The sequence below is a fragment of the Musca autumnalis genome, unplaced genomic scaffold, assembly GCF_047663935.1.
Source record: "Musca autumnalis isolate F117 unplaced genomic scaffold, ASM4766393v1 scaffold_1, whole genome shotgun sequence".
Classification (NCBI taxonomy): domain Eukaryota; kingdom Metazoa; phylum Arthropoda; class Insecta; order Diptera; family Muscidae; genus Musca; species Musca autumnalis.
Genome location: NW_027411644.1, coordinates 148,292,869 through 148,581,226, shown reverse-complemented (window position 1 = coordinate 148,581,226; position 288,358 = coordinate 148,292,869). Strand labels below are relative to the sequence as shown.

The 288,358-nt window shown below is 35.0% G+C and overlaps 1 long non-coding RNA gene across 1 annotated transcript; it reads right to left on the bottom strand.

Moving 5' to 3' along the window:
• Positions 1-48,946: 48,946 nt before the first annotated feature.
• On the bottom strand, positions 48,947-210,271 carry LOC141390881 (uncharacterized). The gene is made up of 3 exons (XR_012409510.1): positions 209,932-210,271; positions 49,168-49,285; positions 48,947-49,093 (listed from the first exon to the last, which is right to left on the bottom strand). It is a non-coding gene; the product is annotated as an uncharacterized lncRNA (long non-coding RNA).
• Between the last annotated feature and the right edge of the window lie 78,087 nt (positions 210,272-288,358).

The window sequence follows — 288,358 nt, the reverse complement described above, 5'->3', positions numbered from 1 at the left end:
TTTGAAGTCGATAGCTCGAAAACGGATAGACCGATCTTTGGTGAGCTTATTAAATACATAAAAACCTAGTCTTTCAGCAAGACAGATTTTTTTTAATATTTTTCCGATTTTTAGGCAAAAATCGGTCCATTTTTTCGTTAAAATCGAAATTGTGATTTTTACAGGTCAGTATTTTTGTTAAAATAGATTTTTGAAAATTCTATCTCGCTTAAAGACAACTCGTTTGGCCGACCAGATAAGCCTCGAGATGTTACATTCGGGCTCGTTCTGCCATTTGCGAGCAGATAGATCTGTGTAGAAGTTGTCGAGTTGATTGGTGAAGTGACAAAGTGGGGTTTGCACAGTTTCCTCAATTTCAATATTTAGAGACTGCGATCCTGCACGTGCCAGCTCATCGGCAATTTCATTTCCAATAATGTCACGGTGTCCCGGTACCCAACAGAAAGAGATTTCGTTCTTCAGCTTTCCTAACAAATATCTACACGTGTTAACAATCTTGGACTTGGATAGAGCAGGATTTGAGTGCCTGGAGTGCCGCCGGGCTGTCCACAAAAACTACTATCGGTCTCTCAGAACCACGCAAGTTGGCCTGAATCAGTTCTAGGGCCATCACAATGGCTAAAACCTCCGCATGGAAGACGCTACAGAATTGATTTAATTTATAAGACCGGCTTACATCGAGCTCTTCGCCGAAGAGTCCGGCTCATGTGCCCTCTTCCTTTTTGGATCCATCTTTATAGATGGCCAAGCTTTGTGGAAGTGGTCTTCCATGAGTCCGTTTTGAAATTCTTTATTGGTGAGAAGTAATCGCTTATCTCCATAGAGTCCAGGCAACCTCCTTTGCGAAGTATAGAAGCGTGTCCAGAACGCGATTCACTCCAACACTTCATCTCAATGAACCTAAAAGCGCTTCTGGCTGGATGTTTTCAACTAGAATATTATTATTGAGTTAATATGAATCGGGGTGCACTCATTGATATGAGAGAAGTCTCCCTTATCCCTTCTGAGATGTTAGTGGAACAATTATATAATATCCAGCATTGCGTTTAGCACAGCTTGCGGTGTGCTTTTGACGGCGCCGGGGATGAGGATTGATGCTGCGGGTTGTACTTTATCCATCTTTGACTAGTTTGACTTGTTACAAAGCCCATGCCACCATGCAAGACATCCATATGTTAAGACGGGAGAGACCACAGTTTTATATATCCAATGTATAACCTGAGGTATTAACCCCCAACTCTTACCTATTGAATTTTTACAGGAATAAAGTGCGATCAAGCATTTCTTTGCGCACTCCTCAGTGTTCCTATTCCATCATAATTGATGGTCAAGGACTACACCAAGATATTTGCTTCCGTTGAAAGACATAATTCTATACCATCCAAAACGGGTAGTGGGAAGCTTTCGATTTTCCTCCTTCTTGTAAAAAGCACGAGTTCAGTTTTGGTCGGATTTATGCTAAGCCCGTGAATTGTGAATTGATTCGAGCTTTACGTTGTTAAACCCTCCTTCATTATCAATGAATACAGCTAGTGTGAAGTTCGATACTTCCATATTCTTGTCAATGTGCCCCACTACGTCGTGTAATGCGGTTTCGATAGACCTCCCTTTGGTATGGGCATGTTTTGCTTTGCAAATCTGAGCCGGGCATAAACTAGATCTAATTTCAAGATCCAATAGTCTTTCTAGCATCTTTAGTAAAAAGGAAGAAAGGCTGATTGGTCTATAATCCTTTGATGCTTTCCCGCCTTTGGTATAAACATCACCTCCATAAAACCGGAATATGCGCTGAAAATTTCCTTCAGGAAGGGTATCACATTCGGTGAGTTTTGCAGCTGCGCTGGATATACACCATCTGGTCCCGGAGATTTGAAATGTTAAAAAGTACTGATCACCCATAAAATGCTGGCATAGTTTATTAGCTAATCAGATTTTTATTTTCCCCAGTAAGATTGCGTATCCTAACCTGTATTGATGGGTTTGTGCCGACATCACCAGTAAGATTGCGTATCCTAACCTGAATTGATGGGTTTGTGCTGACATCCTTATAATATAACTAGCAGACCCCGGTCCGCGTTGCTGGCCCGTGGTAATGGGTTTTAATTCAAAAGTAGGTATTTTCTACCTCACTTCTTCGGTCCATTGTCAAACCGAGAAGGATTTTAAATTTATCAACAGATTTTGTCTGTAACTTTTCTTTTCTCTTACGGACTTTGTCGGATTTTTCGCCAATTTGCGCCTTTTAGGATTTATTATCGTCCATGTCACTGTCTTTATCCTAAAGCGATCTAATAATAAAAGTTAAAAAATGATTAAATCGAATTCTCCCGCTTATTTAGACCATTTAAGTACATTTGTAAATATATAGTTTTTCTTGATCGGGGGACAACCACCGTTGTCTCGAAAACTAATTTGCAACCTGATGTACTCATAAGTTTAACAAATACACCGATTATAATTCGAAATTCGTCTACAAATATATAGCATTTTGGACCACGGGACATTCCTGAATATTTTCTGAAAATTATGTTCAGTAGTTTTGGAAAAATAATGTTTTGAAAAGAGTGGGCGTGGTCATCAGTTTTCAAGATATAATATATTAAAAAAAGTGGGCCTGGTCCGGTCCTAGGGTGCACACAACTTCATTGCCTACAACTTCATTGCTGAAACCGATATAATCATAAGTTTGGCTTATACATATAGCTTTAAACACGTCGCGGACGTGAATGCTATAGCATTCATTTTCATTTTGACGTAGGATGACGTGAATGCTATAGCATTCACATGCAAAGTCAATCTTTAGTTATTTACTTCTATACAATCGCAAGTTTTTGTGATTTATGAACATAATAGGACTCATTTCATATATATCCTAAATATAATAAATAAACAATTATAATAATATTAATAACTAATTAATAAATGCACAAAAATTAATTTCGGAAAAAATAGGGTGTCGTTTTTTGCACCCCTCTGAGTTCTTTTTTTGCGTCCGCGAACGTGTTAACAGAAAGGCATGGGGAAGGTATCCCACATAACAACGGCAAACATTGAGCTTTTGCTGCAAATTTTATGGAAATCCCTTCAGTAGTATTGGACTTATGACATACTAAAAAAACAGGCTTTGTCGGGCCAATAGGCCCCAAAGAAGTACCTAGATTGTAGATTAATCCGTAAATTTTTATTCCGATACATACATAATTTTTGCAAATATAACGTTTTTTTTTTAAATTTCGCATAGGGGAGGTACCCCGCCCCCTCAGGAATTCAATAGAATATGTAACCTGTTTTCGGGGGCGTGGTAAACTTTTCTTTCCAAAAAACCTAAGTTGGGTTATGACAGAATTTGATTCAAAATTCAAGAAAATATGCCTGTACATTCCCTGACATTTTCACGAATATCGGTTCAGTAGTTTTGTAGATGTAACATATTTTAAAAAATGGGTATGGTCAAGTCTGTGGTTCCTAAAAAAGTAGGTAAGGTCGGAGACACAACCACAATTGTCTCGCAAATTAACTTCCAAATAGATACATTCGTAATTATTGTAAATATAACATTTTTAAAAGAGTAGGGTATAGGGGAAGTTCCTCGCCCTTTCCGAAATTCACCTGAATTTGTAGCCTATTTTAAGCGGGGACCATCTCTGTACATTCCCTGGCAATTTCAGGAAAATCGGTTCAGTAGTTTTTGTAGAAACGATAAAAATAGAAAATTGAAAAAAGTGGCGTAAAAGTGGGCATGGTCAAATTTTCTTTGCATAAAAACCCAAGTCGAAAATCGGTCCAGCCGTTCTCAACTGATGCCATTACCAACGAACGATATTTGATGTTTATTTATTAAGATTTAAAAGTTTAGACAAATCGCGATTTTCTTGAAAATCCCCTGTAGATATAACCTAATTAGAAAGTGAGCGTGGTCGGATCTTAAGTCACAAAATAAGTACGTAAGGTTGGAGACACAATCGCCATTGACTCGCAAATAAATTCCCAAACCGGTACATTCGTATTTGTTGCAAATATTGCATTTTTACAAAAATAGGGCATAGGGGAGGTACCCGCCCGATCCGAAAGTCAAAAAATATGTAGCCTATTTGTATCGGGGACCAACCCTGTACATTCGCTGAAAGTTTCAGGAAAATCGATTTAGTAGTTTCGTAGATATAACATATTTAAAAAGTGGACGTTGTCCAGTCTTAATGCCCCAAATAAGCACGTAAGGTCGGAGACACAATCGCCATTGACTCGGAAATTAATTTTCAAGGCGATACATTTGTAATTGTTGCAAATATTGCATTTTTACAAAAATAGGGCATAGGGGAGGTACCCCGCCCGATCCGAAATTCGACCAAATAGGTAGCCTATTTCAACCGGGGGCCATCACTCTACGTCCCTTCAAATTTCAGGAAAATCTATTGAGTAGTTCCGTAGATATAACATATTTATAAAAGTGGGCGGAAAAGTGGGCGTGGCCAATTTTTCTTTGCATAAAAACCTAAACTGGACTATGACTAACATTTCCACAAAAAATTATCCAAATAGCTCTATCCGTTTTCAACTGATTCAATTACCAACAAACGACAATTGAGTTTTATATATAAAGACTTAAAAAAGTGGGCGTTGTCCAGTCTTAATGCCCCAAATAAGCACGTAAGGTCGGAGACACACTCGCCATTGACTCGGAAATTAATTTTCGAAGCGATACATTTGTAATTGTCGCAAATATTGCATTTTTACAAAAATAGGGCATAGGGGAGTTACCCCGCCCGATCTGAAATTCAACCAAATGTGTAGCCTATTTCAACAGGGGGCCATCGCTTTACGTTCCCTGAAAATTTCAGAAAAATCTGTTGAGTAGTTTCGTAGATATAACATATTTATAAAAGTGGGCGGAAAAGTGGGCGTGGCCAATTTTTCTTTGCATAAAAACCTAAACTGGACTATGACTAACATTTCCACAAAAAATTATCCAAATCGCTCCAGCCGTTTTCAACTGATTCAATTACCAACAAACGACAATAGAGTTTTATATATAAAGATATAATTGTTCCCCAAACATCCCAGATGGGACAAGGGAGACTTCTCTCATATCAATGAGTGCACGCCGATTCATATTGGCTCAATGATATGGGACCTACTTTTTATTGCCGAGTCCGAACGGCGTGTCTTACGACACCACTTGTAGAGAAGTTTTTCATGGCTTAAATACTCAGGAAATGTCGCCAGCATTACTGAGGGGGAATTTTGCCACCGTTGAAAATTTGATGTTGCTTGGCCTGGGATTCGAACCGCAGACCTTCTGAGTGCAAGGCGGACGTGCTAACCATTGCACCACGGAGTACTGTCCAGCAGATCAAGTGTTTCCAAACCGTTCTGGGTCCACGCTCCATCACACCGCTTTACACTTCCGAATGGTTTTGGGCCCTTTGACAACATCTTGCGAAACCTTGAAGCTGAATCAGCTCCCTCAGTTAACTCACTGAAGTTAATCCAGGTTATCCGTTTTGATTTCTTCACCTCACTCTTGAAACTATTGAAATTAGTTTTGTACACATCCCAATCAGCAATGAGTTTGGTTATACTGGCTTTGTTATAAGCCCTTCTGCTAACCGCTTTTTATGAAACCATATGGGTTTAGATTTCTTACCCGGATAGGTAAACGGGTAAGTTTGTTCATAGCAATCTATGAGAATCTTGGTAAGATAGTTCACAGAGCCGTATATGTCTTTTGTAGAATTGAGAGTTTGTGGACTCCCAAGTCTACCTGTAGACAGCTCTCTAAATTCCTCCCAATTAGTTCTCCTCCGATTCCTATGAGGTTTCTGCCTACTCTACTACCCGTGACATGAAAGAGTATAGTTTTGTGATCCGAAAAGGAACATTCATCCGATACTCGCCAGTCGCTGATAGCGGAGTCATCCATATTAGTTACAGTGATGTCAATAACTTCTTCCCGAAACCAGTTATGGAAGGTAGCCGTGCTCACCCTTTTACAAATTATAAGATTATAATTTTAATAAAAATTTCAATAATGATTCACCTCTGGCGTTGGTCTTACTGGGCTTCATCAGAAGATCGTCCTCGCTTCACCCGTTTGGATATGGAACAGTATTATTCTCATAGGATTGTCCAGCCGCTTAGAGTCTAGTCTGTCTGCTCGTATGGGTGAAGGTGATAGCTTGTCCGTCGTGTTGACATCACAGCGGGCCCATGTGTGGCACTGTTTGATTCCAAACCCTGCGGGAAGAAGTGTTTCCCGTGGTCCAAAAAGGCCTTCGCTTCACGGGCCTCGTCAACCTGATACTCATATTGAGCGGTTGCTCCGGTGTCGAAACCCTCGATGTCGCGGGGCTTTCTAAACTCTGATCTTCATTGGTAGGTTTTAATAGCCCTGTTCTCGGACTTGACGTTTTCGTCTTTACCGTGGTGCCTACAATGTCCTTCGACGATTTGGCCTTCACCATCTCAAAGAAAGGAATTCGGTCAATCGAAATGATTCCTTTAGTCATATTTGGATACATAATTTAATAAATTTAAAATCCTCAATGGATAACCTGGTTTGAATAGTAATGTCCTTAAAAAGTTGCAATTAAATAAACAAAACGACGGGCCAGCAACGCGGACCTACTAGTATATGTATAAAAGTAAATGATGCTAGTTACTACGCTTATAACTCCAAAACGGTTGGACTCTTTTTTACAATTCGCGCCAATTTTAAATCGCTTCATGGCAGAAAAGAATGGAGCTTAAAAAATCCCGAGGAAATTCTGAGGAAAATTCATTTATGTGTGGAAAACACATTTCTTTTAAGCTTTTATCTTTGCTATATGCGAAAATTGTACATGCACCAACTGTGAATGACATTTTTGTGCTTCTGTTATGTCAATTTTAGAAAGTTCAGTAGACATTTTTATACCCTATACCACAATGTGGAAAAGGGTATAATAAGTTTGTTTTCCCAAAAATTCATGTAACGCCGCGAAATATTCGTCGTAGACCCCTCATGTGGTATACCAAACTTCATATCTCGACGAGATAAAGCGATTTAGCGATGTGTGTCCGTCCATCCGTCCGTCCGTCTGTCCGTCCATTAAAAATTGTAATCAAGCTAGAGGCCGCAATTATGGACCGATTGTCACGAAATTTAGTATGGAGGTCGGGTTTGGACCAGAATAGAACTGATTAGTTTTTGGCGATGATCGTGAAATGTTAAAGGGATGAAATGGACCAAAAACAAAATTTTTGCTGGATTTTGTAGCCGCTCTGTAGGTCGCAATAATAGTCCGATCGGCGCGAAATTTTAAACGTAGTTTTGGTTTGAGATGAAGAAGTAGCGTGCAAGTCAACGGTATGATCGGATAATATTTAGCGGGTTAAATTGATCAAAACTTTTGTGTGAAAATTGGTAAAATTTCTAATGCACATCTTATAACAGCTAGCCCGGAAAGCTAGTGCACAGGGATAGTGGTATAGGGTATCACATGGTCGGCCCCGTCCGACTATAGTCTGTTCTTACTTGTTATTTACAATCTTTTTGAATAAATTAATTAAAAACAATTTGATTTCTGTTGTATCCAAACAGCTAGTGTGACACCACTACCTGTTCAATTGGTAGTGGCTGTTCGAATATGAACCCAGTAAACCAAATGTCGGAGGTCCGACACGTCTAAACAATTTCGGAAGCAACGTCGTTCAAATTTCGTTCAGATTTCTAAACGATTTTTCGGAGCGGAAATAGTTCAGATTTTGTACCGATTTCGTTCCGGTTTCGGAACGAATGTCGTTACGAAATCGGATCGAAATCCAAGCGGATCGAAATCCGATTTCGTTAAGATGTCAGTACGATTGGTTTGCTGGGAAGCGTCAAATCCCTTTGCAATAAAATTATTGTTGTTATATTTTCCCCAACAACATGAAGAAAATTTTGACATAACAAAATTTGTCGGTACCACTACATGTTCAATTTGACTTTATCCAAATATTCTTTGTGAAAATTAACAACGAAAGTTAATTGTGATTTTAATAAAATGGGATATTAGTGGATTCAGCGGTGTAATAATTATTTAATCGATTCCAAAAATCTAAGAGATTTTGGTGCTCATTTTATTGGAATGCATTGTTTTGTTGTGAAATAGTTATAAACCGTGAAAATTAGGCAAAATCTGATGTGTTTCTAACATGAAAATGTTGGCGGAGAGTAGAGCGGGAAGGCCAAGACTCCATTAGAATCAGTAAGTGGTCAACGATATCGAAAGGTGTATATCGCTCATTTACTCAAAGAGTGATACATCTCAAAAATCCAGTTTCCAGAAAAATGCTTTTAAAGTTGGCGATTGAATTTTCACTTCCCAACTTAAAAGTATCAACAAGTAAAAAGTATCAGTCGGCTTTGCCGATAGAGATATGTATACCCTCAGCCTATGTGAATTGGAACTTTCATCTACCGACATCTCGAATGTATTTAGTGTCTTTTCAGAATTTTGTGGCCCGTTTTGAACATTTGAACTTACAGACAAAAATGTGGATTAGGATTAAAGTTCAAAAGTGTTGCGGAGGAAGTACTTGAAGGAATGGACCGTCATAATTAATTATGAAAGTAGATCTTATTTTGGGAGTCGCACCTTTTCGATATTTTGTAGCCCGTTTTGAACATTTGAACTTACAGACAAAAATGTAGATTTGGATTAAAGTTCAAAAGTGTTGCGGAGGAAGTACTTGAAGGAATGGACCGTCATAGTCCATTATGAAAGTAGATCTTTTTTTGGGAGTCATAACTTTTCGATAGATATCGCACCCACTACTCATTTCCCTGGGTCATCGTAAAACATTTGGACTAGTATGCCAGGAAGCATGAACTTGTCCACGGATAACATAATATAGCTGTAAACAGGATCACAACGAATAGCATTGGTATACATTTACAAAGGATCTTCGAACGGACCCTAAACTGCACTTAAACAAAAATTCTGAACTTTTGCAGTGGAGGTACCTTAAGGAGAGGACCAATGTGAGCCATTTTAAAAGTTAAACTAAATTTGGACAAAGTATTAGAAGATCCAAAGTTTGGACCAAATTGGTTACCGCGAGTAATGATAGTATTATCATTACGAATATAATAATTATATTTATATAATTAATAATTTAATTTAATAATTTTAATAACTAATTATCATTCCTTCTTCCCATTTCCTACAATTATTCAATATCTGTTTATATTAACATAACACATACTTTTATATCAAATTGATTATCTTATGATTTATGTTCCTCATTATTATAGTATTAATACTTTACACAGTTTCTTTAACCAACATATTTGAATTTACTGTTATTCATAACTTTCATTTCCTGTAAAACATATTTTCCATATTTTGTTACTTTTGTATTCCCTTCAAATAAATAAGTTCTTGTTTCTGAAAATATATTTGAAAATATTGAATTTAAATAAAATATTTAAAAAACTATTAACAAACGTATTTATAATTTGGATTAATCACCAAATACATTACTCGCGTTCAAGAATGTGTAGCGTGCATACCATTTTAGTGAAATTTTTTAAATTTTGGGGGAAGTACTGGAAGTTATGGACCGGTATTGCCCATCTTCGAACTGAAACTAAGTTTGTACAAAATATGACGAAGGCCAAATTTCTGATCAAATTGGTTGACTAGCTCGATTGCGCTCCAGTATTACACATGGTGCCATAGGTATTTTTACAACTTTCGGGCTATTTTCTCAGGAAGTATTTATTTGCCCCTGAAAAAACTTGTACCATCGTAAAGGGGGTCAGTGAATACAAGTTGCTTCAACAACAATCTAAATGATTCGGGAGCAGGTCTTAAAGCGAACTTATACGAAATTTTGGACAAATATAGTCCAGATTCGAACCTGATCTATACCTGGTAGATATATTAGGATGTGTAAAATATGGACCAAATCGGTCATCCACTTCAAGAGTTATCGTGCGCAGAATTTTTTTGGAACATTTTTGAACTTTTGTGGGGTGGTACCTGAAGGAGTGGACCGATATGGCTTATCTTCGAACTTAAGCTATGTTTGGAAAAAATATAATGAAGGCCAATTGTTGGACCGAACCGGCAGATCCGTTCGAGAGTTATCTTGCGCTCCCACAACTACACACGGTGTCATAGGGTTTTTTGTAACTTTCAGGATATTTTGTCAGGAAGTATGGGTTTGCCCCTGATAAAGCTTGGACCGTCGTATGGCAGTGAATTCAAGTTGTTACAACAAAAATTAAAGCGATTCGAGAGCTGGTGTAAACTGAACTTTTCCGAAATTTTGTGTGGGAGGTACCCGAAAGAGTGGATTGATTAAGTCCATATTGGAACCTCATCTGAGTCTGGTAGAAATTTCATGATGTGATATTTTCCAACCTTTGTGGGGGAGGTACCCGAAGGAGTGGACCGATATGGCCCATCTTCAAACTTAAACTAAGTTTTGGCAAAACATAACGATACCCAAAATTTCGTTCGAATCGGTTGATCCGTTCGAGAGTTATCGTGCGCACCAGCCAGCCAGACAGACGGACGGACATTGTTAAATCGATTCCAAATTATCTGCAACGGATTTCGCCCAAATATACTTTGGGTCTAAAACCATTATTTCGATGAGACACATTTTGCCCGTATGAAAGTGTATATACCCTCGTTAGCATAAATGCTGAGGGTATAAAAACTAAAATAACTACTTGGACCATATTTTTTAAGCTGCTAGCCAGATATGTAACTGCTAAATGTCTATGCAATCAAGCATGATTTGAAGAGTTTAAGTGCTTCATAAAATCAAAAAAACATATTTTTTTAATTATGCCAAACTCGTAAACGAGCTGAAACTCTTTGAGTTTTACTGATATCAACATGAAAATAGAAGAAATCATAGAAAAAATAGAAATTGTTAACTCAGAAAACGCATTTTTTGAGTTATGCCACTCTTTGTGTAAACGAGCGATATTTAAAACAGGAATGAAAGAAATCAAGAAACATACCTACTTAACTGTAATTTATTTATGACATTAACTTACGGGTGGTATTTACAATGCCGAGAGTCAGAATTGAAAACTACACCAAAGCTCGGTTTGAACCGAGTTTTATTACGTTTGCAAAACTGACTTCATATTATTCACACCCTTCATTTCAAATTCCTCCAGTTTATTGGGCCAATTACTGGATTATACAGCTTCAGTGGACAATTAAATTACGACAATTGTCTTTGCCAACAAAAAATAAGAATCACAACATTCCCAATCACAGACATCATGCATAAGTTAGATTATTTAAAACTGCGTTATTCGGAGTGAGTTAATGGCCTACTAGAACTCACGAATGCCAATTTAATTCTCTAACAAATCCTTAATTGAGGTTTTGACTTTGAATTCTCATTGTTCATCATACAAAATGTTTCATTCTAAACGGCACATGGATGACATGACATTAGTAGTTTCTTCATCTGAAATAGCGACCACCTATATTACCAATTCACTCATTCGATATTAAAATCGTTATGGAAGATCTTTTTTGAAAAACATTTACACAAACACGTAATTTACAATCACAATATACAAAATAATTATTATTATGCTATGTAAACTTCTTGGCAGAGATGATATATTTTATTTTAATATTTTACTTTACTTTAAATAGAAGTTTCACATAGAAATTTGGCCTGCATTCTCACAAGTAATGCTCTTGCACAAATAACAAAAACTGTTAGTATAACAAGTAAAATGAAATATTCATAAACTTCTGCAGTTCATTAAACGATAAGATGTTTTTCGTTATTTCATTTCTTGGCAGGAATTCAAAGAAATTTTATTTGGAAAACTTGTACCTATTACGTATTCTCTTTGGTGGAATGTGGCTGATGCTCCAGGCCAAACAAAAACAATAATTTGTACAGAAACGTTTATTCATCACTTCATGTCTGGGGAGTTGAGAGTAGGGGTGAAATGTTTTAACCAAAATAAAAATTAGAGGATGGTCAAAATTGATTTTAACGAAAAAAGGATTTATTAAAATCATATCTTCCGGAATGAAAAACAAATTTTGGAAGTTATGTCAGAGTACATTGAAGGACGTAAGTCAAAAAATCATATTGGGAGCTATGTCCTACATATCCATTTTGACATGCGGCATAGTTTACTTTTATTATTATGTATGTATATATGTATAATATGTCGTATAAATCACTATCTTTTATTGTCCCACTGCCATCATAAGTCAAGAATTTATTTTCTAAAATGTAACATCAAGTTACTTTTAAATTGAAAAGTAAATCTGTTACTTAACTCAAATTTGAAGAGAAAAAGGAGACATCAGCTTGGGTCACTGGTTCACCTTTATAGTTTAAATTTCTAGGAAGAATCTTGTTTTTCGTTTCTGCCCGGTCTTCATTGGAATTACTTTATATGACAGCAATTTTCTTTTTTTTTAATTGCTGGTTGTTGTTATTATTATAATAATATATGATTCATTTAGTAAGGATGCACAAAGGAGAATTCATGCCTTATTCTTATCTTGGTGTCGAAAGTATTTGTACGCTATATGCAAATATTATTTGCAAAATTTTAATTAAGAATATGTACAAGTATACTTTTCGTTGAACCGAAATATTTTTATTATATTGTTCAAATAAAAGTATATTTTGACAACAAGGTTGGCTCACTGTGTCACATGGTACCTCCGTCAAAGATTTAAAGTATAGACTCAATGTTGTCGGAGACTCGAAATTACAACCAACGTATTTAAAACTCTCGTCGTAATGTTGTCTTACATTTCCTATAAGACAAGTACAACTTCTAAACAAGTGATGTTGTATGAAGTTCGAAACGTCGTTCAGACCCTGCATTAAAAAGGAAGTCCCCGGTCATCGAGATGAGAATAGAATCGGATTGCACTCTTTCATATTATAAGAGTTTCGTTGCCTGTTCTAGGATGTAACTGACATCCTAGAAGAAATATATACAGTTGGACAACAAATGTATTGCAAAGGCCAACATTGTAAAAAATTGCATATTAATTGCTTGTTTATGGCAACAAATTATGTAAAAACTATACGGTTTTTTGTGCAAATCTCTTTATTTGCGATTTATAAAAATACGGTCAAAAATAAGAATTAACTACTAGTTGGAGGTGACAATAAATGTATTGCAAAAATTACCAAATCTACGGTTTTTTAGAGAATTACACTTTGGACATTCATTGGAGCAGTAATGAGCTTATTTAAACCAAAATTTAAGGCTCGGCATGTTACACTCTAAGGGTACTGGTTCCCCAATTTTTATTAAATCTTGATCTTTCGTTGGAGGATCTTTTTCGAGTTTTTTTTTTCTTAAACTGGACCCAAAAAATTTATAAGGGTTGATATCAGGAGTTTGGCCCGAGGCATTTATTAGTTTATTTTTGTTATATTACATCAGCAACTTACGCAAATAAGATTTATATGTCATGATCTGGCCTTTGGAATGGTGGTATTTGAACGTGTTTGAGCTTTTTGGACCCGTTTTACCGACTTTCAGAATAATGACTATTAAATATTTTCTAATGATGTCAGTGGGGATGTCTTCCCAATCACTATTATGTCCGTGAACCCGATTTTGCATACTGTTTTGCTTGGTAAAAAAATATAGTACCCAAAAAAATCGGTATTCCAGCTTTTCTAGAAGGTGAATAATTTCCATATTTGATGGATTTTATTTATATGGACATTTTCGGATTTATTATGATAGCAGAGTATAATATCTATCCATTTAGTAAAAATTAAGTGATTCCAATAATATTGAGATAGGAAATATAGCTCTGTTTTAGGTCTTTCCAAATAATACACTGACGGTCTATTTTTCCCTAAAGTTTCCAGAGGTATTTCGATGTTTTTAAAGACAAAGTCGGACTGTTTTGCATTGGTCAATTATCCGACAATACATATGGAGTCATATATTCATTCTTTGCATACTTGTCTGCGGCCGATTCGCCATTGTTTAATGTCAATATGGTCTCATACGTTTTTACCTGTCTGAAGACCCTCCACGACGGCTTGTTTTATCACTGAACTTTATCACAGTCAATACTGTTAGTCCATTATTAGCCGCAAAAGTCATAAAAATGCATAATGACTACAAAAATTTTCAAAAATGATTAGTTTTATAGAACTGCTTTTCCCTATGCTATACATTTATTGTCACCTCAAAGTAGTAGGCAATTCTTATTTAAGTCCGTATTAATTATAAATTGCAAATAAACTTTGTAGATTTCGACGGAATATTGTTTTGAGGACCAACAGCAAGAGTTGGGAAAAAAAACTGTATAGCTTTTACATAATTTAAGCCAACAATTTATATGAAATTTTATACAATTTTTGCCTATGCAATACATTTGTTGTCAAACTATACATACAGATATAAAATTAGTACTGCGTCAGTTTGCCTTTCTTGCAACTGTTTGCTTTAATCCGATTTCAAATACATACAATGTCTGTCGAATTAATATGAAACGTTGGATAGGCGACAAATTTTATTTAGAATAAAAACAATCAAATCTCTCGATTTGAGCAAAAAGTCCGAAACGGAAAAGAACAAGAATCTGGAGAGAATATTTTATAAATTAAATGTAAATTAATCACTTATAAATGATATTTTCATGAAAAAGACTCTCCTCTCCATTTGTTACATTTTATTAGCATTTCTCTAGAGATCCCTAAAGGCAAGTCGGTTTCATGAGATCCCTACAAGTAGCGACGTCATTACTTTCTAAAACAAAAGAGTGTAAATTTCCAAAATTTTGTTATAAAATAACAATTTAAAAATAATTCACGAACTATAAATTCTTAAAGGGATGCAGTTGGAGACCATGTCGGAATCAAAAACCTTTTGTTAGATGAGAGTGAAGGAAGTAAACAATGTTGCGGTGCGGCGGAGGTGATTAAACTGCAATTTTGAATGTAAACTAATTGCTGATAAATTAATTATAGTCAAATATTTCATGAATTCGTTTGAATTAATTAAGAGTTTTGCTAGTAATGAAAATCATATTTCAATACAGCATTTTCCATTTTCCAAACAAGACATGAAAATGTCATGCCTAAGGGTTGGCGAAAATGATATGCCATAAGGTTGGTGAAAATGACATGTCATGAGGTTTGTGAGAATGTCTGTCAATGCTTTGGTAAAATGACATACCAAAACGTTGGTGAAAATTACATGTTAAAGCGTTACACAGTGGTCAAAATAACTGACATAGTTTCATATTTGGTTATAGCCCACATATAACGGTACCCCCCGATTTTTAGTATTTTGAAGATTTAACCTATATTTTCTCAGTAGTCACAAAAATTCTCTTGGTTATTCGGAATTTATGAAGCATGATTTCGTTTTTAAATTAAGCCACAGTTAAAAATATTTTTGAAAAAATCGCGCTATTTTTTACAAAAATATTTTCACAATTTAATAGGTAAAAACTAGTTGTAAAAATATTCAAATACTTTCTGAAAAAACGAAAAGCGCCGGAGACGAAAATATTTTTGAAAAAATCGCGCGATTTTTTACAAAATTATTTTCACAATTTAAGAAGATAAAAAGTTTTTAAAAAATATTCAAATGCATTCTGAAAAATAAAAAGCGCAGCCGAAAATATTTTTGAAAAAAATCGCGCGATTTTCTTATCAAATATTTTCACAATTTAAGACTTCTCCGAACTGCTACTTACATAATTTCGGGCATGATTTCGTTTTTAAATTAAGCCACAGTTAAAAATATTTTTGAAAAAATCGCGCTATTTTTTACAAAAATATTTTCACAATTTAAAAAGATAAACAGTTTTTGTAAAAATATTCAAATAGTTCCTGAAAAACGAAATGCGCCGCAGCGAAAATATTTTTGAATAAAATCGTGCGATTTTCTTAACAGATATTTTCACAGTTTAAAACTTCTCCGAACTGCTACTTACATAATTTCGGACATGATTTCGTTTTTAAATTAGGCCTTCTCAAATGTATAAGTCCGCTTAAATTCTAACTTCTACTCTAAAATTTAAAAAACAAATATAACTATACATTTTCAAAATTAAGCAAAGAAATAATTTATAACGAATTTTGGGAGTTATGTCCGGGCACCGTGAAAATGCAATGCAACGCTTAGGATCCAAAACTTATAGAGAATAGTGGAAGCGGAAGATGCGATGGAAGGTACCGTCAGAGGACACAATCCCTAATCACTATTTTCGTGAATTATTCAACGTTGTAATATGCTCTCCTTTGAGCAATTACAGTATTAGGAAAATATAACTCCGGAAAACATATCGTATATTCGATAGACTTTAAGGAGTATCACCAAACGCGATGACATAAAAGAAATAAGGCATGTGGGCACAGAGAGAGATAGAGAGAGCAGGGACCTTAAAGGCCCCATATTATCATATGTCATATCTAACTCATTATTGGAGCTGAAATAATCAATACCTCCGGGAGTTGTCCGAATAATAATTTAGGATACCAAAATAAGTCGATGTAAGCGCTTGGAAAACATTACTTCCATAGTATATGGAAATTGAAAAAATAAATTATAATTATCCTTAAAGTAAAATTCTTCCCACTTATAGAACAGATTAGGCTCAGGGGACATGTACCTCCAATCTAATGGAATAGTGTACTATTCAACGGAATAGAGAGAGTAGACACAAAGTAGTGCCTCCTTCTATAACAAACAAAGATACGATATCTTAAGCTACATCAGAGCAAATGAACGGGTGGAAAACGACTTCATCTCTCCTATAGTTACGAATAAAAATTTAAAAAAAATGCTGACTTTAAATATCAGTGTAATAAACGTTAATTCATATCATATGTATATTCAGTTTGCTCCGGGTTGTGAAGCGTATCGGGTTCAGTTGGTTTAATAAATGTATGTATATACAGATGCGACGCGTGTTCCCATTCAAACACTGTGCTAAAGTTAAATGATGTAACCACACATTTTTATGTGAATTAGGATTATGTGGTAAGACACTTTTTGCCGATTCAAAAGTAGAAAATTAAATAATAGATGCATACAATATTACAACAAAACTTTTCCGAAAATTTTCAAATGTTTGATTGTAGTTTACACGAAGTTTTCACCTCCATACATATCCAACCAGCAATTTACATATGTACGTATATACATACATACATGTCGTAGGAGACTGTGTTAAAGGAGGGACTTTCCTGTCGCACTTACTTTAGATTGCATTAGACAAGGAGGGGCTGGATGATGGGGGATATGTATAGACAAAACTTTACAATTACTTAGCTTAACAAGAGAATACATATCATTTTATTCCATCTAGGTTTTGTATTCAATGTGATGCGTTGATGCTTTGTTCGTTTCTTTCCTTCTGTTCTTGATGTACCTACACTGCTTTTCGCTTTTCTTTTTCTTGTTCTTTCGATTTTATAAAGAACATAAGTTCACCCTTGTCTCCCTCGTCAATTGAAAATGATTTCATTCAGGGAACGAAAAGAAAATTTACATATAAATACAGGATTACACGTGTTAAAGGAAAAAGAAATGTAATAGGAGGAAATATACATACATATAATATTACACTCGAAGAAATATTTTCTGTCAAGTGTCTCCTAGACTTTCTCTCGAGTGGAATGAGTTCGATTAAATTATTTCAAGTCTAACAGTATTTAAAACTTTAGCCTTTTAGAAAGACGCGAAGCCAGCTATGCATACAAAAAAGTCGTTGCCTTATAAAACCTATATGAATTTAAATATGTTTGGTAGATATGGTGCTTTTGACACTTCTGCTGAAAATATACCTGACCGTGTACTCGATAATTTGTAACAATTATTACAAATGTTTCCAATTTTGACAGTTGTATAAACATTTCCTTTATACAACTGTCAGTTTTAGAAACATTTGTAATAATTATTACAAATTATCGAGTACACGGACAGGCATATTATTACAAATTATCGAGTACATGGCAAGCATAATTTTACAATATCTGCCATTTTTTCCGTTCCTGCATTTTTTGAACAAATTTGTTCATAAATTAAATTATATTAACCAATCTTCCTAATGCACTAGAATGTATAACTACAACAGTAGTCATATTTTTTATATGTAGTAAAACGTGCATTAACAATTTTGCTTTTTTTCTTGAGTGTTTAGATTTAGGAAAAGTTTTTTTTTTACATTTACATTTCGTTCACATTCCTACTATTTTTTAGATGCAGCTGTGATTTTCGACACATCCCACATCAAGTCACATGCAAGAATATTTTTCCTTTGATTTTTATCTTTGGAATTTTATTAGGATCTCTATACTCCCAAATGTCTAGGGGGATGCAAAGGACAGAGTATGAATAATGTGGGGTCTAGAAATCCTTTTATGTTTATTATGTAAAAAATACTGAAATATTAATTTACATAATTTCTGATATGTGTCCGAATAGTGTAATAAAAGGAATGTTAAAAATGGCCAGATTTAATGGCCACTGCGAAAAGATAGTATTCAATGTATTTTGCTAACATATTTGTAAATGCATATTTTTTATAAACAAATATTAAACTAATTGAGGTTATTTATACTAAAAACTGCGGCCTTTTTTGGTAAGCCCCTACCGTATTTTTATTTATTCAAAGTCTGGGACAATTTCATCTAAAAAATCATAAGTTTGGAATCTCAAATAACTCTAACTGAAATGCATTTACTATTGTGAATTATTTTACAAGTATGGTAACATGGGGAGGGGGGTGTGCCACGTTTTTGTTCAAAATGTTCTAATATCAACACCGTTCAAGTTTTTTTCAAATATTATTTTTGGAAAAAATATAAGCATAACTTGGCTATAAGTTTTGATATATAAAGGTTTGTAATTTTTGAGAATTTACAAAATGTCTAAAAAGTGGCAAAGCGGCCCCACCTATGGGGCAGCTTTGCCCCCGACGTGGATGCCTACGCCAAGGGACTACAACTTAATTTATTACACTTCTTCCTTAAATATCAAAATTTTACAATAAAGGGACGCTTTATGTATTGAATAATCAAAAATTATACTAAAATTGACAAAAAGAATTCTAGAAGTTGGTATGTTGAATTTAGATACAAAAGATATACTATTATAGTAATACGATACGTTTAGCATAATATTTGATTTGACTTCGCATTATGTGGTATATCTATAACATAAACAATATAAGTTAAACCCGACAAATGTCTCACATTAACCCACCCCCATCCTGGCATAGGCGCCCCACCTCAAACATATTTCATAGTATGAATAATTTTGGCATTTATAATTATTTTTTTAATACAAATTATTTGGAGTTCTATTCTTTAGAAATTGTCTTTTAACGGTATAAAATGTATTATGGATATTACCAAAGGCAAACAAGATATACTATAAAAATAGGTAAAAAACTTTTTAAGTTAAACGGTTTTATGTTAAACATACATTGCAATGTTTAAGATAAATGTACTTAAACCCAAAAAATAATAAAATAGATACAGTCGTGGGAATTATAAACATATGCATATACTAGACTAAAATAAAACCGTGGGGCACGTCAATTGTCTACAAATTATCGACTTAATGTGCGATAGAAGAATCGTTTAATTCGTCGTTAGGCAGTAGATTTGTAAAAGCATATATATGGTCAACATTATTATATGCTATGGAAACATGGACAATAAAAGCAGTAGATGTGAAGAAATTAGAATCCTTCGAAATGTGGGTATACCGCCGAATTTTAAAAATTCCATGGACGGCCTTAATTACAAACAATGAAGTGATGCGAAAAATGAATCGAAGTAGAGAGATCATGATAAGCATCAAGAGACGAAAAACAGCTTACCTTGGTCATATCATGAGAAATTCAAAATACAAAATACTGCAAGATATCTTAAAATCAAAAATAGAAGGTAAAAATCCTAAAGGCCGAAAAGAATTATGTTGGATTGCGAATATTCAAGAATGGACAGGATTTCGAGATGTTGGATACCTACTAAGTGCTGCCAGAAGTAGAGACATATTTGCCGATATTGTGAACAATTTATGAATTTATCTAATATTTTTATTTTTATTTAAAATCGATTTTTTATTGTAATTGTATTGATCGCTAAAATTCGTATGACGAATAGGCAAATAAAGAAGAAGAAGGCAGTTGGCCCGCAGACGATGAGGAAATTACTTACTATTTTCTTGCTCATGGAAATTCCAATAGTTATACACTCCATGTAAATAAAAGAGATGTATCAACTAGTTTATCGTTGGACATTCACACTGCTGGCTGGCGAGGAATCGTTTCACTGCTCGTAGTTTGTCTTTAATCGACAAAGTACTACTCGCTCACCACTATGAAACCCTAAAACTCGCTTATAATCGAGCTTGCTAGCTTGTTTCCACATTCTAGCCCTACTTATCACACGTCCATCGTTGTCGGTTTAACAACTGCCTAATTATAGTGTAACATTACAAAACAAACATTTTAATCAACGATTGTAGACAATTGACGTGCCCCACGGTTTTATTTTAGTCTAGTCTGTGCATATGTTTATAATTCCCACGACTGTATCTATTTTATTATTTTTTGGTTTTTAGTACATTTATCTTAAACATTGCAATGTATGTTTAACATAAAACCGTTTAACTTAAAAAGTTTTTTTACCTATTTTTATTTTCTAGTTATACCCTCAGCCTTTAGGCTAAGGAGGGTATATCACCAATATTTTTGAAAATTTAACATAGCTGAAGCCAAGGTTTACTCTTTTAGAACACGCGACTCGTGATTGTATATTGTACAAATTAAATACTTTTGGATAAAATGAAATGTTTTTGGACGTGGCAAAAAATATTGGCTTTAAAAGATAATTTGCGTGGAAGCTGTTGGTATATTTATGTTAAAAAATTGGTGAAAATGGGTTGAAGCCACCATGTCTTTTTTTGTTATCCCTCAATTTGTGAGTAAACCACACTTCCCTCGAGTTTCATGTCAAAGTAAAAGCAGAAGCAAACTAAATAAGGATCATCTCACTAATGTATTACTTTTCAAAATTTCGTCTGCTTCTACCATTAAATGATGCTGACATTTTGAAGCCAGATTTACAGTGTTTTTTGAAATTTTCTTCTAATTTCATTCCGCAAACAGGTTTTTCAAAAAATCGTATATAGAATTGTAGAACTCGCGATTCTGAGTTATTTGATACGAATATTGTGAATGAAGTCTGCGCAGCTTCATAGAAATCTGCATACAAATGCGAAAATTTTGTGCGAACATTTTTCTAAAATCATATTTTTCGGGCCTAATTTTAAAAATTGTCATTCGATTTCTTCGTACTTGATTGCACATTTTAGTTTTTTACGTTCCTCATCCAATAAATCATTCCCCGTGAAAATCCATCTACTAAAACGCGAGTTACAAGAAATTCCAATGTAGAAAAAGCATCTAAAATTATTTTTGGAAATATCGCGTATTTTATCGCGTTATCTACGGTTCGTTTCCACTGCAATGAAACAACTAGTACAGCATCTTCGTTTTAGCGGAAACAGAGATTTGAAAACTTCATTGATAAGGGAGCTACATTCATTTTATCCCAAAAACTAGTGTGTGATGCTACATCCACGGTTCTTGATTGATCGCCTTGAATTAGATATATATCGATATAGGTGAACACTGAAATCAGATGCGGACAAAAATTGTATGCACTTTGCGCAAATTAGCGATATTTTATAGTTTTTTTAATGCTAGGATGCAGCCGATGCTACATCTTAGCCTCCAATGTAAATTTCGAAAAATATATGTAAATTAAAAGATATGGTCTTGCTGTACATGAAAATCACATGCGGACAAAATGATTTTGATAATAACGCGACTTACACGTATTTTAAAATGCATATAAATTAAAATGGTTTATTTGACCTCTGTTTCCATTTCATAAGCTTTGAGATATATCGTCATCAACCCAATTACCTTCCCTAATAGGAAAGCTTTAATATGAATGTCAATAAAGCAAAATCCGTCTATTTTATTAGGAGATTTAAGCAAAATGAAGGAAGTATTCCTATAGATTTTTCCAATATTTTCTACTACATAATGCATGTAAAAAAATATTTTTTCAAACAAAAAATAATTTTTTGACCAAAATATGTGCTTATTTTGGATGTAACATCGAAACTAAAACACCAATCTGTATGATTGTAGTCTCATTTGATTCCCCGTGAAGTTTTGATCCACAACAATTTTTTATGTAATTTTATGACCACTAAATGGGCCTTAATTTTGAAAAAAGTTTACTTATATTCAATAATTTATCAATTTTATGTACATACCGCGAGTTCTGTGAGACATTTTGCAGGTATTATACAATCTACTCGCTGAAGTCACTTCGAAAGAACTTTTTTGTAACAATTGGGCTCATTAAAATAATTAGCGTTTTTATAATATTTTCTTTTTTAAAAGCCGAAATAAAACCGCCATAACTTTTGTCCGCAATAACCAAAAATTGGCTCGCGACCAGATTCGTACTGGGAATTTTTTTCTTAACCTACATATCAAAAATCGTTGATGTAGCGCGAAAAACATTTATCCTTTTTTTCTGAAATGGAATATGAAATAATTGACAATATTCGTGATATACACTTTGATACGATGAAAATGTGCCTCATCGAAATAATGGTTTTAGACCCCAAGTATGTTTGGACGAAATGTGTTTCAGACAATTTGGAGTCGATCTAGCCATGTCCGTCCGTCTGTCTGTCTGTCCTGCTGGCTTGAGCGCACGATAACTCTCGAACCGATGAACCGATGCGGTTCAAATTTTGGCTTTCGTAATATTTTGCCCAAACTTAGTTTAAGTTCGAAGATGGGCTATATCAGTCCACTCCTTCCGGTACCTCCCCCACAAAAGTTCGAAAATGTTCGGAAAATTTGTGCGCACGATAACTCTTTAAGGGGTTAACCGATTTGGTTCATACTTTGCCCATCGTGAAATATGTACCAGACTTAGATGAGGATCCAATATGGACTCAATAGGTCTACTCCTTCAGGTACCACCCACACAAAATTTCGGATAAGTTCAGTTTAGGACCTGCTCTCGAATCGCTTTGAGTTTTGTTTTAGCAACTTGTATTCACTGCCCCCATACAACGGTATAAGTTTCAGCAGGGGCAAGTCCAAACTTCCTGAGAAAATAGCCTGAAAGTTTCACAAAACCCCTATGACACAGTGTGGTGTGGTTGGAGCGCAAGATAACTCTCCAACTGAGCTGATTGGGTCCAAATTTTGGCCTTAGTAATATTTTGTCCAAACAAAGTTTAAGTTCGAAGATAAGCCATATCGGTCCACTCCTTCAGGTTCCTGCCCCACAAAATTCCAAAAATGTTCGGAAAAATTGTTCGTACGGTAACTTTTGAAGGGAGTGGCCGAATTGGTCCATAGTTTACACATCCTAATATATCTACTCGATATAGATCAGGTTCAAATATGGACTATATTTGTCCACTCCATCCGGTACCTCCCACACAAAATTTCGGATAAGTTCACTTTAAGACCTGCTATCGAATCACTTTGATTTTTGTTGAAGCAACTTGCATTCGCTGCCTCAATTACGATGGTAACATTTTTTTCAGGGGCAAGTCCATACTTCTTGAGCAAACAGCCCGAAGGGTGTAAAAACCCCCCTATGGCACCATATGTAGTGGCTGGAGATCCACTTCCATAATGGTCAATGTCGATCCATTCCTTTAAATATCTCCTCCGCAAAACTTTTGATCTTTAATCCTAATCAACATTTTTGTCGGTTCATACATTAAACATTTTTAAAACCCCCTAAATACATACGTATTTTGGGAAAAAAATTGTTTCAATATACACAGGCCGAGGGTATATCTCTGTCAGCAAAGCTGACTGATACTTTTTTACTTGTTTTTAGTTTTTATTTCGCATTCTGTTGAATTCATTTAGTGCTTCATTATTGCAAGGTTTCTTGCCCGTTAGTTTATTGCAGTCCAACTTCTCTATACGTAGTCCCTGTAAAGATCTTACTCTACTAAGAGCCACGTAGGCTTGACCTTCTTCAAACAGTTTCGCACCTAAATATACGACTGCGTGATCCACAGTGCTGGACTGCATTTTATGTATTGTAGAAGCCCATGATAGTATTAAAGGCAACACACATCTGTGTGTACCGCTCCCGTTATTTTGTTAACCTGTCTTCATATTCTTCAGGCGTTTCTGACGCTATCATCTGTGTGTATCGCTCACGTTGCTTTGTTAACCTGGCTTCATATTATTCAGGCGTTTCTGACGCCGTCATTTGTGTATATCGCTGACGTTGCTTTTTTAACCTAGCCTCATACTGCTCAGGTGTTTTTGACGCTAATTGTTCCCGTCGTTTCTGTAATCGACTATTTCTATCACCTCCACTTTCTTTAGCTCGTTTTGCTTTATACTTTTCTTTCGCTTTTTGAAGCCTTCGTTTACGTTGTGTTGCAGTTTCTGTTTTATTTGTGTTTGCATTTTTTATATATTTTTTTACCATTTTGTTCCCACGAGTAATGGACATTTAAAGGTCGACCCCCCCAGAGGTCCAATAAAGCGGCAAGGCTATGTACAACAAGATGCGCCTGAGTTTTGAGGGGAAAACGCTAACGACATATCATTTTTATCCACCCTAATGCCATACAGTTCTCGGCTCGTTTTAACCTTTCACCTTAACTTGGATGGTGTACCGCTAACGACGTATCATTTTTAGCCACCCTAACGCCACACAGTCCTCAACACGATAAAAAATCTTGACTTGGGTGGTGGATTCAGGCTGGATTAATCAGATACCTAAATTACAGATTCAATTTCTAAATTTAAATCTTAATTAAACGCCATTTAGTGGCTGCCCCCTCTTAAATATTGAGGTTGTATAGTGCACTGTATTCTTCTTGTCAAGCCCTTTTATTTGATACCCATATTGGTGGGATTGATAAAAATTGTTATCAGCCATTTGGTAGCGGCGGCCATCTTAGATTTCAATTTTGCATTCTACTGGTTGAGCACTTTCATTTGATACCCATATTGATGGGATTGATAAAACCTACGTTATCCGCCATTTTGTAGCGACCGCCATCTTGGATTTCAATTTTTTATAGTGTATTGTATTCTGCTTGTTGAGCCCTTTCATTTGATACCCATATTGATGGGATTGATAAAACCTACGTTATCCGCCATTTTGTAGCGGCGGCCATCTTGAATTTATAATGATAATGAATAAACATAATTGTATTGTCACCAAAATCCAAAGTGTATACAAAATTTCAGATTAATCGGTTGACAGGAAGAGGGTGAAATTTGAATTACTAAATTTGACCCAGGAATAAATAATAAAACAAACGGGGAGTGCTAAATAAAACCATTTAAAAATATACCTTCCATGAACTTTTTTCGCAATACCCTGAAAAACACAAAACTGCTTGCATCCTCAATCATGTCTTTCATACAAATGCCAGCTTTTGGAATATGATAGATCTTCGCTAAACTTACATTTTTCCTTTTAACGTTTTCTTTTTTTAGCATTTGAAGTTTTCAAGAAAATCTGCGGTGGCAAAGTCGCCCCATGTTACCATATATTTACTATAAGTTTGTTAATCATCAATTGTACTAATTTATGTTAAAATCAATGTTAATAGCACAGATAAAATATATTTAATAACCACCTACACTTCTTAGGACGTAAGACTAGCTAAACTCGTTCACGTGGACTTTATTCCTAAACACGGTGCTCTTGAATCAAATTTAAATGGAAGGTGCTTACAACTGGGAAGTTTTTGCGGATTCTGAAACAACATAGGTGAAAAAATTAAAAAACAAAAAAAAATCGCCGAAGCGCTTTTTAAATAAATCGTGATTCAAGTTGGCTTTTTTAATTGTTTTTCAGGTTTTCATATTTTGTTTGGAAACTGCAAGTCCTATTGAAATAGTACTAAAGATAATGTTGTAGCTATGAAAATTCTCTACAAGATTGATTCTTATGATATCTTCGTAGTTTTTACCTTTATTGAGATATAGAAGTTCAAATTAGCCTAGTCTGCGCAAGCCGTAACTGCGTACGAAGTTCCACTCGTCGAAACAACATATGGAAACAATAGAATCAATCAAGCCCCAAAACAAAATTCCTCAGGCTGACAATTCTTCCGAAGATAACCGTTTAGCATCTAGCCAGGATCTGGTAGCCAGCTAAATAAGTGTATTGAGCACTGGAAACAGTTCTGACACACATAATCAGCAGAACAATAAAAAAGTAACGATGAATACCAACCAAAAAGTCCGTTCGAAGTTCAGAAAGACCTGTACCCGAAGGCAAAATTCATTCTGTTCAAAATCACCAAGTATGCTGTCAACGTGCATGATGAGGCGGACATATACCGAAATGTTCAAGTGTTATGAAATAGCCTAAATCTCTCAAGCCAGAACATTCCCTGACAGAGAGCATAAAGCGGAAAAAACTAATGCACAATACCACGGCCTTCTCAACTATAGAACGAATCTTCAAAGAAGTCGTTAAGGACAACATGATAGTTCTCAAAGAGATTCCTCGAAAAAAGCATAGCTGATATTAGCTATGCTTGGACGACAGAAGCCTGATCCTGACCCAGGAAATCCAAGTGATACCTTGTGCCAGAATTTGGTTTCCCAGCATAGAGTGCGACGGTCCCAAGCTGTGGATACTTTTGGTTAAGAAGGATCTTAAAGATATACATCATACTAAGTAAAGGGTTTAGATAACATAGGCTACAAAACCATACAAAAATAACACTAAGCATAGATCGTGTCTACTTTTTAACGATTTAGTATGCCACTACTTTAGCGTGCGGACGTTAGCATAGCAAGAAGGGAGAGAAAACGGTAAGCATTTCTTCATCGCCTCCAGCTACATGGACCAATTGGTAGATGCCCCACCAAGCGAGGTCTGGACACAACATCATGATAACTGGCGCCGAAGCTAACCAAAGAAATAAATTTGGGGAAACACTGAAATAAACGACAGAGATGAGTCAGATTTAGATTTCAATAGATTGCTGCTCCGTTGTTTGTGTTCTTCTGGTAAGCTATCATTGGCTCTCGGCCCAGCTTTTTCAGTATGCAAATTCTGCCTGAAAAATGCATGTATTGATACCTCCAGATGTTATTTGTTTAATTTTCAGTAAATTGAAAATATAAATCCACGTTTTGACATAACTCTCGTGCAATGGTATTTCCAGATTTTAGATAGGAAATCTTGAAATCAATGTTCTGGCGTTTTTGTAGTCCCACTTCTAAATTCAGATGTCTTATCTGCAATTATAATGTTTTCAAAACCGACGTGAGCGTGGTATTCGACTTTAAATGCAACTATTAATGACAGACCTAAGATTTGCAGACTCTACGTACAAAATTTCATCAAATTCGGTCATGATTGATATAAAATAAGGATAATTTTATATATCGTTACCATAATTGCCCAAAGATGTAGCTCCAAAAGGATTAGATTTCGCTTTTTATTGCATCTGATACATAGTGCTAAAATACATGCAAAATGCTCGACCTCATAAGATTGATATTCTGTAAAGCAGTTTTCATTTCATAACGTTTTTTGCTTCCTGTAAAATTGTGTGTTTAATTTCGTCTTTAGGCATTTATGGTGACACCATATTAGCTTTATCTTAAAATAAACGCGTTTTAAAAAGTAAAACATAGATTTGTGTGGAATGTTTGGATATTACAGATTATATTAAAATAAAATTTTTTTAAGAACAACTTTCTTCCTTTTTGACAAAATAAAAGAAATATCTGCAACGAAAAACTTGCAGGCACTCGGTGAGGGAACTTTTTAAAACTACTATGTGGTATTTTCGATGTTTGTAAAAAACACAAAAAACGTGTGACCCTAGTATACATATTCTTAATATGCATAATATGCAAATTCGATGTTCATCAGTCTGCCGTCGGTTGAAAATCACACAAAGCTCTCAACATTTTTGATAAAGCTTTTAATAAAAAGTATTTAACTAAGCCAGAAACCGAAGCCTTTCAATAATTTAATACCAATGTCATTTAATTGTGTAATAGTTTTAACAATTAGTTAAGTTAATTATAGTAACACTAAATTGTAATTGTATGATCGGGAACATCCGAATACGGATTGGCAAATAAAGAAGAAGAAGAAGAAGTACGTTTGTTATTGATGATGGATTTTATCGGTCCCTGTTTTAAAATAGACTCCATAAAACAATACCATATTTTCGGTATTTTGAAGGTTAAGAATTTAGATGTGTACCACTATGTTGTAGAAAATTGTCGGCAGAGGTCCATAGTCCCCGTAGAACAATACCGTTTTGTTCGATATTATGTTGGTTTTAGCCACATTGTAGAATAGAAATGTATTCAATATTGATCTTGGTCTTCGGTCGAGGTACAAACATTTCTTGCCGAAAATGTTCGGCGAATCTCCACGTTTCTGCATAGCGCCCATAGAACGACACAGTCCGATAGAGGTATTTTGGAGTTCAGCCTAAAAAAAATTTTGATATTTGGTCTTCCTACCAGTTCTTACAGAAACAAATTGGTACATATCCATATTTTGAAGCACGAAACGCGGCAAATTTGACACTGCGCTGTGTGTATTCTTGATCATCTATATACCATTGATTAGCGTAGTTTCGAATCTTCTGTCCCGCGGTGCTGGAATATGATAGAATATATAAGACAACCACAAAAAATACATTTTTGTCGTTATTTGCGATCACTAAATTAAAACCGGAATGTAATTACATTCCCAAATAATAACCCATATATAATTGCATCACTCGAAACCACTATTAGTAACAATTTGGATCTTTTTAATTTCTTTAAATATTTGAGTGTCGTAAATAAAATAATCTTTATATATAAAACTCAATTGTCGTTTGTTGGTAATTGAATCAGTTGAAAACGGCTTGAGCGATTTGGATAATTTTTTTTTGGAAATGTTAGTCATAGTTCAGTTTAGGTTTTTATGCAAAGAAAAATTGGCTACGCCCACTTTTCCGCCCACTTTTATAAATATGTTATATCTACGGAACTACTCTATAGATTTTCCTGAAATTTGCAGGGAACGTAAAGTGATGGCCCCCGGTTGAAATAGGCTACATATTTGGTTGAATTTCGGATCGCGCGGGGTACCTCCCCTATGCCCTATTTTTGTAAAAATGCAATATTTGCAACAATTACAAATGTATCGCCTTGAAAATTAATTTCCGAGTCAATGGCGATTGTGTCTCCGACCTTACGTGCCTATTTGGGGCATTAGGGCTGGACAACGCCCACTTTTTTAAATATGTTATATCTACGAAACTACTAAATCGATTTTCCTGAAACTTTCAGCGAATGTACAAGGTTGGTGCCCGATAAAAATAGGCTACATATTTTTTGACTTTCGGATCGGGCGGGTACCTCCCCTATGCCCTATTTTTGTTAAAATGCAATATTTGCAACAAATACGAATGTATCGGTTTGGGAATTTATTTGCGAGTCAATGGCGATTGTGTCTCCAACCTTACGTACTTATTTTGTGACTTAAGATCCGACCACGCTCACTTTCTAATTAGGTTATAGCTGTATAATTAAAAATCAAATATCGTTCGTTGGTAATGGCATCAGTTGAGAACGGCTGGACCGATTTTCGACCTGGGTTTTTATGCAAAGAAAATTTGACCATGCCGACTTTTACGCCCAATTTTTTCAATTTTCTATTTTTATCATTTCAAAACAACTACTGAACCGATTTTCCCGAAATTGTCAGGGAATGTACAGAGATGGTCCCCGCTTAAAATGGGCTACAAATTCAGTTGAATTTCGGAAAGGGCGGGGAACTTCCCCTATACCCTACTTTTTTAAAAATGTTATATTTACAATAATTACGAATGTATCTATTTGGAAGTTAATTTGCGAGACAATTGTGGTTGTGTCTCCGACCTTACCTACTTTTTTAGGAACCACAGACTTGACCATACCCACTTTTTAAAATATGTTACATCTACAAAACTACTGAACCGATATTCGTGAAAATGTCAGGGAATGTACAGGCATATATTCTTGAATTTTGAAGAGGTCATATTTAAAAAAACGCCTTACCTTTATGAATAAAAATCAAATGCTGTCAAATGCTTAGGTTTTTTGGAAAGAAAAGTTTACCACGCCTCCAAAAACAGGTTACATATTTTATTGAATTCCAGAGGGGGCGGGGTACCTCCCGTATGCGATATTTTTTAAAAAAACGTTATATTTGCAAAAATTATGTATGCATCGGAATAAAAATTTACGGATTAATCTACAATCTAGGTACTTCCTTGGGGCCTATAGGCCCGACCAAGCCTGTTTTTTTTTAGTATGTCATAACTCCAATACTACTGAAGGGATTTCCATAAAATTTGCAGCAAAAGCTCAATGTTTCGCCGTTGTTATGTGGGGTACCTTCCCCATGCCTTTCTGTTAAACGCTATATGTATAAGCCAAACTTATGATTATATCGGTTTCAGCATACATTTTGGTAGGCAATGAAGTTGTGTGCACCCTAGGACCGGACCAGGCCCACTTTTTTTTAATATGTTATATCTTGAAAACCGATGACCACGCCCACTCTTTTCAAAACATTATTTTTCCAAAACTACTGAACCTAATTTTCAGAAAATATTCAGGAATGTCCCGTGGTCCAAAATGCTATATATTTGTAGACGAATTTCGGGGCCTATTATTTTATAATCGGTGTATTTGTTAAACTTATGAGTGCATCAGGTTGCAAAGTAGTTTTCGAGACAACGGTGGTTGTCCCCCGATCAAGAAAAACTATATATTTACAAATGTACTTAAATGGTGAGGTTCAACGGTCTAAATAAGCGGGAGGTCTGAGGTCTAAATAAGAGGGAGAATTCGATTTAATCATTTTTATACCCTCCACCATATGGAGGGTATAATTAAATTTGTCATTCCGTTTGTAACACATCGAAATATTCGTCGGAGACCCTATAAAGTATATATATTATTGATCAGCATAAAATTCTATGTCGATTTGACCATGTCCGTCTGTCCGTCCGTCCGTCAGTCCGTCCGTCTGTCTGTTGAAATCAAGATACAGCTCGCAAATTTAAAGATAGAGAGTCAAAATTTGGTACAGAAGTTTTTATTACTTGCAGGATGGTTGGTATTGAAAATGGGATATATCGGTCCACGTTTTGATATAGCCCCCATAGAACGGTACCTCCCGCTTTTCGGTATTTTTAAGGTTTTAGCTTCATTATCCTACCAAAATGGCTGAAATTTGGTACGTAGTCTTCTTTAGGGGTATACAACTTTCCCCTAGAATTTTGTTGGTATCGGTCCACACCTTCATATAGCCCCCATAGAACGGTACCTCCCGATTTTCGGTATTTTGAAGGTTTTAGCTTCATTATCCTACCAAAATGGCTGAAATTTGGTACGTAGTCTTCTTTAGGGGTATAAAACTTTCCCTTAGAATTTTGTTGGTATCGGTAAACGCCTTCATATAGCCCCCATAGAACGGTACCTCCCGCTTTTCGGTATTTTTAAGGTTTTAGCTTCATTATCCTACCAAAATGGCTGAAATTTGGTACGTAGTCTTCTTTAGGGGTATACAACTTTTCCCCAGAATTTTGTAGGTATCGGTCTACACCTTCATATAGCCCCCATAGAACGGTACCTCCCGATTTTCGGTATTTTTAAGGTTTTAGCTTCATTATCCTACCAAAAAGGCTGAAATTTGGTACGTAGTCTTCTTTAGGGGTATACAACTTCCCTTAGAATTTTGTTGGTATCGGTCCACACCTTCATATAGCCCCCATAGAACGGTACCTCCCGATTTTCGATATTTTGAAGGTTTTAGCTTCATTATCCTACCAAAATGGCTGAAATTTGGTACGTAGTCTTCTTTAGGGGTATAAAACTTTCCCTTAGAATTTTGTTGGTATCGGTCCACACCTTCATATAGCCCCCATAGAGCGGTACCTCCCGATTTTCGGTATTTTTAAGGTTTTAGCTTCATTATCCTACCAAAATGGCTGAAATTTGGTTCGTAGTCTTCTTTAGGGGTATAAAACTCTCCCCCAGAATTTTGTCGGTGTCGGTCCACACCTTCATATAGCCCCCATAGAACGGTACCTCCCGATTTTCGGTATTTTTAAGGTTTTAGCTTCATTATCCTACCAAAATGGCTGAAATTGGGAACGTAGTCTTCCTTAGGGGTATACAACTTTCCCCCAGAATTTTGTTGGTATCGGTCCACACCTTCATATAGCCCCCATAGAACGGTACCTCCCGATTTTCGGTATTTTGAAGGTTTTAGCTTCATTATCCTACCAAAATGGCTGAAATTTGGTACGTAGTCTTCTTTAGGGGTATAAAACTTTCCCCCAGAATTTTGTTGGTATCGGTCCACACCTTCATATAGCCCCCATAGAACGGTACCTCCCGATTTTCGGTATTTTTAAGGTTTTAGCTTCATTATCCTACCAAAATGGCTGAAGTTTGGTACGTAGTCTTCTTTAGGGGTATACAACTTTCCCCCAGAATTTTGTTGGTATCGGTCCACACATTCATATAGCCCCCATAGAACGGTACCTCCCGATTTTCGATATTTTGAAGGTTTTAGCTTCATTGTCCTACCAAAATGGCTGAAATTTGGTACGTAGTCTTCTTTAGGGGTATAAAACTTTCCCTTAGAATTTTGTTGGTATCGGTCCACACCTTCATATAGCCCCCATAGAGCGGTACCTCCCGATTTTCGGTATTTTTAAGGTTTTAGCTTCATTATCCTACCAAAATGGCTGAAATTTGGTACGTAGTCTTCTTTAGGGGTATAAAACTTTCCCCCAGAATTTTGTTGGCATCGGTCCACACCTTCATATAGCCCCCATAGAACGGTACCTCCCGATTTTCGGTATTTTTAAGGTTTTAGCTTCATTATCCTACCAAAATGGCTGAAATTTTGTACGTAGTCTTCTTAAGGGGTATACAACTTTCCCCCAGAATTTTGTTGGTGTCGGTCCACACCTTCATATAGCCCCCATAGAAGGGTACCTCCCCATTTTCGGTATTTTGAAGGTTTTAGCTTCATTATCCTACCAAAATGGCTGAAATTTGGTACGTAGTCTTCTTTAGGGGTATAAAACTTTCCCTTAGCTTTCCTAAAAATGGCTGAAATTTGGTACGTAGTCTTCTTTAGGGGTATAAAACTTTCCCCCAGAATTTTGTCGGTATCGGTCTACACCTTCATATAGTCCCCATAGAACAGTACCTCCCGATTTTGGGTATTTTGAAGGTTTTAGCTTCATTATCACACCGAAATGGCTGAAATTTGGTATTTAGACTTCGTTGGGGGTACTCAAACTCCCCTTTAAATTTGTCGGTATAGGTCCACGCCTTCATATAGCCCCCATGGAAAGGTACCTCCCGATTTTTCATATTTTGAAGGTTGTGTCTTCAATATTCCACCAAAATGGCTGAAATTTACTATTTAGTCTTCAATGTGATATAAAACTGTTCGTCAGAAATATGTCTGTACAGGTCCACGCATTCGTATTGCCCCATTTCTGAGTAACATTCGTCGGTATAGGGCCTCGTTTCGATATAGCCCCCATAGAACGGTACCTCCCGATTTTCGTAATACTGAAGATTGCGACGTCAATATCCAACCGAAATGGCTGAAATTCGTTATTTCGTCTTCCAAGAGTTATAAAATATTCCAGAAGAGTATTAGAAGCGTACTTCTTGATTTTCGGTATTTTTTAAGTTTTAGTCACATTTTCTTACCGAAATATAGGAAATTTGGTATTAAGTCTTCTTTGAGCCTAAAAACTTTCCGTCAGAAATTTGTCGGTATAGATCGACGTTTTGAAATAACCCATATAGAATGGTTCCTCACATTGTTTTACCGAAATTGCTGAAATTTAGTATTAAGTCTTCTTCATTCACGAAAGGAAACTAATTATTCCATTTTACTTCAATACAACTTGTGGTGGAGGGTATAACAAGTTCGGCCCGGTCGAACTTAACCCCGTTTTTACTTGTTTTAACTATAATTATTAGATCGCTTTAGGATAAAGACAGTGACATGGACGATAATAAATCCTAAAAGGCACAAATTGGCGAAAAATCCGACAAAGTAAGTAAGAGAAAAGAAAGGCTACAGACAAAATCTGTTGATAAATTTAAAATCCTTCTCGGTTTGACAATGGACCGAAGAAGTGAGGTAGAAAATACCTACTTTTGAATTAAAAGTCATTACGACGGGCCAGCAACGCGGACCGGGGTCTGCTAGTTTTTTATAACTTTCAAATATTGATAAATCTCAAAAATGGAAAAAGGTGGAAATAAATAAGTCGACAACAAAAGCCTCCAACAAATGTGAGGAAACAATTATTTTTCTTCAAAATATATGTTTGCAACTTTTCGCAGATATTTTGCGATATCTAAGAAATAAAATATGTCAGATCCATCCTTGGATAAATATAAACATTTTAAGACAAACATGAGACAATCGATTTTTAATTTTTAATTGGTCGAGTTTGTGATTAACGTCATTTTTAATTAACGTCATTAACGCCATTTCAGTTTTATACACTCCGGTTCATCTGAATAGAACCAACCAAGTTTTGCCTACAAATACCGTTATATCTGACGATAGGAGAGGAATTGTAAATTATATTTTTGTGGACATGTAGAGTATATAGTAGCCTATATTTTCAATTCCTAACCTGTTTCACATATCAAGCTTTTTGTAGAAAATTAACTTATGTTGAAACTGAGGTATGTTGTATTGTAACTCGCGATCAGTTTTACTATACCATAACTTTTGACCGCATTTCGGTAAAATAAACTGTTTTAGCCCGATTCACCGAGGGGTTTCTTAAAATAATAATTTGAGCGGAAGCTGTGGTCGTACTTATGTAAAAAAATAGGAAAAAATCGTTGCAGGAAACATGTTTCATTATGTTATTTTCCAATTAGTGGTTTTACAACACAATGTAGAGCTTAATGCTCAAAGGAGAAGTTAAAGAGTACACTTCAAAGTTGAAGTTTCTAATGTATGATTTTTTAATACATCCACTGTATCTACCTCAAACGGATGCTGACATTTTGAAGACAGAAAAATAATGTTTTTCGAATTTTTGGTCAAATCGGGACGCGCAGCTGGATTTCCCTTAATGCTTATTATTTTATTGTAGTACTCGCGATTTCGCATTTTTTAATGTATAACATGAGGGTGTAGCCCTCACAGGATCACAGTAATCTGTGCCCAAACACGAAATTTTGTGTGTAAATTTTTCTCAAAAACCTATTTTTTTTGGTTTAAAATTTACAAACGTCATTCGATTTCCGTGGAAACCTTCGTAAATTTAGTTTTTTTTTTACGTTCTGAATCTAACAAGCCGCGACGCGTACCAATCCACCCACTAGATGGGCGGATATGATACCCCTCAAATTTCGAAAATTTGCAAAAAATTATTTTGAAAATATCGCATATTAAAACGCGTTTTGGATGTGTCAGTTCTACTTAAATAAATATATCGATACGCGTGTTTAAACTGCGCGAAAACAGATATTTAAAAACTCTCGTAAATCCAGAGATATAATAGATTTTTTCTAAAAATTGAGTGCGATGCTACATCCACGGTTCTTGATGGATCGCATCGAAACGGCATAGAATAATGTATTTTTAAAGGTTATCATCGAAATAATAATAACTTCTTATATTGTCGTTTATGCAATATCAAAATGGTACCCAATTTAGTACTTTCCGTACACCTGGGGATAACCTTCAAAAAATTACCTTCTTATATCACCCAATATACCAACCGCGATTCTCATTTCCAATTCAATCAGTTCCCCCAAAACCAATAATAGTACTTCACATATAGATACATAAGTACGCATTTCCGAAACCTCCTCCCAATATATCAAAATTCTTGCTAACCCCTTTACGCAATAAGGAATTGTACCAAAGTCTGTACCATTTAGTACTTTTCATAGTAGGCATTTCCAAAGCCATCTCCATATCTTAACCGCACATACCAACAAGGACAATAAGAACAAATTTTAGAATTGCAGTTCTGTTACCACACCATATTAGACCGACTTGGTACTTTTCGTAAATTTATGGTACATATTTCTTAAACCAACCCAATATACCAACGTTACACACCAGCTCTGCCCTAATAACAAATTGAGTACCCATAGTCATTTTTTTTAGTATTCTTATGGTACGTTTTTCGACAACTACATATATCAACCCTACACTGTCTTTAACGCAAATTAATAACAATAATCTTAATTCCAAATCTCAGGATTCCAGATCTATCCGTTCGTCCTATACCTCGTCCAAACTTTGTACCATTTACCAATCTTCGAACCCACTAGTACGATTTTCTAAAACTACTTCAATTCTTCACTTCAAGAGTAATATTAATTCCAAATTGCAGGATTCCAGCGCTAGTCGTTCACACAAATCCAAATTGCTCCAAATTTAGTACCATAAATACTTCATACCCATAAGTACTATTTTCTAAAACTAACTGAATCCTACACTCCAACAGTAATCTTAATTCAAAATTTTCGTTCACCCAAATCCAAATTGTACCAAATTTAGTACTGCTTAGTTCTTTTCGTGCACATAAGTACGAATTTTCAAAACTTTCTTAATCCTACAGTCCAAAAGTAATTTTAATTCAAAATTTCAGGATTCCAGTGCTACCCGTTCACCCAAATCCAAATTGTACCAAATATAGTACCATATTGTAATTTTTGTACCTATAACGATTTTCCAAAACTAACTGTATCCTAAACTCCAACAGAAATCTGAATTCCAAATTTCAGGTTTCCATCACTATAAGTTCACCCAAATCAAAGTTGTACAAAATTTATTACCATTTAGTACATTTCATAAACATAAGTACGAATCCAAATTTCCGGTTTCCAATCCTACACTACAACAGTAATCTCAATTCCAAATTTCCGGTTTCCAGCGCTATCCATTCACGCAAATCAGAATTGTATCAATTTTAGTACCATTTAGTACTTTTCGTACACATAACTATGAATTTTCAAAACTACCCTCATATCTCAATCCTACACTCCATATAATTTCAAATTTCAGGTTTCTAGCTCTATCCGTTCACCCAAATTCCAGTTGTACTAAATTTAGTACCATTTAGTACTTTTCATACACATAAGAACGAATTTCCAAAACAATTTTCTTATATCAACACCACTTTCTAACCTCGACTCCCATCCCAAATTTCAAGATTCTAGCTATAGTACAAAATTTAGTAACTTTTAGTACACTTATAGGTCGAATTTCCAAAAAACTCTTTGGTACCTCTTTCTAACACTCCTACAGTGACCGTCGTTCCAAATGTCAGAATTCTAGCTCTTCCCATTTGACGAATACAAAGGGTGCCATATTTAGTACCTTTTAGTACTTTGCGTACCCTTCCAGTTCGAATTTCCAAAAACTCACCCCTACACACCAACAGCAACCCACCGTCAAAATTTCACTCACTTATCACCAAGGTCTTTTATATATTTCAGTTTTATATAATAGATAAATACTATCAATACTGTTGTGTTTCAAAGCTTGGATATCTTTAGGGAGTGCAGCAGATTATTGACCTCAGTATAGTATCCGATAGACAAAAAATCGAAATAGATAATTGGACAGTATCCGATAGAAGCCTTTCTCTGATCACAATTGGATAATATTTAACATTTCTGAAAAAGCAACACCCATTAAATGTTTCCGCAGCAAAAAGAACAAACATGGAGAAGTTCAACAGGTTTTTGAGAGATAAACTTCAGAATAATCCACACTAAGATGACAATGCAGCAGATATAGAAAAATTAGTATACATTCTAGAAAAAAACACTACCCTACACAACACTACCATGGTGGACTCTCCAAACTAGAAAAACAGTCACGAAAGGCTTTCAACGTCATCTACCAAAGCGGATCCTGGTAGCCATACAAAGAAAAACCTAAGGAGTACAAAAATGTTATAGCCAGAGGAAAAAGGCAATTTCAGACTGAATTCAGCGGATCGTTAGACAGCACAAAAGACTTACTAAAGTTATAGAAAAGGCAACTCAAATCCCACTTATATAACGATAAATAACGACACCTGCAAGCCTATTCTGTAACTTTTATCGATTTCAAAGTTGTTAAAATTTCTTTTGTTTTTGTAACAACTACAAAAGAAACAAATGAAATTTTTGTAAAATAAACAATGAGTAAAGTTGTTAAAAAGTTACAGAATAATCCCCCTGTAGTGGAATTCTGTAACTCATTTTTTGAGCTACCCGCAAATATCGGTAAAACTAAAATCCTATAATTTCGGTAATTGACAAAAATTTTCGTTAAGTTAACAACCAAAATAAAGCTGTTGCTAAATCCTACCGATAGCAACAGTGCTCTTAACTGTTATTGATACGTTACATTCATATTTTTGCGTTTTAATGTTACCGATTTTTGTCGGTAACTCAAAAAATTAGTTACAGAATTCCACTACTGCTCGCAAAACTATATCGACAGCATATGAAGTCAGAGTAAAGTCATATGTGCTATTAACAGCTTGTCTCCCTACAAATATCCTGGCCCGGATTATAGGTATTGAACCAAAAATGCCGCAAAGCATATCAACCAGTCAATACATTATAGGGCGCTCGACAGACACAGCCCTATACGAAGTCGTTAGGACTATTAAGAAGTCCTTAAATCACAAACAATACACCTTAGCCGCATTCCTTCAACAACGTTAGCACCTCCCCAATAGAACAAAGCCTATATAACTTCGGCGTGAAACCATTCATCAGTAGCTGGATAACCACCATGCTGTAAAGAGGAGACATTGATGACAGACTGGGAAAACACGTAAATCGAGGAATCCGCACGGAAGGGTGATCTCGCCATCCTAAACAAATTTGACCACATGGGGATTAAGGCGGTAGCTTATGCTGACGATGTGGTGATACTTCTCTCTGATTTGTTTCCGTCCGTGCTGAGTGACCACAAAGAATGGTCTTTAGGTGAACCCAGGTAAAAGTAATATGGTGCTATTCACGACAAAAATTAAATATGAAAATCCCAAACTGACACGATTACGAGGCGAAGAAATCACGCGTTGTGTGTCATAGTTTTGAGTCGATCGAGATCCTTTTTGTGATATTTTCATTTATTTCAAATAATTTTTACTTGAAAGCTCCAGTTCCTCCATACTGCCACTTGCGTCAACATAGTAAATCTATATCCAGTGAATAGAATCTCAGTTGTTCGGGTTACTAGGGAATAACTAGCAATTTTGCTGGCTACTGGTAAACACCCCTAGTAACCGCCCAATCTACTCGCAATGTTATAGACTGGTGAATTTAACATGGGGATGTCATAGGAGGGGGTCTATTGTGTCCTCACTGCATTACCAGTAACCACCCAATTTGATAGTCGTGTGAAGGCAATTGTCTCTTCATTGCATTACCAGTAACCAGTCAATTCGGTAGTCAGAAATTATAGCCAAAATTACTAGGAAGTTGAAGACAGATAAATGGGTAAATGCATATACATATGTATGCATAAGCCACACTTTATTTTATTGCATGGTGTGCAAAAATTTTACAAATGACAAATGATGATCTTGTATACTATGGATATGACAAGTCCATCTTGATCCTTGATACTGGAACTAGCTCGTTTCTACTTGACACAGCGACTTATGTTTATTTGGTCCTTGGAATGTTTTTTCTCGTATGTTCTTCAGATCATCCAAAAGTTCCTGAAATAAAATGTATGCCACTTTAATGAAATGACGCGATAATGTATTCCGTCAAGATAGATGTCAATACTTACCACAGATTATAAATAGCCTTCTTAAATTGTTTACCCTTTCTATGATTTAGCTGGTAACACGTTTGGCATCTTAATTTTTTGCACAACAAACGCATCAAAATACGTTTTTTAATTATGAATAAACAATATGACAGAACAGTTTTTTATATTTTGTTAAAAAAAGAAATAATGTTAAAAAGAGATTACAAGAGAGAAACATTGTCGATTACACTATCCATCGGTAGTCTATAAAATAGTCAATATATTACACGCCGCATTACCTGTAACTAGTGAATTGGCATGATAGGCAGGAAAGCCCATTTCCAGTAGCAAAATCAGGCTATAGGCTATTTTGTGTGTCATTTTTGTGTGTAAAGTAACTAGGATCAATGAGTAACTAGTTACATAACTATGCCAAAGTAGACAATTGCTATTTATTGAACAACTGGGATATGACTAATTAAATTGCATATATTATACATACATATATATATAACAACGCTAGTGTATGTACTTTTTTAATACCAACCATCTTTGTAAACAGGCGATATAGCAATCCATATGAAAAGTTAATTTTCTTAAGTTGATTTATGAGCAACTAAAGATGTAGTTATGCTTAGAATTCATACGAATTTAGCCATGAGAATATTTCATCTTTTATTAAAGTATGTCGGCGAATTACAGGTACTTTTTATTCGCCACATAAATATTCGGGAAACAGCTCACAAACTCCACTCTCATATGATTAAGCACGTTTTTGTGAAGTCGGAACATAAATCAAGTGGAAACATTATAACACTTTTTTATATGTATACGATTACTCATCCGTCGCCTGGGGAGTAGTTCTAATATGATGCTACACTGGCGAACGTAACTTCAATGACAAATAAGGATAACATAAATTCAAGTTGTTCCAATGGCAGATGTACATACAGATTAAGCATATTAAATATAGTTTTATTTAGATTAAAATATAAATTAATTTGAAAGATTAGAATAGAGCATGTGTTTACATTAAAAGGGCATAAAAATTGTGGCATAATTTCACTTTTAATAAAACGAAACTTTTTGTATATATTTACTAACATTTTTTCAGTTTATTGGAATGAGGTTCCAGCTAAATGTTTTTACCGACATGTTAGATCACGTTTTTGAAAGAACTGTTGTCAAGGGCCGATATATGATATATGTATGTTGGCTTACTAACCTACATTTTTCTATTGCTTGTGAGAAATTATCCGATATCCGAAAAAATCTAAAAATTTTGAACAACCAATGGATCGTTGGGGTTTAGTACCATTATCTATATAAACTTAAGGTCCAAAACGCACCTAATATACATGAGATCTTGTCTTCAATGCACACATATAATGCATACATACATACATGCATGTAAGAAAACTTCGTGTCTAACCACGATACATCTAATTTTATTTGACACTGTAAGTTTCCCTCCTATGGAGTTTCAGCGGTTATAAATATTACGACAATAACAAATAAAATGACAACAAAAATTATTACCTGAAATGGTCGGAATAAAAATACATATAGTACGACAGTTTTTTTTTTAATGGCAGGTTATAAAAGGAATTCATACATACACATCTCACCGTGTATTTTTTACATAAAACTGTACTAAACAAACAAACCGAAGTTCAAAATGGACTTTTCGGTTCATTGTAACTAAAGTATGTGATTTGAAATAATGTACATATGTCTATGTATATTCATATGTACATATGTCTATAAATTTTTATTGGAATTCACATTAACTCGCTAAGCGAGTGCATTTCAAACAGTGCACTGCGAAATTAAATTAATCAAAAAATCATTAGTGAAAACATATACACATATGTATATCAATGATACATATGTATATCTTTAGAAAGAAATTAAATAAAATAATGCCGAACCAAACAAGGTCACCAGAGGACAACACATTACAAGTGTATTCACAAATTTACAGGTAACATATTATTACTGCCAAGTTACACATAATATCGAAGACAATGTTTCACACATATTCAACCATGTATTATCTCAATTTTCACACTTTTTTAGTTTCCGCTATTCTTATAGTGTCACATCGAAGGAGAAAAATTGTCAGAAACGTGCCAACAAGGAAGATGAAATAACACTGGCATAAAGTTTTGAATGGTCGACTCTTTTATACACTCTACAAAGAATTCTATGCATGTCCTGATACCTATATAAAGCGAACTGAGTCATGTTGAGAACGACTCACAATTTTACACCCCTCCCATTTGTGGTAATCACTCTATCACACAGAAAAATATTAGAAATTTGTACATAAATAAATAGGGAGCTGAAATTTTGGAAAGATGCGTCTTTTGTCTGCAAGCGAGTTTTGGTATAGCCCTCATATAACAATATCATCAGGTATTTTGACGTTTTAGCAACATTTTCAGACCGAATTAGCAATAATTTGGCATTGAAGGTTTAAATATGTAAAAAATAGCCCCCATATAAATGTAAAGCACATTTCAGGAGTTTTGACGTTTTTAACTAAATTTTCGGACAGAATTTGATATAATTTGCCATTTAAGGTTCAAAGTGGTAAAGAAACCCCTCCACCAAAAATTCTTTAAACAGGTCCATGCTTTGGAATAGCCGTATATGACTGTACAGCACGATTTGTACCTACATTTCAGACCGAAGTAGCTGTGATTTGGCATTTGGGCTCCTTATTAGTCAGAAAACCTACCCACTAAAAGTTTTGGAAATATCGCTTATTTACTCAAAGAGTCGCTTAACACAAAAAATCGTTGTTTTTCTACGACTTTATTTTCATGTTGATATCTCTAAAACTCCACAAGTTACAGCTAATTTACAATTTTGAGTTTATGAGACACTAGAACACTTCTCAGCAAAAATGCAGACTCGTTAGTGATTATGCAACCCATTACAAAGTAATGTAATAAGTTAAACCTACTTATTTCCCTACTTACTAAGTAATGAGCATTGTGGCCCTGAGCATGTGTGTCCTACTACAAATCCCAAGGTTGTGTGTTCAATGCTCACCATCGGCACGCGAGTTTTTTGTTGACAAAGTAAAAAACAGATGGTGTTGCATATGTAAGAGTTTAAACAACCTTTAATTTAGAGAGTGAAATAAAAAAAATAATGTTCTATTTGAGAAACACTGGCACGGTTTTGTGTGTTGTTGGTATATAAGCTACCAAACAGCATTTGGGTATGTGCATTTGTTGAAAAATCAACGACACATACGAGTGGAAGAAGGTTTGCTTTGTTTCGTAAACACTTTCGTCGGAGTTGTGTTAGGTTACCAAAGAAAAACTTCTCATTGAATGTTTTTCTTTGTTTACGTTTATACTTCGAGCTGACGATTGATGTTTGGGTTTAAAAGTTTCTTGTTGAAGAAGTTATTGAAAAATAACTTCGGTGGAGAATATCCACAAACAAGAAACAAAGGAAACTGATGAGATCCAGTGGCGTGGATCGAAACTAGTCTTTCTTGCCTTACCCCTTGGCGAACAATGCCAAACCTTCTCCACTAATAAACTTGTTGTTTTAAATATTAAAACAACAAAAGGGATTAAGCCAGACTATTTTGAAAAATCAAAATTGTAACAGCTATCCCAATTAAATAAACGCCACCAATGTTCTATTTGAGAAACACTGGCACGGTTTTGTGTGTTGTTGGTATATAAGCTACCAAACAGCATTTGGGTATGTGCATTTGTTGAAAAATCAACGACACATACGAGTGGAAGAAGGTTTGCTTTGTTTCGTAAACACTTTCGTCGGAGTTGTGTTAGGTTACCAAAGAAAAACTTCTCATTGAATGTTTTTCTTTGTTTACGTTTATACTTCGAGCTGACGATTGATGTTTGGGTTTAAAAGTTTCTTGTTGAAGAAGTTATTGAAAAATAACTTCGGTGGAGAATATCCACAAACAAGAAACAAAGGAAACTGATGAGATCCAGTGGCGTGGATCGAAACTAGTCTTTCTTGCCTTACCCCTTGGCGAACAATGCCAAACCTTCTCCACTAATAAACTTGTTGTTTTAAATATTAAAACAACAAAAGGGATTAAGCCAGACTATTTTGAAAAATCAAAATTGTAACAGCTATCCCAATTAAATAAACGCCACCAATGTTCTATTTGAGAAACACTGGCACGGTTTTGTGTGTTGTTGGTATATAAGCTACCAAACAGCATTTGGGTATGTGCATTTGTTGAAAAATCAACGACACATACGAGTGGAAGAAGGTTTGCTTTGTTTCGTAAACACTTTCGTCGGAGTTGTGTTAGGTTACCAAAGAAAAACTTCTCATTGAATGTTTTTCTTTGTTTACGTTTATACTTCGAGCTGACGATTGATGTTTGGGTTTAAAAGTTTCTTGTTGAAGAAGTTATTGAAAAATAACTTCGGTGGAGAATATCCACAAACAAGAAACAAAGGAAACTGATGAGATCCAGTGGCGTGGATCGAAACTAGTCTTTCTTGCCTTACCCCTTGGCGAACAATGCCAAACCTTCTCCACTAATAAACTTGTTGTTTTAAATATTAAAACAACAAAAGGGATTAAGCCAGACTATTTTGAAAAATCAAAATAAAATAAAATAAAATAAAATAAAATAAAATAAAATAAAATAAAATAAAATAAAACAAAATAAAATAAAATAAAATAAAATAAAAACATGAGGTGTGTTGAAATTGAAAACAAATTTCTCCTCAAATGTTCTAAAAATGTTTTTTCACTTGTATGTTGTCACTTTGGCTATACTTACATATATACAGACCAGCTGATGTCATACATGTGAAAAACATACGGTGTAATATAGCCATATATGAGCGATATGTCCATCTTTTGGTATAGTTAGTTTATATTGAAGATCTTATCTACATTATATGTCTGAATTTTCTCTAATTTGTAATTTCAAGTTGGAAGTTTGTAGTAAAACAGAGTCCGATATAAACAATGCTTAGCAACAGTGATCAAAAAGATAGTCGGACTATCGATAGTTTGCCAGCTCAAAGGCATAGGCCACATTTTGAGCCTAAATTGGCTGTAATTTGGCATTTATGGCTCCACACGTCTTCACCAAATGTTATGAACATAGGTCCACGTTTTGCAATAGCCCGCATAAAACGATACCGACCGATTTAAGGTATTTGGTCCACGGTTTGGTATGGCCCTCATAAAACAGTACCACCGGGTTTATGTGATACGCAATGAGGAAAGATTCAAATTTGTCAGAATGCCCTGAAAACAGCAACAGGGTGCCTCCTCACGTCTTCAGTGGACCATGTACTTGAGGAGGTAAAGATTCTTCCAGTACAGCAACACAATGTGATGCTTTCGTTGCAGTAGTTGCTCAGGTGTTGCCGCGAGAGTTATCCCAATCACCATCTGATGAGTGGGCCCGAAACCCATATAACGGTAACGCCCGATTTCATGTATTATGTTTTTAGCTGACGCAGTAGTCAAATAAATGCTCCACCTAAAATTGTGAGCATTGACACTTTGGGAACAAAAAGAAAACAAATAAATTATTACATACAAGAGAGCAATAGCTATAGTATGGACGGGTCTACTATAGGAAATTCTAAATTTATCAGCCACCCAGGCCTTTGTACCATATGACTTAGGGCTAACTGAACCACAATTCTTACAGAAGCGTTGAAATCGCTGAAGTGGGTCAATAATATCGACACAATCAGTATTAATTTAAAGATGACGAAATTTAAATTTCAGAATTTGTACGCATTAACTATTTATGTTATCGATTATGCAAATGGTACCAAAGTTATTACTTTTCGTATACCTGGGTATATGCTTCAAAAAAATACATTCTTATATCAACTTAATATACCAACCGCGATTCTCATTTCTCATGTTCCTCCAAAACCAATTATAGTACTATTTAGTACTATTTTATAAATACGAATTGTACCACTTATAAATTTCATAGTATGTGTTTCCAAAGTCATCTACATATCTTGACCCCACACATCAACAGCGGCTCTAAGATCAAATTTTAGAATTCCAGCTCTGTTCCTACACTTGGTACCAAATTTAGAACGATTTAGTACCTTTCGTATATTTATGGTGCTTATTTCGTTAACCACCTCCATATACCAACGCTACACACATTCTGACATTAATATCAAATAACAGTAATATTAATTCTAGATCTCATGATTCCAGCGCTATCCGTTCCTTCAATACCAAATTGTACCAAACTAAGTAACATTAACTACACTTCGTATACATAACTACGATTTTCCAAAAAAAAATTTCAGGATTCCAGCTCTATCCGAATCCCTATTGTAACAAATTTAGTACCATCTAGAACTTTTGGTACACATAAGTACGAATTTCTCAAAACTACCTCCATATCTTAATCCTGCGTTCCGACAGTGATCCTTATTCCAAATTTCTATCAGTTCACCCAAATCCAAATAGTTCCAAATTTAGTGCCATTTAGTACTTTCCGTATACAAGAGTACACTTTGATTCTCATTCCAAATTTTATGCTTTTAGCTCATAATACCAAATGTCGCCAAATTTAGTACATTTTAGTACTTTTCGTACACTTATAGTTCGAGTTTTTAAAAACCGTTCGGTACGTCTATCCTATATTTCGTTCGTTCAAAATTTCAGAATTCCATCTCTACAGGTTCTCTAAAATAAAAGCTAATCCTTAGAAAACTTATGCACAAGGGTAGTTGTGTACAGTATCACGCCTAGCTGACTATAGCCATTGCTTACTTTTTTGTGGAAGAAAAGAAACAATTTTTTCGGCAAGTAGTGTCATTTATCTGTGTAAAATATGCGTAAAGTGTGCGAAAATAGATAAAATAAAATTCACAACTTAAATTATAGTGATTTCAGTTTGAACTTTGAAGAAACATTACATTGGGAGGATACCAAAACATAGACCTATATTGTTTGTTTTTTTTTTTTTTTTTTTTCATTGACAATACGGAATACAAAGTAACGATCACTTCAGTATACTTTACACTTCAGAACATGTAGCAAAACCCTTAAAAGCAACTGCAATCGGACGGTATAATTACAAGGTTTCTCTACCTAAACACCAACATACGAGTATATTTACAATTTTCCGAATTTGACTTATGTACCCAATGAGACTCGAAATATCAAATTAACACCGCATCGTGATTGAAGACCAAAATAGCCTATTTCCCCTTAACATACACTTTCGTGGTTAAGGTTACTTGAGGTTCACATTTTTAGGGTATTTATGTTTTCACGATTTTGCTTGAAAACGGTAAGTCCTATCGAAATGGGGCTAAAGAAAATATACAACAAAACAAAACATTGTTCCACAACATCCCATACGGGACAAGGGAGACTTCTCTCATATCAATGAGTGCACCCCGATTCATATTTAGCTCAATGATATGGGACCTACTATTTATCGCCGAGTCCGAACGGCGTGTCTTAAGACACCACTTATGGAGAAGTTTTTCAAGGCTGAAATACTCAGGAAATGTCGCCAACATTACTGAGGGGTATTTTGCCACCGTTGAAAAATGTTTGATGTTGCTTGGCCGGGGAATCGAACCCCCGACCTTCTGCGTGCAAGGCGGGCGTGCATACCATTGCACCACGGTGGCACCCCCTGCTAAAGAAAATATTGTTTCTGCAAAAATTCACTAGAGGATTGACCTTCACAATTTGTTCGTAGGTTTTACAATTTTTGAGATATAGAAGTTTAGGTCACATTTTTAGGTTTTTATTGTTAGGTTTTCACCATTTAGCTTGGCAACGGCAAGTCTTATCGGAATGGGACTGGAGAAAATCATATAGCTGTGGAAATTCTCTACAAGACTGACTTTTGCAATATTTTCCTACGTTGTACCATTTTTGAGATATATAAGTTTAAGTTGATAAATTGTAGCCATGGTATAGTTTTATAAAGAGGCGATACAGTCAGTGCATTGTCCCAATTTGAACTTCTATATCTCAAAAACGGTAAAACCTACGAAAATATCATGAAGGTTAATCTTGTAGAAAATTTTCACTGCTACAACATTTTCTGTACTCCCATTTCCATAGGACTTGCGGTTTTCAAGCAAAATCGTGAAAATTTAAAAAACCCCTATAAGTGTGAAGTTTGACCGCGAGTTATTTAAAAAGCCCTCCGGCTATTGCAGTTTCAGAATCCACGAAATCTTCTCAGGTGTATGCTCCTCCCATTAAAATTTGGTTAAGGGGCACCGTGGTAGTCTTTCGTATGATTTCCCTTAAAGTACTACAAGGTCTTTCATAGAAGTCCAACAGGTTCTTTTACAGCAGACATAAATGACTTCTAATAAAAAAAAAATACAAGAGAAGACCAGTGAGTCTTCCTTAAAATGACCTGAAAATCTTCTAAAAGATTTTCCCCAAGTATATTTGGAGCATGCAAACATGATTCCAATCAATTGACCCAAGAATGGTTCCGATATGCATTTTGTAGTCAAAATAGAGATTAACCCCCATTATTATGTCTTCTATTGTTATAGTTTGGATTTACCGAACAGATTTATGGCTTTCCAGTTAACATATAGTTAAAAGTGATCATTGAATTTCAAGGAGGAGCTTCTTGGCAATAACTTTCAATGTAAAAATAATATTTTTAATGCCTCTAAATTGGTTTATTTTGCGTTTTCAAATCCATTAGATAGTAAAAGAACACATATAATAATGGCCCTAAGAGTTTTTTTTTAAAACTATGATCATTTAAATAAATTAAATTGATTTGACAAATTTTGATAAATGTAGAACAGAAGCCCTGGTTCTTGGTCATGAATAAATGTACACATGTGGAAATACTACAAATGTAGGGTACTACATGAATTGTTGACTTTACATCCAGATTTCACTTCAAAAAAAAGCAAGTACATATGTAGTACAAAATTGTCTTATACATTTGGGGGAGTGTTTGCCAAATCGCAGTAAATCTTTCCTTGGCACTAACAGTTGATTTAGTTTCATATTTTCCAGGTACCTTTTATTTTGTCTTTCAGGTTATTCCTTGGTTGCAATTATGTAACGTGTCCAATGAATTTATTGTAGAGCTCAAAGATTTATTGTTACAACAAAGGAAAGAACTTTGAAATATTATAATTGCAGGAAACATTTAATAACTTTCTTCACATACATGCAATATCCATGAATATTTGCTTAATATAAGGTATTTCCGGATCTGAAAAATAAATTGTGAATAAAATGTAATATGCCAATATTTTAAAGATAAAGATCATTTTATACACTACGCACCTTTAATAAGTCATAATAGGTGAGTTGGAAGTTTCAAAATTCTAAGTCGACGGAGACGTGTGAGTCGCGAGAACTGCAATCACATTATTAGGTTTTTGAGTTTTTGTTAAGGCGGCAACTAGGAAAGAATATAAAAAAATTGTTAGTTTAAGTATATAGCCACAACTACATATATTAATTACACAAATTAATTTGAAGTCACATTTGAGAATATCATAACAATGCACACATCAACTTATTGAGTCTCAAAAAGCCATTTTTCACTATTTTTTACAAGAAGTCTACCAAACGTATTTGTTTTTTTTTTCATGTGAAAGGTCATACCTTGAGCTACCTACGGATTTTTTTTTTTTTTTTTTTTTGAAAAATCTTGCATTGTTTTCTGTCACATTTCCGCCCACAAAATACTGTTTTTACTAAAGCAATTTTCGGTGCCCACTGTAGTTCGAATAGGAATAAAGCGATCAACATATATTTTTGTGGGATCATTACGAACATAATAATCTTGTCCTTCAGCGAAAGGGAATTAAAAAATATCCATTTAAAAAAGTTGTGAACTGTTTAAATCAAAAATTCGATTTTTACGAAACAAATTGATAGTTTTTGGACTCCGTCAACAGTTTTTTAAGTATCTCGATTAAGCACAAGATGTATGTGTATAATAGCCCCACAAAACTATATATAAAGATCGGATCATCTTTTTTCGAGCTACAGTGGACAACGTTTTCAAAAGTGTCACTTCAAGGAAAACATGTTTTTAATAAAACACAATAAATATTTCCCTTCCTACGCTCATATCTCAGTAAATTTTGTCCGATCGACTCGAAATTTTTTGCAACATATTCTATTCCACCTGTACTCTAAAATGAGCCAATAAAATTATTTTAAATCTTAAACGATGTTGTAGTAGATTTTATATGAAATATTCGAACAAAGTATTTAAATTCAATAGACAGAGTTCACAATGTTTAGGATACAATTTTAAATATTTACAGGTTAGCATACGAGTATTTAGAATTGAAAATATACAATATCGGGCAGCGTACAATATACGCCCCGTTTTTAGTATTTACATCATATAGGTCCACGTTATGGTATATCGCAGAATTTTACAACTACAAGGAATTCTCATTGTTTTTGCTATAGCAAGGTTTTCAGTATTTCGAAGATCTTAGTCTAATTTTTAAGAATATCAGCTGTAAAACAGATTTTGGGTTTCCTTTTAGTTGGAGAATCTCCATGCAGAAAGCGCATAATATATATCCACGTTTTAATCCAATCCCTATATAACTCTATTCGCAGTTCGACCCGAATATAACGCGACTTCTATGAATTAAATAACACCAGAAAGATTCCGCGAGTGCAGATAGGAATTCTATATCGAGTTACCAGAAGCGATGGAGTCTGTGGCAGCCAATTAACAACTTCAGAAATTTAAAATCGGGCGATACAGACTACGACTCATAGACCCCGTATCCTTCTTGCTGTACTGTTTGAGACTACAAAACTCATGTTGGGCTTTGCCAAAGCATGGACGAGCTCAGATACCAATCGGCAAATACTTATCTAAATCCTAACAAAATGCTATTAGTCGGAAAAATTTAGTGATTGTTGTTCCGGCTTTATTCTCTACTTTTAATATAATGTTACAAAAGAAGCGTTATACCTTTTTCTTAATTGTACGAGTAGAAATTTTTGGACTCGACGACATTAAGCACTTTGCTGGACTCGGTTCTTGGAACTTATTGGAAATAGGATTGTAATATTTCCTATGTTAAATTTACTGCATCAAATGTTACATAGTTTTGATATATAACAATGGGTCCTTATTGAACCCCGCATAATTAATCGCTAATAATAAGCAAATTAATCAACAAGGATTCAATCCTTGCCACTTGTATACTTGTAAACGGATGGAAACGAACTAAAAAATCGTGAATTTTAATTTCTGGAAACTAAGTAAAGAATTAAGAAAGTGGTCTTTTCCGACAGATATGTGCCCTCCAAACACAACCAAAATATGTTCCCCGACGTAGTCCATTTTCGAAATGAATCTTATTTTGAGCGTCAACCCTTTCGATAGTTACCGTGTCCATAAGCTATTTTAGTTGGCCACCGTAGTCCACGAAAAATAGGATATCGCTGTAAACAAGACTGCAAAATGTCCAAGGGATCCTCGAACAGTCTTTAAAATCCAGTTATGTTGAACTTGTATGATGGAGGTACCTTGGTGTACTGTTAGAAGTAATTTTAAGATATTTGAAGGATCTGATATAATCTATATTAGTTTCGATCTATGTCTGAAAGAAAGATTGCGATGTGCAAAGTTTAGACCGATTCGATTACTCATACGCACCATTTAAGCGAAAAATGTTTGATATTTTATGGGGAGGTACTGGTATGACTTGGACCAAATCGGTTGCTCCGTTCGAGAGTTATCATGCGCTCCAGGCCACCACACAAACAGAGATACAGACGGACGGTGCTAAGTAATCTCAGCTTGTCTGAAACAAATTTCGTCAAAACATATGTGGAGTCTAAAATCATTATTTCTATGAGGCACATTTGTTTCAAAGTGAATATGGTAAAAACCAAATTTCCTTTACAATTCCATTTGAAAAAATAAATAAATAAATTAAAAATATGTACAGAATCTAGACTCTACGCGTTGAAACCAAAATTATAAACATTGGCTTTATAAATTGCATATTATAGCAACAACAAAAGAGAAAAAACTTATTCTTAAAATATTAAAGTGGGTAAAAGTCGCGCAATATGCATACGATTTTGCTGCGCATCCGGTTTCAGTAGCGCCCATCAAAAATACGTCAACATACACCTATTTCAAAAAGATTCTTCAAGAACCTGCCTACACATTCTATTTTGCGTAAAAGACCCATATTACTCACGTACCTCTGTAATTTCGCGTTTGCGTTTTCGCAAATATTATAATCGCGTTTAAAGGATTCCAGTTTTGTAAAAATTTTTAAAGAAAATCGAGGTTTAGTACGCGGGTTTGTCAAAATTTATACTTGCTTCATTCTTGTCCCCAACTTTAAGTGGGTACGTTAAAATGTCAGATAATGTACATAAAATGCTTCATTCGGGAGGCCCTTTTTTATGGTGCCTATATCTAACTATGTACATATGTTGACAATTTTTGGTGGGCTAGAAATTGGGAGGTACCGTTATATAGGGGTTATAATAAAACATGGACCTATTTTGACAGTTTTTGATGGGAGCCTTTAATGTCAAATAGCTTCGGTTAAAAATTTTAGCTAGAATCCTCAAAATACAGCTAGTTCGGAGGTATGTGGGCTATACGAAAATATGAGCATAAATGAACAATTTCTGTTGCAGAATTTTTGTTGGCTTTTAAATTTCAAATTACGGAAAGTTCGTCCAAAAATAAAGCTAAGGTACGGAAAATGTTTGTTTTGGGGCTATACCAAAACATGGACATACGTTCGGTTAAAAATTTTAAGTAAAATATTGAGGCTATGTTGAAAATTGTTGATGCTGATGTGTGGTGACCATTACAACCTTCAAATGTCAAATTACAGTTAGCTAAAATTGCCAAATTACTGAAAATTGGGATGTACCGTTATATGGGAGCTATATCCGAACATGGACCTATGTTGACAATTTTTGATGGAGAGGTGTTGTGACCACTAAGAACTTCAAATGTCAAATTACTGCTAGTTCGGTTTAATATTGTAGCTAAAATTATCAAATTACTGAAAATCGGGAGGTACTTTTATATGGGGGCTTTATCAATACATCGACCTTCCTTGACAATTTTTGGTGGAGAGGTGTGGTGACCACTAAGAATTTCAAATGTCAAATGTTCAAATTACAGATAATTCGATAAAAACTTGTAAACATGGACCTATGTTCATAATTTTTTTCGAATATAAGTTTTTTGGTCACTAAGAACCCTAAATATCAAATTATGGGATGGGGGCTACTCCAAAACATGGACCTATGTCCACTAGTTATATAAGTTTATTGACATTTAAGAACCCTAAATGTCAATTTATAGCTAAATCGGTCTGAAAATGTAGCTAAAACGTCAAAATGCCGTAAATCGGGGGTACCGTTTTATGGGGGCTATACCAAAACCTGGACCTATGTCCACAACTTTTGTTATATAAGTTTATTGACATTTAAGAACCCTAAATGTCAAATTATAGCTAAATCGGTCACCGTTATATGGGGGCTATACCAAAACGTGGACCTATGTCCACAAGTTTTGTTATATAAGTTTATTGACATTTAAGAACCATAAATGTCAAATTATAGCTACATCAGTCTGAAAATGTAGCTAAAAACGTCAAAATACCGTAAATCGGGGGGTACCGTTATATGTGGGCTATACCAAAACGTGGACCGATATAGCCCATCATCGAACTTGTACCTATGTTCATAATTTTTTCGAATATAAGTTTTTTGGTCACTTAGAACCCTAAATATCAAATTATAGCTAATTCGGTCTAGAAATGTGACTTAAAACGTCAAAATACCTGAAATCTGGCGGTAACGTTATATGGGGGCTATTCCAAAACATGGACCTATGTCCACTAGTTTTGTTATATAAGTTTATTGACACTTAAGAGCCCTAAATGTCAAATTATAGCTAAATCGGTCTGAAAATGTAGCTAAAAACGTCAAAATACCTGAAATCGGGCGGTAACGTTATATGGGGGCTATTCCAAAACATGGACCTATGTCCACTAGTTTTGTTATATAAGTTTATTGACACTTATGAACCCTAAATGTCAAATTATTGCTAAATCGGTCTGAAAATGTAGCTAAAAACGTAAAAATACCGTAAATTCGGGGGTACCGTTATATGGGGGCTTTACCAAAACGTGGACCGATATAGCTCATCATCGAACTTGACCAAGCAAAACTTGCAAACAAAAGACGCATTTTCCCAAAATTTCAGCGTTCTATATCCATTTTTGTGGATGCTAGAGTGATTACCACAGACGGACGGATGGACGGATGTGCACAGATCGACTCAGAATTTTACCTTGATCAAGAATATATATACTTTATAGAGTCGCAAATGAGTATTTCAATGCGTTACAAACGGAAAAACAAACTTAATATACCCTCCATACTATGGTGGAGGGTATAAAAAAATATATATATTGAGGAAATTTATAAAATTTTTATAAGAGAAAGTCTTTATTAAAATTTATTTTGTGAGTTAGTTGAAGAAAATGTAGAAAAAATTTGTCAGAGCTATTCTTCTATTTGAGTTAAATTTCACGCAAAAAATCACATTTTTTATTCTAATCACTTCTCGAATACACGCTAACATCTAGCGGAAGATATGGATATCCTTCAAATAAATGTTGGGTTCCTCTAAATGGGGTATTATCTTCAAATAAAACTGTATCGGGTAATGTTCATTTTGAAATGCGTGTAAATCGCGAAATCCTCAAAATCACTAGATGCGCATGCGGTTTACCAATACAGCGAACTATTCTCTTTTTATTTGTACGCATTTGCCCGGGTTTACTTTGGCCGCTAAGATGTAGCATCGTTTGCAGTTTAGTGTGCAACACACTGTATAACGCTTATAATTTGCACAAACTGCATACACTTTTTATGCTCATCCGATTTCACTATCATCCATGAAAAAATACATCGATCTAAACCTATTTCGATAAAATCCATCAGGAACCGTGGATGTAGCATCACACACTATTTGTGGGATAAATCGAATACAGTTCCCATGCCGCTAAAGTTTGTAAGCCGCTGTTTTCGCAAAAAGGCTAGTGATGTGTCAGTTTCTTCATTGAAAGGGAAACGATCCACAGAAAACGCGATTAAATCCGCGATATTTTCAAAAACATTTTACACACATTTTTCGGTTTTTGCAGTTGCTGTTTTCGCCGCTCTAATGGATGGATTTTCACGATCTATGATTTATATGATCCGGACCGTCAAAAAACTAAAATATCTTGGGGTCCCAGCACAATCAAAAGGATATTGTAAATACTGTACCCAAAAAATAGGGGTTTTCGAAAAAATATCGCACTAAATTTTGGCCTTTGGCAGTAGATTACTGTGATGCTCTCTGGACTACATAGTCAATATACACATCAAATTATGCGTAATCGCGAGTACTTTGATACTACTATATGTTTTTCGAAATATCCGAATGCGCGTTGCAGTTAGATCAAAAATACAAAAAACACCTAAAATCTGGCTTCAAAATGTCAGCATCCACAAAAGGTGGATGCAGTGGAAATTTTGAAAAGTGAAGTGTAATCTTCATTTTGTATTCTTCTACTTTTACTTTGCACAGATATCCGTAATTCAAACGGTTTAACCGCCAATCGAATAACAACGTAAAAAACTCGTTTGCTTCAACGTGTTTTTACCTATTTTTATTCATTTACGCAGTCATAGCTTCCGGGCAAATTAACTTTTTTAGCCACATTTTTGAGCTTTGATTAAAAAGACTTCGCTTGATCCAACTCCATGTTTTGGAAAGAACAACGATGACGCCCCATATGAGCTCTATTAAAGGGAGTATCATCAGTTAAGATATTTTTCTTCTGCAAGGAAAAAGAGGACGAGCTTAGTACATATATTTAATGAAAAGGAAACTAATTGTTCCTATTTACTTCAATACGGTTCGTGGTGGTGGATATAAAAAGTTCGGCCCAGCCACCACGCCATTTTTACTTGTTGTTTTTATACCCTACACAACACTTTGTCTTTGTGCATTTGTATGTAACATGCAAAAGGAAACGAGGTAGACCCATAGTTCCTTTTGGGGATATACATAGAATCACTTACTGAGTCGATTATTGTCCGATTCAGCAAAAAAGTGGGAAATATAATTTTTTTAGACATAGAAAGAACGCAATTGCTTTTGGTGAAAATAGGTTCAGATTTGGATATAGCTCTCATATCGACCTTTTTGTACAAAATTAACTTATGTTGAAGCTGAGGTACGTGGTAATGTAACTTGCGAACAGTTGTACCATACCATAAATTTTGAACGCATTTCGGTAAAAAAAACTGTTTTAACCCGATTCTTAAAATAATAATTTGAGCGGAAGCTGTGGTCGTATTAATTTAAAAAATAGGAAAAAAGCATTTACAACCAATGTAGAACTTAATGCTCAAAGAAAAAGTTTACACTTTAGAGATGAGGTTTCTAATGTATGATTTTTTAATATATCCACTGTATATACCTCAAACGGAAGCAGACATTTTGAATACTGAAAAATGTTTTTTTTTTTTTTAATTTTTGAATTCGATTTTTCGCAAAGCCGTTGAGACTTTTCGTAAGTATTTTTCCATCATCGCAAAGGGTAACAATGTTGTAAACAGTAATAGGATATAGCAGCTTATTATATTAAGCCGCGATTTTTTTAGAATTTTCTCTAATTATTAAAATTAGAACGCCTATTTGTGCGCAACGATCAAAGTTAGTTACAAAAATAGATTTGGAATGACGATTTTTTCTTAATCTATGTAACAAAAATCATTGATGTAGTATCAATTTTTTTTAATTTTTTAGAAATTGAAAAGACAATTTTAGAAATTTTTCTTGATATATTTTCGGCCGATTTCACGTATTTGCCGCACCAAACACGCTATATACACTGCCGCTCACTTGAATAGAACCCCCTGCGAAATTTTATTCAACCTCCATTTTTTCCGAATTATACAAGATATGAAGTTTTTAACTTTTATTATATTTCGCTGCATGTGTTTGGAGTAAATTTAGTCATTCATTTGCATTCAAATTCAATTTGTATAAGAATTATACAAAAAAAACAAAATAAATTCAAAAAAAAAATGTGAAAAATTTGGCTCATTTGAATAGAACCCCCCTTTAAAACTTGCGAATACAGAAAGATTGTATTAGAGTATCGATGCATATTCACTCTATATTGAAAACGAAATACTTTCAGTACTATTCAGTAAAAGTATATCCCCTCCTGATTAAGGATACACCCGTATATCCTGCTTTGGCAAGGATTCTTTAAATAATCAGGTGTAATGCCTAACAAAGCTTGTCTTTTTCTGTCAACAAGTTTATTATTGGAAGCGTACAGTCTCCTAGAGTCGTATATTTTACGCATAAGTCATTCCCATACAGTTTAGAGAATATTTACCACTGTAGAATATGGTGGCCCCTCCAGGATATCCGCATTTCTATTCAAATCTTTAAGTTTTGATGACTCGAAGTGTACAAAAGTTTATAAAATCATGATGAAATTTCCACTCGGGATATCCGAAAATGTTTCTCAATACTGAAAATGCCTGTTTTAGAACTCCTTTATAAGTTGTCGTGCGCATTTAGGGTGAACTGAATTGACGCCCAAGTCCCTCATAATTAGTAATGCGTTCCAGCACAATAAAAACACATTCATCGCTACAGAAACAATTTAGAAAATGGTTTTCCATTCAATAGACGCGAAAATAATAGTTATATAGTTATGCAATTGTTTACTTAATGAGGAGAGTCCTTAATAATTATGCAGGACTTGGGCGTTAATTTCTTTCACCCTAAATGCGCACGACAACTTATAAAAGAGTTTTAAAACAGGCATTTCCAGTATTGAGAAACATTTTCGGATATCCCGAGTGGAAATTTCATCACGATTTTATAAACTTTTGTACACTTCGAGTCATCAAAACTTAAAGATTTGAATAGAAATGCGGATATCCTGGAGGGGCCACCATATTCTACAGTGGTAAATATTCTCTAAACTGTATGGGAATGACTTATACGTAAAATATACGACTCTAGGATACTGTACGCCTCCAATAATAAACTTGTTGACAGAAAAATACAAGCTTTGTTAGGCATTACACCTGCTTATTTAAAGAATCCTTGCCAATGCAGGATATACGGGTGTATCCTTAATCAGGAGGGATATACTTCTACTGAATAGTAGTGAAAGTACTTCGTTTTCAATATAGAGTGAATATGCATCGATATTCTAATACAATCTTTCTGTATTCTCAAGTTTTAAAGGGGGGTTCTATTCAAATGAGCCAAATTTTTTACTTCAATTTTTGACTTTGTTTTGTTTTTCTTGTATAATTCTTATACAAATTGGATTTGAATGCAAATGAATGACTAAGTTTACTCCAAACACATGCAGCGAAATATAGTAAAAGTTAAAAACTTCATATCTTGTATAATTCGGAAAAAATGGAGGTTGAATAAAATTTTGCATGGGGGTTCTATTCAAGTGAGCGGCAGTGTATGTCCAAATTAGATGAAATTTCGAATGTGTGTGATATAACTCCCATATATATTTTTGAATATTCACAGTGGTGTAGGTTATCATATAGTCGGCCCCGCCCGACTTTCATCCTTTCCTTTCTGGTTATTTCATTTATTTTGGTTTGCATTATAATGACGAATATCCCAATTGCGTTAACAAACGTGGTCAAATACTAAAGATATGGAAAACCAGCTCAGTCAGTAGTCTTATTCTGTAACTTTAAACAATTATCGAAAAATAGTAAGAAGTTTACAAATGTCATAAAAATAATAACTTAAAACTATTACGTTTTGTTTTAATTGCAATATGTGAATGTTGAATAATCATTGCAGCAACTGTGATTGTATATCGAGCTTGTTCCCGGCTATTTCATATCTATAGAGCGAGTCTGAGTTCAATTTACTTATGCTATCCCGAACCGTACCAAATTAATATAAAAAGAAAACAAAACAAAGAGATAAAATAATAATAACCTAAATAAATAATATTGCGCCAATGTCAATTCCTTTGTGTATACGTCAAATAAATCCTCATTAAGAAGGTTAACCCTTCAAAAGGCTATAATATAAACATTGCCAATAATACGAAATCCAATGCAATTACTTAGGATTTCAGACAGAAGGTAACGTATGAAGGATTTCTATCCTCTGTGGATTTCAAGAGTAACATAGATAGAAATCTGGACACGCAACTAAAGCTAAATCCAAGTTAAATTAATGCCAATAGCGGAAAATATAATTGGTATTGTCCCTTGTAAAACTGGATTCAAATCGGACAGTTTCCTGAACTAAGGAGTTTGAATGTACAAGAAGTCGATTCACATAATTCTAAACATCTTGGATGTCATACAATGGGGGTATCTCCCGCTATACCGTATATCAAATTGTTTGGAAAACGTTTATTAAAGCTTTGAAAAAAAATTCCCTACACATTACGTAAGTATTTTCCTTTCAAAAATTTCAATTTCTTTCATCACCGTTGAAGAAATTTTGTGCTAATTTGGAAAGGAGTGTAGTAATACAATAAATGATCCTTTGTTTTTAAAACAACAAACAAATGAACTTTTTGAAAAATAAACAATGAGACCCCTGTAGTCATATTCTGTAACTTTTCAACAATCCGTTGTCGACACTAAAATTTGTTTGCAGTAACGATTGTGATATTCTGAAGAAAATGTAGACAAATTGTGGATAAACTTTCAAAAGCTTTCAACTTTGAATACATCTACTCCTAAACAAAATATACACAACAAATTCTCGAATCCAATATTAAATTAACATTACAAATTTTGAACAAATAATTTCTACCTTTAATATATAAGGTAAATACCAAATTTCCTTTACAATTCCATATAAAATAAAATTTAAAAAAAAATTTGAGAGCACATCTGCGCTTTTTGGCACAGAGGTTAAGGAAAAAAATTCTGGTTTCAAATCTGTTCGAGTTTACAAAATTGGCCGATGCGTGCAAAAGTTATAGCGGTTTTTATTCTCTTATAAAGAAAAAATATTTTAAAAATTCTTATTTGTTGTATTGAGAAAATGTATGTACATACCAGTAACAGCATTTGACATATGTATATCCGTGGATGCACCATAATCTCTAAAATTTGTTTTTATTTTTGCGGAAAAAATTATAAAAAACTAGGAGCAAATCTTAATTATAATACCTCAGAGTCCGTATAAACCTCTAAAAATTAAATTAAAACAAGTAAGCAAAGGCTATAGTCGGACGGGGCCGACAATGTGATACCCTACACCACAACCTCTAGGAATCAGCTATGTGCAACCGCCTTGCACGCTGAATCAAATTTTCAACGGCACAAGTATTTCAGCCATAAAAAACGTCTCTACAAGTGGCAACTTCGTACTCGGCGATATAAACTTGGTCACATATCAATAACATAATATGAATCCATTGATATAAGAGAAGCCTCCCTTGTCCCTACTGGGATGTTTGTGGAAAAAATATTCAAAAATTGGAAAATTCACTTTGATTAGCCCCGCCTGCTAAATATTCAAATTGTCTTTGAATATCAGGTTCCTTTTTGGAATAACCTAAAATAAATAAATATACATATGTATATACAATGCAATTTGCTACATCTCTGATATTTGATATTTCGGAAAATTGTGAGTTTATTCAAGATCTATCGTCCTCACGTAGTTTTGTGCTTTTCAGGGTATTTCGAAAATAGTTCATTGTGGGTATATATTGTGATATCAAAATAAATATATTTTATACTGGTAGAAATAACTGGTGCCGTAACATAACTCCCAACGGACATAAGTCCCAATGGGAGTTATGTCCGTTTTTTAAATTTAAGTGATTTTTATTTAAATACAATTTTTATTTCAAATGTATAAGAACAAAATTAAAAATTAACTTTAAGTTCATATGTATTTTTCATTTCATAAAAAAAATATAATAGATTTAAAATTTTTAAGAAAATTAAATACAAAATAAGTAGTAGCCATCTCAAATCGAACTAAATTCAAAATTTGCCTTCAAACCTATTTTAAACGAAAAATGGTGCCTACAGGAAAATAAAAAGTTTTCGTTAAAATTCGCAAATACTTTCTGAAAAAAAAAATCGCGCGATTTTTTACAAAAATATATTCACAATTTAAGAAGATAAAAAGTTTTTGGAAAAATATTTAAATGCTTTCTGAAAAACGAAAAGCCGCGCAGGCGAAAATATTTTTGAAAAAAATCGCGCGATTTTTTACAAAAATATTTTCACAATTTAGGAAGATAAAAAGTTGTTGTAAAAATTATTCAAATACTTTCTGAAAAACGAAAAGCGCCGCAGGCGAAAATATTTTTGAAAAACATCGCGCGAAAGTCGAAAATATTTTTGAAAACAAAAATCGCGCGATTTTTTACAAACATATGTTCACAATTTAAGAAGATAAAAAGTGTTTGTACAAATATTCAAATACGTTCTGAAAAACGAAAATAGTTTTGAAAAAATAGCACGATTTTCTTAACAAATATTTTTACAATTTAAAACTTCTCCTAACTGCTACATACATAATTTCGGGCATAATTTCGTTTTTAAAAAATTTTATAAAATCAGGAGGATTTTATGGATACTTCGGTATTGGTTGGCACTTAGGCCTTCTCAAATGTATAATTCCGTATAACTATACATTTCAAAATTAAGCAAAGAAATAATTTATAAGTTAAGAAAAAAATCGTTGGGAGTTACGTCCGCGATTTTTTTTTTGGGTGTTATGTCCGCTTTGCTTCACGGACATAACTCCCAACCAATTTTGGGAGTTATGTCCGCAAAGCGCAGCGGACATAACGCCGAAAATCATTTTGGGAGTTATGTCCGTGGGAGTTATGTCTAGGCACCAAATAACTACTAATGAATAGAAATTCAAATAATTTGCATGCAAACAAATGTATAGATCCCAAAATTATTCATATTCAATTACACACCAAAGAAGATAGTATAAGTCAGCTGCGCTAACGGTGATATACCCTCTGCCTCAGGTTTCTTGCCTGTTTTTCAGGGTTTCTTGGAGCTTTTCGGCCATAATCTCAGGAAATATGGACTTGCTATTGCAATTGTACCATCAAAGAGGGGACCACAAGGACAATCTGCTGAAAAAATCAAAACGATTCGAGAGGACTCTTAAATTTTACTTTTCCGAATTTGGACTTGGACTTTTCCGAATATGGACTTGCTACTGCAATTGTACCATCAAAGAGGGGACCGCAAGGACAATCTGCTGAAAAAAAATCAAAACGATTCGAGAGGACTCTTAAATTTTACTTTTCCGAATTTTGTATATAGTCTTACCCAATCTATCGATCGATTGCTCACTTCGCCAGTTATCGTTCACACAATTTTTCGAAAAAAAATTGGAACTTTTGTGGGGGAGGTGTGACCTATATAGCCTATATTTGAACTTAAACTCAGTTTGGGCAAAATATTTCGAAGTATAAAATTTTCGTGCCCACCAGCCAGGTAGACAGTAAGAGAGACAGATGAACGGACTGGGCCAAATAGACTCCAAATTGTCTAAAACAAATTTCATCCAAACATACTTGGGGTCTAAAACTATTATTTCGGTGAGACACATCTTTGGTCGTATTTTGTATCTATCCCCTTTACTGTAAATCCTGAGGTATAAAATAAGAGGCGAGGCGACCTTGCAGCATTATTTGTATAAAACATCCAATTGGACAATTTACCTGAAAATTACCTTGTCATGATATCGACAATTTGTAGCATGGGAGGATATTGTGGTTCTCTACAGAAACCCCATTACATATTAGGCAGTAGGCCCGTTATCTAGCAGACACATTAATGCAATTTGGATCAAGGGAAAGGTCAGTAGTTCTTTTTCCATACGTACGCTACTTTGCCGGTATATGTCCTCCAGGAATTAAAATATGGACCAAAAATAAAATTTGTAAATTTTTCATACAAAAGTAATAATCTATGTTACACGCTAAATAATATCAGATCATCATGCAAAATTATAGGCATTTTCTTCAACCTAAACTCTTACCTCGTGCGAAATTTCGTGACTATTGAGCTATAATTGCTACCTCTAGCATGTTTATGATTACACTACCAACAAACAACTAGATGTATAAGGTTGTAACTCTGTTATCTGATCACGTACATCAACATAATTGACATCAATGGGAAGGTCAGCAGATCGTCTTCCAAATATATCTCACGAGGGAGGAATGTGTCTTTCAGGAACAAAGATATAAGCTGTATAGTAAAAATTATCACAATTTTCACACAAAACTTGTAGTCCATTTAACCCTCTAAATATTATCTGATCGCCATCTCAAATTGCAAACTTCTTCTTTGTCATATACTCTTACCTTATTTAAAAATTCGATGCGATCGGACTATTATTGCGACCTACAGAGCAGCTACAAAATCGGATAAAAATTATGTTTTTGGTCCATTTCACCCAGCTAAATATTTCACGATCATCACCAATTAAAATAGCGATCTATTCTGATGTGAAACCGACCTCCATACCAAATTTTGTGGCGATCGGTCCATAATTGCGGCCTGTAGTTTGATTACAATTTATAATGGACAGACGGACACACGGACGGACGGACGAACACACATCTCAAAATCGCTTTATCTCGCCGAGATATGAAGATTGGTATACCACATTGGGGGTCTCAGACGAATATTTCGCGGTGTTACATGAATTTTTACCAAAACAAACTTATAATACCCTTTCCACATAGTGGTGTAGGGTATAAAAATATCGATATACACTTTTATACCATTTTTTCCCACTCCACTCAATTTAAAATTTGTTTCAGAAAATTAATAAACTTAGTAATACATGTTTGGGTAAATGTAAACAGCTTATGATTAATATTTACATGCAAACAAAAGTGTAGCCAAGTTTATTACGTATTAACTAAAATTGTCGGATTTAAATCCTCATATAGCAAAAACTACTTCACGTATCAGTACCAAAATTCAGATTCTTCTTAATTAATATGTTTTCTATCACCCCCATCAATAAATTTGTTCAACGAAGTAATTAGTTTTTACCATTTTTGGCCACGGTCGTGACACTGTGCGTCTGGAGTATTCCCATATTGGCTTAACTTCATCATTACTTTCTTCACAGAGATAAATGTTTAAAAAACGCCCTGACAGCCTGCAAAATTTACTGATCGCTACGAATATCATGATTTCATCCCGGCGAAGGGAATTATCAATTGTTTTTTCAGTTTTTGAAATGATAATTTTTTACTGAAAACCTGATCTCTTTAAGAATCTAGTATTCTCATGTTAATAAGAATGATGCTCACTTTTCGGCTTTCTCAAAAATAAAACACCAGAACAAAATATTGGGAAAGCCGAAAAGTGAGCATCATTCTCATTAACATGAGAATACTCGATGCTTAAAGAGATCAGGTTTTCAGTAGAAAAATCATCATTTCAAAAACTGAAAAGCCAATTGATAATTCCCTTCGCCGTATATATAGAGTCTATATAGAGTATCCGACGAATATTTCGATGTATTACAAACGGAATGACATTGTTAATTATAATCTCCATTTTTCATACAAAAGTAATGGTCTATGTTACCCGCTAAATAATATCAGATCATCATGCAAAGTTATAGGCATTTTCTTCAACCTAAACTCTTACCTCGTGCGAAATTTCGTGACTATTGAGCTATAATTGCTACCTCTAGCGTGTTTATGATTACACTACCAACAAAAAAAAACTAGATGTATAAGGTTGTAACTCTGTTATCTGATCACGTACATCAACATAATTGACATCAATGGGAAGGTCAGGAGATCGTCTTCCAAATATATCTCACGAGGGAGGAATGTGTCTTTCAGGAACAAAGATATAAGCTGTATATTAAAAATTATCACAATTTCCACACAAAACTTGTGGTCCATTTAACCCTCTAAATATTATCTGATCGCCATCTCAAATTGCAAGCTTCTTCTTTGTCATATACTCTTACCTTATTTAAAATTTCGAGGCGATCGGACTATTATTGCGACCTACAGAGCAGCTACAAAATCGGATAAAAATTATGTTTTTGGTCCATTTCACCCAGCTAAATATTTCACGATCATCACCAATTAAAATAGCGATCTATTCTGATGTGAAACCGACCTCCATACCAAATTTCGTGGCGATCGGTCCATAATTGCGGCCTGTAGTTTGATTACAATTTATAATGGACAGACGGACGGACGGACGGACAGACACACATCTCAAAATCGCTTTATCTCGCCGAGATATGAAGATTGGTATACCACATTGGGGGTCTCAGACGAATATTTCGCGGTGTTACATGAATTTTTACCAAAACAAACTTATAATACCCTTTCCACATAGTGGTGTAGGGTATAAATACGTACAGAATCTAGACAACGTGTAAAAAATATGAAACCATGATTATAAACATTGGCTTTATAAATTGCTTATTATAGCAACAACAAAAGAGAAAAAATTTATTGTTAAAATATTATTCCAAATATATTTTTTGGTTCGATTAGAAATATTAGAAAAAAATATTTGGGAGTTCTCCAACTAGTTCGCTAAAATCCCATACAATAATTAATGTTTACTGCTAAAACTTCATCAAGAAATATGGTTTACCATCGCGAAAGCATTACTGCTTACTGTGATAACTTATAGGGTAGGAAATTAAGAGTAATATTGAAATTGCAATCATTCAAAAAATATGAAAATTAAAAAAGCCTGTTATTCGCGAATTAGTTAAAGTCGGTTGATTCCATATATCTAAACATTTTCAAAGAAAATCGCGGTTTAGAACGCGGCATTGTCAAAATATTTCTTTGCTGATTTTCATATTTCCAAGGTATCTATATCCGCGGTTTTAGTAAATGGATTCGATCGCGGAAGGGCTCGTTAAATCCGCCGCGTAAAAAATCTAAATTCGCCCGGGGTTCAATGGAAATTGAATGACATTTGTACATTTTAAACGCAAAAAAATAGATTTTTTTAAGCAAATTCAGGAATCCAATTTTTGCTTTTAGACTCCAATTACTAGGATACTGTAACGAACACACTCATGAGATATACATTAAACGACGTAAAATCACGAGTTATATAATCATATTATGAGTTTGGAATATTATCTCGTTGCGCGTCCGTATTATTAAAAAAATTGCAAAAACGTCGAAATGCCGGCTTCGAAATATCAGCATCAATTTTATATGTATATATCGAAAAATCATGCACTAGTATTATGGTGCCCACTGTCATTCTTTTGTTGGACATAGGCCTATAAAATGTATGATTAAGCCAGAAAAAAAACTTGTTGGCTTCAACCCATTTTTACCCATTTTTCTACATTGATGCCAACACAGCTTCCACGAAAATTAATAATCCCTCCTTAATCACTCCATTTTAAAGAATTTTAGTCATACTATATAGAATATTGTAACAATTCGCGAATTCTGAACAAGTGAAACTCGGATTCATCGATTCTAAAACTTTTTGGTTTTTACCATAAATTTCTGGTGTTATTTTCATAAAAAGTATTATACCTAGATAAATAGTTTATTTTGAGATTTGTGGTGAAATTTTGAGTAGCATTTTTCATCTTTTAGTACCATTTGTCTAGACCTAAATTTCATGTTAGTTTCATGCATCACCTCGAAAATGAACGAAACAAATTTCATTAAAAAATATTTTTGTGTTTTTTGGCAAAATTGATATGGATATTTCATTGTTATATACCAGGGCGGTTCGGAAACTTCTTAGCCTATCAATGAAAGAGAATAGTTAGTATTCAAAAATATTTTTATTTTTCAATTTAATCTCCTGAAACTTCAATACACTTAGTCCAACGCTTTTCTAGCAATTCTATCCCTTGATTAAAATAGTTTTCACCAAGGTCTTCAAAATAGTGGTTTACAACTGTAATTGCATCTTCATTTGAGGTAAAACGCTTTCCAGCAAGGAATTGTTTTATATTTAGGAACAAGTAAAAGTCACTAGGAGCTAAATCAGGAGAATAAGGTGGGTGGTCAAGCAACTCGTACTTTAATTCGTTGATTTTAGCCATTGTTAAAACACTATGTTCAATCTCCATCCGAGACGATTATATACATGGAAGTCGCCACAAGACAGCAATAATAATATAGTCAGAAACCAAATCGACTACATAATTATAAATAAGCGATATTCTTCCTGTGTGAGTAGATGCTCCACATATCCCGGTGCTGACGTTCCATCAGATCATACCCTCCTACTTTGTAAAATTGGTATAAAATTGGCTATCACCCGCAGGAGAGACCCGCGGAAGAAAATAGATTTCGAAAGGCTTATTTCTTTATTTATTTATTAGCTTAGCGACCCCTTTACGAAACAAACAATGAAAGATCAAATAAACGCCAAACTATCCTTCGTTGGGGACAACAATGAACAGCAATGGAATAGTTTAAAAGAATCCATCAACAACGTGTCGAAAGATGTATTAGGTACAACTACAACTAGACGGAAGAAGAACAACTGGATAACAGAAGAAATACATGCACTTCGAGAAGAACGGAGCAAATACAGAAATATTAACTATAAAAAAAATATAGTGAGGATAAGAGTAAACTATGGGAAAGATATATCAGAAATTTATTTACTGACGAGAGTCGAACCCAGTTCCTAACCAATACACACCAAATCGGTATTCCAGGAAGACTAATCAATGAGGAAGAATTGGGGTTGTTTAACCAAATTTATATTACAGTAGAATATCCGCAAGATTGGCTCCAATCAACATTTATACCTATACCCAAGAAAAATAATGCGAATACGTGTGGTGACTTCAGGTTAATTAGTTTAATGAGCCATGCCCTGAAAATATTTCTAAAAATAATACACAGAAGAATATACCCACTATGTGAGGCACACATGGGGCAGACGCAATTTGGATTCAATGAAGGTATGGGAACGCGAGAAGCACTACTTGGACTTAACTTATTAATACAAAAATGTCGAGAAGTTCAAAAAGACGTATTTATTTGCTTCGTGGATTATGAGAAAGCATTTGATACGGTGAAACATGATAAACTGATGAATATCTTGACTTCTATTGGGCTAGACGAATGGGATATAAGATGCATTAAAAATTTATACTGGAATCAAGTAGCAAATATTACTGTAGATGGTGAGTTAACAGACAATGTTCAAATTTCAAAGGGTGTAAGACAAGGATGTGTTTGGTCTCCCCTTTTATTCAACATATATTCAGAACATTGGTATTGCTATAAACAATACACTAATTAATAACATCCGTTACGCCGACGATACTACGTTATTAGCAAGCAGTTTTGCGGGGCTACAACGATTATTAGATGTACTTGTGAAAACAAGCGAAATATATGGATTACTTATTAACATAAAAAAGACCAAATACATGATTGTGAGCAGAAAGTCTTTGGAAACAACTGCACCTATGTTAATAAGCAATACCGAAATAGAAAGAGTTAAAAAGTTAAATACCCGGGAGTCCAGATTAACGATCAGTGGGATATGTCGAAAGATATGAAGTGCAGAATTGAAATGGAACGAAATTCATTTTTTAAATATAAAAAAACGCTTACCAGTCACGATATAAGCCTAACAACAAAAATGCGCCTTGTTAAATGTTACATATGGTCAGTACTACTATACTCAGCCGAAACCTGGACGGTAAAAGTAACAGATCAGAAAAGATTAAATTCGTTTGAAATGAGGATATATCGCCGCATTTTAAAAATTCGTTGGACTGAACGTATCTCAAACGAAGAAGTGCTTAGACGCATGAATACCGAACTTCAAGTCACACGTATGATAAAAACCAGAAAAGCTGCCTATTTGGCCATTTAATGAGGAATGAAAAATATAAGCTGCTCCAAGCCATTATACAGACCAATATCGAAGGAAAAAGACCCAGAGGAAGAAAAGAAACAACATGGATAAGTAACATTAAACATGCAAAACGAACGAATTCTTTTAAATGCCGCCAAAAACCGAAGCCTTTCGATAATTGAATAGAACATATCATTTAATTGTACTATAATATTAACAATTAGTTAAGTTAAATTATGTAACACTAAATTGTAATTGTATGATCGCTAACATCCGAACACGGATTGGCAAATAAAGAAGAAGAAAACACTCTTGTGGGCTGGTGCGTTGTCTTGATGAAAAATTATTTTTTATTATTTTTTTTTTTGTGTTGTAAGCCAGGACGTTTTTCTCGAATTTGTACATTTAATTGATCCAAAAGGTTGCAATAGTGCTCCTAATTTATTGTTTTACCCTTTTGCAGATAGTCAATCAATAAAATACCTTTGAAGTCCAAACAGCCATAACCTTACCAGCCGATTGAATTGTTTTTGCCTTCTTTGGGGCACTTCCTCCAGCTTCAGTCCATTGTTTGAATTGTTCTTTTGTCTCTGGAGTATAGTGGTGGATCCATGTCTCATCAACAGTTATGAAACGACGCTTAAAATCCATTTTATTTCGCTTAAAACCAAATCCAAACAAGCGTGAGAAATGTTCATTCTTATGCGTTTTTGATCGACTGTTAACAAATGCGGCACCCATCTTGCAGAAAGCTTTTTCATCTGTAGTTCTTCATGCAAAATTAAATGGACTCGATCATTTGAGATGCCCATGCTATTAGCAATTTCACGCATTCGTCGATCATTTAATACCATTTCATGCCCTTTGGCTACAATTTCTGTTGTTGTTGCTATTTTTGGACGTCCACTACGTGTTTCATCTTCAATGCTTGTACGACCACGTTTAAATTCAGCAACCCAATTTTTTACTGTTGCATATGAAGGAGCACTTTCACCTAACACATTCACTATATCATCATGAATTTCTTGTCCTGTTCTATTTCTATATGAAGGAGTTGCCAGATCGAAACAAAATTTAACATGTGTTCATAACAGAGATGGAAGTTTCCAAAACACTTTTGGAACTTTTTATGTTTATACCGCGCTTTTTGTGCTAGGCTAAGAAGTTTCCGTAATGTAAATAAATAGTTCATTTCTTCGGTGACTTATAATAAAATTTAACGGAGAATATTTTTTTCTTTGACGTTATCCATTTAGAATGATGTTTTGTGGGATAAATGGGCATAAACATAAAGTACAGCATTAACCCTAAAACGTGTTTTTGATTTTTATAGATTCTGGGCTTTCAGGTAAGATTTCGAGTTCTTATGTATTCTAGGGCTTATATGGAAATTTTATGGAGAACATTTTTGTAGAATATTCTGATCCGATTCGATCTTAAATGGAATTTAAAAAGTTTTTGGCAAATTTTGTAACTATAAGATTCCACGTATTGTTGGCAGTAATATTGCCAATGACACTATATGCCTAAAATGCAAGGATTCCAAGGAATCCTAAAGCATTTAGGGTACTTCCCGACGTAAACTTTCAAATCGCCGATACACGTGTCTTATATTTTTTTACATAGACATGCACAAAGACATAATACCCCTTACTACAGTGTGGTGTAGGGTATAATAAGGAATCAAATGAAAACAAATGCGAAGCGAATGATTTGTTTTAGAGGATTTTACAGTATTTAAATCAAATTTTAACTGAATTGTTACAACAGTGTAAGCCACTGCATCTTAATAATAGTCTGATGGGGCCAATCATGTGATACCCTACACCGCTATATCTGAGCGCTAGCTTTCCGCTTTGTTTTGACTGCTACATTTTGATAGATGATAAAATTCTAGCTTGGCCCATTAACTAACTCTTGGTCAAAAGGTCAAGAGTTATTTTTCTATACGTGTAATTTTGAAATGTGTCATACTTAAATTAGAATAAGTACCGAAAATTAAATTTGCCTATTTTTATACCCTCCACCATAGTATGGAGGGTATATTAAGTTTGTTTTTCCGTTTGTAACGCATTGAAATACTCATTTGCGACCCTATAAAGTATATATATTCTTGATCAGGGTAAAATTCTGAGTCGATCTGTGCACGTCCGTCCGTCTGTGGTAATCACTCTAGCATCCCCAAATTGGAGATAGAACGCTGAAATTTTGGGAAAATGCGTCTTTTGTTTGCAGGCAGGTCAAGTTCGATGATGGGCTATATCGGTCCACGTTTTGGTATAGCCCCCATATAACGGTACCCCCCGATTTACGGTATTTTGCCGTTTTTAGCTAAATTTTCAGACCGATTTAGCTATAATTTGACATTTAGGGTTCTTAAGTCTCAATAAATTTATATAACAAAAGTTGTGGACATAGGTCCACGTTTTGGTATAGCCCCCATATAACGGTACCCCCCGATTTACGGTATTTTGACGTTTTTAGCTACATTTTCAGACCGATTTAGCAATAATTTGACATTTAGGGTTCTTAAGTGTCAATAAACTTATATAACAAAACTAGTGGACATAGGTCCATGTTTTGGAATAGCCCCCATATAACGTTACCGCACGATTTCAGGTATTTTGACGCTTTAAGTCACTTTTCTAGACCGAATTAGCTATAATTTGATATTTAGGGTTCTAAGTGACCAAAAAACTTATATTCGAAAAAATTATGAACATAGGTACATGTTTTGGTATAGCCCCATATAACGTTAACTCCCGATTTTTGGTATTTTGAGATTTTTACCTACAAGTTTTAACCGAATTAGCTGTAATTTGAACATTTGACATTTGAAGTTCTTAGTGGTCACCACACCTCTCCACCAAAATTGTCTGAAATTTTGGAAAAATGCGTCTTTTGTTTGCAGGCAGGTCAAGTTCGATGATGGGCTATATCGGTCCACGTTTTGGTATAGCCCACATATAACGGTACCCCCCGATTTACGGTATTTTGACGTTTTTAGCTACATTTTCAGACTGATGTAGCTATAATTTAACATTTATGGTTCTTAAATGTCAATAAACTTATATACCAAAACTTGTGGACATAGGTCCACGTTATGGTATAGCCCCCATATAACGGTGACCCCGATTTACGGTATTTTGACGTTTTTTAGCTACATTTTCAGACCGATTTAGCTATAAATTGACATTTAGGGTTCTTTTTGGGTAATTTTAGCTACAATATTAAACCGAACTAGCAGTAATTTGACATTTGAATTGTCAACATAGGTACATGTTCGGATATAGCTCCTATGTAACGGTACCTCCCAATTTTCAGTAATTTGGCAATTTTAGCTAACTGTAATTTGACATTTGAAGGTTGTAGTGGTCACCACACATCTGCATCAACAATTTTCAACATAGCCTCAATATTTTACTTAAAATTTTTAACCGAACGTAGATCCATGTTTTGGTATAGCCCCAAAACAAACCTCCCCATTTTCCGTACCTTAGCTTTATTTTTGGACGAACTTTCCGTAATTTGAAATTTAAAAGCCAACAAAAATTCTGCAACAGAAATTGTTCATTTATGTTCATATTTTCGTATAGCCCACATACCTCCGAACTAGCTGTTAATGACATTTGAAGTTCCCACGTTATGTACCGATTTTCGGTATTTTGAGGATTCTAGCTAAAATTTTTAACCGAATTAGGAGTTATTTGACATTAAAGGCTCCCATCAAAAACTGTCAAAATAGGTCCATGTTTTATTATAACCCCTATATAACGGTACCTCCCAATTTCTAGCCCACCAAAAATTGTCAACATACAGTGGTGTGAAAAATAATAAGGACACTTCAGTCCATAACCAAGATTACATTGAAAACTGACTAAAAAAGTGAAAATTACATTAGTTTATAAAATTTATTGTTTTCTTAAAATGTTAAGAAAAGTATTATAAAAATAATTTGATTGCTTGTAGCCATATTTTATTTATCTTTTATATTTTATGCGAATTGTCATAGTTTGGTGTGTGAAAAATAATAAGGACACTTCATGACATCTTTTAATAAAGACCAAACTTGAAAGAAATTAATGCAAGTTTTTACTAAATAATGGTAGATAAAGTGTTTCAGTGTCATTAATACTTTGTAGACGATCCTTTGTTTTCTAAAACGGAAGCGCATCGTCTGGGCATCGAGTAGACCAAATTTTGGCTTTTCTCTACTGGTATCGCGTCCTACGCAACCTGTATAAGTTGCCAAAGGTAGCCATAATTTGATGGACACTTTCCCCTGCTTGATTTTTTAACTTAATTCCACAACATTTTTCAATCGGGTTCAAATCAAGGGATTGTATGGGCCATTCTAAGAACTTAACTTAATTATCCTGGAACACCTTTTTTCATTTTGCCGCCATTTTTGGGTCATTAACCTTGCTGAAGACTCATTTGAGAGGCATACCCCCTTCAGCATACGGAAGAATTATATTTTTCAAAATTTCAATATAATCTGGTGATTTTAAAAACACTTTGAATACTGTATAGAGACCCCACAGCATAGTAAGAAAATGAGCCCCACACCATGCTGTTACCTCTGCCATATTTAGCCGCCTTCAGAGTATATTCTGGGTTATATTATTGATTTTTAGGTCTTCAACTCTGAAAAAATCCTCTATCGGAACAAAAAAAAAATATATTTGGTTTCATCAGACCAAAGAATGGTACGCAATTTTTCTTAGACCAAGCGATGTGATTTCTAGCAAACTGTATTATTTGCTGAATATTTGTATACCCTACACCACTACGTGGGAAGTGTATAATTTTTCGATTAAAATGATACTTTTCTGACACTGCGAGCTCTAATGTGGCCACCACAGATGGTTTTAGGAGTTGTTGATGCGTCAAAATTAATATTTAAGTAGTTTTTTATTTGTAAAGATGTGGTAAAAGGATCTTTTTTAATCATCGAATAACGCATTTATTGTTACAGGTGCAAGTTTTGGATTTCTGCTACGATTTTTATCTTTGAAGTTCACTTAGCTGCATCCTCCACCATTGTTTTTAAAGATTCTAAGCTTTTTCTGTATTTTTTCTGTAGGAATTTCCTTCTTTATGTAAACATTTTATGATTTCTCGAGTAGCGTGATAACAATGCGTATTGTTACCCATATTTGCAAAGAAGAACTAAAAAATACCAGTAGATTTAACATTTAATGAATAGAAATTAATACATTTTAAATTTTACCTACAGGACAGAATCAAAAAAAAAAATATATCAATTTATTTTTACTAAAACGAAAAACTGTCCTTATTATTTTTCACAGCAGAAATCACGGATTTTACGAAAAATATTTGTTTTGTATAAAAACTAAACAGAAATAAAGCAAAATCATAACGGGATTTCTTATTGCAATACATGTAAATTTTCAAAAACAAATTTTCATCGCAAATTCTTCCATTTTACACATTTTAGGAGCGACCAAAAGTTGTGTATGTCACTGTCCTTATTATTTTTCACACCACTGTATGTACATAGTTAGATATAGGCACCATAAAATAGGGCCTCCCGAATGAAGCATTTTATGTACATTATCTGACATTTTAACGTACCCACTTAAAGTTGGGGACAAGAATGAAAACTAATTATTCCATTTTAATTCAGAATATTTTATGGTGGAGGGTATGAAAAGTTCGGCCCGGCCGAACTTAACGCCTTTTTACTTGTTATTAGTGTCATCTTCTTTGACCTAATATCTGACTACACTACAAACAATAAAAATTACGTGATCTATGTACAATAGGATGACCCAAAAAAGGGAAAACCTATTTTTAACAGAACATTGGTGGCGTATTTTAAAACAACGAATTTGTTAGTTTCGATCCTCGCCACAGGTTCTCTTCGTACGCAATTTCGTGGCTATCAATAAACAATTTGCGACTTGGAGTTTGCTTAAAATTTTCAATGGATGTCATCCCTCCGCCACACGCCAATAAATCGCTTCATATCGTCGAGAAATGGAAAATGGTATACCGTAAGGGATACCGACGTAGGCAGGTGCGGTTAGGTTAATTTTACGGCAAAACTATGGGTTAAAAAAATTATAATTCTTGTAAATTGCTTAATTTTTTATACAAAATATTCAGTTTCCTCGAAAAAATTTTCTCTGCGTTAAGTAGGGTTAATACATATTATTATCTATTGCTTTTACGCCAAATTGTGGGCGTGTAGTGCCAATGGGCTTAATACATATTAGAAGATGACAAACCCAAAAACACTTCTTACAGAAAAAAGTTAGACTTTTATGCTAAGTTATTAAACAACCATTGAATAGAAGCTTAGGTATTAACATTCTATACAAAGATAATAAACCAAACATGTTTATCGATTCAAAAATTTTTCAAATTATCCTGTCAAATGTTTTCGAATCACTGTGCGCCGTTCGAATATCACTAAACCCATTTAAGTAAATGTATTTAATGTTTTTGTTTTCAATTATTGCATAAATAAATTTGCATCATTTGTTTTTCGATTGTCTATGTGTTAATACAATTTCACGAATTATACACAAAACCGATAAATGGCGTTTAATTATTTGCCAATTAATTGTTATCAAAAACATGCTATTATTTCTCCCTTGACCATTTTCCATTTGCAATGGCCATTATGTGTGTTGTTGTTGCTTTTATTTATATTTAAATCTTTTTAATGGCGCTAAACATTCCATAAATTAAACGGCAAAACAACACAAATTCAACAGAAAGATTCCTTTGTGGGCTAAAACAATGTGACGATTCTGTTAATGGTAAATCCATACATACATACAGTATTAGACATGTATTTTTAAATATTGAATTAGTTGCTATTGTTTTGTATTTTTGAGGTAGTGTTCTGCATAGATATGCATGTACAGTCGAACTTCTCTGTAACGAACATCCCTATATTTGGACCTATTTTGACACGGCTACAACCATCTTCGCTAAAACGAATTCTTCTCTATAACGAAGTTTTTCTAATGAACAAGTGGAAAATCTCACGCAAAATAATCTCACTATAACGAATTTTTGCCAACATTTTCATTGTAGTTTACACAATAAATTCAATAAAAAGTTTGACAAAAATAAGAAACAAAGCACATGTCGAACTTTTCAATAAGGTTTTTTAATTAAGACTGAAGATTTTTTTAATAAAATATTAATACAACGACTATGGGATTAAGCCTGACTATTTTGAAAAACAAAATAGAAGTCGTCATCCCAAATAAAAAACGCCAACCCTCCTAACTGAAAATTATATTTTGACATATATTTTATTTTGACAAACAATGAAAAATGTAAGTTGATTAAAAATATGTAAATTACAAAATGCTTTAGAGTTCCACATATACTCCCCCAGAGATGGTGTTTATAACATTGGTTATCTGATTTCTTCTTTGACGTTGGCTGGTTTCGGGTTCGAAAATGTGGATTGAACTTGTACATATCTTCCGTTAAATCTGGATTGAAGAAATATGCAGGCTTGAGTCTATCAATTGATATAACTCTTTCTCGTCCGTTTATATTTAGCGTTAATAATTTGTCAGATTTGTTTAAAACGCAAAATGTTCCATCGTATGGCGGCTGTAGACTTTTTCTTATACCATCCTGTCGAACAAATACAAATTCGCAATTTTGCATGTCTTGAGATGCGAACACTGACCGATTCGTTTTGTGTTTTGTGGGTACAGGTTTTAGCGAGTTCATCTGAGTTTTCAGTGTTTGCACAAATTCATTTGTTGGAGGATTTTCTGAGCATTCTTGTAATAAGTCGCCTGGCAGTCGTAAGGACGAGCCATAAACAAGTTCTGCAGGAGTGTATTTCGCGATTTCTTTGAAGCTTGTGCGAAGTCCCAAGAGAACTCTAGGTAAAATACCAATTTGGATTATTGTGACACATCAAAGCTGTCTTTAAACATCGATGCCATCTTTCAATTATTCCATTTGCCGATGGGTGGTATGGAGATGTGTGGATTCGTTGAGTTCCCATAATACTTGTTAATTCTCTATATAATTGAGACTCAAATTGTCTACCTTTATCTGTTGAAAATTTTAAAGGTACTCCAAATCTTGATATCCATCCACGGTAAAGAGCTTCTGCTACTGTTGCAGCCTTACTATCTTTGAGTGGAATTGCTTCTGCCAATCGTGTAAATCGGTCGATGCAGGTTAAAACATAAGTGTTCCCTTTAGATGGTGGAAGTGGTCCGACCAAGTCGATATTGATGTGGCTAAATCTGTCAGTCGGTAGAGGATATGTACCCAACTCGCTATGAGTATGTCGAGTAATTTTAGATCATTGACAAGAAACAGACAAATCGTTTCCGTATCGTGTTGTAGGTTGATTTGAATCCACTATGTGAAAGCCCAAGAAACATTTTAAAAATATCTTGACGCATGGTTTTGGGAACGAACGGAAGAACATTGGATGTTGATGTATCGCAAAATATAGATTTTTGTTCTGGATTGATTTTAATTGGTTTCAAAACTAGTGAAGTTTTTTCTTTATTTGCCAAAAAAATGTTTTAAATCTTCATCGTGCTCTTGTTCCGCCGCCAATTCGTCACACTTAATGTGTGATATTCCGCATATAGAAGAAATGCGCGTCCATGCCTTTTATGTGACGAATATCCGTGGAAAACTGTGACAGAAAATCCAATTGTCTGAACTGGCGAGGGCTAGCCTTATCAAGACTTTGTTGGAATGCGAAAGTTAGTGGTTTGAGATCCGTATATATTGTGAATTGTCTTCCTTCCAACATATGTCGATAATATGTCACCATTGAGTAGCTAATAGTTCCCTGTCGTAGGTACTGTACTTTTTCTGTGTGTCATTCAGCTTCCGCGAAAAGAAGGATAATAGTTGCCATCCATTTGGTGTTTTCTGTTGCAGTACCCCTCCAATGGCGACGGATGCATCTATCATAACACATATCGGTAAAGAGTCACACGGGTGTGCTAGAAGCAGCGTTCGAAAACATACATTATGGTACCGTACCATAACGTTTTGTACCGTAATTGGCATGAAAACTTACACTACGATAAGATACCGTACATGTACATAAACCTTAAAAAAAAAAATTAGCGTTTGTGTACATGTACCCAACGATAATCGTAGCGTATATGCTTGTAAAGTAAAGTAACAACCACGTACCCAACCGAAATGGTTGGGTATATACGTTATAAATGTTGCGTGTACATTAAAAAACAACGTAGCGTACATCATTATGTACCCTAAAAAACAAATAGAGGTTGCGTACACCTGGGTGATGTTTATAAAGAGGTTGCATACACCTGAGTGATGTTTATAAAGAAATATTAAATATGAATGGCATGAGGAATATCGTATAAATAAAATACAAAAGTAGCTATATTTATATTTAACCAGTAAATATGAAAACATTTATTTATTTTATAAAAAATTAACGAATATATAAAAGATTAACATGTGCAAACATATGTAACAGATTATATAAAATACTAAAGAAAATAGAATTTAACAGGAGAAAGCTCAACTTTCATAATTGAAATCCCCATTGACTTTTACCATTAATATATGTTCAAGATTTGTTGCTGACATGCGGTTGCGCTGATAAGATAAAATGTACTTCATAGCAGAAAATAAGCGTTCCACACTTAATTGGGTTGACGGTACAATATTATGAATCTCACTGATGATGTTTTTCTGAGAGTACCAAAATGCTATTATATTTTTATTTAGTGGCAATATTGATTGCCGCAAATAAGTGGCCTTTCGGCCTTTTCGGTTGGGTACGTGGTTGTTACATTACGATGGAGGTTGCGTAACAACATGTGTGTTTGACGAACTTTTCGAATCTCGTTGGGTACACGTACACAAACACTAAAATGGATTTTTAATGTTTGTGTACGTGTACATAAACTTTATAATTTTTTATAGTGTTTGTGTACATGTACGGTACCTTATGATAAGGTACTGTTTGTTTCCGAACACTGGCTAGAAGCGCTGCTTTTGCAGGATCTGATTTACACTTCTCAAATGTTGCTATACACGTATGTTTACGTAATTGGAGTGCGATCTTTTTTTATTTCCTTTTTGCAAAGCTATAAGTGGTATTTGAGTTGTGGCTGCATTTTTAATAAATCGTCTGTAGAAATTAACCATTGCGACAAAGCGACGAAGTTCTTTGACGGTTTGAGGTCTTGGAAAATTACTAACTGCAAAGATTTTTTTTCAGGTAGAGGACTGACAGCTTTAGCCTCTACGCGATGACCAAGAAAATTTTCGAATTGTTGCCCAAAAACACATTTGTCAATGTTAATCAAGACACCATATTCTTGTAGACGTTGAAATACTTGATGTAAAAGACGCAAATGCATTTCTTCACTTTTCGATGCAATAAGGATGTGATCGATGTAGGCAATACAAAAATCCAAACCTCGAAGTACTTCACGAATAAACCGTTAAAAAGTTTGACCAGCGTTGCGTAAACCAAAGGTCATGTATTGAAATTCATAGAGACCAAATGGTGTTATGATGGCGGTTTTGGGTATATCATCTGGAGCAACGGGTATTTGATTATATGCTCTTACCAAATCCAGAGTTGAGAAAATAGTTTTGCCATTTAAACTATGGTGAAGTCGTGAATATGGGGAATGTGGTACTTATCCGGTATGGTTTGAGCATTTAACCGACGGTAATCCCCACAAGGTCGCCACTGTCCATTCTCTTTGGTACCATGTGCAAAGGGCTCGACCAACAACTGTTGGATGGTTTACAGAGTCCTTGTTGCATTATAAATTCGAACTCTTTCTTGGCAATTTCATGTTTCTCAGGTGGTAGACGACGTGGTTTAGATGTCACTGGATACTCTTTGGTTTCAATTACATGTTGGATATTATGGGCCTTTTTACCATTGGCTATTGATGGATTCGTAATACAGGGTACTCCAAAAGTATTTCGTTATACGGGGTTGAAGAGACAACAGTTTTTATTTCGATGTAGTTTGGAAGATAATCTTGTTTCCCTTTTGCTGTTAGACCAGTTTTTGAATCAATAAGTTGTCCATTGTTGATATTAAGCAACAATAAGACCGAAATTATTTAAAAAATCAGCACCGATTATTGGGTTTGAAATATCTGCAACAATAAATATATGGAGGCTATAGGAAAAAAATTAAATCAATCCATATTGTTATATATAATTGTTTCCTTATTGTTGTTTAATTGATAAAACTGTTCAACATTTTTAAAGTAATCTTGTGCAAACAATTTGAGCTGAGGATTTTTGAAAGTACAGATACAAACGACCCTGCTTGGGTTTCGTTGTCTCAGATCCAGCTTGGATTTTATGGCACAATCTAAATATGGTTAAATATTGACTTTTTAAAGCAATTCTATATCTCTGAAACCGATGTGAATCTTCATCTGACATCTGAAGCAAAATTGTAGATAAGGACAATAGTAAAATATTTGCAGAAATGATGAACTCGAAAAACTACATTTATTACCTCAAATGTTATAAAATATCGAAAATTTCCATAATTTGTGTACATTTCGCACCATATCTTTAAAACCGTAATTGCTTCTTAATGCTTTCTTTTGGAAAAATATTCGCTGGAATGTAATACACAACTCTTCAGAGCATGCTATTGCTGTAAAGTGCCTCTATCACGTTGTTTTCAGTATATTTTTCAACTACGATTTAATAAATATGTCAATAATGTAGTGAAATATGAAATGCGAGAATAAACTGTTGGGTTAAACTGCACGCAGAAAAATAGATGTTAGAAATATGTTTGGATCCAAACATAATTTTTTTGAGTCCAAACAAATATATGTTCGAAACATTTTGTAACATATCTCAATTTTATTGTTTGGGTACCAATATATTTTTTATGTTAAAACATATTTTTATGGGTGGAGAGAGGATTTTTGTCAAAGAGCGTAACAACAGGACTTTCACTTGTATTATAATAAAGAGCTGTGTGTATGGTGCAATAGAAGACGCAGAAGCGACGACGAGAGGGTGAAAAAACTGTTTTTGCTTTGGCGGTGTGTTTCGTTCTGTGTTGTTGTTGTTGTTGTTGCGATTTATTCTTCAGAAGACATTTTTTTTCTGTGACTCACATCCAAAGCGAAGAGATAAAGAAAGTATGTAATGGGTTATTATTTGTTGTTATGTTTGGTCGTTTTTGTGAGAAAGGCAGTTTGATATATTTTGGCAGTTTCTTCTGCACTCTCTTTAAGTGTGGGTCGCTCTAGTCGGTAAAGTGAATAAATAAATCAGTGTTTTGTGTTTTCTTGAAGTAAAAGTGTAAAAAAGTAAAATTGCATTTAAAAAATTAAATTAAGTCAGTTGACGTTGACATTAACAACACTATAGTCGCTCTTCTACCAAAAAATAAAAATCCCTGAGGATGATTGTCGAAGACAATTGAAATATTGGAAATGATAAATAAAATTTAAACCAACAAAAAAGAAATAACAGCCTTTTAATGACCTTCAGCCAAACCATCTTCTACCAAAAGTAAAATTCAACAGGTCAACAATAACTATAAAACAAATTAAAAAATTAAAATTACATTTACATTTCGACGCCTCCAAACAATAGTATGCTAAGTCGACTTAGCATGTTTTCAAGTTCTTTACATTTTTACATTTTACGTCCTTTAACTTAAATTCTGTCAAATTTTGGTAATGATCGGTCAATCCGAACAGAAGTTATAAACAAATGTTTACTCAGAATTGTAGTGAAGGTCAAAGAAAACTGTAAACTTTGAGAGCTTCTCCTGCAAAACTCACTTTTCAGACTTAGCATACTATTATTTGGAGGTGTCGATTTTATAAAGGGGAATGGAAATATGCTGTGGGATAAAGAAGAAATCAAACACATGTGTTTGAAATACGTGTTGTAAAAGATGTGATTCAAAATACCGCTGAAACAACATGAAGTAAGCATTTAAATTTTCAGAATGTTCTGAAGAATTGCTGAGAACTTTATTTGGAAGATTTTTGGGTACTTGGCTCAAATCCCAATAGTTTAACTTGTAAAATTATGTAACATTTTCTATATTTTATCGATTTTCATGCCGTATATGGAGATTTTCTTATGTGGTCTGTTCAAAAGATACGTTGTGCCAATCTAGGGCTACAATATTGCCACAGACAGCAAGCTAAATTCCTAATCGTCTCTGAGATAAACTGTAGTTTTAGCCCGGTTTAGATGAGGACATAAAATCCGAACTGGATCTGACATGACAAAACCCTACTAGGGCTTTTGTGGTCTCAATATGTACTTTCAAAAAATGTATACTAGAAGTTGTTTGTATTTTCAGTGTTGTAATTGTAATTATTTATTGTAATTTTAAAATATACACATAATAATAGTGTAAGTTGGATATGTTTTGATGTAATAACCCTGTACTATAATTTATAAAAAAAGTTCCAATTTATTTTCTCTATAACGATACTTTAATATATTTTGAAGCAATTTTTAACTGAACGTTCGAAACCTCAGTGCAAACTATTCCCATCATTGGATCATGTTTTGCCACAAGTTACCGTAATATCTAACCTCCTAATTCCAAGCTGGCACTTTGTATTAAGATCCCAAACGACTCTAGCTTCTTATAAATAGGATAAAATTATACACCTGTTCTATCGTAAAAATGTTCTTATGCTAACCTTGAGCATTCTGATAATGCGTGATTATTACAAACAAAATAATGTCCATTACAACCGTAAAACTGACGTTGGATGATAATAATTATTTCCATAAAAAGTATATTTTAACTTTTTACTGTCTCACCATTGGAGACACAACAATATTCACATAAAACCCTTACTGCTAGAAAATCGCCACATCTCCTGTATTTTGACCAACAACAAATGCAGTAACGGCAAGGACAATGGCCATAATAACAAAGGAGTAGTGGAAAATTACCATATTTAGCATTTATTGCGCTCGTTTTATGTCCAGGTATTAATGTAAACATTAGTGTTTGTGTGTGTGTGTGTGTAGAGTGTACAAGCGAACGTAAAATTTGTATTTTCATTATCACAAGTTCGCCCGTAAGGTTCTTGTGTTCGAAATTAAGATGCAAATGCCGGTTATTAGAAGCGGTTGCTGACTCAGTCATAGCCAGCCATGGCTTGCTACCATCGGATAATAGATGAAAGCTGGAGAGGGGGTTTGCAGTAGTGGATAGATGATGATAGCACATCGTAAACATTGTTACGAGTTTACCGTCTCGTTATGAATATTTTTGTTTAATAACTTTTCGCATTTGCAAAATTGCAGAGCGACTGTGCAAAATCATAACACAATAAAACAAGTTTTATTACGTTTTATATACCGAGACCAATGCCATCACCACACAAGTAAGCTGCAAATATACCACTCTAATTAATTATTTAATATTTTCCATTAAATAATTTCTATACAATTATATTTTTAATTATTTTTGGAGATTTCGTGAAAAACAATCATTTAGAAATTTTCAGTTATTTTTAATAAGGGAATATGAACGTGTAAAAGATATGGAAACTAGCTTTAATATTAAATTTAAAGCACACGTGTTAAACGTGAATACCAAAACTTTAATAGCTTAGACTAACCTCGTTATCATGCAGGATGAGCTTTATGGTTCAATTGAAATAGTCGATGGTAAAATTGAGATTAAGGAAACAGGCGATTGCAGAGGCGACATGAAGTTTTTCTTCAGTCAACTCACCGAGAGAAGTGAAATCCCTTTTGTAAAGTTTAAGCAGATCCCAAACATTTAGTTTGGTTAACAAAATTATGAAGATTTGGTGTTGCACAGTGTGTAGTGCATTTGGCTACAAATCAGAAGTTCAAATACAGCAGAGAGCATAATAAAAATGTGAGGTGTGTTGTAAGAACACAAATTCACTTCAAAATTAAAACATATCGCTCATTTTCTCAAAGATTAACATAAGTAAAAAAATGCGTTTTTGAGTTAGCAATTTAATTTTTTTCACGAATTTTCTTTTTCTTATGCCAAGTTATCATGTCGATACGTTATTTTCTAGGAGTGTGGCATAAATCAACAAACGGTGTTTTGAGTTTTTTATGCACTTAAACACTTCAAACCGTGCGTGATCTTGCACCGAAATTTAGCACTGATATCTCAAATATCTCAAATATTAACTTATTTTTCAACTTCTGCAGGCCTATTCTGTAACTTTTTAACAACTGTACTCATTGTCTATTTTACAAAAATCTCATTTGTTTGTTTTGTAGTTGTTACAAAAACAAAAAAAAAACAGAATAGGCCTATTGTTGGCCATAGAATAGCTAGTTCTTCAGTGCGACATTCCCTTATTAAAATAATGTGATAATATGGTGATTTGTAAGTATTTACGACTACCAAAATGTTCTATAAAAACCTGTTAGTTGGTAATGATTTTTTGGTGATTACTCAGAACGTATTAACTGATCCGGTCCAAACTTCGCACATCGCAATATTTCATCCAGGGGCATAGATTAGCTTCGAATATGGACTATATTCCACTTTTAGATACCTCCTACACAATATTTCAACATTTTCAGCAAAAGGGCAGTTTAAGGACATATATTAGATCGTATTGATTTTTCCGCGGCCTCTATTACGACGGTACAAGTTTTTTCATACTTCCTGAGATAATGGCAAAATACCCTGCTCCAACTAATAAAATGACTGATGATTACATACGATTTGATTATCCGATATGGCCAAAACCTTGCGTACACGAAGTACACGAACTGCCCTTAAGCAAAAACCTACGAAGTACACGAAGGTTTTTGCTTAAGGGCAGTTTGAGGATAGTTTTGAAAATTTTATCCAAGGTACTTCTTGTGGCCGTGTTTACAGCTATATAATGTTTTTCGATATATTGCTTTTAAGGGCCCCACAGCTGTAAATAATTCTACGGTGACCAATTAAAATTGCTGGTTGGTGCGATAACTCTCGCATAAAATGGGTCACAAAATTAGTTCCACTTCCAAAATGCAATATGTCTATCCATTCATTCAGATACCTGCTTCGCAAAAGTTTAACACTTTTTTGCTTTAAACCAATCAAACTTATTAGCAAAACGTCTGCACATAAGGCCTCGTCACATAAGTGGATTTCTGGCTTAATTCATTAAGTTGCATGTTCTTCCGGCATTGAGTCAAAAGTCAAAGCATACGAAAATCGTGTTTCAGCACACATTCAGCCGTAGAGATGCGGCAACTCTTAATAAATTAAGCCAGAAATGTGGCGAGGCCTTTATTCGTTAAGATTAATACATCAAATTTTTTTATATTTTTGTCAGTAAATTCATACGTCCAAACAAGGGACACAAAATTTGAAAATCCCCAGCATTTGATCTGCCCGTAGATAAAAGTCTCAATTAATACAGACTAAGGGTATGTCTCTTTCGGCACAGCTGCCTGATGCTTTTTTTACTTGTTATTCCGTATGTATGTAACTCTTCGAAGTAATCATTTGTGACCATATAAAGTATATTTAATGCTAAACCATTCTTTAAATCGCAAAATGAAGAAGTTTTTAAGATGTTTAAGATAAACTCCTACATAATACATCAAAACAAATGTTTATAAATTATACTATTTATTTTCTTGGTAAAATAACAAATGTTTCACACTGTTATAAAGGATAAATTGTATTGACAAATTTAAATCGCGAAGATTGCATACAAGCCTACGGTGCAATTTTGTTTTCTATTTTTTATTAAATAGCTGATAAAACATCAAAAAATACATAAAAAGATTTTTTAATTGGACCAATATTAGAGAAGTTATGAGTATTTCTTTGCACATAGTTTTAAAATGGATATGACTTTTTCAAGGCGCGATATTTCTGGAACAATTAGTAGAAAAGATCTGAAAATATACTAAAGGAAATCAAAAACCTCACCTTGAAAAAGTATCCGATTTCACTCAGAAATCCCCATATATATTCTCGACCAACATTTAGTTCTACATCGATATAGCCATGTCTGTCCATCTGTGGAAATCACTCTAGCTTCCGAACGGATTGAAGTAGGGGGACAAAATTTTGGCCAAATGTTTTGTTGATCCGTAGAACTTTTAGTATTAATCCACGTTTAGGCGTAGACCCCATACAAAGGGACGCGTCGACGCTTTAGTGAATTTTGAAGGCATTAGCCTCAATTGTCCTACGAATTCGTTGTAATAATTATTTTCAGAGGATAAGAAATATTTCTACCAAAAATTCTTCATTTATGTTTTGACGCTGACGCTTAAATGAATTTGGAAGGTATTAGCTTGGTTGAAATTTGGTACTGTTTGTGTTTCCAGAGGCCAAAAAAACACTTCTAGCAACAACAGTTAATATATGGTAAAAACCAAATTACTTTTTCAATTCCATTAAAAAAAAATTAAAAAAAAAAATCCATTTGAAAAAAATTAAAGAAAATATGTTGGTTTCAAATCCGTTAGTGTTCATAAAATTGGCCGATGCGCGCAAAAGTTATACCAGTTTTTATTCTCATATAAAGTCAAAATATTTAAAAATGTCCTATTTGTATTTATGAGAAAATGTATGAATAAATCGTTAACAGCATTGCATATATATTCGTAGATGTTTAAGTATCGACAAATAATAAAAAAATCTTGAAGTAAATCCAAATTATCTTGAACCAGAGACCGTACAAAGCTAAAAAAATAAATTAGAAACATTTACAGAATCTGGGCAATGCATTATGGGCCCAATGAAAGGTTTTTGAGGCAACCAGTCACCGGAAACTACTGGACCTTCCAAATTTCGTTCCGATGTTCATAATAACCATAAAAATACATCCACAAAGTTTGGTAGGAATCGGTTCAGATATAGATATAGCTTTCATATATATGTTTCATCCGATTTTATATTTAAGCCGCACAAAGGTCTCAATTTGCATCCGATCGCTTTAAAATTTGATATAGAATCACTTCCTGAAAATTTATGTTCTGATCGGTTCAGGTCTACTTCAGGTCTATATCTACATATATGTATATAGAAAATTATTCAGGTTTGCCATGATGTTCGAAATAGAAATCCTCTGAAATAGCTGGACCGAATTTGATAAAAAATTCTTTTGTTGATTCTTTAGGGTTTAGAATAGATGAGAATAGGGTGGGGACCTCCCCAACAACGGGTTTTAGCCAAACGCGAAATCTCTGAGATTATTAGACTTATTGGTATACAATAAAATAGTAATTGTGACCTCCATCATTAATTGATGATTTGGAAGTAGGAAACCGCGATCGCGTCCAGTTTTTGAAAAATTTAGAGATCTTGAACATAAAATATGTCAATGCTTGGTATAACCCGATTAAGATAACTATAAAATTTGGCGACTTCTGTCATATTGACTAGTCCAACTTCCAGTCCAGCACAATACTTAAAAATATCCAAATTTGTATGTGTTACACTATCTATTAATAGGTTTATATAAGTTTCCGTGTCCATCAAGGAATAAATTTTTCTACACATGTAGTACTCACTATTACCGTCTACCACGTATATATATATATTCGCGGATACGTCGGATACGTCGTGAGAGTTCTACTCCAAAAAAATCTGCCATTGGGCCCGTAGAAAAATATAAAACCAAATTTATAGAGATTGGGTATATAAATTACATATTATAGCAAAAACAAAAGAGAAAAACTTATTGTTGGAATATTATTCCAAATATGTGTTTTGGTTTGATGTGAAAAATTTAGAAAATAATATTTGGGACTATTTCGCTAAAATCCCATACAATAATGAAAGTATTCTGCTAAAACTTCATCAAGAAATATGGTTTGCAATCACCAAGGCTTAGTTGCTTATAGTGATACCTTATAAGGATAGGAAATTAAGAGTAATATTTTTTAATTACAATCATTAAAAATATATGAAAATTAAAAAGCCTGTCATTCGCGAATTAGTTAAAATCAGTTGGTGCACATCAGATTTAGGATACAGCAAATCAATCTCTTTCAATATCTATGCATATTTCGATGTTTCATTCAGCGGCCAAAGTGTGCCGTCAGTTGCATCACACAATGCAAAAAAGCTTCAAATGGGTAAAAGTCGCGCATTATGCATACGATTTTGATGCGCATCCAATTTCATCAAAAATTCGTCAATGTACACTTACTTCAAATAGATTCTCAAGAACCGCGGATGTGCCTCCACATTCTATTTTTGGTAAAATATCAATATTACAATCGCGCTTAAAAGATTCCATATACATATGTTAAAATTTTTTTAAAAAAATCGCTGCTTTTGCAGATTTTCCTACTTTGAAGGTATCTATATCCACCATTTTAGTGGATGGATTCTAACGCAAAAGGGCTTATTAGATCCGTCGCGTAAAAAAAACTAATTTCACACGGGATTCAAAGAAACTTGAATGACACTTGTAAATTTTACACGGCAAAAATAAGTTTTTTAAGAAAATTCACGCATTAAATTTTGGCCTTTATACTCCAACTACTAGGATGCTGTACGGAGCACACACATGAGATACATATCAAACGACGTAAAATCACGAGTTCTATAATCCTATAATGGGTTTTGAATATTAACTTGTTCTCGTCCGGATTATTAAAAAATTCGGAAAAACCCGAAATTCCGACTGTAAAATATATATATCGAAAAATCATACACCAGTATCATATTGCCCATGGAGTATTCTTTGTTTCTTTTTTTGGGCATAAGTCTATAAAATATTAGGTTAACCCAGAAATCTGAAGTGAACATAAAAAAAACTTGTTGTCTTCAACTCATTTTTACCGATTTTTCTACATTGATGCCCACACAGCTTTCACGTACATTAATTTTTATGGTCGACAATATGGGATCCTTTTTAAACACTTCATTTAAAAGAATTTTAATCATACTATATAGAATATGTTAACAGTTCACAAATTATTAAAGGGTGAAACTCAGATTCATCGAGTGTAAAACATTTTTGGTTTTTACCATATATACCTAGGACCACGTTTTGGTATAGCACTTATATAAACATACCACTCGATTTCAGTTACTTTTCATGTTCAGTTACTTTCAAATTCTAAAAAGACCCTAAATACATTCGATCTGTCCGTAGTTGAAAGTATCAATTCATATAGGCTGACGGTATATCTCTGTCGGCAAAGCCGAGTGATACTTTTTTACTAGTTTGTTTTTATATTTATATTTATATAATACGCAGGGCTCTACAAGAATGTTTGTAAAGCCTTAATGTGTATGGATTATACATATTCACATAATCTGTATACATATGTATGAATAAAGCTAATTTTGCTAATTGTAAACCCTCCTAAAGAAATAAGAAATAATATGTCTATATGGTTGAATGCCTGTAGTCACATACATACGTTTATCGACGTTCAACATTAACTGGAACACAAAAATCTTCTAAACGTCTCCAACTTTCTTAATTACGCCAGAAATGCTAACTTTTTGAAAATCTTTTATGCATAATTAAAACAAAAACTGTTTCTATTTGAGTTGCAGGAGTAGATAAAAAAACCCTGAGTGAATTTAAACAGCAATTTTTGTATTTAGAATTAAAACACAAATAGTTTTAAATAAACAAACGCCAGGGCAAAAAAACTGAAATAAAAATAAAACAAACAGACAATAACAAAAGACAAAAGATAACAGCACTCCAGTATTCCAGAGCAACTTAATGAAGACGAAATGAATGGGAAAATACTTTTCTTCTTTTGTTGTCAAACAAATGACGAGGCTTGATTGGAATCTTAATGAAATAACAACCCTCCACCCCAACCAACTTCAGCTCACCGTTGCGACAAGGCAACATCAGTGCTGATGTTGTTACAGAGTGACTGACTGAGTGAAGCACCGGATTGGGATGTGAGCCATGACGAACGAGATGATGCTGGTAGATGGACTCACTCATAGATTTGCCATTCGGGTGGCATTGAATGTTAGTGTTAGTAAAATATTTAAATAGAATTACATTTTGTTTACATTCTGGAAACGGCAGAACGAAATTAGCATAAACATTTTCACTTTTGCAAAAGCACCCGATCACCGACGACACGACTGCCTTCAACAAAAGCACTTGACTTGCTCCAAAGCAGAAACAACATCCCTTCCAAGTGTCCTCCATAACCTGTGTGTCAAACAAAAGAGTTTTCAGAATTGTTTTCAAAGACAACAATTAGTTTCTAAAATAAACAAAATGTAGAATGGGTGGGGCTATTCGAAAATGTATTTGGACGAAGAACAGCACTATGAAGTATAGATTTAAAATATATATTTATTTAAAAGTGTCCACAACATCCTAAGCAAAAAAGCTACAGTGCATTGCCAAAGTTTAGTTCTTGAACTTAAATCCAAACATTTATTTTTATTTTTTTTAATAATTTTTAAACATATTAAATATAATTTTGAAGAGGTTTGTGCGGGACCTTGATGGGAATAAAAGCTAGTTCAGTCATTAATAGGCAAAGGTTCATTCATTCTCCCAACAGGAGAATTGTTTTTATTGCAAATTTGTGCTTAAGGAAAGTTGTCACTACGAACTGAGCAAGCATAGTTCCAGAGGGAAATTGCAGAGAAATTCAACTAACAAGAGAGTACTATCTACGATCCGCACTTTCCGAAATTGAAAATATCAATCTATGGCCCGCTGTAGATAGAATACTTATGGAAGGAAATCCTCTCTACGATCCAAACTAGACGAACGCTGCATGAAGACTTGCAGTGAAAATACTAATATAGAGACTCCAACTTAAACAAAATAAAACAAGAACGGAGGGCGGTAAGTTCGACCGGGCCGAACTTTCAATACCCCCCAACACGAACTGTATTAAAGTAAATATGAACAATTAGTTTCCTTCCGTTTATGAAAGTACCAAGGTCTTCCTCTATGTTAAGACTTATTCCTTGGAGGAACAGGATATCTTAAATGATGAAAATCTCTTTATATTGATCATTTTCTGCGTGGAGGTATTCTACCCATTGGGATTCAAACTACCAAGTTACATCCACTTCAGAAGGAAACTGTAGCAAACCACTTTAAAAAAACCTCACATCTTTGTTCTTTCCAAAACATGGAGCAATATTACAATTTTCCGAATTGATCTTTTACAGCAATTACAGCAATTTCGGTTCGAAAATTTAACAAAAGAACCCTCGAAGTACATAATATTGGTTACGACGAATATTTCGCGGTGTTGAATGAAAAACTTTACAATACGGTACTGTTATAGCGGCGCTAATGGAAGCTCCCCAACCAAAGCTGTGATATTCGTCATTATAATTGAAATCGCAAAAATGAAAAGTTGGGTTGTATTAGCGACTATTCCGATATCTTCGTTGTTTGACCACCTACGACCTATACAACGCTGTAAAGTTGATATCTTCTACTTTCATTAGCAGGTTTTGGTATTGATATACTCCTTTTAGATGCGGAGATATTCGCTTTGAAATAAAACGTTGACTTTTTCTCTAAATAAGTATTTTGCCCATTCCGACCCCTGAATATTATCCGACCATCACTAAAATCAATAGGCTTCTTTCCCTCCGGGACCCTCATCAACATTCAAAATTTGGTGACGATCCGATCCAAATTGAGACCTGTAGCGTGATTACGAAGTTTAGTGGGACAGACGGACGGACGGACACACATAGCCAGATCGACTCAACTCGTCGAGACATTCATTTTGGTATATATAAGTATGGGTCTACGACCATTATTTCGATGCGTTACAAACTTTTTGGACGAAACGAACATATAATACCCTCCCCACATAATGGTGTAGGGTATAACAATTTGTATTTAAAAACCGTTGTTTATTTCGTATATTATAATAGTTTTATAAACAACTTAAATATGGAGGCAACGACACGTTGCGAGTAAATTTCCAAATAGGGTCACTTTGACCTGCTTTTATACCCAATTACTAAACAAGAAACGTATACATATATTTTTCCATAAGTACACACAGTGGGATCCTATAAACAATATTTGGCACTATTTATAAATGCTTACTACGAGCTATTGGACACAATTCGCGCACCATGGAGTACCACAGTGACATAATTTTCTAAGCGACGAGAAAATAATGCTACCGTGTTATCGTCTGCCATTTTTCATAAATTAATACACAAAATATTCATTATGTAACACATTTTTATACACCCCCAATTTGGAAAGATGTGAATAGGTTCAGAAGAGGGAATAGGTGAGACGCTCGAAGTGTGGTCTCTGGTACGTCAGTAGATATTTTAAAGTTATTAATACTGAATGCATGGCATAACAGTAACTCCAACATTCCAAAATGTACAAATAAGTGGCAAATCTTCACAATGTCAAAAAACATTTTTTTTTTGTAATAAGTGTCAGTTGTCCTATGTCAATTCGCGCTAATATTATGACCCACTACTGTAACAACAATATGAATTTTTTAGTTCTTGTAAAAATGTTTTTGTATTCGACATTTGCATAGACAATTTTAATATTTGCACATTTCTTTATAAAGCTGTTATTTACTCTCCTCGAAAGAAGAGTCAACAACTTCAAAAGGTTTTAAATTAGGATTTACTTGATGCCAAATCAAAATATTTGTATGTATGTAAGTATGTATGTATATGTGAATGCTTGTAATTGCTTTCAGGATAGAAATTAAAAGATATTTTAAGTAAAGAAATCAACCACCGACTTATTTGAAACGCCTTTGACAAAGGTTAAATAAGTTCCGATACTAATACCAGATACCTAATAAAATTCGAAAAAAAAATAATTAAAATGGTAATTTCCATGGCCCAATTTAGCTGTTAACGTACATTATTGTGATTTGTAAAAACTGATTTCAAAAAGTGTATTATTGATATTAATTAAATAAAGGACTTTTTGGAAATTCTTTTCAAATGGGTACGAAACTTGCAAAAATATCATATGACGATGTCAATGTTAAACGTTACTGAGTTGTTTCAGTTTGTGTCCTCCATTTTATTGGATCAGAATCTGCATTTTTTAAACAAATGTCTGCACCTTTGATGGGCTTGGTGTGTTTAGTATTTCTTCTTTAATACAGTTTGTCAAGTAATTGTTTTCGAACCTAGTAAACTAAAATTTTTCTGTAGTAATTTATGAAAAATGACTGATAATTGGGATAAAAATGTCGGGTTTTTTGCAAAAAATAGTTGGTAGTCCATCAAAGATAAGATAGGATGTATAAATAAAAAATTGACCCACGTAGGCCAACAAAAATAACGAAAACCCATAACTACATATAATTCCAGCTGTCAAATAAATGTTTTCGAAGTTTAATGGAGGTTCCAAAATAACCCATATTTTTGGTAAATTCTTGAAAATCATGACATTTTATGAATGTTATTCTTAAAAAGGGTTAACTACTAACAAGTACCAACAATATTAGGCATAGAATATCCCTACTATGAGGGTTACCATATGGACCATGGCAGTACCAGGTCATATTTCATGTAAACAGGGTCCTATAGGTCATATACCGGGAATATCTGAAAACTAAGGCGTTGTATGATTTTTTTAGTTCACCAGGATGGACTGCCATCAATTACAATAAATGTTACCTACAGAATAATTAGATCAGGGGGGTTGCCAGATCTACTAAAAGGTGCCAGGTTATATAAACATTAAACGATGCCTCCTGGATCCATAACCAGGGCTTAAAATTTGTTTATTGAACTCAAATTGAATTAAGGGATAAGGGAATTCTCCAAAATAAACCAAAATATGACATAAAGTATAAAAAATCGCTTAGAAATGCATATATAAGATATTGTCAGTCTATGCTGATTTTTAATAGACCTCCGATTTCAACTGTTTATAGCCAGTTCAAAGGAATTCTCTAAGTTTTTTTGCTTCCATGCTAACACTGAAGCATTGCAGAGTACGCGAAATGTCTCCAATAGGTCGAAGTATGCCTTTCTGAAAATTTTCGAAACCTTTACCCCATACATTTCTAAGCAATATTGGTCTCCTACTGCGATATTTCCGATTGTTTAGTGAAATGTCATTATCTCTTAATTAATTTTAAGTAAAAAAACAAACTTCGGTGCCCTGTTTTGGGGCCCAGGTGGCCTCGTTCACTGTTTATTTAACCTGGTACCTTTTTAGTCGATCTGGCAACCCTTCTGATCTTATTATTCTGTAGGTAATATTTATTGCATTTGATGGCAGTCCATCCTCGTGAACTAAAAAACTCATACAACGTCTTAGTTTTCAGATATTCCCGGTTTAAGACCTATAGGACACTGTTTACATGTAATATGACCTGATACTCCCTTGTTCCATATGGTAACCCTCCTAGTAGGGATATTCTATGCCTAATATTGCTGATACTTGTAAGTAGTTAACCCTTTTTAAGAATAACATTCATAAAATATCATGATTTTCAAGAATGTACCAAAAATGTGGGATATTTCGGAACTTCACTACATTTCGAAAACATTTATTTGACAACTTGCATTACATGTAGTTATTGGTTTTCGTTACTTTTTGTTGGACTACGTAGGTTAATTTTTTATTTATTCATCCTATCTTCTCTTAAATAAGTCGACCAACTATTTTTCGCAAAAAACCCGACGTTTTCATCACAATTATCAATCATTTTTCATAAACTGATACAGAAAAATGTTAGTTTTCTTGGTTCGAAAACAATTACTTGACAAACTGTATATAATCTGGTTGTTATTAGAGAATTTCATATCTATCTCGATTTTTTTTTTAATTTTTATAATGTACTAGCTGAATCGGGCCGGTCGGTTTGGAATATAAATTTTTATATTCAAATCAGGTACATCGTTTTAACGAACGATTTATGGCTTTGCCTCAAGTTGTAGCCAGAGCTCCGATTTATTCGCGAGTGAAAATTTTTGGGTGGTGGTATTTTTTTTTTTTTTTTGCAATTTACGTCCGAAAATGGCTACAATATTGTGACAATCTCCTAATACATAGTTTAAGGTTAAAGGATTTTGGTTGTTTAGCCGCTATTCGATCTGTCCATAGATGAAAGTTTCAATTCATACAGGCTCAGGGTATATTCCTGTCCGCAAAGACGACTGATACTTTTTGAGATTTTGACGAAGAAGAATCTGTTTCCGATCAGTTTATTCTTTTTATTTCGTTTGTTGTCACAAGGTCCTTGCCGAAGAAGGAAAAAGGAAAATTTCTAGAAATATGTATATCCATTGAAAGTGCTTTTCAAAATACAATTCAAAGAGTAATCGACAGAAAATGAAACTCAATGTAATTTCGAAATATTGGAAAATAATAGCAATGAATAAAATATAAACATTGACCTCAAGCTCAATAATCTTGATTTTATTATCATTCGAAAGGTCGAACAAAACATAAAAATACGACAGACATTTACTAATTTGTTGCAAAAGACCAGTCTCAAATAATCTCAACGGACGACGGACGATCACAAAAAATGGTTGATATAGTTTTTTTTTTGTTGCAGATTTCAAGCATAATAAAAACTTTGCAATTGTTTGATGTTCAAAATAGTTCTTACAAAAACGTGTTAGAGAAAATATATAAAAATATAAAACCACAAAGATTAAGCAACGATTTTGTCTTTTATTATTGAATTGCTCTTAACAAAAATTTCAAAAACAAAAGATCGCAAGCATGTTTTTTCTAGATGTGGTTTATAAGACAAAGTATTGGACGTAATATGCTACAAACGTTCAATAAATACAAATAAACGTGTTGTTCTGAACTCAGCAACACTTACAGTTAGCCTAAAATTATGATTAAACGCTTAAACAACACATTAAAACTTAACTAACAACAACAATAAGCTTAACTTGTTCATTATTTTTATATTTTCAAATATGTTTGGCAATAAGTATACCAATGTAGTTAAATAATTCTCTGTAATACTTCCTCCAAATACTTTACATATTTCTTGAAAAATTTAAAATAGTTTAAAATTTTACTGAAATATTAAAAAATGTGTAACATAAGCTAATATTCTATGGGAATGAAACTCATTTATGGACAGAAATGATACTGGATGCATGAGGTCGAGATATTTATCAGATCCAAGAACTAACCGGACAGATAACATGTAAAAATCGCACCTGTACACACCAGAAGTGACGTACAACAGGGTGCTTTGGCATAATACCGCCTCTAAACATATACATATAACCACGTAGAACTAGTAATTTTTTGCAAATATGTTTGTAAGCTAAATTCATATAGGAGATTCCCGGACTTGCACATGTTTTGAGCAGAACCAAAGTGAGTTCGAGCTTTCTTTTATATATTTTTGTAAAACAAGTGCAATTTTTGCACATTAATTTTAAATCTTTAAAAGGAATCCAATAAACAATCAATCTACATAATCTACACAAACTACCTCAGAACTATATAAAATATGAACTAGTCATTTCAGTTGCAAATGTTTTGAGCAGCACTCTATATCATTTTATATCATATACAACTTTATTCCATATATCATATCAATTGAAAGTGGTTTGTGCGTGACATTTTTCAATATTTAAATGGAATAAAAGTTATTTTAGTTATTAATAGGCAAAAGGCCAATCATTCGTGCAACAGGAAATAGTTTTTTGAGAAAAATGTATTTCATAGTATTTTTTCAAAAAAAAAAAAAAAAAAAAAAAAAAAATAAAGTGGTTTGTGCGTGAACTTTTTAATAATTAAATTGAATGAATGTTTTTTTGGCACTTATAGGCAAAAGTTCAGTCATCCTCGCTACACGGTTTTTAAGGAAAAAGGTCAAAAAGGCAAAGCCCTAATGTACTTCATTCCATTTCAATTTAATCCATAAAAATATTGGGAAGTAACCTAACTCTCTAATTAATTTCATATACACTACCTTCGCCCGCAACTAATCAATTTCATATCCACTGTCAGTGCGCTAAGCAAAAATAACAACTTTCTCGTTGTTTACCGCGCTTGTTGCAACAATTCTATGTTCGCATTCTTTGCACAGTAAAGACGACATAAAAAAAGTGGTGGAGATGAATTTCTTTAGTTCAACTCAATTTGTAGGGTAGTCAGCTTTGGAGCAATGTCGTGCTTTGATATTGTTAAAGTTACGAAGCTTTTCGGCAATTCACACACACACGACCCGAACGCAACGAAAGAGCACACAAATGTTTTGATTTGTTTTTGTTTTGCAGCATGCGTGCATACAACGTTACTAACACACTGTCAAAAGTTGCAAATATTGAGAATTTTGTGTGCCCTCTTCATGGTCGGCTATGCTTTGGAGTCATTCATCAAATTTCTCATTTCGTTTTTTGACCTGTTTATCGATGCAAAGGGAACTGATGAAGTTGTTTGGTGACAACTGAAACTAAAGTCTTCCCTGCCACCGCCCGCAATCAATAAATTTCATATCCACTGTAAAACGTTTTTTTATATTTCTATACCTATATTCAAAATGGTCAAACCCCACTAAATGAACTTAAAAAATACAAAATACTTTTTTAAGGAAAAAATTTAAAAAGAACTTGAATTTTTTTATTCAAAAAAAAAAAAAAATAATAATAATAATAAAATTAATTAAATCATTTACAGTATAGTCTCGATAATCCGGACAACCGTTAATCTGGACAACGCGGTAATCCGGACACTCGAATTTTTTACAATGTAGACTCGGTAATCCGTACATCTCATATTTTTCGTACCTCGATAATCCGGACATCAATATTTTTTCCTATCTTGAGCATTAGATTCTTATTTCTAGCCTAGTTTTTAGATTTTTTATATTCTCTAACTCATTTTTGAGTTACCGAAAAAAACGCAAAATTATGAATGGAAAGTTTAAATAAAAGTTGACAGCACTCTGGTTTTAGGCAGAACTTAACGACTACTTTTTTGGTCGATAAATTACTGAAAAATATAGTTAATTACCGAAATAATGAGCAATTTAATTTTACCGTTTTTCGGTAACATAGAAATTTCTAAAATATATTCACCATAATGAGATGAGTGCATTTGAATTCTGAAGTTATACAAGGTGGCGCAAAAGTAATCTTCCGAAGTTTTTTGGCTGTAATTTAAAAAAAAATGAAAAACTTTGATTTTTCTTGTGGATTATTTTTATTTGGTCTTTTAATTTTTTTACATCAAGTCGAGAATATGATGTCAGATAATGGCCGCTGCCACAATTTATTGTCATTTGATCCCTTTTTATGGCATTTTACCTCACTTTGGCCAAAACTTCCGGCGATAGGTCCTAACATTCTTGGCGGATATTGTCTTTAAGAGCTGAAAGAGTCTGAGGCTTGTTGACATAAACCCGCGACTTCAAAAAGCCCCACAAAAAGAAGTCTGGAGCGCCTCATCACTCATGATTATTTTTGATGAAAAATCATTTTCCTCTTGGAGGTGATTAAGGATGGATTGATAGACGCGATTGGCGGTCAGCGTTTAACAGCTGATGCACCGTCTGGACTTTGTACGGAAACATCTTCAAATATCGTAACAAAATTCGCTGTAAAGACCGTCAACTGATACCCATTTGCGTGGCACGTCGTCTGGTCTATGTCGAAGGCGCTACCGTGACATCCTCGGCTACAGCAGCAATATTCTCTGCAGAACGGATACTCCGGGGTCTGCCATGCCTGGCAGCATCTCGTGTTGTGCCAGTCTCTTCGAAGCGAGCGGCTAAACGTCTGCGACATTGTGCCAAAGTCACCGACCGATTATTGGTCAAACAAATAGTGACCAATATTCCGCGTTCTGCAGCAGTGTAGCGTAACATTGTTTATCAACGTGTATTTCGCATGTGTTTACTACACAAATGTCAAAACAGAACTGACATTAGGGGCCAATCGCAAAAATTATAGCATTCTGATAGGAGGATTACTTTTGCGCCACCTTGTATCTCAAGTCGTAAGAGGCTCATGTGCCATGGACACTGAAAATCAATATGTGCAAATGGGCTACGAAGTTTATATCCTTGAAGAAAACTATATATAAATATACACCAATTGTAGAGAAATTTTACGCTACAAACATATACGGAATATGTCACCTAAATTTCGCAAGGAGAGTAAAATTAAGAAATAAATTTAGTAGCCAGAAAAGCTGCTTAAAATGGTCGCAACCAGTGATATTTGCTTAATATGAATTGGTTTACCTTAGATGTCAAGTTATTATCTAGTAAACGTCCGATATTAATGATTTTAACTTACAAAATTATGCGTTTTTGTAACTACATACTCGGTAATCCGGACAATTCGATAATCCGGACATTGCCGAAAAATGTGGTGTCCGGATTATCGAGACTATACTGTATGTACTTAAAAACGTCCTTTTGTGTAAGAAAGATGTAATTAATATGGGAAATGGTATGGAAAAACACTCTCACCCATATAATTATAGTAAATTTAAAAAAGTGTTAATCGGACAGAACAGGGCTGGTACAAAAGTATACATGGGCTGAAAGAGTAAACTCTCGGGCATCTTTCTGCGAATACCAAACCATGTTCAATATTGTTCCCTAACAGTTCATCTGCACTAAATTTTTAATTTCACATAAAATAAGTAAAAATAAAAATATAAGTAAACTCTACGCTAATTTATTAAAACGGTTCTTAAAGGCAACAATCCTACCTACCCATCAAAATCAATGAAGACAATATCTGTTATAGTATACGAGAAATAACTATTTCTTTCTCCCGAAATTTGCAAAAAGTACCTATTTTACAAAATGGAAAAAATAATTGTCTTTTGTCTCAAAATCGATTGTTGTGTAGGGTATAATAATAAACATGTCAAAGCCTTTGTTATAGACGCGATTTAAGTTTTAAAAATTTGTACGATTTTCCTTCGTTTATTTTAATTTTTACACTTTTTTGTGTATTTGAGCATTAAACATAATAAGTCTCCTTTTTTCTACATTATTACACATTTGACCAAATTTATTGCACAGTTCACGGGTGAGATTTTTATAGTATCAATGTAACATAACATTTCATCAAAATCTTGGCATTTCTAATTACAGTCATAATGTTAAGAACCCTTTAAAGTCATATTATTGTTAGTAGTTAAACAATTTTTGTAATGGTTCCTAATGCACATACTTTGGATATTTTTCTGAAAAGTACTTTTACACATATTTAAATGTTGTTGATGTTTCATGGCAATTCGACTTCAAGGCAACAGATACACCGGAAATTAAATGGTTTATCTATACCCTCGAGGATTACGAATGTATGTATGTGTGTTGTATGGAAACATACATTTTGACACATTTTTATTTTTACCTCAATTCTCTGTGTAACTGTCAAACAGCCACACACAAACATTCCAATTCATCCCACAACGACATCATGACTTAATAAAGAAAATATTTTCATAAAGTTAATTATGTTTAAGGTGCAATTATCGTAAAATATTAATTAAATTATAAAAACAAAAATTTAAATTAATTTTAATGTCTGTGTAATTCTTTGAAACAAACACATTAAGAAAATGGGCCATGAAAATTTCATTAGGTCTTAAAGACGTCAAAATCTAATATTGAATACGAACGTACATATGTAGCAAGATGTAATATACGTACTCACACGATGTATGCATATGTGTATAATGTAATATTCTTTATTGTTCTTATGGCCTTTGGGATGGACTTTCGTGGCGTGTAAACCACTATGTTGGGAAGGTATTATTAGGGAAGGGTGGGAATGGACAAAAACACGTAACTGGAGAAAAATTTAACGTTTTATTCTTATGCGAATGTCTCCGTTTCTATTAGAGGTATTTCAGACGCTAAGCCTGATAATGAAAATAGAGAAGCTCACATTTACATCTCGTAGGTTGTCAAAACCTAATCCCTTTCCTTTTTCGACTTTTGGACTTGAAGAGGAATATCCCAGCTTTGGTAGGTGTAATTTTAACAAAACTGTCTAAATAAAAAATACCTCCAGAGCTTTTTTATTAAATACTAATATAAATAAATCAATAAATAAACAAGTAAAAACGGCGTTATATATTTTATATTTTATACCCTCTACCATGAACTGTATTGAAGTAAATATGAACAATTAGTAGGCCGTGTAAAAGTTCTTTGTAAATGGGTTTGTTCAATGTTCGACACACCCTTTAAACCATAGGAAGAACGTCACATATCGTTGAGCTAAAACTAGAATCGGACAGCTTCTTTGATATGAAGGATGCCTTTGCTAGGATGGTCGTGGGAAACAGATATTTTATATAACCTACACAAATTAGTCAGGAAGAATTGGTTTTGATCGCATATTCTTCAACAGCCCTCATATAAGATTTATGGGTACTTTAAAGATTTTGGCACGACGTCGTTTAAGATTTTCTAATATATATTGCTATTATACCCATAATATTATTCCAAAGAGATAACTTCTGATACAACTATAAATAGAAGGAATACGAATTGTATTTTTGTTTGTTCTCTGCCACGTCTTTAAAATACCGGAAATCGGAAGGAACCGTTCTATGAAGGCTATATGAAGACGTGGACTTATACCAACAAATTTCAGGTGGAAATGTTTATTCCCCCAACGAAGACTAAATACCAGATTTCAGGCATTTCGGTGTGAGATTGGGGCTAAAATCTTTTGAAAATACCGAACATTTAGACCGTTCTATGGGGCCTATATGAAGACGTGGACCTATACCGATGAATTTCAGGTGGAAAGTTTTATTCCCCCAACAAACACAAATTACCAATTTTCAGCCATTTCGGTGGGATATTGAGGCTAAAACCTTGAAAATACCGAAAATCGGGAGGTACCGTTCTATGGGGGATATATGAAGACCGACAAGTTTCAGGTGCAAAGTGTATTATCCCCAACTAAGATCAATATAGACCATTTTCAATACCAAATATCCTAGGAGTAATAGAGACTTCTATACAAAATTTTAAGGCTCTATCTTTAAACTTGCGACCTGTATCTTGATTTCATCAGACAGATGGTGGGACATGGCCATTTCGACTTAGAATTGTATGCTGATGAAGAGTATAGGGTCTCTGACGAATATTTCGATGTGTTACAAACGAAATGACAAATTTATTTATACTCTCCATGTTATGGTGGATGGTAGAAAAAGAAGTTACAGTCGAACTTCTCTATAACGTAGCACTTGGGGATCGAAAAATTACTACGTTATTGAGAAAATTCGTTACAGAGAAACCAAGGCACAATGGTTAATTTGACCTACATACATAAGTAATAAAGAAATAAGCATGTGTATTGTAACGTACCATTATCCACTGATATAGTGGTTCTATATTATTATAATTACACTGTGCTACAGTGAAAATTTGCAGGGGTTCTAATGCATAAATTCGGTTTTGTGGGAGTCCATAGAAGACGAAAATACCTTTGGTTTCTTTGTGTCACTTCGGTTTTGGATTTTATAACTGTAAATGTAGTGAAAAATTGGCTTTCTTGGATTTTCAACTTTAAACGAACATTACTTCTTTTTTCCACAACCGATTTGCACACCCCATTTTTTATTGGAAACGGGAGAATAATGTCTTTCGAACAAGCCCTAGATTTTTAAAATCGGTTAACAAATGGCTAAGTAATAGTGGTTTAAGTGTGACAAAAACGCATTAAAAAACAGTAAAATGTTTTTCCTTGTGCTCTAGGCTGCGTAAACGATACCTAACGGTACAATTATTTACTGTTAGCAAGTAGGAAATTTAGTTGGCTTTCCAAAATGGGAAAAACCAACGAAATCGGTTGAAAAATGAATTGCGTTATGGCATTTTTGTGTTTTAACTTTTTGGTTTTTTTCATATTTTCCTTTATAAAGGATTAGTACCTTGTGCGTAATTGTAAAGCAAGATAATCACAATTAAAATCATACATTCTAAGGTTCCAATCTTTTATAAAGGGAAATATGAAAAAAACCAAAAAGTTAAAATACAAAAAATGCCATAACGCATTCATTTTTCAACCGATTTCGTTGGTTTTTCCCATTTTGGAAAGCCAACTAAATTTCCTACTTGCTAACAGTAAATAATTGTACCGTTAGGTATCATTTACGCAGCCTAGAGCACAAGGAAAAACATTTTACTGTTTTTTGATGCGTTTTTGTCACACTTAAACCACTATTACTTAGCCATTTGTTAACCGATTTTAAAAATCTAGGGCTTGTCCGAAAGATATTATTCTCCCGTTTGCAATAAAAAATGGGGTGTGCAAATCGGTTGTGGAAAAAAGAAGTGATATTCGTTTAAAGTTGAAAATCCAAGAAATCCCATTTTTCACTACATTTACCGTTATAAAATCAAAACCCGAAGTGACCCAAAGAAACCAAGGGTATTTTCGTCTTCTATGGACTCCCATAAAACCGAATTTATGCATCAGAACCCCTGCAAAAAAATTTTGTCAACATTTGTATCACAGTGTTATTGAAACAAATTCGCAAAAGAGAAAGGACGGCAGGAGCCATTGATAAGGCTAGCAAACAGTCGTTGGGGGGTTCGTGTCCTTTTCTTTCAGAATTCTAATCATAGCTACGACACAATGAAATATTATTTTAGACTCCTAGTTTTTATTTTATTACTCTACATTAAAAAATGAACCAATTATAAAAGTATACAAAAGCCCCCTTTATGTTATTAAAAGCGAAGATATCCTATAAAACTGCCTGATTTATGATTCTCAAGGTGTTGTGAGAATCCATCGCTCATAACCCATCCTTCCAGTGGTTCTATAGGCCTAAGTTTTTTATAGAACCCCTAAATCAAAGTTTAAACAAAGATCTACATTACCATCCTACCATAACCTCCCAGCAATGAAACACCCATAAAGAAGACCTATTCACAGAACATTTTCATTTGAATTCAATTATGAAAGTTTATTCATTAACATTAGACACGCTTAAATGTACCTTAGAATAAATATAATGGAAAATACATATGTATATGTTATTGAACATATGATGAGAATTTCAAAAGAAAATAGTGTATCGAAATCTTTGAATTTTAAACGGAATATGATTTTAACAATATCATATGAAATCGACTTTAGTTGCAAGAGGGAATTACAAACTTATAAATGTAAAGAAGTTATCAATACTAAACGTTCGGAATTTTACTCATATGATGGAATGAAACTTCTAGTTTTCTGACAACATTTTTTTTTGTGTGATATTAGTTTGCATCTTTGGTCTTAAAGATGGAAATAAGTATCTATCCAGACATGCTTTTAAATATTTATTGCATCGTAAAATTTTGATAAATTACCATTATGCTTTTGTTCGTGGTAAACAATGTACCTGGTTATGATTTACATTATGTTGTTTGTTAATCAAAAAAAATTATCTACTTTTATTTGGCAATCTAGGTTTCTGATTTAAGCAAAAGCATAATGATGATAATCAGTATTCAACGCAATAATGATCTCTCAACATAATTATATATATACCCATTAAATGCTACCTAGACGATTATGACAATTGAAGCCATACGTGATAATTAAGTTTTAGAATAGTTGAGGAACATTACTTTACAATCAAACTCGAAACTCACTTTGTTATTGTTCTCATTCCTTTTTACTTTTGATCAACATTCACTGGTGATCTGTGTTTTGATTTTGATTATATTTTACTTATGCCGTTTAACTAATGATCATTACCGAAAAGGCAAAAGGTAAAGAAGAAGAGATAACAAATGCACTCACCCAATGATGCTGGTATCCATCGATGCAAGAATAGGGCCCTTTTCTGCTTTGATGTGATGAGCTTGATGTGAAAAATGTTATTTTGCCTTAACGATGATGTAGATAATTTCTTAAATTTGGTAATGCATGGTAATTAAATGTGCTTATAGACTATTCATCTTACACCTATTTAAAAATAGTATGAATTAAGTATTAGATTGAATAATTATGGTTATATTCTGGTGGTGGCTCTTTGGCCGTAAACAGTACTTTACGTATTAAACTTCAGCAATTGGTTTGACAATGTTTTACCAGTTCTGCTTTGAGGCCTACTTAATAATGAAGTTCCGCCGCCTGTGTTTACTTGGGAATGAGCTTAGGTTTGCTTTCTTTACTGTACTGATGCCTTCAGTAATATGCAAATTGATTGGAGGTTGTATAGCGGTCAGTGCTGAGTGTTCTAACAACAATGCTGATGGTTTGATGTGCCAGTGGTCTTATTATTAATGTTGTTGTTATTGCGTAATTAGCTTTGGCGATCGCAGTTGGGACAATGTTTGGTGTTGTTGTTTGCATATAAAAATTGTGGAGATCGATGTAATACAGGTTCTTGTGTTTCTTTTATTCACTTCATAGAAATACGTCATCAAAATAAATTCAACCAAAATCCCATTGTTTTTGATGTTTGATTTGGTTTGTTGCTAAGCAAGGGGTCATAAAAAGGGATCCCCCAGTTATGTGGTTTTCGTAAACCGATTGAATTGACGAAATTTGTGCAGAATAATGTTACTTCTGACAATTATCTTTGCTAAGGAATTACCCATGCGTAATGGCAAATCAAACGAAGAACTTCTGGTTTTTTCTTCTTCAGAACAAGGTTTATTCCACTGAATAAAATAATGTTTGGATGGAATCCGAGTGTTGACCATGTAGAAACCTTGTCCCTCAGGACAGTCAAATTTGATGGTTTGGTCAATTAATTGCCTGTAGAGGATCAATCACTGACATAATTTTTACTTTAATTTCTGGCAAAAATTACTTACTCGGAGATCCGAAATATTATTACGCTTGATTTATAAATATAATATTTAGGGGTTTTCTTAATTAACCTTTTTAGATAATTCACTGAGATGGTTAAGATTTTTTTTGAAATTATTACTGAATATTTTGACTGCTACTTGAAGACGATGTATTCAATTCAATGGTTAATTTGTAAAGGAAGTTTAGTAGCCAGTTGAAGGGCAAAATTTGTTTCTTGGTTGTTTAGTTGTTGCTACAAGTACCAATTATTTATGATAATTTTGGTGTTTATTAAACTGTTATACTGGAAGTGCTTAGATGTCGCTGTTATCTAGGTAAGATGTAAACAGATGAGTCTGTTTGAACCGATTGTTAATAAATGCGTTAACTTTGAATTTGATTGAACAATATAAAATTATAAGGTTTTTGTACAAGAAATTATGCCAACATTTTTTGAAAAAAAAAAGTTGTTATTGCTTGAGAAAAAAAATATTGCAAAGAGAAAGGGGTAAACGACCATTACAGTATATAAATAAACAAAAATTAAATTTTTATTTAGGAGTGTAAAAAAGTTTTTTTTTTGCTTTATCAAACTCTTTACAACGAGCAATGTAAGAAAAAATATGATTGAAAAATTGTTTCGAGTCTCCAAATAACGGTTAATTGATAGTTAAAGTGCCGCAATCGACTTTAATTAAAGTCTTCAATCGTAACATCTTTAACATTATTTCTGTACATATTTAGATTCTATTTTTGTCATATAAATATTATGTTCTTCAACGTCAGCAGCTTCTTTAGCTGTACTAAGAATACCAGCCTTTTTAGAACAATGGCCATTTGTTTCCCATTGGATGTCTAATTTACGAGAAACTAGGTACACTAGTCATTAAAAATTTAACTTATTTTGAAGCAATTTTCATTCTAAAAGCGCCGATAAATGAGTTTAGCTTCTCTTTTTTAGTTTGCACTCCAGTAAAAAGAGCGTTATGAATGTGTTTCGTTTCTCATTTATTGTGTAAAACATCAATAAGACAAAGTTTGATTTGATTTCCCACTTGTGCTATAGAGAGAATAAAATAGGTGAAAATGGGTTGAAAACAACAGTGTTCGTTATAAAGAAGTTCGACTGTATTCTTATTGAAATTGTATTTAGCATTCATCGAATTGGTTTAAATGTTGAAGAAAAGATCCGATGTTTCACGAATTGTACTTAGCATTCATGGAATTGGTTATAATGCTGAAGAAAATATCAAATCTTTCATCGCTTCATTGGGACCAATGCAAACGATCTAATGAAATCATGTCACTTCCATGAAATTTTGCTTGGGTAAGTCCACGTTTCGGTATAGACCTCATATAACGCGACGCGTCACTTTAAGAAATTTTGAACGTGTTTGTCTAATTTTACCACCGATTTAGGTGTAATTTAGGAATTTGTGATTCCAGAGATTTGGGTATAGGGCCCATATGACAGTACTACCCAATTTCTGGTATTTTGGAGTTTTTATCGATCTTTTCGGCCCAAATTTAATGTACTTTTTATTTGTTGGGTTGTATAAAAGTAATCACAAAGAAGAAGAAACAGAAGAACACACTCAAATATAAATGAATATAACATTTGGACATTGTGATTATGTTCGATGAAAAAAAAAACAAAATACGGTATAGGTAAGAGAAAGCGTCTCATCGGAAGCAATTAAGCTTTTCCGTCATGTTAAAGTCCGAAGAAAAGTAGAATATGCTACCTGAAGAATATAACTTCCTTTTAAACAACATGAGACATCCATGTTTTCTACTCATTCAGAATTCGAAATACCATATTACAGTCATTACATTTGGACGATATGTGTACAACCTTCAGAATACGTATAAACCGGGAGATATATACCAAAATATGAACCTATATTGATGGATGTTTTATACACAATGAGAGTTCGAAACACCCACTTACAGCCACTTCAGTAGAAATATTCTTTAAAAGTCTCCACATCGGGCGGTATCGTTTACCATCCAATATAAGAACCCGCTGTACGAAATTACAGTAACATCAGCTCAAATTGGAGCTACTTGTAGCTAAATTCCTCAAAGTAGTTGAAATCGTGAAGTACAACGATAAGGGTGTAATACCAAAACGTGGACATATGGATCCAATTTTTTGTAGAAAAAATGTTTTTTATGAAAAAATAGCTTATCGTAAAAATATGCCCAAAATCGAGTATACCTCTTATATCGGGTTATATTAAAACTTGAATCTATACTAGGGTTACGACTTTTTTACAACCTCGCATCCATGTATGATATTTTAATACCTAAGATTACATAAAATATTAATAAAAAGGGGTTTTATTTTAAAAGATTCCGCACAAAAAAACTTTTAAAGTTTTTATTTTTCAGAATTTTTGAAAGATTTTTGAATGGATATGGATAGTGGATATTTTTATGAAATCAAAGTATAGGGGTACGCGACGTAACCAACATGACATAACTGTTTGTTTCTCACTAATTTATCCTCATATTATTTTATATATCATTTATATTTTATATAACTTTTTTTCATATATCATAAAAATTAAAAGTGGTTTGTGAGGGACCTTTTTCAATATTTAAATGGAATAAAAGTTATTTTAGACATTAATAGGCAAAAGGTCATTTATTCGTGCAACAAGAAATAATTTTTTGATTTTTTTTTTTTTCGTTTCATAGAATTCTTTCTGAAAAAAATTTTCAAAGTGGTTTGTGCGGAACCTTTTTTTGTAATTAAACGGATTTAACTTTAGTTTAGGCATTAATAGGCAAAAGTTCATTCATTCTCACTACAGGAAATCATTTTTGAGAAAAAATGTCAAAAAGTCATAGCCCTAATCTATACTTTGTAGAGTTGGGTAATCTAGTTTTGGAACTAGGACAGTGAACTAGAACTTTCCTAGTTTGCAGTTTGTTCATGCAAATTATGGAACTGCGTAGTGAACTACTCTGTAACACTCCATATTGGAAATTAAATACTGAATTTCTGCTATTTCGGAATGAATGAAGCTAAAACCTTGAAAATACGGAAAACCGGCGGTACTGTTCTATGGGAGCTATATCAAAACGTTTTGCTGTTTGGACAAATTTCTGGGGAATAGCTGAGTAGCCGCAAACACTACCAAATACTAAATAGCAGCCCTTTCTATAGGGTAATGCGGTGAAAATCCTGAAGATACCGAAAATCGGGCGGTACCGTTCTATGGCGACTACATCAAAATGTGGACAGCTAAAGTCCATTTTCAGCACAAAGCATCCTAGCAAATTATAACGCTTTATCTTGAATATTGCGAACTGTATCTTTATTTTAACAGACGGACGGTATTTTTCGATAGCGATATACATATATCCACATACATATATCCAGATTTTAGTCTAGCCCCCATGAACCGGTATTGCCCAATTTTATGTATTTCTAAGGTATTTTCCAGGGTTTCGGAGTCGGAGTCGGAGTCTACGAGTCGGAGTCGAGCAATTTTGCTGGAGTCGGAGTCGGAGTCTGAGTCGAAAAAAATAACTCGACTCCGACTCCGGGCAAATTTTTTTCCACGTTATAGAAATAGAACATTAAATATTATTTATTTCAGAAGAAAGATATAAGAAAAGAAAGAAAGATCGTCAGAAGTCTTACTGGTCTTCTCGCAAAGGTCTATTGGTATTCTCATCTTGTTTTTTATGAAAAGTCATCCTTGTCTTCTATTAAAGATATTGTGGTCTCTATGGGAAATCTTCCTAAATACCCTGTGATACAAAATGGAAGTTAAGATCCGGGGGAGGACATTTCCTTTTGTGAATGAAAGCCCCGATTGAGAACCCCAAAGGATCCCATAGCTGAAATTTCTGAGTCATGACATAATGATTTTTTTGATTGACTCCCATCAATCATTGAGAAACTAGCTTTATATCAAAAATGTTCCACCGAAAATTATATGTAGGTTTCCCATTTCCAAGAAATCGATATTGTCACGTTTTCATTGTCCTTTATCAGTTTTATCTGTTACTTTATCAAAAATCCGTAAGTTTATGTATTTCGGTAAATTTCGGTAAAATTTAATATCAAATTCAGAAGGTTACGCCTCTGAATTAGGCACCATAAATTCGTTGTTGGTCAACGACAGATTCATCCCGCCATAACTCAGATGACGGCGAATCTTTCTTCTAGGATTCATTATATACTCAATGAGGGCTTTCGATGTAGACATTCAAATAACCGGATTTGTCCGCCAGGAACAGATATAGTTCATGTGTATCCGAGTTTTCTACATAAATAATTGCATATACGAAATTGAATGAAATACATAATCATAGAGTTTTCATGAGAAAGGATCGGGTAAAAGTGATAAAGGACGATGAAAACATGACAATGTCGATTCCATGTCCTAGTGGACTGACCTTACCTAAAATGTTCCTAGCAACATTTTTGTAGAATATTTTCATGCACGAAATCTCATCGTTTGCTAATTTTTCAGTTCTAAAATACATCCATCTGCCTAAGTGCTGAGTGGTGTACACAATATAAATATCTCAAATATTTCAATAAAATAATCCACTCCACCTCAAAGTTCAAAATGTGAGCATATAAACTGTGTTTTTCTCAAAATCGTCCACAAAAATATATGACAATTGGTTTATTAGTTTTCGAGATAGAATGGGCACCGCAAAATGCTTTAATCAAAACAGGTTTCGTAGACGGCCTCAAAACTTCGTAATATTTTTCTCTTTCAGATGAAGAAACAAATCTGCCAAAAAGTAACGTAGTTTTCTCGAAAAAAAATCATGAAAAATGCCTTTTATTGAGCTTTACAACTGGGGGTCTCCTTTTGAGGCTAAGCACACTAAAATGTTGGCTTACATCCAGTTTGAAACTTGGTCGTGAATTGCTTATAGTTTTTATTGCATGTAGTCCTTACGATTTGTATTGCCCCATCATTTTTCACATATTTTGAAGGCTTAAAGATTTTCTCACGCGGAAGAATTCCGCCCAGAATATACTAGTGCAAAAAAAGGAAAACCGAAAAACTTTCTAACTTTGCTATTTTCAATGTAAGATTCGGCAGAAACAGTATTGATATGTTCGAATGTATTCGAACGAATGCCTTTTCTAACGAATATGTGAGGAAAAACTAACACATTAGCTTATATAGGCCAAAATATAGGAAAAATTTAAAAATTTGTGCGCATTTTATTCATTTTTAGTGGTATAGAAATTCACTCTCGGAGTCGACCCGGAGTCGGAGTCGGAGCCGGAGTCGTGAAAAAAACTCGCCTGGAGTCGGAGTCGGAGTCGAGCCAAAAATACCTCGACTCCGAAACCCTGGTATTTTCATCACATTTTGAAGTAAGATTGCTGTAATATGGTATTGTGTGTTGTCAGAAAATACGTATACATATACATATAATAATAATTGTTCCACAAACATCCCATGCGGGACAAGGGAGACTTCTCTCATATCAATGAGTGCACCCTGATTCATATTAGGTCAATGATACGGGACCTACTGTTTATTGCCGAGTCCGAACGGCGTGTCTTAAGACACCACTTGTAGAGAAGTTTTACATGGCTGAAAAGAAAATTATCAATATACTCTTCCAAGGAATAAAAATTTTCAGGGAGGAAGACCGTTGTACTTTCGTAAAGGAAGGGAAGCTAATTGTTCCTATTAACATCAATACGGTTCATGGTCGGGCCCGGCCGAACTTAACGACTTTTTTATTTTCTTTATCGACATAAAGGAATTTGGTACCACAAGAAGCTCAATACACTTAAAAAGGCATCTCTTAACTCAAACAGCGGCGTAATATTTTGCACACATGAATGGCGTGCAGAATTAGATTGGTAATATTTTTATTGTTGTCTTAGTAGGACAATGGTAATTATTTGTGAAATTTTAAATTCATTTTAATAATTGGGCTATCATGACCTAGGGGGAGTTGCCCTGAAAAATGATATTTAACGAAGTCCCACAAATAATTGGATGGATTTATGGTAAATTGGAGGCTTAAAAGTCTCGTCTACAGGTTCACTCCGGTTAATGACAGAATTGCCACAATCCGTATAAAAGCAAAGTTTTTTTAACATCATGCCCCGAGAGAAGAGTAAGATGAACAGACCAAGGATATATTCTACGAGCGCCTAGAGAGAGCATATGACCGCTGCCTGATCATTACATTAAGATTGTTCTAGGAGATTTTAATGTTAAAATTGGGAGGGAAAACATCTTTCTTCTCACGGCCGGCAAGTTCAGCCTCCATGAGGAAACATCCGACAACAAAATGAGGTTGATCAATTTTGCCGAGGCAAAAAAACATTGTAGTGAGCAGCACCAGGTTCCAACACCTCGCCATACATAAAGCCATGTGGATAACGACAGATGAAAAAACAAGAATCCAGATTGATCATATTGTGAGGAGCGAACATCGATTCGGACTATTTCCTTGTAGCAGCCAAAGTACGCCGACGTCCTAATATTGCGACACAAGTGTGACAGGACGGAAGCTGGAAGTCGAAAAACTGCAAACACAACAATAGCACAATCTTTCTCCGGCCAACTGACTCACATGCTTGAAGATGGCACTCTTTGTCCCGATAATGTGGCTAAGACTAGCCCACTCTTTTCAAACTGCCGCAAAATATAAAAAACCCTGCCATTGTTTTTTTAGTAAGGGTACTGATGCAAAGAACGAGGTATACAGAGCAACCCTGCCATCAGTGGCACTACGAAGCGCGAATGAAAAATATCGGTGAAGAGGAGGTAGAAACAGCGTATTTTCAAGAGAAAAAAGATCAAGAAAAACGTGAGCGTGAGAAATTTGAGAGTCAGAGTCAAAAGTGGGAATAAAGTCCGAACATTTTACCAGAGTGTAAATCGCCAGCCTAAAGGGTATAGTCCAGGTACATTCTCCTGCAAAGATAATGAAGGGAATATGGTAACTAATACATATAACGTACTGAGGATTTGGAAGGAGCTTTTCTTGAAGCTGTGTAACGAGACCGTTTCATACAATTCTTACATCTCATTCGATCCACATTAATTTCCATCCCACCTTAATATTTCCATTATACCGCCAGTATCAAACTTACAAACTTGGGTTCAATGTAATGTTCACTTCGTGTAATTACCCAAATATGTATTCTGGTTCCATTTACGCGAAGTCGTCGATCATCCGCCGACAAAATACGACAAGACGTGTGGCTCGTCCGCAGTCTCGTTACTCGTTAGCAAACTCAAAACTATCAGAAAGCTCTTAGGAAGCTATAAGCTCTTAGCAAGCTCCAGGCTCTCAGCAAGCTCCAAGCTCATAGGCAGCTCCTACACATTAACCGATCTATTCCCGACAGCAACCCGAGTACCATAGAGCCGAGTCACACCCGACAACTGCCGAGCCGACAGCCACCGAATTGCCCCTAGCCGACACCAACCCGAGTAGTGCAGAGCCGAGTCACCGTCGACAGCCACCCGATTGCCCCCAGCCGACACCAACCCGAGAAGTATAGAGCCGAACAACCACACGATTGTTAACGAGCCGATATCAACAACCCCGATTACAATCCAGCTGACAACAACCACCCTATTGTCAACGAGCCGATATCAACAACCCCGATTACCATCGAGCCAAACCAACGAACCGATATCAACAACCCCGATTATCTTCAAGCCGACAAGAACCACCCGATTGTCAACGGGCCGATATCAACAACCCGATTACCGACACCAAACATCCTATTCTTAACGAACCAACAACAACTACTTTATCAATCCATATTCCTCTCCTATCCATCGCATATAAAGTGCTGTCTAGCTAACTGTGTGAACATCTAAAATCTATGGTCAATAAAATAATCGGGTCATACCAATGCGATTTTAGATCTGATAAATCAACATTTGACCAAATCTTGGCATCCCAGCAAAACTTATACGATTATGCAGGATGGCACTGGCTGACACAAGATCAGCAGTTAAAATAGGATACTGTAAAAAGAAACGAGGTTTCAGACAAGGTGACAGACTATCGTGTGACCTATTTAACATTCTGTATCAGCCGACCGACATCGATATAGTGAAACGTATCGAGCTACAACGATTGCGTTGGCTGGGCCATGCCATCAGGATGGATGAACATGTCCCCGCCAGAAAGGCATATGAATGTGAACAACACGACGGTATACGCATGGAACAAGACATTCTGTTTAGTATAAAAGCCATGTGTATGGGGGCTATACCGACAGTACTAAATCGACTCTAAGCACAAGAATTGAAACACCAAACTGACACGTATGGTGCACAGAAGATTCTTCTTCTAAGATGTAGAGAGGAATACGGTGTGCTGATGAACTGGATGAAGCTATTAATACTAAAAATACAAATAATTTAAGAACCTCTCTGAGCCTTTCAATGCCAAATGTGATATTTTTAAGAAGGAGCAAAGGTGTATAAAAATTTCTTAAGAGCATAACATTTGTTCCACAAACATCCCAAAAGGGACAAGGGGACTTCTCTCATGTCAATGAATGCTAGCGACTCATATTAGCTCAATGATATGGGACCTACTGTTTATCGCTGAGTCCGAACGGCGTGTCTAAAACAGGGTTTCGGAGTCGGAGTCGGAGTCTACGAGTCGGAGTCGAGCAATTTTGCTGGAGTCGGAGTCGGAGTCTGAGTCGAAAAAAATAACTCGACTCCGACTCCGGGCAAAATTTTTTTCTACGTTATAGATATATAACCTTAAATTTGGAACAAGAACATTTCTTTAAAATGATTATTTATTTTAAAAGAAAGGTAAAAGAAAATATATATGCAAATTATATATTATACGAAGTTAAGGGACAATTCACAGGATATTTACTATCCTCTGAAGTGTAGTCTATTCATCCCTATTTTGTTGATCCAATTAATTCTTCACATTTTTGCAAACAATATTAAATTCTATCAATCGAATTAAGATTGGACATTTAACCTCTTTCGTCAGAAGTCTTACTGGTCTTCTCACAAATGTCTATTGGTATTCTCCTCTTGTTTTTTATGAGAAGTCATCATTGTCTTCTATTAAAAACATTGTGGTCTCCATTGGTAATCTTACTGAATACACTGTGAAACAAAGCGGAAGTTAATATCTGGGGGAGGAAAATTCCTTTTGGGAATGAAAGCCCCAATTGAGAACCCCAAAGGATCCCATAGCTGAAATTTCTGAGTCATGACATAATGATTTTTTAGATTGACCCTCATCAATCATTGAGAAAATAGCTTTATATCTCTGTTTGGAGATATTGTTTCATCATTTTTAGATTACATGTTTTCAGTTAAATGGATAAGACATCATAAATTCGTTGTTGGTTAACAGAAGCCTCACAAACGGAGAATCTTTCATCTAGGATTCATTAAATACTCAGTGAGGGCTTTAGATGTAGATATTCAAATAACAGAATCTGTCAGAGTTTTCTGCACATTCAATTGCATATACGAAATTCAATGAAATACATAATCATAGAGTTTTCATAAGAAAGGATCGGGTAAAAGTGATAAAGGACAATAAAAACATGACAACATCGATTTCTTGTCCTAGTGAAGCGACACTACATAAACTTTTCCTAGCAACATTTTTGTAGTATATTTTCATGCACGAAATCTCATCGTTTGCTAATTTTCAGTTCCAGAAAACATCCATCTGCCTTCATGCTGAGTGGTGTACACAATATATCTCAAATATTTCAATAAAATTATCCACTCCACACCAAAGTTCAAAACGTGAGAGCTGAATTTTAGTTTAAGGGGTGATCCCTATTTATAAATTTCAGAAAAAGGTAGAAAGTATAAATAGCATAGAATTTGTGGTCAAATTTTTAGGTCGATCGGAAAAATATTGCCTCAGTATGAGCGTTGGATGGGAACAATTTATTTTATTTTGTATGCAGCATATAAACCTTGTTTTTTATCGAAATCGGCCACAAAAATATATGACAATTGGTTTATTAGTTTTCGAGATGGAGTTGGCACCGCAAAATGCTTTAATGAAAACAAATTTTCGTAGACGACCTTAAACCTTCGTAATATTTTTCTCTTTCAGATGAAAAAAAAGAAAAATCTGCCAAAAAGTTACGTAGTTTTCTCGGAAAAAAATCATGAAAAATGGCTTTTATTGAGCTTTACAATTGGTCTCCTTTTAAGGCTAAGCACACTAAATCGTAAATTGCTTATAGTTTTTATTGCATGTAGTCCATACGATTTCTATTGCCCCATCATTTTCAAATATTTCGAAGGCTTAAAGATTTTCTCACGCGGAAGAAATCCGTCCAGAATATACTCGTGCAAAAAAATGAAAACCGACAAAAACATTCAAACTTTGCTATTTTTCAATGTAAGATTCGGCAGAAACAGTATTGATATGTTCGAATGTATTCGAACCAATGCCCTTTCTAATGACTAAGTAAGGAAAAACTAACACATTAGCCTATATAGGCCAAAATATAGGAAAAAGTTAAAAAATTGTGCACATTTTATTCATTTTTAGTGGTATAGGAATTCACTCTCGGAGTCGACCCGGAGTCTGAGTCGGAGTCGGAGTCGTGAAAAAAACTCGCCTGGAGTCGGAGTCGGAGTCGAGCCAAAAATACCTCGACTCCGAAACCCTGGTCTAAAACACCATTTGTAGAGAAGTTTTACATGACTGAAATACTTAGGAAATGCCGCCAACATTACTGAGGTGTATTTTGCCACCGTTGAAAAATATTTGATGTTGCCTGGTCGGGGAATCGAAGCCACGACCTTCCGCGTGCAAGGCGGGTGTGCATACCAGGGACGTAGGCAGGATTTCATTTCGGGGGGGGGGGGGGCCACCTGACCAAAATTTTAGATTTATATTATTTTAGATTTATATTACTGATGAAATAATTTTCATTACTATTTTTAATTAAAACGACGTAAGACTTCTTGGCCAATTTCCCCTTGTTTTCAGAACTTTTTTTGACAATATATCAGAGTTAATATATGTTCAAAACAATGGATATATTAATAATAGCAAATATTTTTGGGTGTATCATTTATCGAATAACTCACTCCAATCGTTGTTATTGTCATAAAGAAGCCATTTGTAATTATTTTCCTAAATATATTTTGGTGCCCAATCGTACATCTTATTACAAAGAATTTCTGAAGGTCTACAGTGGTTTTCTTAATAGAGAACTAATGCTGAGCAATAGTGAGTCTATCCATCATGAAATTCTAACGGGTATGTAAATGACAAATTCTGTGCATCTGTCAATAGAGTAATTTTGGCGCCCAATTGTCGAACTTCACTTATAGAAATTGTAAATGGATCATGAACAAGGAAAACTCTCGCAACCAGTCTTGAATTCATTTAAAATGAAATTCTGGAGTCCAATCCAAGGTATTCATAGGTATATATTATTTAAGCAAAAATCTATAAACACAATTTTTCCCATTCTACATTTTTTATACCCTCAGCCTTTAGTCAAAATGTGCCACATCGAAATAATAATTTTAGGGCCAAAGTGTGTTTGGAAGAAATCTGTTTCAGAAAATTTGGTGTCGACTTAGCTATCTTCGTCCGTCTAGATAGCTGCCTGGAGAGCACGATAATTCCCGAACGGATCAACCGATTCGGTCCAAAATTTGCCCTTCGTAACATTTTGTCAAGATTTTGATCAATTTCGAAGATGGACCATATCGACCCACTCTTTCGGTAACCTTTTACCTCTGTGTAAGCTTAAGACCTGAGTAGTTGTGGCTTCACTTCCTTTATTCTAATAATCTATTATATAAAACTCAAATGACGTTCGTACGTGAATCAAAAACTCGACCAATTTACAACCGATTTGTTTCGCGTTTGTCTTAAAATGTTCGTATTTATCCAAGGAAGGATCTGACGTATTTTATTTTTGAGATATCGCGAAGAATCCGCGAAAATTTGCAAAAATGTTAAGAAAGTTAATTGTTTCCTCACATTTCATTGCAGGCTTTTGCTGTCGACTTGCTTATTCCCACCTTTTTTAAATTTTTTAGGGCGAAAAATCCGCTAAAATTTGCAAAAATATATTTTGAAGAATGTTAATTGTTTCCTCACATTTTGTTGGAGGCTTTTGTTGTCGACTTGCTTATTTCCACTTTTTCAAATTTTTAGCGAAAAGTGTATATGACGGAAAGTCAAAAAAATTAACATTGATGAAGCCAAGGTTTGCACTGTTATAATTGCATCAAACGAAGTGTTTTTAATCAACGCTCAAAAATGTGGCTAAAAAGTTAATTTTCGCGGAAGCTATGACCGCGTAAATGAATAAAAACACGTAAATGGTAAAAACGTGTTGAAGCAAACGAGTTTTTTTTACGTTGTTATTCGATTGACGGTTAAACCGTTTAAATAACAGATATCTGTCCAAAGTAAAAGTAGAAGAATAAAAATGAAGATTACACTTCTAATGTATCACATTTCAAAATTTCCATTGTATCCCCCTTACGCATAATTTGATATGTATATTGACCATGTAGCCCAGACAGCATCAGAGTAATCCAATGCCAAAGGCCAAAATTTAGTGCGATATTTTTTCGAAAAACCCTATTTTTGGATAATAAGGTGGATATTGTAAATACTGTTACAATATCCACATTATTGTGCTGGGACCCCAAGATATTTTAGTTTTTTGACGGCTCGGATCATATAAATCATAAATCGTGAAAATCCATCCACTATAACGGCGAAACAGCACCCGTAAAAACCTAAAAATGTGCGTAAAAAGTTTTTTGGAAATATCGCGGATTTAGTCACGTTTTCTGTGGATCGTTTCCTTTTCAATGAAGAAACTGACACATCACTCGCATTTTTGCGAAAACAGCGGTTTAAAAAATTTAGTGACATGAGAGCTGTATCCGATTTATCCCAAAAATAGTGTGTTATGCTACATCCACGGTTCTTGATGGATTTTATCGAAATAGGTTTTGATCGATGTATTTTTTCTTGGATGATAGTGACATCGGATGCGCATAAAAAGTGTATGCACTTTGTGCAAATTATAAGCGTTATACAGTTTTTTGCACACTAAACTGTAGACAGTGCTACATCTTAGCGGCCAAATTAAATTCCTGCAAATGTGTACAAATTAAAAGGGAAGAATCCGGAGTATTGGTAAACCACATGGGCATCAAGCTATTTTGAGGATTTCGCGATTCACACTCATTTCAAAATGAACATTACCCGATAGAGTTTTATTTCAAGATCAAACCCCATTTAAAGGAACCCAAAATATATTTGAACTTGATCTTCCGTTAGATGTTACCGTGTATTCAAGAAGTGAATATAAACAAAAATTTGATTTTTAGCGTGAAATTTTACTAAAATAGAAGAATAACTCCGACCTATTTTTACTACATTTTTTTCAACTAACTCACAAAATAAATTTAATAAATATTTTCTCTTACAACAATTTTATAAATTTCCTTAATATATTTTTTTGTTTTTGCTATAATATGCACACCACTAAACGGATTTGTATAGTTTACATTTTCATTTGAATGTTCGCGATGTTTAGATTACGTACATATTTTTCAGTCCGGTCAAAATAGACATTGAAATAGCAAAAATTCCCACAAAGCTGAATTTTGGTGGAGAGCTAGGGTTTGCCATTAGAAGCAACGTCCTAAAAGTCCCCATCGATCCCATGTGTGCAAAACAAGTTATTCGGGGTCAAATATCATTTTTGGAGGCATTATTCAGTTTTTTTAATTTTTCTCAAAAACGGTAATACTTAGCAAAAGCCCGCTAAAGTAAAAGTTGTAGATTCAATAATTGTCTACAAGATTGTTCTTTATGATTCTTAAAAAAGACCTACCATTTTCGAGATATCTCGATCTAAAGGTCAAATAAAAAATTAGCCGCGTAAGTACATTATGAGGCGAATCGGTTAAAGTAACGACACTATGTGTTAGATACTTCCGTAAGCTTTCAAACGATAACCATTTTGCAGTAATCGGTTCAGTAGAACCGGGTCTAACCCGGTTTTTAAATTTGGCCTTTCGGGTCTAATAACCGGCGAACCGGATCCGCAACCGTTGAAAATTATACATTTCCGTAATCAGCGCAACAAACCCTACCTTCGGACAAAACTTGAAAAAAATCGGATAGTTTTCGTTGGGGTCGTTCCCGTTGGGCTTTCGATTATACATGTGGGTTAAATGGGCTATTTTTGCATAAAATGACTCTAACATTGAATAACTCTACTAAACACACTCCGATTTTGTTGGATTTTTTTTTAGAAGATAGCTATAATTTCGCTCTTCAAGAAAATATATATTTTTTGGGGGACAGACCCGATTACTTCGCTTATTTTAGCCGGTTCGTCTGAATATGTGCATATTTCCCTTATAAGAGCATAAAAATCATGTGTTTTTTAGAACAGCTATATCTCAAGAACGGTTCCTTCTAAGAAAAAAATTATAAGGATCAAACTTGTAGATAATTTTTCTGTCTACAATATTTACTTTAGTCACTTTTTGATTGGATCAACCGTTTTCAAAAATAAATCCGAAAACCTAAAAACCCTTAAATTTTGACCTTTGACCCCGAATAATTTTTTTTGCACACATGGGATCGATGGGGACTTTTAGAACGTTGCTTCTAATGGCAAACCCTAGCTCTCCACCAAAATTCAGCTTTGTGGGAATTTTTACTATTTCAATGTCTATTTTGACCGGACTATTTATATATTTTTCGGATGTATAAACAGCTAGAATTTTATTAAAACAAGTTGCAAACTACCAATTGTTTTGAATTATTTCCTAATTTCCGCGAACATTTACAACTTTTTCTTTAAAGTTATGGGACCTCAGTAAACATATAGTATGTAGGAAGCCATAAATTAACAATGTTTCTCGATTCTAATAATCAGAATTGTAACCGCCACAACTTTAGCGCGCAATGTACAAAATTAGTATCTCGAACAGATTTGAGAATGGCAATTTTTTCTCAATCCATGTACCAAAAATCGTTCATGTAGCGTCAAACAACTTTTTTAAATTTTTTTCAAATGGAATATAAACAACTGCAACCGTGTTAAAAATGAGTTACCAGATTTGAACTAAACACACACCAAAGCAAATTAAATAAAACACTGTAAAAAATTCTAACTTTTCCTAATATGCACAGATTGTGACATTTTATGTTTTAGTTTTATCAATATTTGAAATGTTTTATTTACGATAATTTAATTTGCATTGAAATTATTTAAAGGGAATTAAAAAGATACAAATTGTCAACGATTTTTAGTGGTTTCGAGAGAGGCAATTATTATTATTATTATTGGTTTAGTAAGAAAATACCTACATTTCCGAAAGTAAATATATTTCGGTGTTAATTTTGTGACTGTAAGTAACGACAAAAGCTTATTATGTGGTTGTTACATGATCTATCATATTTCAATGCCTCGACTTCTATTATATAAAACTCAAATGTCGTTCGTACGTGGATCAAAAATTCGACCAATTTACAACTATTTTTTTTCGCGGTTGTCTTAAAATGTTTATATTCAAGTTTATTTTTTTAGTTTTTTTTTATTATTTGGGAAAACAAATACATTCCGATGTTAATTTGGTAACCGTAAGTAACGACAAAACATCTTTTATGCGGTTGTGTTCATATTCCGGTACCACGAGTCTGAAAATTCGAAATTACCGCAATTAATGGTATATAGGTGATCAAGAATACCCACATAGCAGTGATTGATGTTCGACTCCAAAAATACCGCTTTCGGTCGGTGTCATTCTATGGGTGCTATGCCGAAACGTGGAGCTTCGCCGAACATTTTCGGCAAGAAATATTTGTACCTCGACCGAAGACCAAGATACAAATTGCACACGCTTTTATTGTACAACACCAACAAAATATCGAAAATATGTAGGTTTTGTTTTACGGACACTATGGGTCTATACCAACAATTTTCTACAACATGGTGGTATACATCTAATTTCCGAACCTTCAAAATACCGAAAATATGGTATTGTTCTATGGAGTCTATTTTAAACAACGACCGATAAAATCATCTTCAATAACAAAATCACCTCTTCTTCTTCATCTGCCAATTTGTATTCGGATGTTCCCGATTGTACAATTACAATTTCGTGCTACTATAATTAACTTAACTAATTGTTAAAATTATTTAAATAATTTTTTATTCAATTATCGAAAGCCCTCGGTTTCTGGCAGCTTTCAAAAGACTTCGTTCCTCTTGCAGATCCGTCCACAGTCTTAGGACCTGTATAATTTTATTAAAATTTTCATTAAAAATGTTGAGAGCTTTGTCTACTTTTCTACAGACGGGCAGACTGAGGCACATTGAATTGGCATTTTATGCACACCAACACGCTATGAATGTCCAATTTTAAATGAAGTTTTTAAGTGTGATGGTATTGGGACTATATATTAATTATATTGAAATCGGTCGAGATTTGTAAATTGTGTGCAGAATTTTGACTAAAAAATGTTCGAAAAAATATTTTGAAAACCGTTCAGATTTAAGGTAATCCTTTTGTTAAAAAATATCACATGAGTAGAGATAAAGAATAATAATAAAATATTGAATCTCTGATTCATTATTTAAGGAAGTGTCTTTGAAGTCAGTAGAAGTCATCATTATAGTATGCGTGTACTTTTAGTTGGAGAAAATGAAGGCTAATATTATTAAATATCATATATCTGAGAGGCTTCTTAGGTGGGATGGGCGAAGGGGAAACAGTTACCTATATTTACTTAAGACATGTCCTTATCCTCATTTTTATTATACCCTCCACCATACTATGGAGGGTATATTAAGTTTGTCATTCTGTTCGTAACACATCGAACTAATCATTTGCGACCCTATAAAGTATATATATTCTTGATCAGGATAAAATTCTAAGACGATCTAGCCATGTCCGTCTGTCCGTCTGTCCGTCTGTCTGTCCGTCTGTTGTAATCACTCTAGCGTCCGCAATAACTGAGATAGAGTGCTGAAACTTGGCACGCGAGGATCTTTTTTCCATAGGCAGGTCAAGTTCGAAGATGGGCTATATCGGTCCACTCCTTGGTATAGCCCCCATATAACGGTACCTCCGAATTTGAGGTATTTTGACGTTCTTCGCCACATTTGCAGACCGAATTAGCTATAATTTGGCACTTAGGGTTCCTAGTGATCAACAAACTTATATCCCAAAGGATATGAGCATAGGTCCATGTTTTGGTATAGTCCCCATATAACGGTACCTCCGGATTTTCGGTATTTTGAGAATTTTAGCCACAATTTTTAACCGAACTATCTGCAATTTGACATTTGAGGTTCTCAGTGGTCATGAAACATCTCCACGAAACATCGTCAATATAGGTCCATTTTTTGGTATAGCCCCCATATATCGGTACCTCCCGATTTTCGGTATTTTGATAATTTTAGCTACAATTTTTAACCGAACTAGCTGTAATTTGCCATTTGAGGTTCTCAGTGGTCATGAAATATCTCCACCAAGCATCGTCAATATAGGTCCATGTTTTGGTATAGCCCCCATATAACGGTACCTCCCTATTTTCGGTATTTTGAGAATTTTAGCCACAATTTGTAACCGAGCTATCTGCAATTTGACATTTGAGGTTGTCAGTGATCATGAAACATCTCCACCAATCATCGTCAACATAGGTCCATGTTTTGGTATAGCCCCCATATAACGGTACCTCCCGATTTTCGGTATTTTGAGCATTTTAGTTAAAATTTTTAACCGAACTAGCTGTAATTTGCCATTTGAGGTTCTCAGTGGTCATGAAACATCCCCACCGAACATCGTCAACATAGGTCCATGTTTTGGTATAGCCCCCATATATCGGTACCTCCCGATTTTCGGTATTTTGATAATTTTAGCTACAATTTTTAACCGAAATATCTGTAATTTGACACTTGAAGTTCTCAGTGGTCATAAAACATCTCCAACAAAGCATCGTCAACATAGGTCCATGTTTTGGTATAGCCCCCATATAACGGTATCTCCCGATTTTCGGTATTTTGAGAATTTTAGCCACAATTTGTAACCGAACTATCTGCAATTTGCCATTTGAGGTTCTCAGTGGTCATGAAATATCTCCACCAAGCATCGTCAACATAGGTCCATGTTTTGGTATAGCCCCCATATAACGGTACCTCCCGATTTTCGGCATTTTGAGAATTTTTGCCAAAATTTGTAACCGAACTATCTGCAATTTGCCATTTGCCAATTTCCCAACCGAACATCATCAACATAGGTCCATGTTTTGGTATAGCCCCCATACAACGGTACCTCCCAATTTTCGGTATTTTGAGAATATTAGCTACAGTTTTTAACCGAAATATCTGTAATTTGACATTTGAAGTTCTCAGTGGTCATAAAACATCTCCAACAAAGCATCGTTAAGATAGGTCCATGTTTTGCTATAGCCCCCATATTTTCGGTATTTTGAAATTTTTAACCGAACTAGCTGTAATGATCGGTATTTTGCGAATTTTAGCTACAATTTTGTCTATTCAAAAATAATCGTCAATAAAGGTCCATGTTTTGGTATATCCCCCCATATAACTGTACCTCCCGATTTTCGGGAATTTTCAGTGGTCACGAAATTTCTTCACTAAAATTCGTCAACATGGGTCTATTTTTGAGGGTCTACATTGTTTTGATGAAACTACCCTCAATTTGACTCTTGAAGTTCCCTGCAGCTATAAAACTTTTCCGCCAAAAAATTTAAAGATAGGTTGACTCTTTGATTTAGCCCCGTAGGTGGTACCTTTCACCTACCTTTCTTGGGGAAGAAAGGCCTTGGTGAGTATATTATGAACCCCGAAGGACAGATCCGCCGTGAGTCGAACTTCCGCGTTATGGCGTGATGAAATTTTTGTTAGAGACCCTGTGGGCCATCAGGAATTAGCTTTATATCTTTGTTCACTGTTACTTAAGTGCTCAACAAAAACAAGAAAAAAAGATATAATGCTAATTCATGATGGCTTACAGGGTCTCTTGCAAAAACTTCATCACGCCATAACGCGGAAGTTCGACTCACGGCGCATCTGTCCTTCGGGGTTTTTAATATACACACACCAAGGGCTTTCATCTCCAAAAGGAATTATCTCTGCCCCAACATTTGTGTTCACAGTGTAATTTAAGCAATAGTGGGAAGCAGTAGGAGTCTATCCATTGTCGAAAAGTTGTTCCACATAAAATTGTGAAAGGACCCTAATTATTCCATTTTAATCAAGACTATTTTATGGTGGAGGGTATAAAAAGTTCGGCCCAGCCGAACTTAACGACTTTTTACTTGTTATTATTGGATTAAAAATTGTCAATGCAAGTGGGAGTTACCCTAAAAGTAATTTAAGGTGTCACAACAGCTTGATATATGCCCTTGGAAAAACGTTCTCAATCTTAACGTTATTCCTAATTTAATTCTCTTCTTTAAAGGGGACATTTATGGGGACGATATGACATTTCTAAATGTCACCCACTTAGGTGTAGTTATAGTAGGAAAGGATTTAGCAGGAGTCTTACTACCTGCACCATACAAAAATACCATAACAAAAGCTCCATACGCAGCACTGAATGTGTAGAGAAAGTCTTCAAATCTGCTATATTTATGTATTAAAGTATTTTAAACAATAATTTCAATATAAGTATAGCATTCCATTATATTTTATCTTGGTCGGGGTAGCGAAGCGAACCGGGTTCAGCTAGTTAAGTTATAAGTAAAACTATGAAATAAATAAATTAATAAATAAAAATACCTCTCTGGAAACGCTTTGCTTTTTTGCAACAAGTGTTCTCGGGGTCCCTATTACTACAGTACCAGTTTTTTTCAGGGGCAAGTCCGTACTTCCAGAGAAAATTGCTCGAAAGCTGTAAAGAACACCTAAGGCTACCATGTGTAGCGTCTGGTGCGCACGGCAACTTTCGAATCGGATACTGCGTTGGTCCAAACTTTGTTCATCACAATATTTCTGAGAGCGTTACATAAAGCTCGAGGTTCTTTTCGGTATACTCCTTCTGGTATTTTCCCCAAAATTTCAAGAATTTTAGCTAAAGTGGTATGCACGATTTTCTTGAACGGAGCAACAGATTTGGTCCAAACTTTGGATTTAGTAATATTTTGTCCAAACTTAGTTTTAGCTCAAAAATGGACCATTCTGGGGTACATCCCTCACAAACCTTCAAGATAGTTGTTAAATGCAGTTTAAGGTCTGTTCGAGGATCTTTAGAAATATTTACTAAAGGTATTCCTTGTGTTTAGAGCGGTTTTATGTTTTTCGTGGGCAAGTCCATATTTCCTGAAAAAAGCTGAAAATTATACTATGACGAACTGAAATGACTGGTGGGCGCAATATCTTTTAAAAGGAATGACTCCAAAATAAGATCAACTTCCAAAGTGAACTATTTCGGCCCGGTAAATTTCTTCAGGTACCTCCTCCGTATAAGTCCGAAAATGGCTACACAATTCTGAAAATCTCCTAATACATAGATTTGTGTTAAAGAATTTTAGTTGTGTAGCCGCTATTCGATCTGTCCATAGATGATAGTTTCAGTTCCTGTCCGCAAAGCCGACTGATTTTGACGAAGAAGAATCTGTTTCCGATCAGTTTTTTGATTTCTTTTGTCGTCACAAAGTCCTTTGCCGAAGAAGGAAAGTACTTCGTAAAATAAAATTCAAAAAGTAATCGACAGAAAAATTATTGAAGATGAAATTTAATGTAATTTGGAAATATTGGAAATAATACGCAATAAAATATATATATTCATTGACCTCAAGCTCAATAATCTTGATTTTATTAACATTCGAAAAGGTCGGACAAAACATAAAAATACGACAGAAAATCCTTTTTTGTCCAATAGGCAGTTACTAATTTGTAGCAAGACACCAGTTTCAAATAACCTCAACGACGACACTGCGGTGGAACAGAAATTATATCATAAAAAATGGTTGATATAGTTTCATTTGCGTGAATTTGTAATTGTTATAATAAAAATAAGAAAAACCTCAAAGATAAGGCAAGGATTTTCTATTTTATTGCTGTATTGCTCAATAAAAAATTTTAAAACTAAAAGATCGCAAGAATGTTTTTCTAGATGTTGTTTATGAGCCAAAGTATTGGACGTAACATTCTACAAACGTTCAAAACGTTCAAGTCAGCCTAAAATTACTATTAAACGCTTAAACAACGCCTTAAAACTTAAGAACAACTATGCAGAAAATTGCTCAAAAAGCCTAACTTTTTATTTATTTTTATATTTTCAAATATGTTGAACAATAAGTATACCAATGCACTATAGGTTATTTGGACATGTTTTCAGGAAAAAGTCGATTTTTGAATTTTTAATAACGCGAGTTTTCTAATTTGATTCGAAGAAAGAACACGTCAAATTCTATGGATGTGCAATTTCTTTTCAAAAATATTCAAAACTCGCGATATAATTTGACGTTAAAATCAAAATTTTGAAGACAAAATAAAAAAGATTAAAACTCAGAGCAGAATTTAAACGCAATTTGTAAAAGTTTGGTAATAATCAAATACATAGATAGGAATGGTGGCGGTGTGTACCTTCTGTTTTAAGAAATAATTTTTTTAAATCGTCATATGGGATACAACCTAAGAATTATTTTTTTCACAAAATTATAGACTTTTACAAAATTGTCCAACGGGAATATCTTCAGCAAAGGGTTCTGAATCAACTACATAATTACCAAGATGCGATTTTTGAGTTATATCACTTTTTTGAAAGTGCCCTCTTTGCAGAAAAAATATTTTTTTTTTAATTTTTTGTTTGATGAAGGGAATATTTAACATATAAAAGCATCCTATTTGGACTAAAAAGACATTTTCTTTAAAGAAATATAATAATAGAAAAATAATAAAATAATAATAGAATAAAAGAAATCAGATCAGTATTTTAGTTCATTATAACCGTTTTTCTTTTGTTTTAACCACATTCATTGGATTGGAACGAATAAAATAGGTAAAATTAGAATAGGAGTAGGAAAATGAATTTTTTTTCGTTATATCCGGCGTTCGTTATAAACGTGTTCATCTGCAAAATTCTTATTAAAGCTTACTTTTAAATATTATATGTTAAAATATTTGAAACAGTGCTTAAAAGCGGGCCTGCAAATCCTAACAAATTGTAAAAAATTCTACTCGCGGGGTAACAATTTTTGTTCGTTATAATCGTGTTCGTTTTAATAAGTTAAATGTGCGTCCGCCCCCCCTTGCTACGTCGGTGGTGCATACCATTGCACCACGTTGGTACCCAAGATTATAAATGACCATAAAAATGTGTTATCTGAGAAGACAAATTCTTTAGGATCTTTCCACCAGACTGATTATACACTGCAATATTTTAAAAGCTTTGGGTTGTGGTTACTACTCTTTAAAGAATCATTAATCATCTGCTCATAATAAAAAACCAGCGAGCCAACAACAACAAAAAATATTTAAATTATAATTTGACCACTTCACCCCTTTATAAAAAGTATAAACAAAGCAATTTCAGAAGCAAATTTCATTTGTAAATCATCCCGTTTTTATTAGATTTCGCCTTAATGATGATACACTAATTTCATCGTGTTTACATTGGAATTAATGAAATTAAATTAAATTGCACTCGACTCATAAAAAGGCTTAACTATAATAATGGCATTAATTAAATTATTAATTCATGTCGTTTAAAAATGTTTCAATCTAATTTGCATATTTTATGGTCCTTTTTATATTATTTGCCTTTGCTATTAACAAAAGCTAGAGGTCAAATTAAATGAACGCATGCAGAAAAAAGAGTTTTCAGTTAATTCGGAATAATTTTGTTTTCGATTGAGAAGAAATCATTGCTTGACGACAGTGAAGAGAAAGAAGATTATGTTAATTAAAATCACTTTTTACTGAAATTTTAATATCAAAAACTAAATTCTTTAGCGTGTGGGTTTTGATGCCATAGTATCGAAGATATATAGGTGATTGAGAGATTCCTTTAAGTGGAATAACATACCTATTAAGGCTAAGCGACTAATTATTTTCTAGTTTTAAGTGCATTTATAAATAAAACACTGAAACTTAATTTTTTAAATTATCTTTTATATTTCGGTTTTATTTGCTTGTCGCACATATTTAGGTTCAAAAGTTGTATTCGATCTGACTTGAAAAAATAGACGATGGAATGTGTCGTCCATAATTTTTATACCCTCCAATATATTACGTTTGTCATTCCACTTGTAACACCTCCAAATCATAATTTTAGATCCCACGAAGTATGTACGTGGAATTCTGTATTTAACCAAAGTTTAAAACAAACAAATTTCAAGAAAATCGAAGAGTTCATAAAAATTGATGTTTAACATAAAATGTCAAAAACTGCACCCAAGCCCACTTTTTATACCCTACACCACTATGTGGAAAGGGTATTATAAGTTTGTTTTGGGAAAAATTCATATAACACCGCGAAATATTCGTCGGAGACCCCCAATGTGGTATACCAATCTTCATATCTCGGCGAGATAAAGCGATTTAGAGATGTGTGTCCGTCCGTCCGTCCGTGTGTCCGTCTGTCCATTATAAATTGTAATCAAACTCCAGGCCGCAATTATGGACCGATCGTCACGAAGGTTTCACATCAGAATAGATCGCTATTTTAATTGGTGATGATCGTGAAATATTTAGCGGGTGAAATGGACCAAAAACATAATTTTTATCCGATTTTGTAGCTGCTCTGTAGGTCTCAATAATAGTCCGATCGCCTCGAAATTTTAAATAAGGTAAGAGTATATGACAAAGAAGAAGCTTGCAATTTGAGATGGCGATCAGATAATATTTAGGTTAAGTGGACCACACCTTTTGTGTGAAATTTGTGAAAATTTTTAATAAACAGCTTATATCTTTGTTCCTGAAAGACATCTTCCCAACTCGTGAGTTTGGAAGACGATCTCTTGACCTTTCAATTGATGTCAACTACGTTGATGTACGTGATCAGATAACAGAGTTACAGCCTAATATATCCAGTTTTTTGTTTGTAGTGTAATCATAAACCCGCTAGAGGTCGCAATTATAGCTCAATATTCACGATATTTTGCACGAGGTAAGAGTTTAGGTTGAAGAAAATGACTATAACTTTGCATGTATATTTTGACGAAATTCGTTTCAGACAATTTGGAGTCTATGCTAAATTTGGAGTCTATAAAAATGCTGTCCGTTCATCTGTCTCTCTTAATGTCTAGCTGGCTGGCTTAACTCTCGAACGGATCTACCGATCAGAAACAAATGTTATACTTCGTAATATTTTGCCCAAACTTTGTTTAAGTTCCAATGTAGGCTATGTCGGTCCACACCTCCTCCAAAAAAGTTCAAAATTGTTTTCGAAAAATTTGTTGGAACGATAACTGGCGAAGTGAGCAATGGATTTGCTCCAAACTTTCCGTATATTATTATTGCTTCCAGATATAGATCGGATAAGACTATATCGGTCCTTAGGGAACCTCCCACACAAAATTCGGAAGAGCGAAATTTAAGAGTCCTCTCGAATCGTTTTGAATTTTTTCAGCAGATTGTATTTGCGCCTCAAATCCGCAAGTTAACTCTCAATGGGATTTTGTGATTGGTCGAAACTTTACGAGTACACATCGTATTATTTCATCCAGTCATGTGTCAGGTCGGAATATGGACTATATCGGTCCGTCCTTCTAGTACCTCCCACACAAAATTTGGGAAAAGTGCAGTTTGAGGACCCGTATCGGATCTATTTGATTTTTATTATTTTTTTGTTGAAGAAGGTTCATTTTACGGTCCGTATTCTGGTGCCTTTCCCGGCGTAAGTCATACTTCCTGAGGTAATAGTCCAGAAGTTCCAAAATCCCCTGTCGGCTCCAACTAAAATTATAAATCAGAAAAAATAATTCTCAAATATTTCCAAAACTTAAAATTTAGCTTACTAAAATTGATTTGATATAGCCCCATATTACGATACCTACAGATTCCACGTATTTTGAAGCAAACTCGTGCTACAAAATAAATAGGTACATTTTTAGAGGCTGAAGGTATATCACCGTTAGCGCAGCTGACTTATATTATCTTCTATGCTGTATAATTGAATATGAATAATTTTGGGATTTATAAATTTGTTAGTTATTTCTACCAGTATAAAATATATTTTAGATATCACAATATATGCCCACAATGAACTATTTTCGAAGCATATGTGAGGTACAAGTGCACAATTTTGGACGATAGACCTTCAATAAACTCCCAATTTTCCCAATTATCAAATATACCAAATTGCGTGGTATATATGTATTTATTTTAGGTGTATTCCAAAGAGGAACCTGATATTCAAAGACAATTTGAAGATGTAGCAGGAGGGTCTAATCAATGTGAACTTTCCAATTTTCGAATATTATTTAGAAATGTATAATTTATATAGCTTTCCACAAACATCACAGTAAAGACATGGGAGGCTTCTCTTATATCAATGGATTCATATTATGTTATTGATATGTGACCTAGTTTTTATCGCCGAGTCTGAACGACGTGTCCTAAGTTGCCACCTGTAGAGACGTTTTTCATGGCTGAAATACTCAGGAAATATCGCCAACATTACTAGGGGTATTTTGCCACCATTGACAACTTGACGGGAATCGAACCCGGACATTCAGCGTGCAAGGCGGTTGCACATAGCTAATTCCTACAGGTTGTGGTGTAGGGTATCACATGGTCGGCCCCGTCCGACTATAGCCTTTGCTTACTTGTTTCTTTTATTTTTTATTAGATACCTGATAAAAAAAAACTAAACATAAAAAATACAAAATTGTTTTTTCTATTTTAACCAATATTAAATAAGTTATGAGCATTTCTTTGCATATAGTTTTTACAGAATTAGACTATTTCAAGAAGCGATATCTATGAACCGTTAGTCAAAAAAATCTGAAAAATCTCAAATGTTTTGCTTAGGAGCAACTTCAACACAGCAAAACATAAAGGACATAAAAAACATCGTTTTGCAAAACTGTCCGGTTTCACTCAGAAATCCCCACATATTCTTGACCAATTCTACATCTACATAACCATGTTCGTCTGAGGAAATCACTCTAGCGTCCGAACGGATTGAAGTAGGTACATATAATTTTTGTCAAATACATTGTTGGCCCGTAGATTTTTTGGTATGGAAATGGGCTATATACATAGGTCCTCGTTTTGGTATAGCTACCATACAAAATGACGTGTGACAGGTCGACGCTTAAAGGAATTTTGAAAGTATTTCCATTCCAAGGAAGTTCCATTTGACCAGAGGTAAGAAAACATTTTCACAAAAAAAACTGTCTATATAGGTCCTCTTCTTTTCAACACGTTCGGTCTTATTGGCTGTTATTTGGCATTTATATTTCGTAGTAGTCAACAATTTTCTCCATTGTAGGCGAAGGTCCAGGCTTCGGTATAGCCCACATGTAATGGTACTACCCTATTTCGGGTATTTTCACGTTTTTATACCAGCAAAATGTGCTACATCGAAAAAATGGTTTTAGACCCCAAGTATGTTTGGACGAAATCCGTTTCTGAACATTTGCAGTGGATTTAGCAATATCCGTCCGTCTGTCTGGCTGGAGTGATATCGATAACTCTCGACCGGATCAACCGATTTTGTCCAAAATTTGTAATATTTTTTCCAAACTTAGTTTAAGTTCGAAGATGGGCCATATCGGCCCTTAGGGTACCTCCCCACAAGAGTTCAAAATGGTGCTTTGGTACTTTGCACATTGTAATATTTCTACCAGACATAGATCTGGTTCGAATATGGATTGTATCGGTCCATTTCTTCTGGTACCTCCAACATCAAATTTTGGAGAAGTGAAGTTAAGGGCCTGCTCACGAATCGTATTATTATTATTATCTATTATATAAAACTCAAATGGCATTCGTACATTAATCAGAAACTCGACCAATTTACAACCGATTTGTTTCGCATTTGTTTTAAAATATTTGCATTCATCCGAGGATGGATCTGACATATTTTATTTTTTGAAACAGTTAAATTTTTAGATTATATTCATCATCTTCCTCATATACATAAAAATCTATATTTGTATGTTTGTATGTTCCGTATGGACTAAACAACGGTAAACCGATTATCCTTAAATTTTCAAGGTATATGATGGGATGTTTCGTAAAAACTTAATATTTGCCAAAAATACGAATATATTGGTTTGCAATTTAGGTTGCGAGATAATGGTGGTTTGGTCTCCTACCTTATTAAATTATGTAAATACTTTTTGCATATGTTATATCTACAAAACCACTAAACCTATTATCCTGAAATTTAGAGAATGTACAGGGATGGCCATTAGTGAAAATAGGTTACATATTTTGTTAAATGTCTGAGAAGCCGATATTTTTAAAACGACAATATTTGCAATGGTTGTGTATTATTGAATTGCGATTTCATTTCATTTCATGTTTTTTTTTTTTTTGCACCAACCATCCTTCGCGGAATATTTTACCCCCCAGCGAAGACTAAATACCAAATTTCAGCCATTTCGGTTAGATAAACCTCCAAATTACCGAAAATTGGAAATACGATTGATACACGCAGAAAAATTTATGTTAGAAATATGTTTGGATCCAAACAAATATATGTTTGGGACCGGTTGCAAACAAATTAATGTTTGGATCCAAACATAATATGTTTGGGTCCAAACAAATATATGTTTGCAACATTTTGTAACATATCTCAATTTGATATGTTTGGGTAAAACATATTTTTTATGTTAGAACATTTTTTTCATGGGTGGAGAGAGGATGTTTGTCAACGAGAGTAATAACAGTGCTCTCGCGGCTGTGGAATGCTGTTTTTTAATGAAGAGTTGTGTGTAATGTATAATAGAAGACGTAGAAGCGAAGAAGGGGGCCACGTATGCGTCAAACTCGTGTGTTTCTTATTTTGTTGTTGTTAACCAACTTAGGAGGAGAAGAAGAAAAGAAGAAATGATATGAATTATCATTTAAGATAGAGCTTTATAATTTGGTACAGAAGTATTATTGCACGTAGGAAATTTGATATTGAAAATGGGATATATAGGTCCACATTTCGATATAGACCTTACCTCCTGTATCTCCTAATTTTCGGTATTTTTAAGGTATTAGCTACATTATTAAACAAAAATAGGCGAAATTGGTCTTCGTTAAGGGTCAAAACACGTCTTCAGAGGCACGTCGTCATTCACAGTTCCAAGTTTCTATATAGCCCCATTGAACGGTACAGAGAAATTTTCGGTATTTTTAAAGATTTTGCCACATTATCAAACCGATATGGCCCAAATTTCATATATAGTCTTCGCCATGAAGAATTCGCTGCAAAGAATTGTCCGTATAGATCCACGATTTAATATAGTCACATTTTTAGACAAAAAAGAGAAACAATTCGGAAAATTTGAAATAAAGGACTATGTTTTGGTAGAGATAACGTATAACGTCACCGCCGTATTTGAGTTATTTGGATAAACAGTGCATAAATTTCCTACAGACGAATGTGTTTCTTGATATTTCGGATTCTCAATTTATGAAAAAGCCTCCACATTGACGTCTGCTATGAATTACTGCATGAGGGTTATGCCAAAGCGTGGATTTATATTATGAGATTTCAATTCAAAAATAAAATAAATAAAATCAGTAGGCAATAACAAAGTTACAGCCTAGTACATTCAGACAACCACAATAAAGCTAGAGGTCGCACGAGGTAAAACTTTTAGTGAAGGAAACTGAAATTAATTTTGGATAACGATCGGATAAAATTTAGCGGGTGAAATTTACCATAATTGTTGTGAGAAATTATCCAAATTTAATTTTTGTCTAACATATAAGTGGGTTTCTTTATCATTTTGGTTTGTTTGTAAATAAATACATTTACCTTCCCTGCTACAAAATGCCGCAATCATTATAGCAAAGTTTTAAAACCATGGCACGGTGTATCCGATCCGCCAATTGGCCAAAAATAAAAAAAAATTAATGTCAAAATTTTGGTACAACATCTGGCAACTCCGACTATGGACCTTTTTAAAAATATATTAGTTTTTGTTTCATTCGAACGCGATCTTTTTAAGAATAGCTTCAAAAGTCGGAACATTAGACTAATATTTTTTGTTGTGAGTACAGCTATATTTTAAGTGCAATTAAATATATTCAAAATATCGCGAAACTAATAGGTGTAGCAAAATATTATAGTGGGTTTTGAAGAAGGAGGTAATAGCTTAGTTCTCATTAAAAAATAGTGTTTTAGCGTGTTGTGGAATTCTAGTTAGCTGCATATTTTCTTAGTGTATTTTGTAATGTCAATTCGATCATATACTTAAATTTGACCTAAGGTTTTAGTCATGATGCCCAACAGTGCCCACCTCGGGAATAATTTTCCAAAGTTGGTCATGGGTTTAAGTTTATTCAGTATTAAAATCAGCTGCCATCTAGTGCCAGACTATAAATGGTGGGTCGCTGACAAAAGCTGCCATAGAAAAGGGTTTCTTAGGATATATTAGCGTATAACTCTGTTATCTGACCACGTACATTAACATAATTGACATCAGTGGCAAGATGAAGAAATCTTCTTCTAAATTTGTCTTACATTGGCGGTACGTGCCTTCCAGGATGAACGCTATAAGATCTATATTAAAAATTTTACCAATTTTCAGACAAAAATGTTAATTTTTTTAATCCGCTAACTTGGTTGGATTTTTTGTTGTTTTGGATATTGTTTTGTTTTCCCAAGCCTATTTTGCATCATAAGATAATCGGGACCTTTGTTCCTGTCATTTTGTATTAACAGCATAAAACAATTTTTACCGTATATCCAGAAGGGAAAGGGGGGAGAATGTTACGCTCGTGGTTTCTTAAAACACTCTTCGCAGCAGTACAAAGCTGTAACCGGCGCATTGGCTTGATTTTTACACTCTAAATATTTTTGGCTGCCTTCTCCATGCACAGTGGATCAGTGCATGGTAGAAAAATTCCCAGTTGTTCTTAACTGATGCAAATTACATTGATGTACGAAGTCTTGAAGTTTTTAATTTTTTGAAGAAATAGTATGTACGTATGTATGTACATGTATCCAAAACAGTCCGTCTGTCCATTATAAAATAAAGAAAATGACACATAGCGTATGGCGATCATATAAAATAAATTCCGTGGAAAACTATGTCCAGAAGAAGTGGTGTAGGGTGTCACAGGGTCGGCCCCTTCCGGCTATAGCCCTCTCATACTTTTTTTATCAAGTATAATCTGGTAATTTTTTTGCTGTTGTATAAAAGTAACGATGGCCGTTCATTTTGAACTCAAATTCACTCACCTCCAATAGACCATTGGAGGTGAGTGCCAATATATTCTAAATAACTTCCTTTGGTAGAGCTATTGGAAAACAATTTGAAAGTTTTTATTAGCCATATCCAATTTTAACTAAGCTGCTAATTTTGATTGTTACCATAGGACGGTTTCAGTTTTGTGGTTAACACGTCATTGCTAGATATATGTACATGCATACATATGTATATATGTACATACAATGTAATGTCTGTGCTGTGTGCCACCATATAAACCTAAGAGATGATCATATATATTTGTGAACATTAGACCGTATTTGTTACCCTCCACCATATAATGGAGGATAAATATCCCATTTGCCATTCCGTTTGTAACACATCGAAATATTCATTGGAGAGCTTATAAATATATATATTCTTGATCAGGGTAAAATTCTAAGTCGATATAACAATGTCCGTCCGTTGAAATCAAGATACAGCTCGCAATTTTGAAGAAAGAGCTTTGTAATTTGGTATGTAATATAGGATGTTTGGTATTGCAAATGGACGAAATTTGGTATTTAGTCTTTTGTTGTTCCCCCAGAAATTTGTCAGTACGGTACCTCCGGATTTTCGTAATTCTGAAGGTTGTGACGTCTTAGTCTTCCATGGGGTTATAAAATATTCCAGAGAATTATCAGTATAGCTCCACGTCTTTCTATATCCATAATAGAAACGTATTTAGCGTATTTAGTCTTCTTTCCGCCAGAATTTTGTTGGTAGAGATCAACGTTGTTATATTGCCCCCATAGAACGGTACCTTCTGAATTTCGATATTTTGAAAATTAGCCACATTCTTTTACAGGAATGGCTGAAATTTTGTATTTAGTCTTCTTCATAAACGAAAGGAAACTAATTGTTCCATTTTACTTCAATGCAACTCGTTGTGGAGGGTATAACAATTTCGGACCGCCACCTTGTTACGTCGGCGATTTTAATTAGACAGTTTGAGGTCCCAGTACCTAGAAGTCTAAATTTTTTGACACGCCCAAACTTTAGTTTTCGAAATATTTTTATCTTTGCTTTTCCTTCAAAACAAAAAACAAATTTGAAAAACACACAAATATTGGGGCGTGTTTCATTCGCACACGTAATAATCGATTTTTAAATTTTCGCCTGAAACTAAAAATGTGATTTTTTGGTCTGGCTATTATTTCAGCTTTCCTAACTTTTTTTGTCATGTCAATCCATGTGAACTAAAATACTCACAAAACGTCTTAGTTTGCAGATATTCACGGTTTGAGACCTATAGGACATTACTTACATGTAATATGAACTGGTGCCCCTTGGTCCATATGGTAACCCTCTTAGTACGAATATTCTATACCTAATACGAGTATTGTTGATACTTGTTAGTAGTTAATTTTTATTAAGAACTAGCTGAACCCGGCGCGCTTTGCTGCCCCGACTACGATAAAATATAATGGAATGCCATAATTATATTAACTTTTTTAATATTTTGACGAATAAATATAGGAGATGTGAAGGAGTTATATACCTATTCAGGGTTGTTATGGAGCTACTATGGTATCTTTTTAAGTTTGAGGAGGTAACACTCCTTCGAAAGCCTTTCCGCCTATAAGTATTCCTAATGATTTAGATATATCATAATAAAACATAAATCTTAAGAAGACTCTCAAAGATATGATACTTAACATCCTTGGTCAATTCCTTCCTAACTATAAGTACTTCTGTAAACGATGATGGCTTTTACTGACTGCTAAGTCTTCAAAATTTCATTGAAATTGAACATACGTAACAAAAACATTAAATCGACCGATAATATATATGGGTAGCTATATTCCTATATGAACCGCTCTCGATATAATTTGTCATATTTATTTTTAGACCAAATCCCGTCTTACATTCACATTTTGTGCATAAAATACGGAAAATCAGCCGAAAATATATATGGGAGCTACATTCTAATCTGAACCGATTTCGGTATAATTTGTCCCATTTATTTCTAGAACGAATTGCGTCACGCTTTCCAAATTTCAGTGAAATTGGACATATGTATGTAGTGCGTCCAAATCTAAACCGGTCTCGATAGAATTTGGCACATTTATATTTAGAACAAATTCCGTCAGACATCCCAAATTTCAGCGACATTGGACACATATAGCGTGTTTAGAGCATCAAATACAGAAAATCGGCCTAAAATATAGATAGGAGCAATATCCAAATCTGAGCCGATTTCGATATGATTTGGCACATTTATGTCTAGACCAAATCCCGTTACGCATTCCAAATTTCACAGAAATTGGACAGAAATAGCGAGTTTGGTAGGTGACGTAGGGGATGGAAGATACCAAGGAACGGTCCTGACCGGTTTTAACATGGCAAAGCCCAGGATTTATCTTGGTCCCTCTTTCATCCCAAGTGGACACTGACCTCCCCGTGGTGTCACCTGGGGAACTGCCTTTAACACCCGTTAAAGGTAGTGAGCTAACATGTGCCGCGCGTTCACCCATAAGAACGTTAAAAACTTGGGTTTGGGCGTCGGGTTAGTAACCCCCCCCTAGAAAAAACAGCCTACTATGAAAAAACGAAAGAAAAGAAAAACAAACCCCTCTAAAGTTGACGAACCCCGCAAACGTTTTAAGGACCATGATCTGCGAATCTGCACCTGGAATGTTCGCACTCTTTATAGAGAAGGTGCAGTCTTCGCATTGGCAGACGTACTTGAAATTATATTACTGCCATACAGGAAATACGATGGATTGGGAAAGGCGTCACAACAACACCTAAAGGTGACGCACTGTATTATAGCTGCCATGACGTAAAGCATGAGTTTGGTTGTGGATTCGTAGTTAGTCGGAGACTAAAACATCTTGTATCCAGCTTCACTCCAGTGAATGAAAGACTTGCTGCTATTCGAATAAAAGCTAAATTCTTCAACATCAGCTTTATTTGCGCTCATGCTCCCACTGAAGAAAAGGACGAACAGACCAAAGATATATTTTACGAGCACTTAGAAGAAACATATGACCGTTGCCCTGCCCATGACATTAAAATCATTCTAGGCGATTTTAATGCCAAAATTGGAAAGGAGAATATCTTTGGCCCAACAGTCGGGAAATTCAGTCTACACAGTGAAACATCTGACAATGGTATGAGACTGATAGACTTTGCAGCTGCAAAAAACATGGTAGTTAGCAGTACCAGATTTAATCATCTCGATATTCATAAGGGCACCTGGCTGTCTCCAGATCAGAAAACAAGAAACCAAATTGATCATGTTGTGATAGATGGAAGACATTCATCGAGCGTGTTGGATGTACGATCGTTCCGAGGCGCAAATATTGATTCGGACCACTACCTTGTTGCAGCAAAGGTACGCACCCGCTTAAACGTAGCAAACAAAGTACGAACAGACACAACACGAAAGTTAGACATCGGTAAGCTGCAATCACAACAGATAGCCACAGCATATTCCACTCAACTAGCCCAATTGCTTAATCAAAGCCCTCCTCATCCCGATAACATATCAGCGCAATGGCAAAGCATTGCCCACTCCATGCAAACAGCCGCAAAATCCATACTTGGATACCAGAGACCTCCATCAAGGAATCCATGGTATGATGAGGAGTGTCGTGCTGCCACCGAAGAGAAAAATGCGGCATATAAGGCTACTTTACAATCCGTAGCAACGCGTAGCGCACGAGAGAGATACAGGGAGAAAAGGAGAGAGGAGAAACGTCTTTTCCGCAGGAAAAAGAGAGAGATGGAAAAGCGGGAGTGTGAAAAAATCGAGATGTACAGGAGCAATGGCAAAGTATTGCCCACTCCATGCAAACAGCCGCAAAATCCATACTTGGATACCAGAGACCTCCATCAAGGAATCCATGGTATGATGAGGAGTGTCGTGCTGCCACCGAAGAGAAAAATGCGGCATATAAGGCTACTTTACAATCCGTAGCAACGCGTAGCGCACGAGAGAGATACAGGGAGAAAAGGAGAGAGGAGAAACGTCTTTTCCGCAGGAAAAAGAGAGAGATGGAAAAGCGGGAGTGTGAAAAAATCGAGATGTACAGGAGCCAGAATGAAGTCCGAAAATTCTACCAAAGAGTCATCCTCCTGTAGAGACCAGCAAGGTAATTTGGTAACTGATACAGATAGTGTACTCAGGATATGGAAAGAACATTTTTCAAATCTTTTGGTATCCAATAGCAGCGAAGACGACGAAGATACCACAGTCCCAATCCCAGAAGATGGTATTGAATGTATCCCGCCCAGCCAAGATGAGGTAAAGACAGCAATAAATCGGCTGAAGAATAATAAGGCAGCAGGGGCCGATGGCTTACCAGCCGAGCTGTTCAAAACCGGAGGCGACACGCTGATAAGGTGTATTCATCAGCTAGTTAGCACCATCTGGCAGGAAGAACGAGTACCCGACGATTGGAACCTGAGTATCCTGTGCCCCGTCCACAAGAAGGGAGATAAGACTGTATGCTCTAACTATAGGGGCATAAGTCTACTCCCTATTGCCTACAAGATCGTGTCAGGGATATTGTGCGAACGACTAAAGCCAATGGTCAACGAGATTATTGGACCATACCAATGCGGCTTTAGACCTGGCAAGTCCACCATTGACCAGATATTTACCCTGCGGCAAATCCTGGAGAAGACCCAAGAGATGCAGATCGACACCTACCACCTTTTTGTCGATTATAAAGCAGCCTTCGACAGTCCGCTGCGCTCAAAGGTATTCCAAGCCATGTCTGAATTTGGTATTCCCGCAAAGCTCATCCGGCTTTGTAAAATGACTTTAACTGACACGAGGTCCTCAGTTAAAATAGGAAAGAACCTCTCCGAAGAGTTTGGTACCAAAAGAGGTTTCAGACAAGGAGACAGCCTTTCGTGTGACCTCTTCAACATCCTGCTAGAAAAGGTTATACGAGAGGCAAACGTCAAAAGAAGTGGCACAATATACACCAATAGTCACATGTTACTTGCTTATACTGATGATATAGACATCATGGGTCGATCAGTAAAAGAAGTAACTGATACCTTTATAAAGGTCGAAGGAGAATCTGCTAAAGTAGGTCTGGCGGTAAACGGTGAGAAGACCAAGTTGATGGTGTCGACGCGCAATGCGTCCATTGAGCTCGGACCGACTGTGGAAGTTGGTTCCTATAATATTGAGGTAGTAAAAGACTTCGTCTACCTCGGCACCTCCGTCAACACAACAAACGACATCAGTTGTGAAATAAAAAGAAGAATTGTATTGGCCAACAGATGCTACTTTGGATTAAGTAAGCAGTTTAAAAACAAAGCCACATCTCGTCAAACAAAAATAACGCTCTACAAAACACTGATACTACCCGTGCTGATGTATGGCTCCGAAGCCTGGGTACTTGCGCAAGCAGACATGGCAGTGCTTGGTGTGTTTGAGAGAAAAATTCTTCGAAAGATCTACGGACCAATCTGCGTTGACGGTGAATATCGACGTCGCATGAACCACGAGCTGTATCTGCTATACAACGACATCAATATTGTTAAACGTATCGAGAAGCAGCGATTGCGTTGGCTAGGCCATATCAAAAGAATGAGCGATGATGAACCCGCTAAAAAGGCGTATGAATACATGCCACATGGCGGTGCACGCAGAATTGGCAGGCCAAGGAATAGATGGCGCAAACAAGTGGATGATGAGATGAAAAGGCGCGGTATTCCAGAGTGCAAAGCAACAAATAGAGAGGAATGGAGATCTCTTCTTAGTTCGGCCTATAGAACAAATGTTCTGTAATGGGCCAGCTAAGTAAGTAAGTATCCAAATCTGAACCGATTTCGATAAAATTTGGCAAATTCCGTTACACATTTCAAGTTTCAGCGAAATTGGACATATATAGCGTGCTTGGTGCATAAAATACAGGAAATCGGCGAAAATATATATGGGAGCTATATTCAAATCTGAACCGATATCTATATCATTTAGCAAGTCGATTTCTAGAACAAATTCCGTCAGACCCTCCAAATTTCATCGAAATTGGACATATATAGCGTGTTTGGTGCATAAAATAAGGAAATCGGCCGAAAATATATGTGTATGGGAGCTATATCCAAATCTGAATCAATCTCAATATAATCTGGCACATTTATTTCTAGAACAAATTCCGTGAGAAATTCAAAATTTCAGCGTAATTGGACATATATAGCGTGTTTGGTGCATAAAATAAGGAAGTCGGCCGAAAATATATGTGTATGGGAGCTATATCCAAATCTGAACCGATTTTGATATAAATTGGCAGAGCAAGTTCCGTCATACATTCCAAATTTCATCGAAATTGGACCTAAATAGCATGTTTGGTACATAAAATAAGGAAATCGGCCGAAAATATATGTATGTGGGAGCTATATCCAAATCTGAACCGATTTGAATATAATTTGGTAAATTTATTTCTACATCAAATTCCATCACACATACAAAATTTGGAGATTGTATCTGTAATACTTCTAAAGATTATGCAAATATCTTAATCTAAAAATCTAAATTTTTTGGAGGTACCTCCGGTTTTGATGCTATATCTCCAGATCAACGCGAAATTTCAAAAAATGATATAGCCTATTTTCATTCCAGGCCATGTAGCAATGTACCCTAAACATTTCAGTAAGATCTGTTCAGCGGTTTTCGAGTCTATAAGGCACAAACAAACAAACAGACAGACAAACAAATTTCAATTTTATATATATAGATAAAATTCGTAAAATGTCATTACATTTTGAAAACATTTCTTTGACACTCTGCATTACATGTTAGTTATTGGTTTTGGCTATTATTGTTGAACTTCGTGTGTTCATTCGTTATTTATACATTCAATCTGGTTTTAAACAAGGCGACCAACTAATTTTTGCAAAAAAAAAAATCATTATTAATACTAACACTGCTCAACAAAATTGAAAAAGTTGAATGTTTCAGACGAAGTTGCAGTTGTTTCTAGATGAAAGCGAGTTATTTTCAAATCCAGTCCCGGTTTTTCTCCATCAGCTCTTGTTTTTGAGATATAGCTCAAAATCTGTTTTTACGAGTTTAACCCAGACTTTCGTTATTTTCGGATACTAACAAATATTTTTTGTGGGTTTTTCGACATTAATATATTAAGGAGATGTTGTACGCTCGATACAAATCGTTTTTGAAATAGTTATGGTGAGTATATATCAAAAAATATAGAAAATATACGACGGACCTTGTAAAAATTGCTTATTTTGTGTATTTTAAGCTGTAATTACGTCATCGGGGGAAGTCATAGGATCTTCATATGGTAATGCGGATATGCTTAGGGTGTCTACTATATAGTCCAGTATTCAAATATATAATATAAAGTTCATAGCGCCCATGATTCGGCCATAACCTAAAAATCATCATGAAGACTGCCATTGAAAAGTAAATGGCTTATGTGGTAATGATATCACTGGTAAATTATTTCCCTTTAGCAGTCTTCATGGCGATTTTTAGGTTATGGCCGAATCATGGGGGCTATGAACTTTATATTATACATTTGAATACTGGATTATATAGTAGACACCCTAAGCATATCCGGAGTACCATATGAAGATCCTATGACTTCCCCCGATGACGTAATTACAGCTTAAAGTACTCAGAATATGCAGTTTTTACAAGGTCCGTCGTATATTTTCTAGATTTTTTTGATATATACTCACCATAACTATTTCAAAAACGATTTGTATCGAGCGTACAACATCTCCTTAATATATTAATGTCGAAAAACCCACAAAAAATATTTGTTTGTATCCGAAAATAACGAAAGTCTGGGTTAAACACGTAAAACCCGATTTTGAGCTATATCTCAAAAACAAGAGCTGATGGAGAAAAACCGGGACCGGATTTGAAAATAACTCGCTTTCATCTAGAAACAACTGCAACTTCGTCTGAAACATTCAACTTTTTCAATTTTGTTGAGCAGTGTTAGTATTAATAATGATTTTTTTTGCAAAAATTAGTTGGTCGCCTTGTTTAACTCACGGCATCGAATACCGAGAGAAGAAAATAGAATTGTCGAAGAAAAGAGAATAATATTGTACAGTTCACAAAAGGTATTATTGAATATGACAAAAACAATTGTTTAAGTGACAAAAAGTATTGTTGGCCTCACAATACTACATACGGAATCTAACATAATTTTTACAATACATATTTTGCTCTTCGAAATGTGGACAGTGACTGACAAGGAAGGGTTCATAAGCGAGTACTTTATTTTAAATAAGATTAAAATCGTGTACAGATGTTGATGCTGATAATTAATATAGTTTCTTTGTAAATAGTTTGTCAAATAATTGTTATCTACATACTTTTATAAACTAACTACATTCTCTGTTTTTTAGTGGAGAAAAGTTGGCATTGTTTCGAGTTTCGCATGGATTCTTTTGTGAATATACCTGTTTCTATTAGCGGTATTCCAAAAACAAAAGCCTTTAAATAGAAGTAGAACATCTCACCTATACATTGATGCAATTGGTATCAATCAATGAAGATAAGCCAATTTTCTTTATCAGAGACATTTTTTGAGGGTAAACTGCAAATTTTTTTTCATTTTTTGGCAGAATCTACACCCTGCACACAAGTCTTTAGTGAACTTATTCAATAGTTTTAATTCAATATTTGTCACTAATTGCCCCTTTATTTGACACTTCGCAATACCTGTAATTTTTGGTTTTGTATGTTTAATTTGTGTAAATTTGTATGTTTTGCATAACTTTTACAGGAAGTAAAACTTATTTTAGCAAAAAAAAAAAAAAAACAACAGATATATGTATTTCACGATTTATTGAATTGCCTTTATAGAGACGACAGTTACTTGTACGGCCTAGTATTCTTGTTTTGATAAAATTGCATTGTTAAATTGACAGAGTACTTTAAGTATCAATGTGAGTTTGAGTTTGCTATGCTTACGTGTTTGTCCGGTTTAATACTGATTTCCACTGATACTGATTCAAACCACCCTGCGACAGATGCATCGTTATGAAAGTCACCAAAACGTTTAAAGTTAATGAAATCAGCGGTTGTGGTGTCGGCTTTTTTCGAACTGTGGCTATGCACCGATAATAACGCGGTAAAATGTGAGTGACAATTCCGGCAGTGAGGTTGGCTCTGAATAATTTCTAAACAGAGTACCATTGAATTCTTAATGGAAATCTCATACCAAACTGAAAATGTTTTATAAACGAACACATATGGCGTGACGCAAACAAAAACACGGCTATCGGAAACACATTGTGGCTGTCTGCGAGTGACATATTGTCAGCATATGAATGCGGTCAAGAGGATTGTGCCGTCTGCATTGTTTGTTTCATCATTGTGCTTCCACAGCTACGCAATCCTTCACTTCAATTGAATACGTTTCAATATCAAAAAAAGTCAGTTGCTGCATTTTTGCTGAATTACAATATAGTACTTGATTCGTTATGAATTATTTGAATTTGAATGGTTTGGTTCAGTGGACTTTAATAAGCAATTTGGAAAAATATCAATGCAAATGTCTATTACAATGTAATTTTGCAATAAACATGCAGATATTATCACATAGAATATGTTAGACATATTTTCAACTAAATTTTTGCGTGCATTTGGCGATACTGAGCCAATATTTCAATATTGAATGCTTTTTTTATGTAATTAGGGAATAATAAAAGGGAGAGCAATGTATCTGCACTCTCTTCAACCAATAGGGCAAGATTTGTCGCTATTTTATTTGTGATTGCGAGGATTATAAATTATATGATAAAATTCGGTACTTTGCAGCCATTTCAGTAGGATAATGGGGTAAAACCCTAGAAATACCGAAAATCGTGTGGTACCATTTTATGGTGACTTTATCAAAACATGGACCTTTACTGACAAAATTGAAGGGAAAAATGCGGTAGCCGCAAAGAAAACGAAATACCAATTTTAGCCATTTCGGTGTGAAGTAAGGCTAAATCCTTTAAACTACCGAAAATCGAGATGTTGCGTTTTTTTGGGGGCTTTATCAAAATTGACCCGGAATCACACAACACCCGTGTTCCAACCAGCGACTGCCACCTCAGTGTACACATGTTTGTTTTCGCATCCTTCTTTTGTGTTGGTAGAAGCATATCCCGGAATGCCCGCTCTGGATTTTTTTGGTTCATACCGGGATCAATTTGGATGTGCTCAGTTTGTCACATCCACATCCACCACACTCAAATTTCGGCCATATGAAATAGATAGGTGATAGGTAAACCAATAGCCAGGTGAGTAACTGCCGAAGTGGAGTTGCTGAACGTATACATTCAACATAAGCCCGCATTTGCTAGGTCATAACCGGCTGGTCCTTGGGGACTTTAATGCTTTAATCATGAGTCGTGGCATTCAGTCAATTCGGTCAATGAGAACGATCCTACCAGAATTTGCGGAGAGTGTCACAGTTCGCCAAACATAAACATCGTGTCACCTTGTCTGAAAAATTACGTCCCCTGGCAACTCGTCGTTTCTCTTTAACTACACCTTTTTGAAATAAATATTAAAAAAATTTCATATTGCATTATTTTAGAAGGTAGTATGACCTAGTATTATACAATCCATTATGCAGTTCTTTAGTATTTATTTCAAAAATTTCCGGCTAGATCTTTAAAGTCAGTTTGATTTTTTTTTTTTGGGGTGGGGGAGGTATATGTTAGGAAGAAGGAAGAATAGAATATGTTGCAAAAATTTCGAGTCGATGGGACAAAAATTAGCTGAGATATGAGCGTTAGAAAGAGAATATTCAGTGTGATTTGTATGTAACATCGAAGTTTTAAACGCAGTATTCTCAAAATGGCATTTTGGAATGCGGTACACACTGTAGCTCGAAAACGGATGACCCGATCTTCATATGTTTTTTTGTGGGATTATTATACATATAAAAGGATTGTACTAAAGCGAGAGACTTTCTTTAAAAAAAATTTTACGGATTTATGGCGAAAAACTATCCATTTTATTAGTTAAAATCCAAATTTTGACTTTGACGTTTTCCTTTTCGCTTAAGTACAAGATTATTACGTTCTTAATGATCCCACAATAACATATGCTGATCGGTTTATTCGTTTTCGTGCTACAGTGGCCAAAGCAAACAGTGTTTCGTAGGCGGCCATTTATCAGCCCATTGTGCAATATTTTCCAACAAAAAAATCCGAAAGTACCTCAAGGTGTGATCTATCAGATGAAAACAAAATCTTCTAAACAAATTTGGTAGATTTCTTGTAAAAAAATCATGATTAATATCTTTTTTCGTGCTCAATAAGTGGCCATAACCCCTTAATACAAAATGTCATGAACAAAAGTTCCGATTATGTTAATGTACGTGGTCAGATAACAGAGTTATACCCTAATATATCTATAGAAACCATATTCTAGGGCAACTTCTGTCTGCAACCCACCATTTAAAGTCTGGTACCAGATGACAGCTTATATTAATACTGGAAAACGTTAAACTCATGATCTACATAGGAAAATTATTTCCGAGGTAGACACTGGTGGGCATCATGTCTCAGACCTTAGGTCAAATCTATTATATAAAAGTGAAATGGCGTTCGTACGGTAATCAAAAACTCGATCAATTTACAACCGATTTGTTTCGCGTTTCTTTTAAAATATTTATATTTATCCAAGGAAGGATCCGACATATTTTATTTTTTAGATATCGCAAAAAATCCGAGAAAATTTGCAAAAATACATTTTGAAGAAATTTAATTGTTTCCTCACATTCCGTTGGAGGCTTTTGTTGCCGACTTATTTCCACTTTTTTTTTTAATTTTTTAGCTTAAAGCGTATATGCACAAACTGTAAGTGACCTTTTATGTTTTAGTTTTATCAATACTTGGCACGGTGCACCTGAACTAACTTTAACGATTTAATTAAATTTTTCTCTTCTATGAGCATTGCTGTTTCAGAATCTGCAAAAACTTCCCAGGTGTAAGCGGTTTAAAGTTAGTTAAGGTGCACCCTTCATGGCAGTGTTTTATAAGTAGGCGATACAATCAGTGCATTGTCCCAATTTGAACTTCTATATCTCAAAAATGGTAAGACCTTGGAAAATTTCATAAAGGTCAATCTTGTAGAAAATTTTGACTGCTGCTTCATTTTCTCTAATCCCATTTCTATAGGTCTTGTGGTTTCCAAGCAAAATCGCAAAAACCTAAAAAGGTCCTAAAAATGTGAAGTTTGACCGCGATTTATTTGAAAATCTCTCCGGCGATTTTTATTGTACCTTTCAATTAAACTTAGTTAAGGCGCGCCGTGTTGGAAGATCTAAAAAAATATTTTATTTACGACAATCAAATATTTTAAGGAAATTAAAAAGATCCAAATTGGCAACGATTATTAGTGGTTTCGAGTGATGCAATTATTTTTGGTTTATTATTTGGGAAAAATAATACATTCCAGTCTTACTTTTGTGTTATATATTCTATCGTGTTCCAGTCAGAAGATTTGAAATTATATAGGTGATCAAGAATACACACAGCGCAGTGTTAAATTTGCAGTGTTTCGTGCTTCAAAACATGGATCATTATCAACATTTTTTTATGATGAACTCCAAAACTACCGCTATCGGGCAGTGACGTTCTATAGGTGCTATGCCGAAACGTGGAGATTCGCCGAACATTTTAGGCAGGAAATGTTTATACCTCGACCAACATCAAAATTGCATACGATGTTGCTAAGGCCAACAAATATCGAAAATATAGGGGTATTTTCCTACGGGCACTATGAACCTATACCGAAAATTTTCTACAACATAGTAGTATACATCTTAATTCCGATCCTTCAAAATACCGAAAATGTGGTATTGTTCTATGGGGTCAATTTTAAAACATGGACCGATAAAATCTATCTTCAATAAAATCTATCTTTATCTGCCAATCCGTATTCGAATGTTCCCGATTATACAACTACAGTTTAGTGTTAAAACTATTACTCAATTAAATGACCTTTTTATTCAGTTATCGAAAGGCTTCGGTTTCTGGCGGCTTACAAAAGACTTCTTTCTTCTGCAGACCCGTCCAAAGTGTAAGGAGTTATATAATTTTCATTAAACGCTCTATCAAAAATTTTGAGAGCTTTGTCTAATTTTCAACAGACGGGCGGACTGATGGACATTGAATTGGCATTTTATGCAGATTAAGAATATGTACTAGGGTTATACATTTTTTTGTATTTTTTACAAACAGCAAAAATACCACATAGCAGTGTAAAAAACTTCCTCGCCGAGTGCATACAAGTTTTTCGATGCAGTTATTTCTTTTATTTTGTCATTACGACAGAAAGTCGCTCTTAAAAAGCTATTTTTATTGAATTTGAATATAATTTTTAATACCAACCATTCCACACAAGTCTGTGTATACTTTGCACAAAATGCGTTTATTTTAATTTGAATCTAATATATCGTCACCATAAATGCCCCAAAGACGTAATTAAAAACTTTATAAAAAGAAAACTGATTCATGGAATATCAATTTTATGAGGACGAGCATTTTGGATATTATCAATCATGTACGAATGGGAGTAAGTAATGAAACCAAAACCGCAAAAAAGCTTGGTTCTGGGATCCTTCATTACAACAATATCCGAAATGCCATTTCATGAATAGGATCGGTATTTTTAAACGTGGAATATTGATTTTTGAATTTTGCAACAGCATGTATTTTTGCATTATGTATCAGATTCAATCAGAAAACGACTTCTGATCTTTTCGGAGCTATGTCCTTGGCCACTTATGGTGACGATATATAAAATGTTTCTTATTTTTTATCAATCATGGCAGAGTGTTCGAACAAAAACATACTCCTCCGAAACGGCGTGACCGAATTTGATGAAATGTAGTACGTAAAACCCCGTTTTTCACTACATTTACCGTTATAAAATCAAAAAACGAAGTGACCCAAAGAAACCAAAGGTATTTTCGTCTTCCATGGACTCGCACAATACCGAATTTATGCATCAGAACCCCTGTCAACTTTTGTAGCACAGTGTTATGGTCAATTCAGTTTGAAAATTCTACTGAAAAATAAACAAATAACATCAGGAAGGATTAAAAAACTGAAAAAATTCGGCCGAGAGCCACAGATAGTTTACCAGAAGAACACAAACAACGGGCCAGCAACGCGGAACCGGGTCAGCTAGTTAATGTATATGATTGAATTGGCATTACAAAATACACTAAGAAAACATACAGATAACTGGAATTCCACAACACGTTAAAACACTATTTTTTTTTAATTACGCTATTACCTCCTCCTTCAAAATTCATTATAATATTTTGCAATACGAATTAGTTTCGCAATATTTGTATGTTGTGCTCCCTACAAAAAATATTAGTCAAATGTTCCGACTTTTGGAGATACTCTTAAGATGAACGCGTTCGAATGAAACAAAAATGTTGAACAAAAAATTTGACATTCAGGAACGGTGAAGCGATCTGAATTCCTATAGGGCAAGGATCGATGACACCGCGCAAAACATTTACCCGGCATGCAACACAGGCCCCGTACAACACACTGCAACTTTTCAACTTCCCTGTCAAACCTACTCAACTAACTCCAGTAGATTTGTGGTTACATCCCATCGTAACAGCCACATTCCTAGAACTGGAGATAGTCCCAGAGCCAGATTAAGCACGAAAACGAATATACATATGTGCAACATATCAAATAATGTTACAACAACAACACGCTGATGCAAAAAATCAAAACGTGGTCTTAAACAGCACTTTTACAAGAAATTTTGAAAACGTGTGGGAGCTACCCCAAATAGTGGACGGATATTATAATACATACGACGTGAAAAGTATGGACCAAGTCGCTTTATTCTTTCGAGAGTTATCGTGCGCCCAATATTTGTAAAAAAAATTTTAAACATTTGTGGGAGATGGTACCCGAAGTTGGAACAAAATTTTACGAGACCCAAATTTTGAACCCAATCGGTTGATTCGTTTGAGAGTTTTTATGCGCACAATCCAGACAGACGGATGGACATGGCTTAACCGACACCACATTATCTAAAACGGATTTCGTTGAAACATACTGGGGTATAAAACCATTATTTCTATGAGACACATTCCGGTCGTTTGAAAGAGTATATATACCCTCTTTAGCCCAAAACCAGTGGATATAACAAAGCTCTTAATCATACTTTGCAAAGTCACTATCGAAAAATAATTAGGTTTGAACCTGGGTCCTCTCCAACAAACAGACAATATTACCGACGTCTTAGCATTTGAAGCCATTGCCAATCTACCAAACTTCCGAACTGGAAGAGATTACAATTCATGAAGGAAACAAACCTTCGATTGCATATGTGTATGTAAAGAATAATGACTCTAAAAAGACCCTAGTGTCTCTGATTTTTCTAGAATCATTGACTTGATATTTAAAAGAAATCAAAAATACTTTACAATTGCTAATTTGCAATAAATTTCGTATAAGTAGAAGTAATCAAACTCGGCCATGTCTAGCACCACATCTAAATGGTTGATGAAGTGAATAACCACCACCGAAACGATCGTATCATATTGGTTGGATGGGTGTAGACTTCCTTAGATATAAATTTTTCAATACATCATGATATCTCAATTAATTCGTTCAATTAAAACATTGGCAAAGAACGATCTTCGTCCTAATAAGACAACAACAAAAAATGATTACGTCAAATGACTGACTTTGTTCCCCTAAAAAATCGGCACAGTTGTATTGCACTGCGCTATTTGTGATTTAAAGTTTTTCAATAATTATTATTAGGTAAATATCTTTTAAACAGTAAGCACACAAGCTGCAAATTTTTACACTGTCAAATTTTGTCAAGAAAAAGGAACAAAAATATGGAATAATTGTAAAAATATTAGATTTTTTAACATATAAGAACATAAGAGAATGTGATTGGACATTTTGATATTTTACTTCCCTATCTGATTCTTATAAGTCTCATTCGGTCTATGGTCTTTGGTGTGAAAGTAGTATATGTACGTTCATCGCCAAGCAATATAAATATTTAATTAGCACAGAGAAGGGACATTGCCACACTTGCTTCTTATATTCTCTCATCGCGTTTTTGTTGCGATACACTTGATGGTTATAAATTTTAAATGTCTTCGCTTGATGCCTGTGTCCGTACAAGTAAACCGTGATTTATGCCACTTTTAACACCAGTATAAAAGACGAGTGCATATGGTTTTTATGATGCCTGGCCAAGGTAAGCCGAAATAAACCCATGTAATCGAATGATGATGACACCGTTGATATCCATATCATCAGAATCATAAAAAAGGCAGTTGACTTTTCCTGATGAAATGACATTAACGAGTAATTACCCATTGTGACATGACTGCTTTGACAAGAAATGACATGTATTGCAGCTTTGATATCATCACTGGACGGAGGAAACAAACAAACGTGTTGGGTTGGTATTCACATTTGTTTTTGTGGAAAGAGTGTACAAGAACAATGCAAGCATTTGGAAGTGAATTTGACTCTACCTTGCCTAAGGCGTTACTTTCGTGGCTCTTTAAAAACACTATTTGCTTACTGACAATAACAAAACCTTTTTTGTCTACTTTACATCGCCTTTGAGGTACTAGATAGTAGCGCATAGGAAGATGAAGTTTATGTATTAGATTTACAAAGATAATTCAATAATTTCAAAAAGTAATTGTGAAAAGTGGATGCAGAAAACAATTTTTTTATCTTATCCTTTAAGTTATAACGTTGTGGTACATTAAATAAAACCCCGTAAGAACATGCTATAGTCAGACATGGCCAATCATGTGATACCCTACACCACTACCCCTGTGCACTAGCTTTCCCGAAATGTATTGTTCACGATACCGATATTTTATAGCCACCCGGTCATACATACATACATTCATCCATACATACGTTGCTGTACATGATAAGTAGACAGCGGAATCCTATGCCAATGCAAAATGAAGGTTGTGACCTCAATATCCCTCCGAAATGGCTGAAATTTGGTATTAAGTCTTCCTTGGAGGTATAAAACTTTCCACCTAAAATTCGGTTTTGGTTCCGGGGCCTAATTATCGCATACGTGATCGAGTTATTTCAATCGATATTTTCAGTATTTGGATTACGGCATACGTTGTCGAATAAACTTTCGAGTGGAATCTTGCGAGTTTTTGCCCGCCACACATCTGCTGTCGAAATGATTATTTTTGTGGCACAGAACGAACTTTAATGAAACATTTTGCCATAAAACTGATTAAAAAAACCAGACAAAAATGGGCTGTTTCTTAAAAATTAAAAATATGTTTTCCAATGCCAGAATGCGATTTTTATATTTTTACATTGTGGAATTTATTTCGGGTCACTATTACTTTTAATTTTTTCACAATTTTCTATTATTTTATACAATTTTCATGTTTACATTTCATTTTACGAGAAACTTGCCGCACAACAACTTGTTTGTTTGTAATATTTTGTGATTACCATATATTTCACGTTCGATAACCGTATGTATCGATAACTTTTTTAAATAATTTCGAACGTATAAGGGAATCCAAAAATTTCGATCGTTCGTAATTTGTCTTCGAACAAAAACTCGCCTTTATATAGCCCCCATAGAACGATACCTCCCGATTTTCGCTATTTTGAAGGTTGAGGCTGTGGTTATACATTTCTCTATTTTATTGACTTGACTGAAAAGAATTTTAAACAGAAAAATTTTACATACAAACATTCTGTACCTATTATTGAAATATTTATTGCATAAGAAAATAGGTAAAACGCATAAATTTTTGCATATGCAATATTGCATAATTTTGCATATGTCATAGGTTTCGATTGCAATTTAATCAGAAGCCAAAAATATGCCCAGTCCCAAAATTTGACAGTAATCGGACAACAAATAGGGATTGCATAAAATTCCGCTGCCTAATGATAAGATACCGGACTACACATAAAAAAATATGTCATGAATTTTTACATATTTTCGTTCATGCATTTTTTTCATACTGTAAATGTACCTCACATAAGATACATGTACAAAAAAAAACATTGTTCCACAACATCCCATACGGGACAAGGAAGATACATGTGCAGTTTCTTATATCCATTACAAAGCCATTATTATTTCAAAAATATTGTAAGATTTCCATGACAAGCAAAATGACTTTCCTATTTTTCCCTGCATTCCCATTATTTGTTCTCATATATCCTCTCTTGTTTGGTAAATGCTCTCAACTTTGTTCACTTTTTGTAATGCTCTCATCGTCTAACCTTCCCATTGACAACAAACCACAACACAACAACAGCTAAACGCTTTACGCTAAACTACCACCGTCGCAACAGCTAACAGACCAAACACCTACAGTGCGTTTGTTGTCGAAAAAACAAAGTGATTGACTTTGCGATACAGTTCGCATCTACAATTTTTTATTTCTTTAATATAAAGGCAACATCTAATATCTCAACCTAGTGCTGATAGACCCAACATGTATGTACATATGGTTCATATTGTTCTGTTATGCTTTACAAGACGATAACAACTACAGCAAAAATCATTAGAATAATAAAAAAAAATAAAAGCATTATAAAAAGGAGCAAAACTTATCTCCGCCGTCGTACCGCTGAATCAAAAAGAAGAGGTGAATACAGAAGGTCGCTGAATTTCCTAAGGAAATTTGTAGGCAGGGAACCCTCTTCACTATCGGAAAGGGATGTGAAACTAATACGGTTGAACCTTAAAACAGTGCAGAAATTCGAGAGAACACACCCCCAGATACCCAAGAAGTCCAGTAGGATTGAAGGAATCCCGCTGCCTTCACTGGGGGAAAGGGCAAACATGGAAGCATCACATACTCCCGCTGGAACGCATAGCGAAGGAGTCAAAGTGTATGCGGCCCCTACGGAATCTAAAAACGAGGACACAGGAAGAACACAGCTAGAGAAGACGGTTGGTCGATCGGACTCAAATAAGGCCTCTGCCAGTAAGGATGAGGAACCGAAAGCTAATCCACGCCCTCAGCCATCCTCTTCGGCCAAGAGAGCAAGATCAACTGAGGAACCACATCCTTCCTCAAAGAAACCTTCTAGGAGTCTGGCAGGCGAACCCTCTACTTCATCTGTCCATCACTCGAAATCGAAGCCTAAGGAGAACACAATCGCCGGGGCAGCCGAAAAAGCTGGTCCCAGCCACAAAGTGCCCTTTAAAGGTTCGAAGCATGGTGGGAAGATCGCAAATTCAACCTCATCCCGTACCTTGACTCCGGACAGCCTTCGCGTAGCAGTCATAGACAGGGCTGCCCCCGAAGGGCAAATTAGAGAAAGCCGATGGAGACTATTCGAAGAACGCCTGAGAGATATAATCTTCTCGGGAGATGGGGATAGCACCAACACACAATTCGGGAGTGCCACTCTCTACAAAGGTGTTAAGGTTATAAGCTGCGAAAACAAGGATTCGTTAAACTTTCTTGTCTCCACAGTGAATGGCCTTGGCAGTCTTTGGGAGGGTTGCGAGCTCGCGGCAGTGTCAGTGGACGAGATCCCCTGTGGTAGAATCATGTCAGCATGGGTGCCACCGCCCTTAGTGGACCCAGCACGCATCCTGACGATTCTCAAGAAACAGAACCCTAATCTCCAAACCGACAATTGGAGACTCATTAGTTCAAACCCAGACCAGGAGGGCCTGACTATCAGGGTATCAATCGACGCCAATGGCCAGGGCTATCTACGACAACGTGAGGGAAAATTGCATTTTGGTTCGGGATGGATCAGATTCCGCACCGCTCCAAGGCAGTAGGTAGGCGCAAGCAGCAGCGGCTTTGCATCATGCAGATCAACCTGCATCACTGCAAAGCTGCTGCGGCCGAACTCCTCCTAACCCTCACAAAACACCAAGTTGACATTGCCCTAATCCAGGAACCCTATCTTTATAAGAACAGGGTTGCCGGACTGAATGACAAAAACTATACCACTTTCGCCGCTTCCAATGGAGATAAGGTAAGAACATGTATAGTCGGCAAAAAGAACCTTAACTTACTTCTCCTCTCTAATTTCAGTGGAGGAGACATAACTGCTGTTAGGATGGAAGACCACTCTAAACGAGTCACTATCTTCACATCTATCTACATGCCCTATGAGCACCCTGATCCACCAGGTCAGCATGTTGAACTGCTGTTAAAAGAAATGGGGAGCACAAGCCTCATCATTATGGGATGTGATGCCAATGCTCACCACTTCCACTGGGGTAGCAGCGACACGAATGCAAGGGGTGAGTCCTTATTTGACTTTATATTACAATATAATCTCAGAATATGTAATAGGGGTAACGAAGCTACTTTTCAAAACAGGAACAGGGAGGAAGTCATTGACCTCACCCTTATAAACAAGGATGAATCGATCGTATGTGATTGGAGAGTATCCAACGAGTGTTCCTTCTCCGATCATCGGAAAATACTATTCCACGTCGCTTTAGATGGAATCCATCAAAACCCGCATAGGAACCCCCGGAAAACTAACTGGCACAAATTTACTGAACTTTCTTCTTCAAAACTGGGCATAGTGAAAACTTTATCCTCAGTCAATGAAGTTGAAAAAGCAGTAAATCATGTGACAAGTATTCTGGTGGACAGCTATGAGGCCTCTTGCCCACTTACTTATCCAGGTAAGAGATGCCAACCAGTTTGGTGGAACAAAAATCTAGCGAAATTAAGGAAGACTAGCAGGAAATTATACAATAAGGCCAATAAGACTAAACTTTACACAGACTGGGATGCTTATAAAGAAGCATTCAACAAATATAACAGCGAAATCAAAAAGGCCAAGCGAAAATCATGGGTATGCTTTAGTGAGGCAATAGAGACAGAGAAGGACATTACCAGATTCCGCCGAATGCTTTCGAAGGACCCAAAATCCATTGGAAGCATGAAACGTGAAGACGGTACATGGACAAACTCTGATCTAGAGACCCTTGATCTTCTAGCTACCACCCACTTCCAAAACTGCGCGGACGTATCCGATCCCCAGAGCGATCCAATAATACGTAACGCTGCCATGATGGATAGGAGTGACATCGAGGAGATCATAAGCCGCCCAAAGATCGCTTGGGCTTTAAACACATTTAAACCCTATAAATCTCCCGGACCAGATGGCATTATACCTGCGATGATGCAGAATGCATCTGAGTTGCTTATCCCTTCTCTGGAGAGTATTTTCAAGGCGTGTCTGATTTTGTCATACATTCCGGTTCTATGGAGAGAAGTCACAGTGACATTCATTCCTAAAGCAGGAAAACCTAGTCACACACTTCCAAAAGACTATAGGCCGATCAGTCTGTCATCCTTTCTGCTAAAAACTTTGGAAAGACTATTGGACCTTGAAATTAGAGGCAAACTACCAATGTCATCAATCAGTTCTGCCCAGCATGCCTATACTAAGGGCAAATCGGTAGAAACTGCTCTAAATGATGTTGTAGGGTTTATCGAGAAGAATATGGACAACTCAAATTTTACGTTAGCAGCCTTTCTAGACATAGAAGGAGCCTTTAATAACGTCAATTTGGAGTCAATTCATAATTCACTTGTGGGCTTGAACTGCTCCCCTACCCTAATCAGTTGGATTGATAACATGCTTAGTAGTAGGATAATAAATTCTCGCATCGGCTATAACTCCATTAGGAAGTCTGTCACCAGAGGCACACCTCAAGGGGGAGTACTTTCTCCATTACTTTGGCTCCTAGTGATCAATGAAATGCTCCAAGAATTTGACAGACTTCGCATTAAAACCACCGCTTACGCCGATGACGTTGTCTTGATGATAAGTGGGAAATTCCCTCAGACCGTATCGGATGTTATGCAAGGAGCCCTTAACAAGTTAGCGGGTTGGGCCCATCGGAACGGACTAGGGGTAAATCCCTCTAAAACAGAGCTGGTCCTTTTCACAAGGAAGAGGAAAATTGATGCATTCACTCTACCAACGCTAAATGGTGTCACTTTAGAGCTCTCTTTGGAAGCCAAATATCTCGGCATAATTCTGGACCATCAGCTATCATGGAAAAGAAATGTCGAAGAACGCGCCAAGAGAGGACTAATAGCACTGTACACTTGCAAGAACTCCATTGGTAAGAGTTGGGGACTGAGACCACAAGTCATACACTGGGTTTTTATGACAGTCGTACGCCCAATTCTCACCTATGGAGCTCTAGTTTGGTGGAATGCCCTAGGCAAGAAATCATATCTGCATGAAATAAACAGAGTCCAAAGAGCAGCATCAATGCTCATAACTGGTGCTGCTAGGAGCACTCCACAGGCAGCCCTTAACGTGCTGTTGGATCTTACTCCGTTAGATCTCGTTGTAGAGGAGCAGGCATCTAAGAGCGCTTTACGTCTCAAGGAGCTCAACCAGTGGTGCGGCTCCCAACAGGGCCACGCTGCGATTCTCAACCGAACGAATGTGCCAACAAGCAAGGAGCATTTAAGTGACTACATATCACCACAAATGAACTTCGAGCCAATAGTTGTTCACATTCCCAGCAGAGAAGCCTGGACCCACAACACTCCACCACTAGACGGTATAGAAGTCTATACCGATGGATCTAAGATGGAAAATGGAACAGGGGCAGGTGTATACAGCGACATTCTCAACCTTCAACTCTCTTTTAAGTTGAATAAAGAGTGTAGCGTTTTTCAAGCAGAGATTTTTGCAATCAAAAAAGCTGCAGAACTAATTAAGAACATTAAAGAGGACATCGATGGACCGGTGACTATATACGTCGATAGTCAGGCGGCCCTCAAATCACTAATGTCCTACTCTATCAAGTCTGCAGTTGTTTTGGACTGTATTAAAGTATTAAGTGACCTAAAATCAGCAGTAACACTGTGTTGGGTCCCAGGTCACTGTAATATTGTAGGAAATGAAATGGCGGATGAATTGGCACGCCGCGGATCAGAGTCACAAGATATCATAATCGAAAACTCGGTCAAGCCACCCTTGTGCTACTTCATGCGGCTGTTAGAACAGGGCTATCGGGATAAGGCTAGTCAGATTTGGCAAAACGAACCTAGTTGTAGGGTTTCCAAAGCAATCTGGCCACTCCTTTCCAAACGCAGAACATCATCTCTACTTTCATTGAAAAAGATCGAACTCAGACTAACAGTTGGTCTAATCACAGGCCACTGCAACATCAGAGCAATGACTTATAAATGGGGTAGAACCGAAGGCGCCGACTACTGCAGACTTTGTGAGGATGAGGAGGAATTAGAGACAATCGAACATTTACTGTGCCGCTGTCCAATGCTCACGAGCAAAAGACTACGGATAACGGGTGAACACACGATCCAGTCTCTCTCATCCTTCTGTGAAACCGAACCAAAAAGTCTTCTTCTTTTTGCCAAGAGCCTAAAATGGCTGCAGCAAAAAGAAATGGCAGTACCATGATGAATAATTAAGTTTTTACTTCCCACTTCTGCCTCAATTCTATCCTCCTAAATATCTCCCTTTCTTCTACAACATCATATTCTATTTCTCTCCTTTCAGCAATCTCTTCAGCTAATAACACCCCCCCAGGATGAACACAATGGACCATAAGGTCTCCGAGTGGAGTGACCGTCGATTACGTTGACGGTTACGCGTCCTTTAACCTAACCTAACCTATCTCCGGTTTGGTTGGTTGTGGTTGGTTAATCAATAAAAACAAAACAACTCGCCAAAATTGTTTTTTTCAATGTCTCAGAAGAAACCAATATTTTATGTTTTATGAAAGGAGTTCATGAAATGTAAAAATGTAAACCTTGGCAAGACTTTATGAACACTATTCCTAAAATGCAGTAATTTTTTTGTGTGCATGACCCATTATTATAAGCTTTGGGTAGTTTGTTGAACGTTTTGCACGGTGCGATCGATCTTTGCCCAATAAGAATTTAGACGACTGAAATATCCTGAGCGTAGTTGAGCCAAAACTACACTGGTTTGTCGTGGCAGGTAACGCTCCTCAGCTGCGATAGATGCTATATTTGCTTATAGCCGTGTGAATGCTATTTAAACCTGCTTGATATGCATGTCGATCTAGGGGTTCTCTCCTGTACGTTGGACCTCTTCCTCTAGAGCGTGGATATCCTTCTTGACGTGCTTGAGTGTGTTGGACCTACCCACCAGATGGTGATTGAGTTGGCTCTGGCGGCAACGCCCAAGCAAAGACTTCAACGAAAGCTTCTCATTGTTTTGCTGTACTGGAAGAATCTTTGCCGCCTCGTGTAGATGGTCCACTGAAGACATGAGGAGGCACGCTGCTGCTGTTCTCAGCTCGGCATTCTAACAAGTTTGAATCTTTCCCCATTGCTTATCACATAATCCGGGGACTAGAGCCGCATAGCTTACCACAGTCCGACCCATCGCGTTATATGCAGTCAAGAAAGTTTCCTTATCTGCTGCCGGCTAGGGACTTGAGGACAATGTTCCTACTTTTCAGTCTGTCGTAGATAGCTGCGGCATGCGCGGACGACGTGAACGTAATGTTTAATGCGACCCCTAGAATTTTGGGGCAGTTTGTGGTCGAAATTTTGTTACCGTCGACCCCGGCATTCAACTCTCATCCAAACTGCGCCGTCCATGTGGTGAACAGAGTGGCTGTAGATTTTGTGGCGGCAATCTGCATAATCCTCGCTTGGAAAAAGGTTGTAATATCGGTTCAGTCTCTCACAGATGTCACCAGGGAAGGTACCTGACGCCAGGGTCCTACAAACATCCGCATACTCTACGATCTCGATGCCGTTTGGAGGGGGCGGAATACAGGAGAAGTAGAGGTTAAACAGTTCCGGAGATATCACCCCACCTTGGGTAACTCCCTTTTTCACTCTAAGGGGTTTGGACTTCTTTTTCCTGAATTCCACGTACGACTGGCGTCCACACTTATAATTGATTTTCCAACGTTTCAAGCTTTGCCGGAAGGGTTGTCTGCTCAATGTCCTCAAACAGCGTGGAGTATCTGACAGTATCAAAGGCTTTTGATAAATCAAACACCACCATCACTGTTCTACTACAAATATGTGTGGAGATGGCGTGCATCGCTGTTGTCGTGCTGTGCTGCTTACGGAACCCATGCTGATGATCTGCAACTGGATAGCTACTTCTGACGCTAGGAAGGACTAAGGCATCAAGGGTCTTTGCCACAGGCGACAAAAGCGAAATCGGCCTGTACGATTCACTTTTGCTGGAATCCTTACTGGACTCAGTAGCGGGACCAACTTGTCCATTTTCCAGACTTCGGGAACAATTAGGGTGGCTAGCGACAAGTTGTTAACTTTAGTGAGATACTCCACTCTCAGCTCATCCACCTGATTAGTGAACTCTCTAATCAGTAAACTCGGCCAATCAGCTTTCCCAAGATTGACGAAAGTGCGGTGTTCAGTGGTGATGAAATTGGGCGGTCTGCTAATGGAGACAATTATGGGGAGATGGTCTGATTCAAGAGAAATGATGGGTTGCCCGGTGACGTTATTTGCCAGACCAGGTGACATGATACTATGTTTAGCGAATTGTGACACTCTCCTCTAATTCTGGTAGGTGCGTCTTCATTGATCGAGCAAAACGTAAAGCTATCAGTTTGCTCAGCCAGCGCTGTACCCCTCTGGTCGTTTCCAAAAACCGAATATCAAATCTCATGATGCGCATTAAATTCGCCAAAGACCAGACGGTTATGACCTTCCAAAAGCGGGCTAATGTCAAGCTTGTACCCTGAGATACACCTATTTACTGGCGGGATGTATACGTTCAGCAACTCTATCTCGGTACTTCCACACCTGACTGCTAGCCCCCAGTCGTCCCTGTCGTAGTCCCTCACGTGGACAAGTCCAGAGCAACCCCTTAGATGCATCCCCTCCTGACATCTATTGCATTTCACCGAAGGTCGGATGTGGGTGAAGATGCGGATGTGACAAAACCATCACAAATAGATTGGTCCTGGGTTTCCTCCGTCCCGGCACGGACCAAAAGAATCCATAGCAGGCATTCCGGGATATGCTTCTTCCAACACAGAAAAACAAAACAAACACAAACATATGTACACTGAGGTAGCAGCCGCTGACCGGAACACTGATGCTGTGTGCTTCCGGGTCAATCCGGTACGAGAGAACCCGCTGCCTTGGGATTGTGTGGTTTTATGACCATAAAATTAAATTTTTGGATCAAATGGAAAAATTTAGGATCAGGAGATCGAAAAAAATTAATTTTGTTTTTTAGGTCCACTCTATATGTTCGCCCGATTTCATGTATATGCTACACCAAACACGCAAATTCTGTCCAATTTTTATGAAATTTGGAAAGTGTTTTGAAAACGGTTCAGATTTGGATATAGCTCCCATGTACATTTTCTCACAATTTGGTCAAGAAATAATATTCTCAAATTATATTGAAATTGTTGTGATGTAGGGTATCATATAGTCGGCCCCGCCCGACTCTGATCCTTTCTTTACTGGTTTCATTTATTACCTTGCTTTTTGAATGTTTCTAACAGAAACGGAGATATCCGCATACAATTAAAACGTTGACTTTTTCTCCACATACATGTTTTTGTTCAATCGGAATTATTCCTCTCTAGAACCCCTATCAACATCCAAAATTTCGTGACGATGCGATCAAAATTACGACCAGTAGCGTGAATACAATGTTTATGTTTGTCCATAATGTTTATGTTTGTCCACAGACGGATCATCCCTGCTCGTCGTGGCATACAGGTGGGTTTAGAATCATTATTTCGATTGCAACAATTTTTTAAGCAAAAACCTTATAATACCTTACTTATGATACCCTCCTCACAAAGAGGTGTAGGGTAAAAATATGATACCGATACTTGGGAAATTTTAAGTGAATTTGAAGTATTTGGTTAGTAGATTCAAATCCTAAAAATGTCGGGATACCAGGCCAACACTTTTTGATGCCCTTTTTATATTACCTTAACCATAACCAATACTTATAATACAAATTTCTAACAATTTCATCCACACTATACTCCATCGTTTGCCTGATACACAGGCTACAACTTTTATTACTTCTAGTAAGAGTTTCTAAAAATCCAGTTTTAACACACCGCAATAGTGACGCTTACACTAACATAATATAGATAGATAGAACTATTGTGGTGTTGTAGCTTTGTAGTTTCCATGTATTGGATTCGGAAGTTAGCAGAAATATCAAATATCATCAGCCACTTCATATGACTTTCTTTGCGAATTCCGGCAATTTGGTTTGCAGGGTATCCTATCGTAGTTATGTTAATGTTTATATACATAAATATTTCTTTATGTGTATATTTTCATCTGTGTTGTCGTGTTCACAGTATTATCAGGACGATATATGTATGAGAGCATGTACATAAAATTTACATATATGTACGCGTGTCCGTGTTTTGTTGTTTTGTGATTTTGAAATCAAATTTCAATGAAGCAAACGTCAAAACGTAAACACCTACTTTTCCCCACTTTTATCATTCTTAACGTATAGAAATCTCCAGTTTTTAATGTGTAAAAACGGCATGAACATTTATAGAAAGTAATCAAGATACTTGTCGAATCCTCTTTTTTATTCACTTATTCTTCTGAGCCATGTTGAAAAATCTATTTCCTTTAGATTAGGTCTTATCTTTTTCCAACCTTTGAAGTATCCATTACTATTGCTCTACAAGAAATAAAGTCCAATCATCTAAACTTGAACTTAAACATAAATTGTTTCTTGTGTTTTCATTTCATTCTTCGTTTTTGGTTTGTATGCACAACTAAATATACAAGTCACAAGATCAACAATTGCCATAAGCTTTGGTTTATTGGTTGTTTTGCGGCTCTCTGTAATTGTCTTTTTTCAACAATCCATAGGTACAAATTCCATGCTCACGAGCAAGCATTTCTTACCTAAACATTTTGGTCCATGTCGAGACGGATAGGCAGTTACGGGAGATTTCTGTTTCCAATAATCTCTCCATAGTTTTGTTCTCGTTTAATGTCAGTCACTTGTTTCAGTTGACTGAGTGAAACCGAGTTTTAACCACGTGTGATACGGTGCATAAACATCTGTACTAGTTCCTACCGGAAGATTTGTGAATAAAACCAACTAAAATTTGCAAAAAAAAAACCTACAGTTGCCGGTAAACTGGGAAATATTTTGGAAATCTTAACCAGTGAGAAGAGGTTTTAAGTTCACCCTAGAGTTGCCGGTAAACTCAAGGGATCGTTTGTCATCAATACTCTATTGCATAAAAAGGAAAATCATTGTAGCGCAGTAAGTTCGTCCTGAGGTCGTTTACACGGTATACAAGTGTTAAACTCCCTGTGAAACTATTTTTGGGAAATATATAACGTGCTTTAAAAATAAAAGTGACGCATATAGGTGGTGCCCACTGTAAATTATTAAAAAGAAACGTGTTTCTGAACTAACATTCTGTTAGAATCACTTAATCAGCATCCACTGCTCTGCAAGAATCTTCTATCTCAGCCAAATTCAAACAATCACTTACACACTCTCTGTTAGTGATCAAACAAATGTCGAACAATGTGAGTGATTGAGAATACAAATTTAAAATATCACTCAACTCACAATCCAATGTCAGCACCTACTGCGCATGTCTGTTGAGATACACACAGTTCTCCTACTTTTTTGTCCGTTTTGTTATTACAGTCTTATTCATATTTACACAAACTGTATTTTCACCCAAGCACTGAGTGGTTTTGTGACGTTGCCGCTCTTACTCCATTTCTCAAAGTGTTACTGCGCATGTCTAGTGAGAGCTACTGTTACTCACTGAATATTTGAGTGATACAACCGTTCTCCCTTTTTTAGTTAGTGAGAGTGGAACTGTTATACTATGTTATACTAGAAAACGGTGCTCTTTTTTCTTACTCCTCTTTGTATGTGGTGATCACAATTCGACTCAAATCAACGAAAGCGAAGAAGAAGAAGACCAGAATTGTTCTTTGCAAATGTAAACATTCAAGTTTCATTCCAACTGTTCCATTTCTCGGAGAGTTCAATCACCTCTTATATCTTGTTGCAAATTTATATGTTGTTTTGTATCTCGTGCTGAACATTTGTATCCATTCAGATACAAATAAAGAAAGATACAATTGCACAGTGGGTTAAAAAAGGCATAAAATTATGTGAACAAATATGCTACCACCTATATGTACATAAATATTGTAATTGAAAATATCCATCTGCAACGCATTGATTAATCATACACATATTTACATATAAATCGAAAGAAAATCTTTCCTTGTACTACAATTGGAGATTGTTTAACGACAACATATATTCTTCAATCCTTTACATCGCTTTTACACCCTCAACTTAAATTTTACTTCCGAAATATATGCATCACAGCTTAGTCTACGACGATATATATCAGAATCTCGATATTCGTTCGGTTTACCTCCACAGTCTTTTGTTTATCACATTAAGTTGGGAAGTTAATTGTATCATTAACAAATATATCTATAGATATCTTTATCACTCCTTGAAACTAATTCTCGTGAAAAGTTTTTTCTCGTCTGTCCTTGGATTATCGTTTATCTCCCATACGTACTCGCAATCCTATCTAAGATCTTGCTTATAGACAATTTGATAAGTGTACTTAGTCCTGATGTCACTTGACAAGTTCATTCGCCTTTGCGATAGTTTAGTCGAGTTCGAGGCTTCACTAAACAGCAATGATTTACCTCTGACCACACGCTGTCTTATCGAAACCCATAGGGAAGAAGTCAGGTCAACGTGGCAACACCTCACAGAGGTTTACGAGCAGTGCTTAATAGATCTCTGCAACAAAGAAGAGGAAGAAGAGATAGAAAACCGGAATGAAGACGAGGCAGATGAAATAGAAACGGTTAAGGAGAAGTACAAAACCTCGTACTCTACATATTGTCGATGTGTCTCCAAGCTAACAACTGCCCTTGAAATTCTGCTTCCGGCGTCTCCTGTCTGTCCTAGTCCATCCCCAAAGGTCATAACAAGTTCCGCCAACCATGTTAATCTTCCGCCAATCGAACTTACTCCATTCCACGGCGACTACAAGTTTTGGCCAACATTCCGAGATATATTCACTGCAGTATGCATAAAAAATGACAAACTAAGTCCAGTGGAGAGACTTTTCCACTTATCGCAAAAGACGAAAGGTGAAGCTTACGATATTGTCTCTAAGAGTCCCCTTACGAATGAAGGCTTCACTAGCGCCTGGTCCAACCTATGTGCGCGATACGAAAATAGGCGAGTTTTAGTCAACGGCCAGCTGAGAACGCTATTCACTTTGACGCCAATTCAGACTGAATCCGCAAACGCAATTAAAAAACTTCAGCGGGATATTAACTCCTGCATTTCCACTCTTAAGCTTTATAAGATTGACGTTGCAAGCTGGAATCCAATATTTGTTTTCCTCTGCTCGAACTGTCTACCCGACTCCACGCTTACTCTTTGGGAGCAGACGCTTAGCGACAAAACCAGCATCCCAGAGTGGTCGGAATTAGATTCGTTTTTAACAAATAGATACAGGACATTGGAATCTGTATCCGAAATTAAAAACTCCACCGATCGCAAACCCAATCACTCAAAATCTAAACCCAATTCCACTTCCAAGGTTCATACATTTCAAACCAACGTCAGTCAGACCAAATGTAGGCTTTGCCCGAAGGAATTCCACATAATTAGGAAGTGTCCTAAGTTCCTTAATATGAAGTATGATCAAAGGTTAGCAGAAATCAAAAGTAGTAATTTGTGTTTAAACTGTTTTTCCAGTGGCCACATTCTCAAAAGCTGCAAGAGCAAGAACTCCTGTTTCAAATGCCACAAAAGACACAACACTCTATTGCATAAAGATAGCGATTGCACAAAACCATCTGCTAATCCAAACATCTCTGATAGTAGTTCCCAAAGTCAAAACACTAGCTCCATACCAACTCCATTCATTCCAAAAACATACCCTCTGATACAGTCCACACATCCTACTGATGGTATGGTACAAAGCTGTTTTGCTACAAATTCCAAAAGTGTGTTGTTGGGAACAGCTGTTGTTAAAATCATACATTTCGATGTCGCATACAAAGCTAGAGCCCTGATAGATTCCGGATCTGAAGGGACTTTTATATCCGAAAAATTGGTTAACTTTTTAAAGCTTCCCACAAAACGTACTGCTGCCAGGATATCTGGACTTAACAATACTATCTCAGCCGATGTTCGCAGAGAATGCCAGTTTACGTTGGCTTCCAATTCTGACGAGAAATTCAAGCTCAACGTTTCTGCATTAATTGTCCCTCAGCTTTCTAATAATCTTCCATCTAAGACGATCGATTCACAAATCATTTCTGTTCTCCCACAACTCGAATTCGCTGATCCGCGTTTTTATGAGAGTAGCAAGATAGATATCCTTTTAGAAGCTGACGTTCTTCCTTTTATTATGCTTTCTGGTTGTTATCATCAAACCTATGGGTCCATTATGGTCCAAGAAACTGTATTCGGTTGGATATTGACCGGCCCGATCCCATCCACTATTCCCAGATCACATTCTACCTTAGTGTCGTATTTCTGTGAAATCTCTCTTGATAAGGAAATTTCACGATTTTGGGAGGTGGAGAATACTCCACAGAAGCATTTTATGTCCAAGTCCGATAAGTTCTGTGAAGAGCTATATAAAAATTCAACTACTAGAAATGACGAAGGGAGATATGTTGTGTCCCTTCCGTTTAAGGAAGAATTTCTGAAGGTTATTAACTTAGGACAGTCCAGAAGCAGTGCAATGGCACAATTCCTGCGCAATGAAAACCGTTTAATTCGTAATCCACAATTTAAAAAAGAATATGACGCTAATATTCAAGAGTATTTGACCTTAAAACACATGGTGCCACTTCAAGTTTCCAACATTTCCCAAAGAACACCATGCTATTACCTACCGCACCATGCGGTCATAAAGCCTGAGAGCACTACAACAAAAGTTCGTGTGGTGTTCAATGCATCGTCTCCCTCTTCTAATGGCTTAAGCCTTAATGATATGCTTTATCCTGGTTCAGTCTTGCAGAAGGACTTAACTCTTCTTATTCTAAACTGGCGTTTCTACCAGTACGTTTTTAATGGCGACATCCAAAAAAATGTATCGTCAAATCCGTATAAATCCTGACCACTCCCAATTCCAGAGAATTTTGTACCGCAAAAGTCCAGATGATCCAGTAGAGGATTTCGAACTCAAGACTGTAACTTTTGGGGTAAACTGCGCTCCATACCTCGCGATAAGAACAATGCTCCAGCTAGCTAATGACGTCAAGCCCCGTTTTCCTCTCGCTTCAAAGATTCTGGAAACATCCATGTACGTGGATGATGCACTAGTTGGTGCACACAGTATCGATTCCGCTATTCAGGCCAGAAACGAGTTAGTCCAAGCTTTGGCTTCAGCAGGGTTCGTCATGAGAAAGTGGACCTCAAATTCCAAACAGATATTGGAAGGTATTGCTCCAGACGAATTACTGTATTCCGACTTCCTTGATTTTGATGACCGTAGTTCCGCGAAGACACTTGGTGTTCGTTGGAATGCTCTCTCGGATGAATTCTACTTCCAAGTCGCAACCTTTCCAGAGGATTCCTTGTACACCAAGCGAATTGTACTTTCCCATATATCCAAACTCTTCGATCCAGCTGGTTGGTTAGCCCCAATCATTGTACTAGCAAAAATCATTATGCAACGAATTTGGATGGAACGTACGGAATGGGATACTGTGATTTCTAAAGAATCGCTGCTTTTATGGAAAACTTTCCAAGAACATTATCCTATAGTTAATGGAATCAGAATTCCGAGGTGGGTTAGATTTGCTCCAGATGCTGAAATACAATTCCATGGGTTCTCTGACGCCTCTGAAAAGGCGTATGGTGCAGTGACATATATCCGTGTTGTCTATCCAAATGATATCTCCACCTTCCTAATCACATCCAAACCAAAAGTAGCTCCATTAAAGACACTTTCTATACCGAGGTTGGAATTATGCGGAGCTGTGCTGTTAACCGACATAATTGATAATGTTCTCACTCATTTTGATATCCAGAACTGTTCGATATTTTGTTGGACTGATTCCTCCATAGTCCTTTCATGGTTAGCAAAACAACCATGCTGCTGGAACACCTTTGTTGGTAACAGAGTCTCCAAAATAATTCAGGTTACAGACCCTTCCCAATGGCGCCACGTTGATTCCAAGGACAATCCTGCAGATTTGGTCAGTAGGGGGGTCTATCCTCAAGATTTAAAGGATAATTCTCTATGGTGGAGAGGACCAACGTGGTTATCCGAACCAATTGAATGTTGGCCCACACAACCTCCATATATTGGGAACTAAACTGAATTAGAGCGAAAGTCAGTTAAAGTACATTTTTCTCACTTTGACTCCTTTGATGACTTGTTAGATCAGTTTTCCTGTTTTTCTAAAGCCATGCGAGCGATTGCTTACGTATATCGCTTCTATTTTGCGACACACCCGAAATTTCGTTCAACTTATCAGAAAAGAGGTCGCACAGTCACTTCCAGTGAAATGATATTTGCAAGAAACAAATTGTTGTCTACCATTCAGAAGGTCGCATATCCAACTGAGTACTTAGCCCTATCGACAAACAAGTCTATTTCTTCGTCAAGTCCAATCCTGAATTTGAATCCTTTTATGGATTCTGCAGGCGTTATGCGTCTTTGTGGTAGATTAGAGTTCTCTTCAAGTTTATCACATAGCGAAAAACATCCGATTCTAGTTCCATACAAGAGTAGATATGCGTGGCTTCTCATCGACTTCATCCATAAAATAACCCTTCATGGTGGCAATCAACTGGTACTCCAAGTTGTCCGTACCCAATATTGGATTCCAAAGGTCCAAAATCTTATTAAGAAAATTATTCGAACGTGCAAACCATGCATCCTTTACAGGCGTCGATGCCAAAGGCAACTAATGGCAGCACTTCCCCCCGAGCGTTGTGAATATTCCAGGCCTTTTACACATACTGGGCTCGACTTTGCCGGTCCCTTCGACTTGAAGAGCTATGCTGGCCGATGTTACAAAATAACCAAGGGGTATGTCTGCGTATTCGTGTGCTTCTCCACAAAAGCAATCCATCTCGAAGCTACATCAGACTTGTCGACACCAGCTTTCCTCGCTGCCTTCAACCGTTTTGTTTCACGACGTGGTTGTCCACTCCACCTTCACTCAGACAATGGAACCACGTTCGTGGGGGCATCGCGAATCCTGGCAAAAGAGTTTATACAAACATCGCATCGGGCACTCCTTTCTAACTATTCACACCAGAACATATCCTGGAGCTTCATACCCCCTGGTGCACCTCATATGGGTGGCCTATGGGAGGCTGGTGTGAAAAGTTTCAAGCACCATTTTAAAAGGACTGCCGGGAATCATATGTATACTTTTGAAGAATTTCAGACTTTATTATCCAAAATTGAGGCTTGTTTGAACTCCAGGCCACTATCCCCAATGTCCCAATGTCCGAATGACCTTACTGCACTCACTCCCGGACATTTTTTGATTGGTACGGCACTATTGTCTCCTTTAGATCCTGAAATTCGTGAAGCTCCAACATCAATCCAAAATCGTTGGCAGCGATTGAAATGTATCCACCAGCATTTCTGCTCGAGGTGGAAAAACGAGTACCTGAAGGAACTACAAAAACGCCAGAAATGGAAGAAACCCGAAAAAAATGTAGATACTGATATGCTTGTTGTTATCCGGGAAGAAAACCTCCCTCCAAATTGCTGGCGATTAGGCAGAATAAAGAAAGTATATCCTGGACCCGACAAAAGAGTTCGTGTCGCTGATGTCCTTACTCAAAGAGGCATCGTAACTAGACCAATCACAAAATTAGTAGTAATTTCAGATAACAATCCGTAGACATATATACTCCCACTAACATGATTTTATTCTCTAATTAACTCCTTTTTTCCATCTTCCAAAACTTTCCAATAATCCATTTACTTCCTTACAGAAAAATGCATCCCAGGCAAAAGCACAAAACTATGGTATCTACGTACAAATTTGCATGTCGTCTATGTAGGGGGTCCCATGGTTTGAAGTCATGCTTCCGCAATGCCAATACCATTGACAAATTGGGCATAGTGAAGAAATTTGGATATTGTACCAATTGCTTAGCTCATACGCATTCTCAGGGATCTTGCTTCACTAAAACTGGTTGCGGGTACTGCGGTGAACAACATCATTCACTACTCCATTCTCACTCAAGGCTAGGACAAACCTTGAACACTTCAACAGTAGACCGTCCGTCAGCAAATAAATCGGTGACACCCAATACACGTCGCGATTCACGCCCAATAACCCCTTTAAAAACATCTACTTCTCTCACGGCCATCATTAAGCAAAACGTGGCCACATTGTTGCCAACAGTACTTGTGAACATTGATACAAAAGATGGTGAGAAAACTGCAAGATGTCTATTGGATTCTGCGTCACGCATGAGTTGCATTTCAAAGAAGTATGCAGACAAGTTGGGATTGGTGTGCGTGGGACTAGACGGCGAAGAGATTTGCACACTGACATTGCAATCGACTATTGATACAGCAAACAAAGTAGATGTGACTTTAAGGGTTAACCACCGTATAAACACGATCACACCAAAGAAGTCACTTTCGGACAACATTAAATCGCACTTTTCAAACTTTATTCTGGCGGATAAGCGTTTTTATGAAGCATCGCCTATCGATATAGTCCTGGGGGTTGACGTTTACTCTCGAATAATCCGAGACGGAGTATATATCAGAAATGGCCTTCCAACAGCACAAAGTACGATTTTTGGAATCGTTTTATACGGATTGTACTCAAATTAAAAATGTCTATTTCACTAGTTTTTTTGTCGATAGAAATAACATAGCCTTAAGCTGAATTGTATTATATATAAAACACAATTGAATTACTACTCAAACTTTCAAAACAAAAAAACATACCTAGTTAAGAATTCCTATACTAAGTATATAATATTTCGTTGGAACTAAAGTAAAACGAACAAATTGTACGCCATTATATGAACTTAAAAGCATAGATTTTTCGATATGAGCCTCAGAATATTCACATATTTCTTGCAGTATACACTGCAAGAGGGGGCGGTAATGTTAACGTCAAAACGTAAACACCTACTTTTCCCCACTTTTATCATTCTTAACGTATAGAAATCTCCAGTTTTTAATGTGTAAAAACGGCATGAACATTTATAGAAAGTAATCAAGATACTTGTCGAATCCTCTTTTTTATTCACTTATTCTTCTGAGCCATGTTGAAAAATCTATTTCCTTTAGATTAGGTCTTATCTTTTTCCAACCTTTGAAGTATCCATTACTATTGCTCTACAAGAAATAAAGTCCAATCATCTAAACTTGAACTTAAACATAAATTGTTTCTTGTGTTTTCATTTCATTCTTCGTTTTTGGTTTGTATGCACAACTAAATATACAAGTCACAAGATCAACAATTGCCATAAGCTTTGGTTTATTGGTTGTTTTGCGGCTCTCTGTAATTGTCTTTTTTCAACAATCCATAGGTACAAATTCCATGCTCACGAGCAAGCATTTCTTACCTAAACACCTATCAACATCCAAAATTTCGTGACGATGCGATCAAAATTACGACCAGTAGCGTGAATACAATGTTTATGTTTGTCCATAATGTTTATGTTTGTCCACAGACGGATCATCCCTGCTCGTCGTGGCATACAGGTGGGTTTAGAATCATTATTTCGATTGCAACAATTTTTTAAGCAAAAACCTTATAATACCTTACTTATGATACCCTCCTCACAAAGAGGTGTAGGGTAAAAATATGATACCGATACTTGGGAAATTTTAAGTGAATTTGAAGTATTTGGTTAGTAGATTCAAATCCTAAAAATGTCGGGATACCAGGCCAACACTTTTTGATGCCCTTTTTATATTACCTTAACCATAACCAATACTTATAATACAAATTTCTAACAATTTCATCCACACTATACTCCATCGTTTGCCTGATACACAGGCTACAACTTTTATTACTTCTAGTAAGAGTTTCTAAAAATCCAGTTTTAACACACCGCAACAGTGACGCTTACACTAACATAATATAGATAGATAGAACTATTGTGGTGTTGTAGCTTTGTAGTTTCCATGTATTGGATTCGGAAGTTAGCAGAAATATCAAATATCATCAGCCACTTTATATGACTTTCTTTGCGAATTCCGGCAATTTGGTTTGCAGGGTATCCTATCGTAGTTATGTTAATGTTTATATATGTACATAAATATTTCTTTATGTGTATATTTTCATCTGTGTTGTCGTGTTCACAGTATTATCAGGACGATATATGTATGAGAGTATGTACATAAAATTTACATATATGTACGCGTGTCCGTGTTTTGTTGTTTTGTGATTTTGAAATCAAATTTCAATGAAGCAAAGATGGTATCTATACACGATTTGATGTTGTTTTAAGAGAAAACATTTCGAACATACATATAATAACATACATACATGTAATTTCCATGCTGCTGTTGTCATTCCCATAGCCTCGCATCATTCATCCATCCATCCATTCAACAATGCAAGAGTAATCATCAAAATTTATTTGGCATTCATCGTTATTCCATAAATAATTTTTATTATGCAGATATCAAGAAGTATCTTTTGGGTAATGTTTATTTATGTTCTATCTCTCCATTCTTTATGCAAAAAGTAAAAGCAGCAAATGGCATTTCTTTGTAAGTGCGTACTTATGTATGTGACGGTTATTATTGTATTTTGCTATTTTTTATTGTTTTGTTATGATTGGTCGAATGCTCTTTATAAATATTTACGGTTCGATACATACCGATGATCAGATTGTCATTTCAACGAAAGTAAAGATATTGAAACATTCGAATTTTTAAAATTACCTTCTATGGCTCTTCTATAGCCGTTGATAAGCACATTCTTGCAACAACAATCAATAAAAAAATAAATATTTGTCAAAAATGTTATTGCAACAATTGACTGATTTCCAGCATAACATTTCCTAGAAAAGCAATAAAAAATCGATGTCATATAGGGATTTGGTAAGTTAGATTGTTTGTGGTTTTTAGATTTGATAACATACCACATGGAATAAAGTATGTATGTGGGAGATCTGCCTGGGAAAGCAACAACATTGAAGTTTTTGTGTTTATGCCGGAAATCACATATAAATATGGGTTTCAAAGACATCGCCGAATTTGACAAGCATTAAAAGATTTTAGTTTAAAACACATTGTAAAGGGTATGCACAGTTGGAAGCTGGTCGGTCGGTTGAGCTAGTGTTATTTCCTATCAAAGCCAATACATATGTACATATAAGAAATATTCCCAAGATCTGCAGATAATATGACCAGTTGATATTTAAAATTTTTTAAGTAAACTCAAATTTTTTTCTTTAGAATGCTATTAGTTTTTTTATATAGAATACTGCAATTTTCGATAAAAAAAAGGTCCAACGAAGTATATTATAAAAATCCATAATTATCCAAAACCACTATAAATTATGAAACGCTAACTCTCACTAAAGATTTGATATTCTTAATAAAAATTCAATAAAATAGACTATATGTTTATAAAAATTTCACTGACGTGGGCTTAAGATTATATTACTTGAAACACACAAATTACACTCTACACCTGGTGATCGTATTATAAGTTGCAATTCAAATACGACTGTTCCCGTACAAAAGTCGTCGAAATTGTAGACTTTTTGAGTCGAAAGAACATCTGTCCAGTACAGACCCAGCTCTCTTGAGCTTAACTCTGGTAGCGAGAGTAGAAGTAGAGTTGCTTAATGTGTACATTAGGGTTATGACTTTTTCAAATTTTTTCTCAAAAATGATATTCTGTAGTGAGAATGAGTGAACTTTTGCCTATTAATGCCTAAAATAACATTCATTCCATTTGATTATAAAAAAGTGTCCGCACAAACCAACCAATGGCCCTAAAAAGGCAAAACTTAAAAATATTTTGTTATTATTATTATTATTATTATTATTATTATTATTATTATTATTATTATTATTATTATTATTATTATTATTATTATTATTATTATTATTATTATTATTATTATTATTATTATTATTATTATTATTATTATTATTATTATTTTCTTTTTCTCAAAAAAATAATTTTCTGTTGCACGAATGAATGACCTTGTGCCTATTAATGATATAGAAAATCAAATTGGACAATTACTACGCTGGAACTCCACGTAATTTGCAGGATATAAAAAATTTGTAGAATGATAGGAAGATGTGGTTCTCTACACCAAACCCATTATATATTAGGCAGTAGGCCCGTTATCTAGAAGACACATTATTGCAATTTTCATCAGAGGAAAGATCAGTAGTTCTTTTTCCATATATGTATATGCTACTTTGCCGTATATGCCCTCTAGGAATTTAAATATGGACCAAAAATAAAATTCATTAGATAAATGCATATGCGAAATTATGCCACTGCTTGGTAATCCCATTTTTCAATGTTCACAAATACTATGGTAAGTTTTATTCCTACGTCATTAGTTATTGCTCTTCTATATCAGAAGATTTTTTGATCATCAATTATACCTGGGTCTCCGACAACTGAGTGTCAATGTTGCCGGCGTCTTATCGTTCTGAGCCACCATCAACTTGTCAAAACTTTAGTAGACAATAATTGATGATCAAAAAATCTTCTGATATAGAAGAGCAACTACTAATGACGTTATCTCGTTCAAAATTTCGTAAATATTGAGCTATAAGTGCGACCCCTAGCCTGTTTATGATTACACTACAAACAAATAACTCGATATATTAGGCTATAACTCTGTTAACTGATCAAATACTCCAACACAATTAGCATCAATAGAAAGGGCAAGATTTCCTTTTCCAAGTATAGCTTACTTACCTTGAATGTGTCCTCCAGGAATAAAGATATAAACTGTATATTAAAAAATTGCAAACTGTTCACACACAAGTTGTGGTCCAGTTAACCCTCTAAATATTACCTGATCACCATCTCAAACTGCAAGCTTCTTCTTTGTCATATAAGCTTAATAACAATAGGTGTCTATCTGGTCTAAGCCCGACATCCATCCAAAATTTCGAGACGATAATGGACAGAAGGACGGACACACATCTCAAACTCGCTTTATCTCGTCGAGATATGAAGATTAGTATACCACATTGGGGGTCTAGGACCAATATTTCGCGGAGCTACACGAATTTTTACCAAAACAAACTTATAATACACTTTCCACATAGAGGTGTAGGGTATAATTATATATGTAATAATATGATGATAACATTAGTGAGAAACAAACGGTTATGTCATTTTAGTTATGCAGTGTGCAGTGTACAGTGACTTCAAAAAAGTGCCAAGAGTTCAGAAAAATAAAAACTTTCAAAGTTTTTTGTGAGGAAGCTGTTTTTCTGGAATCACTTTATAATAAAGATTCTATGCCATCTTAGGTAAAAACTCATCAAAATATCATACAGGGATACGAACTTTGTAAAAAAAGTCATAACCCTAGTGTACATACCGCCTATGAATAGTTGTGTCCAGCGATATATGCCCAACATTAATTCACTTTGGAGGGCAATAACCGTCTAGTGCTTCAATGCCCATCATGAGCTTTGGCATATAGCCCTTGGTAATAACCAGAGGGGTACACCGCTGATCTTGCATATTGATAGCTACACATTTGCACGATGAACGAATACGATCGATCCTACGTGGATAAGAGGAGATTGCCACAGCTCTCCAGACATCACCATTGTGGCACCCGTTGTAATAAATGACGTGTCCTGGCAACCCGCCATTTCACTTGGCTCTGACCATCTTCCGATCTTCGTCTCCGTTAACAGACCACCCGACTTCATAACTTTTTATCGCCGCACTTTTTTGAACCATAGAAAAGCTGATTGGCAAGGTTTTGAAAAATTTACCAGCAAGCACTTCAGACAACTGCCCATTACGAAGTAAAACATTTGCGTTGCTACAACAATAACAACTAAATTAACGGGTATGGGTTTTATTCTAATTGACTGAGTCGAATTTGTTTAATGTACATTTACCTTCACTACTCCTGGTACTGTTGTGATTTTTACACACACTTGCTGTGGGCTTTGTTTAATATTTTAAATCATTCATTCTTTGAGACCAACGACATAAATGGAAAATTCGTAATATACAAATTTAACATCCACAAAATAATTTCAATACACAATATTAAAAATTTCCCACGATGTCCTCAAATCGTTATTCCGTATTTACAAATTAAATGTCCTTATGTTTATTTCAATCTCTTCGAAATTACTGAATATCGAATGAGACATAAAGAAAGAAAACAAAAATACTTATGCAAAAATCCGTTAAAATTTTGGCACAAAAGGGCGCACACTTTAAATAAAAATGCAAAAGACAATCAGGGACCAACATATGGTGCAGCCAGACTTCACTCTTCACCATCATCATCATCGTCAACAAGATGAAAGGGTTAAATGGAAGTGACAGTCCGAATGACTCACAAACACACTTGTCTACACATAGCCTTTTATTTGTCGAAAATGCGACCACGATGATGCTGATGACGAAGGTTACTTCGAGTGTAAAGTATATTTGCATAAGGAGTTGAAATCTGCCCATTGTATTTTCCCCAAACATGGACATATCACTTCAAACAACGACTGCGACTTATTTGTGAAATATGCAGACGAAAATGTGTTAAGAACGAACCCATTGCCTCCATAAGGGGGCAAATGAACTGACGACACGACACAGAATTAAGGAAGATGTATGGAATGTAAAATAAACAGTGTTGAAACAGAAGTGCATGAATGGGAACAATGGAACAATGTACGAAATTAATGACTGAGTCAAGTGTTTACTTTTAATTAATTATGTTGCAAATGATAATAATGAAAACTACTACCACTACTACGAAAGACATATTAATAAACCAACGCCCCACCCAAAACGCACGCATACATTCTTCAATTTGGGCCCAATTCTTTTTGCACAGTGGTATTAGTTTTGTAAATAATATGGAGTGCATAATTAAATTTGTCATTCCGTTTGCAACTAGAATGTTTGATATTAAATGGGTTATATCGGTCCACGTTTTGATATACCCCCATAGAACGGTACATCCATATTTTCGGTATAAGGTCCTACCTTAATTATCACTCCAAAATGACTGAAATTTCATTTTTAGTCTTCGTTGGGAGTGCAGAACCCAGCAATTTATTGATATAGATCCATGTTTGTTACCATATGATTAAGGTTAGGAAGATTATGTTTCCGAGTGCCTACAAAGCACTATAGGTAATTTGCTCAGCTTTTGAGACAAAAAGTCGATTTTGCAACTTTTATTAATAATATTTTTTTAGTTGGCATTGAAAAAAGGAAATGTCAAAATTTATTAATACCCAGCAAAAATCCTCATTACAAACCTCCTTTCCCACCCATTATTTTAACAAGGGCATGTCGCGCGAAATATCTGGTTATTTTGTAACCACTGAAATAAGTATATATTGTAAGGCATATTTCAATGTATTTAAAACCGCGGAAAAATAAACCAAATATAAATATATGTAAAATGGAATAGGTTGGCAATTGCGAAAGGAATTTATCTATATATGGCAAATAACAAAATTCCTCTGCAATTCCATTTGAAAAAAAATTAAAAAAATTTTTCTCGAGCACATGTACGATTTTTGGTATAGAGTTAAAGGAAAAAATCTGGTTTCAAATCTGCTCGCGTTCACGAAATTGGCCGATGCGCGCAAAATTTATAGCAGTTTTTATCCTCTTATAAAGAAAAAATATTTTAAAATTTGTTATTTTTTGTATTGAGAAAATGTAAGCATATATCAGTAACAGCATTTGATATCCATCGGTAGATGCACCAAAATTTCCAAAATGTGTTTTTTTTTCGCGGAAAATCAAAAAAAAAATTAAAAAAATCTGGCAATAAATTTAAATTATACTAACTCAGAGTCCGTATAAACTCTAAAAATTAAATTAAAAATACGTAGAGAAAGTAGACAACGCGTAAAAAAATGTGAAACCAAAATTATAAACATTGGCTTTATAAATTGCATATTACAACAACAACAAAAGAGAAACAACTCATTGTTGGAAAATATTGTTACAAATATATTTTTTGGTTTGTTTCGAAAAATTAGAAAAAAAATATTTGAGAGTTATCCAACTATTTCGCTAAAATCTAATACATAAATTAAAGTATTCTGCTAAAACTTTATCAAAATATATGGTTTACCATCGTGAAAGCTTAACTGCTTACTGTGATAACTTATAAAGATAGGAAATTAAGAGTAATATTGAAATTACTTTCATTTAAACGATATGAAAATTACAAAGCCTGTAATTCGCGAATTAGTAAAATTCGGTAGATGCGCATCCGATTTTGGATAAAGCGAATCAATCTCTTTCAATATTTATGCATATTTCGATGTTTCACTCAGCGGCCATTGTGTGCCGCCAGTTGCATCATGCACTGCAAAAAACCTTAAAGTTGGTAAAAGTCGCGCAATGTGCATACGACTTTGATGCGCATCCGGTTTTATTAGCGCCCATCAAAATTGCGCCATTATAAACCTATTTCAAATAGATTCTTCAAAAACCGCGGATGTGCCTCCACATTCAATTTTTGGCGAAATACCCATATTACTCGTGTATCTCTGTTTTTTTATGACACGTGTTTTCGCAAATATTATAATCGCGAGTAAAGGATTCCATTTATGTAAAAAATTTTAAAGAAAATCGCGGTTTAGTACGCGGATTTGTCAAAATATATTTTTGCTGATTTTCCGATTTTCAAGGTATCTATATCCGCGGTTTTAGTAGATGAATTCCATCGCGGAAGGCTTCATTAGAACCGTCGCGTAAAAAAACTAAATTCACGCGGGTTTCAAAGGAAATTGAATAACAGTTGTAAATTTTACACGCAAAAAATATGTTTTGTTAGAAAATTCTCGCACGAAATTTTGGCCTTTCGACTCCAATTACTAGGATGCTGTAAGGAGCACACTCATGAGATATGCACCACACGACGTAAAATCACGAGTTCTATAATCGTGTTATGAGTTTGGAATACTATCTTCTTGCGTAATTCAAAAAACCCCGAAATTCCGGCTTCAAAATGTCAGCATCAATTTTAGGTGGATGCAGTGGATATATCGAAAAATCATACACTGCTATCTTTATGCCCATGGAGTATTCTGTGATTCATTCTTTGGGAATAGGTCTATAAAATGTAAGGTTAAGCCAGAAATCGCATGGGAACATAAAAAAACTTGTTGGCGTCAACCCATTTTTCTACATTGATGCCGACACAGCTTCCACGAAAATTAATTATAATGGTCGACATTATGTGATCCCTCCTAAAACACTTCATTTTAAAGAATTGTAGTCATACTTTATAGAATATGTTAACAGTTCGCGAATTCTGAAAGGGTGTAACTCGGATTCATCGATTGCAAAACATTTTTGTTATTTACCATATATAAAATTGAAATTTGTTTGTACGTTTGTTGGTTTGTTTGTTTGTTTGTGCCTTATAGACTCGAAAACCGCTGAACAGATCTTACTGAAATTTTTAGGGTACATTGCTTCATGGCCTGGAATGAAAATAGGCTATATCATTTTTTGAAATTTCGCGTTGATCTGGAGATATAGCATCAAAACCGGAGGTACCTCCAAAAAAATTAGATTTTGTATGCAAATATCTTTTGAACTGTCACAGATACAATCTCCAAATTTTGTATGCGTGACGAAATTTGATGTAGAAATAAATTTACCAAATTATATCCAAATCGGTTCAGATTTGGATATAGCTCCCACATACATATCGTCGGTGTCATGCTTAAGTGTTCCATACGCCATTTTTGACATTTTGAGATAAAGGTACCTTACAAGGTTTTGAACCATGCTCTTTCGGATTTTTTGGTCGGTTTTTTTCTATCTCTTATAGTTTCTGAGATATTCAGATGCCAGTATGTTCCATATCCGCTTTGTGACCCAAAAAATCTTGTCGTTTTGTTCCATATCCATAAAGCCTGGCGTATGGAACAAAACAACTTTGAACTTTTTAGTTCCATATCCATGTCGTTTGGCGTATGGAACAAAAAGAGACAAAAACGAATTGTTCCGCACCAAAAATTATGGCGTTTGGAACAAAAAATTTCACATTTTTGCCATGTTACGGAAAAGTGTGGCGTATGGAACAAATTTTTATAAAGGACTTGGTTTAAAAACTGAAGAATAACAGTTTCTAAATTCAAATATTTTTGATTATTGTATTGTTATATGAAAACGAAAATTTATAAATCGTTTAAACAAAAAATCCCTTGTTTAAAGACAAAATTTTGATGTAAGTCCACAAAAATATACTCAATAACGTCCATTCAGCTTGAAGCTAACCGACTACAAAAATGGTATTATAAGAAAATCGCGTTTAAATGTTTTATGTTACCTTAGAAATGCAAAATATCAATCCGTTTTGTCCGATCGAAATTTTTACCACAAAAAAGTAGTGATAAGTGGAGGCAATCCCTTAAATAAGTCTTATTGTGTTTATATGAGAAAAATAAATGTTTCATTTAAAGTCCTGATTTTTAAACTCCACAGTAGCACTTCATATAAGGGAGGTGGAACACGATTGATAAAAAGTGTTTTGTTTCTGTTTTTATTTTTGACCAATGTAATTTTATCCTTTATCAGTTTTGATTTTTTGTTGGGCTTTTCTTGGTCAGATGAATTTTATGACAATAAAACGAGTTTTATTTCATTTTTTGCTCGACGTTTCGCCGGCTTTTTTCCAGCTTTTTCAAGAGCTTTTTTTATTATTGAAATTCTGGTAACAATTTAGAATTAGATTTATAATCGATTAAACATTTTTTCAACTCTTGCACTTTAATTATTACTTACTTTATTTACTTTTCATAACTATTCATTCTTATTAATATTAAAAACTGGACTCCACAACACATAATTAATATAATAAAATAAATAATCAAAAAAAATAAATAAATCACAGTAAATTAAAGCTAAATCACAGATGGCGTTACGTTATTGCAATGGAATACTGAAGGTTTGTTTTATCTTTGTCTTCTTTTGTGTTCATAGATATGTCAAGTCGTTGTTGTATACGTAGGCTTTCAAGTGTATATCTTCTGTTTTCCCTTTTCTCCTTGTCTAATATTTTGACGTTTTTCCAATCAGCTGTATGACCATTCTCTTTCATATGTTGTGATCAGCGTGACCGTTGTGCCACTAAAGTATCAATTTTGACACTTTTTTTCGGCGTTGATACTTTCGTGACACTTTTTTATTTTGATACCAAATGTGCCACTTTTTCAAAATTTGTGCCACCTTTTCATGCCTTGTGCCACTATTTATACCCTATACCACAATGTGGAAAAGGGTATTATAAGTTTGTTTTGGTAAAAATTCATGTAACACCGCGAAATATTCGTCGGAGACCCCCAATGTGGTATACCATTCTTCATATCTCGACGAGATAAAGCGATTTTGAGATGTGTGTCTGTCCGTCCGTCCGTCCGTCCGTCTGTCCATTATAAATTGTAAACACGCTCCAGGCCGCAATTATGGACCGATCGTCACGAAATTTTGTATGGAGGTCGGGTTCAGATCAGAATAGATCCCTATTCTTTTTGGTGATGATCGTGAAATATTTAGCGGGTGAAATGGACCAAAAACATAATATTTACCCAATTTTCTAGCGGCTCTGTAGGTCTCAATAATAGTCCGATCAACGCGTAATTTTAAATAAGGTAAGAGTATATCACAAAGGAGAAGCTTGCAATCTGAGATGGCGATCGGATAATATTTAGTGGGTTAAATGGACCAAAACTTTTGTGTGAAAATTGTGAAAAATTTTAATATACAGCTTATATCTTAATTCCTGGAAGTGACATTCCGGACAAGTGAGATATACTTAAAAGTGGAACGCGTGACCTTTCAATTGATGCCAATTATGTTGGATGCCAATTATGTGTGTGATCAGATAACAGAGTTACAGCCTAATATATCCCTTTATTTGTTTGTAGCGTAATAATAAACTCGCTAGAAGTCGCAATTATGCATCAATAGTCACGAAATTTTGCACCGGGTAAGACCATAGGTCGATAAAGATGCCTACAATTTTGAATGATGATCTGATATTCTTTAGCGGGTGAAATGGACCATTACTTTTGTATGAAAAATATAAAAAATTTATTTTTGGTCGATATTTTAATTCCTTGAGGACATATACGAGTATATTTCGCAAAGTAGCCTACATATGGAAAAAAACTACTGACCTTTCCTCTGATGTAAATTGCAATAAAGTGTTTGCTAGATAACGGGCCTACTGCCTAATATATAATGGGTTCTGTGTAGAGAACCACATTTTTATCCCATGCTACATATTGTCTCTCCAAAAGTTTATGTAACACCACGAAATATTCGTCCTAGACCCCTTATTTGGTATGCCAAAATTCATATCTCGACGAGATAAAGCGATTTAGCGATGTTTGTCCGTCCATTAAAAATTTTAAACAAGCTTAAGGCCGCAATTATGGCGTGATTGTAACAAATTTTTTAAGGAGATTGGGTTCGGGCCAGAAAAGAAATCATTAGTTTTGGTGATGATCGTGGAATGCACAGGGGATGAAATGGACCAAAAACAAAATTTTAACCAATTTTGTAGCGGCTCTGTAGGTCAAAATAATAACCCGCAAAATTTTAAACAAAGTTTGAGTTTACGATGAAGAAGAAGCGAACAAACCAACGTGAAGATCAGATAATACTTAGCGGGTTAAATGAACTGAAACTTTTGTGTGAAATTGGTAAAAATTTTAATATCGTAGCGGTTAAACAACGGAAGTAGTAGTACTACATAAGTGGGTTTCATTACATTTTAGTTTGTGTGAACTAAATTTTCCTTTCCTGCTACAAAAATGTCTTTGTCATGCTAGATAACTTTTTGGTTTTTGGTCATAAGTATTATACATTACATCTCTGATATTTGATAATTAAATTTTCACAATCATTGAAAAGAAGTTCCGTGGAGAGCGATTGTCCAGGGATAGTGGTATAGGGCATCCCATGGTCGGCTCCGTCCGACCAGGGTTTCGGAGTCGAGGTATTTTTGGCTCGACTCCGACTCCAGGCGAGTTTTTTTTCACGACTCCGACTCCGACTCAGACTCCGGGTCGACTCCGAGAGTGAATTCCTATACCACTAAAAATGAATAAAATGTGCACAAATTTTTAACTTATTCCTATCTTTTGGCCTATATAGGCTAATGTGTTAGGTTTTCCTTACATATTCATTGGAAAGGGCATTGGTTCGAATACTTTTGAACAATCAATACTGTTTCTGCCAAATCTTACATTGAAAAATAGCGAAGTTAGAAAGTTTTTGTCGGTTTTCATTTTTGCACGAGTATATTCTGGACGGAATTCTTCCGCGTAAGAAAATCTTTAAGCCTTCAAAATATTGGAAAATGATGGGGCAATACAAATCGTAAGGACTACATGCAATAAAAACTATAAGCAATTTACGATTTAATGTGCTTAGCCTTAAAAGGATACCAGTTGTAAAGCTCAATAAAAGCCATTTTTTATGATTTTTTTCCGAGAAAACTACGTAACTTTTTGGCAGATTTTTTTTATCTGAAAGAGAAAAATATTACGAAGGTTTGAGGTCGTCTACGAAACCTTGTTTTTATTAAAGCATTTTGCGGTGCCAACTCTATCTCGAAAACTAATAAACCAATTGACATATATTTTTGTGACCGAATTCCATTGTTTCCATCCAACGCTCATACTGAGGCAATATTGTTCCGATCGACTTATAAATTTGACCACATATTCTATGCTGTTTATATTTTCTACTTTTTTCTGAAATTTATAAATAGGGATCACGCCTTAAACTAAAATTCAGCGCTCACATATTGAACTTTGGTGTGGAGAGGATAATTTTATTGAAATATTTGAGATACATATATTGTGTAGACCACTCAGCACGTAAGCAGTTGGATGTTTTCTGGAACTGAAAAATTAGCAAACGATGAGATTTCGTGCATGAAAATATGAAAATAAACAATATCTACAAACAGAGATATAAAGCTATTTTCTCAATGATTGATGAGGGTCAATCAAAAAAATCATTATGTCATGACTCAGAAATTTCAGCTATGGGATCTTTTGGGGTTCTCAATTGGGGCTTTCATTCCCAAAAGGAATTTTCCTCCCCCAGATCTTAACTTCCATTTTATGTCACAGTGTATTCAGTAAGATTTCTCATAGAGACCACAATGTCTTTAATAGAAGACAATGATGACTTCTCATAAAAAACAAGATGAGAATACCAATAGACCTTTGTGAGAAGACCAGTAAGACTTCTGACGAAAGAGGTTAAAGGTCCAATCTTAATTCGATTGATAGAACTTTACTATTGTTTGCAAAAATGTGAAGAATCAATTGGATCAACAAAATAGGGATGAATAGACTACACTTCAGACGATAGTAAATATCCTGTTAATTGTCCTTTAACTTAGTATAATATATAATTTGCATATATATTTTCTTATACCTTTCTTTTAAAATAAATAATGATTTTAAAAAAATGATCTTGTTCCAAATTTAAGGTTATATATCTATAACGTGGAACAAATTTTGCCCGGAGTCGGAGTCGAGTTATTTTTTTCGACTCAGACTCCGACTCCAGCAAAATTGCTCGACTCCGACTCGTAGACTCCGACTCCGAAACCCTGCGTCCGACTATAGACTTTTCTTACTTGTTTTAAATTAAATACATTGCAATGAAAACTCTCTACTAAAGTCACTAAGAGCAGTAGAAAAATCATCCAACTACACGGTTTTGAATTAGGGAGTTGAAGTAACATGCGGCACGTTTTCCTATTAGGTTGTTTTTAGGAGATATTTGCATCTGTAGGAATGAACGAAAATGTTTGGTAATGGTAGTCAGACAGTTTGATCCGCATAACGGACTCTTTTTTTCTTATCAAGTGAAGATATTTGCAATGCCATCCTATCTACATTAGACTGTCATAACTTTCCGTAGAAGAGCTTTGAGAGAATTTCTACTGATAATGCATTTAGGACATTTATATCGTATCTTTGGTCTGTCCCTTTACTTTTAAAAATGGTAAAAGTAGCAAAAATTTTGAACTACTCTCATATGAATTGTATGGTATCTGAAATAAGGGAACGCTTTTCGAGTAAAAAAATTGTAAACCTTCAAGATTCTTGCACTTTAAGAAACAGAGCAAATAATATTATGTGGCAATGTGGCAATATCAAGCCATGCAATTCTGTAACTCATTTTTCGAGTTACCGACAAAAATTGGTAAAATTAAAATGTATATAATTTCGGTAATTAAAGAAATTTTTGGGTAAGCTAACGACCTAAATAAAGTTTTCACTAATTCCTACCGACAACAACAGTGTTTTCAACCTTTATTTATACTTTTCATTCATATTTTTGTGTTTTAATTTTATCAATTTTTGCCGGTAATTCAAAAATGAGTTACAGAATTCCACTACTGATGGGTTGATTTGAATTTGCTGTCAAATTTTCCTTGGTTTTGGTGTATTTTTTTACTTTCACTTTTAAAAGGAACGCGAAGTCTCTTTTAAGTTATCTGACACTTATTCTTCAAGCAAACTTGCAAAAATAAAAAACCTGTTATCTGTCCGATAAGTTATTAACCCTTAGAAGTTCAAAGAAAATGTGATATAATCTATGTTTTAATATATTATACATTACTACTTATATGTACACGAATTGTTTTTGTTATGCTCTTATATTGTTTTCAGATTTTAATAATAAAAAAGTGTGCAACTTTTTGTGCCACTGTTTCGAAAGACGCGTGCCACTTTTTTTCAGAAATGATACTTTTTGTGACACTTTTTGAAATTTTCCAGCGGTCACGCTGGTTGTGATAGTGCTGTTTTATCGGTTCCCTTTTTTACATCTGCTTGATGTTCACTCATTCTCACTGACAGCATTCTTTTTGTTGTGCCTACATACACCTTCCCGCATTCCTCTTTCTCGTTACCTCTACATGTGATCTCATATACAACATTGTTTTGGTTCATTTTTTCCCCTTTTGTTTTTCGTCGTTTAAATATCGTTCTCAATGTTTCGTTTGATTTGTGTGCTACCTTTGTTGTTGTTGTGTCTTTAATGATGCTTCTGAGGTTTTTTGTGTCCGTCAATTTTGGCAAATACGGTACACTGAAAAAATAAATATCCTTCGTTTCTGTTTCTTTTTCGGTGGTGTTTTTTATGTTGATGTTTTGTATTATATTTCTAATGACATTAGGTGGGTAACTATTTTTCTCCAGTATCCCAGCGAACTTTTTTATGTTTTTCTTCAAAAATTTTTCGTCTGTTATATTTAATATTTTATTTAGGAGGCTCCTTGCTGTATTTATTTTCATGTTTTTTGGTTGCGTCGAGTGATAGTTTATAATTCTTCCCGATGATGTCTCTTTGGTATACCATTCTGTTAGTATTTTGTCTTCTACTTTTATTATTAGCATGTCTAAATACGGTAATTTGCTACATTCTTCCCTTTCAATGGTAAATTTTATCTTTTGATGGTAATTATTTAGGAGTTTTAGTATCGTTTCCTCGTCATTTTTATTTATTATTGCAAATATATCATCTACATACTTTGTAAGCAGTTTCATTTTGATGTTCTTTTCGTTGAGTTCGGCAATAACGTCGTCTAGTAGTGTGTCAAGTACGATGTTTGCAATCGTAGGAGATAATGGATTGCCCATTGGCATACCATAGGTCTGATGGTACATTTTGTCGTTGCATTGGAAGTAGTTATTGTCCATTAACACGAAGTTTAATATTTTTAGAAAGGTTTGTTTCGGTATTTTTGTAGTTTCTTGAAGAATTGTCCATTTTTCCATGATGTTTTTTATAGCTAGATGCGTTGGTATGTTCGTGAATAACGATACTACGTCAAATGAAACAATAATGTCTTCCTTGTCCAAGGTTATGTTTTTTAGCTTTTCTTTAAGTTCCATACTGTTTTTTATATTGTATGTTGGGGAAACTAGAGTTTTCAGGATTTTTCCTATATATTGGGCTATATTGTAGCATGGTACATTTGTCGAAGATGCAATTGGTCTGAGAGGAATGTTTTCTTTATGAATCTTGGGTAGTCCGTAAAGTTCTGGGGCTCTTGCGGCTAAGCTTGTCAATTGTGATTTTTCCCATTTTGTAATTATATTTTTATTTCGCAGTTCAGTTATTAAGTTGTTGTTTATTCTTTGAAGCTTTTGTGTTGGGTCCTCTCTTATTATTTTGTAAGTCGATTTATCTTGAAGTAATTTGTTGAGTTTTTCTGTGTAATCTTCCTTGTACATGATTACAGTCTTATTTCCTTTATCTGCCGATGTCAATATTATTTTATGCTCTATTTCTTTTAGGTAGTTTCTGGTATCATCAAAAATTCCAAGTATAAATTTCTCTTTCCCTGTATTGCAAATATTTCTCTTGTAATTTGTTATTCGGTTTGCGATTTTTGCCCTAGTTAGATCCTTTTCTGTGTCGTCTGTTATAGTTTGAACCCATTGTTCAATGTCAGCTATGAGTGACACTGGGTTGAAATTATTTTTTGTCACTGGTAATGCGAATTTCTTCCCCATTGACAATATCCATTTGTGCTCTTTTCTGAACTCAATATTAGTCAAGTTTACAAACCAGTCTTCGTTTATGGTTATATTGTATTCCGAAAATTTGTCATCTTTCAGTTTGTTGATCTTGGACAAGTGTGTCTTTTTTGATTGGGCTCTTATGTTATAGTATCTATTCCATTGGTCGTCTTTAAATTTTTTGAATTCTGTTTTTTCGAGTGTATTTTGTATTATTTCCTCTAACTGTGATATTGCTTGTTTTGTTCTTGTAATTTGTATATGAGTCTCTCTTATTTCTAAGTTTAGTAGTTTTCCCTTAAAGTTATTTCTTACTTTTTCTGCCTGTTGTTGTGTTTTTGTATTTGAGAATAGTGTGATTGATTCTTTTATGGAGTGAGAGATATGTTTTGGTATTATTCCATACCTTCTACATGTTTGCAAAAACTGCGATCTCTCCATGTGTTTTGCTAATTTGTCTATTGCTCTGCAGTATTTTTTAAGTGTGACTGTAGTTTCCTTGTTGTATTTGAATGATGTGTGTTGAAAGAAGTTTCTCATTTTGGTGTTGCTGTTCCAGAATTTTGAATGTGTTTTCTTTCTTGTCGGCTGGCCCTCCGATATTTGTTTCTGTTTTTATTTTTGACCAATGTAATTTTATCCTTTATCAGTTTTGATTTTTTGTTGGGCTTTTCTTGGTCAGATGAATTTTATGACAATAAAACGAGTTTTATTTCATTTTTTGCTCGACGTTTCGCCGGCTTTTTTCCAGCTTTTTCAAGAGCTTTTTTATTATTGAAATTCTGGTAACAATTTAGAATTAGATTTATAATCGGTTAAACATTTTTTCAACTATTGCACTTTAATTATTACTTACTTTATTTACTTTTCATAACTATTCATTCTTATTAATATTAAAAACTGGACTCCACAACACATAATTAATATAATAAAATAAATAATCAAAAAAATAAATAAATAAATCACAGTAAATTAAAGCTAAATCACAGATGGCGTTACGTTATTGCAATGGAATACTGAAGGTTTGTTTTATCTTTGTCTTCTTTTGTGTTCATAGATATGTCAAGTCGTTGTTGTATACGTAGGCTTTCAAGTGTATATCTTCTATTTTCCCTTTTCTCCTTGTCTAATATTTTGACGTTTTTCCAATCAGCTGTATGACCATTCTCTTTCATATGTTGTGATAGTGCTTTCATATGTTTGTGATAGTGCTGTGTTTTGGTTTAAATGTGACAAAATGTGTTCCATGTGACACAAACTGCCAAAAACATGAAAAAAAGATTCCATGGAACAATTCAGCAACTTTTTGCAATTATAAAAATTGACCATAACTTCTAGACTATCACAGATATCTGACTAAAATAAAATACTGATATTTTCTATGAGTTTAGTTACGTAGAACTGAGCTCTTAAAGTATTGGATTATTGCACCATTATTATCCTATATGGCCTTAAACATTAACTTGAGTTTTTCTCGAATCAGGCAAATGGCGTATGGAACACTTAAGCATGACACCGACGATATATTTTCGGCCGATTCCCTTATATTATGTACCAAACATGCTATTTATGTCCAATTTCAATGAAATTTGGAACATTAACTTGAGTTTTTCTCGAATCAGGCAAATGGCGTATGGAACACTTAAGCATGACACCGACGATATATTTTCGGCCGATTCCCTTATATTATGTACCAAACATGCTATTTATGTCCAATTTCAATGAAATTTGGAATGTGTGACGGAACTTGGTCTGGAAATAAACGTGCCAAATTATATCAAAATCGGTTGAGATTTGGATATAGCTCCCATACATATATATTTTCGGCCGACTTCCTTATTTTATGCACCAAACACGCTATATATGTCCAATTTCGCTGAAATTTTGAATTTCTCGCGGAATTTGTTCTAGAAATAAATGTGCCAAATTATATTGAGATTGGTTCAGATTTGGATATAGCTCCCATACACATATATTTTCGGCCGATTTCCTTATTTTATGCACCAAACACGCTATATATGTCTAATTTCACTGAAATTTAGAATGTGTGATGGATATTGGCATAGAAATATACGAGGGCAGTTCGGAAACTTCTTGGCCTAGCACAAAAAGCGCGGTATAAACAGAAAAAAGTTAAGTGTTTTGGAAACTTCCATCTCTGTTATGAACACTTGTTAAATTTTGTTTCGATCTGGCAACTCCTTCATATAGATACAGGTGTTCAAAAAAGACGCATCTGACATTTTTTTACAATGGAAAAATTAGAAATGCGTGCTGTCATTAAATATTTACATAAAAAAGATTTATCGGGACAAGAAATTCATAACGATATGGTGAATGTGTTAGGTGAAAGTGCTCCTTCATATGCAACAGTAAAAAATTGGGTTGCTGAATTTAAACGTGGTCGTACAAGCATTGAAGATGAACCACGTAGTGGACGTCCAAAAACAGCAACAACAACAGAAATTGTAGCCAAAGTGCATGATATGGTATTAAATGATCGACGAATAAAAGTGCGTGAAATTGCTAATATCATGGGCATCTCAAATGATCGAGTCCATTTAATTTTGCATGAAGAACTACAGATGAAAAAGCTTTCTGCAAGATGGGTGCCGCATTTGTTAACAGTCGATCAAAAACGCATAACGCATTTCTCAAGCTTGTTTGGAACGTTTTAAGCGAAATAAAATGGATTTTAAGCGTCGTTTCATAACTGTTCATGAGACATGGATCCACCACTATACTCCAGAGACAAAAGAACAATCCAAACAATGGACTGAAGTTGGAGGAAGTGCCCCAAAGAAGGCAATAACAATTCAATCGGCTGGTAAGGTTATGGCAACGGTTTTTTGGGACTTCAAAGGAATTTTATTGATTGACTATCTGCAAAAGGGTAAAACAATAAATTCAGAGTACTATTGAAACCTTTTGGATCAATTAAATGTACAAATTCGAGAAAAACGTCCTGGTATACAACACAAAAAAATAATTTTTCATCAAGACAACGCACCAGCGCACAAGAGTGTTTTAACAATGGCTAAAATCAACGAATTAAAGTACGAGTTGCTTGACCACCCACCTTATTCTCCTGATTTAGCTCCCAGTGACTTTTACTTGTTCCCAAATCTAAAAAAATCCTTGCTGGCAAGCGTTTTACCTCAAATGAAGATGCAATTACAGTTGTAAACCACTATTTTGAAGACCTTGAGGAAAACTATTTTAATCAAGGGATAGATTTGCTAGAAAAGCGTTGGACTATGTTTATTGAAATTTCAGGAGATTATATTGAAAAATAAAAATATTTTTGAAAAACTAACTATTCTCTTTCATTGATAGGCTAAGAAGTTTCCGAACCGCCCTCGTACGTACCAGTTTATATCGAAATCGGTTCAGATTTGGATATAGCTCCTATATATATATTCTGCCGATTTCATGTACTTGAGGCACCAAACACGCTATTTATATCCAATTTCAAAAACTTTGGAACGTGTGACTGAACTTGATCTAGAAATACATGTGCACAATTATATCGAAATCGGTTCAGATTTGGATGTAGCGCCCATATATATTTTCGGGCGATTTTCCGCATTTGATGCACCAAACACGCTATATATGTCGAAATTCCCTGAAATTTGGAGTGTGTTACAGAACTTGGTCTAGAAATAAATGTGCCAAATTATATCGAAATCGGTTCCGATTTGGATATAGCTCTCATATAATTTTTCGGCCGATTTTCCGCATTTGATGCACCAAACACGCTATATATGTCCAATATCGCTGAAATTTGGAATGTGTAACGGAATTTTGTTAGAATGTGCGGAATTATATCGAAATCGGTTTAGATGTGGATATAGCTCCAAAATATATTTTAGGCCTATTTTCCACATTTGATGCACCAAACACGCTATATATGTCCAATTTCGCTGAAATTTGAAATGTGTTACAGAACTTGGTCTAGACATAAATATTCCAAATTATAACGAAATCGGTTCAGATTGGAATATTGCTCCTATATATTTTTCCGGCCGATTTTCTGTTTTTTTTGCACCAAACAAGCTATGTATTTTCAATTTCAATGAAATTTAGAATGTGAGACGGGATTTGGTCTAAAAATAAATGTGCCAAATTATATCGAGATAGGTTCATATCGGATTATAGTTCCCATATATATAATGCTCCTAAAGTAAAGTATTCCTACGTATTCCTACACCCATAGTAGCTACATAACAGCTATGAATGGGTAGAGGACGCCTTCATATCACATATATTTATTTATACGTTAAAATATTAAAAAATTAATATAATTATAGCATTCCATTATATTTTATTTTAGTCGGGGTAGCAAAACGCACCGGGTTCAGCTAGTTTAATATATAATATAGCTTAAACATTTTGGGTAGCGACCAAAAATCACAAAAAGTCATAAATAAATATTTTATTTTTCTTAAACTCACTTCATATAGGCTAATACTAAATTGACCGTGATTTTGCCACCTTGAACACATTACTGAAATTTTTTGGTATTACTAGGTTTCAAAACCCGATTTTGCCCGTTCTTTGATATTTATGAAATTTTGTTAGACTACTTTTCAATAAAAAGTCTTAAAATTGTGGAAGTTTGGTTTGAAGAAATACATAATAAATGTAAACAATATTGTTGTTTACGGCAGTAGTAATACCATAGACAGACGGCAGCGTTAATTTGCATTAAGATGTGTATTAAATTTTAGCCTGACAGACGACAGTCTGCATTTTTTTGTTTTCCTTGTGTCTCAGAGCATGAATATGCTCTCTACCTCATATTAATATGAGCTCTCTTCTACGGTATTGCCATATTGAAATACCTAAATGCCCTTTCAATTCAGTTCGATTTTGTGCATTAAGAATGTGGATAATGCACGAATTAACTTGAATTAAGGCAGTTAATGCAAATTAACGCTGCCGTCTGTCTAGGGTATAAGCTTTATTTTATCTCTCTTTTACATATTAATTATTGATATGGTTTAAAGGAGTACTAAACTCGTCTTCATATTCAAACAAGTAAGAACGGCGTTAAGTTCGGCCGGGCCGAACTTCTTATACCCTCCACCACAAGTTGTATTGAAGTAAAATGGAATAATTAGTTTCCTTTCGTGTATGAAGAAGACTTAATACTAAATTTCAGCAATTTCGGTAAAACAATGTGAGGCACCATTCTATGGAAGCTATTTCAAAACGTCGATCTATACCGACAAATTTCTGACGGAAAGTTTTTAGGCTCAAAGAACACTAAATACCAAATTTTCTATATTTCGGTAAGAGAATCAAGAAGTACGCTTCTATGGGTATATAGGAAGACGTGGACCTATACTGATAATACTCTTCTGGAATATTTTATAACTCTTGGAAGACGAAATAATGAATTTCAGCCATTTCGGTTGGATATTGACGTAACACTCTTCAGTATTACGAAAATCGGGATGTACCGTTATATGGGGGCTATATAGAAACGTGGACCTATACCGACGAATTGTAGCCAGAAATGGGGCAATATGAAAGCGTGGACCTGTACAGACATGTTTCTGGTGAATAGTTTTATATCACATTGAAGACTAAATACCAAATTTCAGCCATTTTATGTGGAATATTAAAGGCACGACCTTCAAAATACGAAAAATAGGGAGATACCTTTCCATGGGGGCTATATATAGGCGTGGACCGATACCGACAAATGTAAAGGGGAAGTTTGAGTACCCCCAACGAAGTCTAAATACCAAGTTTCAGACATTTCGGTGGAATATTCAGGTCACAACGTTCAAAATACCGAAAATCGGGAGGTACCGTTCTATGGGGGCTATATGAAGGCATGGACCCATACCGACAAAGTTCCGGGGGAAAGTTTTATACCACCAACGTAGACTAAGTACCAAATTTCAGCCATTTCGGTGTGATAATGTAGCTAAAACCTTCAAAATACCGAAAATCGGGAGGTACCGTTCTATGGGGGCTATATGAAGGTGTGGACCGATACCAACGAAATTCTGGGGAATAGTTTTGTACACCTAAAGAAGACTGCGTACCAAATTTCAGCCATTTTGGTAGGATAATTAAGCTAAAACCTTAAAAATACCGAAAATCGGGAGGTACCGTTCTATGGGGGCTATATGAAGGTGTGAACCGATACCGACAAAATTCTGGGGGAAAGTTTTATACCCCTAAAGAAGACTACGTACTAAATTTCAGCCATTTTGGTAGGATAATGAAGCTAAAACCTTAAAAATACCGAAAATCGGGAGGTACCGTTCTATGGGGGCTATATGAAGGTGTGGACCGATACCGACAAAATTCTGGGGGAAAGTTTTATACCCCTAAAGAAGACTACGTACCAAATTTCAGCCATTTTGGTAGGATAATGAAGCTAAAACCTTAAAAATACCGAAAATCGGGAGGTACCGTTCTATGGGGGCTATATGAAGGTGTGGACCGATACCGACAAAATTCTGGGGGAAAGTTTTATACCCCTAAAGAAGACTACGTACCAAATTTCAGCCATTTTGGTAGGATAATGAAGCTAAAACCTTAAAAATACCGAAAATCGGGAGGTACCGTTCTATGGGGGCTATATCAAAACGTGGACCGATATATCCCATTTTCAATACCAACCATCCTGCAAGTAATAAAAACTTCTGTACCAAATTTTGACTCTCTATCTTTTAAATTGCGAGCTGTATCTTGATTTCAACAGACAGACAGACGGACGGACGGACAGACGGACATGGTCAAATCGACATAGAATTTTATGCTGATCAATAATATATATACTTTATAGGGTCTCCGACGAATATTTCGATGTGTTACAAACGGAATGACAAATTTAATTATACCCTCCATATGGTGGAGGGTATAAAAATATACAAAACTGTAGTAACTATTCGTTGCAAAATCTACTCGCGGGGACATAATTTTTCTTACTTACTACCTTGGTCGTTTTCAACAGTTTGTTGTGTATAAGAAAACTAATGAAAATGGCATTGGAAAAAATAGCTTTGTTCGTTATATACGTAGTTGCTTATAACCGTTGTTCGTTATATCCGAATTTATCTGTAAAAATTTTTGTTTTATCTCACTTTTACACATACATAGTTTAAAAGGTTAAAAATTCCTTTAATTCCGCTGTTAATTATTTTTGCCTCAAAAACAGGGCAAATTACCTATAGTGCAAATCATAAATAAGTAGGAAGCAGCAAAAGCTTAGCTTTGTTGAACTATTAAAACCCCTCTCGACCTTCGATGTCGCCCTAGTCCAGGAACCTTATTTGTAGAAAAATAAGGTGAGCGGACTAAGTGAATGGGGGGACTAGGTGAGAACGTCTCGAATGGAGACAAGGTGATAACATGCTTAATGTAGCAAAAAATAACCTTAATTTAAACCTTCTGTCTAGTTACAGTAGAGGTGACATCACTACAGTACGGATGGAAGAAGGCCGGAGCAGGCCTTTGATACGGTTCCTTATGAGGACCTCGAACCACTAAGCGAGGTCACGCATTATCTTAACTAGGGAGCCTAATGGTAGGGTTTACTTTTCAAAACAATCAACATGGAGGACTCTAATATAGAGACTTAAAAGGTATCAGAAAAGTGATCCTTCTCGGATCACAAAATGGTACTATTCCAGATCTCTATACTTAAAGTAACACAAAGCTCCCATAGAAATCGCACGAGAACGGACTAGGGTAAATTCAATTCTCTGGCGGCTTCAAAACTATGCGGATGCAATAGTTTTCACACAGTCGAGAGGATTTTGAATTCTCTAACCACTACTCTTCTGACTTGCTGTGGGGACGGACTCCTGTCCAATAACCTATCCTGGATGAAATCCCAAAAGGTTTGGTGGATTAAACAATTAGCCAATCTTCGTAAATGGACAAGAAAATCCTAAAATAAAGCCAGTAAAACGAAACTCAATACGAATGGGGGTACAAGATTAATTTTAATAAGTACAAGAGTGAAATCGGGAAAGCTAAGCAAACCTCTTGGGTTAGTTTTAGTGAGTCCATAGAGGGAATTAATTAAGCGGCTAGGTTTCGCAAAATACTATCTAAGGATCCAAAATCCATAGGTAGTGACAAACAGAGCGATGGTTCCTTGAATAATGAGTCTGAATCTGTTATCAGGAGTTGGTGTCCTACCAATAGGAGGTCACAGTCAAACACGAATTGTTGAGGATGAACCGCTAATAGACAGACTATCTAATCGCTCAAGACTTCAGTGGGCGAGTAGCAGCTCTCAGCCTTATAAATCACCGGGCCCGGATGGAATAATACCGGCAATGCTTCAGAATGTTGCAGAGTCAGCACATCGATCCTGACACAGATTTTTAAGACCTGTTTGCGCTTCACGTACTTACCAAGGCTGGGAAACCAAGCCATACATTACCCAAGGACTATAGACCAATTAGTTTTTCTTCCTTTCTATTTACTCGTTAAACGATGGAAAGTTACTAAGGATAAGAACACAATTAGATCAGCAGATCTCAGCACGCTTTTATCCGTATTGTAGCAAGTCTTTCATTCACTGGCGTGAAGCTGGAGACCAGATGTTTTAACTTCCGACTAACTACAAATCCGCGGCCAAATTCATGCTTTGTGTCATGGCAGCTATAATACAGTGGGTCAGCTTTAGGTGTTGTTGTGACGCTTTTCCCAATCCATCATATTTTCTGTATCGCAATAATGTCGGCCTTGTACTTTTCAAGTACAACTGTCAATGCGTAAACTGTACCTTCTCTTCTCCAGGTGCAGATTCGCAGATCATGGTCCTTGAACCGTTTGCGGGGTCGTCAACTTTAGGGGGTTTGTTTTTCTTTTATTTCGTTTTACTAACCCGACGCCCAAACCCAAGTTTTTAACATTCTTATTGCGGCACATGTTAGCTCACTACCATTAAGGGTTAAAGGTAACTCCCCAGGTGACACCACGGGGACGTCAGTGTCCACTTGAGATGAAAGAGGGAGGGATCCTGGGCTTTGCCATGTTAAAGCCGGTCAGGACCGTTCCTTGGCATCTTTCATCCCCTACGTCACTCTTCGAAAGATCTGGACATCCTAATACAGTTTTAGACTCCGAGAGTCAGGATCATGGCGATCTACGCACATGCGAAAGTCTTGAAACTTATTGATATTCAGCCTGATATTGATATTGGGCCTCAAGGCTCTTATGTCTTTAACCATTAACTCTCGAGTTTTCCTTGATTGCAGGAAGCTCTGCATGACATGAGCAATATTGATAAACTATGAAGGGTTTCGTGTCATAGTAATACGAGGGGCACTAAAAAACCTTCTGGCCTATGCAACACGCAGTGCCGCCAGGCGTCATTCGACATTTGTTTGGAAAGTTTGACAGTTTTTAGCCTAAGCGTACTTAGGACAGTTTGACATGCGACTATATGTTTGGTTGTTTTTAGTGGCCTGATTGAGACACCTCCAAAACATGGTTTTTGAACGCTTTTACAGCATCTTCTGGCGACGTAAATCGTTGACCATTGGATCCCCAGTCAGGGCTGTACGGCGTATGACCCATCAATTCCACGTATTGTCCGGTCAAACCGACGCTGGTTTAAATGGATGTGTGAGAGCTCGCATTGTCATGATGCAGAAAGATTCGATTTCTCTTGTTCGTTTTTTTTTCGAATTTCTCAGGAGACTTCAGGAAAACAAATTGTAGTGTAACACTCAGAATTAACCGTCTACATATCTCAAGCCACATAGTCAATTTTGCCGAAGAAACAGGGGACCATTTGCTTCGAAGGCCTTCTTTCATGAACAACTTTCGATGGATTGGGTTGTTTCGGGCTCCTACGCATAGGTTAAAGATTTGTCGTCTGTGACGATCATATAAATGTCGTTTGAAGCACCGCGATCGTTTTTGTACAAAATTTTTTTGCACAAATCCACAAGAGCCTTTTTTAAACGATTGACCAATTTTGCTGGATCCGGCGAGAAAAATCCATTTTTGCGGACAGGTGTTCATGCAATATCAAATCTTAGTTGGTGGAAGAAATGCCCAAGGATGCCTCTAACGAATCTCACGGTATATAACATGGCGATCTTGCATTTGCCAATTTTGGGCGACCCTCACTACCTTCGTTTTTTTGAGAGTGTCGGCCACGATTAAATTCATTAAGCCAGTTTTTCATAGTTATATAGGATGGCCCTTTGTCGACATACACAGATTTCATTTGATCGATGCACTCTTGCCGTGATTATCCATGTCGAAATTTATGAAAAATTATAGGACGAACATATTCACAAGTAAATTCCATTTTATTGCAAAGTGATTTTTTCAAGTTACTGTAAACAACACAACACATGGTCGTATGTCAAACTGTCCTGAGTACGCTTAGGATAAAAACTGTCAAACTTTACAAAAAAATAAATGTCAAATGACGCCTGGAGACACTGCGCATTGCCTAGGCCAGAAGGTTTTTAGTGCCCCTCGTATAAAGTGCAACGAAGTAGCAGATGAACTAGCTCGAGGTGGCTCTAAGTCTATCGACCTTGCAGTTTATGAAACTGTCCGGCCACCAATGTGCTACTACATCGAAAAACTTCATGAGATCTATAGCTAGAAAGCACATCAAAGATTGCTCTTTGAACCTGGCTGCAGTACATCCAAAGCAATCTGGCCTGTGGTCTCTCGTCGAAGAACGACCTCTACACAATCAATTGTATATACGAAATTCAATGAAATATATAATCATAGAGTTTTCATGAGAAAGGATCGGATAAAAGTGATAAAGGACAATGAAAACATGACAATATCGATTTCTTGGTCTGGTGGAACGACCCTACATAAAATTCTCCTAGCAACATTTTTGTAGAATATTTTCATGCACGAAACCTCATCGTTTGCTAATTTTTCAGTTCCAAACATCCATCTGCCTACGTGCTGAGTTGTGTACACAATATATCTCAAATATTTCAATAAAATTATCCACTCCACACCAAAGTTCAAAATGTGAACGCTGAATTTTAGTTTAAGGGGTGACCCATAATTATAAATTTCAGAAAAAAGTAGTAGTTAGTTTTCGAGATAGAGTTGGCACCGCAAAATGCTTAAAAAACAAGGTTTCGTAGACGACCTCAAAATTTCGTAATATTTTTCTCTTTCAGATGAAGAAAAAATCTGCCAAAAAGTTACGTAGTTTTATCGAAAAAATAAGTCATAAAAAATGTCTTTTATTGAGCTCTGGGGGTCTCCTTTTAAGGCTAAGCACACTAAAATGTTGAAACTTGGTTGTGAATTGCTTATAGTTTTTATTGCATGTAGACCTTACGATTTGTATTGCCCCATCATTTTCACCTATTTTGAAGGCTTAAAGATTTTCTCACGCGGAAGAATTTCGTCCTGAATAAACTCTTGCAAAAAAGGAAAACCGACAAAAACTTTCTAATGTAAGATTCGGCAGAAATGGTATTGATATGTTCGAATGTATTCGAACGAATGCCCTTTCTAATGAATATGTAAGGAAAAACTAACACATTAGCCTATATAGGCCAAAATATAGGAAAAAGTTAAAAATTTGTGCACATTTTATAAATTTTGAGTGTTATAGGAATTCACTCACGGAGTCGACCCGGAGTCGTGAAAAAAACTCGCCTGGATTCGGAGTCGAGCCAAAAATACCTCGACATCCAGCAAAGCAATTGATCAACAATACTGCTACTATCTGGTAGTCTACTCCTCGTCACCTCTACTCCAACGAGAAATAAGCATAACCTTATCATCACCTCCACTTTACAATCTTCTTCATCTTCTCCTCATCGAGCAACAACTCCCAACACTCTATCATCATCTTTAACTGATAATAGAACCTACCGCACGATTTTCGATATTTTCTGCTTATAGATTCCCACGCTTACAATTTCCATTTTCTTGTTTGTTCTCTTTCCATGAGAAATTTTAAAAACTTTAGATTGCGGGTGCACCATTTTTAAAAGCTGGAATTGATTAAATACTGTTACGGAATTATGTTTAACTTAATCCCGTGTTGAAGTTGTTTTATTTCCCGTTACGATTTGTACCAAATAAAACAGGGTTCGTTTTAGATTACAATTTTACAGTGCTTTATTTACTTTATTGCGTTTATTCACAACCGACTTTAATTACTAAGCACACAGCTTTCCTTTACATCATTCTTAATCGATGATTACATGTCGCGATACAATTCGTAACTGACTAACTGTCCCTCAATCTCCCGGTATTTATTGCCCATCGCTTCTCGCTACCGACTCTTCTAGAAGATCTGGTAACCTCTCGAAACCAACTGTGCAACAAACACACAAACGCACAACTCGCCTAAGCGAACAATAACTCACACATATATGGGAGAGATGGCAATTAACACACGAGAATCGAAAGAACAGCAATGGCGTAATTGAACTATCATGAAAGGTTACATCAAAACCAAAGTAACGGCTTAATAAAAATTTGCGCTAAAATTAAATTTTTCAAATTAACGGACATTTATCTAAACTTACTTAAACATGTCAGTTACATTCTTAACAATACATTAGAATTTTGATTTAATGAATTTTCAATTATAACCTTAACGTACCACTGTGCCTGTTAAAGAATGTGGCGTCTGAAATTAACTCCTAGTCTTCGTTATTGCTTACGTTTTATAGACGTGTGTGTATTTGTGTGAATCAAACAATGTGTCCTTTTGTTTCAAACAAAAGAAAATAATGTAATAAATGTGTCTGACTATAAATTATTGTCTTAGTGAGTGTGTTAATGTGAACGAATGTAGGGAAGTGAATGCAGCAGTCCATGGGACATCTACCCAAACATATCCACAAACATACATGCACACATGCATAAGTTTATTCGTATGTGGTAATGATAGTAATTATGTGATTTCATTTTTTTTCTTGTTTCATTCCCCTCCATTTTCGTCTCCATTTCGGTTATGATGTATTCATTACATTTAACAGCTTGTGGTAGCACAATGAATGAATGCATAACCGCTTGCACGATTTTACTGGGTGCACGAGAAAATGGGTTTCAGTTTCCGCAAAAGAGCTTTACCATTTTCTTGTTGCGTATATGCAGACAGAGCAAGAGTGTTCCCATTCCGAGACTGTTACTCGGTACTGTCTTCATAACGTCTTTTTTCCAGTAACCAAAAGTGTGGAAAATAAATGCAAATCAACAAAAGGTTATAAAAGCTTTGCGGAACCAGAAAAGAAAGAGTAAAATAATCAACGTAGTGGAACAAAAAAAGATGAAACAATGGGAAGAAAGACTGCAATTGCAACTGTGGCGTTTATGGCAGTGATTGCCATTAAGAAGGACTCGACTCGACTCTACTCAGATATTCATCCAACCAGCAGAATGCATAAATGATGGGTTAATTCGTAGAAGCAACATCAAATTAACACATTTCACATTATTTGTTTTCACATTCCAGAGGATTGGATATATTTCTGTTTCTTTATTCAGCGATAACACGTCGTCATTTGGGAGAAAGTAATGAATTTTTGAAAATAGCATAATTCGCTTATTTCTCTTGATATCGAGCCCAAAGCAAAATATGTAATAATAAATATGCATATCGCCCCACATAGAAGCACCAATTATCATTCAAGACATTAAGAATATCAACATTAGATAAAAATACCTATTCAAGAGAATTTCGAAGGGAAAATACATATTTCTTATATATTCCTATTAACAAGAATTGAACCATAGTAAGTAATTTACATAAAACACGGTGCTCTTGAATCAAATTTAAATGGAAGGTGCTTACACCTGGGAAGTTTTTGCGGATTCTGAAACTACAATGTTCATAGATGATAAAAATCAAAAAATAAAAAAATCGCCAGAGCGCTTTTTAAATAAATCGCGATTCAAGTTGACATTTTGAAGGGTGTTTTAGGTTTTTGCAATTTGGCTTATCAAAATGGGACTAAAGAAAATGTTGTAGCTATGAAAATTCTCTATAAGATTGACAATCTTCGTAGTTTTTACCGTTATTGAGATATAGAAGTTCAAATTAGGACAAAGAATTTACTGTATCGCCTCTTTATATTACAATGTTATGCACAGTGCACCTTCACTAACTTTTAAACGAAAACCGTTTACACCAGGGAAGTTTTTGCGGATTCTGAAACAGCAATGTTTATAGATGAGAAATATCCAAAAACAAGAAAAAATCGATGGATATATTTTTTAATAAATCGCGATCAAAGTTCACATTTTTAGGCTTTCACGATTTTGTACGGAAACCGCAAGTCCTATCGAAATGGGACTAAAGAAAATGTTGTAGCTGTGAAAATTCTGTACAAGATTGGCTAATTGATATTTTCTTAGGTTTTACCATTTTTGAGATAAAGAGGTTCAGATCAAACTTTCAGATTTTTTATGGGACTAAAGAATATGTTGTAGCTGTGAAAGTTTTCTACAAGATTGGCTTTCGTAATTTCTAAGTTGTACCATTTTAGAGACAGATAAGCTTAAGTTGGGAAATTGCAGCCATGACATTGTTTTATAAGGAGGCGATACAGTCAATCCATTGTCCTAATTTGAACTTATATATCTCAATAACGGCAAAAACTACGAGGATATCATAAGAGTCAATCTTGTAGAGAATTTTCATAGCTACAATATTTTCGTGATATGCTAAAAAACCCTTAATAATGGCAACTTGAATCGCGATTTATTTAAAAAGCGCTCCGGAGACAACAAAATTAGGACAAAACGACCATGAGTTCATCATTGTAATTTGAATCATTGTAAAAAACGTTATTTATCATGCTTCCGACAATTTCTTTATCAATAGTTACGAGTTCCTTTTTTATATATCCCCAGTAAAAATTTGGAAACCGTATGAGACGAATACTGTATTACCAGTAAGATAAGAAATAATGGGTTATTTTTCTAAAATTGTTACGAGGCAAAACTACTTACTTATCTCATAACTAAGTAATGAGTACGGTGACACTCACCGATGATGAGTTGGTGGTGCACTAGGGTTATGACTTTTTGACGTTTTTCTTAAAAATGATTTCCTTCGAGAATGAATGAGCTTCTGCCTATTAATGCAACAAATAACGTTCGATCCATTTAATTATTATTATTGAAAAAAATTTCACGCACAAACCATTTTGAAATGAAAAAAAATTCCCAAAAAATTATTTCCTGTTGCACGAATGAATGACCTTTTGTCTATTAATAACTAAGATAACTTTTATACCATTTAAATATTGAAAAATGTCAAGCACAAACCACTTTCAATTGATATGGTATATGGGATAAAGTCATATATGATATAAAATGATACATATGTAATGATATGGCTATGAAATTGGCGAGAAACAAAATCTAATATCATTTTGGTGATGCCGTGTGGCTATAAAGATTGTTTTGAGTTAAAGCCACTCCAAAAAAAATTCAAAAAAGCTCATATATAAAAACTTTAAAAGCTTTTTGTGCGTGAGTTTTTTTTTCGAATAACCTTATAATTAAGTTTTTATCCAATCGTAGGTAATAGTTCATCAAAATATGATACAGGGATACGAGGTTGTAAAAGTTTAAACAACCCTAAATGTACGGACGCGTGGCACAGAGTGTAGTGCATTTGGTTAGAAATCAGAAACTCATGTGTTCTAATTCAACAACATAAATTTGAACACAAATTCACCTCAAATGTTGTAGAAGCAGAACCGATTTTTTAGCTTATTTTTCACACTCAGTGGCCATAGAATATTAAGTTTGGGCAAAATATTACGAAATCCAAAGTTTGGACCAAATCGGCTGTTCGGTTTATGAGACATCGCGCGTGCCATATTAGCGAATATTTTTGAACTTTAGTCGGAAGGTACCGGAAGGAGTGGACCGATAGGTACCATCTCCAAACTTTAAGATTTGCAGAAGTATTACAATCTGCAAAGTTTGGAACAACCCAGCATCGAACATTCGGATGTTGTTGCATCTCTAACCTTTTTCAGTAGGATATCGAATAGATCACACAAAAGAATGTCTTCTTGTCTGAAACCTCTTTAAGTACTGAACTGTTCGGAAAGGTTCTTTCCTATTTTAACTGAGGACTAAGCATCAGTAAGAGCCATTTTACAAAGCCGAATGAGTTTTGCGAAAATACCAAATTGCTTGGTATTCGTTTGAACGTATGGTGCTGTTGAAAGCCGCTCTATATCTGACAAAAAATGGTAAGTGTCGATCTGCATCTCTTGGGTCTTTTCTAGGGTTTGTCGCGCAGTAAATATATGGTCAATTGTGGATTAAACAGGGCAGGACACAGAATGCTCAGAACTGCTGCTTCTTCGTCATCTCCATCAATTGGGAAAAATGTCCTTTTCATATTCTGAGCACTGAGTATTTAAGCCATGTAAAACTTCTCTACAAGTGGTGTCGAAGACACGCCGCACAGTGGTTCAGAATCGTTTTTTCCTGGTCAAAATTCTGTAACTTTTGAAAGGATACAGATATATTCATAATTCTTTTTTTGTTAGACAGATAACACAACCAGCTTTCAGACGAATTGTATGCGGTAAAGTTCGGTCCGGTAGTTGCAGAGAAATTCAAGGTCAAAGTTGAACTTTTGAGTTTTTTTAACTATTTCTCATCAAAATATGAGTGTTTTTGTGGTTTTTATATCTTCCTATGTATTAAAGATGGTCTAACACCAACAAATAAACAAAATAATTACCAAAAAAACTAAAAAAAAATTTGAAAAATTTCGAAAAAAAAAATTTTTTCAAAAATTTGTAAAAAAAAATTACAAAAAAATCAAATTTTTTCAAAAATTAAAAAAAAATCTCCTTGGGTTTTAATAAAACTTATATAACTCGTATAAAAACCCATATACTCAAAAAAGTTGTAATTTGTGTCAAAAAACTGTAATTCATATGGAAATAGTATAGAAAAACACACATTTTTACCCATGTAATTTCAATAAATTGAAAAAAACGTGTTAAACGGACGGAACGGGACGGGTACAAAAGTATATATGGGCTGGAAGAGGAGACTTTCGGGCATCTTTCTGTGAAAACAGAACTTTGTTCCATGTTGTTCCACAAAAGTTCTAGTCCACTAAATTTGGAATTTCATAAAATTTAGTACCCGAGGAAAAATAAAATAGATCATGTTGTGTAAACGCTACGGTAATTTACTGAAACGATTTTTAAAGGCCACAATCTTACCTACCTTACAAAAAACAGTGAACACAATAACTGTTATAGTTTCAGAGAAATAGCTTCGTCTTTCTCCAGAAATTTGCAAAAATTACGTATTTCCCAAAAATGGGGAAAATGCTCGTCTTTAGTGGCACGCCACGCCCACACCTTCCTATATTTGGGCCTAATTTTTTGGTATCCTTAGTTTCAATATGTTTACTATCGAATCCCATATAGAAATTAAATATCTTTGACAAAACAAAATTTTGATTTTTGGCCAGGAAAATCGCTTCTTGAACCATTGTGCGCCGTTCGGACTCGACGATAAACTGTAGGTCCCATATCAATGAGCTAATATGAATCGAGGTGAACTCATTGCTATGAGAGAAGTCTCCCTTGTCCCGTATGGGATGTTTGTGGAACAATTATAAAAACGATAGCTATCGATATTATCGTTAATTTGTCATCACCATTAATTTGGAAATAAAAATGGCGGAAATGTCTATGCTTTTGTTGACATTTTGCACAAGTACTTCACAGAAAGATAAAGGAGAAAAAACAATCGTTTTTATACGATGGCGGTTTTAATTCTGACAATAAGAAATAAATCTTAAAACAACGCTACTCATTATATTGCGAAACATTGTTAATTAAGGGCTTCCTACGTACTATATGATTACTGAGGTCCCATAACATTAGTGACAATGTTGTAAATTTTAGCGGAAATTAAGAAAGAATTAAAAAAAATGCTTGCTTGCAACTTGTTTTAAAAAATTTAAGCTGTTTATGCATCGGAAAAATATTTTAAAAATATGTACGTAATCTAAACATCGCGACGATTCAAATGGAACCAAAATATAGATATCTGTTTAGCGGTTTGCACATTTTAGCAAAAACAAATAAGATATATTGAGGGAAGTTATAAAATTTTTGTAAGAGAAAATATTTTTCAAATTTTTTTGTGAGTTAGTTGAAGAAAATGTAAGAAAAATGTAAGTAATTAGGTCGGAGATATTCTTCTATTTCAGTTAAATTTCACGCAAAAAATCACGTTTTTTATTATAATCACTTCTCGAGTACACGCTAACATCTAGCGGAAGATATGGGTAATGTTCAAATAAATGTTGGGTTCCTTTGAATGCGGTATAATCTTCAAATAAAACTTTATCATTTGAAATGCGTGTAAATCGCGAAATCCTCAAAATCGCTTGATGCGCATGCGGTTTATCAATACGGCGAATTCTTCTCTTTTAATTTGTACACATTTGCCAGGATTTACCTTGGCCGCTAAGATGTAGGGTCGTCTGCAGTTTAGTGTGCAACAATCTGTATAACTCTTATAATTTGCACAAAGTGCATACACTTTTTATGCGCATCCGATTTCACTACCAACCGTGGAAAAATACATCGATCTAATCCTATTTCGATCAAATCCATCAAGAACCGTCGATGTAGCATCACACACTATTTTTGGGATAAATCGGATACAGCTCCCATGCCACTATATTTTTTAAACCGCTGTTTTCGCAAAACGGGATTGATGTGTCAGTTTTTTTATTGACAAGAAAACGATCCACAGAAAATGCGACTAAATCCGCGGTATTTTCAAAAACATTTTGCGCAGATTTTTCGGTTTTTGCAGTTGCTGTTTTTGCCGTTCTAGAGGATGGATTTTCACGATCTATGATAAATATGATCCGGACCGCCGAAAAACTAAAATATCGCGGGGTACCAGCACACTCAAAAGGATATTGTAAATACTGTACCCAAAAAATATTTTTTTTAGAAAAAATATCGCACTAAATTTTGGCCTTTGGCAGTAGATTACACTGCTGCTGTGTGGGCTACATAGCCAATATACATATCAAATTATGCGTAACTGCAAGTACTCTAATCATATTAATTGTTTTTCGAAATACTCGAATGCGCGTTCCAGTTAAATTAAAAATACGAAAAACACCTAAAATCCGGCTTCAAAATGTCAGCATCCATAAAAGGTGGAAGCAGTGGAATTTTCGAAAAGTGACACATTAGAAGTGTTATCTTCATTTTGTATTCTTCTACTTTTAGGCCATGTTTATATTATAGGCTTTTGTAGGGTTAACCTTCTTAATGAGGATTTATTTGGCGTATTCGCAAAAGAATTGACACTTGAAACCCAGTGGGTTTGTTAAATCCGGTTATATATAAACTTACTATTACTTTGGACATATGTCCGTCATTTGAACGGTTTAATCAGCAATCAAATAGTAACGTAAAAAACCTCGTTAGTTTCAACGTTTTTTCCTATTTTTATTCATTTACGCGGTCATAACTTCCACGCAAATTAAATTATTTTGCCAAATTTTTGTGCTTTGTTCAAAAACACTTGATTTGATCTAGCCATGGTCATAGTTACTGGTAAATTCCAATAGTTCGCGTATTATAATAGTGCAAACCTTTGCTTCATGGAAACTAAATTTTTTTGATATTCACTCATATACACTTTCATACGGGAAAAATGTGCCTCATCGAAATAATAGTTTTAGACCACAAGTATGTTTGGACGAAATGTGTTTCAGATAATTTGGAGTTGATTTAGCCATGTCCGCCTGTCTGTCTGGCTGGCTGGAGCGCACGATAACTCTCCAACGGATCAACCGATTCGGTCCAAAATTTGGCTTTCGTAATATTTTGTCCAAACTTAGTTTAAGTTCGAAGATGGTTTATATCGGTACACTCCTTCCGGTACCTCCCCCGATAACTCTTAACGGAAGTAACCGATTTGTGAAATTTCTACCAGACTTAGATGAGGTTCCAATATGGACTCAATCGGTCCACTCCTTCGGGTACCTCCCACACAAAATTTCGGAAAAGTTCAGATTAGGACCTGTTCTCGAATAGCTTTGATTTTTGTTGTAGCAACTTGTATTCACTGCCCCCCCATACGCCGGTATAAGTTTCATCAGGGGCAAAACCATACTTCCTGAGAAAATAGCCTGAAAGGTACAAAAAACCCTATGACACCGTGAGTAGTGGTTGGAGCGCAAGATAACACTCGAACGGATCTGCCGATTCGGTCCAAAATGTGACCTTCATAATATTTTGTGCAAACTTACTTTAAGTTCGAAGATAAGCCATATCGGTCCACTCCTTCAGGTACCTCCACCACAAAAACTCAAAAATGTTCGGAAAAAATTGTGCGCACGATAACTCTTGATGGGAGTCACCGATTTGGTCCATACTTTACACATCCTAATATATCTACCAGATATAGATCAGGTTCGAATATGGACAATATTTGTCCACACCTTCGGGTACCTCCCACACAAAATTTTGGATAAATTCACTTTAAGGCCTTCTCTTGAATCACTTTGATTTTTGTTGAAGCAACTTGTATTTGCTGCCTCAATTACGATAGTAAAACCCCTATGGCACCATATGTAGTGGCTGGAGAGCTGGAACCGAATATTTCCTCGAATATTAGATGAAATTCGAAGGTGGTGCTTATAGGTCCACTCCTTCCGGTACCTCCCCCACAAAAGTTCGAAAATATTCGCTAAAATGGTACGCGCGATTTCTCATAGACGTAGCAACCTGTTTGTTTCAAACTTTGGACCTCTAAATATTGTCGAAACTTAGTTTATGTTCAAATTTGTGCCCTATCTGTCCAATACTTGTGGTACCACTTATACAAATGTTCAACATTTTTGTATGGTTAAGGGTCTGTTCGAGGATCCTTTGGACATTTTTACCGAAGATTTTTCTAGTGACCCTGTTTACAGCGATATTATGTTTTTCGTAAGCTAGTGTGATAAAAAGCCATATCTATCGTTATCCCCGCAAATTTTTGAGCTTTAATCCTATCCCTACTTTTTTCGGTTCATACGCCCAACATTTTGAAAACCCCCCTAAATACATACGTTTTTCTGCGAAAAAAAACGTATTTCAATCCACACAGGCTGATACTTTTTTACATGTTATTTAATAAAAAAACACAAAAATAAAAGAAAAAGAATAAAAGAAAAACCGCGAAATTTCTATTGATTTCAATAGATTTTAAGTTAGGGGTTTTAATTCGACAATATCGATAAACAAAACTAATTATCTATATTGAATTTTTAAACAATAATCGATACTATCGATAACGCCATCGATTTTTTGCCAGCTCTAGTTCATACTTTATTTGCTACATTTAATCTTGTACGTACCTTTGCTGCTACAAGGTGGGTGTCCGCGTCTATGGTTGCTCCTCGGAAAGATCGCACATCCCACACGATCGATGAAGTTCTTCCATAAATCACAACGTGATTAATTTGATTTCTTGTTTTTTTTTTTGTGGTCAGGTTCCCTTATGAATTTCGTGACGCAAATAAAGCTGATGTTGAAGAATTCTGCTTTTAACCGAATTGCAGCAAGTCTTTCATCCACTGGGGTGAAGCGACCTTGTCACGGTGCGCCTGAACTAAATTTAAATGAAAGGTGCTTACACCTGTTAAGTTTTTTGCGGATTCTGAATGTACACTGTTCCTAGATAAGAAAAATCGAAAAACTAAGTATATCGCCGGAGGGCTTTTTAAATAAATCATGGTCAAATTTCACATTTTTAGGGCTTTTTTCAGGTTTTCACGACTTTTCTTGGAAATCGCAAGTCCTATGGAAATAGAGTTAAAGACAATTTTGTAGCTGTGAAAATTCCCTACAAGATTGGACTGTATGGTATTTTCGTAGGTTTTACGGTTTTTGAGATGTAGAAGTTCAAATGCACTGACGCCTCCTTATAAAACAATGTCATGCACTGTGCGCCCTAACTAACTTTAAATGAAAACCGCTTACACCTTGGAAGTTGGATTCTGAAACAGCAATGTTCATAAATAAAAAAATAAAAAAACCGGAAAAATCGCTGAAGGGATTTTTAAATAAAGCGAGGCCAAATTTCACATTTTTAAGTTTATTTTAGGTTTTCGCAATTTTGCTTGGAAACCGCAAGTCCTATCGAAATGGCTAAAGAAAATGTTGTAGCTGTGAAAATTCTCTAGAGGATTGGCCTTTATGAATTGTTTTTAGAAACTACCATTTTTAAGGTATAGAAGTTCAGGTCACATTTTTATATATTCAGTGAATTGTACAAATTTCAACTTCTATATCTCAGAAACGGTAAAACCTACAAAAATATCGTGGAAGCCAATCTTATAGATAATTTTCACTGCCACAACGTTTTCTTAAGCCCCGTTTCGATAGGACTTGCGGTTTCCAAGGAAAATTGTGAAAACTTAAAAACCCTACTAATGTGAACTTTGACCGCGTTTTATTTAAAAAGCCCTCCGCCGATTTTTTTTTTTTTGGTTTTTCTCATCATGAACAATGTAACTTCAAAATCCGAAAAACAGTTCCCAGGTGTAAGTTCCTTTCATTTAAAGTTGGTTAAGGCGCACCGTGTTGTATCTTTCAAGAACATGTGCCAATGCATAAACTGCACCTTCTCTATAAGGAGTGCGAACATTCCAGGTGCACATTCGCAGATTAATGTCCTTAAACATTTGCTGTGTCGTCAATTTAAGAGGAGTTTGTTTTTCTTTTCCGTTGTTTTTCATAGCATGCTGCTTTCTGAAGGGATGGGTAACTATCCCAACGCCCAACGCAAGTTTTTAACGTTCTTATCGGTGTACGCGCGGCACACGTTATATCAGGTGACACCACGGGGAGGTCAATTTGCCCTTGAGATGAAAGAGGGACCAAGATGAGTCCTGGGTTTTGCCATGTTAAAGCCGTTCAAGGCCGTTGCTTTATATCTTGCATCCCCTACGTCACCCAGATATCTACTTTTACAAAAACAGAATCAATAATTCCTTTTCCATCCTTAAAAATAAGGGTATTTGTATGCAAAATTTTGTGATTATAAAATAGTCGTTTTAGTTTTTAATGTAAACAAACCCAATACTTTTCAAATCAAATATTTTTAATTTTAAGTCCATTACAGATAGTAAATAAAATTCACTATCATGTGCCTCAATATAAAACAGTGTGTAGAGCTTTAATAGGATTTCTCATGATCCAATAAAAAGTGTAGTCTGTTTCTCTGTTGCTCATTGATATGTGACCTACATTTTGAAATCTGGTATTTCATCTTCATTTAGGGTATTCCATATGAAATTTGTCGGTACAGGTCCATGTCTTCATATAGCCCCCATAGAAGGTACCTCCGGATTTCTTGTATTTAGAAGGTTGTGGCCTCAATATCTCTCCGAAATGGGTGAAATTTGGTATTAAGCCTTCCTTGAGGGTATAAAACTTTCCACCTGAAATTTGTCGGTATAGGTCCATGTCTTCATATAGCCCCCATAGTACGGTACCTCCCGATTTCCGGTATTTTGAAGGTTGTGGCCTCAATATCCCGCCAAAAAGGCTGAAATTTGGTATTAAGTCTTCCTTGGGGGTAGACAACTTTCCACCTAAAATTTGTCGGTTTAGGTTCAGGCCTTCATATAGCCCCCAAAGAACGATACCTCTCGATTTTCGGTATTTTGAAGGTTGAGGTTGTGGTTATACATTTCTCTATTTTAATGACTTGTCTGAAAAGAATTTTAAACAGAAAAATTGTACATTCAAAAATTTTTGTACCTATTATTGAAATATTTGTTGCATAAGAAAATATGTAAAATGCATAAATTTTGCATATGCAAAAATTTATGCATTTTGCATAATTGTGCATATGTCATATGTTTCGATTGCAATTTAATCAGAAGCCAAAAATATGCCCAGTCCCAAAATTTGACATGAATCGGACCAAAAATAGGGGTTGCATAAAATTCCGCTGTCTAGTCATAAACTAGTTTTTGATACCCTAAATACAAAATTCTTGATATATTTTCTGATTTGCCACCACCGAAAAGTGTATATTATTTGCATGAATCGAACCACAGACCTTATGTGTGCATGATTACCACTGCAGCACAACGGTAGCAAATAAAGAAATTAAATCACACCTACACAAAAATGTTTAATCTATTTTTCAAAAGACTCCCTCCACATTGAACAACGCCAAAATACCACCAATGTTCTCTTAAAAATTAAAATAATTAAATTTGTTAAGGGAAATCATTTTATTTTACCACATAAAACTTCTGTTGCTTCTTAACTTGTCAAAATTTTTGACATTCCTAAGAAGGTGGCACATAATACTTCCTGCATCACTTTGTTTATCTGCTAAATATTTTCTAAGTTATTTCAGGTTAATTTAACTTTGAACTCCCCACTGAGATCAACCGAGGTAAACAAATCGAATATGTATAGCATTGAGGAAACAAGAACGACTAACTGGCAGGCACATGCCTTCATGCAGACAAATAGACATACATTTCTTGATGTTTTTTTCTGACTTCCTTGCAGGCTGGCAGAGATTTAAGGCAGTGCCTTAGATATTCCCACAAATTATGCATACACACTGCCATTTGCTGCCATTAAAAATTGGCCTCCCGTCAAGCAGTAACAAGCAGCAGTAGCTAAACTTTATATCCCAACCTGACTAATACACCACCTGAACGAAAAATATGAATCCTTAGTGTAAACTGAAATTGTCCTTAAAACAACGATAGCCACAAACCTAATAATAAACTCTTTGTGTCTCTCTGTCCTCCCCTACGCGAACACACGTAGAGAGGTAGATTTGTACATATGGCTCTGTGCGTAAGTATCAGTCATAGGCATAAACACGGCCGTCTATCAAACCGTCAGGAAGGGAGAGAATTGGTAAGGGCAAACAGGCCAACCGTCTCCGTTGCCGTCCCGCATAGCTTTGTCATAATTCAGCTAATTTATTATTTATAAAAGTAAATTTCTCACAAAAGACTTTTTTGTATAAATAATTCGTATTTGTTTACTCCGCTTTCTTCTATGAATTCTTTTTGCTGTTGCTCATTTTTTGTGTTGGCGTGCATTGTGGTGTGGTGTGATGTGGTTGCTTTGTGCCGCATATCCTTAAACGGTGTTTTTGTTTCCTTTTGGGTTACCGTTTATCTGGAAGGCTTCGTAGCTTAAGGGGATTTTGTTTTCGTTTTACTTTCAGTTAATAAATTGTCAATTACTTTTCATGTGAATATTGTTATATTTTATGAGTTGCAAGGGAGCCCAAACCGAGAAACCAAGAGCAACAGCCAGCGACAAGAATGAAGAACAACAATAACAGCGACAAGAACCACAACGCCATCAAATGCCTGAAAATGGAACAAAACAAAGAATAACAACAAAGTTTTTCATTATATTCCCATTGGTTTTTCTATCATGCCCCAGTATCATCGCCAACTCGACTCACGTTCTCACTCACCCACCTTGACAGCGGGATAAAAATCTTTCGGATAAAAATGCGTAACATTCTGTTTGATGGCTTTTGTGGTTACCTTTAGGGGGCAGTTCGTCGCACTGCTGTTTTTTAGCCCTTGTGTTTTCTTCGGGTTATGTTTACATTTATTGTTAATGAATTTTTAATTTAATACGAAATAAGTATTTGTGGCGGGAATTTACGAAGCAGTTTTTTGTTGTAACTGCATTTTGTTATGACAAAATACAGTATGAGGAAATATTTGCTATTGTTAAAGTTTTTTTAGATTCGCTACAAAACAAGGAACTAAAAAAGGAACATGTGAGCATTTCCTTGGTACGTACGCCTCTAAAAACAACATTGGCGGACATCAAAATACAGTTATTTGGATGAAAACAATGCTGTTTTGTGATTTTAAGAGGATGATTTTGACTTTGGTTTTATGAAGGATAGTAAATACGACGTTCTGATCGGCTTTTAGTTACGTATGAATTATGACAATTACTTTTCAGGTACTTAAAAGGAATGTTAAATATTTTTTGTAGCGTTGAGTAAATCTATTTTAAGGGGGTTTAAGATGATTTATTAAACCAATGTAGACTTGTTAATTAATTAGCTGATTATTAGAACAAATGACAAAGTTTCGATTATTCTTCCAACTAATGACTTTAATAGACAAAATTGTACTAAGCTGCATGTATAACGGTCATAAGTGTGATCGGGCCGAATTTATTATACCACGAATTGGATTGAAGTAACCTCAAGGCTTATTCATATCGATTTTGGGCATTATCCAAGCGAAATAGCTGTAATTTGGTATTTATATAATTTGATACAGAATGCTCCTAGGATGTTTGGAAATGGAAATGTGCTGCGTATGTTTATCGGTTAAAGTTTACGTATGGACCCAATAAAACGGTACCGAACGCTTTTCAACCCAGCAAAAATTCGGATCCGTTAGTCATTATGTAACCCATTACAAAGTAAGAGTGTGTAGTGTGTTATGCTACAAAGCAGAAGTTCGTGTGTTCAAATCCAGCAGATGGGGAATAAAAAAAATTAAATAAAAAATATGAAGGGTGTAGAAATTGAAAACAAATTCCACATCAACTGTTCTAAGAATAGAAAATATAATTTTTCAACTTCTAGTGGCCATAAAATAACTAGTTACACAATGCAACACTGAAAATGAAAACAAGTTCTAGTATGCATTTTTTGAAAGTACATATTTAGACTACAAAAACCATAGTAGGGTTTGGTTCTGTCAGATGCAGTTCGGATTTTATGGCCTCATCTAAACCGGGCTAAATCTACAGTTTTTTGTCAGGCCTTTATCTCAGATACGAATAGAAATTTGGCCTTGCTGTCGTTAGCAATATTGTAGCCCTAAACTAGTAGAACTTATCTTTTGAAAAAAAAAACAAAACACATAAGAAAAACTCCATCTAGGGCATCAAAATCTATAAAATATAGAAAATTTTACATAACTGCTGAAATTCTGGTCACTATCAGCTAAATTATTGGCAGTTGAACCAAGTAACCTTTTGCAAAAATCTTCCAAATAATGTTCCCAACAATTCTTTAGAACATTCTGAAACTCTACAAAGCTTACTTCATGTTGTTTCAGTGGTATTTTGCATCATATCTTTTACAACACGTATTTCAAACACAGTTCACACCAACAGTTTATTCTCGCATTTCGGATTTCACTACATTATTGACATTTTTATTAAATCGTCGTTAAAAAATGTACTAAACACGGGATAGAGGCATTTTACAGCAGCGGCATGTTCTAAAGAGTTGTGTGTAACACGGAATAGTTTTCCAAAAGAAAATATTCAGAAAAAATTAACGGTTTTGGAGATACGGTGCGAAATGTATAAAAATTGTGGAATTTTTGCATATATTTTGAAATTTGAGGCAATAAATGTAGTTTTTCGAGTTCATTATTACTCCAAATATTTTATTCTTGTCCTTATCTACAAGTTTGCTTCAGAGGTCAGGAGAAGATTCGCATTCGTTTTAGAGATATAGCCCCGAATTTCTTTAAAAACTCAATATTTAACCATGTTTAGATGGGGCCATAAAATCCTGGATCTGACACAACAAAACCCAACTGGGGTTTCTTATCGTTTGGGTCTGTACTTTCAAAAAATCCTCAGTTCGAATTGTTTGCACAAGATCACCTTAAAATGTTGCACAGCGTTATTCTAGTGGTTATATTGGTCATAAAATAACTAGTTATTCAGTGCGACATGCCCTTGCTAAAATAATGGGTTAGTAGGGGGTTTTGTAAGTAGTTACGACTACCAAAAAGTACTATAAAAACCCATTATTTTGGGAGGACTTTTTTTTTGCTGGGAATATGTTAAAAAGTTTAGCATTATTATTCAGTCTGTGTTGGGGGACATAAAATATTCCGGCAGAGAATTGTCGGTACAGGTCCGCATTTAGATATAGTCCCATAGAACGGTACGGCCCGATTTCCAGTATTTTTAAGCCTCAGACACAATAATTAACCGAAAGTGCTGAAATCTACCCTGTAGGAAATGTCAATAGTGAATCTAGTACTACTGAGAAATTGTAGACAACTCATGTAATTTTCTATAGACATTTTGTATGAACGTGTCATTCGAAAGTCAGTAGTAACATTGGAACTAGTATGTCAGTAGCTGCTGAGGGACCATGTGTTGACATTGGAGGTAGTGAGTCAATAGAGACATTGGAGACAATGGTACCAGATTTTCACTATTATGTTTTTTGGCCTATTGGGAATTGAGTAAGAAAGCTGATACTTTCAACAACAAAACCAAACACAATAATTATGCCGTATATAAAATATATTGATTTTGTATCACGAGTTTGCTTTAAAATATGTACATATGTACCGTAATGTGGGGCTGTACCAAATCTGACATATACCAAACATTTTTAACCACAAATCTTATTCATAAAGGACTCGAAATATTAAATTACATTAAACTAAGTTTGAAAGAAATTTTTGAAATTTTTTTAGAGGTTTCTTGCACTATAGCCATTTTAGTATGTGCCAACAGGGTTTTGGAGCTTTTGGGCCATTATCTCAGGAAGTATTGACTTACTCCAGACAATATGTACCGTTGTAAATGAGGCCGCTCGAACAACCTACTGAAAAAAGAATCAAAACGAGGAGCTCTTAAACTTCAATTTTTATCCGTACTTTGTGTTGGAGGTTCCCGAAAGAGTGGACCGATATAGTTTATATTCCAACCTGATACATGACTGGATGGAAACCCCCTGCGAGAATTATTTTGCGAATTTTCTTTTTGGTTGTTGCCATCGGGGTTTCTTGGAGCTTTTAGGCCAATATCTCAGGAAGTATGGACTTGTGCAAGGAAACAATTTTGCAGTCGTAGAGGGCAACTTACTGAAGCAAATTTCGAAACGATCCGAGAGGAGCTCTTAAACTTCACTTCGTAAAGGGATCCGCAAGGAAAATTTACTGAAAAAAATATCAAAACGAACCGAGAGGAGCTCTTATACTTTGCTTTATCCGAATTTTGTGTGGGAGGTACCTAAAGGAGTGGACCGATACAATCCATATTCCAACCTGAAACACGACTGGATGAAATAATACGATGTGCACAGTCTGCACAAATCAGAAACACCCTGTGAGATTTATCTTGCAGATTTACCATTTTGGTTGGTTCCGTCAGGGTTTTTTGGAGCTTTTAGGCCGATATCTCAGGAAGTATGGACTTGCGCAAGAAAAAAATTTTGCAGTCGTAGAGGGCAACTTACTGAAACAATTTCAAAACGATCCGAGAGGAGCTCTTAAACTTCACTTTATCCGAATTTTGTGTGGGGGAAGGAGTGAACCAATATAATCCATAAACCCGATCTATATCTGGAAAGAATAATACGATGTGCCATGTTTGGACCAAATCGATTGCTCCCTTCGAGAGTTATCGTTCACACCGTTTTACAGACAAATTTAGAACTTTTGTGGGGGAGGTACCCGAAGGAGTGGACCGATATGGCCCATCTTCGAACTTGAACTTACTTTGGACAAAATATTACGATACTCAGAATCGGTTGATCCGTTCGAGAGTTGTCGTGCGCACCAGCCAGCCAGACAAACGGACGGACATGGCTAAATCGACTCCAAATTGTCTGAAACGAATTTCGCCAAACATGCTTGGAGTCTAAAACCGTTATTTCGATGAGGCACATGTTTGGTCGTATCAAAGTGTATATAGCCTTTCTAGCCTAAAGGCTGAGGGTATAAAAAGAGATCCATGGAACAAAAACTGGCCTCGATCTCAGTAGAAACCGCCAGCCCTCGGACGGAACCATAGAAATATCCTTTCACGGCAGGACACTATTAAGTAAGGAACCTCGACCAAGAAATTGATTGAGAATGTTCACACAACATCAGTGTCGTTAATCGGTTGGCTAAGAAGAAGAGCGCATACCGTAGGTCGATGCATTTACTTTAGAAAATTCGTCGGTAGGGAAGCCTCGTCCAAGTCGATGAGAGGGGGCTGGTTAATCAGGATCAATCTCAAGGTGGTTGTTGTAAATTTATTTATTATTATGTATTTATTATATGTATACTAGCTGACCCGGTCCGCGTTGCTGTCCCGTTTTTAGTTTTCCGTGTAAACATTCCCAGCAAAACTTGAAGGAAGGAGTTCTATGCTATGACGTGATTTCATGACATCTATTGCATTGGTTCAAAGGAAGACGTGAAAATCCGATCTTTTCATTAGCATTTGAACCCATGCAAAGGAAGTCGTGAAGGATCCGATCTTTTCATCAACATTTGAAACAATTCCATCGATTCAATAAAGATGAATTTTGTGTTTTTATACCCTATACCACAATGTGGAAAAGGGTATAATAAGTTTGTTTTCCCAAAAATTCATGTAACGCCGCGAAATATTCGTCGTAGACCCCTCATGTGGTATACCAAACTTCATATCTCGACGAGATAAAGCGATTTAGCGATGTGTGTCCGTCCGTCCGTCCGTCCGTCTGTCCGTCCATTAAAAATTGTAATCAAGCTAGAGGCCGCAATTATGGACCGATTGTCACGAAATTTAGTATGGAGGTCGGGTTTGGACCAGAATAGAACTGATTAGTTTTTGGCGATGATCGTGAAATGTTAAAGGGATGAAATGGACCAAAAACAAAATTTTTGCTCGATTTTGTAGCCGCTCTGTAGGTCGCAATAATAGTCCGATCGGCGCGAAATTTTAAACGTAGTTTTGGTTTGAGATGAAGAAGTAGCGTGCAAGTCAACGGTATGATCGGATAATATTTAGCGGGTTAAATTGATCAAAACTTTTGTGTGAAAATTGGTAAAATTTCTAATGCACATCTTATAACAGCTAGCCCGGAAAGCTAGTGCACAGGGATAGTGGTATAGGGTATCACATGGTCGGCCCCGTCCGACTATAGTCTGTTCTTACTTGTTATTTATACACATTTTTAAAATATATAAGATTTACAATAGGTTTGATGTTGTCGGAGACTCGAAATCGCAACCAACATTGTTAAAACTCTCGTCTTAATCATTGCCATTGCAAAAGGGTTGGTGAAAATGACATACCAAAGCATTGGGGGAAATGACATGCCAAAGCATTGGTGAAAATGACATGTCAAAGCATGGGTGCAAAAGACATGCTTTGAATCCAAAATTGAATAGCATCTTTTGGGGTCCACGGTCATATAAAATTCATCGATGAAGATGCTAAAAAGATGACATGCCAGATCACTTTCACTCATGATTGAATAGCATCTTTGGCATCGAACATTTTGCAGGGCTTATAACCCATCTACATATTTATATATCTACACCTTTTCAGATTCAATTCGAATCATTTTAGTTGTAATTCGAGAATTCCATTTATAATTCGTAACATTTTGTTTGTAATTCGAGAATTGCATTTGTAATTCGAAATATTTCAATTGTAATTCGAATTATTCCATTTGTAATTCGAATTTATCTGTTTGTAATTTGAATTATTATATTTGTAATTCGAATTATTTCATTCGAATTTACTTGTAATTTGAACTATTTTATTTGTAATCCGAATTATTCCATTTGTTCCTTTCCTTTTTATAAATGGAATAATTTTATAAATGGAATAATTCAAATTACAAATGGAATAATTTGAATTACAAATAGAATAGTCGGTTTACAAATGGAATAATTTGAATTACAAATAGAATAATCGAATTACGAATGAAATGTTGCGATTTTCGAACCGAATTGACGTAACTGTGCATTTTTCTTGTAACTTCATAAAATAAAATTTTTAGCAGATTTAAAATAGAAAATTCTTTATACTCTGGAGGGTATCCGCCATAAGATGAAGGGTATAGCTAACATTTTGTTTCCGTTTGTAACACTTCGAATTTTTTTGATCAGTATAAAAATGAGTTAATGTAGCGATGTTCTTCAGCTAAAATCAAAATGCAGCACACAAACATTGAACTTTGTAATGCATTTCTCCTAGGATGTTTGGTATTGGAAATGGGCTATACCGGTCCACGTTTCGATATAATCCCCATGGAACTGTACCACCCGATTTTCGGTATTCGCCATTAAATAGGATTTAGTCTTCATTTTTGATAAAACACCCGATGTTGGGTATTTTCAAGATTTGAGCCAAATTATTAAACTGAAATGGCTATAATTTGGTTTGTTGGTGTCCGTTGGGGGTCGTAAATACTCCTGCAGAGAATTGTCGAACGGTACCTTATGATTTTCTATAGTAAAGAGGTTTTACCTAATTTTCCCTCCGAAATGGTTGTTGTTGGTCTCCGTCGGGCGTCGTAAACATACCTGCAGATTCTTGTCGGTATAAGTTCACGTTCTGATATAGCTACCATAGAACAGTTTGGAGATTTCCCACCGTCATGGCTAGAATTTGGTATTTAGTCTTCGTTGTGTATAGAAGACATTCCCACATAGACTATTCGGTACATGTTTAGGTTTTTATATAGACTACATAGAACGGTACCTCCCGATTTTCAGTATATGCCAGGTTTTAGCCGCATTATTCAATCGATATGGCTATATTTGGTATTTAGTCGCCCTTGGAGGTTTCAGCCCCATTATCCAACAGAAATGGCTAAAATCTGGTTTCAATAAAAAATGGTGGTAAAAACGTTCGGCTCGAACTTAACGCCGTTTTTACTTCTTGTTAACAAAGTGCAGATTCACATTTTTATTTTAAGCTCCTAAACATGAAAACATCAGTGACTCATGCAAAATGAATTCAAAATGCTAGTTGAATTTATCTAGACTTTGCTATATAAAAAACGTGATCTTGATCGATTTATTCCAAGCACTGAAGTCTACTTTCATGGCGTGTTTGCAGTAAGAATAAAGTTTTCAAAAATTGGACGTAATCACGGCATTCTGCTTCCAAAACACCCATTAATGGCAGAGGCCACCATTGCTGATGTATTGAATACTAATATGTCTAATAATCTCTGAGATTTCGCGATTTCGGTATTCTCCCACCTTATGAACCTACACACAAAATTTCATCAAATTCGGTCCAGCCGATTTGGAAGTTTAAAGAACTTGACATACATTTAGATAGGTTATAGATACACCGCATTGTTGGCCCGTCGTTTCAGTGACCAATGCTAATTTTTAGACGTTCTAGTTATTTAACCATCTTTAAAATAAGGTTTTGCCTGATTTCTCAATCGATTTTTTGGAACTTCGGTGAAGCGACATTTAACGTTATCGGGGTTGTACTGTATACCAAAATGTGGGGTTGATCGCTCATTCCCACTTATTGAAGCCAGTGTTCATTGCGTTTTTTTTAAAAATTATGTATATTATCTACAATTATACAATTTTGAAAAATTGGACTGACCGCGATATTCCACTTCCGAGATGACCATTCAGAATCAAGACAATTATTACCATAGTATTGCAAGCAATTTTTAAACAATACATTCAAAAATATCTATGATTTAACGTTTTCTTAAAAAAATTTGTGGGGAAGGTACCCTGGTCACTCAACTGACCAGTATAAAAAATAGCTAAAAACCTATTCTCAGACCTAAAAACTCAACATACAAAATTTTGTGGAATTCGGTCCAGCCGTTTCGGAGGAGTTTAATTTCGAACATCATGGCAGACTCGAAGAATTTTATATATATATAGATAATATATGTTTGTATGTTCGTTCTTCTGTTCAATCTGGCTCTGGGTCTATCTCTAGTTCAAGGAAAGTGGCTGCTTCACTGGAGTTAGATGAGTAGGTTTGGCGGGGCAGTTGAAAAGGTGTTTTGTGTCGTGCGGGCCCATGCCGCATACTGGGCATATGTCTTGCACGGCGCGGTCGATTTCCGACCAATAACAATTTAGGCGATTGCAATATCCTGAGCGTAGTTTAGCCAAAACTACTCTAGTTTGTCGTGGCAGCTGACGCTCCTCAGCTGCGATAGATGATGGATGTACTCCGAGGACTTTATTCACACTATATTTGCTTTTGGCCTTAGCAACTGCATCCGTGTGAATATTATTTATACCTGCTTGCTATGGCTGTTGATCGAGGGGTTTTCTCCTATTTTGTTGGACCTCCCTCTCTAGAGCATGAATATTCTTCCTGATATGCCTGAAATTTCTCCTATTTTGTTGGACCTCTCTCTCTCTCTAGAGCATGAATATTCTTCCTGATATGCCTGAATTTGTCGGGCCTAGCCAGCAGATGGTGATTGGAATGGCTCTCACGGTAACACCCAAGCAAGTACTGCAACGAAAGCATCTCATTGTGTTGCTTTGCTGGAAGAATCTTTGCCTCCTCATGTAGATGGTCCACTGAAGACTTGAGGATGCACCCTGTTGCTGTTCTAAGGGCGGCATTCTGGCAGGTTTGAATCGTTCTCCAATTCGTATCACATAATCCCGGGGACCAAACTGGCGCCGCAAAGCTTACCACAGACCGACCAATCGCGTTATATGTGGTCAACAAGGATCCTTTATCTGCACACCAAGTGTTGAGTCGACGTGGCCGCTTACCTTAATGTATCAAAATTCATACAATTTTTCGGCGAGTCTTTGAGTGACCATTGACTATAACATATTAAAATTCGTTGAATTGTCCAGCGTATCTTTGAGTCGACGTGACCACCGACTATAACATATAAAAATTGATTGAATTTGTCGCGAGTCTTTGAGTCGACGTGACCATCGACTATAACATATAAAAATTCGTTGAATTTTCCAGCGAGTCTTTGAGTCGAAGTGACCACCGACTATAACATATCAAAATTTTTTTAATTTGTCGCGAGTCTTTGATTCGACGTGGCCATAGACTTTAACATATCAAAATTTTTTGAATTTGTCGCGAGTCTTTAAGTCGTCGTGACCATCGACTATAACATATCAAAATTCGTTGAATTTTCCAGCGAGTCTTTGAGTCGAAGTGATCACCGACTATAACATCAAAATTTGTTAAATTTTTCGGCGAGTCTTTGAGCCGACGTGACCATTGACTATGATATTTCAAAATTCGTTGAATTTTCCCTCGAGTCTTTGAGCCGACAAGACCATCGACTATGAAGGCATCGGCACATGCGGTGCGTTGAGTGTCGCGTTACAACAACCACATGAAAAAAGTGTAAGTTATGTCAAGTTTTTTGAAAAACAACAATATGTCTGTCGCATTAAACATAATTTATCTTTTTTTGGGACAACGCGTGTCACTCAACGGACCATATGTGCTGAGGCGTTAACATATCAAAATTTGTTACCATAATACCATAACACATCAAAATTTGTTAAAATTTCCAACGAGTCTTTGAGTCGACGTGGCCACTGACTTTAACATATCCACGTGGCCATGGACTATAACATACCAACATTTGTTACATTTCCCCACAAGTCTTTTATAGTATATCAAAATTTGTTAAATCTCTCCGCGAGTCTTTGAGTCGACGTGACCATCGACTATAACATATTATAATTTAACGCACCGTATGTGCTGAGGCCTTAACATATCAAAATTTGTTAAATTTTCCCGCGAGTCTTTGAGTCGACGTGACCATCGACTATAACACATCAAAATTTATTAAATTTTAACGCGAGTCTTTAAGTCGACATGGCCATCGACTATAAAATATCCAAATTTGTTACATTTCCCCACAAGTCTTTTATAGCATATCAAAATTTATTAAATCTCTCCGCGAGTCTTTGAGTCGACGTGACCATCCACTATAACATATCATAATTTGTAACATATCATATCGATGTGCCCTCGTGGATACCGGATCGCCTACGCCCATCCTCTAGAGCCGTAACCCAACAAGTCGTTCTGAATACCTAGCCTAAACCACGAGCAAGTTCCACCTAGCCATTGTAAACTTACCCTTGTAGAATAAGTTTGCTATTAAACTTTGTGAAGCCATATAAACGCATCAATAAAAAAGTTTGTACCTTAAACCACTCTCTGTAACTACAAATATAATTTTTTTGTTTGACGAACCCTACTCCCGCGAGCTTATCCCAGCAACCGGAGGTAACTTGTCGAATACTTCTTTGTAAAGGATTTGATGAGCAATTATGCTCAATTGAAAACAGCCTTCGATAGGGAAACAGGCGGCTGCAGAAACGAATTGAAGTTTCTCTTCCGTCTCTTCACTAAGAGGGGTGTAGATCCTTTTGTAATGTTTAGCCAGAACCCAAACATCTGTAATGCACACTGGAATACTTGTGACAATATCGGAAAATTTTCAATAAAAAATGTGTGGGGTCTGGCCAGACTCATGCGAACGTGATATGTATGTCAAAATGTCCTTTTAGCTCCTTTTCTGGTGATCCTTTTGACTTCATGATTCCTTCATTGGAAAGGTAAGACAATTTCATGAAGCTACCTGGAATCTCAGGTGCATAGATTTATTGTAACCAGTTTAAAATGCAAAATAAAACGAAAAATGCCTGGCCAGACACAGGTGCCCAACGGAGGTTTAACAAAAAAAATTAACTAATCTTAACGCGTATATTATTACAAACTTACCTTCCAAAATTTAAAAACAACAGAAGGTTTTAAAATCAACAGCAAAATCAGTGATTTCATTTCATCAGTATGTATCCACATGTACTTATAAAACAAATCAAAAATAGAGAACGTCCTATGAAAATACCGGACAAATAGAGTACCTTAAAAACTAGAGCACAGATACATAAAATAGAGTACTGTACTCTATAAAAGAGTACGGCTGATCACTGTAATTATAGTCCATATTCGAAGCTGATCTATGTCTGGAAGAAATATTACGATATGCTAAGTTTGGTCCAAAGCGGTTATCCATTTGAGATTTATCAAACGTAACGTTTTAGCGAACATTTTTGAACGTTTATGGGGGACGTACACGAAGTATTGGACCGATATGGCCCATCTTCCAATTTGAACTAAGTCTGGACAAAACATTACGAGAACACAATTTTGGATCACATCGGTTGATCCGTTCGAGAGTTACCGTGCGCGCCAGATAGACAGACAGACGCAAGGGCATGGCTAAATCGACTCCAAACTGAAACGAATTTCGTCCAAACATACTTGGTTTGGTTTCTAAGTCCCTTATTTCGGTGAAGCACATTTTCATCGTATCAACGTAAATATACCCTCGTTGGTAAATTCATAAAACTGTGAAAAAATAATTGCTTTAAATCAGAATAGCTTTTATAGCTTTGGAGAAAAACTAGGACAATGTTGGCAAAAAAGTAACCCCTAATATACCAACTACATAACAAGTACTTTAACACTTTAATTGTTTATAAAATTAGTGTTATAGTACGTTGTTCAATGTATCTGCCTCATCCCGTTATTTCGGTTTCCGTAGCAGGGTGCTTCTTAGGCAGCGATGAATTACTAACTTAACGACGACAACCTATGGTTTTTGAGCGCGGCATTGTATGACCAAAGATTGCCAAAAACGCGCACCATCGACCCAGGTATTATAGAAACTCGAAAATAGTCTCCTATATCGTCCAGATCTGCTGAATTTTCCACGCCTGTTTATTGAATGTTTGCTAGAACACAGGGAAAGGATCTCTTTGAATTCTTGTAGTATTTACTGTAAGTTGTTTTTAAATTTACAGCCTGTTTCACTATGTCGGACGAAAATGAAAACTAAAGAAAACTACTTTACTCGAATTTTGCAGTTGTTTCGAAGCAAAAACAAAGTCAATATTACCATGAAATGCAAAGTTTAGGTGTTTTTCGTTCGCAATCATTTTCTTTCGACATAGTGAAACAGGCCCTTAGAAACACAAAAAATTTACGTCTTGGCAAGGCAAACTTCAGCTCTATTTATAGCATCGGTTTGATAGCATCACAATATATAAAATAATCCAGCAGCACATCATTTAACTACAGCCAATTGAACGGCAAAATGTATACATTCGTTATGAACGACACCCGTTGACCCTTTTCTCTTGCAGTTCACGTCTCGCTCCACAATAAGGCAAGCAGTCAACTTTTATGCAGCTTAGAGTCCGGCATTTTGTTCAACGGAAACCCCCGTCCGCCTGTTTTCCTATTATTGAGGCAATGGAGTGGACATGAGGTTCATTGTTATTTCTGGTGCACAACTGCTCCCTGGGAGATGGCCAGAGGGTGTAATTTTAAAGTTTTGTTTTTTAATTTTCACCAACTTTTTTGTTGTTCCTTTCTTTATGCGCCAATTTATACTTTGAGCAAATATTGTCCTTTAATAATACTTCAAGCAGTGAGTGGACATTGAGCAAAAAAAAAACCAACGAACGAAATTATGTTCTTGTTCCCTCTGGTGGAAAATATAACAACAAAAACAATGGCTATCGTAGTAACAACGCCATTGAAAAACGAAGCAACATCATCACTAGGAACAGCAGGAATAGCATTAACTATGGAGAGAAACGAGCATATAACAGAGGTTTCTCGAACCAAAAACAAACCATTCCTGCTGCAGAAAGGAGTCACTCAAGCAGCAAGGACAACAAACTACTCCGCAGGCTCACTTAGCTAAGCGATTGCTGTAGTTTGCATACGGACTGTCCAAACCGTTTTTCCAAGGCGTTCCCAATGGAAATGTCTATATTCTAATAATTTGTAGACCCTAAATATGACAAAGACCAGGACTTATCTTGATCTCGCTTTCATTCCAAGTGGACACTCAGCTCCCCGTGGTGTCAGCTGGGAAGCTGCCTTTAACATCCAATGAAAGACTTGCTGCAATTCGGACAAAAGCTAAATATGTCAACATCACCTTAATTTGCGCTCATGCAACCCATTGAAGACAAGGAGGAGCATACTAAAGATATATTTTACATGACCGTTGTCTTGTCCATGACATTAAAATTATTCCAAAATTGGAAAAGAGAATATTGTTGGTCTAACAGTCGGGAAATGCTGTCTCCATAGTGAAACATCTACCAATGGAATGAGGCTAAAAGATTTCGCAGCGGCAAAAACATGGTAGTTAGCAGTACCAGATTTAAGCATATCGACATTCGTAAGGGCAAACCAAAAGAAAATAAGACATTCATCAAGCGTTCCGAGGAGTTAACATAGACTCGGACCACCACCTTGTTGCTGAAAATGTATCCGATTAAACGTAGCAAATAAAGTACGTACAGACACAACAGTGAATTTGGAAGTTGCAATCACAACAGATAGCCACAGTATATTCCACACAACTGGCCCAACTGCTCAATCAAAGCACTCCTCGTCCCGATAACATATCAGCACAATGGCAAAGTATTGCCCAATCCATGCAAACAACCGCAAAGCCATACTTGGATATCATATACATTCACCAAGGATCCCATGGTATGACCAGGAGTGTCGTGCTGCTACCGAAGAGAAAAATGCGGCATATAGGGGTACTCTACAATCAGTAGCAACGTGTGGTACACGTCTTTTCCGCAGGAAAAAGAAAGAAATGGGAAAGTTGGTGTGTAAATAACGAAATGTAAAGGAGTCAGAATGAAGTCCGAAAATTCTACCATTGAGTGAAACATCAAACTGATGGCTTTGCTATAGGTACATCTTCCTGTAGAGACCAGTAAGGTAATATGGTAACTGATACACATAGTGTGCTCCTGCTTTGTCCAAAGGGACAAAGATACTTCTCTCATATCAATGAGTACACTCGGATTCATAATGGCTCAATGATATCGGACATACTAGATTTTCTGGCCAAACCCCCAATTTTTGTCGTCACCGATTGTTAATTCCTATATGGGATTCGAAAGTACACATATTGAAACTAATGAAACCAAAAATTCGAATGTTCGTCATAACCCAAATTAGGTTTTTATTGAAAATTTGACCACGCCAACTTTTTTCAATTTTAATCTTTTGTACAAAAACTACTGAACTGATTTTCCTGAAATTGTCAGGGAATGTACAGGGATGCCCCCGGTGAAAATAGGCTAAATATTTTGGTGAATTTCGGAAGGGGAGCGGCACCCCATTTCTATATATATATATATATATATATATATATATATATATATATATATATATATATATAAATGTCGTTCGTTGGTGATGGCATCAGTTGAGAACGGCTAAACCGAATTGGATAATTCTTTCTTTGAAATGTTCGTCATAACCCAATTTAGGTTTTTATGTAAAGAAAATGGGACCACATCCACTTTTTTTAATTTTGGTCCCCGGTGAAAATAGGCTGCATATTTTGTTTGATATTTAAAAAAAAAAAAAACACTACATTTGCAATAGTAACGAATGGATCGGTTTGAAATTTTAAGAATTTAGGTACTTCTCTTGGGCCTAAAGACCATGTCTACTTTTTTAAATATGTTATATATCAAAAACACTGAACCAATTTCCAAGAAATTTGCAGCCCAACTTATATGTATATGCCAAACTTATGATTATATCGGTTTCAGCATTTTTGGGAGACAATGGTGTTGTTTATCCGACCTTAGGTACATATTTTAAGCCAAAATACCGGACCACGCCGACTTTTATTAATATTTTATATCTTAATTCATGAAATTTTCAGAAAATGTTTGGGAATGTCCCGTGGTCCAAAGTGCATATATTTGCTGATAAATTTCGGGGCCTATTGTTTTATAATCGCTATATTTGCAAAACTTATGAATGCATCAGCATGCAAATTAATTTTTGAGACACCGGTGATTGCGCCCCCGATCGTATGTTCTTTATTGGTCGAAGTCCCGACCATTGCCAGTTTTTAAGTATTTTATATCTCGAAAACTAACGAACCAATTTTCATGAAATTTTGTGGAATGTGCAATTACATTGGATTAATAGCAGAAATTGTGATATGGGTATGCAAAACAAACAATAAAAAACATACAAGAGTATTTCAATGCAAGAAATTATAAGTAGGCAAAAAAGACAATATAAAAAATGCAACAACAAAACTTACCTCCATACTCCGCTGCCGATGAAGGCCTCCAGTCGATGAATCGGTGATGGTTGGGCTCTTTATGGAATATTATCAATAAATAAATTTCTTGCAGTTGAATATACCACGAGTGTAAAAATAAGTATAAGTATGATGCCCGAAGACGTAACCCACAAAATCACAATTTTACAGGAGAAGCAAAAAACCGTATAAAATGAAAACTGTTTTATGGAATATAATTCTTATTAGGACGAGTATTCGGGATATTATCAATCCTATACGAATGGAAGTAATAAATGAAACCAAAACAGCGGAAACGATTGGTTTTGGGATCCGTCATTACAATAAAATCTGCAATATCATCCCATTTTCCGAAATGCCATTTCTTGAATAGGATCGTTGTTTTTGAACGTAGAAGCTTGAAAATTTGCCAGAGCATGTATTTTAACTTTATGTATCATATCCCATCAAAAAACGAATCTCGATTTGCGTGTGGATTTCGTCTTCGGGCATTTTTGGCGACGATATGTAACATTTTCATTATACATGCTGAATATCATTAGTTATAACAATTCTTGAGGTGATACTATAAATCAAAACTCTCAATGATATTTAGAAGAAGCAAATAATATTTTTTATTTCATGATATATGGAGCGCACTGAAACTAGTATATTGTAATGAATCTAAAATGTATGGGTGCTTAGTTGTAGAGTTGCTTTTTGGAAGGGTATTGGGATAAAATTTAATATAGTGTATTGGTGACATTCAGATAAAGATTTGCGGGCTGATGAACATTGCGGTAGACGCAGGATTTTGCATTGAAGTTACAATGTCCGAATGGTAGATGGGAATGTTAGATGTCGTTCTTTGAATATGGTAGTTTTTCCATTAATCATTGGTGACTCACTAAACCAAGTTGATTTACATAATTTTGGACAGCGTAACGCGATCTTAATTATTTATGGCATTCACTGAACTGAGTCATACATTGGCTGTTTATTACGGGTATATCCCGTGTGCTATTTCGGAGCAATGTTTAAATTTAACACCATTAACTTCTCTTGGGAAATAATAACATATCAGGTAAAATGTCTAAAATCGTCTTTTCCATTTCAAAAAAATCAAAAAATTTTTGCTACATCTATGATTTTCGGTACATAGATTAAAAAAATAATTAGAAAAAATTCTAAAAAAAAACGCTGCTTAATATAGTAAGCTGTTATATCCTATTATCGTTAACTGAATTCACACCTTTGCGATGATGCAAAAGAAATTCGAAAAGTTTCAATGGATTCGCGAAAAAATTAAATTTGTTAAATAATTTCACGTATTTACAAACATATTTTTGAAACATTAGCGCTTATACTTACAAAAAATATATAAAAAAAATTATAGCAGCATCCAGACATTGCGAAGAATAAAATGAAACCTAAGTCGTGAAGTTTTGAGCTATAGTGTTCATGTTATTTGCAAAAATACAAAGAAAATAGGACGAAAAAATAAAAATCATGTTATTCTAATTTTATTTTATTGTTTTATAGGAAAGATTGAAGAAAAAATGTTTGAGTTCTTCGACATCTTCGTCCAAATTTCACGCAATAATGAAGATATTCCGTTGCAACAAATTTTTCGCTTATAGTTTTCCTATTGGCGAATATTTTTAGAACATTATATTAACCCTTTGTGGCCCGATGTTGCCTGTGGGCAATTTTGCATGTTTGTGTATACGTATTTCCGACACCGTTTGAGATATTTATAAATACAAAGTGAGTGTCGGTAGATTGATTTCAGAAGAATAAAAAAATGGAAATTACTTTTAAATAAATTGCTAGATTGGAGAAGTTATGCTTGTTTAAGTGTAAGTAGTCGAGTTCAAATTTGGGCATGAAATATTTAAAATGCCGTTAAATGTCAAACGAATTGAATAATTGCAGCCAACATTTTTTGAAAAATATTACTGAGATGTTGATCTAACAAAATAAAAAAACACACATACAATTTACAGTTCCAATTAGTAGTTACAAATTTTTGAAATTTGGAAGTTGCCTGTGGGCTACGTTGGGCCATTGTGGTAATAAATTGGTTACATTAGTGGAAGTCGAAAATGCTGGTTAGTGGTATTCAATGAAAAAGGGTAATTGGGACATTCGGGGTTATAAAAAATTTTGTACTTATATTGTTATTCGAAGATTGGACTTGAATCAAGATGAGATTGACACAGTTTTTGGTGCATGTATGTACATATTACATGTTAGGAATTTGTATGATATCAAGCGAATATCTGTTCAAATATCGATGATGATAATTTTATGTATTGGATGAAGGTCAATATTATCAGGTTAAGAGTCTGCATACAAAATAGAAAATATTTTTCAAACGCTTCTACTCTGAAAAATCTCAATATGAGCATTTCAGGTTATATGAACACTACCATATACGCAAAATTGGCTAATTTGTGATAAATTTTCCATTAAATTTCCATAAATTTTCTTCTAGAATTAAACAAACTCATCAGATTATGCTTTTTCACATCATGAATAATGAAAAATATAACTATAATAAAATGACTTAAGAAACAAACTTTGTTCATTTTTATAACCACAATGCACAGTGGATCCACCCATTGGCCAAAAATAAAAAAATAAATGTCAAAATTTTGGTACAACATCTGGCAACTCTGACAGCTATGACATGGACCTTTTTAAAAATATATTAGTTTTTGTTTCATTCGAACGCGATCTTCTTAAGAATAGCTTCAAAAGTCGGAACATTTGACTAATATTTTTTTGTTGTGAGTACAACCTATGTTGCAAGTGCAAGTAAATATATTCAAAATATCGCGAAACTAATACGTATAGCAAAATATTATAGTGGATTTTGAAGAAGGAGGTAATAGCTTAGTTTTCATTAAAAAATAGTGCTTTAGCGTGTTGTGGAATTCTAGTTAGCTGCATATTTTCTTAGTGTATTTTGTAATGCCAATTCGATCATATAGTTAAATTTGACCTAAGGTTTTAGTCATGATGGCCACCAGTGCCCACCTCGGGAATAATTTTCCAAAGTAGGTCATGGGTTTAAGATTATTCAGTATTAAAATCAGCTGCCATCTAGTGCCAGACTATAAATGGTGGGTCGCTGACTAAAGCTGCCCTAGAATAAGGTTTCTATGGATATATTAGCGTATAACTCTGTTAGCTGACCACGTTCATTAACATAATTGACATCAGTGGCAAGATGAAGAAATCTTCTTCCAAATTAGTCTTACGTTGGCGATATGTGTCTTCCAGGAAGAACGCTATAAGATATATTTTTAAAATTTTACCAATTTTCAGACAAAAATATTGATTTTTTTAATCCGCTAAATTGGTTGGATTTTATGTTGTTTTGGGGATTGTTTTGTTTCCCCAAGTCTATTTTTGCATCATAAGGTAATCGCGACCTTTGTTCATGTCATTTTGTATTAACAGCATAAAACAATTCTTACCGTATACCCCCTTCAGATGGGTAAGGGGTGAGAATGTCACGCTCGTGGTTTCTTAAAACACTCTTCGCAGCAGCACAAAGCTGTAATCGGCGCATTGGCTTGATTTTTACACTCTAAATAGTTTTGGCCACTTTCTCCATACAAGTGGATCCACTGTGCAATGGCCCGATGTTGCCCATAGGCAACATTTGATACCTCCCTAACAGCGAGGAATTGATAAAAAATTTTTGCATAAAGGACTTATTTTTGCGACTACTAATCATAATAAATATGAAAAATATTTTTATCTCTACGGAGAAAAATTCGGGGTTCAAAGGATTAAATCACAAGGAATTCCAATTGTCGCATAACATTAAAATAATGTTATATTGAATATTACAACATTTAAAACGCATATAAACCGCGTAATAGTGAAAATGACATGATGCGCATCCGATTTTCCAACACAGCGAATCAATCCCTTTTATTTGGTGTACAGTTTGTGAAATTCTATTTGGCGGCCACTATGTAGCGTATGTTGCATATTAGGGCACAAAATACAGTTAGATGGTCATAATTTCCACGAAGTTCATTTACATTTTATACATCATTTGATGTAGTTTCATTGCGATCCATCAAGAACCGTACATCCACGGTTCTTGATGGATCGCACTTAATTTTTAGAAAAAATCAATTGTATCTCCGGATTAGCGACAGTTTTGAAATATATGTTTTCGCCCATTTTAAACAGGCATATAGCTCTATTTATTTCAGTAAAAATTACACTACCAAAATTTCCAGATTTTCGAAATTTGAGGGGTATCATATCCACCGATCTAGTAAACGGATTTGGACGCGTCATGGCTTATTAGATTCAGAACGTAAAAAAACTAAGTTCACGCGGGTTTCACCGACAATTTAATGGCAGTTGCAAATTTTGAATCAAAAAAACAGTTTTTTTATAAAAATTTACGCATAAGAATTTCGACTTTAAGCTGAGATTGTTGTGAACTTTTGAAGGCTACACGCCCGAGTTATACATCAAAATATGGGTAATCGCGAGTACTACAACCTCATAATCAGTTATCAAACGAGTACAGTTCTGCGTCCCGATTAGAGCAAAAATTCAAAAACCCAATTTTTCAGTCTTCAAAATGTCAGCATCCGTTTGAGATTGATGCAGTGGTTATATTAAAAAATCACACATTAGAAACTTCATCTCTGAAGTGTATTCTTTAACTTTTTCTTTGAACATTATACTCTACATTGTATTATAAAGCCACTATTTGAAAATTGATTTAAAAAAACTAGTTTCCTTCAACGATTTTTTCCTATTTTTTACATTAATATGACCTCAGCTTCCGCTCAAATTATAATTTTAAGAAATCCATCGGTGAATCGTGCTAAAACAGTTTATTTTACCCAAAATGCGTTCAAAAGTTATGGTATATTACAACAATTTGCGAGTTGCAATACCCCATACCTCAGTTTCAACATAAGTAAATTTTCTACAAAAAGGCCGATATGTATGTTGCCTCTGACGACGTTTGTTGGAAACGGTGCTCTTGAGAGCTTACACCTGGGAAGTTTTTGCAGATTCTGAAACTACAATGTTCATAGATGAGAAAAATCAAAAACAAAATGATTTTTAAATAAATCGCGGTCAAAGTTCGCATTTTTAGGGGTTTTTTTAGGTTTTCACGATTTTGCTGGGAAATGGAACTAAAGAAATGGGATTAGCGAAAATGATGTAGCAGTGAAAATTCTCTTTTCACATTTATGGTATTTTCGTAGGATTTACCAGTTTTGAGATATAGAAGTTCAAATTGGGGCAATTCACTGACTGCAATTTCCCAACAAAAATGGTACAACATAGGAAAAAATTACGAAAACCAATCTTGTAGAGAATTTTCACAGCCATTAGATTTCATCTAGTCATATTTCGAAAAGACTTACCGCTTTGAAGCAAATCGTGAAAATGTACCAAATAAATCTAAAAATGTGACCTGAACTTCTTAATCTCAAAAATGCTAAAACATAGGAACAAATCATAAGGGTCAATCCTCTAAAAAAAATTCACAGCTACAACATTTTCATTAGCCCCATTTCGATAGGACTTACTTACGGTTTCCCAGCAAAATCGCGAAAACCTAAAATAAACTTTAAAATGTGAACTTTGATTTCTTCGATTTTTTCTTGTTTTTGGATTTTTCTTATATATGAACATTGCTGTTTGCAGAATCTGCAAAAACTTCCCAGCTGTAAGCTGTTTTCATTTAAAATTAGTTAGGGCGCGCCGTATATGACATTGTTTTATAAGTATAAGGGTTGGTGTTTTTTATTTGGGATGACGACTTCTATTTTGCTTTTCAAAGTAGTCAGGCTTAAGTGAAGTTGCTCGAGTTTAGGTAGTGTCAAAGAAATTCTCGATCAGAGTGTTTCTTTGGTCACGTATCTATTTGAGCCAGCAATTCACACTTGGGTATAAAAAAGTTTCTTGTTGAAAAACAAGAAACAAGGGAACTGATGAGGATCTGTGGCGAGATCCGAAACTATAGTCTTCCCCGCCTTACCCCTTGGTAAACATCGCCAATTTTTTCCACTAATACATTAAAGTTGTTTTAATAAAATATTAAAACAACGGCTATGGGATTAAGCCTGACTATTTTGAAAAGTTTTCGAAATATTTTTTTTTGTTTACCGTGGACATTTCAAAAGTGATTCCCGTACATTTCCGTGTTAAGATATATATAATCTGAAATATTGGATCCTCCTCTGTTGGAAACGCGCAGTTTTCGGAGATATTCAAGATCTTTCAAAATGTCTTCTAAAACTTCATTTAATTGCATTTTCCAAATGAGGAAAGTAAACGCGGCAATGAACGCCAGTGTTGACTGTGTTTTGAAGAAATGGACTCACTAATCCTAACAAATGATGATTTCTGTGAAATTAAGAATCCTCTCGCAATATTGCATAGTTTTGACTCGAAAATATTTGTGATTTATATATAGTGCAACATTTTTATTGCAATGCGGTGCCAATCTGAACTTAATCTGAGACATTATTAATAAAATTAATGGTAGATACCTGCTGATTAGACCAATAAACATTATACATACAAATGAAAAAAAAATTACATTTTACTCCCTGCTGAATGTGTAGGGTTGTGGGGCTTCACCCAAAAGTTCTTTGACAGCTTTTGTGTGAAGAGGTTTTTTATTCGATAACATCTCAAAATTTATATTTTCATCAAAATCGGTTGCAATTTTTGTATTTAGACTTTAAAATATATAATATGAGGGAACCCGTCAAATGGGGACTATACCAAAACGCGAACCTACGTTGTTATCTACGAAGAATATAAAATGCCAAAATGTCGCAATTATGATAGAAAAGTTTTTAAATCATGATAGAGAATTTTACAGTTTTTTTAATGTGCAAATTACAATGCTGTATGATGTCCTGATGTTTTTGTGGTACCTTTGGCACAAAGTAATGTAATCGAAAAAGTTTGTTTGTTTTTGTATGGTGTTTTTTCTTTATTTCTTAATACAAATACTGTTTTTTTTAATAAAAATGTATGTTTTGTCCATTATAAAATAAAGAAAAAAATAGTGCCCTTAGGAAATGATGTAGGCAGTGATGCCAGATAAGTTTGGTCGAAAATCGTACATTTTCGGGAGCCAAAATCGTCAAATTGGCAATATTGTATTTCAAATAGTCAAAAAATCGGCAAATGCAATAACTTGTATTTCAGATCAAATTATTACTATATAAGTTAGAAAATAAAATGTTGAGTAAAGAAAACAATTACCAATTCATAAAACAAAACAGTTTTGTGACAAATGACCACCTACGAAACACTGTTTTTTAAAAACAAGTAAGAACGGCGTTAAGTTCGGAAGGGCCGAGCTTGTTATACCCTCCACCACGAGTTGTATTGAAGCAAAATTGAACAATTAGTTTCCTTTCGTTTATGAAGAAAACTAAATACCAAATTTCAGCCAATACCGAAATTCTGGATGTACCGTTCTATGGGGGCTATATCAAAACGTCGATCTATACCGAGAAATTTCTGGCGGAAAGTTTTTAGACTCAAAGAAGACTAAATACCAAATTTCCGATATTTCGGTAAGATAATGTGTCTAAAATCTTAAAAATGCCGAAAATCAAGAGGTACGCTTCTATGGGGGATATAAGAAGACGTCGACCTATACTGATAATTCTCTTCTGGAATATTTTATAACCCCATGGTAAACTAAATAACAAATTTAAGTCATTTCGGGGGATATTGACGCCACAACCTTCAGAAATACGAAGATCAACGTAGACTAAATATCGAGTTTCAGCCACTTCAGTGGGTTGTTGTGGCTACAACCTTCAAAATAAATAAAATCGGGAGGTACCGTTCTATGGGGGCTATATGAAGGCGTGGACCTGTACCGACAAATTTCTGGGGAAAGTTTTATACCACCAACGAAAACTAAATACGAAATTTCAGCCATTTCAAAAAATATTGACGTCACAACCTCAAAATCTGGAAAATCGGGCGGTACCGTTCTATGGGGGCTATATGAAGGCGTGGACCTATACCACCACATAATGAGGCTAAAACCTTCAAAATACCGTTCTATGGGGGCTATATCAAAACCTGGACCGATATAGCCCATTGGCAATACAAGACATCCTAGAAGCAATACAAAACATCCTGTGAGCTATATCTTGATTTCAACAGACGGACGGACAGACTGGCATGCCCTGATCAACAATATATATACTTTATAGGATCTCCTACGAATATTTCGATGTGTTACAAACGGAATGAAAAATTTAATTATACCCTCCAATGGAGTGGGGCGATTTGAACACCATCACGGGCGCCTGGAGTTTCTGATTCTTGGGATTGTACTGAGCAAAAAAGTCAACTAGACCATATGTCTACGGTGAAAATCGAGCCCCCGAATTTTGACTTGAAGTTTTTTTTCAAGGATTTTTGGACATTTTGGCATATAACAATCAAACCACTGAGATTTTCGATCCAACACAAAGACAACAATTGTAGCCAAGACAATAATAAAGAACTCTCTAGTACATCGCAATAGCATTGGAACGCTCCTTCAGGTAGTTATGGCCTCGAGAAGGTGCACATTTTTCGGAAAATATCAATAAACGACACTGTGCTCCAAAATGGAACTCAAAATCAGTGGGTGGAAAATTTCTTTTGGAGATGAAAGCCCTTGGTGAGTGTACTGAGAAGCCAAAAGAAAATTTTCACAATAGGTCAAGTTTCCGAAATATTACGTGATTAATGGTTTAATTTTGGACCCTTAATTTGTGATCAAATAGCTTTATATCTCTCTAAAGCTTTATTGTAGCTTCATTTTGACATTACATGTCTTCAGTCAAATCGAATGTTGAATCTTTTTGTAAAATATTTCATCCCTCTAACTCAATTCAATTGTTGTCTTTGTGTTGGATCGAAAGTCTCAGTGGTTTGATTGTTATATGCCAAAATATCCAAAAATCCTTGAAAAAAAACTTCAAGTCAAAATCCGGGGGCTCGATTTTCACCGTAGACATATGGTCTAGTTGACTTTTTTGCTCAGTACAATCCCAAAAATCAGAATCTTCAGGCGCCCGATAACACTTTTTTCCTTCCATACAAATCGCCCCGGCCTACCCTCCATATTATGGTGGAGGGTATAAAAAGCGGTGTTCAATATAGGTAGATATTTTTGTGGGCTTATTGAGTACAACACCACCCCAACCCTCACTTGCCGCTTCTGGGATGTTTGTGGAACAATTATACTATTTTATTAAGTACAAAAAGAAGCGACTTTTTTAAATATTGAACGTTTTTGGCAAAAAAAAACTACACAATACTTTAACAAAGTTTGACTTTGACAGTCCAAATTTTTTTTACAAATTAATATTTTTAAATTCCGTCGTCTAAAGACAAGATTAGTAGGTACTTAATAAGCCAATAGATATGTGATGATCCGTCTAGTCGTTTTAGAGATATAGTGATCACCACAAAACGCCTTTTTAAAAACAGTGTTTCGTAGATGGCCATTTGCCACAAAATTATGCAATATTTTTATACCTAACGAGGATATACACACTTTCATACGGGCAAAATGTGCCTCATCGAAATAATGGTTTTAGACCCCAAGTATGTTTGGACGAATCCGTTTGAGACAATTTGGAGTCATTGCTAAGTCGACCGTCCGTCCGTCTGTCTGTCTGGCTGGCTGGAGCGCACGATAACTCTCGAACGGATTCACCGATTTGGTCCAAATTTTGTCTTTCGTAATATTTTGTGCAAACTTAGTTGAAGATGGGTCATATCGGTCCACTCCCTCGGGTACCTCCCCCACAAAAGCTCAAAAATGTTCGGAAAAATTATGCGCACGATAACTCTTGAAAGGAGAACCCGATTTGGTCCATACTTTGCACATCGAGAAAATTTCTACCAGACATAGATGAGGTTCTAAAATGGACAAAATTTGGCTTTAGTAATAGTTTACGACTTTTTCAGGGGCAAGTTCATATTCCCTGAGAAAATGTCCGAAAGCCGTAGAGCTTCATGTGTAGTTGCTCCGGTCATAACTCCGGACGAATCAGCTGATTCGATCCAAAATTTGGCCTCCGTAACATTTTGTCCAATTTAGTTTAAGTTTGAAGAAGGGCTATATCGGTCCACCCATTCTGGTACATCCCCCTCAAAATTCTAACAAAATTCACTAAAATGGTACGCACGCCTATCTTGAAATTATCTTCAAATTTAGTTTACCTTCGAAAATGGCCCATATCTGTCTAAGGAGAAGAAGACGGTACCATCCATCCATGTTTTAAAGTTCTGTTTACAGTCTCTAGATTTATGTATAGTTATCTTTCAGATTTTATTTGGTAATGTGGATTTATGTGGATTTTAGGGGTAAAAATCTAAATATCGTCAAAATGCCGATAAATCGGCAAATCTGGCATCACAAGATGTAGGGTATTACATGGTCGCTCCCGTCCAACCATAGCCTATTCTTACTTGTTAATATTAATCGCCTATGCTGTAAGGCAAGGCGTCTTTTTGTTTGGTTTCAATTCAATTTTTAAAACGCAGTTTGTCTAGTCTTTGCGGTTTTGAAGAATGATAAAGGCATACAGAAAGTCGGTCATTCAGAATTCAACTTTTGACCACAAACATAATGAATTTTACATTATTCGCATTTAAGTTTATTTGTATTGCTTTTCAAAATAGTCAGGCTTAATCCCAAAGTCGTTGTTTTAATATTTCATAGAAGTCGTCATCCCAAATAAAAAACGCCAACCCTCCTAGTTTCTTTGTATTTTAAATCACAACAACGGATTTGACATCAAACATAACAATCAATAGTGGAATTATGTAACTCATTTTTCGAGTTACCGACAAAAATCGGTAAAATTAAAATGCTTTAAATTTAGGTAATTAACAAAATATTTCGTGAGTTAACAACCAAAATAAAGTCGTCACTAAGTCCTACCGATAGCAACACTGTTGTCAACTTTTATTGATACTTTTCATTCATAATTTTGCGTTTTAAGTTTACCGATTTGTGTCAGTAATTCAAAAAATGGGGTACAGAATTCCACTACAGGTTGGCTTAGTATCCGACTGTTAGAGTTGTGCCAAAGGAACTATATGGAACTATCTCGTTCACTTCGCAGTTCCAATGGCCCACCTTTTTTCTTTGAACAAACTGCGTATACTTACTATCACACGTTATATTTAATGATGTTACTCATACGCTTTGGAACTAGTACCAGGAACTAGGAACTAGATGACCCAACTCTACCGACTGTGTAAGCTGTGGACAAAGGTGGTCCAGTTAAAAAGAAAACGTCTGATTGCGAACTGTTAAGGCAGAAGGCGAAGGAAGACATTTCAGAATTTGGAGTTAGAGAGTATTTTTTCGAGAAACATGGACTGAAGCCCATCTGTGTTCAATGTGTCAAGTCAAAACTACCTGTGCCACTTTATTGACACAACGGTATTCATAAATTTTTATAGATGTGGTTGTTGTTGGCATAGCTGCAGCGAAAAAAAAAACAACAAAAATTGCACCAAACAAAAGAACCGACAAGCCAACCAACCAGCACTACCACACCAGTGGCATTGGCTACTTGTTTAGTTCAACGTCGATGCAACGAACCCAGGTTCATGAAAAAAAAACCACTAAACATTGGTTGATGCCACCCACTAGGCCACCAATGCTACTTTGACGTTTAATTTGTGTTCATAAGTCATATTAAAGACAAAATGAACTTTATTTATGGTCGTAATTTCGACGGCAGAAGCGTATTAAAACTAAAAAAGCAAAACAAAACTAAAAAGCTACCAACAACCCGCAGACCAAGCAACAAAACATAAATGTCGATACTAAGATCCAAAAGATATTTAATTTCCTTGAAAAGGGACTTGAATAATAGGTATTCTTTGAACGGTATAAATAAAATTTTTCATAGTGAAATATTTTGCTAATCCTATGTCAATGGAAAGAAATACAACGCCTTCACAGTATCGTGAGGAAGAAGTGATTTGTTTTTAATTATGGATGTATCCCGTTATTATTTTTTAATACATAACATAGAGATACCGAAATAGTCATAAGATGAGCATAGAATTTTGATGAGCGATTTTTAGCTTCTGCAGAAAAAAGGAATAATAACCTTAGTTCCAGCAACACATTTAAATTTTGTTCAACGTTTTAGCCATCCACTCAGAACTGTACCTCAATTCCGATAATATATTTCTATACAACTACTGAGAAAAAAATTTAATTTTGGTACAAAACCACAGATGGCTTTGAGTGTAATATTCTAATAAACCTAATTGAAAGATTTGGATGCGTAATGGCAGAGTTCAACAGAAGCATTATAAAAAATCATAATTAACAACTAAAAAAGTATCAGCCGGTTTTGCCCTCCGTCGGCTAACACAATCTAAATCCTTTTCCCCAAAAATTATGTACTTAGTGGGACTGACTTCAAAAATGCAATATTTGCATTGCAAATATTGACAATCTTATATGAAGACAAAGTAAACATGTGTGTCAACACTAACCTTGTCAAAAAGACAGGTCATTTTACTGCATTTATTACGTTTTTCTTGAAAATCAATTTATTATATTAAATACATACCACAAATTTACATACAGGAGTAGACCGATATGGCTCATTTTAGAACTTGATCTAAGTTCCCTGAACGAATTTTGTCCATTATATCAACGAAGCACATTTTTTATTGTAGCAAAGTGTATATGGGGAAAAATTTGTAAAATCGAGTTTTCCATTTAAAAAAAAATCCAAAAATTTTGTTCACGCCACATCAATGATTTTTGGTATATAGATAAAGGAAAAAATCGTCAATCCAAAAATGTTTTTGTAACTAACCTTGACCGTTGCGCGCAAAAGATATGACCGTTTTAATTTTAATATTTAGAAAAAATCTAAACAAAATCTTGATATTACAAACTGTTATATCGTATTAATGTTAGCTGAATTTGTATCCTTCGCAAAAAATCAAATTTATAACAAATTTGTATGCATTTTCAAATATGTTTTTGAAATAATAGCGCTTACGCTTATTACAAAAAATATGAAAAATATGAAACAGCGTCCAGACATTGTGAGAAATAAAATGAAGTCTATGGCGGGAAGATCGGAGCTATAATATTAATAATATGAGGAAAAAATAAAAATTGTATTATTCTAATTTAGTTGTTTTATTTTGTTGTTTTATGGTTTCAAAGGAAAAGTTGAAAAAAATGTTAGAGTTCTTTCTCTTTTTCGTCAAAATTTCGTGTACTAATGAAGATATTCCGTTGCAACCAATTTTTGATTTATAGTTAAAATATTGGCGAAAATTTCGTGTACTAATGAAGATATTCCGTTGCAACCAATTTTTGATTTATAGTTAAAATATTGGCGAAAATTTTTAGATCATTATATTAAATCATAAGGACTTCCAATTGTGGCATAAAATTAAAATAAATTTAAAGTAAATACTACAACACTTGAAACGCATAGAAAACGCGTAAATACCCGGTAAATACCATCTCTAAAGATAGCCTCTGTTGCATATTAGGGTGCAAGAAACAGTAAAATGTCCATAATTTCCACGAAGTGCATTTAACCATAACCATTAAAAATACATCATCCTATGCCTTTTCAATGCGATCCATCAAGGACCATGGATGTAGCATCGCACTCAATTTTCAGGAATAATCTATTATATCTCCGGATTCGCGATATTTTTAAATGCCTGTTTTCGCACATTTTAAACCGGCGTATCGCTCTATTTATTTAAAGAGAAATGACACATCCAAAACGTGTTTTAAATTCGCGACATTTTCAAAAACATTTTAGAAATTTGAGGGGCATCATATTCGCCGACCTAATTGAAAGATTTGGATGCGTAATGGCTTATTAGATTCAGAATGCAAACAAAAACTAAATTCACGCGGGTTTCAGGGAACCTGATGCCCTAATTCTGTTTGGTTTGAGTCCATGGAAGACAAAACTACCTATGATTTTGTGAAGAATCAAGAAACATCTCCACAAAAAATTACTTACACGGTCCACGTTTTGTTACGTGGACATATGTCCATAATTTTTGGTGGAGAGGTTTCTTGATCATTGGGAACCCTAAATGTCAAACCAAAGCTAATTCAGTCCGAAAATGTAGGTAAAAACTTCAAAATACCTGAAATCGGACGGTACCGTCATATGGGGGCTATTAACAAGTAAGAGAGGGTTATAGTTGGACGGGGTCGACCATGCGATAGCCACTTGCCCTGGGAAATAGTTTTCGACTGAATTTATGTTATATTACTGCGACACGATATAGGTATGTTATTTTAAATTTGTATTGAGAAAATAAAAACCAGGATCATTTAAAATAGCTATAGGTGATTTTTACCGAAGTGACCAAAGAACAAGAAAGAAAGCACCAGTCAGCTGTGCTGACGGAGATATACCCTCTGACCTCTGACCAAAAAAGACGCAAACACCATAATTATACCGTATATAAAATATCACGCTTCTTCAACAAAGAGGTAGTAACTCAAAATTTTGTATTGTTCAGTAAAGACAAAACACTGTTGATACACAAGTAATGGCTCTGAATAATAATCAATATTCGAACCCGATCTAATCTAGAAGGAATTATATGATGTGCTAATTTGGGACCAAATCGGTTGCTACGAGAATTATTGTTTACCACTTTATAGAACATGTTTGAACGTTTGTGGGGGATATAATTAAAGGAGTGGATCGATATGGCCCACCTTCATACTTAAACTAAGCTTGGGCAAAATATTGCGAAGTCGGTTGAACCGTTCGAGAGTTATCGTGCGCACCAGCAAACCAGGCAGACGGCCAGTGCTAAATCGACTCCAAATAGTCTGACACATATTTGGTCGTATAAAAGTGTATTACCAAAGGTGGTACACAAACTTCAGACCCCGCAATTTGTATCAATTTATAAAACTGGGAATCTCTCTATCATGGTTTAAAAACTTTTCTATAATGTTTAAGATATTTTCTAGCATGAAGTACAAACCATAAAGGAACCTACTTATATGTTCGACAGTAGTTCTGTTATTTAACCGCTATATTGTTATAATTTGTATCAATGGAGAGTTTTCAAGTTATAATTTGCATCAAGGGAGAGTTTTAGAGTTTCGCGTTCCTAGTTTGTCGGAATACATATCGGCCTTTTTGTAGAAAATTTACTTATGTTGAAACTGAGGTATGGGGTATTGTAACTCGCGAATTGTTGTAATATACCATAACTTTTGAACGCATTTAGGTAAAACAAACTGTTTTAGCACGATTCACCGATGGATTTCTTAAAATTATAATTTGAGCGGAAGCTGTGGTCATATTAATGTAAAACAAGTGAACCAAGGCTATAGTCGGGTCGGGGCCGACTATGTGATACCCTACACCACTACCCCTGTTCATAAGCTTTTGACTAATAAAATTCAAAATATTAAAATTGGGATAGCTTAGCGCCTTTGCTCTGAATGTCTTCATTAACACAGGTCAATTTTTTTGAAACGCATTTAAGTGCATCGACAGTACAACCCAAATAAAAAATGGAAAAGTGGGATGTATGCCATGCATCAATAGGCTTCTTTCTCTGTTAGACCAACCCCCATCAACCCCCAAAATTTCGTGAGGATCCGATCAAAATTTCGTAGTGTGATTGCACAAAAATGGAAAAAGGGATGCATTACCGACTATTGCGATATCTCTGTTGTTTGACCACCTATGACAACCTACTTCACATCGTTGTAAAGGTGATATTTTCTACTTTCCTTGCCAGGTTTTGCTTTCGATATACCTCCTACAGAAGGGGGATATTAACTTTGAAATAAATCGTTGGTCTTTTTTCCAATTTTTTGTCACATTCCGACCCCTGAATAATATCCGACCATTATAAAAAATCAAAAGGTTTTTTCCTCTGTGGGACCCCCAATAACACCCAAAATTTCGTGACGATCCAATTAAAATTGCGACCTGTAGCGTGATTTCCAAAAAAGTGGAAAAATGGGATGTATTACCGACTATTGCGATATCTCCGTTATTTGGATACCTACGCCAACCTGCTTTACATCATTGTAATGATGGGATTTTTTACTTTCATTGCCAGACTTTGCTTTTGGAAGGTCCCGAACCAAAGCTGTGATATTCGTCATTATTATTAAAATCGCAAAAATGAAAAGTTGTGTTCTATTAGCGGCTTTTGCGATATCTTCGTTGTTTGACCACCTACGACAACCTACGTAACATCGTTGCAAAGGTGATATTTTCTACTTACATTAGCAGGTTGCTTTTGATATACCCCTTTTAGAAGCGGAGATATTCGCTTTGAAATAAAACGTTGACTTTTTCTCCAAATAAGTTTTTTGGCCATTATGACCCCTAAATTTTATCCGACCATCACCAAAATCAATAGGCTTCTTTCTCTGTAGGGTCCCCATTAGCCCCCAAAATCGTGACGATCCGATTAAAATTGCGACCTGTAGCGTGATTACAAGGTTTAGATGGACAGACGGGCGGACGGACTGACGTCGGACACACATAGCCAGATCGACTCAGGTCGTCGAGACATTCATTTTGGTATATATAAGTATGGGTCTACGACCATTATTTCGATGCGTTACAAACTTTTTGTCCAAAACCAACTTATAGTACCCTCCCCACATAGTGGTGTAGGGTATAAAAATAGGAAAAAATCGTTGAAGGAAACGAGTTTTTTAAGTCAATTTTCAATTTGTGGCTTTACAATACAATGTAGAGTATAATGTTCAAAGAAGAAGTTAAAGAATACACTTTAGAGATGAAGTTTCTAATGTATGAATTTTCAATATAACCACTGCATCAATCTCAAACGGATGCTGACATTTTGAAGACTGAAAAATTGGGTTTTTTGAATTTTTGCTCTAATCGGGACGCGCAACTGTACTCGATTAAAAGCTGATTATGAGATTGTAGTACTCGCGATTACGCATTTTTTTATGTATAACTCGGGCGTGTATCCTTCAAAGGTTCACAACAATCTCAGCTTAAAGTCGAAATTTTTGTGCGTAAATTTTTATAAAAAACTGTTTTTTTTATTCAAAATTTGCAACTGCGATTAAATTGTCGGTGAAACCCGCGTGAACTTAGTTTTTTTACGTTCTGAATCTAATAAGCCATGACGCGTCCAAATCCGTCCACTAGATCGGCTGATATGATACCCCTCAAATTTCGAAAATCTGCAAAAAATTTTTTTGAAAATTGCGCGCATTGAAACGCGTTTTGGATGTGTAATTTTTACTGAAATAAATAGAGCTATATGCCTGTTTAAAATGTGCGAAAACATATATTTCAAAAATTAAGTGCGATGCTACATCCACGGTTCTTGATGGATCACAATGAAACGACATCAACTTATGTATTTTTTAAAGGTTATCATCGAAATCGGATGCGCATAAAATGTAAATGAACTTCGTGGAAATTATGACCATCTAACGGTACTTTGCGCCCTAATATGCAACATACGCTACATCGTGGCCGCCAATTAGAATTTCACAAACTGTACACCAAATAAAAGGGATTGATTCGCTGTGTTGGAAAATCGGATGCGCATCATGTCATTTTCACTATTACGCGGTTTATATGCGTTTCAAATGTTGTAATATTCAATATAACATTATTTAAATGTTATCCCACAATTGGAATTCCTTGTGATTTAATATAATGTTCTAAAAATATTCGCCAATAGGAAACTATAAGCGAAAAAAATGTTGCAACGGAATATCTTCATTATTGCGTGAAATTTGAAAGAAAATGACGAAAAACTCAAAAATTTTTTCTTCAAAATTTCCTATAAAACCATAACAAAATAAAATTAGAATAACATGATTTCGTATTTTTGCAAATAACATGAATACTATAGCTCCAATCTTCACGACTTAGGTTTCATTTTATTCCTCACAATGTCTGGATGCTGCTATAATTTTTTATATATATTTTTTGTAGTTATAAGCGCTATTGTTTCAAAAATATGTTTGTAAATACGTGAAATTATTTAATAAATTTAATTTTTCGCGAATCCATTAAACCTTTAAGAATTTTTTTTGCATCATCGCAAAGAGTGCGAATTCAGTTAACGATAATATTATATAAAAGCTTACTATATTAAGCCGCGATTTTTTTAGATTTTTTTCTAATTAGCATAATTAATACCGTCATATCTTTTGCGCGCAATGATCAAAGTTGTTAACGAAAACAGATTTGGAATGACGATTTTTTTCTTAATCTATGTACCAAAAATCATAGATGTAGTATCAAAATTTTTTTTTAACTTTTTATACCCTATACCACAATGTGGAAAAGGGTATTATAAGTTTGTTTTTGGTAAAAATTCATGTAACACCGCGAAATATTCGTCGGAGACCCCCAATGTGGTACACCAATCTTCATATCTCGACGAGATAAAGCGATTTTGAGATGTGTGTCCGTCCGTCCGTCTGTCCATTATAAATTGTAAACACGCTCCAGGCCGCAATTATGGGCCGATGGTCACAAAATTTTGTATAGAGGTCGGATTCAAATCAGAATAGATCCCTATTCTTATTGGTGATGATCGTGAAATATTTAGCGGGTGAAATGGACCAAAAACATAATATTTATCCAATTTTCTAGCGGCTCTGTAGGTCTCAATAATAGTCCGATCAACGCGTAATTTTAAATGAGGTAAGAGTATATCACAAAGGAGAAGCTTGCAATTTGAGATGGCGATCGGATAATATTTAGAGGGTTAAATGGGCCAAAACTTTTGTGTGAAAATTGTGAAAATTTTTAATATACAGCTTATATCTTAATTCCTGGAAGTGACATTCCGGACAAGTGAGATATACTTGAAAGTGGAACGCTTGACCTTTCAATTGATGCCAATTATGTTGGTGTGCATGATCAGATAACAGAGTTACAGCCTAATATATTCCGTTATTTGTTTGTAGTGTAATAATAAACTCGCTAGAAGTCGCAATTATACATCAATAGTCACGAAATTTTGCACCGGATAAGAGTATAGGTCGAAAAAGATGCCTACAATTTTGAATGATGATCTGATATTCTTTAGCGGGTGAAATGGACCATTGCTTTTGTATGAGAAATATAAAAATTCTATTTTTGGTCGATCTTTCAATTCCTTGAGGACATATATATATTTCGCAAAGAAGCCTACATATTGAAAAAAACTACTGACCTTTCATCTGATGTAAATTGCTATAAAGATAATAAAGATAACGCGCCTACTGCCTAATATATAATGGGTTCTGTGTAGAGAACTACATTTTTATCCCATGCTACATATTGTCTCTCTAAAAGTTTGGTATGCCAAAATGCATATCTCGACGAGATAAAACGATTAAGCGATGTGTGTCCGTCCCTTAAAAATTGTAAACAAGCTTAAGGCCGCAATTATGGACCGATTGTAACGAATTTTTTAAGGAGGTTGGGTTCGGGCCAGAATAGAAATGATTAGTTTTTGGTGATGATCGTGAAATGTTCAGGGGATGAAATGGACCAAAAGCAAAATTTTAACCAATTTTGTAGCGGCTCTGTAGGTCAAAATAATAACCTGCAAAATTTTGAACAAAGTTTGAGTTTATGATGAAGAAGAAGCGTACAAACCAACGCACATAGGTTTCAAACAGGAAATTTTTGGCCAAAACCCTATTTTTGAAGTTTCGAAATTTTAATTTTTTTTTTTTGCACAGAATAATAAAAATCACATCAAGTCATCTGAAAATAATTAGTTTTTGTAAATAACTTTAGTATTCGTTGATTGGCGCAGTACCAAAGTTGACACTTTTTTATGTAAAAATAAAACAGACTTTGTGCTGTAAAATAAACAATTTTTGTTGTATTGCATCGCTGCATAAATATACAGAAGTGAGATCAAAGTTATTATGAATCGGGAAGCTGTTAATCAGTACTTTCATAATGTTTACAAAAAGAGCGATGAAATTTGTAAAATTAGCGTAATAAAATCAATGTTTTTATATAGATTAAAAATTATTTTTTACAAATATTTTTTAAATATATTTAAACTTTTAAAAAAATGTCCAAATATGTCCACCTCCAAATCGAATTTGAGAGATAGCAGGGGGTCTGTGCTAATAAATTCAGAAGTAAAATCGTGCTCAAATTTGCCACAGTTAAAATAAATTGAAATAGAACGGTAATATCCACATCTATCAATCCTTCGTACCAAAAATTATTAACATAGGTCAATGTTTTGGTTTAGACCCCACATAACGGGACCACCCTGTTCAACAAATTTTGGCTGTTTTTGGTCATTTTGGTCATTTTGGTCGATAATTGCTGTTTGTACACATTTATTATAAATAATAATCAATTTCAATACAAAATGGACGTTGAAATAGTTTTGGCCAGAAAATTTGGATTTGGGACCATTGTGCAACGTGAAGATCAGATAATACTTAGCGGGTTAAATGGACTGAAACTTTTGTGTGAAATTGGTAAACATTTCAATAACGTAGCGGTTAAACAACGGAAGTAGTAGTACTACATAAGTGGGTTTCATTACATTTTAGTTTGAGTGAACTAAATTTTCCTTTCCTGCTACAAAAATGTCTTTGTCATGCTAGATAACTTTTTGGTTTTGGTCATAAGTATTATACATTACATCTCTGATATTTGATAATTAAATTTTCACAATCATTGAAAAGAAGTTCCGTGGAGAGCGATTGTCCATGGATAGTGGTATAGGGTATCCCATGGTCGGCTCCGTCCGTCTATAGACTTTTCTTACTTGTTTGAAATGGAAAAGACGATTTTAGACATTTTTGCTGATATGTCCCCCACAATTCAAAATATGGAACAAAAACTTTATTTGAATATTTTCCCTCAAAAAATATGGCCAATTTCATCCGCTAAATACTATCCTGTTATTATCCAAGATGATTGGCATTTTCCTTGACCAAAACCCTTACCTCGTGCAATAATTTGTCAATATTGAACTATAACTGCGACATCTAGCTTGATTAGGATTACACTCCTCAATTAGGATTATACATATACAAATAGGCTGTAACTCTGTTATCTGACCACATATATCAACATAATTAGTATCAATGGAAAGGTAAAGATTTCCTTTTTCAAATACAACATGTTCTCCAGCAATGAAAATATAGTCATTACACTAAAAATTTTAGCAATTTTCACACAAAAGTTTTAGCCCATTAAATACTATTTGATCTTCATATTAAAAGGCAACCTTCCACTTTGTCGTAAGCCCAAACTGTACTTAAAATGTCGAGGCAATCAGGCTATCATTGTGACCTACAGAGCCGCTTCAAAATCGGACAAATATTTTATTTTTGGTCCATTTCACCCCCTAAATATTTTATGATCATCAACAAAAACTAATCGTTTCTGGACAGAACCAGTCCTCCATACAAAATTTCGCAACGATTGGTCCATAATTCCAGACAGACGGATACACATCGCTTTATCTCGTTCTCAATTTTGGTATACCACATGGGGCTAACGACGAATATTTCGCTGTGTTACATGAATTTTCGGAAAAACAAACTTGTAATACGCTTTCTGCATTGTGGTGAAGGGTATAAAACCCCAATAAATCTATATATATATAAAATTGAAATTTGTTTGTACGTTTGTTGGTTTGTTTGTTGTTTGTTTGTTTGTGCCTTATAGACTCGACAACCGCTGAACAGATGTTACTGACATTTTTAGGCTACATGGCCTGGAATGAAAATAGGCCATATCATTTTTTGAAATTTCGCGTTAATCTGGAGATATAGCATCAAAACCGGATGTACCTCCAAAAAATTTAGATTTTGTATGCAAATATCCTTAGAACTGTTACAGATACAATCTCCAAATTTTGTATGTGTGACGGAATTTGATGTAGAAATAAATATACCAAATTATACTCAAATCGATTCAGATTTGGATATAGCTCCCACATACATATATTTTCGGCCGATTTCCTTATTTATTTATTTATTTAAAGTTTTAAGGGCCCCAACACAGAAAGGTTATATAGGCCCTTGATTTTACAATTTTAATACAAATTTGTTAGTAAATAATTTAATCATTTTTTTAAATAATATTATGATATGAACAAAGCTAATCAATATTTAAATCAAATTATATACATTTATTTCTATGAGAAATTGTTTTATGATATCAAATTTATCATCTTCCAAAAGAATGGATAGATCTTTAATATTGTATTTGTTTTTAATATTTTTTTGCGAGGAACATTCGTTAAAAATGTGGTATATTGTAAGTGGTTTTGTACAAATGCAAATAGGGGGTGAAGATTTCTCAATGACATATTTATGAGTTAATAAAGTATGTCCAATTTTCAGTCTATTGAGTTTGGTTAAATCGTTTCTCGCCAATGATGGATGTATGTATTTGTATGGAATATAATTCATTAATTTAAATAATTTCGAATCCTGGTTATTCATTACCCACTCATTATTCCACAGTTCATGAATATATTTCTTTATTTGCCGTCTGTAATCAGGAGCATTATATTTATATTGTAAATTTATTTCATTTTGGAGTGAATCCTTTGCTAATTTGTCAACTTTGTCATTTTCATATATGTTAAAATGGCTTGGGACCAGTGTTGCCGAATTTGACGATTTATCGTCATTTTGACGATTTTTGGGCCCAAAATTGGAAAATGACGATTTGACGATTTTATGTCCTGAAATGACGATTTTCACGTAAGCCAAAAGTGCATGAAATAAAACAGTATAACTGTATTCTAACCAAAATTTAACGAAAGTATTTAAGATAAACAATGTTGTAAACTCGATTTTATGAGCTTTTTTATGTTCGTAGAAATTTCCAGCCAGATTGGCTATATTTAGGTGCATATCGGGATACAAGTAAGAAAGTATCAGTCAACTGTGCTGACAATAATTATGCCGTATATAAAATATATCGATTTTGAATCAAGAGTTTGCTTTAAAATCTGTATGTACCGTAATGTGGAGCTAGTATACCAAATCACCGACATCACTGATACCAAACATTTTTAGTAACCAAACTTCTCCATAAAGGAATCGAAATATTAAATTAGTTTTAGAGTTGTCTTGCACAATAGCCATTGTAGTATGGGCCTGCAGGTTCTGGAGCTTTTGGGTCATTATCTCAGGACGTATTGACTTACGCCAGAAAAAAATTTTACCGTTATAAATGAGGCCAGTAGAACAACCAACTGAAAAAATTTCAGAACGATCCGAGAGGAGCTCTTAGACTTCACTTTATGCGAATTTTGTGCGGGAGGTATCCGAAGGAATGGACCGACCGAATATCGACTGTTCGAACCCGACATATATCTATAAGGAATAATACGATGTGCAAAGTTCAATTGCTCCCTTAGAGAGTTATCGTTCACACCATTTTGCAGGAACATTTTGAATTTTTGTATGTGAGGTACCGGAAGGAGTGGATCGGTATGGATCATCTTCGAACCTAAACTAAGTTTGGACAAAATATAACCATACCCAACATTTGTTTCGAATTGGTTAATCCATTCGAGAGTTATCGTTCGCACCAGCCAGTCAGACAGACGGACAGGGCTAAATCGACTTCAAACTGTCTGAAACGAATTTCGACCGAACATACTTGAGGTCTAAAACCGTTATTTCGATGAGGCACATTTTTGGTCGTATCAAAGTGTATATACCCTTTCTAGCTGAGAATATAAACAGGCTATTTTGCTTCACATTCTAATTATATTTATTGAAAAATTTTTGAAATTTTTATGGCGGTATTTTAGTGAGATTATGTTAGATTTACTGCTGTGGGTTGTATATCCTATGAAGTCAGTCTTATTGTCATAACTATCAGCGAAAATTCGCATTAAACGGTAATCAAATTTAGTTTTGGACAATGTTGACGATTTTTGACGATTTTTCAAATTTTATTGACGATTTCACGATTTTTTTGACGATTTCCGATCAAAAACTGTCGGCAACGCTGCTTGGGACCCACATGAATTCGATATGATTGTATGGCATTGTACATATAATTTCCCTAATTTCCTGAACTAAACTGTTCTTGCTGAAACTATCATCTAGACCTTGTAGTGAACTTTTGCTGTCAGAAATAATTAATATATTTGCTCCATGATATTTTTCACGAACTTTTTCTAGGGCTACTTTAATAGCCAGCAATTCACAAGTATAAATTGACGAATAGTTGCGAATTCGAGTTTTTTCTGAAAAGTTTTCTCCAAAGTATGCAAATCCAGCTTTTTCATTTATAACTGAGCCATCTGTATAGAATTTTATAAAATTTTTATAATTCATATTTATCATTTCTAAATAACGTTGGTGTACTTCTTCAGGAATCATGTTTATTTTGTTAATATAGGCAAGTTGTAAATTTAAATTTACTCTAGTGAAAGTCCAAGGAGCTACAGCTGATGTTGATAGTGGGTTTATACTTTTGACGTCAATAGGAAATTTGGTTATTACTTTCAACATTTCGTTGTAGGCTCGGGTGTAAAGTGGTTGGTAAGTCAATGACTTATTTTCAAATTTACTAACTTTTTCTGTGTCATTTAACATAGTATAGAAAGGATGGTTTTTTAGAGAAAATATTTTCAGGGTGTAATTAAGAAGATGTTTTAATCTTCTATAATGTAGAGGCAGGTTACCAGAGAGAGCCAGTAAAGAACTAGTAGGACTAGTTCTAAATGCTCCAAGAGAAAGTCTTATTCCTGTATTTAATATTGGGTCAAGCGTTTTGAGTCGACTGCTTGAAGCCGAATTGTAGATTATTGAAGCATAGTCAATTGTCGGTAGAACAATTGAATTTAATATTTTGAGGAGTGTTTGTTGATCAGATCCAAATTTTGTACATCTTAACATTTTTATTATATTTAATTTTGAATTCGCTTTAGCCTTGATATGTTGGATATGATGATGAAATGAAAGCTTTTCATCAAAGATAACACCTAGAAATTTATGTTTGTCTACAAATTGTATATTATTATCACCCAATTTGAGAGAAAAATTAGCATCGTTTCGCTTTCTGAGTCTAGAGAATTTAATTGCAACAGTTTTCTCGGCATTAAACTTAAAACCAGTTTTATTATTCCATGACAATAGTTTGTTAATAGTACACTGAAGTTGTTTTGTTACTGTGGAAACATTTTTTCCCGAAGAATAGATAACAAGGTCATCCGCATATAATAGAGATTTTACATTAGGTGTAGTATTATCATATATAGAATCAATTGCTAAAAGAAAAAGGGATACACTTAGGACTGATCCCTGAGGTACTCCATTTTCTAGAGAATAATTTTCTGAAAAAGTGTTTCCTATTAAAACAGAAAATTTTCGGTTTGTTAAAAAATTTGAAATAAAAGACATCATATTGCCTTTTATTCCAGTGTGATTGAGTTTTTCTAAAATTAATTTTCTCCATACGCAATCATAAGCTTTACAAAGGTCGAAAAATACTGCTACTACATTTTTTTGGTAGAGAATTTCTCCATTATATCCGAATGTAGTATAGCCAGATTATCAATGGTACCTCGATTTTTCCGAAAAGCTGATTGGTTAATATTTAATATGTTGTTCGTTTCCAGATACCACATGAGTCTCCTGTTTATCATTCTTTCCATTAGCTTACACAGACAGTTAGTAAGAGATATTGGCCTATAATTAGTTTGGTTAGCAGGGTCTTTACCTGGTTTTAGTATTGGTATAACAAGGGCTTTTCTCCAGTTTTCTGGAAATACGTTTTCTGTCCAAATTAGATTATAAAAATCTAAAATGTATTGTAATGAGATATCATTCAGATGTTTTAACATTTCGTATCTGACGTTATCTGGACCTGGAGATGAGCCTTTGCACATTCTCAGGGCAGACTTTAATTCTAACATGGAAAATGGTGAATTATATGTTTCCCCATTATTGCAAAAATTGAGTGATATTTGTTTTGTTTTTGAGTAATCTAAAAATTTTGGTGAGAAATTTGAAGACGAAGAGTTATTTGCAAATTGTTTCGCAAACAAGTTTGCTATTTCTTTTGGGTTTGTAACTAACAAATCATTTTGTTTGAGAAAATTTATTGGTTGATGATTTGTGAATCCATTGAGTGATCTTATTTTTCGGAAAACTGTTGCAGACGAAGTTCGAAGGTTAATACTTTCACAAAATGTAATCCAAGATTTTTTACGACTTGCGCGAATTTCTTTACGAACTGTGGATTTCATTTTGAGATATTTTGCAAGATTCTCTGGATTCATGTTATTTTTAAATTTTTTTAGAAGTTTTCGTTTTTCTTTTATCAATGTTTTTATTTTGTCGTTCCACCATGGTACTTCAGGTTTTTTAATAGTGGAAGATTTCATGGGAATGGCATTTTTTGCAGATTCTAGGATTGAATTGGTTATATGTTCTTCTAAATCATTAATTGAATTAAATGTATTAAGTGGAGTGTTAAGATCGCATTGAAAATGATCCCACTTAGCTTTGTCTATATTCCACGTTTCTCTACGTTGTAGATATGGAGAAAAATCTTTATATTTGATAAGTATTGGATAATGGTCACTGTTGTGTAAGTCATCACATACATTCCATTCAAAGTGTTGAGCAATTTGTGGGGATATTAAGCTTAGATCAATGTGACTAAATGATTTGTAAGCCAAACTGAAATGTGTTGGACAATCTATATTATTCATTAAATTGATATCATTTTCATTTATAAAGTCATATATGATTTTTCCCCTTGGATCGGTTTTTTCAGACCCCCACATGGTATTATGAGAGTTGAAATCTCCTAACAACATGTAAGGTAGATCGAATTGTTTAATTAAATTATTTAACGAAATTTTAGATATAGTTTCCGACCCAGGGAGATATATCGAGCATAGTATACATTTAATAGGAAAGTTAATTTTAATAGCTATTGCTTGCAAATCTGTGTTGAGTTGGAGTTCACTAGCTTCTACCATATTATTTACATATATACATACACCACCATGAGCAATAGTTGTTGTATTTAAATTTTTATAAAAACATTTAAAATTTCTAATATTTGTGTGATAATTTGATTTAAATTTTGATTCCTGTATACATATTGCAAGACAGTTAATATTTGAAATTAGTAAGTTAATATCGTCTATATGGTTAATAAATCCATTACAATTCCATTGTATAATTTGATATTCACTGGTCATATGAACTAGTGCTGTTGTATGTTTCATCTTCCATTGTTTCTATTTTGTTTAGTTCTTCGTTGTTTGTGTTTTGTTTTTTCTTTTTTTTTCTGCATTAGTCAGTTCTCTCTTTTTCCTTTTTGATAAACCTTTCGGTATAAGAGATATTTTAGTTCCATCTGCTTTCTTCACTTCCCGAATGGAAGGAATAGTTGATAGTGTTTCTTTTAGAGTTTTTGTTGGTGATGTTTTCTCTGCTTCAGTTATATTCTTCTCTTCATTGTTTTTTCTACATTGACATTCGCAATTGCATTGTTTGTTGGTAGGTGATACTTTTGTAGTTTCTGAATATGTTGTTGGTAGAGGGTTTCTTGTTTCATAAATTTTTCTCGCTTCGTATATGCTCTTTTTCTCTTTTATGCGGATAGTTTGAATTGCAAATTCTTTTTTATATATGGGGCATTCTTTTGAGAAGCTGTTATGCTCTTTCTCACAATTTGCACATTTTGGAGTATTGTTGCATTTTTCTCGTTTACCATCTTCTTTAATATCAGTATGTTCTGTGTTATTGCAGTGTGGGCACATTTTGACGTTTGACGTACATTTCTCAGACACGTGTCCGAATTGAAAACAATTGTAGCATCTGAGGGGATTTGGAATGTAGTGGCGGACCTTTGCTCGAAAATATCCAATGAAAATGTATTCGGGAAGATCCCTAGTATTAAACGTTAATATGTACAAACCAGAATCTATATTTGTCAGTGTTCTCGTTTCTGCGTCTCTCCTTTTTAATCGTTTTATATCAGTAACATGACGATTTAGTTTTGTGATCTCCTCTTTCACTTCAGTGTCAGTTAAATCCCGCAGGTCATTAGTATAGATAATACCTTTGGACATATTCAATGTTTTGTGCTCTTCGACGTTAATAAAAACATCGGAAGATAGAGACAGCATTTGTATAATTTTGTTTGCTTGTTTCCCATTTGTGCATTGAATTAGTAGCTGACCACTTCTGAGTTTCTTGCAATCTATTATATTACCTCCAACAGCGCTGATAGATTTTTGGATTAAGAAAGGTGATACGTTTGAGAACCCCTTATCTGCGTGTATTCCAGATCTGGACATAACTAAATACGTCGGTTGCAGTGACTCTGGATTGAGGACGGATTTGTCCCTATCAAAGAGAATACCTCCCATTTTGGGGAGATATTTTATTAGAACTTAGAATTTGTAGATTTATTAAACTTGTACTTATTGTAATATCAAAAAGTATTTAATAAAAAAGAGAGTTTGTGGTTGTGTGTTTTTTTTTTTTTTTTTGTTTGTTTTGGGTTGTTTTCGCTTTTTCTGTTTTTGTTCGCTCCGAGTATGATGCGCACGCGGCGGGTATTAAACTCGCACTGCCGATTTCCTTATTTTATGTACCAAACATGCTATTTATGTCCAATTTGAATGAAATTTGGAATGTGTGATGGAACTTGGTCTGGAAATAAACGTGCCAAAAAATTATCAAAATCGGTTCAGATTTGGATATAGCTCCCATACACATATATTTTCGGCCGACTTCCTTATTTTATGCACCAAACACGCTATATATGTCCAATTTCGCTGAAATTTTGAATTTCTGACGGAATTTGTTCTAGAAATAAATGTGCCAAATTATATTGAGATTGGTTCAGATTTGGATATAGCTCCCATATACATATATTTTCGGCCGATTTTCCACATTTTATGCACCAAACACGCTATATATGTCCAATTTCGCTGAAATTTGGAGAGTCTGACGGAATTTGTTCTAGAAATAAATGTGCTAATTTACATAGAGATTGGTTCAGATTTGAATATAGCTTCCATATATATGTTCGGCCGATTTTCTGTATTTTATGCACCAAACACGCTATATATGATCAATTTCGCTGACATTTGGAATGTGTAACGGAATTTGGTCTAGACATAAATGTGCCGAATTATATCGAAATCGGTTCAGATTTTGATTAGCTCCCATATACTTTCGGCCGATTTTTCGCATTTGATGCACCAAACACGCTATATATGTTTAATTTCGCTGAAATTTGGAGTGTGTTACGGAATTTGGTCTAGATATAAATGTACCAAATTATATCGATATCGGTTCAAATTTGCATATAGCTCCCATATATATTTTCGGCCGATTTCCTGTATTTGATGCACCAAACACGCTATATATGTCCAATTACGCTGAATTTTGTAATGTGTGACGATTACTAGATAATAACCTCATATCTTAAGTAAACGAATTCATATTAAGGAAATATCATGGGTTGCGACCATTTTAAGCAACTTTCCTGGCTACCATATTTACTTCTTAATTTTTCTCCTCCAGGGTATCTTAGCTACATTTCCAATAGACAGGTAGTCTAAAACTTCTCTATAATTGGTGTATATTTTTTCATGTTTTTTTTTTAAGGATATAAACGTTGTAGCCTAAGTACACATAATGATTTTCAGTGTCCATGGGCAATAGCCTCTTACGACTTGAGATATAACTTCAAAATTCAAATGCACTCATCTCATTATGGTGAATATATTTGAGCCATTTCTATGATCATCAGCAAATGACTCTGTCTCTTCGTCGAAACAAAAAAGAGGTATTGTTTAATATATATCGTCACCATAAATGCCCGAAGACGTAACCCACAAATCCAAAATTTTACAGGAGAAGCAAAAAACTTTATAAAATGAAAACCTCCTGTATAGAATATCAATCATAAAAGGACGAGTATTTGGAGTATTATCAATCCTGTACCAATTGGAATAAGTAGTGAAACCAAAACCGCTGAAGCACTTGGTTTTGGGATCCTCCATTACAACAAAATCTGCAATTTTATCCCATTTTCCGAAAGGCCACTTCTGGAATAGGATCGTTATTTTTTAAAGTAGAAGCTTGAAATTTTGCCAGAGCATGTATTTTAGCTTTATGTATCGGATTCCTTCAAAAACGAATTTCAATTTTCATGTGGGTTACGTCTTTGGGCATTTATGGTGACGATATGTATACAAGAAGTGCGATTCTCCATCACATTTTTTTGCGTTACTTAAAAAACCGGTAAAATTAAATTGCTTATAATTTCGGTAATTAATGATATTTTCAGTAAGTTAGCGAACAAAAAAGTGGTCGTTAAGGTCTGCCTATAGTAAGAGTGCTGCCAAATTTTATTTAAACTTTTCATTCATTATTTTGATTTTTATTTTTACCGATTTTTGTCGGTAACTCAAAAAAAATACTTAGAGAATCTAAAAAATCTTAATCTTAAAACCGAGCAATTAATCCCAACGCTTTAAATGTTTTAAACATTTCTAGGTAAAATATCATTGGAATACAATACACAGTTCCAAGGGACTTTCTCACTAATCGGTAGCCTAATAAACTAATTTCTTTAAGGGAAAGGAAAACCCAACGATTTCGGATCCGTAGCATCTGTATTTCGTACCGACTTTCATACGATTTCGGAACGATTGATTTGCTGGGTGGTGGTTGTTGTGATGATTGTTGTGTTTGGAACATTGGGATATTCGAAGGGAAATTTATTTCCGGCTTTTCGCTCCGAATTCGGAACAAAATCTTTATTTCTTTATTTCATTTTCAGTCTATGATCTATTAAACCTTCCAGACTGAGGAAAAAACTTATATCTAATTTACATTATTTTAAGTACATAATCTTATAATAATAAAAATATCAATGAAGATATCTTTGAATATTCTCTCTCAACGCATATTTTGTTGCACTAAAATCAATTTGAGTACATCTATTTAGTAAATTGAAATCCATTAGAGCCCTATTAATGGGGCAATTATTTACGTAATTATTTCTATGACAATTGATATGGAAGAGATTAGCCGTCCGCAAATTACGACTTGGTACATTAAAAGATATATTATACAAAAGATAAGGACAATCTATAGCAGAGTTTATTACCTCATATATAAACAATAAAGCAAGACATTTTCTTCTCCATTCAAGGGATTCCAAATGAATTAATAGGCATCGTGATTCATAACTCGGCAACGAGTGAACAAAATTTAATGACGACAGTGCATATTTAAGAAATTTCTTTTGTACTCGTTCAATGCGATTAATGCGATTTGCAGAAAATGGACTTCATATGAAGCTTCCATATTCAAGTGTAGAGCTTACATAAGAAGTGTACAGCAATTTCAAGGTATACGGGTCTTTAAAATCACAACAATGTCGTTTTATAAAGGCAAGCATAGTATATGCTTTCGGAATAATATGATCAATATGTTGAATGAATGTCAGCTTCTAATCAAAAATAATACCAAGATCCTCTATCTCATCTACTTTACACAGGACATGCGTACCAAGAAAAAAAACTTAATTGGAATGGGTTTCTTGAACGATTAAATGACAGATGGAAGCACTTTGAAAAATTAAGCTTTAGCTTATTAACTAAGCATCAAGACTCTAGACTGTTCAAATCATCTTGCAAATGTTGAGCATCAAATAATGAATTCACTTTAAGGAATATTTTTAAGTCATCAGCGTATAACAAAAACTGTGAATGTCTGAAGCATTTGTATATATCATTAATAAAAATGTTAAACAAAAGTGGTCCTAACACGCTACCTTGTGGGATACCAGAAGATTGATAAAATGATGTTCACCTATCTTAACAACACACTTTCGATTAAATAGATAGAATTTAATCCATTTAAGAAAATCAGAATGTATTCCAAAGTTAAACAATTTCTTAACCAACATGATATGTGATATAGAATCGAATGCCTTCGAGAAATCTGTATAGATTGCCTCAACTTGATACCCAGATCCCATAGACTTTAAACAATAATCAACAAACACGGACAAATTTGAAATTGTCGACCTACCACTGAAAAAACCGTGTTGTTGTGAAATAATTATTGATTTAAATAAAAAATATAAGTTTTTTTCTCAAACACTTTAGCAACGACTGTTATTTTTGAAATTGAACGATAAGAAGTTACATTCCCTTTGTTACCATTCTTGTGCAAAGGGTTTATATAAGTAAACTTCCATCTATCTGCAAAAATTCCTTCCCTAAAAGATTTATTAAAAATAAATTTCAAAGGCAAATATAATGAAGAAGAACAAGATTTTAAAAAGTGCGAAGATATACCATCAGCATCAAAGGAGTGAGAGTTTTTTATATTAGATATTCCCTGTAAGACATCCTCATCGGAAAGTGTTACACAACCTAGGTTCAGTGAATTTTCAGTATGATCAACATCAAACAATGTGACGTTTGGGGTTTGCATAGAATCATCATGGTTCCAATTTGATTTAAAGAACTTCGCGAATAAATTGGCGATCTCTTCAGGAGTACTACCAATTTTATCATCATATACAACTGATGAAGGAATATCTAATGTGTTTCTTTTAGATTTAATAAAATTCCAAAAACATTTTGGATTTACATTAATTTGGGTTTCAATATTAAGAACATATTGCTTATACAGGAATTTGTTCAAGAAGGTGAATTCTCTTTGACATAAATTGCATTCTTGCATTATTTGTGGATCAGATGACGTAATACATTTTTTATATAATTTATTTCTGCGATTCTTCAATTGCCTTAACCTTTTATTATACCAAGGATGCGATGAACAGGTCTTCTTTTTCCGAGGAACATAGCTATTGCATACAGATAAAACAGTATTTAAGAAACATTCATAACTATTGTTTGTATTATGATTTTGTAATATAGAAAACCAATCAATGCTATGAAGGCATGAATTTAGTGCATCAAAATTTACGTACATGAAATTAAAATTTGTTATGTTACTGGAACATGTACATATCTTCCAAGTAAGTGAAAGTTTCAAGTTCAATACAAATTGCTGAATGATGAACTTTATTTGGAGAAAACGGATTTAAACATTCATGTACTGATTTCATTACTGATGGAATAAATAGTAGATCTAATAGTTTATGTAGCTTATTATATATGTTGTTAACTTGCATAAGGTCCAAACTTAGCAAAGAATCAATAAAATCAATTTCAAATTCTTTATTTATATTGGAAGGAATTAGATAATTTCCATTTTGGGACCAAACAATATTATTTAAATTAAAATCACCAAAAATACATAAATTAGTGGATAAATCCGATTTCTCATGTATTGAAATAATATTATTAACATGCTTTGAATAAATATCAAAAGTACTATGCGGAGGAATTTATGATACACCAATACACAATTTAATATTAACAATTTAAAAATCTAAACGAAATGTAAAAAAATATAAGATAATATCTAACATATTATGTAAACAATAGGGTGGTTTCGGAGTACTATCAAAGACAAATGAATTTTACAGACAAAGGAATGCTCCCACCAATTTTGTTAACATTGAGTTTGTTGACAGAACAACACATTTAAAAATGCCAATAAAGACAATTTTATAAACATTTTGTTCTAACCAGGGCTTCGAAGTCGAGCCATTTTCCTTCGACTCCGACTCCAGGCAAGTTTTTTTCAGGACTCCGACTCCAACTCCGAATCCGGATTCGAATCCGAGGGTAAATTCCAATACCACTGAAAATGAATAAAACATGCACCAGCTTTTCCCTATATTTGGACCATATGTGCTTATATGTTGTTTTCCCTAAGGTATATTGTAATGCATGTTCCATATTAATTTTGCTATATCTTACATCGAAAAGTAGCAACAGAAACAACTGATTTCACAGATTTCTCATTGAAAATTATATCTCATCCTTGTCAAGGTGGACGGTGAATGAAGGGCAATGTCGATAATTCAACAAGAAAGGAGAGATCGCCATGATATCCAAGCATTTCTCTGCATATTTCATCAAAATGTTAACGCTTGTATAAAAGGTTTTGAAGTAGGCAGGCTTTGTTCGGGAATGAGAACAAAATCTTCTTTTTTATTTTTTAATGCAAATGCCAAAACTTTTAAATTTATGTAAGTGTAGGCTGGATCAGTTTTACATGAGATAATCAATTCAAGACCAGGTCTTAAACTGGATCCAATCCAAAAGTTTGTTGTACCTAACATAAGCCAAAAATATTTTGAACTTTTGTGTAATTGTACCCGAAAGAGTAGAAAGAAAAATGTTATCAAAATATTCCACATTTATCGTGAAAACCAGCTAGCACATAGGCAAACCAGTAGGACTTTTCTAGAAATTTCTCTGATCTCTTCGTTGAAGTCCAGTATGTTCCTCATATATGATCTTAGGACTCATGTAGAAAACATGTTGGTCTTTATGTTGATGATCAGTAAGATTTCTCATAGAAAACCATTAGGTCGTTCATAGTAGTCAGATAGGCCCTCTCATAGAAGATAAGATGAAAAGACCAATAGGACTTCTAGCAGAAGACTTGCAGGACTTATAGAAAAATAAAACAAATAAGTCAAAACAAGTGAGAGCTATAATAGGAAGGGGCCGATCATGCGATATCCTTCACCACTATTCCTGGACACTAGCTTTCCGCGAAATGTTTTGGATTTAAATTATATTAAAAAGTGTATTTTAAAAGCTTTATATTTCTAACATAGATCGGTTACAAGTCCTTATTGAAAGAAAAATATATTATCGGCTTAATTTTTAGAATTTCAATAAGTTTGCTGAAATCTTTACATAATATTTAAAGCACATATCCTAGCATTGCTGGCAGGTAATGTCGGGATTTTGAAAGTTTACTTCGGGGGGTAATCTTTGTGAACTGTTTTAGAAATATTCGAGTAAGATTACTCGTAATCCTTGCACTTTAGGTATGTAGTGTCTTTGGTACTATTACTGAAAATGCTCTGAGAAATAGTTTTGTGGAATATCTTAACCCTATAACGTTTTGCTAAAGGGGTCTTTTTGGTTCAGTTTTTAATAAAATGTTTAAATCTCCTTTAAGGGTTGGTCGCAGCGGGTTCATATATTCCGCAAAAATGTCCGATTTTACTATAGGTCACAAAATACACCAAAACTGAAAAATCTAAACTAAGGGTAGAAAATGTGAAAAAAATAAAAGCTCATTTTAGGGTTAAAGACGCACTTTTTCCGAATTTGCTCTAGATTGTCTAACAAAACATCATTTAAGAAAGAAAGAAAGAAAGTGCAAAATCCGAAATTTGTTGTTGAAAAATTCAATTATTTTGCACTTTTTTTGAGTTGACGCATGAAAGTAAGATGAAACTTTATGCTAGACATATGGCGTCAAAGAATGAAATATTCTACGTAAAATTTCACTATAAGTCTTAGAACAAACTATACACATAGACGTAATGAATTTTAAGAAAATCAAAGCAGTAACTTGTTTATACCCACAAAAATGTTAATGTTGGCTTCCTTTTTTGTTAATTTCGAACGTTTCAGATTTAGGAAATTTCGTAAAAAATAAATCTGTATATATTGGATATTCTTCCACAAATATCCACTTTAGGAGAATAATGTCAACGAAAACAATATGTAAAATTAAATTTCACATTGGTTTGAGTCACTTGACAGCACAGAACATGAGTATTCTTCTGTCTATACAATTCATTTGTATATGGTACTATCTCCTCTGCATACCTTAAGTTTTGTGCCTTTATTTTTATGTTATTTACATTTTACACTTGAAAAATATCTCAATACAGATAAAAATTTGAAAAAAAAATTGAAATATAATGTAGTGTATGTTTTTTATTTCAATTTATTTATTAGATTTAAAACCAAAATAAATTATTAGGAAGACTGTAAATTATTAGGAAGACTGTATGTATTGGTAAAATTAAAAATATATATGTAGATATACTTATATATATATATATATATATATATATATATATATATATGTACCTGTCAAAACTTCAAAGCATTTAGTGCGAAAACTTTTTCACGCAAATTACTTAATAGTTTGTCATTCTCCACACTGCTGTGCAGTGGTATTTTTGATATTTTACATTTTGAAAATTGAAAAAATGTTGTAACTCTAATGTACAAAAATTAAATACAAATTTTTTGTTTTGCTCCAGAACTTTTAAATGAAAATATGAATATATTAAATCCTGTTTGAGAAGGCTATACGAGCTCATATAGATGACGTCGACATCATGGGTTGTACCTTAAGAGCGGTAAAAATCGAAAAAAAAATCTGCTAAAGTGCATACGGACCTTGGAGGCAAAAACACCGTAGAACAACCACTGGACTAGGACAGACAGGGGAAATTGGATAATAAGCGCTTTGAGATAGCATGAAAACGACATTTGGTTCATACTCTTACATTCTAGATAACAGCTGATTTGCTTGCATCCCAACATTACATTACCGAAACTCTTACTAAACCATTACTTTAAAAAGTGAATGTCACGCAAAGTATGTGGCACTAAAATAAGTAGTTACCAAAACTCGTGACTACCTTTTTAGATACTCGTTTTGCAACTATTTATCGCGCGACAGTTCCTTTTTAAAATAATGGGTTAGTAAAAGGATTTGTAATGAGTATGAGTATTTTTGTTGGGGTATTTTTTCTTGATGGGAGTAATGTTGGCTACATTTCCTAAGTATTTCAGTCATATAAAACTTCTCTACAAGTGGTGTCTTAGGACACGCCGTTCGCACTCGGCGATAAACTGTAGGTCACATATCATTGAGCTTAATATTAATCGGGGTGCACTCATTGATATGAGAGAAATCTCCCTTGTCCTATTTGGGATTTTTGTGGAACAATTATTATATATATATTGTTTACCTGATGTTGCTCAATAACGATTGACTTGGAAATGCAACAATATCTGGCTAAATATCTTCGTGTATTGCGATACACCCTAATCATTGTGTTTATCACAAGTGAAGATAAAACAACGACAATATAAAGAAAACAAAACAGCCAAGGGACATCAAAAGACAGGACAGTTAAAATATTAAACTGTGCATTGGGGTTAACTATAACTAAATTTTGAAGACAAGCTAGACATTTCGGTGAGTGATGAACATTTTCTTAACTAAACTTACCCACGTATTTTTTTAAGAATGTATGAACAATGTACATATTAACACAAAGTTAATTATGACTATTTTGTTTGCTTTAACATGTGACGACCTCATGATCAGCGAATATTCACCTGGAATGCTAGGACTCTTTATAGAGAAGTTGAAGTTAAGCACTGGTAGATTTACTTGCAAAAGTACGAAACCGATATTACTGCCATACAGGAAATACCATTTATTGGGGGTGGTGTCAGAACCTAAATGTGACGCACTGTATAATAGTTGCCATATAAAGCACGATCAATCCGAGGAGCAAACATCGGCTGGTAACAAAGGTAAGAATAAACGTCGCAAACAACGAACGAATATTCGCAACACGGAAGTTGGACATCGGAAAACTGCAATCATAACAGTTAGCCATAACATATTCCACTCAACTGGCTCAATTGCTTAATGAAGCAGGTGGAACACGTACCCGAGTAATGCCCTGTCCATAAATCCCATATAAATCTATCCAGTACAAGGTATGGTCGGTTAATGAAATATTTGGGCCATATCAATGCGACTATAGACGTAGAAAATCTACAATTGGAAAGTTATTTGATCCCAGGGTCTCCGTTAAAATAGAAAATAACCACTCCTCACATTCTAAAGGAGTTTTTAAACGTTTTCGGAACATTGGACTAAATAGGTCCCTAGACCTAATGACTGTCTAGAGAGTGAATTTGTTGTTATTGTCAGTAATATAGCGGAAGGAACTTTATATATAAAATGCAAGAATCCCAAGAAATCTGAACTCGAATATTTCCGAAATTGTAGAAATGGATCAACGTTTTTTTTAGGTTACCTACCGGTGCATGTGTATTGTAATTTTAAGACCTTTTTCTGTCTGGGGTTTCTCGTAATTTTAGAAAAATAAATATTTTTGTTGTGCAGTTTAACTGAAATACCAACTTTAAATCATAAGTTCACACATAATTCTTTAAATTTCTCAAATTGAAACAATTGAAAGCGGACCAGCCAGAACTTGAAAGTTTTTTACCCATCGTATTCGGATAATTTCAATTTCATAAATCTCTGATTGCAACACGTGAACAGTGAAGCCTTAAAAAAGCCCCAAAGGTTCATTGATACCATACCAATGACTTCAATTAGAATATCATCTAATATTCAGTAATTTGTTTCCTCTTCAATCAACCTGCCCCAGAAGATTACAAATTCAACACAAAAAAGACAAAAAAGGGTTGTTCTACTCTAACGAAACACGCTTCCATTGTCTCTTCCTTTCGCCTTACTTAGAAACTAATATTGTACGGCATACTTTAAGGCTGTCATAACTTTGACTTATGATACTAATTCTTTGCTACAGCATTTTCACCCTTACTCTAGTGAATAATAGCAGGACATGATGTTAGTAAATTCTGTAACGAGATAAAATAACAAAAACCACAACAGACAGTAGAACTTTGTCGCATCATGGTAAGCAACAATGCTTACATGAAACAACTGAGGCATGCAAATACTAGCTCAGGCCTCGCATGGAACATGGATGGTGGAGGACACGACGACAATGTACAAACATCATTGTTAGACAAAAAAGTTAAAAAGGTTACAGGGAATGGTGCGACGAGTATATGACAATGAGAATATATAGACATGTATGACATTTGCTGTTGCTGCTTTTGATGATAATGACAGTTCAATAATAATAATAATAATAATAATAATAATAATAATAATAATAATAATTATAATAATAAGCCCTTGGGTCGACGCTGCATACGTTTGATACAATATTATAATTGTACATTATATTTATATTTTGGCCACTCTATAGAGTTCTATGGAGAAATCTTATCTACACTTCATGCAGCAGCCACATTTGCTTAGGTCGATCTTTCCTACAAATTCTTCCGGAAGCCATATTCGTCTAATACGGTTCACACGGGAGCGGATAGGTATTAATCGGTCTTGTTCTTTGCGAAATATTCCGGATAGCAATCTTAAGCAGTGAAAATTCTCTACAATATTTTCTTTAGTCCCACTTCGATAGACTTGCCGTTTCCGAGCAAAATCATTATTGCATTATTATTTTTTTGCATTATTAAGGCGAAATTCATGTTATAGTTATATTTGAATTAATTCTCCTTCGAGTTGAGCTGTTATGACCTAAAGGTTCATTGAAAAATTAAGAATCCCACACTACGTTACGTTGCACGGGTGGTTAAGTCCGATCATTAGGCATATTAGAATGTTATATTAGTGGGTGGACGAAGGCTAAGCTTAGAACCCACAAATCATTCGAAAATTGTATATTCGAATTATTTACTTATTTTAATGTGAGTTATTTTCAACACTTAATTACAAATACTATGACTGTTTTTTTACCTTTATTTGTCCTTCTGTATCAGAAAATTTTGGATCATCAATATTTGTCATCGGAAGCTTTGACAAGTTGATGGCGTCTCAGTACGCTAAGACGTCTTCAACCGTTTTACTTGGTTGTCGAGAACCCAGGTTCGAATCCCAGTCGGCTCATGCTAAAATCATTTTTTATTTTGCCTTATTGGTACTTTCGGTAACAGAAAGAAAGCTTCCAAATTAGATATGAATAGTTCATGGTGGGTATGAAAAGTTCGCCACGGCAGTTCTTATTGCTTTTTACTTCTTAAAAAATATTAATTTTTCGAAAATACGCCAAGTAATTACATATTGCACACCAAAAAGCCAAAGTAGTCGTAAACTTCTACCGATAGCAAGAGTGTTGTCAACTTTTATTTAAACTTTTCATTCACAATTTTGCATTTTAATTTTACCGACATTTGTCGGTAACTCAAAAATGAGTTATAGAACCGCACTACAGACAACATCACATTTTCAACGGTGACAAAAACTAACCGTCCCAACTCTATGACGGCACTATATTTTAACCCGATCCCATAATCGACTACTATTTAGTCACAATCACACATTTCTTCTGGGAGCGCAATCTAAAGTTATCTCCAGTAAAGTCTACAGTGTCCTTATTATACCCTCCGCCATAACACATCGAAACATTTATCGGAGACCCCATAAAGATATATATTCTTGATCAGGGTAAAATTCTAAGCCGATATAAGCCGTCTGTTGAAATTAAGATACAGCTCGCAATTTTTTAAATAGATCTTTTTTGGTATATACGTTTCTATTACTACTAGGATATTGGTATTGCAAATGGGCCATATCGGTCCACGTTTTGATATAGACCCCATAGAACGGTAACACCCGATTTTCGGTATTTTTAGGTTTTAGCTTCATTATCACAACGAAATGACTGAAATTTGGTACATAGTCTTCGTTGGTGGTATAAAACTTTCCCCCAGAATTTTGTTGGTAGGGATCGACGCTTTTATATAGCTCCTCCCGATTTTAGGTATTTTGAAGATTGTGGCCGAAATGACTGAAATTTGATGTTTAGTCTTCGTTGGGGGTATGAACTTTTCCCCCTGAAATTTGAAAATAGAACGGTGCCTTCCGATTTTCGGTATTTTGAAGGTTATGGCCACGATAATACATCGAAATGGCTGAAATTTGGTATTTAGTCTTCATTTGGGTATAAAACTGTCCATACAAAATTTGTCGTTATAGCTCCACGCCTTCATATAACCCCCCATAGAACGGTACCTCCCGATTTTCGGTATTTTGAAGGTTGTGGCCACAACAACCCACCGAAATGGCTAAGATTTGGTATTTAGTCTACGTTGGAAGTAAACCCCTTTCGGTATAGGTCCACGTTTCGATATAGCCCCCATAGAACGGTACTTCCCGATTTTCGTAATCGTGAAGGATGTGACGTCAATATCCCACCGAAGTCAATGACAGACATTCCTCTGCTTATAATGCAAATAATCTTCGATAATATTTTTCACTTCTCTTCTGTTCAACCAGACGGTGTAGCCCACCAACAGAGTCCTAAAATCATTAGCTGGCTGGCCAAATGACAAATGTGGATCATCTTTTTTTGTGGATACCAGACAGTTCTTACTGGCATGTTATCAGCCGAGTCACCCTAACTATCACGTTGTGATGGAAGATCCCTCCCCTCGACGCATACGTAAAGACTTCAGTAGGCCTATTCTGTAACTTTTTAACAATCCGACAATCGATACTTTAAATTGTTTGCAGTAACGATTCTCCAATTCATTAAAATTGCAGACAAATTGTCGATTTTGAATGTATTCATGAACATAAAATACACACAAAATTTTAAAAAGCAAAAGGACCTCCACAACGTCGTTCCATCGGACGTCCGGTGACTTCGATAGCGAACTCTCTGAACACCGTGCATCAACAGGCTGTATCCAATGCTATAAATGGCTGCAGATGCAACAAAGTTCTAAATCAACATCCTCCAGCAATTTGGAGTAGTGAACGACTTCTTCCAAGGTAAACACGTCCCATATTGGCACAACTTAGGTCCGATTACTGTAGCATTCTCAATTCCTTCGGAGAACAGATTGTTCCTGATACTCTAAACATATGCCCATATTGACATCAAAGCCCTCACGAAAACAGCATCTTTACAACTACCAGACTGCATCCACGAATCTAACTCCTTTTGATTTGTGATTGGAGCCAATTGAAGTGGCACAATTACTCCAGTTGCCAACTTCCATTCCTATTAACTAGAGATGTACATTTCACGAACGAACTAGTTCAATTGAACGATTCATTGAAGCGTATGAACCAGATCGGTCCAGCCCGACTTTGATCCTCTTATTACGGGTCTTATAACATATTAGCTGAATCTGGGGCGCTTCGCTACCTTGACTAAGATAATATATAAAGGAATAACTATAATTATCTTAACTTTAAATGATACCATTTGTAATTCTTTAATGAACAAATAAAAGAGATAAGAAAGCGTTTTGCACCCGTTCAGTGCTATGTATAGTGCATGAAATCGGCCGAAAATATATATGGGAGCTATATCCAAATCTGAACCGATTTTAATATAATTTGGCATACTTATTTCTTGACCCAATTCCGTCACACACTCCAAATTTCAAGGAAATTGGACATTCATAGCGTGTTTGGTGCATAAAATACGCAAAATCGAAAATATATATGGGAGCTATATCCAAATCTGAACCGATTTCAATATACTTACTTCCGTTACTTATTCCAAATTGGGAGACTGTAGGTGTAACCGTTCGTTAGATATCTGCTTACAAAACCTACATTTTTTGGAGGTACCTCCGATCCTGATCGATGCGGATTTTCAAAAATTCATATAGCCTATTTTACTTTCAGGCAATATAACCTCGATTTTTGAGTCCATAAATTACAAACAAATAAAAGTACAAACATTTTTCTATTTTATACGAGATATAACTTTATTTCATATATCATATGAATTAAAAGTGGTTTGTGCGTGACCTTAATTAATATTTAAATGGACTAAAACATATTTTAATCGCTAATAAGCAAAGTTCATTCATTCTCGCAAGACAAAATCATTTTTGAAAAAGAGTTAACAAGTAATAACACTAATGTACATACCCCTCATACCAATTGCGGATATTATTCGCATGTTCGGCACAAGTCTCGAAAATGATATCACATTCGAAGAATTGGCAAATGTTTTTCGGGTGTACACAAGCACGTTGTTCTTTTGTTCGTCAAAAGTTTAAAAACGATATCGTTTTAGAACATTTGGGGAATGTTTTTTCTTAACAAGAAAAATTGTTTCGAGAAACATTTTTTACTTTGAACATTTTTTTTGTTTCAAAAAAAAATTATATTGTTTGTAAAAAATTCCCATTTGCTTTTTTCAAATAATTTCGATATAAATGCTACGTATAATATGGACAATAAGTGTTGATAAAGACAACATATGGGTAGGTTGCCAAACACAAGACAACAATGTTTATCAACAGTTACATATCGAGTCGCAAACATAAAGAAAAAAAAACGGAAGAGGCACATAACAGAAACATCAAGAAACTCCACAAAAAATGTTTTTCGCCACTATCGTAAAAACTATCATCTTTCATTCGCCAATAATATTATTAACGATATTCGAATTCGAAGGTTTTCCTGCCACAAACTGAGCGACGAATGAATAGTTTTCAATTCGTTCTCGTGTGTCGTTTTCGAACAAAATATCCGCAAAACTATCGAAAACCATTCGAAAACGAATCGTTTGCGATAGCAATGGTATGGGGGTACAATAAAAAATCCAAAAAATTATTTTACAATAAGACAGATTATGTCGATATTGCTGATCTAAGGAGTTACGTATCGCTCCACGATGTATAAATTAGGTCTATGTATTTCAATTCGCTAGTTTCAAGTGAATTTTTAAAATTCCCTAAACTTGCCGGATCTATAACCGAGTATAATAACTAACAGCACCGCTTTGCTCTGGGGTATACAAAAAACATTTTTGAAGATTTAAAACAATTCAAGGCATCCCACGTCCTTGCGCTATCGTCCTTCAAATATTCACTAATGTTTATTTTTGGTTCATTTCCTAAAAAAAATTCTAAGAAATGTATTGTGGTATCTTTGGATTAAAATTTATTAGATTTCGACCTACAATCGTATCGAATTTCAATCCTTTTGGGTAGTATAACATTGAAAGCTTGGTATAACCACTAGCGACTAGCACACACAAGCAAACACACTTACATATGTATGTATACTCGCACAGCCTAACAAACACACATACCCATAAAATACCATTCAATATTTATCGGTCTTTACGTGAATAGTAGGATTGAGGGTCGTTTTTTTCGCTTTCCTTCCTGCATGCGACTGTCTGGGTTAGGGTTGCTTGCTGTGGTCAATTGTCACTTGACTCCTGTGTATTCAATGGATCGTTTGTTATTGGTTTGTATTGTCATTTGTTCGGTCTGGTTCGTTTCGACACAATGAGCTTCTTAGAAGCGTCAATTGGTCCCTAGGAAAACTTGGAAAATACATGAACCAAATGGGAATTACGTGCAGAAATATCGTTTTATTTTTATGCCCTCAATGTGACACCTACAACCCAAATATCCGTTACATTTTACATTCCTATTTTACCTTTTGCTGGCGATTGTTTTGCCTAACACCTAACAGAGCTTGTTGTTATCCTGAGCAAAACGAAAATGTTTTCGAATTAATTTATGTTTAAACAATTTTCTAACTGGTGGTCCATCGTAATGGTGGGGAGAACAGATCATCCTTAGTTGTATTTGAATATGCACACAGTGCTCTTCGTTAAATATTTAGTTTGATTTCCATTGTGGTTAAATGAAATGTCAAGAATGTGGTTACCAAAGCAACGATACTCAATAGAGCGGTTGAAGTGAAATTTATCGACAGAGAGCAGATATCACACCTTGTAATAATTATGGGTTGGATTTTATTGTACAGCCTTCGTACATTATACTCATATAAAAAGTGATTGTGGTGGTGAACTTTTGTTATAGCTTCACCTTTTAAGTTAAAATTAATTATTACAAATCTCTACAAAATATTCTGCTATATATAGAATATTGAACTTCTGTGTTTGGATTACGACTATACACTATTTGAACATCGTAGACCCAAACTTACATATATTGTAAACACAATTACTAAAACAACAATTTATATTTTAGGGCTATGGGTGAGCCTGTTGTTTGTTTATTGTTGGTTGTTCAATAACTCATTGAATATTGGGAATTCCATCGATTTTATACACAATTTCTTCATAGTCAGCAAGATCGAGGAATTCCCGCTTAGACATATGGTTGACATTTACTCTTACTCTATTTGACATGTAGAAAACTTCTTACATGCTAAGTCTTACAAACTAAGAGAGAAACGAAAAGAGGGGAGAAATATGTGTCACAACAATTGAAAACCAAAACAGTGCATTAGCCCGAGAATAACAACAACAACAACAGCACGCTTACATTATGAATGGCTTGGCGTTCATATGGAATAAAGTGCAGCGTGAGCATAATTCGTCGTTGGTGGTTTGTTATGGAAATATTCTTTTATTTATTAAATATTCTTGTTGGCATTGTGTGACATTGTATTTATGCTACATTGTTATACTACACCTCCCCTTTTCGGAAGAATGTTCATATAATTTCTTTTGAATTATGTGGACATTCTTTGTAATATTAAACGTACATACTTAAAATTAGACATATTTATTGTAAACATAAAATTTTGTTAAAAATTCTTAAACATCTAAAGTGGCGCGCGCTTATTACAAGTATACTTGAGAAAAAAAATCTTAAGTGTATTTTAATTATTGTTTACATATATGATTTAAGTGTTTTCTTAAATGCTACATTTTATGACTTATGGGTTATAAATCTTAAGTCTATTTTTATGAACTATTTGTTCTTTGTTTGTTTCTTTTTCAAAAATTTTTATATTATTGTTTTTTTAAAATTTCTTTAATTTTGTATGGTCCTTTGTATTTCGGATCCAATTTATGGCTAGCTTCATCTCGTAGTAAAACCCAATCGCCTATTTTTACGTTATAATCAATAGTTTTCTTAGGGGTAGTTTACACTATATGTATCATATATTTCTTTCTGTCTTAGTTTATATCTATCTAGTAATTGTTGAGCTCTCTTATGTGCTACTTCTAACCTAAACTTAGTTTCTTTGGCATAATTATCTATATTATACAAGGGTGCAATTTTATCTACTTCTGCGAATTGACTGAACATATTCGGAAGTTTACCAAAAACTAATTCGTATGGACAGTAATCATGTACAGTTGAAGGTGTTGTATTAAAACAATACATGAAATATCTAAGCCATATATCCCAATCACTTTTATCAATTGATATGTAAGACCTAACATATTCATTAAAAGTTCTGTGACTTCTTTCAATTGTACCAAGTGTTTGATGATGATATGCTGTCGAAGTTAGTTTTTGTATTTTAAGTAAATTGCATATTTCGTCTAGTAGGGTGTTTTTATATTCTGTTCCCATGTCCGAAATGAACGTCTTCATTGGACCGTAGGTGAGAATAAAGTTCTCAAATATCGCTTTAGCAATTGTTTTTGCACTTTTGTCACTGACCGGTATAGCGACTAAGTATTTTGTCATATCACATATCAATGTGACGGCATATTCATTTCCTTGTTCTGATTTTGGAAATGGGCCAATAGTATCAACGTAAACGGTGTCAAATGCACTCGTCGGTGTTGGCGTTATTGTCATTGGAGTTTTTAAGTGTTTTGTTTGTTTAGCAGTATGGCATTTTAGGCACGCTTTGACATATTTTTTAATATCTTTAGACATATTTTTCCAATAATAATATCTTTTAATCTTTGCTAGCGTCCTTAGAATTCCAGCATGACCTCCTTCTATAGGGTCGTCATGGTATTTATTTAATATTTCTTTAATCTTTTGTGCATCTTTATCATTAATGTGGGTCACCTTATTTAGTAGCGCTACTTTTATTCTATTCAATTTATTATTGCCCTCATTTATAAATTCCTCTATAGAGTTAAATTCAAATATTTTCTCACTAGGTGCCACTTGTAATTTATCAATATGATGTTTACAGGCCACTTCTTCGAGCCTTGGGAAAAATTGTCCTAAGTCAATCTCCCATTAATAAACAAATCATTTATGTGTATATATGCAATTATGTTTACAGGCCACTTCTTCGAGCCTTGGGAAATCTTGTCCTAAGTCAAGTTTCCCATTAATAAACATATCACTCATTTGTATTTTCTGACGTCATTAATTATTTCTTTTAACATATATACTGGGCTTATTATTTCTATCAAATATTTTTGCTCCATCTCTGTCCTTCGGCCATGGGTAATTTTCTACAATATACAAAAGTAATTTTTTATAGAATATAGAACGGAACATTACTTCACGAGAACCTTTAATCCCGTCAACAACCTGCAATGCGTCTAAAAAGGATTGTAAATGATCTGGGTTGCCATAAAATTCAGGGACAACCCTGGTGACGTGTGTCATGATATAATCTATTGTTGTTTCCGTCATTTTTCAATCCTGTATCTTCCTCTAAATCTGAACTAATTTCTTCTTCCAGAGTTTTTAGAACTCCAGATCCTATAGCAGGTATTAAAATATTTAAATCTATATGAAATGGCTCTTCTAAGGAATGTGGAACTTTCTTATCTAGCTGGTATTTTGATAAAATTTTAACTAGTTGATCTCTTAGTGTCCAATAAAGGTCATTAGTATACTTGACGTGCTCTTCCGTTAGTTTATTTTTATATTTTGCTATCAATAGCCTTATGTTTTCGAAAGAGCTTGCCAAAATACCTAAATGCTTTTTTACTGTTTCCTCTCTAATGTGAATATTTTTATTCACGCATTTATATGATTTCCTGAATGTTTCTTTTTCTACTTCGAATAATTTCTCTAATATCTCCCATTCCATATTTAAATTTTTTCTATAGTATTCCTAACTGTGTATTTTTTCTTAATCATTTTGTTATGAATGGAATATGCTTTAATTACAAATTTCAAAATTATAAAAACTGTCATTACTAGTAAACAAATTTCAATTTTTGATAAGTTGACCTCTCTTTCTATCACCTTAACGTCGTTTATAACGTTGGCGTTTGGCCTTTCTACCTTAGATAGCTGCTTGCCCATTGGAAAATTTATTACTTATATTTTTCTTTGGTTCCAAATATTTATTTATTAAATTATATTTCTATCTTATTTCTATTTTTTTATCTTTACTTTATTAAAAATATGAGTTGAACACCATTGCTGTTATTAAAATTATACTCCATAGTTTAAAGTATGATTGTAATCCCTTTAAGGATTCGTTAAAAAAAAAAACGCAATAAAATTCAATTCTTTACTTTAAATGCTTAATTGCATTCTATATGTATATAAATTCAGATTCTGTAGAAATCTGTTTGCTTTTTCGTTTGTTTTTTCTGTTCAAGATCCGTTTTGAAGAGTAACGAGCGTTAATACGCTTACTGACGTCTTCCGGGTCTATATACAAATCGCTCTTAATACGGTAATGTATGTAGTTAAAGATTTGACGCTCAATGCTGTCTACACGTAGCCACAGCTTTGATGCATGATGCCAAGGCGGAGGGGGATCCGCATTGATGTCCCTCAACAAGATACTCTTCTTCCGCTTCAGTAATACCGTGTAGCCTCCTCGACGTTTAGGCGCCTCTAATTTGGGGATTTTGACCTTCTCTTCCTTCACTGGTCTCCTCGTCCTCCTTCTGTATTCTTCTACCGTTAGAGGTTTCGGCCCCACGTTTTTATCCACAACACTAGGCATGTGTTGGACTGCCCCGGATCGGTCTCGGCAGTGTCTTCTAATAATTCACAGCTCCTTGCTATCGTGAGCAAGGTCCTGCAACTAGTGCAGGGATAAGAACTCCTTGCTATCGGGAGCAAGGTCTTGCAACTAATGCAAGGATCGCAAACTTAGTGCGAAGCTGGCAGGATCGCCATGTAAACACAATTACTAAAACAACAATTTATATTTTAGGGCTATGGGTGAGCCTGTTGTTTGTTTATTGTTGGTTGTTCAATAACTCATTGAATATTGGGAATTCCATCGATTTTATACACAATTTCTTCATAGTCAGCAAGATCGAGGAATTCCCGCTTAAACATATGGTTGACATTTACTCTTACTCTATTTGACATGTAGAAAACTTCTTACATGCTAAGTCTTACAAACTAAGAGAGAAACGAAAAGAGGGGAGAAATATGTGTCACAACAATTGAAAACCAAAACAGTGCATTAGCCCGAGAATAACAACAACAACAACAGCACGCTTACATTATGAATGGCTTGGCGTTCATATGGAATAAAGTGCAGCGTGAGCATAATTCGTCGTTGGTGGTTTGTTATGGAAATATTCTTTTATTTATTAAATATTCTTGTTGGCATTGTGTGACATTGTATTTATGCTACATTGTTATACTACAATATACGTTGGTGATGGTCGGACAATATTTAAGCGTCGGACGTATGTGGATAAAGAGTCAACGTTTTATTCTTATGCGAATATTTCCGCTGAGATGTATTCCAGATAATACAACCCATTTTTCATTTCTATACCCTCCACTGAAGTAAATAACCATTTGCGACCCTATAATATACACTCCGTTTCATCTCAATAGCCCATTTCATATTTTTATTTGTTATTTCATTTTAGTTAACATCAGTCGAATATCCTGCGACATGTTCGTATATATTGTTTTGTACACTTATGAATAGACAGCGTACAGTGGATCCACCCATTGGCCAAAAATAAAAAAATGAATGTCAAAATGTTGGTACAACATCTGGCAACTCTGACAGCTATGACACGGACCTTTTTAAAAATATATTAGTTTTTGTTTTATTCGAAAGCGATCTTTTTAAGAATAGCTTCAAAAGTCGGAACATTAGACTAATATTTTTTGTTGTGAGTACAAGCTATATTTTAAGTGCAATTAAATATATTCAAAATATCGCGAAACTAATAGGTGTAGCAAAATATTATAGTGGGTTTTGAAGAAGGAGGTAATAGCTTAGTTCTCATTAAAAAATAGTGTTTTAGCGTGTTGTGGAATTCTAGTTAGCTGCATATTTTCTTAGTGTATTTTGTAATGCCAATTCGATCATATACTTAAATTTGACCTAAGGTTTTAGTCATGATGCCCACCAGTGCCCACATCGGGAATAATTTTCCAAAGTAGGTCATAGGTTTAAGATTATTCAGCATTAAAATTAGCTGCCATCTAGTGCCAGACTATAAATCGTGTGTCGCAGAATAAGGCTGCCCTAGAATATTGTTTCTATGGATATATTAGGGTATAACTCTGTTATCTGGCCGCGTACATTAACATAATTGGCATCAATGGAAAGGTCGAGAATTCTTCTTCCATATATGACTTACGTGGGCAGTATGTGTCTTCGAGGAAAAACGCTATAAGATCTATATTAAAAATTTTACCAATGTTCAGACAAAAATGTTGTTTTTTTTTTTAAATCCGCTAAATTGGTTGGATTTTATGTTGTTTTGGAGGTTTTGTTTCCCCAAGCCTATTTTTGCATCATAAGATAATCGCGACCTTTGTTCATGTCATTTTGTATTAACAGCATAAAACAATTCTTACCGTATACCCCCTCCAGAGGGGAAAGGGGGGAGAATGTTACGCTCGTGTTTCTTAAAACACTCTTCGCAGCAGCACATAGCTGTAACCGGCGCATTGGCTTGATTTTTACACTCTAAATATTTTGGCCACTTTCTCCATAAAAGTGGATCCACTGTGCAGCGGAATTTTATGCAACCCCTATTTTTGGTCCGATTCATGTCAAATTTTGGGACTGGGCATATTTTGGGCATCTGATTAAATTGCAATCGAAACATATGACATATGCAAAATTATGCAAAATGCATAAATTTTTGCATATGCAAAATTTATGCATTTTACGTATTTTCTTATGCAACAAATATTTCAATAATAGGTACAAAAATGTTAGTGTGTACAATCTTTTCTGTTTAAAACTCTCTTAAGACAAGTCAATAAAATAGAGAAATATATAACCACAGCCTCAACTTTCAAAATACCGAAAGTCGGGAGGTATCGTTCTATGGGGGCTATATGAAGGCTTGAACCTTAACCGACAAATTTTAGGTGGAAAGTTGTCTACCCCAAGGAAGACTTAATACCAAATTTCAGCCATTTTGGCGGGATATTGAGGCCACTATCTTCAAAATACCGGAAATCGGAGGTACCGTACTATGGGGGCTATATGAAGACGTGGACCTTTATCGACAAATTTCTTATTGAAAGTTTAATACCCTAAATAAAGATCAAATACCAGATTTCAGCCATTTCGGTGGATTACTGTGGCCACAACCTTCAAAATACCGAAAATCGGGAAGTACCGTTCTATGGGGGCTATATGAAGGCGTGGACCTATACCGGGAAATTTCAGGTGGAAAGTTTTATACCACCAACGAAGACTAAATACCAAATTTCAGTCATTTCGGTGGGATATTGAGGCTACAACTTGCAAAATACCGAAAATCGGGAGGTACCGTTCTATGGGTGCTATATGAAGACGTGCACCCATGAGGACAAATTTCAGCCATTTCGGTGGGATTTTTAGACCACAAATCCTTGTATATATTTTTGCATATGCTCATTTTATCCAAATATGTACAAATATGTCAAAATATGCACGATATGCAAAATATGCAAAAATTTCTGGGCCTAATTCGTTTTATTTTGTGATAAAAAGAGCTTCTGTCTAATCAGATTTTCTCTACGACCATCCTAACCATATATGCATTTGCATAGGATTCCGCTGTCTACTTATGAAGTATCTTTCAACAAAAAGTGTTGCTTCGATGAAGTCCCGTTATATATTTTATAATTTTCTTTCAAAAACTCCAAAATTTGTACGGTTTGAAGCGTTTCACCGAAATAGCAGTTTAAGTTCGAAAATTAACTATATCGGCACACGTTTTGAAGTTCTTATTATACTTACGCGGCTAATTTTCAATTTGACTTTTATATCGATATATCGAAAATGGTATGTCTTTTTTAAAAATCATACAGACCATTCTTGTAGACAATTGTTAAATCTACAACTTTTACTTTAGCCGGCTTTTGCTAAGTCTTACCGTTTTTAAGAAAACAAAAATGAATAATGCCTTAAAAAATGACTTTTGACCCCGAATAACTTTTTTTGCACACATGGGATCGATGGGGACTTTTAGGACGTTGCTTCTAATGTTAAACCCTAGCTCTCCACCAAAGTTCAGCTTTGTGGGAATTTTTGCTATTTGAAATTGTGGAGAAAATTAGCCCAATATGAAAAAAGGAAAAAAGGAAGCAAACATTGATGACTTCCATGCAGAATTTCAGATTACCAAAGAATTGGTAAACCGTAATATAGCTCTTCAACACCCCGTAAAGGATGAGACAAGAAATCTTTTTGCTTTGGACAGTAGGTTTCGTTACCTCTGCTATTTGCTTTCACATCACGTTTATAATGCTTCGCCATTTATTGTCGTTTGAGTCTTCTTGGATTCCCACTCATCAGTCAATGATCCTTTTGCATCCTGCCTCTGAATGTTTTTATCGACTATTGGCGATATAGGACCAGCTGGAACTGTACTTGCTCCCTTCGTCCACTTTACTCTTGTTTTCCTTAGTAGACTTGTCAGGGTCAAGTTGAGAAACATGTCCTCCGGCAGTATGTCCTAATTCTGTTCTTTTAGCACAAGTATGTACAGTTGGTCGAGGAGTACCCTACTTTGGCTCTCTAAGCTATCCTCAATAGTCTTCAGAGTCTCGTGTAGGTCGACCCCGCCCAAGGAATCGATCCTATCAGCCGTAGATTGGTTTGCACCAATCTTGGCTCTATTGTTGTCCTTAAAGTTCGACTGTTCGTCAACATTCCATAAACATACCGCAACAACCCCCTCCCATTCGTAACTCGTAAAAACAAGCCCTTGGGCGAATTATACAAAGCCGATATAAATCTTAGTGCTGAAATCCTCCTCCCTGTAATATCTGAAGCCTGGGAGCAAGAGACCTTTCCGAGCGAATGGAAAGAAGGCATAATTGTACAAATTGTTAAAAACGGAGAGTTGAAGTAATTTGGGAATTAGCGACAATAGCGAAAATAATTGTCAAAATTATCCTCAACAGTACCAAAAATCACCTGGAGGATTCCATAAATTCCGCCCAAGCCGCTTTCTGAAGTGGGTCCTCATGTGGGGACCATATAAATATCATCCGTTTAATTATTGAGCGAAATGTTGAGTTTAATGCAGAGTTGCTTTTCATCGATTTTGAAAAAGCTTCCGACAGCATTATCTTAATACACTGTAGAAAGAAGATATTCAGCATGAAGGCAAATTGTCTCAAACTTTTCAAGTTGTAAGTGGAGTATGACAACGCTGCATTCTTTCGCCTATCTTATTTGTTCTTGTCATCGAGGACGTACTATCTACAACTTCGTTCGGTCGAAAAGGTATACAATGGCGAATATATGGCACATTTTTAAATTAGTTGGGCTATGCGGATGACATTTGCCTACTGTCAAACATATCCAGAGATCTAACACAATCTGCCACAAACCTCCAAGATAACCTGAGAGGAACAGGCATATAGCTAAATTTAGCGAAAACCAAATGCATGATTACCAACACCGAACAACAGCTACACGCAGGAGATCAAAGCTATGTCTCAGTGGACCAATTCAGTAAACTTCGAATCTTGGTGGACCCGGATGGTGGGCCAATTATGGAAGTCTGGCACCAATTTTGAAAAAAAAAGAACAACTTAGACCTACGAACACAACTCAGAATATTCCAAGCGAATATCAAATCTGTCTTGCTGTTGGCCTAGGTTGATGCATTTTTGCCCAAATACTTATGAGGGCACAGGAGTGAAAAATACCAACTTTGGTCCATATCGGTTAAGATTTGGATACATTTTAAGTCTATTCATTTTCATAGCTCCGTGTGGACTGCATCGAAGGATGTAGTGAAATCATAGCTCAACATGGACAACTTCCAAAAATTTTTGCTGGGTGAAAAATACCAACTTTGGTCCATATCGGTTAAGATTTGGATACATTTTATGTCTATTCATTAAAAATTAACGAATTATAGAAAAATCGGGGAAAGATATATATGCCTGCTATATCCAAATCTGAATCGATTTTTGCGAAAATCGGCTAAGAAAATATCAAACATTAAATTTGAAGGCTATTCGATTATAATTGACCGAGTTGTAGCAAAATCGGGGAAAGATATAAATGGGGGCTATATCCAAATCTGAAACTATTTTTGTAAAAATCGGTGTAGCTACTCAGGGGCCTAAGAAAATAACACATATTAAATTTGAGGGCTTTTCGATCAAAATTTAACGAGTTGTAGCAAAATCGGGAAAAGATATATATGGGGGCTATATCCAAATTTAAATCGATATATCTCAGAAGGTTGCAGGGATGGGCAGAATGTTTTTGCATATTTCACTTCGGAAGAGATGTCCAATTAACGGAAATCAAGAGCCATGGTGGCAATATTTGGCAATCAAAATATATACTCTACGAAATATTTAGAATTTATATTTTTTATCAAATTTAAATTTTTATTTCTTGATAACGGCACTTTGCCCATGTGCAGTTTATTTCAACTTATTGTACTCAAATTTTATATTTATAGCCCACCTATCAAATACCCATCCAAAACTTTTAATATTATTAGCAAAATTTTCAGAGTAATTATTTTAGTGGTCGTCTAATTTTCATATGATTATCGCTTTAGATTACCTGGGAAATATTTTTCATATTTAAAGAGCTATAACTTCGTTATGGATGTACATATCGACAAAATTCTTTCAGATTCGTCGCATCTGATGATGTTTGGTCGCAGAGCTCTTACGCCAAGCAAATCAGATGGATGTGGGATCTGAAATCCGAAAACCTAAATTGCAATAGATTGGACGTGTTCTTCGCCGTGATGACAACAATATCGCAAAACAAGCATTACGCTGGAATCCATCAAGAAGGAAGAAGGGTTGGAAGACCAAAGAAAACCTGGAGACGGATTAGCCTGGGATCAACTTAGATACATAGCACCAAACCAAGTGAAATGGAAATCGAATAATGTTAGGTCCATATTTTCCAGTAGAAGTTAAAGGAATAAAACTCCATAATTGGCGTATGTAACGTTTAAGTACATCATCGACAGTTCCTACCCAGCGAAAAGTTTGCATCCGAGGATGCAGTTTAATAAATACAAGTGTACAGTACAAGTGCCGTTGGAGTACATCTTTTTCTATGAATTCACTTATGACTTTTATAAGAGAGCGCGCAGCTAGGATGCACTCCATTTTGCTTCCACAGCACACAGCTGGGATGCACTCCATTTTCGATCCAAATCACAGCTTTTAATGTAGCGTTTTGGATTGAATTAAAAGACACTCTTCGGATGGTGTTTTTAATCAATCTAAAGATGCAGTCAAAATGCAAGCTATTGCAAAATATCCGAGGATAAATAAAATTCATTTTTTATTTGTTTAAAACAAGAATATTAAGAACTTTATTATATAAACACAAATTATAAAAAGTTTCCATTAAATTCAATCGCATTGAGTGTATTTCCTCCGTTCTCCATTTAATCCAAGCGCAACTGAATTTGCTTCATCAACCTAAGGGTTTTTTATGTTGCATTCCCATCACTAGTTCAGCTTTCGACATAGACTCCAACTCCACTCCATTAAAAATTTCCGTCTCGTAAATTACCGCAAACATGTTCTCAACTTTAGTTTGTATTTTTTTATTTTATAACCAATTGTTCGAAATATATACACTCGTGTTTCTCTTTTGAAGAAATGATGTCGGCAGCGGCGGATCAACCAACTGTTTTTGTTTTATAGGGATCTCTAAAGCAACTGCCTATAAAATATATCCAACGGAGTGCATTTTTCATAGCTCCGTGTGGACTGCATCGAAGGATGTAGTGAAATCATAGCTCAACATGGACAACTTCCAAAAATTTGTTGCTGGGTACATGTATGTACTTACATATGTAACGTAACATTATGCTAAAAATTATTTCTATGAAAAATTCATCAATTAGTTATCTGCAAATTGAAACACAAAGCCTTTAAAGCATTACTTCCGAAAGTAAAAAATTGCTTTGCATTGAAATTGTTTCACAGAAAAATAATCTGATATCGGAATAGCAAGAAAACGACAGTTCAAAGGGAAGCATGAAGGAACTGTTCAATGAAAAATCATGCTAATGTTCATTTCATTTCCTTTTTTTAAGTTTACCATTCTACATTTTTGGAAAGTCTGTGAAGGTATCAGACTAAACCTTTCTTTGGATATACATGTAATAATATTACATAAACACTCGTACATACTTATAACATACACTGAACAAGTGAAAACATTAAAAACATACCTCAACATGAGGTTAACCTGCTGCAGAATTACAAAGTTTGGAATGACGAAGAAAAAATACACACACACATTTTCGATATTTCATATTATGCTGTTGATGCTTTTAGTAATACATACAGAGAGTGACAAAAAATCAAATAGTCAAAGAAGCTATGATTACAATCAGTAATTATGTTATGTAATGAATTCGAACCTTAGTCGGTTTAATTAAATGCAAAGAGGAACTACTTATTTGCCAACTTTTAGTGACTGATTTCTTTTTTTTTTGGTAAATAGGAATCAAATCTCTGGCATTTAAAAAAACGAAAAACTTTAACTCTGACCATTTCTTGTGTTAAACAAAATTTGACCCAAATCGTTGGTAGATAATACCACGGTATTATAAATTCACTTTGCTCAAAAATCATTTTATTCACCTATCTCAATTCGTTCGTGTCTAAAAGGAAGAAATGCAAGATATAGTGTGGTTCTCTCTGTAGGCATATTTACTACAGTACCGGAAACAATGATAGCATTGATATGCACATGCAAAAATTATTCAGGGGATCTGATGTACAAATTAGGTATTTCGGATTCTGAAAAGGTAGAGAACATCGATGTCTCATTGGCATTAAACGTTATTCAAAAGAAAGCGATACTCTTCAATTATCGAGGTGGAAGAGCATAGTACTTTCATAAAAGAAAAGAAACTAATTATTCCATTTTACTTCAATACAACTCGTGGTGAAGGGTATAACTAAATTAATTAATTTTATTTTTTAATTAATTGGGATGGGTTAGATTCAAAAGAGGGGCGAGGAATCGCCACATGTCCCCTGGTGAACATACACTTAAGCCAGAGTACAAAATTTATTATTATATGTCAGGTAATGCAGTCTTATCTCAATTTTGTTATTTAAATTAAAAAAAAATATTTAAGGTGGAGGTAGTTAAAATCACCGATGTAACCAGAAAGGAAACAAAAATTAGTTTCCTTTCGTTTATGAACGTACTAAGCTCCTCCTCCATGTTAAGCCGTGTTCATTGGAGGAGTAGAATATCTTAACTAATGAAAATTACTTTATGTTGATAATTTTCTACCCATTAGGAATCCAAAATACCAAGCTCCATCCACTATGAAAGGAAAATGTAGCAAAAACCTTACATTGTTGTTCTTTCTAAAACATGGTCCAATATTTACAATTTCCTGAATTAAGTTCTTGTATCCTCCGACAACACACAATACCAACTTACAGCAATCTCGATTTTTGTGTGAAATCTCACAATTTTTCGGTTTTTGATTTCCCTATTTTTTACTGCTCCTCAACAAAACATTTCAGTATATATTTTTGACCAACGGTTCCAGAGATATCGCGCCTTGAAAAAGTCGAATTCAGTAAAAAACTATGTGCAAAGAAATACTCATAACTTCTTTAACATTTGTCCAAATAGAAAAAATCTGTTTTTGTATTTTATGTGTCTTTTTCAGCTATAATAAATGATAGAAAAAAATTGAGGCCACAACTTTCAAAATAACCGAAATCGGGAGGTACCATTCAATGGGGGCTATATGAATTCTCTTCTAGGCTGTTTTGTGATCCCATTGAAGCCTAAATAAAAAATTTCAGTTATTTCGTTTTGATAATGACGCTGTAACCTTTAAAGTACCGAAAATCGGGAGGGACCATTCAATGGAGGCTATATGAAGACGTAAACTTATACCAACTAATTTCAGGTGGAAAGTTGTATACACCCAACGCACTGTGGTCGAACTTGTATGGGAAGAGCGGCCAAAAATACTTCCTGAGCAGATAACAACACGAAAATTTCAGTAAAGGCTAGTTTAGCAACACAAATAAAAAGAAGCAAAAAAAATCAATATTGGTCCAAGGTTAGGTATAGCCCCCATAGGGCGGTACCCCCTGATTTCAGGCATTTTGGGGGTCTTGGCCACATCTTTCAGTGAAATTGGCTAAAATTTGGCTATCGGTATTCCCTAGTGTTAGAAAACCTTCTAGCAATTTTTTTTTTTTGAACTGGGTCCACGTTTTGATAGGGACCCCATGTAATTGTACCGCCCGATTTTCGGAATTTTGAGGGTTTCATATAAGTTATTAAATCGAAATGGCCGAAATGCCACTTAATCTTTCGTGGATGTAGGCTACCCCCAGAAAATGGTCGATCAAGGTAGGTCCACCCTTTGATTTTGTCCCCATTAATAGGTACCGCCCAATATTCGGTATTTTTAAGGTTCTAGCCGTAATAATCAATCAAAATGGCTGAATTTTTCAAATTTAACATTGAGGACTACATTTTAACGTATCCTTCATATAACTGAACCTGACAATTCCTCTTCTATATATTTAAAAAGCTGAAATGTATCACCTACACATTTGAAAAAATGGCAAAAACACCCTGAAATGTACCCTTAGTATTTTGGGAACCAGTTCCATAGATGCAGAAAGATGCAGCTGAAAGTTTGAAAAATATAATCGTTAGACCACTAATGATATTTAGAAAAAAATTCGTTAGGGGGAAAGAGGGGGAACATAATTAAAACTTTACATGAAATTGAATTATATTGATGAAATGACATTACAAAAATCCTTTAGTCAACACACGTATTCAATAATGAATCCCAATTATTAACAAACACAAAACTGCATAAAAATTAAGTAAATACATTGTTTTTCAATATTAGAATTAAGTTTGGCCAATATAGAGTTCATTTAGTTTGATATTGATATTTTACTTTCACCTAACTTTTGCACTGAATTCACCTAGAAATCCAACCTGTTAAATTTTC